This window comes from Gymnoscopelus braueri (genome assembly GCF_963280865.1).
Source record: "Gymnoscopelus braueri genome assembly, chromosome: 10".
In the NCBI taxonomy this organism is placed as follows: domain Eukaryota; kingdom Metazoa; phylum Chordata; class Actinopteri; order Myctophiformes; family Myctophidae; genus Gymnoscopelus; species Gymnoscopelus braueri.
In genome coordinates this window covers 35665013-35913925 of record NC_137611.1, presented here as the reverse complement: position 1 = coordinate 35913925, position 248913 = coordinate 35665013, and the positions used below count along the sequence as shown (strand labels likewise).

Below are 248913 nucleotides of genomic sequence, written 5' to 3'. Positions count from 1 at the left end.
CAGTTAAGGAATCTTGCCAACTTTGATCAGCTAGAAAGTGATGACATGTAGAAATGCATTGTTTGGTATTCCATAAGAGTGTTTTGGACTTATGTTACAGCGCACAAAAATCGAATCTAAATTGTGAAATTACACAACTCCCATGCATGACAAAATAACAACATTATCATTTGAACATGTCATGTGCTCCTCACACAATAGTTTTGCCATTTTGTCCTGCTCTGAAATGCAGAGCTGGAGCCTCTTCACACCTCATACACTGTAGAAGTTATGAAGTTTTGGATATCAACTTATATTTCTAACATGATCAAGTTCTGAAGCATTTTCATGTTAAAGGGCAAGACCACTTTGTTAGAGGTTTGGGTTGTGTAGTTACCTTGCCATTATGTAACTCCAAAGGTGGACAAGAAATCAAAAATAATTGCTCCATTGATTAGAAATTGATAATTCAAAATATGCTCCTCATTGACTTACATTGTACGCTGAAACAGCTCTCAAAGTCACTCTTTTAGCACGTAAATGGACGGAAACAAAGTTGATTCAGACAATATAGAACATCACCAAACTCAGTAGTTTTTTTTTTAAATAAAAATGTTAGCTTCCTGTTGATTTTGCTATTTTTATTTAGAAGAAAACCCGGACTGGATCCGCGGATCCGGATCCGGATCTTTCAATAGTAAAATCAACAGGAAGTTGACATTTTTATTTAAAAAAAAACAGTACTGGGTTTGGTGATGTTCTATATTGTCTGAATCAGCTGTGTTTGTGTTCGTTTATGTGCTAAAAGAGTGACTTTGAGAGCTGTTTCTCTGTACAATGTAAGTCAATGAGGAGCATATTTTGAATTATCAATTTCTAATCAATGGAGCAATTATTTTTGATTTCTTGTCCACCTTTGGAGTTACATAATGGCAAGGTAACTACATAACCCAAACCTCTACCAAAGTGGTCTTGCCCTTTATAAGGATCCCCAAATTGACAAATATTTTGCAGCAAAACCCCATTTGAAAAAGATTTTGTGCCAGGGACCCCCATAAGAGAAGATTTGTTCAGCAAGTCACATTTTTAAATAAAAAAACAAGAAATGGTGACTGCACAGTCATATTATACCAGGTTGCTTTCAAAACGCTACCAGCTGCTTCTCTCTCTCTCTCTCTCTCTCTCTCTCTCTCTGTGTGTCTGTGTGTGTGTGTGTGTGTGTGTGTGTGTGTGTGTGTGTGTGTGTGTGTGTGTGTGTGTGTGTGTGTGTGTGTGTGTGTGTGTGTGTGTGTGTGTGTGTGTTTGTGTGTGTTAGCATACATATGTTGATATTACAGTACAGTATCTCAGTAGAAACCAAACAGGGCTCAACTACTGCTATCTTTGCCAACCAAAACGGTCGCGGAGGTTAGACTGTTGCCCAATGCCCACTTAAATGAGCTGATCTACAAGCTCACAGTGTGTCGCATCACAACGCACTGTGAAGTTGTAGATTGCCACGTTGATAACTAGTGTTATACACTACGTATTAATATGTTGTTGCTCAGTTGTTCAGTATTTCTATCACGTAGAACTATATTTTGACATGCAGTCTGTTATTCTATTAATGCTAATGTGCTGATAATTCTAAGGTGTTTTGTTTTGATGAACAACACAGTTTGTGACCTCTCTTTTGCTAATGAGCTAGTGTGGGATTTGAATATAGCTTTATCTCCTACTCACAATCCTGTTCATTATTTACCCAGGAGTTTCTGCTAGCCAGACATTTTAATGGATGATTAATGGCTAATTAGAACCTGCAGTAATTATGCACTGAGCCTTAAAAAATGCTGAATTCCGTTTGCATCCGGTATATGTCACTGTGTACTTAAGATTCAGAAGCAGCTTTGGCAATTAAAATGTCTCTGTGTTATTTTATATCTGTGTTGCACACTCACACTCACACTCACACACACACACACACACACACACATACAGTATAATTGGTGTGTCTGTCTGTGTATGCACACGGCTGCACGCATGCATACAGGTGTGCTGACACAAAAAAAAAGCAACATGGCGGAAAACTTGTCAAGCGGAAATGGGCGTGGCTTATTTGGGGAGTTGCGTAATAATCCAAGTGGGAAATTGGCTATAGGCCTAAACGTGAATCTGCCTGTTATAGCGCCACCATATGAGGCCTATTTGAAAAATGTTTCACAGTGATCTGACGCTGTGTTCATGATTTGATTTGAGGCATTTTGTTCAAAACGGGCCACTCCTGCAAATTTTGAAAGCCAATCAGCCAATCAGGATTGAATATGAAAAATCGGGCAGATCCGTCTTGATCACATAACTATAGAGATAAAGTGTACCGATTTACGTGATGTTTCGACAAAATCTGCAGGAATAAATGTGTTTCACAAAAATCGGCCTCCTGGTGCCGCTATGACAGGTACAAATTTGGGTCAGAGGTTCTGCTCTGTTCTCCAGGGAGTGTATGTGCAGAGTTTCATGCCGATCGGTCCAACGGTGCCGGAGATTAACAGACAGACGGACAAATGGACAGGGGCGAAAACATTGTTTCGGCCACGCCTTCAGCCTGGCGGAGACAACAACATGGAAAAGAAACTCGAAGAAACACAAAGATGAAGACACTGAATAGACAATTTCAATATTTTATTAATATGTAGAAAATGTATTAAAAAAGGAACTATACAGTACATGTTTAAGTCAAACTAGAGCTAAATCTGACGGTCATAAGATTATCCAACAATAAATCCTTAGTTTGAGCTTTTCAACAGTCAAGATCATACTTTTTCCAAATTTGTCAAGGTTGGTTTAATGTCAATGCAGTAGTCTGGCTAACAGCAGTAATTACCATCAATAAAAATGGCTGTTTATCAGTTAACCTACAGTATACAGTATATGACTATACAGTATAATACCTTTTAAATTATATAATACTTTCTACAATTCTGCTGCATCAATCAAAAGAAAATCCATACATTATGAAAATAAACAGTCGACGGCCAAGTATAGAATGGGCATTAGACTGTATTGCAAATTCAGCCATGTAGATGTTAAATAAAGCGATTCAATCAAATCCAATACCATCTGTGGTTCAAATGAAATAACGAATTGGAGACAACAGTATACATAAGGCTATGTATGCCTTGGCCATTATGGAAAAAGAAAATGCTGGCTAACACCATCTGTCTGACATTCAAAATGTTTCTCTAAGATGAACAAGCGTTGCAAATAAATTAGACTGGGTTTCCAACAAAATAATCTTAACGCACAGGTGCTTGCTTTGCACAGGTAAAGTTATCGTTTTAATAGAATGTTTCTGTTATGGGATTGGGGAAATAAGAACATTAACACCAATTTAGTTTTGATGAGCATTTATTTAATAATTGTGTTGATCTATAAATTTGTCAAGATCTAAAGCCAGGCTTCTTAACCACTTGAACCCTCTATTAATACTTAGTTGATCGGGGTGTGTTCTGTGCTCGGTCCCCCCCCCCCACCAATATTTTCCGCTCGAAAATAGCCAAACTGCGCTTGGGTGGCACAATGGTAAAGTGCCTGCCACCACCACAAAGGTTGTGGGTTCATCCGTGCGTGGAGCGTGGAGGGTGATAATTGTCACTGCACGTAATCCTACAGGCTGGGGCGGCACCTGTCAGCAGGGAGTGTTGGGCGGGAGGAGTAGGACGAAGGCTCTACGTCCTCCCGGTGGAGGCTCCTCACTGGCAGGTGAGTCAGTAGGAAGGGTAATAATTGGCATAACAACTAAATTGGGGAGAAAAATGGGTGAAAAAAAGGAAAAAGGTCATGAAACGTTGAAAGCTTGTAGATCAGCTATTTTTGTTACCCCAGAATAGGAATGCTAGGATTCAAGGTTAAAATGTTGGTCCTGACCCCCAATGTGTAATGAACCTGTGAAACCCAAGCTGAACAAAATCAGAAGAGGCCTGGTTCTGACTTTAGCAAACTGGACTTCTGGGCCACGGCGGGCTAAGGATAAGGATAATTCCTTTAAGAGTTTCGTTCATGAAAGTCCTTGCGGTCTTGTTTCCAATGAGGGCCTGTGAGCAATTAGGGGTTAAGAGTCTTGCTCAGGGACATATTTCATTTCATCGACACATTTGCTGGCCTGGCCTGGAATCGTACCTGGGGCAACCAGGGCCTCTGGCTCCCTAGGCAGGCTCACTAACCACTCAGCTATGGCTGCCCAAAACTATCTTTGTTTGTAACTAAATTTAGATATTATGTTTTTCCTGAATGACCATACAGCACCTGAATTATCAAGTACAATACTGGAGGCAAGTTTACAGTTTGTAATAATAGCTGAGAAGTAATGTAAATCATTAGTGACTAGTACAATTAATTTACTTGAAGACTCTGTGGGCAGAGAGTATAGGCTAATGTTAGGATTTGACAGACAGAGAAGCAGAGAGCAGCTATTCTACACCAGAGTCACTGGTTGGACACCTTGATTGACCGCACTTCTCTCCAGCACAATACGACATGAAACATGAAAAATAAAAGCAAAGAAGTTCCAAGGGAGATATCAGGAATTATATCCATTAGCTTCTCTCTTTTAAGAAAGGAGTATCATAATTTACCACTCTCGCACTCAAAGTTACATACATTCCGTTCCTTATCTACAAAGCATTGTGACCATCGTTCCTTGCACAGGAAATGCACTGAGGCAGAGTTAACTACATGGTTAAGGAAATGAGCGTGCGCACGCACACACACACGCACACACACACACACACACACGCACACACGCACACACACACAAGCACATGCACACGCACTTCTAGTAGACTACACAATGGGATAAGGATCACAATAGCAGCTCTGACACCGTACACTTGTGAACATGTGTAAGTCACACAGTTAAGTCCCTTAGTTTTAATTTAACTCTGAGAGTGTACGAAGTGGGTCCATTTGGTTACATTTGAACAGTCTCAGAGATAAATGAACACTTGTGAATTTACAGTGCAGAGGAGGTGAGTCAGACCTGGCTAAGATGCCACCACCCCCATAGTCTTGCGTAGCCAGACAACAATTCAACTATTCCACAATCTCCGAATGCTATATAGAGTCTGGAACTACACCTCCCGAAGGCCGAGAAAGGAAGCCGTCATCTGTACGTCATTTCCGTTCACAAAAATATATTTTAAAATGTTTTGTATATTTTTTGTATTCCCATTTCTGCAAGCAGCAAGCTATATAGGCTTCAATTATTTTGATTCATATTAGGACACATTTGCCCGACTGTAAAGGCAAAACGGAAGTGGGAAGGAGGCGTCAGATTCGCTTGACCTCCGGATCATTTTCTGAGCTTCCGTGCTCCAGACTGTATGACGGAAGCATTTGAAAATTGTGAGAGGCAACAGTCTGGCTCACGAGACTACCGCCGCCAGGCCTTGAATGATTTCACGTCACCTTTTTTATCCATGCTTTCTGAACCATTTTAAATGCAACTTTTACCCAGGTCAGCGGAGACTTAATGCTACACTTTAAACAAAACAAAAAAAACAAAAAAACATATTCACATGACACATTTGTTATTTACCACAAAGCTGTTGATTGCAAGGTAATTACAGTGGCATGCAGTAGCTCCGTAGTGCTGTGCTGACGCACACAACTAATGGTTAAAAATATAGGGGTAAAAGTTTAATTGTTCCGGGGGGCTTTCTGTAGTTTGCTTCTAAATGGGGAACACATTGAAGGAAACATTTCCCTCCGTACTATCGCTACATGAGTAAATTGGTAGTAATTCATAGGAGGGCCAATTACAGGAAAGAACGAAAATACATATATACATAGTCTTACAAGCCTGCCTTGCTGTTCCAATTTATGCATACAAAATTTGAAGTTCTTAGTTCTAAAGGGAAATCAAAGTAGATTTGATTATTTATCAAATACAGTAATATAACAGGCCACACATTGCTTGCAGTGATGGTAAAAACATATGCTAAAAAGAGCGGTTGTACAGGATAATGAATTCCACCATGAATTCAAGTGAACCTATATTTGAAAACAAATTAAGCCAATTGCACTTGCTTTCTCTTCCGTATTCCACAGATTAAAGTAGTTCCTACCACTGTTTCCTGCATACATTAAAGTTCCCCTGCAAAATGCAGTCAGTCAACATATGTGACTCGAATAACTGTTACCACCATGTATAATTATAATGTACACCATGCACCTAACAAATGTTCTTTTGCATAGCTTTCAGAACAGCATACAGAAGATTGTGGATAACACCAACATTTAGAATGAATTAATAATACCAGGACAAGCTAATAAAATTACTTTGGTGAGAAGACTTAACAGCAGGGTTTATTGGGTAGATCTTTGGCTAAATATGTCTATGAACACCATCTCTGCAAGCAATAAGGGGGTGGGTCAAACTGAAGAGAATGCTTATTATTCTGTATCTTTATAAAGCATTTGGATTCAAATAAAGACGAGGAAACATAAATATTGTTAATAGTGATCATTATTGATCTAGGTGTGACAGCAGGAAGAAGAAATAAAAAACATAAAACTGGAAATGAACAACAATAGTTTTGCTATGTTTCCACTCATAGTGCAAATAGCCTTCTGGCCTCAGTGTTGCTACCATTAGAAACAGACTATGGGACGGACAAGCGGGCTACAGAGGGAAAGTGTTGCTGTTGATCATTATTCTCACACTGCTGTAGCAATTAACCCGAGGGTAATCTGTCTTATATCATGTAGGCTCAAAGAGGATGAAAAATAAATAAACATATACTGTATAGAAGGCACAGAGTCCACTGCTCTGTGCTGTTGTTTGGAGGTTGCAAAAGCTGAATGGTGAATGGCGACTGCAGCACTTACGATCTCTACTCTGTCCCGTGTGACTATTCGTCATGAATTTAGTCATGTTTCCATTAACTTAATATATGTCTCATAAACAAGGCATCAAATCATATGAAATAGATGGACTTTTGCCACAATATCAGTTATAAAAATAGAGATATCTTACAGTTGAGTGTTTAAGGGCTTATATATGATTTCCCCCATTTTTTTGTTGTTAAAAGTGTTCTTATTTCTTTAACGGGTAAAACAATGTAGCTCTGATAGTGAGAGCAACTTCGAGCATATCCCTTCAAAATCCAGAAAAAAGGCAAATTGCAAACTGCAAAAAAAAGCTTCTTGGTTTGCCTTTCCTCTTTTACAGCAAAAAAGAATCATTGACTATATTCACACATCTGCCATTTTGCTCCCATGTTATATGACGTGAGAGCAATGGTCGCTGTGTGAATATGGTCAACTGTCATTGAAAGTATTTCATAAATTACATATAGTGTCTTCTATTATCTGGCTTAGAAGTACAGCAAGGAAAGATAGCTAAAGCTGGACAGGAGCAGAGGCATAAATATACAGAGTTCGGCCATGTTTTCACCCTGGCTGCCATTTCGGTGCCTTTTATGATCACATACAGTATAGAGATCTGACAGCTGTTAAATGTTGGTAGTATATAAGTAATATAATGTGTGGTAATATAACATATATACATACTATTAGATGCTTACTCTAACAATCTCCTCTTGAGTCTATACTTTACTGTATGTCAAGCCATGGCGGAGTCAGTCGTTAAAAAAGCACATTGCATGCTTTGCTTTGCTTTCAAAGTAAAACAACAACGGCACAAACATGTCAGAAGTCGGGTGCTAAACATTGTCCGAACTCCATTTGTATCCATGACCCTGGGTTGGACGGAATGGGGGGAGGTGGTTGTTTATACGGGTGCAGACCTCCTCCTCTTGCTACTGATGCTGCGGTAGTTGTATGGTCTCATCTTCATCTCCACGAAGGGAATGGAGAACTCATGGCCCTTCCAGTGGTACCAGTTGATGCCCTGCGACAGAAAGAGAGGGCTAAGTGGCTGTATCTTTAGCGGTAGTCAATCTGGGAACCCATCGCCAAATAAAAAAGGAAAAACAGCGCCCTCTGCTGTTTTTTACTCTTTCACTTGGCTCTTGGGGGGGGGGCTCAATGTAGCACCCGTGCGCAAGGAAACCGGGGTTTTGGTCTGCCTTCAGCCTTTCACTTCTGGTGGTGCGACTATGTTTTCATTCCCACTAACAATATTTCTACACAAAACACTAACATCACTTCTCCCAGAGAACATGGATCGTTTTGGTTATAAGCCCACTTGTTTCTATGATGAAAGAGCAAGTTAAAATGTGAATATCTTTCCGTGGTTTTGTCTGCTCCGAGGACGCTATTGTTAAATGAGTTTCCGTTTGTTTTTTGTGGGAAGCGAGAGCACAGACAGTAAATCCCGCCCACTACATTTGATTGGGTAAAGCGCGGCCTGCTTCCTGATCTGCCGCCCACTTATAGGCCAGTGCGTACACGTTATGACGAACCCCCCCCGACAGATTCAAGCGGAGAGTAGAATCTGTTCTTGAGAGATTAAGCGGCAGTAGACATTTGAGGAAAAAACAGGTCCTGATGTGACAGGGCCTGACATGATACTGACCATGATACAGACATGATACTGACATGATACTGACCATGATACAGACATGATACTGACATGATACTGACCATGATACAGACATGATACTGACATAATCAGTATCATGGTCAATATCATCTCACATGATACTGACATATACTGACCATGATACTGACTATGATACTGACATGATACGACTATGATACTGACTATGATACTGACTATGATACTAACCATGATACTGACATGACACTAACATGACTGACCATGATGTGTAGACACAATGACCAGTAATAGGGTTAAAATTGAGTTACTTTGTACACAGACATAGGGGCAATTACAACACCCTTTCACACATTGCCGCAGCCAGGGTAAAAGAAAAAGGTAAAATGACTAAAAGCTAACATTTTAATCAAGCATTTTCATCTCAAATGAAGAGAAATACATTCTCAAACTAGACTTTTGTAGTAGAGAGTTTGAACCTTGAACCTAGAAGTAAAAAGACCTTGTGGCTCCATAATAAACTGCAGGGGCAAGAACACTTGTACTGGCCTGGTACACTGATTGGAAATATCTGGAGGGCTTTTTACACAAGAGAGAAATAAAAAGTGCTCTCACTCCAACCTTTGAAGAAAGGGAATGTATTCATACAATGAATGGAATTATTTCCTTTCGAGTCATACAATTGATTTTCAACTAGGCCTAATTGGTGATCACCAAAATATTTAATATATTCCTGACTTTGCTCTTACATGAATCTCAGGTCATCCGGGACCGGTCTACAAACAGTTCCCAGAGTTAAAATAGAAAATGATGAGGCAGCGTCTAGTTATTTTGCCACACAGAGTTGGAACAAGAGGTCTTGAAGCTTGTGCCAACTCTGACTTAAATCCAGTCTAAAAGCCTTTTTGTTCTATACTGCCTTTTACAAAGAATTGTTTTTTTTTTTTTTTTATGTTTTATGTATTTTATGCTTTTGATGAATTGCCTTTGTGTATGAAATGTGCAATACAAATAAACTTACCATGCCTATCACAGCTAAACAAGACGGCCTCAATTCAACCTCAACCCATTACACAACTACAATGTGAACACACAAACACAGCTCTGACTTTACACCCCAAACCACCACAATCACACCACTGGTTTCATGTCCAGCTTTGAACAAAATGTTAAATTAACACTCATGCTTCTGCTGTGCACAGTTCCCCTTTGTTTGCCTGTGTGTCTGTTTTTTTTAGTACTGTCTGGTTTTGTTTCATGTCATCAAAAGGCAGCTTGAAGGTACCGAAAGGGGAACAGTGTCTGCATGATGTTGCAATGTCTTTGTAGTTCATTGCAATCAAAGCCCTACACAGTGTGTGTCCTCACTCTCTCCACAGTGCATCAGGGAGCATTCATTAACAGGCTTTTTCCAAGTTACAGCTAAACACATTTTTGTCAGTAGCCTGTGACAGTCTGTGTCAACAGACAACATTAAATAAAAACATTCCATGTCGCATTCGTTCCATTCCATTCCATAGCCCCTAACACTAACGTTAGCCAACCATAACCATAACCAACCTAACCTAACCTAACAGATGCATGCCTAATCTCAACATATAGCCCTTAAACTAACCTTATGAACCATACATTTTGTCTTCCAATTGTTCAATTTCCAGAAATTTAAACTCACGCATGCAGGTGCGCACCCATGCACACATGCATGCACACATGCAAAATAGTTCAAAGTTTACATAAGTCTATCAAATGCATGTACAGTATGTTTGAGGTGTTGCATACGTTTTGCACTTAGGTCGATAGTAAACAAACCATACCAGGGTATCTGCACATTTATAAAGTGACAATTTAAGAACTTTTAAGACCTTTTAATTAATACCTCTAAAATAAAAGTGATAATAAGTAATAACTAACTGTCAAAAGTACTATACTATAAAACAAGCTCACAACGCCTTACATTGCAAGGCGTTGTGAGCTTGGATATCGGCTATTTTCACAATATTGAGCAACTGGTCAACCCATGCAGCGACTGACCTGGCTGTGTCTGGACTCTCCGTATTTGCCGTTGAGGTTGGCCCGGTGGCAGTTCTTGTACCACCAGGCCCCTTTGTAAGACAGGGCACAGTTGGTGACGGCGATGTCATTGTCTCGGTCTTTCGTGGAGAACGGCCGGCCCTGGTGGTAGCTCAGAGAATCACCTGGGAGAAGAGGGAGACACGAGAACAGGAGTTACAGTGGTGTTTCTAAGCCACAAGGTTCCAGGGGGGGGGGGGTCCTCATTTAAAGGACTGATAGTTATAAATCAAATGGTCCATAACGGGTCTGTAACTCCAATTGACACTTGAGGAATTTACAGTGTAGATTGTGGCCCCAGAGATGAAAATGTTATCACATTGAGGTCCATGGCCGAATTTTGGTTCATGGCCTAATGCAAGGGTCTTCAACATGTTTCAGGCCAAGGACCCCCTAGCTAGAGAGAGATGATGCAGGGACCACCCTTTATATTGTATCAAATTGTGTTGCAGATTTAAAAAAAAAATGTTTTACTTGGTCTGCTCTTTTTTCCTCTACACCAAACCTCTTTGCCAAAAATAGCCGATCTACAAGCTCACAACGCCTCACGCTGCGAGGCGTTGTGAGCTTGTAGATCGGCGATTTTTGGCTAAAGTTCTCCTCAGAAAAGGGATGCTAGGGTTCAAGTGGCTAAAGTAAAAAAAAACATATCACAGAAAGATTTGGCGGCCGCCCTGTAGTAACTCTGAGGACCCTCTAGGGGTCCCGGAACCCCTGTTGAAGACCCCTGGCCTAATGCATATCACACTGAAAATGTTGAGAATCAATGATGTAGTGGATGCAAAGAAACAGTGACATATGGCTTGGCATCTAGACTGAGGCATACGATGAGGGGGGTCTTGAAGGAGACTAACAGGTTCATAGGCGACAAGGGAGGAGAGAGAGAGAGAGAGAGAGAGAGAGAGAGAGGAGGAGGAGGAATTCTAAGCAGCATAAGGGGATAACAGGGAGGTCCAGACATAATGGCTCTCCTGACAGACAGAATGGAGTGCAGCAGCAGCAGAAGGCGGCGAAGGCAGAGTATCGATGAGGGAGAGACCAGTTTGAGTCATGAGGGGCGGGAGCAGTTAGAGGACGCAGACAGAAAGAGGAAGGAGGAGGATAAAGGATGAGGATAGGAGAGGACAACGTTTACAGGAAGAAAGCATAATGGCAGATAGCAGAAGAGGAAGGGGAGGGAGTTTTCACTTGAACCTGGTACTAAGGGAAAAGGTCAATAAGAACCGACATACACAATTTATTTAATTGTCAAAAGACTCAGAGCTAGAATGTCCAAATAGGCTTAAATTCACTGTTTCACAAAGCGGGGACCCCCAAGCCAGGGATCCTTGAGGGGGTTCCAGGGGGTCCCCCCAGAGTAACTGTGAAAACACTGCTATAAAATGTTTTGGCTATTCGGAAATAACTGATATGTTATAAGCTCACAACGCGTTGCATCGACGTGTTGTGAGGATGTTGACACATCCTGACAAATCTTCTCTTATGAGGGTACCCGGCACAAAATCTTTTCAAATGGGGTCCGCGGCAAAATTCATATCAATTTGGGTGTCGTGTAACATGAAAATGTTTCAGAACCACTGCACTAAATACTTTAAGACTGTGCTTTCAAATGCATGTCTGCATTGCAAAGGGCTTAATTACAGTTTATTTATCTGCAGAGCCAGAGTGTAAAGCTCCACACACTCTTGCCAAGCACGTACCGGCGGTGCCATTGTACTCTCCTATCCTCAGCTTGTAGAGGTTCCTGGCATCGCCGAGGGAGAACTTGTCGTAATTAGCGTACACCTCCTCCTGTCCGTCCTTCATGTCGATCCTCAGTTCATAGCGGCCCTGGGCAGCAATCTTCTGAATGTTGTCCAAGCCTGGAGAGAAGTGACGCAAAATGATTAGTTTTTCGCAAACTAAATGGTTTGTTTTTGTGTTCAATCCAAGGTGGCAGAGACACAAAGCTGTAGTTCAGTGCCTGCTGCCATGACCTGCATGAATGTGTATTAAATGGTAATTGACAGACAGTGCACTTGGCACCTGACATTTTACATTGTGCTACATTTTTACAAACTTTAACATTAATAGAGTAACATTTGACCGAGTAAAATGTAGGTTTGAACCCTGATATTGTCGCAGTCGGTGGGAAACCTTGTATGTCCCAAAACCGTTACTTTTCAGGAAAGGGGATAAAAGAACCGGTGTTGGATCCATAATAATCCATTATTATTTAGTCACAACTCATGAGCTAATTACTTCTTTTAATCGGTTCAATATTTATAAAACTCACAGACAGACGTCCCACTTCCACTTTGAAACATTTTCAAAAATAGCAAGAAATAGCAATCTACAAGGTCACAACGCATATTGAGGCGACACATGAGCTTGTAGATCTGCTAGTTTCACTACTTTTGTGCGACACACTTGTACAAAGAGGTAGGGCATTCATTTACGAAAGAACACCAAAATATGGAGATACAACATTTCTGCCTGACGGCAACGATATACGGTACAATAAAATAGCCATATTTTCAGACACGCCAATGGAAATATATTTGATATGGAGTGATTGACATTATCAAGCATGGAGGACCGTGTTTCCTGTCCTCTCTACACATATATCTCACAAGCGCCATCATTGTGAGATATATTGCTTTGCTCCCTATCTCCAAGGTAGCAGACATGAGGCCTATTTGGGTCCGGTTAAACCCAGACACAGAGTGGGACGATAAGGCCCCACGCCGACCTGAGAGATTGGAGCCGGGTTCACTATCAGTTCCAGATTACGACAACAGCAACACGTGCCCACTGGCACTAAAAGCTGTTCCTACTCAACCTTCAGCAGAAACGCCACGTGATGGTATTATAGATGAATCACGTAACAGGTGCTAGTTCACAACCAGAGAAATAGAAGAAAAACAACAACAGAAAAAACAACAACCTTGAAGTCTGTGCTGATAAGGAGCTGAGGGTAGAGAGGGAAACAGGGCCTGTTGTAATGTGTCAATGGAAAGCTGATAAAATTGGCGTTAAAAAGCCCTGAGGGTGACAAGGGAAAACCAATTGCTGTAATAACATTTTGCAAACACTGAGCAAAGTCCAATTTGTAGTGCATAATTCCATTGGCTCGTCAGCGATTTACCACTGTTTTTGTTCCACTGATTCTTTGTCTTTCTTTTTTCATAATCCGTTTTTTATTCATCTTCTCCTTTGCCATTTGCATTTGATCGGACTGCTCGGAAGTAGCTGTGATTAAAAATGCATTTGAACACAATATTGGTCTCTTTCTTGTTATATTGCCAACATGATCTCACAGAAATATTTTAAAACCAGCCTTTGCCCTACACTTATGCTGAAATAATGAGTCAAATACAAACAAGAATAGGTCAAAACGTAGCATATTCAAAGGAATTAGCATAAAACTAGGGAAAGTCCTTCAGGTACTTTATTTAATGGGCACAGGCAGCAAATAACCCGCACAAACCTTTCTTCCGTGTTACACAATACCAGTATGGAAGTGTGTCTTATACAGTAGTGTCCACATGAGGCACCTTAAATTGTCTGTACAAAAACTATTTCATATCTCACTACTTTATACTTAAAATCTATTATAAGTATAACAACAAAATATAGACAAATGTCCAGGTAGAATATCGAAAAATCTGAAAATTGAATATTTATATATATATATATATATATATATATATATATATATATATATATATATATATATATATATATATATATATATATATATATATATATATATATATATTATAAACAATATCTATGTCCATAAAAGTCTCACATGATCAGATCCCCTATTACAGGGTTCCCCAATTATTTTCCCCCAAGGGCCAAATTATGTCTAGGGTACCAAGCTGAGGGCCAGGGCCATTGTGCCCGCGCGCAAAACTTTGAGTTTTTTTTCCTCTAATCTAGCTAATTTGACACTGTGTTATTTTAGGCCTGGGATTCTTAAATCCTGTGTTGAGGGTCACACAAGGAAAAAATGCACTCTGGAAACAAAATAAGTTGAGAACCAACCATTTACTTAAAATATTTGGTTGTTACAGTCAGATTAACAGCAGCCAGTTGTACATACTGAAAATCAAAATAAGTCCAGAATCAACAATCAACAATTTACTTCCAGATGTGTTTGTTACAGTCTGCTTGAACAGTTATACAGATAATTAAAATATATATATATATCTTAAAAAAAAGAAAAAGAAAAGTTTTTTCATTTATTATTTTTTTATGACAGGAGTCATCGCGGGCCGGACAGTTGCCTCTCGGGCCGCCTATTGGGGAACCCTGCCCTATTACATCATCGATTCCATCGGCAGAGGGTTAGAATCAAGTCAGCGTGTTCAGGTTTAGCAAGAGACAAACTCAAGCAAGCTTCTGATTGGCTGGACTATAACGGAAGTCCATGCCTGGTCTAAGGCGCTCAGTGTGACTGAGCAGGTCAGGTCATATGTCTGTCACTTTTTTGTTAGGGACGGCCCTTAACAGCTTTTTAATAGTTTGTGCCCCAAACGTCAGATCTAATTGTCTTTACTGTCTGCGAGACTACATCAACCCCAATGTTCTGACGAATCAGAGAGCTGTTTCTCCTAAGAGTCAATCACATCAGCGCATTGTACTTCAATGTCTTTTATCTGTTGGATGTCTATTTCAGTTTTCATTTCATTCGTCAAGCCGGTAATTCCAGTTAGGGTCTTAGAGAACTCATATTCTATCACCAAAATGAAGAATGAAGAAATAAACACCCAAGAGTGATTGAATATATATAAATGATGAGTTATCTAAGACCCGGACTGAAATGACTCGCTTGAAGAATGAAATGAAGACCGAAAGATAAAATACATTGAAGGACAATGCGCTGATGTGATGAAACAGCTCTCAGAGATAACGGTGACATAATACTGAGCAGAGTCAAATTTACATTTTGAGCAGATCTTCCTTTCTGGAATATAAAATATGTTGCCTGTCTTGGATGTCCATGTGGGTCGTGTTATGTTGGTAAGAGAGTTTTATAAATGATATCTGAACATGAAGGTAATATTAGAAACAATTAAAAGTCCCCAGCAGCTAGTAAGACATATGACATTATGCTCCTTGGGTTTTCAGGGTATAGAACACGTACAGCCTTTAAATAGAGGCGAGGACAGAGAAAAATAACGAGCCCTAGTGTCAAATCATGACAAATGGTTTGTTATTAGGATAGATACATCCCTTGGCCTGGAGGGGCCACATTCCCATAGCCTGGAGGGATCATTGCTCTGCAATTGGCTAAGTAGTTCATTGTTAGGCCAACTGGCCACCACTGGCGTAACTTCATCAGTCACTCTGTGACTCAGTCAGACAGACATTGAGTTTATAGGGCCTGCCCCACCGCTGTGGTCCGACTAACAATGAACAGGATAATGGTCACATATTATCCCCAGTCATTTCTTTCTTTAACTTTATTACATCATCAAGACGTTGTGTTCTGCACATACTAAGGAAAGGTCAGCAAGCAGGGAGAATGGATTGCCCTCCATCAGTAATAAAAACAAGATACTTTAAAACAGATACAGTAATAATGACAGCTTAATTTCCATATTCTTTACTGCTGGCCAGTTAAGGACCTGTTCTTTCCGCAGTGAATGGATTTAATATCAGTGTTTATGGCTCCATACAACTGAATGGATTGCTGTTCAGCGCACAACAGCGGTGATTAGCTAAATGTTGGCTGTAATGTTTCTCTGGGGTCATAACAGCTGTCCGGCCCGCACAAAAGAAGAATGAAGGTCAAACATGTTGACACTGCATAAAACCTGACCTCACCATCTGTACTACATTTTGTGAAATGACCTTTTTGTTACATAATATGAAGATCATATTATTTTCATGTTATTGTTATTATTATTATTATTATCATTATTATTATTATCCCCACACCTTTGTTTTCTTTTCTTTTATACATTGTATTTTTTATGTGCACATAATGTGAAAGGTATTCACTCCTCCTAACTATTAGGAGCAATGGGCATTAATACATCCATTGGATGTGTGCGTGCACGTGTTCATTTGCAGATGTAAACATGTTACAGAGAGTGAGTTACAGAGAGTGAGCGTGTGTGTGTGTGTGTGTGTGTGTGTGTGTGTGTGTGTGTGTGTGTGTGTGTGTGTGTGTGTGTGTGTGTGTGTGTGTGTGTGTGTGTGTGTGTGTGTGAGTGTGCACACGCGTGCAGTATCAATGTATGTGCTAGGAAGTGATCCTAGATGCAAAGGTGACACAGATTCATCTGGAATTAAGGGCTGTCATGTTGTACGTCAAAATGTAAAGGCCCCCATAAAATAAAATAAATCAACAATGTTTGAGTTTATCTTAAGTTGACAAGATGACCCAACAAGAGCCTTAAGGCACATGTGTTTCATCCCACGGTGAAACGCATGTTCCGTTGGCTACAGCAAATGCTAAACAATATGTGTGCCTTCCAAGCTTATTTCCTAAAAAAAAACTTAAATATGCACAATCAAATGGCATGCTGCTAGCCATTTCATGGGGCTTTTAAATGCACAGCGACATTAATGTACATTGCACAATATAGAAAGCATGGGTGGTTAGCTTACAGTAGCTGCCTCCACATGAGAGGTGTTAAGATGTGAGACATCATTAATCAACATGCTGTGAGTACAGGGACAGTAGAGTACCATTAGAAGGTTTCAAATCAATTTGAACAAAGTAATTACTACTTTTGACATTGTTCGTCATAATAACTGTGCAAAACCCATTAAGTTATCCACAGCCAGTGTGTCTGTGCATAAAAGTTTACATCACAGACCAAATGGGTAGAAAGGACACTTCCTATTGCATCTCATCTGTGCCCCTTCCACTGAAAAATGCTGATGACTTTTTAATGGAAGAGGGCATCGTACCATGTGTGTGGTTATGTCAAAGCTCTGTAGCTCACATATGTTTCCTGAAGAACGAGGGTTACAGTAGGTAGGGGAGAGCCGTGTAACACGTCATGGTTGTAACATGCAAGTTTTCCCTTGATCATGATACATTATCTTATCACATCCTTGTTATGAAAACAATGTAAAACAGTTGCTTGAATGAAATATAATTGATTTAAGCTGAAATGATTTGTTTAATGCCGTTTTTTAGCAGTGTTACATTTGTAACTCATGCTGTTACAATTAGGTCTCATTAAAATGTAACAGCGGAACAGCGTCCACTTTCGGTTTAATAACTCACGGCCTGTTTTATCAATTGAAAGACTTTAGGTGGTTTATGATAGCGGACATGTGTAGGTCCTTTGCTGGAAAATATTACATATGTAGGTAAAAAGATCGCTGAGTAAAAGAGTAAAAAACGTTACAATTGAGGCGGCTCTCCCCTACATTTGAAATAGAATGAAGGGGTGATTGCATAATATCCTTTGTTAACTTAGAGTAGCATTACACCAGCTTTCTAAACTTCACATTTGTGAGTAAAACTGTCCAAATAGTCCACCAGTTCACTGAGCAGAACTGTAGTAATGGACATCTCTGTGCACACATGGCGGGCCGGCTTGGTCCAGCAGACTGAGCATTGCTATGCAGTGCTAACAGGATGTAGCGTTCCCTGCTGTTCTGTAATCCAGTAGCAGAGCTTGGACGGCTGGTCGCATGAGCAGACAGGGAGCGCTTGATTTGACACAGCCTGAGGTGACATTAAGCCGCAGCTTTTATGGACGTACAGTATGAAGGGGGGGAAAGGAGAGGAGAGGGAGTAAGTGCATCTCAGTAAAAAGGTAATGTTATCCCCTACAGCATGAAAATGCACAGGCTCAAAATTATATTTAGCTGTCCTTCTATCCTCGAGTGCTGTGATAGAGGATTCATTCTCACAAGACTTGATTCCCAAACAGGGTATGAGTTAAGCCAAGGGGTAGATTTTCATGAAGAATAGTTTATTGTGGCCTGGGATGTGGCTTTTTAGAAGAAAATACATTCAAGAATAAGGAAAAAATATTAAATTCTCTGCGCTATGAGGTGTGTGACTCTTAAAATCAAAGACTTAGATGCAAAGAGTTTCCTGCATGTTTCTGCATGTATTGTGTGTTGTTTCAGTAGCACTGGAGCAAGAGAATATCACAGTATGAACGTCTTTATCAACTGAAACAAGCCTCTAATGTTAATATTTATCAGCAGCACAATTGATGGTTTGTTTGCACAGACACTGGCAAATAGCTGCTCTTTTGTCTTGAGGGTCAGGCAAGCGTTGGTATATTGCACAAGTCTAAAATTGAGGTGACACGCTTTAATCACGGGAAATGTGTTGCTCTATTCAAGTGACATTTTGTGAATTTTGCCGATGTGTAAAGCATATCACTTGACAGAGAAGCTCTCTCTCTCTCTCTCCCTCTCTCTCTCTCTCTCTCTCTCTCTCTCTCTATTCACAAGTGTTGAATCATATACTGTACAGTAGCTCAAGAAATCCACACGCCAATGGCAAACTTATCCGCTTAGTCCTGCACTGAATGTCGCTCTATTCAGCTTGTTTACACTGAATACCATTAGATTTTTTGACATATTCACATTCACAAAAAACATGTGCATACTATAGTCAAAAGGATAAACACAAAAAATCTCGAAGGCTTATTTCCATTGTGGTCCTTTCAAAGATGGTTCAATAAACACCAGTAATATATAAAAGTGATGTATCTAGATGATGTTACAATTAGGGAATAGTTATGAATAGGTCCTGCTATCATTCAGACATCTTTTGATTTAAAATTGTCCTTTGAGACCATGGATTTAAGACTTTTAGGAAGCCCATTCCACATGACAGCAGCTGAGTATAAGAACGTGCTCTTGCCCTTACAGCTGTTAAATTTGCATGGTACAAAGTCTGTAGAGCTCCCTCTGGTGTTATACCTATGGGTGTCCCTGACCTTCACAACATAGTTAGATAGACTAGATACTTGGGTACCTCACTGTTCGCAATCCTGTGAACCATACACATGTTCATGTGAGATACTCTCTCCCCGACTTTAAACGTGCCTTTACAGTCTACATCCAACCAAAAATTGTAGTTAGTTAGGGTAGATCAAAATCAGTAGTGTTCATCCTGTAGGCAGCGGTGGTTTGGGAAGGCTAATATAACATTTCAATACAGTGTGAAGATGAAGCCACTGCACTGACCATGAAATTAGCCCAATTGATGCAATAGGCAGAAAAGCTAAAACACAATTTATGCGTCTGTTTCAAAATCAAAGAACACATTCATTAATCAGCCCACCTGAATACATTTATAAATGATGAACTAAAAGGCAAAAGAAAGCTTGGCAAGAAAGCTCTCTCTCTCTCTCTCTCTCTCTCTCTCTCTCTCTCTCTCTCTCTCTCTCTCTCTCTCTCTCTCTCTCTCTCTCTCTCTCTCTCTCTCTCTCTCTCTCTCTCTCTCTCTCTCTCTCTCTCTCTCTCTCTCTCTCTCTCTCTCTCTCTCTCTCTCTCTCTCTCTCTCTCTCTCTCTCTCTCTCTCTCTCTCTCTCGGCCTGTGTGCTTTGCTTTCAAATCCAATCAAACTTTATTTACAGTACCCTATATAGCACATTTAAAAACAACCAGTTTGACCAAATGTGCACAAGTAAAAACGAAGCAATACATTCAAAGCGAGAGAGGTATGTATGTGTATGAACACAAACATAAAACAAGTGTACAGTACATGTCATGTACATGCTCTACATACAGTATAACAGTATATGTATACGGTATGTAGAGCATGTATCCAAATGTGCACGAGACACACACAGACCTATATGCACAGACCTATATGCTTGTACACCTACAGTGGCCCTCATTTATCAACGCGGTGCAGCCCAAATAATGGGCGTACGGCGAGATCACCGCACCTTTCGGCATTTATCAATATATCCTGACGTTGGCTTCATCCTACCGTAGGCTGAAATCTCACGTCTAGAGAGCAGTTGTTGACTTTGGCTGCGCCCGTTTCCATCCTAGACCTGTGGAGCAGCATTGTCTGACTGTCTGACAGGCATCTGGACACACATCCACTCCAAAATGTATATCTACACTAATAAATAATCCCTGTGAAAATATAACATTTTATAAAGTAATTTAAACAAACTGCTTAACAGTCATTCAGATAAGATTGCAGATCTGGCTGCATTGAAAATAGCAGATCTACAAGCTCACAAGCGTCGCATCGCGACGCATTGTGAGCTTGTAGATCTGCTCTTTTCAAAATATACGAGCGCTTTTGCGTCGGGAGTCCCGCGGTCGGGACTCCCAACCATCTTTTCATGGACAGTGAGGTCTACAAACTTACAGTAGCTTGCCTATGGTATGGAGTTATGTCATAGAGAGTTATATAGGCTACAACCTGGCTGGGTTAAGGATATAAGCCTGACGCTCCAATCTCGTATAACGTGGGTGGCGGCACGGGATCACTGCCGTCTGCAGACCGCCCGAGTCTCATGGGGAATATAGCCTACATGACTGCTTTAGTGTAACCCGAACGCGCACTGCTCGGTATGGGGTAAATAAATATACAAACGTATTCCATTCATGGCGATGTGATTGGTATCATAATATGTCATTCATGTAGGCTACAAGCCTACGTGACTGACAAAGATTGTACCGTAACGGATTATGAAAGACACAGTTGGGCGCGTGTGTGTGTGAGAGAGAGAGAGAGAGAGAGAGAGAGAGAGAGAGAGAGAGAGAGAGAGAGAGAGAGAGAGAGAGAGAGAGAGAGAGAGAGAGAGAGAGAGAGAGAGAGAGAGAGAGAGAGAGGCGCGTGCGTGCGTGCGTGCGTGCGTGCGTGCGTGCGTGCGTGCGTGCGTGCGTGCGTGCGTGCGTGCGTGCGTGCGTGCGTGCGTGCGTGCGTGCGTGCGTGCGTGCGTGCGTGCGTGCGTGCGTGCGTGCGTGCGTGCGTGCGAGAGAGAGAGAGAGAGAGAGAGAGAGAGAGAGAGAGAGAGAGAGAGAGAGGCATGTGCGTGCGTGCGTGCGTGCGTGCGTGCGTGCGTGCGTGCGTGTGTGTGTGTGTGTGTGACTTGACAGGCAGCGAGGCGAGGCGAGCGAAACTCTTTCTTTGGTCGTATTCTGGTTCTTCATGTCGTAAAATCGGGGTGTTTCGAGAATATTTAAGGGCGTGTTATTTAAATGACGCTCGTTTTCAGACGTGAGATTTATCAAGGCTGGGACCAAATGTACGGTCGGATCGGCTGTGTAGGATTCGTTGATAAATGTGACTTCGACGTTGGCGTACGGCCGAATATATGGAAAAATAAAATATACGCCGGTGTATACGCTCCGTTGATAAATGAGGGCCAGTATGTACACACATGCAAAGATAAAAGATGAGAGTTGTGATGAAAATTTTAATTAAGTTCAGCTGTGGTTAAAAGCCAAAGAGAAAAGGTCTTAAGTAAAGACTTAATAACCTCGGACTGGGCAGATCTAATGTGGAGCCTTCTCTAGCCTACATTACCCACCGCCTATGATCCTGCAATCTGCCGATTAGATTATAAGATACTATGCATGTGTGTGTAAAACAGACATTTTGCCCTGAGTATGACGTTAGAGGAAAGGTCATACTGTAGCCATGTCCTTATGGCTTGGGTTCTTGCTCTAGGGAGCATTAATACCTTCAACAAGTTTCATAGCAATCTGGTCAATATATATCCTAAGGGTGTTGCTAGACTCAAGCAACACCCTTATGAACCATGGGGTGACCCCATGGCCTTTCCTCTCATAGCTAGAGGAAAGGCCATGGGGTCACACATGGTTAATAACGATGTTGCTAGAGGAAAGGCCATGGGGTCAACCATGGTTCATCCTCTGGGGAGCATGGAAGGGCATATCAAATTCCAAGGCAATCCAGCCAGTAGATTTGTAGATGTTAGGTTTCCACTTCCAACTTTCCTCCTCTAGCTTTCTTGGCTCAGAATGCAGTCCGACTCCAAACCACCTACAGTATGGATCCGTAATTACACCTCCGCCATTCAAATTGGCAACTTGTGTTTGACGTGATTTAAATGGAAGCTCATAGTGGACTTGCCCACAGTAGCTGAGGCCAGCTGTGCTCCTTAACCACTTCAGACATACTTTGTCATACGACAAATAGTGGAAATGGCAGATTTATTAGCTCACAACGCATTTGAAATGTTTTGCCTATAATGGCATGCCGAAAATAGGGAAGCTTAGTGCACTGTAGAGTTTTAGTGCACTTCTTAGCAGATATTCCCCTAGATGAGGCTCTTGTGGTCAAGAGACTGGGATGCCCCCCCTCCGTGCTATTCAATATTTGGTAAGTTTTTAATAATGTTTCAAAGCAACAGATACCACACAGAATCACACAAATCATAAAAACCCAGGTTCCAGGTGAAAAAATAAAATGCAGCTTTAGGATTGAGGGAAGAAAATAGAAAAGACAAGGCATTTTATTTTACACAGTAAGTATTGTGTCCACTACTGACACTAAGTGTCTGTCACTATGAATCAAGTGCAGCATGTGAGACGATTGAGTGGATGAGTGCTCTAATGGTTTGAGGATCCGTCCTGATCACAGATAATAGACTCTCATACTGAGTCGAACGCTGGAAAAAGATTGCACCCCATCCAGCTGACACTATAAATTAGAGACACATTAGGGCTGAAGCCCCTGTCTAGGCAGGTGTATTGGTATTTTGGTGTATTGGCGGCCTCCACAACACAAACACACACACAACAAACAAAAACAGACACGAACACACACAACAGATACGGTAAGCGCCTGAATTACGAGCCACAGGGTCAAACAAGAAGATGTATTGTACACCCAGTGTTAATTGATCCATTTATAACTCTAAGAATGTACTAAATGTAACCAAATGGACCCATGTGTACATTCTCAGAGATAAATGAACACTTTGGATTTTCCATTGTATGATTATCACATGCATTGTGAGCACGGTGTAGTGATTGCTGTTGGTGACATAAGGTTCTTACCCAGCCAGAATTCGTCCTCTAGGTTTCCAAAGCCCACACGATAGTCACTCCACTTCCTGGAGAAGTCTGTGAGGCCGTTCTGTCGTCGCTGGAACACCTGCAAAAACACCAGAATGTGACACTGTTTACTGACATTTGTGACCAATCATCCATAGTGTTAAGTGTCCGTCACACACGATCAGGCACGCACGCAAGCAAGCAAGCAAGGACGCACACACGGACACATGATAGGTGACTTGCAGAACATCCAGTGGTGTAAAGTAACTAAGTAAATTTACTCAAGTACTGTACTTAAGTACAATTTTGAGGTACTTTACTTTCTTCAGTATTTCCAATTTTCAATACGCTCTACTCCACTACATGTCAGAAGCAAATATTGTACTTTTTACTCCACTACAATTATTTGACAGCTTTCGTTACAAGTTACTTTATTTAGATTTAGATTATTATCACAAAACATACATTAACCACTTCAGCCCTATATATATTTTGGCCATTTGAAAATAGCCAATCTACAAGCTCACAATGCGCCACAACTGGCATTTTCAACTTCAACTTTTTGAACATGTGAAATGGGACATTCTGCACAATGAGTACTTTTACTGTGGTACTTTAAGTATATTTTGATGCCAATACTTTTGTACTTTTACTCACATTTTGAATACTGGAATTTTACTTGTTACAGAGTATTTCTGCATTGCAGTATTTATACTCTTACTTAAGTAAAACATTTGAGTATTTTTCCACCACTGATCAATAGTGTTAAAGATGGGGTGCCATGATATTTTTCAACCATAAAACCTGATCATAAGGTATTATTATTATGTAAGGATTTTTTTCAAAAAAAAAGAAAGTGTACAGTAAGTGTTAAAATGTTGTTTTTATGTGGACACGCCTCCAGTTCATTAAGTATACCTGGTTCTCACCTTAGCACCTCCTCCACCACCTTAGCACCACCCATCTGTCCTAGTCCCTCCTCCTCCTCATGCCCACACCTGTTGTGTTATGATAATGAGGGGGAGGGTATGGCTTTGTGATGTCACTAAAGCGCTGTTTCTCTATTGGCACGTTTGACCCTCAAGGTTTCAGCCTCCAGGAAGAAACTCCAAATAGTCAGAGAAGACATAAAACACCATAAAAACACCACCTGGGGGCTTAATGAAGTTCTATCAACCTCATAGACACATGAAAAACAGAAAAAGTGCAAAAACATGGCACCAGCTCTTTAAGTGTCACACACGATCAGGCACGCACGCACGCAAGCAAGCAAGGACGCACACACACACACACACACACACACACACACACACACACACACACACACACACACACACACACACACACACACACACACACACACACACACACACACACACACACAAGAGGTGACTTGCAGAACATCCACAATAAAAAGTTTAACTTACAATCCACCCTCCCTCGTCGGTGGTCATGTCGCAGTAGACCTGCACGCCCTGGCTGGGGTCTCTGTTGAGGTAGATGGTATAGACCCCACTCAGTGTCTCTCCATTCAGCAAGTGCTGGGCACAGTTCTGAGGTGTGCTGAACAGACGGCTCCCTATGGGAGAAAGAGAACAAGTGAAGTGAGGTGTTATACGTACATTACAGCAGTGTTTTACAAACATAGGGCCGTAATCCATAATGGGTCATGGAACCATTTTTAGGGGTCACGGTCGCGACTAAATATCCCATGTTTATAACTTTCGTACATTTATGTATTCAATGAAAAATCTAAGGATTTTCAGAAATTAAAAAAATGAATTCCGGGGTGGAAAAAAGTGAAAATAGAAGATCTACAAGCGTGTCACATTGCGAGACATGTCATATTGCGAGATGTGCTTGTATTATGTCACCAAACGTATCATATATGATACACACATTACACTGATTTTTTTATAAATCAGTGTAATGAATACTTGGACCAAGAACCTGTTGTATCATATCTGACACATCCCCACTTCCCCCTGGACCATACCATTTGCACTGCAGGTAGTTACAGAGCCTCAGGTGGTCTGACCCAAAATGGCTGCCATCAACTAAACAGGAGAGGTTGATGCACTACTAACAAACAATTATTTTTTAAGCAGTTCGGGTACGTTTTCCTAGTATATCTTTACTAATATTTTGAAATAAGTGTTGGATAACTTGAATGCACTTATGAGCTCTCAAAATTTAGCATTTGAGTTTGTTTTTTATGATGTCAAAAGTGTTTGTATCATATTTGATACTACAGGTCTATAGTCCTTTATGATTTGTATCATATTTGATACTACAGGTCTAAAATAAATGTTTTTGTAATGTTAAAACCGACTTGATTTTTTATTTTTTTTCAAAATTTTATCCCACGATTTTGTAACCCTATTTTTTACACCCAGTGCCAATCTCTATGTAATCCTGGGCACTACACTCCCTCTGCCAACCTAGGGAGGCCAGGGCCGAGCTCATGCCTCCTTCAATGCATGAGAGCTAACTGACCTTCTTATCACCTGACAGGGGAGAGTTTCCCTGGTTGGACGTAGCGCGTGGAAGGAACACGTTATTCCAACCAGTTCCTTTCCCCTCCATCAGGCGCCCCGGCTGGCCAGGGGGGAGGCAGTAAAAAAAAAAAAACGACTTGAAATACCCCTTTTAATACCCCTTGTATCAAATATGATACAACAAATAAATGATACAAAGGAATGTTAAATAAAATAAAACAAAATCAAAAATGTTTTAAGACCCAATAAAGTGTCCCTTTTCAAAATTTTGGAATTTTCTGACCTTTCCTTCATAGTTCAGGTTCTAGAGGGATAAATACCATCAGATATAGAATCAGTCTCAGATTAGGGACATCACTTAGCAGCAGAAAAAATTGTCCTCTGCATTTACCCATCATAACTATTAGGAGCAGTGGGTGCCATTAACTCATTGCTTGCCATGGACAAGTTAATTCGTCAAATTCTGCTATGGCTCAGCCTGCCAACGACGAGTTTGGGCGAGTAAAAAAAAAAAAAAAAAATACAAATAAAATATTTTTTTTCACACAGAACCAGAGATAACGCGATCCGAAGATGTACTGCTCCATTCACTTCTTGGTTAACTTATTACTTAAAAATGCTGTATCTCGGCTCCTGTGTACTTTTTTCTTAACTATGTATTTTTGGCCGAGACATGCTATTTTCAAAGGCATATAAAAGCGAACGGGAGGTCGCAATGACATTTTTTTTTCTTTCGCGGAAGCACAGTGAAACCCTCTGTGATTAGCAACCATCAGGGGATCGATCATACTGGAGATAAATATTCTGTGACTACTTGAAAAGGTACGAAAATCAAAAAATCTCTGGCAGTGGGTGAGTTTTTTAATGTATACACTCTGGCAGTTAAAGAGTTTTAATACAGTGCCCAGGGCACAGTAAGTGTCTTGCTCAGGGACACTTCGACACTTCGACTGGGGCTGGGGTGCGAACCGTGGACATCCTGTTTCCGAGACGGCCTCTCTAACCATTCCATTCAGCTATGGCTGCCCAGATATTAAACGTGTAAGACTATACATAAGTGAATCATAGTCACATATACATAAAGTGATAATGCCTGTGTGATGGCCTGTGTCGAACTGGCATGGTGATAGGGCTCAGCGCTTGTTCAACAGCCTGGAAGGTGACAGGTGGAAACTGATCCATACTCCGGTCGAATGGCTTTGATACATAGAGTAGAATAGATTGTGGTTGGGGTAGTGAGTGTCCTTGATAATCCACTCAGCCTTGGCTACGCACTGCTTCTCACAGTATATCCTGGAGGGAGGGTAGCTCACCTCCGACGATGCGCTGGCGTTGGGCCATCCACACCACCCTCTGTAATGCTTAGCCATCGAGAGTGGTGCTGCAGCTCCCATACCAGGCAGAGATGCAGCACGCCAGGATGCTGTCAATTGTGGCCGCATAAATCCAGTCCTATATTGCGCTGCCCACAAGTGGCCCCTGGTATGGCTATTCTGATGGCAGACCCCTGACCAGTGGTTGTGCCAAGTTTGTCTCGCGAGCCAGACTGTTGCCTCCCACAATGCTCAAATGCTTCCGTGATACAGTCTGGAGCACTATGTGCGTGTGAGTGTGTTAACAGCATATCTCCAGAACCGCCAAACCGATCGACTTAAAACTCACTGTGCGAATCGTTGAGGACCCGAGGGAGTGCTGTGCCGAGTGAGAAGTCGGTCAGATCAGTGAACGGCAGGGCTCAGATTGATGTGCATGTTTTCAACAGTGTCTTTATGCTGATGATGTTTCCCCCAGTGAAGAAAGGAGGAGAACGTCCCCTTGAGTTTCCCTTCGGATGCCAGGGACACACAGCTGTAGTGGTAGAGGATACCATCTACATCTGGGGAGGGTTTGAATTGATACTTGCACAAGGGAGTGCAAGTCCAATCGGCTTTATACATTTTATGTTGACACTCACAGATGGTTCAAGCCCATGGCTTCTGGGACTGTTCCAGAGGCAAGGCGCAACCACGCAGCCTGTGTCTTGGGGAAGGTCATGTTTATCTATGGAGGATATAACTGGATTACTTAAATGACATGTATAATTTTGATACCACCACAATGGTCTGGTCTCTAATTAACACCAGAGGCACTCCACCACTTGTTTCATCAGATCAAACTGCCACCATTGGGACAAAGTTATTTGTATTTGGGGGTTATCCTCGCCAGAACAACAACATATGCGAGCACGCGTTCTGCAGAGCCTGTTCCAGATGGACGCTGGGATCATTCAGCCTTTGCCTACAATGGAGAGCTTTACATATTTGGTGGCTGCAACTTTAACAGGAACTTCTATGATCTGTGGAAATTCAATTCAGAGGCCTTCTCCTGGAAGAAGGTTGAACCCAAGGGGAAATGCTTGGGTCATTATAGTATGTGCTGTTGCAGGGTGGGAGATCGTATCATCTTTGGAGGAGCCAACACACCCAATAACCTGCACATATTAGACTTTAGTCCGCCATGACTACCGACCAGAAACAGAAACATTATAATATGAGTGTGCTTGCTGGCAATGAGCCCACAAAAAAGGAAAAATAAATAAAAACACAGCACCCTCTAAAAAGAGATAGGGCAGCGGGGGGAAACAGCCTCTAGAGAGGTTTATGCACTTAGTAGAACACATCAGAGGTGGACAGTAACTAAGAACATTCACTTCTAGGAACACTTCTGGGAAGGGACACACGGGACGCAAGCGTAGAAAGAAATATATCATGAATTAACCACTTAAGCCGATCTACAAGCAAATCTACAAGCTCACACTGAGCTTGTAGATTTGAGCAATTTTAATGATACACTGTAAATGTGGTGATCTATAATTATATTAACAGCGGGAAGCCCAGCTAACAGGCGGAGCCGCTCCGTCGCTATAAAGTGCAAGTGCAGTTTTTTCTTTTAATCCAATCAACTGTGTATAGCCGACTATGCCATATTTTTGTGCGAGGTAAGGTCCTCACTCCTCAGCTATGCTAAAACCACAGGTTCGTTGACCAGGGGAAGACCAGTTTAGAATGCAATGATACGTTTAATAAATGTACACCCTGTAAAGTGGGGATCTAAAACCCAATGGACACACACCAATAAAATAACACTAAGGCACAAACTAACTAAAATAATACCCTTCAGATGTGAAAGAAAGCAAAGCACAGGAATGTGCTCACTGATACCCTCGAGTAACTAAAATGTTTATACGTATACATATTAAATAGGGGGTCTGAAGGTGTTGCCTCATTTCTTGCTCTTGAAATGTAAAATATATTGTATGTTTTTCCAGTAATTGTTCACATACTAAAATGATAAGTTTTGTTTTGTTGTTTTTCTTTAGAAAATACAGCGACCGTCAGACTGTATATTCTGTAGGCTCAAGGAGACTAGCAATGCTGGATTTTGACAACATGGAACAGCATTCTTCAATCATCTCATTTATATGCTACGCTGAGTCCAAGCTGACTGCTGAGACTGTGGTGAACATCTTTCATGTTCAGTTCAGTCCACCTGGTAGCATCAAGCATCAGGAAGAGGAGCACTGAGCTACTGCTGAGATGATCTGCTCTACATTGAAGGTATTAACTGTCATTAGAATGATAAGAAACGTGAAGAATCGTCACTGGAATAAACAGTGATATATAAAGTAACAGAAAGTTAAACATCAATTCATGGAACCTTTCATTAAGAACGTGTTTCCCAAGTAGTATTACACACTGAGGAATACATCCCCAATCGCATACAGTCAATAAGAATTTAAATTCTTATACAAACAGGTGTATGGATTCCATTATTCCATGTAGCTACAAACCACCTCCATCCAACACAAACATCACTGTTCTCACACTCTTTTACAGCTCTAAGGCAACACTGATTTGAAAGTAACCACAAGAAAGTAGAAGAAGAAAAAACAAACAACTTTCTGCCAGTCATGAACCCTCGAGTCCCTATTCTGGACATACACAAACACAATAGGCGTACAAGCTCACAAAAAAATTCACATTTTCTTCTGCCCCCCATCCCAGAAAAAGAGGAAAGTCTGTCTCTGGAGGATGTCCTTGTGTTTGTAGCTGGGCTGAAGGACATACATCCTGCAACAATACAGCCATTAGCCACAGCGGAAGGCTTTCCTGGGGCAAATGTATGTGTGAATACAATCGAGATTCAAATCGTAGACAGTCCTGAGGAGTGCCAAGAAGCCATGAATTTTAGCATACAAAATCCCACCTGGGTTCGGTCTTCCTTGAAGCCATCTTTAGCTGGTAAACAAAGGTTGAGGACAGAGATAACTATTATATTCAAATGCTGCAAATGTATACATTTGCATACATTTGAAGTGAATTCGGTAATTGAGGTCCTTGGCCTGCTGGCAGCGTGCACAAGAAATGTGAAGCATATCCCATAGCCTGGAGCCATGGTGGGTCTGAGATTACAAATAAAAATAATATTAAACAATTCTGGAGTTGAGGTCCTTGGCCTGCTGACAGCGTGCACAAGAACTATGATGCTGCTGGGTCGTGTAGATAAGCTGCAGACAGACACACAGACCCGCACACAGGGCTGAATGCATTATCTCCTGGGGAGATAAAGATCACTGGAGGACCTGTGTTCTTTTGAATGATTACTTTTTATGAACAGTTTGCAGTTTTAAAAGGATAACACAAAAAGCCTTAGGAGCTTGTTTTCCATTGTGGTCCCTCTGCCAACCAGTATGCATTTAAAATATGGAGAAATTAGATTTCTGCCCGACAGCAACGGTATGCTTGTTGTGAGTGAGTGTGTGTGCATGTGTGTGTGTGTGTGTTGTGAGTGAGTGTGTGTGTGTGTGCATGTGTGTGTGTGTGTGTGTGTGTGTGTGTGTGTGTGTGTGTGTGTGTGTACCTGTGGTGAATGTGGTGGAGACTATAGCGCTGGTGTCCAGCCCTCTGGCTGCCTGCAGTCTGACGGTGAACTCTGTGGTCTCAGCCAGCCCCTCCAGACGAATCCACGTATCCTCCGCATCCAGAATGAGCTCCTGCACACACACACACACACACACACACACACACACACACACACACACACACACACACACACACACACACACACACACACACACACACACACACACACACACACACACACACACACACACACACACACACACTCAAATTCAAAAACAGCAAGAGTAGCCGATCTGTAGGCGCGAAACGCATTGAGCTTGTCAATCTGCTACTTTTTAAATTTTTTAACAGTTTTGGACATATGAGGTTTCCACCTGACAGCGACGAAATTCACCCACACTATGCACACACACAGATACTGTCTATCGTCGCTGTCAGGTGGAAACCTTGTATGTCCAAAACCGTTCCTTTTTTTGTTAATATTAAATTACAAGCTCACAGTGTGTTGCGATGCGTTGTGAGCAAGTAGGGTATTCATTTACGAAAAAACATTAAAAGTTGAAATATGGAGATATGAGGTTTCTGCCTGACGGCAACGATTATGCACTCATATGCACACACAGATACAGCATGTGTACAGATCAGCATGCACACATGTAGCAGACACTGATTTAATCCGTTTATCCAGTGTAAATGTCAGGGATAAAACTCCTGCCACGTTGGAATCCCCAAACATTAAAACACTGACTTCACTTCATGGTGCCATAATATCTCTGCCAACAAAAAAAAATATCATCATGCTACCTTTGCACTGATTCAAGAAAATTCTAACAATATTCCCTTGTTATGCCCAATAATCATAATACCAGGACCAACAAGATAGGAGCTCTGTTTAAAGGTTGTTAGTTGCAGTGCTGATGACCCTGAAATAATTTTCTTCCTACATATTGTATTAAGGGATATAAGGGAGATACATTGGGGGAGAATGAGAGAGAGAATGTCATAACAGATAGCTCAGCGAAGTAACTGCCAAACAATCAGAACACATAACTTTCATTTTTTTGTGTGGAAATGTCATGATGTCTCAATTGGCCCCCATATTTTTTGACAAATCTCAAGCAGCATGCAGCTACTGTAGGCAGATTATGTGTTCTGTGTGTGTGTGTGTGTGTGTGTGTGTGTGTGTGTGTGTGTGTGTGTGTGTGTGGGGGGGGGGGTGTTCTGCATTGTGTCTTTATCGGGTAAGACTTGAAGCATTGTCAGTTCGGGTGCCTAACTAGCCCCTAACTTGGGGGCTAGGATTGGCAGCACTAAATGTGTGTGTACCATACATGTACGTGCAAACGTGTACACACATACACTAGTACAGTGTGTGTGTGTGTGTGTGTGTGTGTGTGTGTGTGTGTGTGTGTGTGTGTGTGTGTGTGTGTGTGTGTGTGTGCGTGTGCGTGTGTGTGTGGGGGTGTGTGTGTGTGTGTGTGTGTGGGGGGGGGTGTGTGTGTGTGTGTGTGTGTGTGTGTGTGTGTGAACTCAGTTGAACTGAAATGCATGTGCGTTCTCGTCACCAGGGGCTATAATGACTTGGCAACACAAAATATGAACAAGCCAAAAAATGAAATATTGAATCATTTTGGAGAAAGTCACACATTTCCAGGCAATATGTCACTGTGAATTATGCAGCCGAGCAGGTGGTAAATGGTGTCTCTCTGTCTCAATGGATCTGACACTCTCTCTGCTTTCAGGGTCAAGATAAGAATTGCATTGCAACCTTTACTGCAGCTCAGTCTTAATAATGCTAGTCTCATTTGTGCTCCGTTGTATGTCAGTGTCACGTGCCCGAAAACAGGCAATCTACAAGCTCAGTAGAGCTCAAGCTGAGGTTGTAAATCTTCAATTTTTTGGCGCGACACTGCCGTACGACAAAGTATAAATCGGCTTTAGGATGATAAAACCCACAGACACACTTAACCACTTTCTGATTCAATTTCAAATGCAAAATTGCTAAAATAGCAGATCTACAAGCTTACAACACATCACGATGTGACGCATTGTGAGCTGGTAGACGGCTATTGTTGCTGCTTTTGCATGACAAAGTAGGGTATTAATTTACGGGGGAAAAAATATGGAAATATGGAGATGCAAGGTTTCTGGTTAATACAATACATGAGTGTGTATACAGTATAGGCTTTGTGTATGCATGTTGCACGCATGTGACACAAAAACACTTACTAATGATGATACACGCTTCTGCGTATGCGTAAATGCTAATGGGGTACCAGATAGGTCACGCTTGATAAGAGATTGCCCTGGCAGATACTGGTCATAAATTGCTGAGGTCCATTATGTGGCTGTGTAGAGGGAGGTGAGCTGAACAGCTGTTAACCAATTCAATCCGGGAACGCATCTGTGTCACTTAAGATTTCTTTGGCTATTCAAAAATAGCAGATCTACAAGCTCATAGCACCGAGCTTATAGATCTGCTATTTTTGAAGAATCGTGAAAATGTGTGCAAATCTTTGAATATATATATTATCTTTTTTAAAGCGAACATTTTAACTCAAATCTTTGCTTCTGGGGGGTCCCTGGAACAACATATGTTGAGATGGAGGTCCGCGGCCAAATACATATAATTTTGGGGGTCCTTGACATGAAAAAAGTTTGAGAACCACATTACAGCAACAGAAGTTTAAAAAAAATGTTTTTTAGGATTTTGAAGACATTTGTAGAATCCCCAGAAGCAAAGATTCGAGTTACAAATGTTCGCTTTAAAAAATATTCAAAGATTTGCACACATTTGCACACATTTTCTCAAAAGAATTACAGATCTACAAGCTCACAAGCTCATAAGCTCATCGGCACTCAGTGCCGCGCTATGAGCTTGTAGATCTGCTATTTTTGAATAGCCAAAGACATCTTAAAATGACACGTGTTCCCTGTCTCAATGGATTAAAGCTGGCTGCTATATGGTCAGGTTACAGCAGAGGTAATTGTGCTGCAATGTTTTCTGCCTTAGCAAGCAAGACCTCATTTATGACCCACTGTGAAACGGCAGTCTGGACAGCAGTGCTTCCATCTCTCATTGCAGTGCTGTCCTGTACTATACAGCTGAGTGTGAGGCCCAAGTTGCACTTAGTTGCGTGCGGGTGTCATCAGTGGGGGAAAAAGTACTCAGTACATGTTTTACTTAAATAAAAGTATCAATACTGCAATGTAGAAATACTCTGTTACAGGTAAATTATAAGTATTACAGAAAAGTCGGTTTTGTGAAAGTGAAAGTGATTAACGCTATCTGTGGGCTTTATAAATATCAAACCAATGAAAAGCACTATCAAGAGTTTGTGACTATAAATAACGACTACATTGGTTCCATTGAAACACACATGTTATTTTGTTTTCCATTTCCTGAAAAGTAACCGTGCTGGGCATACAAGCTTTCCACACGACAGCAACGATATACCGTATATAGGCAGTTGTTGCTTTATTGTGGACTAGACAGAGGACGCAAAGGCACAGAGGGGGAGGATGCAACACAGACCCCCGGCCGGAACCAACCCACCACACCATTGACACATGACCAGGTCACTGACACACGACTGAGTCGTCAAACCAGCTAGAGTTAATTAAAGGCTGCACTGTATTTTTGGTGCATGGCTGACACCAACTGGTCAACGCCAGGGGTCATCACCATGCTAGCTTGTGATGGACATTTTGATCAATATTTTATTTTTGTTACAGACGTACAAAATAACTGGTGAATAATTTTACCAGAAACCAAAATGACTAGCCCTAAATGTAAATCAATGGAAGTCTGAATAAACACTAGAGTATCAGTAGGATGTGATAATATCCTCATAATGACATAATGACATAATTATGGAGGAAGAGTCTGAATGTGTAAATACATAGTGCCACCTTTGTGTATATACTGCTGTGTGTGCATGTGTGCGTGCGTGTGTGCTTAAGAGTCATGCATCTCCTACGTACCTTACGGCTGCCATCAGCTGACTTGTAGGTGAGCATGTAATTGTCGATATCTGCCATTGGCGGCTGCCAGGAGATAAGAGCACTGCGGTGGTTCACCTCGCTGGCTGTCAGGTTCAGGGGTGCGTCCATGGCTATCAGACACACACAACAACATCCATCACTTATACTGTAAGTCATTGCTTCATGGACAATTCCTGCCAGGAGACTATGAGGGGATCCATTCATTCTACGAAACAAATGACCAAAGTTTCAGGTCTCAAATTTGTTTTAATGATGTATGCAGTCATTTGGTTCTTTGAAATTGTTAATATTTGCTAACTCTAGAAATGCTTTATAACCACGTAAGCCCTATACTTCTGTGTATGATGAATAATGAAAATAGCCAATCTACAAGCTCTCAACGCATCAAGATGCAACATGTGAGCTGGTAGATCCGCTATTTTGAAACATATTTTATTTTATTTAATCTTTTCAGAAAAATGTAGAAAATCTTTGTAAAACATTTGTATTATTAAAACGTTTTAACTTTTTTTGTTTAGCCTATAATGACATGCCAACATTAAGGACACCGGGGTTATTGTGGTTAAAATACTTTCTAATATTAAATCAATTAAAATATTTCAAAAATCACAATCACTGCAATTCATTTCATAGGCAAATCCCATGGTGTCAAGGGCATACAATATACCTGTAATACAATATACCTGCCTTTAATTAGCAGAATAGATATTCCAGTTATGAAGTGGAATACATTCTTACCTTGACATAGATTAATTTAAGAAAGTCTAAGCCAAAATAGGAGTACCAAAAACGGAAAATGTAACAACTGCGCTCTAGCCTCTAGTCTCTGCTCTCATAATACAATGTTCTCATCAAAGAGGGGAGTACTGGAGCACACAGATCTTCCTATCAATTTATTTTATCAGGTGCAAACAAACAGCCAACATTTCAAATTTATAGTTTCTTGTTCAGAGGGAAAATTATAGAAGCGTAGAGAGCAAAGAATATTTGACAATTTGACGGGTTTCTTCCTTCTTTCTTTTTACCATGGAATATCTCTAATTGTGCAGCAACAGTGTCAATGGGAGATTTCTGAGTTCTGTCAGCCTGACTGGAGCAACATGTACACAGTAAAAACCTCTGTGTAATGTATCCATTTGCAATTTCAAGAGTGTACAAATGGAACCAGACCGTACAGGGTGTGCATCAGTGTCTCTGCCTTGCTAGCCCTGCTGGTGCTGTTGGACACGGGTTGCTTGAAATTGTTTCCATTTACATTATTTACAAATCAGTTAGTCATGCTACTTCCACCGAGAACAAACATGCTTGGCAAGATGACAGACTGTGTCTGTTAGATATCCGTGTGAATTGTTGGCAACAGCTGAGGTGATTGAGCTGTAAATGTGTCTTAATTGTCTTAAATTTTGCACAATGTGTGTTGTAATCCCCAGGTCTCAACAGTAAGCAAGCAAAGCTTACTTGGTTTAAGGCTTAAGGCTGCATATGGAGTTCTCTTCATATTGTGAGTGTGTTTACATGCGTACAGTAATATCAATACGAGCTCATATGCTGTATCCTGCCGCAGGGCTTATTTAGGACAAGCTGCTGTAAGCTGTATGCACCTTCATACTGTTTCGTATACTCTTTGAATATCCCTGTGTTTGTGACAGTGAATAACAAGGCATCTAGAAGCAAATACTGAATATCTAAAGGCTAAATATGATTATGCAGATGGTGAAATCCCATATACCTGCAGGATGGCAATATTTCTACATTTCAGCTAATTTAGCCAAGGCCAATGTTATAATAAATATACATCAAACTAAATCGAACAGACAGTCATTTCAGGTGGTGGTGACAGTCATTTCTGTCTCTCTCTCACACACACACACACACACACACACACACACACACACACACACACACACACACACACACACACACAACACACGGAGGTGGGTATGGGCAATTGGTTGCCAGTGAGATTGCACAGCCTTAAACTCCCAGATACGAAGCTGGTAGAAATGAACACCGGTCCGGTTCAGGAGCCACAACCTAAGATGATCTGTTCTCTCTGAAGTTGACAATGACTTACTGTGAGATGTAAGACCCCAGCATTCATACATTCATAAAGGCAATGTCGTGAGGGAACAAAGATGCATGCACTAATGGAGTCATAGGATACAAGGGCAGAAACTGCATTATGCACAGAGACGTTATACTGCAACAGGTTTACCTGATGTTTTAACAAAACCGTATCTCCACGGTGCAGTAAGCACATTCATTCACCCAGGCATCATCCTTGTCTTGGAATATTTTTCAGGCCGAGATTACAATGTCTCGATTGGAGAGCCCACTCAAGTTTACCACCCGTTACATCACACTTAACATGCAGTTTAGTTTTTCCTCCCCAAACAGCGTTTTTAGCTTATTTTTTAATAGCCATTGATGATTACCGTGGCTTCTTTAACACCATTAACGCTATTTCCCCAACTTACATCACTCGAGTTGGGGGTGACTTCTGGCTCCCTGTGTGGTGGGACAGGCCTTTTGACACAACGGAAGCTCATTTTGATGCCACCTACTGTACGACACAGGTTGACTTCGAATTGGGGAAGTGGTTTCCCGGGGTTACATCATACCTGTAACCTGCGGGGTGCATCGTCAGCTATTCGCTCACAGTGTGGTTGAGGTGATTAAAAAGATTAGCTCCTGCTCTGCTAATATACTGCACTGTCAATGCTGAGAAGAGGAGATGAAAGATAATCTAGTTCTCCCCCTCTGACTCTGTGACTTTTTGATTCTCGGCTGGTTCTCTCTCTCTCTCTCTCTCTCTCTCTGTATAATTGTGAAAATATAGTATTTCAGTGACAGGCTGACAAGAATGCTTTGTCTTTAGCCCTGAAGAGTTGTCTTTAGCTATTTTAGTTTAATGGCTGACCCAGGTTTCAGCCCAGAGCTAGCACTCACACGCACACGCGCACACACACACACACACACACACACACACACACACACACACACACACACACACACACACACACACACACACACACACACACACACACACACACACACACACACACACACACACACACACACACACACACACACCAAAAAACTTCAGTAAAGCTAAAATTATGTCAAATCAACCATGAACCCACACTCATTTTTACATCGCTCCCTGTTGCCTTGTGGTGTGTGTGTGCACGCACGTGCATGTGTTGTGACTTGTGAGGGATCCCTGACAGCTCACTAATTAACAGTGCGTGTTCGCCTGGATAACCTCACAGTGTCCAGGGCAACTCATCTCAGGCAGTGATGGGCAGAAGCCTCAAGGAGTAACAGAGCTGTAAAGACAAGAGGATAGACAGAGGAGGAGGGCAGCTACAGTACAGAGAGAGAGAGAGAGAGAGAGAAAGAGAGAGAAAGAGAGAGAGAGAGAGAGAGAGAGAGAGAAAGGACTGCGCTCTGCAGATTAGACTGAAAGGATATCGTTGCTGTCTCGCAGAAACCTTGTATCGCCATATTTATTTTGATGTTTTAACTTTATCTTTTTTTAAATAATCATGCCCTACAACAGTGTCACACAACAGTAGCAAAAATAGCTGAACCAAAAGATCACAACACCTTGTGACGCGTTGTGAGCTTTTTATTTATAATTTTTTTAAATGAAAGTGAAAGTGGTAGAAGTTTTTTTGGACAAGGTCTCCACCTGATGATATTATACAGTACTGAGGTGAACAAGAGTCCACGTCTCCACGGTGACGTGGGGACCTCTTCCTCTCCTCCTATAATCTCCCGGCCTCCTCCTTTCTCTTACTCACTGACTGCTCCTCTCAGCCCATAATCGCCTCGTCCTCCCATCTATCAAGCCGCCTCCTTTCCTATTCCTCCTCCATCCCTTCCACTTGATACCCTTTCTCCGCATCCTCCTACTTTGTCTGTCCCCACACGCCACATACACATTTGTATTACTTTGCGAGGACGTCAACATTTTAGGACAGCAACCAGCACGCAAGTATAAACCTAACTCTAACCCCTAAACCTATAACCTCTAAATGCCTAATCCTAATCCAAACCTGAATGTTCTTGGAACAGCTAAGGCCATTGCAGACAGGGTGTGATTTTTCGCACGGAAAAAACGGACAATATAATTATTTAAATGAACACATGGTTCTCAATGACCTCATGCACACCGGCTGTGAATTTACCGTGCGGCGATGCGATGCGGCAATGCGTTTTTTTCCAATCGAACCCAGTTCGATTCGTGCGTCTTTTCGCATGCGGTAAAAACTGATTGACTAATCGCACCCTGTGTGCAAAGGCCTCTAGACTAACGCTAAGTAACGCTTATTTTTTAACCATACAGCAACCATTTCTTCTGTGAGAACCACCAGGAAAACGGTCTTTACAAATGTCTATTTCTCAAATTCTATTATACTTGTGGGGACATTTGGCCCTCACAAGTATAGTAATACAGTGTACACACACACACACACACACACCCCCACACACACACACACACACACACACACACAGACACACACACACACACACACACACATTCCAATCCTGTTTGGCCAGAGAGGCTGAGTGGAAATGTGTTGTTTCTCGCTGTCGTCGCCTCACGCTGGTTGATGTTGCTTCAGCATTGGCATCTACTGTATCTTGTCTAAAGATGCATTTTTGCAAGCAGACAGATGGCAGAGCATGAGAGAGAGAGAGAGAGAGAGGCACTGGTTGGCCACAACCAGTGCTTCTCTCTCTAACAGTAAAACACAATGCTTCCGTTTCAAAACCAAAGAACACATGTATTAATCAGACCAGTTGAATACGTTTATAAATGATTATCTAAGGCACGAGAAAGCTTGCTCAATACACACACACACACACACACACACACACACACACACACACACACACACACACACACACACACACACACACACACACACACACACACACACACACACACACACACACACACACACACACACACACACACACACACACACACACACACACACACACCCCCACCCACCCACACACACACACACACACACACACACACACACACACACACACACACACACACACACAGACAGACTCTCTCTTCTCCTTCCTCTTTTATTCCCCTCTCTCGTTCCCCAATTATACCAGCCTTCGGCCTCTCCTCTACTCATTCTCGGCGTGTAATTAAACTTGTGCATGTCGGGGTACACAATCAGGTAAACAGGTGTTGAGTTTAGTCGCTGGCAGGTTCCGCAGTCCCATCCTGCGACACAGAGGACACTCAAATGTGAATAAGATGATTGGGATTGTTTTTTTATCTAATCTCTCATTAAACTGGCTGTGTAAACGGATCCCGGGCTGTAAACAGCGGCAGGCGAGCAGATGGAAAAAGGGTCTGAGGCGAGTCGTGGTATAATTTGATGTAAGAATGGACCGAGGGGAAGTTGTTCAATGGGGTAGATGTTGCTGGGTTTTAATTGGGTGAATTTGCGCAGATGGGGATGCATGCTTATGGGCTTTGAATGTAACTTACATTGGGGATTTGTTTGCTTTCATAATCTGCTGCTTTTGTAATCAATACTTTGGATTAATAAAATGAACACAATTCTAATATGTGGTATAAGAAAAGTGTACTTTGCACTAATTGTTAAAGCATTCTGTTGTATTGCTCTTCCAATGGAGAGAGGTAATGGCAATGTCTTAACTGCAATAAAGATGGTGACACATTTAGTCCATTACGGTGGCACCGTCTGCTTCAAATAACTTCAATGCTAGAAGAGGGTCTGTGTGTGTGTGTGTGTGTGTGTGTGTGTGTGTGTGTGTGTGTGTGTGTGTGTGTGTCTGTCTGTCTGTCCACTTTCTTGTGCATGCCAGTAGGCCAACGAAGTTAGTCCACGCTAATTTCCTTACACACACACACACACACACACACACACACACACACACACACACACACACACACACACACACACAAATATATAACTTTTATTTTATAATGGAGTCTCGAGATGTGGATCTCGAGATCCCGATGATCAAATCTTTCTTAGCATTTTAACTGTCCTTCTTCCTCTTGTAGTCTCACTGGGGACTGGAAATTAAGTTACAAGTATGTGGCTATTTCATATTCAGGAAAGAAAAGGAATACATTGTGATGCCCATCGCTCCTAAAGTACACTAAAAACAACAACAACAACAACAACAACAATGCTACTGTATTTAACAACAATCATGGGCTACAGAGGTGACCGACCTGGCTTTAAACTGCCTAGTCAGCAGCACAGAACCATGTTGAACCAGCAATAACAGGCTAATTGTTCTAATTGGACAGCTGTGTTGCCTTGCAGCGGCATGCTCAGCATTTCAGAGAATATGCTGTACCACCAATCACTGGGAAGTGATAGCTAGCCCCGACTCCCAAAGACTGCGGATGACGAAACACTTTCACTAAATTAACCAACCCAGCATCCATTATTCTGGGGAAAGCCTTGTAGAGCAAAAACAGAAAATACGCCAGTATAAAGCCCTGAGGGACCCCAGTCAACCAAATAGGGTTTAAGCGATTAAACTTCTTTCTTGATCATGAGATACATTTCCAAACTTTGGGTACAAGCTGTGAATCCTTCATTCTGGGTTATAATCCGTTGAGTTTCTCTCTTTGTGGTCTGGTGTGAGCCGTGAGTCTCCATGGCTAAGTACAGAGAGACAGAGATAGGCTGAAACAGAGAGACATTGGCAGCACTCGAGACAAGCTAAACCAACCAAGTCAGCGCACTCATCCCCTTTCACAGCACATTCACACTGTGACATTTTCTATCAGAGCGTAGAGTGAAAAAGAAAAAACAGGCTGTGTTAGCAGAGCATAACTGGGCATTAGGAATTCTATTAGGGGCTCTAATGAACATCCAGACAAGGCCGCTCTCAAGTTGAGGGAACTCAGTCACCCCCTGGTGTGATTACATGTCAGTGTGTGTGTGTGTGTGTGTGTGTGTGTGTGTGTGTGTGTGTGTGTGTGTGTGTGTGTGTGTGTGTGTGTGTGTGTGTGTGTGTGTGTGTGTGTGTGTGTGTGTGTGTGTGTGTGTGTGTGTGTGCGCGCGCGCGTGCGTGTGTACAGCGTACACACATGCATGATGGAGGTGCTGGCACTTGAGCAGCCATGCTCAATGGCCTGCAACACTTTATAATTAATTTGACCAAAAACAGTGTATATAAATGAGATTTTACTAAAAGGGCAGTGCTTGATTAAACTCATGGATCAGTCCCCCAATGCTGCTTAATTTAATTCTAACTCCCCAGCTACAAATGAAGTCACATTTTAAGTGGAGTACTATTGAATTGCAGCTGTGAGATATGTTCCTCCAATACGCTATGATAGCTTGGTCTCTAAAACCACTTAAACCCTATATACTTAGTTGACTTGAGTTTCCCAGGACTCTATATTAGGTCTGCTCCTTTTGTCCCTCAAAACCAAATCTCTTCGGCGAAAATAGCTAATTAAATCTACGAGCTCACAATGCCACGCGTTGTGAGCTTGTAGATTGGCTATTTTTGACCAATATTCATCCCCAGAAAAGGGACGCCAGGGTCCATGTGGATAAGAAATAAACTGCACAACCCCATTTGTACGACCCCATAAAGTAACCTGTGAGGTCTTGTACAGCGTAGTGTAGCACCCCAAAGAGACAGAGGAAACAGGACACGATGGAAGGGATGGCTCTGACCAAAATGATGTTTACCAGGGTAGAGAAGGTCACTGGCAGCTTTTTAGGTTGCAGGTCACATAATTCCATGACATTACCTACTGAGCTGACAAGAAGAATCATACAATAACCAGTAACAACAACTAAAAAAGATTGGAATTGGAATCAGACGGTGCGATTGATACATTGTGAGGACTTCACATGTTACAGCTCACCAAAGACACTATGTTCACAAATACTGATAACATTTTCAAAAGCCATATATGTATATTCAGTATATGACATTTCAGATTGAGAGATATTCTAATCTCATGTCAGGTCTCATTCCTTCTTCATTTTGTTCAGCCCATCTCATAGATCACTGGTTCTCAAAGTGGGGTCCAGGGATCCCCAGGGGTCCTTGAGGGGGTTCCAGGGGGTCCCCAGGAAAATGTGTTAATATAGCATCAAAATCAGTTTAATCACTCTATTTTATACTTTGGCTATTCAGAAATAGCAGATCTACAAGCTCACAACACATTCCATTGCAAGTTTGTAGACCGGCTATTCTCTAAAGACTTTGCCAAATTTAGAAAAATGTGGAACAACCTTCTCTTATGGGGTCCCTGGCACAAAATGGAGGTCCACAGCCAAACACATATCAGTTTGTATCTGTCATCGATAGTTGAGTAAAATTCACAATTTCAGTCCTATGGGTATCGCAAGCTCCATAAAACACAAGTCATTCTGTGTCTTAAGCTCTGCTAACTTTCTCCTGAACAAGCAGCCCCAGCAATGCTGTAAAGGTTAGATTTATAGACTATCAAGAATTTTGATATGGTTCATGTCTTCACTCATAATAAAAACTGAATGTGCATAGGAAGCTAATTTGTGAGGAAGACAGTATACAGTATATCTCCCACAGACCCTCTATGGTTAAACATTTAATCTCTATTCAAGTCAACTGCATCATATCTGAATGCAGTGTCAATCTGCGCACACAGATTCTAGATAAGAGAACATTTTATACAGTACAACATACTCCTTGTGTTTCACAATGACAAGGCCCAATAGCAAGTAAACATTATGGGAAGTTTTCCACATAATGTCACCTCATCCAATACTTTTCACTCCAAGCTGCAGTGGCATGGATAATTGCTGTCCGCTCTCTTCAGGGGGTACAGTTTCACTGAAAGTCACCATCAACACGGCGGCATGCCCGATCGATTCAAAGCAAGGTGCTGCTTGAAACTACACAAAATTTATCTCATTACCGACTCCATGTTGTCAGCTACATCAAAGTATCTCTCCAGTCTGATCTCATTTGAAGACGTCTAGTTAGTTGTAGGGCAAGGGTAGAAATGCACATTTCTTCTGCTCTCTGGAAAGACATAAAAGCACAAGAGGTACTGCAGCACAGCCTTGTGGCTGTGCGAGTCTCCCAAATTAGAAGCACCTTAACCCATTAAGACCGGGAACGCATCTGTGTGTCATTTTAAGATTTCTTTGGCTATTCAAAAACAGCAGATATGCAAGCTCATAGCGCGGCACCGAGTGCCACGCTATGAGCTTGTAGATCTGCTATTTTAGAAAAATCGTGAAAATGTGTGCAAATCTTGGAATATATTTTTTTAAGTGAACATTTGTAACTCAAATCTTTGCTTCTGGGGATTCTACAAATGTCTTTAAAATATATATATATGTTGCTATAATATCAGTGGTTCGCAAACCTTTTCATGTCAAAGACCACCCAAAATGATATGTATTTGGCTGCAGACCCCATCTCAAAATATTTTGTTCCAGGGACCCACAGAAGCAAATATTTGAGTTAAGAATGTTAGTTTAAAAAATATATATATATTTATAGATTTTTCAAAAATAGCAGATCTACAAACTCATAGTGATATACTCTATGAGCTTGTATATCTGCTATTTTTTAATAGCTAAAGTATAAAATAATGGTTAAAGTGGTTACACAGATGCGTTCCCGGTTTTAGTGGTTTAAGCTGCCAAGAGCTGGTGTCTGTGTATATGTGGTGTGATGCGTATATATAGGCCTGGATGGAGGAGCATCTAACGTCCTACAGCCCCACTTGAGTTTTGAAGTGGAGATTATGTAGCCCAGCTTTTGGGCGCGTTGTGCGAGTGTATCTTGTGTTTCCTGCAGCCTCCCTCTCTCCCTCTCTCTGCTGCAGTGCAGGCCAGGAAACTGTCGCCTCGTCCTCCTTGGGGGATATGAACGCCTCTGCTGACAAGAAAAGTTTTTTTTTCTCTCTCTCGCAAGAAGTCCAGAACATAAAGTTTATGTAGAGGCACACACCACTCTAGATAAACTAGAACAATTCCTTGGCCCTGAAGGTTTCCTCACAATCAGGGGTGTCATTTGGGGTCCCAGCCAGCAGAAGGAAATTGCCACCCCGCATTCGCATTTAACCTCCAATTAAGGTCTTTTGTGCAGACTTTCTCCACCTCTGAACGTGGCAAAACAATCGGATTTTAGATCTTTTCTTCTATTTTATTTATTTATTAAGAAAAATCTGAAAAAAATCTCTGCTAACAATGCATCCATAGAAAGAGGAATGTGAATGGACAATCAGGCTGACAGCCTAATGGCTGTTCATGGGTTCTATCTGGGTTGACCTCTGACCTCTCTGGTGTACATACAGATTTTCATCAGAGAATCATCTGCAAGTCATTATACTGCAAAGCATTACATTTTAATATAGTGATGAGTGCTCAATTAAAGCAAACAGTACATTTATATAGTGCCTTTATCCAAAGCGCTTTACAATGTGCATTACATCCACCCATTAACCCATTCAATCCAGGAACACATCTCTGTCATTTTAAATTTATTTGGCTATACAAAAATAGCAGATATACAAGCTCATAGCGTGGCACTCGGTGCTATGAGCTTGTAGATCTGCTATTTTTGAGAAATCGTGAAAATGTGTGCAAATCTTTGAGTATATATTTTTAGAGGGACAGCGAGTGCATTTTCCGGCAGCGGCTGCTGCCGGTGGCGGCGGCGGCGGCGCCGGCTGGAGCTGCCGGTGGCGTCAGCTTTGGGAGTGTGCTGCGTTTGTGTAACGCAGTCCCCACTAATATTATTTACGATTCTGTGCCTATCGGTACATAACTCGGACGCCGCTTAGTCGAATAGCAGACCATCGGCCGGTCGTCGCGGGCACTCGCGCCTGGAGGCGCTCGGGCGCGACTCCTTAATAATAATAATAATAATAAATTTTATTTGTAACGCACTTTATATTTGAAGCAAATCTCAAAGTGCTACAGGATTAAAAACATAAAAAGAAAAAGAAAACAACAATAAAAAAGTAAAAAAGTAAGACAGTGAAATGAATAAGATTCAGATCAAGTCAGCAAGTCCTTGGCCTCAAGGTCTGCTGATTCGGCGCGGCTCCGTCATGGTCCAAAACTATACTTTATCGGCGGAAAAATAAGTTGACTGCCGCTCCTCCACCGGCAGTTCCGCGACTGCCGCTCCTCCACCGGCAGTTTCCGCGGCAGTTCCGCTGCTCCGCCGGCAGCTGACGCTCCACCACCGGCAGTCACTGCCGGGAGCTGCCGCTCCTCCACCGGAAGTTCCGCGGACGTTCCGCGGCTGTTGCCGCTGCCGGAGAATGCACTCGCTCCTTCTGTATTTTTAAGCAAACATTTGTAAAATATTTTGTTGCAGGGACCCCCCAGAAGCAAATATATGAGTAACAAATGTTCACTTTAAAAATGTTATATTCAAAGATTTGCACACATTTTCACGATTTCAAAAAATTGCAGGTTTACAAGCTCATAGTGCAGAGTGGCGCGCTATGAGCTCGTATATCGGCTATTTTTTAATAGCCGAAGACATCTAAAATGACTTAAAGCAACAAAACTTACTGGACTCTGCAGATTGATACATGTGCTCCATGTGTCTATTGATCAGAACTACGTCCATAGCAATGGTCTGTTATTCATAGCAGCGGTCTGCTCTCCAGAAATAACAGACTGCAGAATGCCATGATTGACCAATCAGAAAGGAGCATTCCACCATGTCATGTAAAATAGCTCTCAGTCGTAAAGTTACTTGTTCATATCAACATTTTATAAACTTTGAAATATTTTGGGAGTCTCTGCTGATTTTGAATCTAAATCCCATCCCGGGAAGTCATATAGAGTGTCTTCTGTGTATTTTCCAGCAAAAATGCTGAGGTCGTGAATCGGGCATACGGAGGCAATTTCCGAGGGGTTTCAAGATGTTACACACATTTCCTACCGCAACACGGTGTGTTCAAGAATCAAGATTCAAGAATGAAAAGAGTTTATTTGTCACTACTCATACAGGTGCAAGCAGCAACATGTTATTGTGGAAAAGTGTGCAAGCTTAGTGTGTGTATTTATAGAGTGTTGTTATTGGCTGTTGTTCTTGTGGTCCCAAAATAGTCCAATGAATATAATGAACAAAATGAATGCTTACGTGTTTGGAAGTTGGCAATGACTGTGCCACTGGTCAGGGGTCCTTTGGTAGCGTAGAGTGCCACAGAATAGCTGGTACTGGGCTTCAAACTGGATAGCTGGTGCTCCTGCCCGTTGCCTTCCACAAAAATGGTGTCAGTTGAAACTGGAAAACACAGAAAGATACAGTAGAACACTCTTAAGCGCATATATCTTGCTTTCAGCAGAAAGGAACCATTTTCAATTGAAAAGTGTCAAAGTGACTTTTCTGCCACAGCAGAATTAGACTTTAGGATGGACTCTTGACTCCATTTAGCCAGAGCCACAGACACATTTTAATTTATATGATAATACAGCATGTTACAATAAGGCATTCATCAAAAGTAGCATGAATAATTATTTGAATCCAATACATTTTGTGGCACTTTTACGCATACAGCAGTATCATCCAATTTACAAAATACAATTTCAACTCGGTAATATGGGTTTCTTCTCAATTCTGTAACTTGAAATAGTCTAAATGTTTTTGGCACAGGTTAAAGCTAATGTAAAATTAAACAAAAATGAATATAGAGCAGAATCTGTTCTCCAATCTGTTTAGAGATAATATAGATAAGTTATCATGCATTTAGTTCAATTATATCAATTCAATTGATTCTGAAAAATCTACCAGAAAGTAAGTAACCAGCATGACGTTTTCACCACACAAGCTGACCTAATAAAAAAGGACATTTAATGAATACGTCAAAGTGTCAATAATTCAGTGGCTTTCGCTTGGTGGGCTGTCTTGTCATTTGACTTATAATTTGTGTTGATATTGATGAAAGCTCTATTGACTGGCCAGGGCGAGAGACTGCTTTCCAAGTGTGTGTCAAGTGTAAGGACGATGGCCAGATCTATTACTGACTTGGCCTGTCAGCACCTTTCTCACTCACGGAAACTGTACAGTATGCTTTAACTTAATCAGGGCATAGACAAATGCAGGGAGGGTGGGTGGGGGACCTAGATTTCAGTTATATTTTAGTTATGAATGTACATTTTCACGATACTATCAATGGTGGACATCATGTGCATGTAAAGGTTTGACTATCAGCACATTAAATGACATTACAAAATTACTTGTGTGATGGATGTCAATTCTCAACAAAGAACCTCTGTATCTGACTTAGCAGCTGTTGGCTCACACAGGTTATAAATCACCCGTCGACTCTTATGGTTCCAAGAAATATGGATTTCTCTGGGTAACTCTGGATGCAGGTTCGTTTAAAGTAAGGCCACGGACAACGGAAATATGTTTTTCAAAGACAGTTTATCAAAGTCAGAGGTTAATGTCTTGATGGTGGAGATTGAGTGTGGTTAAAGCTTTGACTGGTTGTTTATGCTCGACAATTACTTTTGTGAAGTGTGAACTGCCAAAAGCAGCTGTTTTTTATTTGAAACTTTAAATTCCCTTCGACACTTATGGGAGTTACTGTATGGTCGTATTTCAGCTCTCTGTCGTTGGCCGGGGCCGGGTTCCAAATATCCATCGGGTGGTCGTAAGCAGAATGTGTAGGTGGCTGTGACTTTCCTTGGCAGCCATCCATTCATTTCAGGGAACACATTTTATACAGACTCTACAGGGAGAAAAGCAATGTGGATATTGCTCACCTACCTGGATAGGACTGAGGCATGCTTGTTAAATGGGGGTTGAAAAATATAGCATAGCCTACAGAGATTCAGGTACATTGTTACAGTTTATAAGAGGTATCACACAGTCATATCTCATGTCGTCGAAATGTGCGGGCCGAAACAGTTTCCGCTGAGCATCCTAGCTCTTTGACTCCTGGCAGGAGACACTGACTTATTACACTGTACCTTTGACTCTGATAGTTGAGCAATATGGGACCTTTATGCCTCTGGATATGGCTTACACATAAAATGATCAGATGATGAGATGCATACGAACTAACGTACAGACAGTCAGTGTTAATGTTGACCAGTAGTATACAATGTGCATATTTGAGCTTTCTGCGCAGCAATATAGCTGATAATAATGGTCGAAATTAATCCTATACTGTCTGTGTGGTCTCACTTAACCCATTCAATCCGGAAACGCATACTGTGTCATTTTGGATTTTTAGCTATAACCATTATTTTATATACTTTGGGATATTCAAAAATAGCAGATATACAAACTCTTAGCACGGCAACAAATGCTGCGCTACGAACTTGTAGATCTGCTATTTTTATTGTAAAATCGTGAAAATGTGTGCAAAATCTTTGAAATGTTTTAACTCAAATTTTTGCTTCTGGGGATTCTACAAATGTCTTCTAAATCCTAACAGTTTTTTTTACATTTTTTTTTTTACTTATGTTGCTATATATCAGTGATTCTCAAACCTTTTTCATGTCAAGGACCCCCAAAATGATATGTATTTGTCTGTGGATCCCCCATCTCAAAATATTTTGTTCCAGGGACCCCAAAAGCAAAGATTTGAGTTAAAAATGTATATATATATTCAAAGATTTGCACACATTTTCACGATTTCTTTTATTTTTGAATAGCCAAATAAATCTAAAGTGACTCCCACCCACCCACCCACCCATCCATCCATCCATCACATACCCTGGTTGTATGTGAGGGTGAGCACATAGTTGTCAACGGTGGACAGAGGGGCGTTCCACCTCAGCAGGGCTCCTTGTGGGGTAATGTTGAGGGCAGTCAACTCAGTGGGCATGTCCATGGCTGGGAACACAACACAACAAATAAGATCATTAGTCATTATAATATACTAAAAACAACACTATCTATCAATGACAGATAAGTAAAGTTGGGGGCCTTCAGCTTAGCTGCTGTGTCTAAATCTGTAGGAAACAGAAGGAGAAGTGAATACAAGGCGTCTGGGGAAATCCTGATAGAAATACTTTGGCCAAATTGTGTTATTGAGCCCTATTTTGGGTTATTTTGCTGTTGCAGCTGTAGTATCATACAGATTGTTCCGTATTTGGGCTGGCGAAGCTGTCCTCTTTACCAAGGACAATGGCAGAGGAACAAATATTGTTTGGAGGGTCTACTTTATGGCCACTAAAATAGAATAAATAAAAAATATTGCAGGCCTATAGTGGGATTTTCCCGGCATCATTCACTTTCTGGAGATTCTGTTATCGTCCACGTCCAGTACAACTATATAGAAATGTTGTTAGCTGAAGGTAATCACACTCTCAGTGTGTAATGTGATTTAATGTATGGCGCTGCGGATCTATTGTGTTTACTTCCTTCCAACGCCCATCATTTCCACTCTCTCTTTCTCTGTGTTGGTGTGCACTGCTGAGATCATTTGTATCGTTATCTGCTTGCAGTAAGCATGTATTTAATACCCGTGAGGTGCGCTTTATTTAGCCAATAAAATATACTTTCTGAATAAAGTGTCAAGTTAAGCCAGGTTTATACTTCGTCGTGCGACGGTGTCGCATGCCGGAAATAGCCGACCTACAAGCTCACAACGCGGCGCGGTAGCGACGCGTTGTGAGCTTGTAGGTCTGCTATTTTCGTAGCCTAGATTGGGCTCTAGTCTCTATAGCTGCCCCCCCCCCCCCCCTTCATTGTATTCCCAGGCTGCCGGACATGCCAAGATTGAGTTGGAATTTAATTATACCTTTACCCCCAGTGTTTCAACCTCAATTTCTCCTCAGACATAATATTTTAGCATTGCAGAGCGAGTCTTTTCTTTTTTTTCTTTAAGACGGAGACCAATAAATATGACATAAAGGTCGGCCCAGATGGGGTAATTAATATTGCCCTGCCCTCATCACAATCAAAAGACTAGAACTGATTCAGAATGTGCCCATTAGCATACTAGATGCTACTGAATCCTCATCACTGGGGCGATGTTAGATGATCAAACCTGATTAAAATAATTAGTTTAATTGCACAACAGTTTAATTGAATGTATTGAAGACTTGCCGAGTGAATTAAATCAGCGATGGAGATGGTGTGTTTAAAAAAAAGGAAAAGAAAAACATATATATCATCACTCAAGTACTATGAAATCTAATCATCATTATCTCCATTTCTCTCTCCAGTTATGGATGGCTAAATGATAATATTGTCGCTGTCAGTGTCGGGTGGAAACCTCGTATGTCCAACATTACTTTTCAGGAAATGGAAAAAAATAACCCATGCGTTCCAACTTCCAATGGATCCAATGTAGTTATTATTGAGTCTTAGTTTGTTGAGTACAACATTTTGTAAAACCCACAGACACACTTTCACTTTGAACAAATTAAAATAAATAGGAGCTCCCAACGCAACGCATCGCATAATGTTGTAGATTGGCTATTTCTGCTACTTACTGTATGTGTGTTTACGGAAAACGCATTCAAAATGTTGAATTAAGGAGATAGGAGGTTTCTGTCCGACAGGGACGATATGAAAAAATCTATCAGAGTGGAGGAGGGTACAGTTGGGTGAGTCAGGACAGCAAAGACAAATCGAGTTGACGTCCCTATTTTGGGCATGTCATTATAGGTGAAAAACTTTCAAACATTCTATGTTGTGAGATAAATCAGCTAGATCAGCTAGGTATAAAATAGGGCTTAAGTGGTTAAACAATAAGGACAAAACTGTAAACACACTAAAAGGGGGAAAAGAAAGCAGGAGCGATCCGATCGAATGACTGCATAACTTCAGGACGATGTCCTGATTTGCAGTAGATAGGGAACGTGTGGCTGTTCACTTACTATAATTTGACAAAAAATGTAACATTCAATATTTCCTTGTTCTCAACAGCACCACGGGACAGTGGGACATTTTTCCTTTTTTAGAACACAGGTATTCACAAGAGTCATCAATCCCCAACATGGTCTGCCCTGGGAGGCTGCTACTATTCCCAGCCTTTCCCCTCCAAGTGTAGCTGTAAAATTCATGTTTTACGTACATTTATATTTCTACAGTAAGCTACAATATGTGTGAAAATGGTTATAAACACGCACGCACGCACGCACACACACACACACACACACACACACACACACACACACACACACACACACACACACACACACACACACACACACACACACACACACACACACACACACACACACACACACACACACACACACACACACAAATTAATCTTTGTAACTCTGACATTAAACTCTTACAAGGCAAGAAGTTAGACACCAGACCATTAGACATTATACTGTGTTTAGTCAGACATACTGGGCCTCTCATGGGCCTCTCATCTTTCTGTGTGTCCTCTCATTACTGTGGAAGCTGCTCTGCTTCTCTGAGTAAAACCACTATGCAAGTTAACAGCCAATGCTAGTCACCGTGTGTGTCTGCAAATAAAAGCATCTGTGTGTGCGTACTCGTGATGTGCATGCATGGGTGTGTGTGTGTGTTTATCAGCCCCTTCATTGCTAACTTGAAAACTTTCCCCCACTTGCTAACTGTTTCTCAGCACTTCAAGACCAACCTAACAAGCTGCGCTGTTCTGGCAGAAATAATCCACTGCTAAAATCTAATCTTTTCCCATCACTCTCCTGTACTCTGCTCACCATCTTTCCTTCTCTACTGAAAACATAACCTCTGACCCTTCTGTTGGCGTCTTTCATTTTTGACACGTCTCTGTTCTTACTTTTAGTCCCTGCCTAAGCTTCTCCTCTGACTGGGCTCACTAAAAATGTAAGCCTTGATGGAAATGGAAGCCTTTCTCCCTCTCCTGCTCTCTTTGGAAGTATCCTCTCTCACCCCGTCTGCACTAGAACAGAGAAACAATAAAGGAGACGCACACAGTGAGAAATCTGATTTGACTGTGTAAGAACGACTTCATCTTGTTGCTCTGTGCTTAATTTCTCAAGCCAGACTATATCTTTCACAATCTTTGAATGCTACAGAGAAAGTAATTCTGCCCGGTAAAAGTTGCGATGAGTTGTGAGCTTGTAGAAAAATTATTTCACAAAACTTTGGTACTATTAATTGATGCATGAATACTTTTGTACTTTTACTCAAGTAAAATTTTGAATACATACCCTTTCCTTTTTTCTTTTTTTTTTATATTGTAACTTTTACTAGTAAAGAAATCTGAGTATTTCTTCCACCACTGGTCTTGAGAGACTACTCGGCACAGGGAGGAGGGAGCCTCCTCTCTCTTCGGGGGGCCTCTGCCTCATTTTAACGAGTACCGTCATTAGGGCATAAGTGGTGCCCCGCACATGTTCCGCTTTGCGCAAACCGCCTCGAATCCATCTTGCAAAGCCACCGCCCGGACAAAAACAAAACAAAACACAGCCCCTGGTTCCTTAAAGTCTCCCCCCTCTTGAAAATAATTGATTATGGAAATAAAGTCAGCTGCGAGGCTTCACATTTTCCAGGTCATTACATCCTTGGCCAAACACTGTCGGATTACTCCTTTCAAATCCCTCATTTGCTTTAGTCGCCCGAACACAGCGTTAAATGTTCCCCGGTCGGGCGTTGCACGGAGTATGTTATTTACCATCTCAAGCAGCCCTGTGCCGTCGTTCCGTTCTGTCAGGCTATTCTTTTAACGAAGCAAAAGACCTGACAATGTTGAGCGTCATTTTGAAGTGCAGCGTTAATTTCCAGAAAAAGGAGACTTAATAGCAAGAGAGGGTGGAGAGAAAAGAAGAGACAGATGAAGGAAGAAATGAGAAAGAGGAAGAGATATGAGCTGTGTGGGAGGGAGACAAACGAGAGTCTTGAACTAATGAGAGAGTTTCCAATTACAGATGAGGAAGTTGAGACTGAGTAAGTCTGCAGTGCACTAAAAGAGTTTGTCTGAGGATAGAGAGACAGCGAGAGGGAGAGAAAGAGAGAGAGAGAAGGGTTCATATACTTCATAGAGGTTGCATAACACAGACTGGCTTCACAGTAATGAGTGGGCATACAGATATAGACAGGAGAGTCAAAAGACTTCAAAAGACTAAATCTGTCCACCAAACAGCCCGCATCAGGAGAAAGGCAGAGATGCAGGAGACGCTGTCCTCTGCCACCTTACACTCACTTGTTTCACTATGTAATGTAACAGTGACATTGGATAGAGTGAGTGTTCATTTATTGTTACAGACATGATTAGTCTATAACAATATCTTTGTAATGTATGAACCATAATGTAATTTGGTTTTACTGCTCTGTGAAGTTCTTAAACGGCACACCATTTATATTAACTTACGATTAGGCTACATCTTTAAATATTTTAATTCAGAAGTTAGGTCCCATGAGAGTATTCTCTATTCCACTGGTTCTCAAAGTGGGGTCTTTACTTGAAGGGGTTCCAGGGGGTCCCCAGCAAAGTTGAACCACTCTAACCTTATTTTATACTTTGGCTATTCAAAAATAGCCGATCTATAAGCTTGGTTGTAAACTAACAATCATAAATGTGCTGCACCTACAGCCACTTAGTGCCAGGTGTAACAGAAGGCCCTCTGAGTTAAATGAACCCTCAGGATTTCACATTGTACTCTGATCTATTAAAATGGTATTGCTGTATGGTATTACCTGTGAAGACAGACATGGTGACCACTTTGCTCTCCTGACTGCCTCTGACAGCGTTGAGGCTCACCTCGTACTCGGTGGCAGGAAACAAGTTGGACAAAGTGAAGTTGGTCACATCGCTGTCAATAACTACACTGTCCACCCGCCCTGAAGGAGACAACACAGAGACACATGCTATTGTAAATCAACGTTTCTTTTTTTTTTACCTTAATCATGAGTATGTATGGCTGATTGCACAATACGGTTAAAAACCTTGATTTTAGACACACACAAGCTGTCTTACTGAAAGCATCAGACGCCCGCGTCAATGGCGCTTTCAATGTGTCAGGGCCTTTAGAGTGCGTTACAGGACTTTGCTATGACAAGAAGACAGGGGAAAGAATGGCGCGTCAGTTTGCACACTATACTGCACCTCTTGCTGACTGGTAGGACATCTTATAGTAGTCGAAGGGAGCCAGAGGTTTGATCCAGGAGATAGTCACCAGATCCTCTGTCACATAGGACACTGCCAACTCCTTGGGTGGGTCCATGCCTACAGAGACAGAGGAAGACGGAGTGAGATGGAGAGAGAGAGACAGCGACACAGAGACAGAGAGAGAGAGAGAGAAGGAGAGTGAGTGAGTGAGTGAGAGAGAGCGTACAGAGTATCAGTATGAGATTCAAGTTCCCACTGTAAAATCCAGAGTATTCATTTAACTCTGCAGAGTGTAAAAATCGCACATGCACGCACACGCGCACACCCACACACACACACACACACACACACACACACACACACACACACACACACACACACACACACACACACACACACACACACACACACACACACACACACACTTGTGCACCAGTGTGTATAACCCAGACCACGGCAGTTTGACAGGCGCATACACTCTGGTGTTTTAATCTATTATGAGGTTCATACATTTTCATGCTGAGACATCTGAGAAGCCATGACCTTGAACATCCCTGTGCCGCTGCCGCATAATCCCAATTTTGTCCATTTTTCTCTCAGAATAATTTACATAAACATTACAGCTCTCCGTCTGGGAAGGCAGAGGCAACGTTCATTATGCAAATATGTAGGAAAAAAACAACAACAATATCAAGGCATATTTGTGGATATTGCAACCTGTGAGAGAGAGAGAGAGAGAGAGAGAGAGAGAGAGAGAGAGAGAGAGAGAGAGAGAGAGAGAGAGAGAGAGAGAGAGAGAGAGAGAGAGAGGGAGAGACGTCATTAGCATTATGATTGAGTCTGGTTTGCTCGTGGTGGATTCATCCCAGCGACCATTTGTTTTACGTGTCTCCCGAGAGCACAGTGCTGCCACAGGAAAGGTTATTATGGCCAAAACAATGTGAGCAAGCAATTAAAACTGATGGGGAGGTCTTAAGCTTTTGGAATAAGAGACTGAAGGAGGTAGAGAGAGGCAGGTAGAGAGACGTGGAGAGAGAATGACAGAATGAGTGGAAGAGAATGAGTGGAAGAGAGAGAGAGAGAGAGAGAGAGAGAGAGAGAGAGAGAGAGAGAGAGAGAGAGAGCAGAGAATGAATGATTGTTCCTTTCTATTATTGTGGATGGGGGCCCATATGGGCGCACCTTGTAAAGCAGCCTCCTCCAGTCTCTCGCCTATTTCCTAAAGAATAATGTCTATTATTCACAACCATGGAAGGCAATTTATAACTTCTGTCCTCGCACTCATTTAAATTCAGCTGGTATGAAATACGCCAGCATTTAGATAAGTTGTGATTATTCATGTGTGCATATCTCGCTAATTATATTTTGTTTGGCAGAGCTGGCTGCCAGGAGTAATAGCTGCACATTTTTGTTTTCACATCAGGCTTCTTGGGGAGAATAGGAGTCTATTCAGCAACCTTATATACCCCTGAATAGCCTTCAATATAGATCATTTCAACATCATTTTCACTTAAGCCCTATTTCATAGTCGTACGATGGTGTCGCACAACAAAAATAGCAATCTACGAGCTCACAGCTGGCTTTTTTCAGTATAGGAAAACAACTAAACAAAACAATTTATCTTTTAAGGACATGGCCAAAGTAGAGATTCCAGGTTGAAAGTGGTTACTGTGCTGGATTTAACATCAGATTTGGTTTCCTCTTGTATTTATCAAAGTGGTTAAAGAGTGAAATAACCAATCAATCAACGGTAAAACAGTAGTATTGCAGTATTTATCGCAAGTGGGTAAGTAAGTAAGTATTGTATTTGGAGCCAATGGTTCCCGAGCCATGTGGCCCATAGCGCCAGTGGGGCTGATATAATTTAACTCTGAGTGTGTATAAATTTGTACACAAACATTTTGTGCACACTCAGACTCAGAGTTATAAAGGGATAAATTAATGTTGATCATCTGCTGTTACTGTGGGGCCTGTAACTGGTGCACTCGATTCGATAACTAACCAGCAAAGTGTTTTCACAGAGTTGGCCGGAGGAAGTAAAGAAATCACCTGTCAGTGTTGAGTATTGTGAGTGTAAACCGTTGCCGTAGATGCGCCGTTCCTGATGTGGGTGTGTCAGTAATATGCTGACAATGTGACAAGTTTGGTTAATGGTAGCCGTATCCTCCCAGCGCACAAACTACGTCCCTTGTCTTCTTCATTTGGAGAACGCACGTTGACTGGATGGAGCGCATGGAAAATAAAATGGTGAAATAGAATGCAATAACAGCCAGTGTTCTTGTGATTGGCTGTCAGCTGTCTGCTGTATTTCAAGGCCTACACTTCAGCGATCACTTGTTCCTGTATGTTTACACTGTACAACATCCAGACGATCAGACTCTTCCTCACCAAGTAGTCTATGCCCAGCTCCTTATCGAAGTCTCAGTCATGTCCAGTCTTGACTATTGCAACTCCCTCCTCATTGGTCTGCCGGCATGCTCGCTCAAACCCCTCCAACTGATCCAGAGTGCCACAGCATAACTGGTTTTCAATCTCCCAAAATGTTCCCGCTTTTGCATTCCCTTCACTGTCTTCTGGTTGCTGCCCGCACACAATCCAAAACACAAGGCAATCAATGGCCATGGCACCATCTTAGCTTCAGGCCATGATCCACCTTCTCATTCACTTAGATTAGCTAACACAGGAGGTCTGCTCATCCCTTCACCTAAAACACCCTTGCCAACAGTCCTAATCTTCTCCCTCCTGGCTCCCAAGCTGTGGAATGACCTCGCCCCTCAGTCAGGACTCAGGACTGCAGGCTCACTCCCCATTTTCCACCACACTCTGAAAACTCACCTCTTCAGACTCCACCTCAGCCCCTAGCACACCTCTTTCTTTGTATCCCTTCAATTCAATTGAATTTTATTGTAGTGCCAAATCACAACAGGTTGTCTCAAGACACTTTACATATAGCAGAGACAGCATTTTTGTAACAGCGGCAACGTCTTGTCACCTTTTGATAGATGCTTTTACTATGCACTATATGCAGATATATTTTGGTTACTTGTGCAGCCTATCCCACGTAGTTTATTTGAAACACTCAATTATTTTACTTAAGTGACCATTTGCACTATTTCTTTATTAGGGGTCACACCATTTACTCTGCTCTAGCACTTAAGTCGTTCTGTATACACGCATTTACTAAATGACTAAATTATAACTGTAAATTGTCCCTTTTCATCAGGCCCAGCATCTTAGCCAGGTAGCTCCTGCATCGATCCAAACCCATCAATTGTGTTGCCTAGAATCCTCATTGGTACCACCCGCAAATTAGAGGCCTGGTCTATTAGATTAGAGGATTAGAAGATTACTTTATTGTCAATGTACACAAGGCAATTGCAATGTGTCTATTCACATATCCCTCCTAGTTACACACAGTTAACCCACACATCAGAGAGGTGAGAGCACAGTGTGACCTGCAGTGCATTGCCCCTGGACCAGTTAGGGGGCTCAGTACCTTGCTCCAGAGCACTTATATTAGGCAGAGTTGACGGGCACCGTTTATGTAACACCAGCTACACTCAGTCACCAGCACACAACTGGCATGCACCTTCCTGTCGGTGCCGGGGATCAAACCATCAATTACTGGCCTATATACCTCTAGGCCTTCCTCTATGACAAGTCTATAGGAACAATAAATGCATAGGTATATACATGCCTCAAGCTGCTGTCAAACCTACCTTATTAGATCTATTCACAGCTGACCTTTCCTTTAAACTCCCCCCAAACTAAGCACAAAGAACTGTGTTGACGGAAAAGGAAACATTTAAATATAAAAAAAGAACTGTGTTGAAACCAGAGCTGTTAAGTTATTCTATTTAATGTATTTGTATTGTTAAAACCGATTCGTACCGTAGTATCAAATGGGTGTAGTTTGCTGTATCGGGTCAACTCCGATAACATGAAATAGATTGTCAGTGACAAAAACACTGTAGCTATATACTAAAACCCTAACCATTTCTTGCAGACTGTCACTGTCCCGAAAATACAGCTGACTCAACTACTGTAACACCATTTAAACATTATATGCTTACTATTTAGCCCAGGTGTGAATGAAGCCTGAACCAGCTATGAAGCCATTCCAACCGCAGAGCTCAGTCATTCTAGGCTCGGTTCTGTGTTTACAATCAAAGCAAGCAGCCCTCCTCCTCACATCACCTGAGGCCAGTCTCACATCAGCTCCTTGGGTCTATGATGCAGTATGACTCCAAAATCACCACTGTCAGAAAACAGTTGCAATGAATACTGTACTGTACATCTGTCTCTAAATCCCCATCCAATTTCAATTCCGCTTATCGTGATTTGTGTAGGTGAAAGAGAGAGCAAGAGAGAGAGAGCGAGAGAGAGAGAGAGAGCAAGCGAGAGAGAGACTGCGTGTGTGCGTATGTGGGGGGTGGGGGTAGAGAGAGAGAGAGAGAGAGAGAGAGAGAGAGAGAGAGAGAGAGACTAGGGGATCATACGATACTGGCACAGTAATCAGATAACAGCACACAGGTGTTCCTGGCACAGACTCACACTTAATATCACTTACTTCTCTCCATCCCCAATCCACCCATCTCTCTCTCTCTCTCTCTCCCCCTTTCCCTCTCTCTCCCCATGCTCGCTCGGCACAGACGTGCACAGCTAGATCCATGCTTAGGTTCAGCGTCGAGACAAGTGTTTCTAACATCCACATTTCTTGTTACACACCAAGGCAATTAAGAACAGATTTAACACACCCACACCAACACATTAAGGAGAGAAAAAGCCAGAGAAAAAGCCAGAGAGAGAGAGAGAGAGATAGATAGAGAGAGAGAGAGAGAGAGAGAGAGAGAGAGAGAGAGAGAGAGAGAGAGAGAGAGAGAGAGAGAGAGAGAGAGAGAGCATTGCTGCGGTGGTAAAGCTCTTAATCAAAGAGAGAGAGGGGGAAAAGGAAGGAGGCAGGAGAAAGGCAATGCATAAAAGAAGAAAAAAGAGAGAGCAAACAACATTTGGAACAGAGGGGCATTAAATACAAATAGGGACATGAAGCATAATTTACACTTTGTCACGTGGCCATTTTGCTCTACGAAAGGAACAGATTTTCGTGGAGTAAATGCGGTTGTTCCATGAAGTATAACTTGGCCTACAACCTAATGGACAGAGCTGATGGACGGCTGCCGAACGCAGCTTCTGTTCTGAGTCAAACACCAAACGGCGAAGCTCAAATGGATTGACTTTCCTACACGACAATGTACGCTGGCAAGACTGTGTGCCTTTGTTTCCTCTTCCTCCCTTTCCTCGCTCCCTTGTTTCCTACAGCTACTCCCTCCCTTCATTAGTGGATGCATTCTGTCAGCAGGTTTCGCTGACATCATCCAACAGAGCCTAGCCTGGCTAGCGTCCTCGCGGTCAAGGTAAACAACCAAGCAATGCTGTGTCATTAATCAGCGGTGCTCTGTGACGTGTGGTTGTCCCCACTTGACCCCGGTTCACAGTATCCCACTCCATCACTCATCATTAGCCACCATTTGCACCCAAATTGTAGCTTCCCAGTCATCAAGCAACAGACACAGACAATGAGCAATGAGCAATACAGTAGGCTATTCGGGCATAGTGCTGTATTGGAAGGCAATAATGAGGATGTCATGTGCACGCCATGTTATAGAATTAGATAAGATTGGATTCACTTTATTGATCCCTGAGGGGACATTATATAGAACAATGGCAACAAATGAATCTTGAAGAAATGGCGAGCTATTACTGACCAGTAATGTTCCTCTATAATACACTGTGAGCAATTCAGTTATAAAAAAATTACTGCACGGGTGTGTGGTTATGTTCCTCATAACTGACTTGCTCAAAGTGCATTACTTACGATGGCTATCTTTCCATCATTGAAAAAGAATGACATAATCTTACATTTTTTTATAAAGTTATTTATTCATTCAATGCTACAGTAAATATCGCTAATTACGAACCAAACTACTTCCATGAATTAGAAGTAAATTGTATAGTACACACACACACACACACACACTTGTCGGCCACTCAGAATGCATTATGTGCGCTTGGTGGTCTGTTATGTTTTGTTGCCGAGGTAAAATACCAGATAAAGGTCAGTGTTTGATCTCACTGTACTGGAAAAGCCTGTTGTCTCGACCTGAGACCAAGACAAACAAACAATAAATAAATACCATTCCAAATAAACAAGAGCCACAGTCTCCCCTATAGCCGACTAACCTGTAGTGAGCGATGCTGTGACAGGCTCAGAGGTTATGTCCCCCTGTATGGTGATGAGACTGACGGTGTACTCAGTGGACGGCAGCAGCCCCTGTACCAGCGAGCGGGTCTTATAGCCGTCCAGGGTGACCTTGGACGTGTCGGTTCCGTCTGCCGAGCTGTAGCTGAGGATGAACAGGTCGGCCGGCGGCGCCGGGGCGCTCCACGCCACCGCCACGGAGTCCGAAGTCACCTCCGACAGGTAGAGGTGGGTCACGGGCCTGATTCCTGAAGGGAAGGCGGGTCAAAGGTAATCGTCAAAGGGCAAGCGGACGAAGCACAGCTGTCATGGAGGTGAGAGATGGGAAGACTAATGAAGGATGGATCCATGAACGGCATCAGGAGATAATATAGACATTATGTTGACCATTATATTGATGGAGCTGCCTCACATGAGATGATGATGATGATGATGATGATGATGATGATGACAACGTAGAGGCTTAAGATGGTGATGGCCATGATGAAGACGAACACATTGATGATCATAATGATAAGAAGTGTTTACAGTACATGATGCTGCAGTTACCAGTGCTGCTATACTGCGGTCATGATGTTTATCGTGACCAAAACAGGCAAGCTGTGAGCTGACAGCAAATGGAGATAAAGATGATAGCAATGCATTGCAGGAGGTGGGACCGGGTGAGCCGGTGAGCCACCATGCTATCACTATCACAGGCACATTCCTGCAGATCACAGCACAGATGTGCAAACGGTTGCCAGCAGATACAGATGGTGGCTGAAGTTAATGAATTCACTGCGACCGAGGGGAGGCTTGGAGCGCGGGTCCGGAAGTATGGAAATAGCACATCACAACTGGGGTGAAGTTCCCAAGGTGATTGATCCAATGTGCTGCTGGCTTGAGTTTTGGGTCCGCACACCTGTGATGTTGGCGAGAACACCGTACTTTTGTCATTTGTCACTCGTTTGTGACAAAGTACACATGAATGGCTAAATGCATGAATTAATGAGTTAATTAAGGGAGGATGAATAGTTTAGAGTTGATCAATGGACAATTAGACATTATTAAAACATTTTTGTTTTAATTCATTATAACCTGCCTATGAATCTTACAAACAGAATATTATAATATGTCCAACTACCTTTTTATAATTGCCTTAAAATCCTCACATTCTATATAATACACCCTATGCCTGTGCTATTCCGAACAGGCCATTACTGTGAAAAACATTTCCAAATGTTATTTGATCAAGATCTGGAACAAAAAGGTTAAGCAAGACAGTACCAGTGTGACAGATGACAGCTCGATGACAGAATGACAGATGAGCCTGAATGAATTATCGACACTACTGTATACAGTGCTGCGATGTACAGTAGGACAATAGAATGACGGACGCAGACAGAAACGCAGGCAAACGGGGGGTGGTTCCTGCGGCGGTATGGGATTTCTATCAGTCATTGGTTGAGGTTCAGAGTTCGTGAAAGGAGGCTGATCTCACATCCCTTCCGGATGAGGACTTCACCTGAGTGCCATTCTGACAGATGCTGCCAGTATGGCAGGGGAAGAGCCAAGGATGAGAAGTAAACAGCAAGTTGACAGGTGATTAATTGTTCCCCTATAATTCTCTCAGTCTGTCATTCTGCCACGGGAACTCTTGTCTGCTGGTCCTCTATCTCCATCCCTATCTCCCTTCCTCAGATACTACAAGGTGAGCGGTGTTAATAAAGGAGAGAAAGAGGATAACAACAAACAATGGGATGACGCTTGACGATAACATTGACGGCCACGAGAACGACGACCGGCGTGATAGTAAACGACAACAAGAGCACAAGAACACTGAAACGAAGGGAGATGGGCGTTGAAAGAGTGACAGATTTGATGGCAGGCAAGCGTGCGTCTGTCACGCGGCCGCCACTCTTGGCACTTGTGAAAATCACTAAGAAATTCCCTCATGGGCAAAAATCGAGAATGGCTGTGCCATTGAATATAGGTTGACAGAGAGATATGTCCTCCAAATCGACAAATAGGTACGCGTGGCAGGAAAAGAGACCCCACGTTTGTGTTCAATGTTTTCAGAGAGAGAGAGAGAGAAAGAGAAAGGGAGCGATTCGAAGAAAGAGTAATATATATTCGTTGTTCCCCTACTTGCCATAGATGATGGATGCAAAATGGAGGTGCAATTAGAGAACACTTGTAGCAAGCTCATTAAGCACCATGAATAATGTATGCTAATTGCTTCATCAAAGCCTTTCCACGCTGCCATTTTCCTTCAGTTTTACTTACCTTTTCCCGCCAGCACACACTAGTTCTTCATCATACTGTAGGCTACACAACATTGGGTTCATTAGACGCCGCTGTCACTGAACTCCTTTAGAAGTTTTTTCAACGCCAGTTACCCGAGCAGGCCCATTTTTCAACACAGAGTAAACAGCTGTGACTGGATTCTGTTTCATTCTTATCTGATGATGGCATTAGGTAATTTTGAGGCCATATGTTGTGTCCTTGATACACCCCAGCCAGCATGGCGAAGAACAAGGCGAGACGCAATGATTTGTATCACGCTTGAAAATAATGCTTGATTGGTAACACTATTGTACTGTATCTCCTGATATAATGGATAAGGCAGAGGTGAAGGACTCCATGACTACCATACACTTTATTACAGCTGGTCTGGAATGACCTGCCTGAGGAGCCCAGGATTAATGAGTTTATTTCTCACTCATTCATTTACGCATCATAGTGTTTCTATTCTGTGGCTGATTTTATTCAGTTTTATGTAAAACACTAGTAGTAGTTTTATTTTTATAAGTTTTATAAAGTGTATTATTATTATTATTACAAAATTGTAAATATTAGTATACAGTATAATTTAGTTAACTTTATCAAGTTAATTAATTCAATTCAAAATGTTCAGTCTGGGTTCATAGCCATACCTGTGAAGGCATCTATGGTAGCTGTAGTGCTCTGTTGCCTTCCTCTGCGTGCTGCTACGGTGATGGTGTACTCTGTCCCAGGATCCAGGTCTGTCAGTGTGGTGGTGGTCACGTCTTTGGCTACTGTCATCTGGAACAGGGCAATGTTTGTTTAGCTTTTACTGCAGCGCAGATGACGGCCTTGGCTGAGTTCAGTTTGTCTCAAAAATACAATTACTAGACATCCCCAATAAACCGTTATTTTGGTGGAGCATTTGCCTGAAGAGCTTCATATCCCCAAGAGCACATTACCATCATGACACCTGAAGTATTAGGTGGGCCCAGTGTAAAATACCACCAAACACTGCCAGTGTCAGTGAAATGAATTACAGCATATATTGAGCTAATATGGCAATCTATTCTATCCCTCAATCCCTTCCTTCCACCCTCACGCCCCATTTTCAACCACCCATCCATCCATCCATCCCTTTACCTCTGTGGTGGCACCAGAGGAGGATGTGTATGTGACTCTGTAGTGGTCGATAGGCCCCTGGACCTCCCCCCACTGCAGTGTGATGGTGTTGTCTGTAGAGGCTGATACTGTCAGGCCCATGGGCACATCCAGACCTGGTACACAGGAACAACTTCAGTAAAAACTTCAATCTGAGACGTAGTATATTTATAATCTGTCTTTGGGTTTTCATTTAGCTGTTTCTATTGCATTTGAATTTATTTATTCTGGTCATTTTATTGTGGTTATTCCAAGCACATCCTCCATTGTGAAAATATGTACTGTAGAATTAATTTCTATGTCTAGTAGAGAGCATGAGGACCTGAGCAAAATAAATATGTTATTTTTTATTGTATCATTCTGAAGCTCACTACAAGTGAAGAAAACAAGCTCTTTTTTAGTATTGTGACACGTTGTACAATGAAGTATAAAATAAGGCTTAAGTGGTTAACAGGTTGAACAGGACTGGCACTGACCCACATCCACAATGAATCAATCAACTAGAATCAAAACATGGCCAATTGGCCTGTGATGATTACATGATTTCCAGTAGTGCTTTTCTGTGATCCAATCAGAGGCTATTGTAGTAGATCAGTGGTTCCTTAACATGAACACTTGCCTGTTCTGGCGTTCATTGTTGCTGGCGTACTCTGGTTGGCTCCTTTCATGGCCGAGATGCCAATACCATACTCTGTTCCTGGTAGCAGGTCTGAGAGAGAGAGAGAGAGAGAGAGAATTCAAATTAATTAAAAATAACAATGTGTGTGTGTGTGTGTGTGTGTGTGTGTGTGTGTGTGTGTGTGTGTGTGTGTGTGTGTGTGTGTGTGTGTGTGTGTGTGTGTGTGTGTGTGTGTGTGTGTGCGCGTGTGTGTGTGTCCTCTCTCTGTCCTGTCTCTGTCTCACATTCTGCCTGCCCCCACACACCCACACACCAGTTAGATGGAATTTTTCATAAAAGCCCAATTAAATGAATACATTATTAATGAAGCCAGGCCAAATACTGTGTAAATCAATATTTTTGGAAAATCTCTTGCTGATCCCCTGGTTAGCAGAGATCTTCCTCTAACACCTAATTAGTGTCAAAAATCAATGCTGCAAAGGTGAAATCCCCAAACGACCGACAGACAGACAGACAGACAGACAGACAGACAGACAGACAGACAGACAGACAGACAGACAGACAGACAGACAGACAGACAGACAGACAGACAGACAGACAGACAGAGAGTATTGCTTGTCATTGCCCAGTAGGAGACTCAGAGTTGCTCATCCTCTCTCTCCTCTCATGCCAGCCACGGCCTTTCACCACAGTGGCCTTTCATAAAACATTCTGATCCACACGACCTGTCTGTCAGCTATTCAATATGCCCGCGAGACAAACAAACTATTCTGCCGTTCCTATGGGAACTGTGCTGCCCACAACAACCGCAAAGCACTGCGGAGGGTCGTGCAGAAAGCCCAGCGCTTCAGTGGAGGTGAGGGGACGATGTCATGTGTCATGTCACGATTGTGATTTTCGATATTACCGCGATAACCAAAACATGCTTAAAACTCCTGAAATGCCACTCTTGTTAACCACTGCGGACGTTTGCCAAAAATAGCAGATCTACAAGCGTGAGCTATTTTTGGAAAAGCTTTTGGTATAAAAAAAAAGAGTGCATCAAGCGTGTTTATTTACAAGTTTAACCAATTGTAGAGGGTTTGAGTGGTACCAGATATGCAGTTTGGCAAAAAGTGAATTGATTCCAGTATATGACAGAGGACAAATTCACGATAAATTTGAATCATCAAAGATCAGAAATCAAAATTGTTTATTTATTTAAAAGAACATTCTCTCAAAGAAATGAGTGACCGCTCATTGAATGAATGAATGATCTATTGTGTCAATTAAGACTATATATAAGTCTAATATAAGATCACATTTTTGATCGTGAGGGGAAAACAAAAATGATTTAGTTTGCATATAACAATGAATAAATGAATGAATTCAAAGGGAATTATATAAGGGACACATGCACACACAGCAACATCTCTCTCCCCCTCGTCCTAACCTGTGAGCGTGGTCTTAGTCGTGAGTCCCTCGTTGCGCGGCACGATGACTTTGTCATACTGGTCTCCTGATAAAGTGCTGTACACCACCTGGTAGCCTTCCACCTGTGATTAAAACATTTCACATTTCAACATTTACATTGCAGGTGTATGCTAGTACAACACACACTTAGTGTGTGTTGGGCTTGGCATAGAGCCTACCAGCATGTGACATTGTAATGGAGGTAAACCACACAGTGACAGTAACTAATGAAGATATGGCATCCACTTAACATTGTCTTCAGGCTCATTAACCCATTCAATCCGGGAACGCATCTACAAATGTCTTCGAAGTCCTAACAGTTTTTTGAAAAAACGTTTGTTGCTATATCAGTGGTGCTCAAACTTTTTCATGTCAAGGACCACCCAAAATGATATGTATTTGGCCACGGACCCCCATCAAAAAAATATTTTGTTCCAGGGACCCCCCAGAAGCAAAGATTTGAGTTACAAATGTTCGCTTAAAATATATATATATGTATATATTCAAAGATTTGCACACATTTTTAAGATTTTACAAAAAATTGCAGATCTACAAGCTCGTAGCGCGGCACTCTGTGAGCTTGTATATCTGCTATTTTTGAACAGCCAAAGAAATCTAAAATGACACAGATGCTTTCCCGGTCTTAATTGCTTAAATCATCCACTGTCCAAACGATACAGTTCCATATATAGAATAAAAAAATAAAACATCTGGAGATGTTAAGATTTTAAGATAAAAGTTAAAGAAAAACACTCAATTTAGAAGATTGTAGAGCAGCATATTGTTACATACTTAGCAAATAGGCCTTTTTAAGTCTGTTTATAAAGTTATTTGCACAGCAGAAGGATGCAATTTACACGTTAAGATCATATGTATATTATGTTATGCTAAACCCTATACTGATCCTCCTGTATATGAAGTTATGCAAAACCCCATATTGATCCTCCTGCATAATTAATTATGCTAAAGCCCATATTGATCCTCCAGCATAATACATTATGCTAAAGCCCATATTGATCCTCCTGCATAATTAATTATACTAAACCCTATACTGATCCTTCTGTATATTAACTTATAATAAACCGTACATTGATCATACTGTATATAAAAAATATTCTAAAGCCTACACCGATTCTCCTGTGCTTTGCTCTATGGTTGTAAGTGTTGTGTATTGTCCAGAGTGGTTAAACCAAAGCCCTTTATGTGCCACAGAATAAAACAAAATAGCGGAGGATTCAAATGAAAATCCGATCTGATCCAGCTGTAAGTACCTCAGCCTCACTGTTGTCCCACTCCAGCTCCAGGGAGGTGGACGTCTTAGATACCAGCCGTGGGTTCTTGGGGGCATCGATCTCTGAGAAGAACGATAAAACTGACAATGTTCGGGACACTGAGACCAATTCTCAGAAATGGCGTACTGTGCAACATCAGCAGTTTAAACATAACATAATGGTTAGTCATTGTTAATAACTAGGTGACATGGATTAATACCATCAGCTTGAACATTCTGATCTGTCATTATTAGCAGATTTTACACAATACATACTCTAGATATCATTGTAAAACTCAATACCCTGCATGCAAAATGGCTAGGTTTACAATACAAACATGTTTAATCAAACTAAGGATACATTTACTGTGTTGGCAAATCATCAGTTACTGTAAGTCAAACTTCATTTTGCATATCACCATGCATAACACATACTTTTCTCACTACATCAAGTAAAACAATAGAATTTGTACATACTGCAGCACAATCTTTCTGAACACATTTGATTTCAAGCAATATGCTGATAAACAACTTAAACGCTAGTTGACCGTGTTCCCAAGGGCTCTATACAACTGTAGGTCCCTGTTTTTTACACTAAATATCTTCACAGAATATAGCTGATTGTAGATCAATTGAAGATCGGAAAATAGCCGATTATAGATCGTCTATTTTCGTCAAATGTTAGCCCCAGAGTAGAGATGCTAACACAGATTGTGCATGCACACAAAAGCACACACGACCAGCACGCCGTCCGCTTTCTGCCGGGCCTCACCGGTAGAGAACTCGGTGGAGACGGATCCGCTCTCGTTTCCTTTCCTCACGCCGCTCACTGACACCTCGTACCGAGAGCCAGGCCGTAGGACCTGCAGGAGAGAAGAGCTTTTTATCTGTTCACATGGGTTCTTAACCACTTAAACCCCAGGATCCATATTCTGAAGGAAAACCTTAGCAGAAAATAGCTGATCTACAGTACAAGCTTGCGGATCTGCTATTTTCTGTGAAGCTATTTAACGTGGAGCGAAAACAAAAAATACACTAGCATAGAGCTCTGAGGGACCATATGGGGTTTAAGTGGTTATATAAGGCCCAAGGTCAGATTGGTTTTATGCAGTTTTATGAACAAGGCTTGAATGTGATTCAAATCTAGTTTGCAAAAAAACAGTTTACTACACATTTTTTGTTTGCAGTTCAGACTTGATAAAAATGTTTTAAAACAATCTGATGGATAGGCCGATTTCGGGTGCCAGTGTGAACACAGCCTAAGAAATCGACAGACTCATAACATACATACATACATACATAAGAACACACACACACACACACACACACACACACACACACACACACACACACACACACACACACACACACACACACACACACACACACACACACACACACACACACACACACACACACACACACACAGCCCTTCACCCCACCTGAAGTGAGTATTGGCTGAGCGTCGGCTGCAGACGAAAGGTGGTGCGAGGCCCGTCCCCTCCCACCAGGGCGTAGCGGAGGATTATCTGATCGATCTTAGCCTTGGGAGGAGTCCACTCCACAAACGCCACTGTGTCAGACACATCCCTCACTATCAGCTGGGTGGGCCCGTCAATTACTGGATAGATAAAGGAAGGAAGGAAGGAAGGAGAGAGAAGAAAGAAAGAAAGAAAGGACAGGTCCAATTTATATGTTCATATAATAATTCGAATAAAAAGCTCTGTCCTTGCTACCATGTCACTTTCACTTTTAAAAGGAGACACAAATTATCTCTGGTACAACTCTGGTATTTAAACTGCTACAGTAGAGAATGTAACGAGTGGTTATCAATAGACTGAGAGGCTGAGATGGCAAAGTGTGCAATAATTCCTTCTCTCACTGTGAAGTGGAACGCAAATAACCAATGACCGGCTGTTTATTGAATGTGATGCCACATCACCCGCCACAAATGGAATCCGAAGCACCCATTTAAACTAATAAAACATAGCCTGTACACAAGAATATTGCTTTGTGCCTATTTAACCAAATCTGCGTACATTGCTAGTAATCACATCTGCTTAATCACTATTGACAAGATGGGCCATTAGTACAGTCACCTTCTCAGCAACTACACTGCAAAGTCTGCAAAGTGTTAATTGAACTCTAAGAGTATATGTACAAATAGAACCATAAAAGTGTTAATTTATCTCACAGTTACATTGAAGATTTTACTGTGTACTATAACACTGTCTGTCAGACAGGTTGCCGTTTAAAAGTGTGAGTAATCTGTATTAAGTCCACTGAACCCTTGCATATAGATTCTGGGGCGAACATTTGTTGAAAATAGCAGATCTGCAGTACAAGCTCTCATTGTGTCAATATTTTTGGCGCAGATATTTAGTGTATATGTAGGGTTTAAGTAGTTAATTAGTTAATATCACTGGTATGGGGGTTGTGTCATGCTGTATGTTGCTACTTGTAGTGCTTTAAAGTAATTTTTTGAGGAATTATGATGTCAAAATAAATAAATAAATAAAATCTTCCAATTCAGATGGAGATAATCACATTCAGACTGTCAGAAGGTCAAACAAAAACACACTGAAGAGATAATGAACAAAGATTGCCTTTAGAGGTGACATTTAGCACAGACAACAAGTTGCCCAGCTCACACCACTACCGATTTGCTCACAGACAAATCGGGGCTGCCCTGATCATTTTAAAATATGTTTTATATGTGGATGATTACATCACTATTGTCCGAGTGGGATGGCAGTAGTGGAATGCGACTGACAAGTCTACACAGAGACAGACATGAAGTGAGTGAGAGGACTTTTGACACGATGACAGGTCGAAACGACCAATGGTGCAGCTGAGGCTTGTCGATATGTGGCAAGAACAGGACTGTCTATATAACGTGTCTTTCCCAGACATATCACAACCGTTCGTTTTCCACATTTAAGTTTAACCCGCTCCTTGATTTACAATCTGCTTTGCCTCTGGCAACTGAATTGTTTGCCTCTGGCAACTGAATTTCCTCCAGGGGATCAATAAAGGTCTATCTATCCGATTAGAGAGAAGAGAATCTTTATCCAGCTGTGTGTGATGCGACCAGATTTCCAAATAGTTTAATATTTTAGAACTCCTGAAGTGTGAGCTGGGCTTTACTGTCCCTCCAAAGCTTGGCTCACTGGATCATCCTGACAGATAATCGTTCCCAATCAGGCTCAAACCGGGAACGCCCCTCCCGATAGTTAGGAGGGGCGTTCCTGAGCCAAAAGTGAGCTGGGCTTTAGACTTTTATTTATTTATTTATTTGTTTTCCTTAAGCCTTAAGTAAGTTGAATACTACTATGATATGGCAAAATGGAAAGACAACATAAACCATAGACAATAAGAATGAATAATTAATGTCATTCATTCTTCTGGTTAGGACTGAAAATGACTCATGGAAGAGTTTCTTTTAGGTCACAAACTGGGAAATCAAAAGTCCCTCAAACTTGTGGCCTGAAATTTATATTGTCTGTACATGTTGTTCTCTTGTTCTCTGGCCATGTAAAACCGACATGACATGATCAGGCTTTACCCAAGCAAGGTACCAACACATACCGCATAATTAAATTGTCTCCATGGTGATTGCTGCACAGCCAGACACTTATTGCATTAGGTGTGGAGAGCAAAGAACGCGCCGGGCGTGACGAGCAAAACACATCCACAAAGTTCAGCTCAGGGCTTATGGGATGAGGCTGCTAAACACTTAAATTTGTTCACAGCTTTGAGTTTGAAGTTTGAAGCAAAAAGAAGCATGGCTTCACGAAAAAAAAATTGTAATTGACATCCGTCTTTTGTTAATTGTCTCCGCCAGGCCGTAAGGCATGGCGAGAGAGTATGTTTTGCACCCTGTCCGTCCTTCCGTCCGTCTGTCCGTTTGTCTGTCTGTCCGTCCGTCTGTGATCAGCTAATCTCTGGCTCCGTTGGCTTGATCACAGCGAAACTGTGCAAACACACTCCCTGGATGCCATTTTTTCACATGGGCCTGTTATGGCGCCACCAGGAGGCCGCTTTTTGCAAAACACATTTTTTGACAGTACTCCTATAGATTTTGTCCAAACGTCACACGATTCGGTACACAGTATCTCTATAGTCATCAAACGAAACGGGTATTTCAGATTTTTCATATTCCATCCTGATTGGCTAAAAATGGCTTCTAAAGTTTGCAGGCTCCGTTTTGAACAAAATGCCTCAAATCATGAACACAGCATGCAATTTCCGTGACATTTTGCACGCAGATTCTCACTAGGCAGAGAAGTAAATGCCACTTGACATTTTTCTAATCAGCCTCATGGTGGCGCTATAACAGGCCGATTCGTGTTTTTACCTATAACAGCACCAATCTGTGTAAAACTTTGTTTGCGCACTCCCTAGAGGCCAAAGAAAAACCTTTGCCCTGCATTTTTCACATCTGGCATTTATAGCGCCACCAGGAGGCCGACTTATATAAAACTATTTTTTTTATATTACTCCTTCAGATTTTATCCAAATTTCACGCAAATCGGTACACATGATCTCTATAGTCATGTGATCAAGACGGATCTGTTAGATTTTTCATATTCCATCCTCATTGGCTAATATTGACATCTAAAGTTTGCAGGAGTGGCCCATAGCGCCACCAGGAGGCAGATTATATTATTTTTTAAATATTACTCCTACAAATGTTGTCCAAACATCACGCAAATCAGTACAAATGATCTCTTTAGTGATCAAGACGGATCCGTCCGATCCGCCTGATTTTTCACATTCCAGCCTGGTTGGCGAAGGGTTTGTTGTTGTTGTTGCTGCTGTTGTTTTAGAAAAGTTGTCACTTGCTGCAACACTAAACCGGTTGTCCAGGAAGAGATATCAAGAGTTACAATTAATATAATTATGATCTATGCCGTCCCTATGTTTCCTTTTCGTTCTTAGCATTGCATTCACCATTATTTTATGGTACAATATTTTACAATATTTTTTCCTTGTAGCTGCAATGTTGAGAAGCCAGAACATGAAAACGTTACTCTCTTATCCTTACAGTATATATAATGGGATGTAACAATAAAGAATCTTGAATCTTGACATATTGCAGGTCTGCCTCGGGCGCTACTATGGGCCCCTGAGGTATTTGAAAATGCCCCCCTGGGCCTCGTTCTACAAAACAGCCCTAAGAAGAGACGGTGGTTGCTAAGAACCCATTCCCACACCAGACGTTTTTTTCCCTTCTTCTCTCCCTCTGCATTTCCCCTCCACTCCTCCTCCTCCTCCTCCTCTCCCCCGTTATCTCTGAGGAAGGATAAATCTTTGCTCTCATGAATAATTTAGCAACTTCAAATGTGTCTGCGCTTCTCCCCCCCCCCCCCCCCCCCCCCCTTCGTTTCCATCCAATAAGGTGTCCCGCGGTAGACCGACGTGAAAAATTAATGAGAGGAGCTTATGAATTATAAATACCTACTTAATTACAAGCGACAGGCGGGACGTAAAGACCTGACAGGAAATTGATGGTGTTTTGACTGCGGATGGCGCCGTTTGAATTGTTACAGAGGAGTTTTGAATTGGCTGTACTCTGCTTGTCTAAGACGTGTCAGTCGGCTTGGCGGGGCGGGGGTGGGGGGTGGTATACCTTGGCGAGGGTTTACATTAAGGACATAATTGGTGGAAGACCGCACAATTTGTCAAGGTGACATCCCCCATTACTCTCTAGGTCTCTAGGTGCGAGACTGTGAGTGTGTGCGTGTGTGTGTGTGTGCCTAGAGAGAGGATTTGCATGTCTGAAGACAGCATGAGGTACACTAAGCCTGTGCTTGTAATATATATCGTCAGACTGTTTGGACTTAGGTTTTGCATGTTTTGCACGTGTGCTTGCATGCAGATGCACGCATGTGTTATATGTACAGTACGTGTATGTATGTGTATGTGTGTGTGCATGCCTGCACGTGAGTAATAGCATTTAACCTATCACATTGTGAAATCATTTCAATTAAACACTAAACTTTAAATTAACGTTAAAATGACATTATTTGTTCTCATGCTACTACTGTATATAAAGCAGCTCGCAACTAGCTATTATCCCCCATTGTATAAGTAAGATGGGGCTATTTGTGGGTACGTGGCGATAATATTCTTTATCATAATTATTTAATTAACCTGTAGATTTTGTGTCAAGTATGAGGGAAGATGACAATAAAGCAATTAAGCTCCTAATATAGACCACTGAGTTGTACTTGGCTGTATAATCCAGAACATTTTCATTTAACCCTCAGGGTGCACAAATGGAAATTTAATTTGCACGCTACAGGGAGCCGGCAAGCATCAACTATTTTGAATGTTTTACATAGTATATCAGATCACAATGGAAACAATGGACCACAATGGAAACAAGTCCCCAGGACTTTTTGGTGTTATCCTTTCAGCATTAATGTCTTACTGTACCACGTGCTGTTTACATTTCTGACTAATTAAGTAGTCAATTAATCAATCAAGATACTGATTTTGATGCTATATTAAATAATTTTGCCGCATACCCCCTGGAACCCCATCAAGGACCCCCACATCACACTTTGAGAACCATTGTTATACATAATTCTGCTGGTGAATGAAATCATTTGTCATGATGGTTCCGGTACGTACGTGTGGTGACAGTAGCAGTGACCGGCTGGCTGCGGCCCTGGTCTCTCAGAGCCACCAGGTTCACTGTGTATTCCTCCCCTGGCCTCAGACCTGTCTGCAGGAAAGAGGTGATGGTGCTGGGTAGCTGAGCTGTCATCCCTCCATCGTTGTCCTGGAAAAAGACAGCAAAATACATAAAATAACAGAGATAAGAAGTTAATAAGATGAGAGGAGATGCAAGTTTCCTAACTAAAATGATTGCCGGTGTTCCTGACATGGCCTTGGTTGTCCAGGATCATAACATAGTTTGGGGCAGTGGGCGCAAAAAGGTTAGGGTAGCATGCTTGTGGCTGAGAGGCTGAGAGGTTGATTCCCAGGACCGGCAGAAAAGATCTGGGAAGGGAAGTGAAGGACCAACACTCACCCACTGTTGAAGTGCCCTTGAGCAAGGCACTGAAACCCAAACTGCTCCAGTGGAGCTACTCAGTGGCCAACAGTAACAGACTGGGGTTATACTGGCCTGGACAGTTCCCATGGGTTTTAATGTGAGTGTGTGTCTGTATGATTGTGAAGCAAGGCGTTGCTGAAGAAGAGCCTTGCCCTCTCCCTCTCAAATGAAACTGTTCGATTCAATTGCTTTACCCTAGAGTGCACCACCATCTTTTGACCAGTGTGTCATGCTATACCCTAGAGTGCACCACCATCTTTTGACTAAAACAATGATTCCACTGCCTTCAGTGGACCCCCCCCCCCACAGTCATAGGCAAATTAAAGAACTACAGTTTATTTTTCATGACTTTGAAACCAGTTTTTATAACTTAACAATGTTTTTTTTAATCATTCTAATTTGGCTGGGTGGTTTAAAACATATTATTCTGTGGTCTGACAAAAAAAAAATTGAATACATAATTGTAAGTCTACTCAAACTGGGTCAGGGTACTTCCTGTTTACAGGCTCTTTAAACAGCAGAGTTACCTTGTTTGCTTCTGTAGTGGAGGGGAACACATCTGCTCATTGTATTGCATATTTTATCGACTGCTCGCTGTAGATTAACTGCATTCACAAGGAGCCACATCATCTAGCCTCGTATCTGCATCGTATCCTTAGATTCGGAGTCCAGCCTGCCTCCGGCTACTGCATATATTTATACAGTTGCTGATGTGTCTGCACTTTTTTGTCATGGTAATTCCTGTCCTCCATGCTGTGTGAGCAAATACAGTAGTTGTAGTCAATAATAATTATTGACTAGAACTACTGTAGTTGCTCAAAATGCAGTGGTGGAGCAGCATAATTATTGTGCTGCTCCGTTTTTTAAATTCTAGCATATTTTTTTTTTATTCCATATTTGTTTATTATTGGATATTATTAGGCTTAAGCAAATCTCTCTATACAACCCCCTCCATCTTTCTCTCACTCTCTCTCTCTGTGGTTATTTTGGAATATTATGAATCAACATCCTGGGACATTGTCTAATACTCTTAATAGGTGGCCCATTGGTAGTGCATTGATTAGTACAGTTTAAATTAATCTCTTTATTGTGAATAACCATGGCAAAAGGCTAAATAGAGTCTTACACTTCACTGACGTATGCAGGTCTGGGAAAGATGTTCATTGTGAATACAGAACATTTACCATTATTTTGTTCACATTCACAAGCCAAAAATGAATATTCCACCTCAGGCGAACAGGTTTGCTCTGAGAGTGTAAACATCGACCCGTAAGGGAAGGAACAACTCTTTAATTTTAACCAAATCCATTCCAATTCATACTTCACCGTACAATTAAAACTGTTGAACAATTTCCCCCATAATAATATGTCCAAAATAGGGATGCCAGACATCACATAATATGGTCAAATAATATAAGCTGTAATTCACTCCCTTTTAGCTTGGTGAATATGCAGCACATTTCAGCTGTGACCCCTGAACCCAAGTTAATTTCCGCCGTTTTTAAAATTATAACTTTGCATTTTTGCAGATTTGCACGGTCAGTGTGGTGTTGTAGGGCTAAAAGAAGTCTGTGAGCTGGCTACTGACTTTCAGAAGGAGCAACATTCAGTGCATTTACCCTGACCCTGACATTCATCCATGCTGAATCCCTGCTATTCCCAACTGTTCTTGGAGAAGGACCTGAGTTCCAAATATAAATCCTACTGACAGACAGATGTTAACCTGCATTGACGTGCCAAGTTTAAAAAAAAAACGTGGGCTGTCAAGGTTAATTTCACACTACTGCCAATTATGGATGTCTAATTAGCAATTATCCTTTGAATTAAAGTATACTCCAAGTCAAGAACACTATTACTGTAGATTACATTACGTAATAATCACCTCTAAAATAAAGACTGGAATGGCATTAAAGCAACTATGTATTCCATGTACTATACCCATGACTTGAATAATGTTACCATCAACATCTGCAAAGAAGAATAAACACTTTCTTAAAAGGCTCATACAGGTGTTTTATAAAGTACCTCTAGGTCAGGTTGAAGCGGTGTGGAGCTATACTGACAATATTATGATGTCATGGAAACCTACAGTATGGTCAATAACCTATGACCAGCCAAACAGCAGTGTTAGAGAGCTGTCAATCAAAGCCCTGTTAAAGGCCCTGAATACAGGTAATTTCAACTACTTTGGCTCATCACACCTTAGCTCTGGTCCATAGCGTTAGAAGGAGTTCTCCTTAACGCTATGGTACTTTCGAGCCGTTTCCCTCACATACAGGTGTTTTCAACTGTAAGACGAGACGAGAGGCTGCGAGGCCTCTCGTCTTCAGTAAAAATAGAAAACCCACTTTTGCTACTTTTATTTTTACTAAAGACTCTCGTCTTTAGTAAAAATAAAAGTAGCAAAAGTGGGTTTTCTATTTTTACTGAAGACGAGAGGCCTCGCAGCCTCTCGTCTTCAGTAAAAATAGAAAACCCACTTTTGCTACTTTTATTTTTACTAAAGACTCTGGTCCATAGCGTTAGAAGGAGTTCTCCTTAACGCTATGGTACTTTATAGCCGTCTCCCTCACATACAGGTGTTTTCAACTGTAAGACGAGACGAGAGGCTGCGAGGCCTCTCGTCTTCAGTAAAAATAGAAAACCCACTTTTGCTACTTTTATTTTTACTAAAGACGAGAGGCTGCGCAGCGTGTGGTGTTCGGGCAACGGCTCGAAAGTCCCATAGCGTTAAGGAGAACTCCTTCTAACGCTATGGACCAGAGCTAATCACACCTCTCATTCATAATTCATCACAGTTCATAATTATATAACTGTATGTCTATTTTTGGAAGAAGAAATACTGGAGTCTTCTTCTAAAACTTTAACTTTGTCTCAGTGCTTCACAATATACTGGAGGGTATACAGTAATTATCAAACTTTGCGGAAACCCATTCTAGTGTTATATACAGTACATTAGCAATCCAAAGCACAGAATATGAAGGCAATAAAGAAAGGTTATTCAGTTCATATCAAAAACGGTACAGTAGATTCCTCAAGAATTCAGTCAAATCAACTTTTCTGCTGACTGAGGCAATAATACTACCTATACAGTATGAGGAAAGAGTATGTGCTCTGCTGCCCTGTTGGTGAGGTATTGCATGAAAGTCATATATCTTAATGTATCTGACTTTAAATTAACGTGATAATGAAATGCCAAGCAAAGTGTATTAACCTAAATGATTGCATGAATGAAAGATTGACTGATTGATTGATTGATGAGTGATTGTTTATTGATTGATATTTATAGCTAGACTGGTGGATGGATGGATCTATCTAGCTGGATGAATTTATTAACTGACGACTGGTTGATGGACTGACCAACTGATTGATTGATTGATTGACTGCTTACTTTCTTGACTGACTGATGGAATGATGTATTGACATATTGTGTTTACACACTCAATTATACTTGTTTGCTTGCTTGATTCCTGGATACCCAAGCCACAGCATGCTGCCCATATCGCCTTGTCAGATACAAACGATGCCACCGCTGACTTTGTTAAATCTCATGCCCTGTGCTTCATCTCTCTCTTTATCTCTCCACTTTTGGCAACACGGTGAAGAAACCCGCGTTTGTCCTCATAGGCCAAAGCTTTTATCCCTGCTTCCATTACGAGATTGTCCAAATTCACAATCCCCATTGCTGGATTAAATTCAAAGGGGGTGGGACTGCGGGGCGCTAATATGATTTCCCCAATGGCACGAAGGAGAAAGGGAGGGAGGGGTAGAGGGAACACGGTACACAAGGAGGAGGTACAGTACAAAGGATGGAGGTATACAAATTAAGGAATGGTGGTTGGAATGCAGAGAAGAGAGGGAAGAAGTGAAAGGGCGAAGAAGTGAAAGGGCGAAGAAGAAGAAGAAGAAGAAGAAGAAGAAGAAGAAGAAGAAGAAGAAGAAGAAGAAGAAGAAGAAGAAGAAGAAGAAGAAGAAGAAGAAGAAGAAGAAGAGATGGAGGGATTGAAAGAGAGAGAGCAAGGTATGGAGGGTTGAAGAGAAGGAGGGGCAGTTGGGAAAGACAGAGGAGAAAGCCAGCAGTCACTGGGTCCTTGAAGGCCTACTGTATATCTCTCTTTCTCGTTCTTTTCTTTTTCTTCGTAAACCCAAAAGATGACAACAGCAACCAAACGGGGAAAATAAAGTCCCCTAAGCCTGCCCAAGCCAAAGTCTATTCTCTGAAACGGAGGAAAACCAATTACTGTGAGAGGGCATACGATTAGAGTACCTGAAGAACCTGCAGTTTACTGAGGGAATTAAAGAGAAAGGCTTTAGCTTGCTGACTTTGGTTTAGGGAAGGTCTTGTTCTCAGCAAAGGGTTTGATGTCTCATCCATCTAATAGCCAATAAGCTTTAGGCAATCCCCCTTGTCTGATTTGGTGCAGGCTTCGAGCTGAACACGGGCCAAGAAGGTCCAGACGGAACCTCTTCAATGTACAGTAGCTTCATCTACCTCTCCTTTCTCACAGCACCTTCCTATCCTCCTTTCTCACAGTGCCCTCCTCTCCTCCTTTCTCAAAGCACCTTCCTATCCTCCTTTCTCACAGTGCTTACTGCCTTCCTCTCATCCTTTCTCACAGTACCTTCCTCTCCCTCTGCTTTCTGGGTTAACATTCTGTCTGTTGATGAAAACAGTCCATGTTTTTTTCTCTGCAGATCCATTTGACTGTCCCACAAGGCAAATGTAATCCAGCGTTATGAGCGTGTGTGTGTTTGTGTGTGTGCGTGCGTAATTTGGTATAAGACACATGTACAGTATGATGTAGCCATGCATTCACACACACACACGCACACGCACACGCACACACACACGCACGCACACGCACACGTACACGCACACGCGCACACATGCACACGCACACACAAGCATGCACACCACTTCACCTGTGCTTCAGCCAACAATAAAGCCATAAACCTATCTCATACACACACACACACACACACACACACACACACACACACACACACACACACACACACACACACACACACACACACACACACACACACACACACACACACCCTGCAAACAAGGCACACACACGGCAGTTGTGTCTTACCTTGGGGATGAAGCTGATCTCCCATCCATCAAAAGAATAGTACAAGGGTTGCCACTGCACCTCAACCATGGTCTCCGTGATAGATTTGAAGAGTAAACCATTGGGATTGGACAGATCTGGAACGGCAGCAGAAATGTATTACTGGCCTCCACTGGCCCATGCCACCATAAAACACCACTCCATCTCCCTCTCATCACTCCCATCCCCTGGATGCAAGAACCTTTCTGATCTTGCGTTCCTTCTTTTTTTTTTTTTTTTTTTTTTTATTTCACTCTTAAGCCCCATTTACATTTCTTTTGCTGAAAACAGGCAATATAATATTGACAACTTTCACTGTGACACCGTTGCACAATGGAGCATAAATTAGGCGTTATTGTATTTGCGTCTTGGTTATTTCTTATTCATTTGATTAGAGAAGAGAGGAGAGGTTTGCTCATTGTGAGTGGTGGCTATCTATTTGTTATATACAGAAAGCAAAGTATATGCATTGTTAACAAACAAAAGTACATAAGAAACAAACCTGTACAATTCCATAATAGCTTGGAACCATTTCTCCCCAAAATATGCATATCCATATCGTACAGCCGTTGCTGTTTGATACAATTTAACTTCTATTCTAACAGTGGAACTGGAGACTTTATAGATATGTAAATTACTATCTGTTAAGCCACTCATCTTTGGAGAAGTTTAAAGGTGTATTTCTCATCTTTTGAGAGGAGCTGCTACTGTACTTGATACTGTAAACATTCAGCAATTGAGCTAAATTGGTTTAAGTTCATCGTTCAACAAACTGTACAAAGACATTAAAAAAACATCCAACCATTAGAATGTCTGACTGTGTGTAAGGAAAAAACATAGAATTCCTCCCAAAACTATCTACTAACTTTCTCTTGAAGTAATCAAAGGCTTGTGTCATGAACCTCGAAATGTAATGAAGAGTTCTGAAAATACAAACTTTTCCCCGGCCATTACCAATGTAATTTTCTGGCAAATCAGTTCCTACATTCCACCCAATATTACAATCAGTTCACGCCCTTGCAGCTCACGCAGACACACACTCCATTAATATAACTCAAATTTCACTTTTCTTTCCACACAGCTGTGCTAATCAATCCAAATCATCAAGTCGTCCATTTCCTGATTCAATTTGGAGAAAGGCCATAAATCACAGCATATCAAACCGCTCCCACCGAGCTTAATTGCCCTAAATTATCATTATTAGTTCAAATTCAGCTGAGAGCGCAATTAAATTAACTTATCTCTCACCTAGGCGGCAACTGTATGATCTCGGATGAGAGAGTATGGATTATGTTGACAGAACAAATCAGCTGATGCTTCTAAATGCACGTTTGCCTTTGAAAACAGACGATAATTCTGGTGTTTGGTTGCATTTTGTGCAATTCTGACTAGCATTTAAGTTAATGGTAGAGTCCTGCTGTCGGTGGCAAAGCTGGCGTTAACATCAGACAGGTGGCAGAGGTTCAGGGTGCATGGACAGGTGGCAGAGGTTCAGGGTGTGAGAATATACAGTATGTATAGATTTTATTTTTTTAACTGCATTAGCCCTAAATTAAAAAAATAGTAGTCTGTAGATTGGGTATTTTTGAAAAGTAATAAAAATAACTTGAATATCGGCTATTTAAAAAAAAAAATAAACACTTTTGAAAATGTTTAAAAATGTTGGAACATTTTGGAAAATGTTCGCCTATAATGACATGCCTAAAAAAAGGGATGCCAGGTTTAATTAAAATTGTGTTTTTTCAACATGGTGATGGTAGCATTGGTACAGTACTGTAGTGCAGGGTTAACCACGGAACAGCCCTTTGGAGCTTGTTAGTGCAGTGCACGTTTAACCACTTAAATCCATTTTCCTTTTTTTTGACCGGGGTCTCCCGGGGTCTATACTCCCCCTAATTCCCTCTACACTGAATCTCTTCGCCAAAAACAGCTGATCTGCTATTGCTGCTGAATGTCTGCCCATTATGACATGCCCAGGCAGACTAGAGTTCAAGTGGTTGAGAGCAGACACAGAACGTGAGCCAGTCGGAGAGGTGGTTCCATCCTGCAGCCTATTCAATTATTGAATGTTTCAGTAGCTATTCAAACCCCCATGGCAAAGTGCATATGTGCCAAGACAACCAAAACACACACACACACACGTGCGCGCCCACACGCACACACAAAGACAAGACACTCACAGGTGGACATGGTGATGCTGGCTGGTACACTGATGGTATTGTTGATGACAGCAAAGACATTGATGTTGTACTCCATGCCTGCCACCAGGTCAGAAATGGTACAGGAGGTGACGTTCCCAGGGATCCTAATCTCTAGCTGCACACCTGAGAGAGAGAGAGAGAGAGAGAGAGAGAGAGAGAGAGAGAGAGAGAGAGAGAGAGAGAGAGAGAGAGAGAGAGAGAGAGAGAACATTAGAGACAGACAGACAGACAGACAGACAGACAGACAGACAGACAGACAGATAGACAGATAGACAGATAGACAGATAGATAGATAGATAGATAGATAGATAGATAGATAGAGAGATAGATAGAGAGATAGATAGATAGCTCTTTGCACTGACCTCCTGGGGTGCTGGGGGTATAAGTCACTAGGAAATCCGTCAGCACTACTGATCCTTCCCACTCCAGGCCAATGGTACGTTCTGTCGCTCCACGTACTCTCAGGTTCATGGCAGGTGCAACTGTTGAGAGAGAAAACTTTGTTTCAAAAAGAGTCTGGCTTCTTTACTTGAACTTTTGCTGCATCTGCATTTAGGATAAATATTGTTGCTGTCGGGCAGAAAACTCTTCTCCATGTTTTAACTTTGTGCGTTGTGTTGTAAATTAATGGCCTACTTCATCATACTACAGTGTCACACAAAAGTATCAAAAGTAGCAGATCTACAAGCTCAAAAGTTTTTGACCTTGTCGATCTGCTACTTTTGCTTGAATTTGAATCCTGAAAAGTAACAGTTTTGGATATATGAGGTTTCCACCCGACAGAGACGATATTCGAAAGGAATGGGGGAAATGCATATGCATCACTTCTCTCAGTTTCACTGAATAATTAAATCCCAACGCTAATTACAAAGCTAATGTTAGCCAGTGCCGGTGCTGATCTATGAATCGCAGGCTCCATTTGTTGTTACTGAAAGTACCTACTTTGGTTTTCAAATGGTGTGTGCCCAAGGCACACCAAAGGGCATGTAAACATTTCAAGGCCCACCTATATTCATATCTGTGCTAAATAGTCTCTATAACAAGACGTATGACTCATATCCCTCTGTAAGCTCACAACCTGTCACATTGTAGTTGAAAATAATTAATACAAACAAAATGAATAAATAAAATGTTTGCCTATAATCAAACAAACACATACCATAGCGACGGCAGATTGAAAGCATAGACATTGAAAGTGGTTGAAATACATATTTTTGTATAAAGTTTGTCTCAGTATTGGGAAATGAATTCACGCAAATTGTTGATATACTATACTATACTATATATAAGAAAATCATAACATTTTATGTAATTGTATATATTGCTATAATAATGTGTGGGCACTGGTTGTCACAAAATCTCATGGCACACCTGGACTTGTCTCACGCGCATTGTCTCTTGTTGTGTGGTCTCTCTTTTTTTCTCGTTTGGTGTGTGCACACATGCATGTGCATCCTTGTGAGCTTGTAGATCAATTATTTTAGCTTTTTAAAAACAGATGAATGTGAAAAGTAACCGTTTTGGACATAGGGGTTTTTACCCGACAGAGACGATAAGTAGTTCCTTCGCCTACTGGAGACATTTGAAGCTGATGATCGGCATAGTACTAGTTTGCAAGATTACACACACACACACACACACACACACACACACACACACACACACACACACACACACACACACACACACACACACACACACACACACACACACACACACACACACACACACACACACACACACAGGGGCAAAGCAATGTCCATGGCCTTTGGCCAGGCGGAGATAACTTCCTAACAGTACAGGAAAGAAATACAATAAAAATCTGCGGAAGTGAGGAAATTCATAATTCATAATAGCAGAATGAATATGCAAATGAGAGATAATAACACAAGGAGGTATACCCTCCATGAGCCACAGGTTGATGCACACAGAACAACACACTAAACCCCTCGGTGGCTTGTCGAGAGCAGCTCTCTAACTCCGGGAAGAGAATGAAGCGTGCGTGTGCATTGCATCCTGTGAAGGAGTCAGTCCCTGTGGCAACAGCAGGTTGCACGCGAACAAGGAGAGGCATTGGCATTCACACAGGGCAACATAGCAGGCGCCAAACCATAAAACCTAAGAGGCAGCATTGAATGCAAAACAGGGCGGGCTGCATAAACATGAGTGAAACAGCTCACAGTCTGTCTGTCTGCTCTGCCAGCCTTACCCCCCGCCTCCCTTCTCATTTTCCTTCATCTGACACAGATAACAGAGCAGGAGAGTTGGGTGCGAGGAAAAAGGTGGAAGAGCGAGGAGGATAAGAGGAGGAGAAGCATGCAGGGCTTGGGGATGGAGAGAAGGGGAGAGTGACGCACAGGGAGGAATCTGCACGGAAACAGAGGAAGAGGAAGAGGAAGACAGGACAAGACAAGACAAGACAAGACATGTGTGGTGTAGAATTAAATTCAGAGGATTGATAGGCCATTAACTCTGATTTAGAGAGGAACAGAGGGCAGAACACATGGGCAGAGAGTAAGCAGGACATATGCACACACAAGCACGCACGCACACACGCGCACGCACACACACACACACACACGCACACGCACACGCACACGCACACGCACACACACACGCACACGCACGCACACGCACGCATTCTGTAAGACGGAGAGACAGAGAAACATAAAGAAGAGAGGGACGATGGCAGATGGACAAACAGACAGGGACACAGAAAAAGGGACAGGCGTTGGGTCTGATCGTGTGATTAACAGGCTCTCGTCCCACTCGTCATCTCCCCTTTCTGTGATCCAGGGCTCTGTAGCGCAGCACTAAGCCGTCCCCGGGGAGCGGTTGGATGTTCCAACAGCCGTTTGAGTTACTTCCACACGCGTTGGACAGATGGGCCCTTAGCCTGCTCACTACCAAAGACTGACCCTGCAGCAGGGGGGACAGGTTCCTGTGGCATTCACTACACTAGATTGATCTTTTACCCTGGACTGCTGCCTTCTTAACCACATGAACACCATCATCCCTATTATGAGCATATCATAATAGGTGAGCATTCTGATAGCATTCTGTGAAAATAAGCGAACATTCACCGAACACTTGGAAACAATAGCAGATCTACAAGTTCACAAAACTTTGTTCACAAAACTTTGTTCACAAAACCTTCTTCACAGAACTTTGCGTTGTGAGCGAGAGCGTTGTGAGCTATTTTCAAGAGGGTTAAAGAGAGAGAGATGTGATATCTTCAGTAGTTGCAAATGTATTTGCATTGCAAGGTGAAACAGGTCTCAGGTCATTATTTTTGTACATAAACAAACACAACAAAGTGGATTCTAACAATGTAAAATATTACAAAACCCATTTTATAACCCTTTTTTTCAAAACAGCATTTTTATAAAAGAAAATAAATAAAATAAATGCATGCAGAGTCAGGTTTTGTAAATTTATTTATTGTCAGAATCTGCTTGTTTACGTGCTAAAAGAAACATTTTTATCAAAGGAGACTTTTATGTTTATCACTGCTTTTATTTTTTTATATGTAGTCTTTCAACTAGGTTAAAACATGTCACTGCAGCTCAGTAAATTCAACAAAATGACTGTAGCTGTGGATATTATTCACTTCTAATGTTTTACACCGTGTTCAAAAATTCAATATGAAGAGGGTATTTCATGTTTTAATAATGCTGACATTTCTCAGCTCAAACTTAACCCAATTCGATTCTTAAAAATGTTTTCTAAATCCTAACAGTTTTTTTTAAAACAAATCTAAAACATTTTTTTTCAAGATTTTTCAAAATCTACATGCTCATAGCGCGGCACTTGAATAGCCAAAGAGATCTAAAGTGACACAGATGCGTTCCAGGTCTTAATGGGTTAAACTGAAATTGAATTGACATAGTTAGATACCTAAACATGTATGGCCATTCCACTGCTGAGAAAATACATATTGATCAGAGGCCTTTGTCTAAAGATGACTTGCCAAAGGTTATTCAGATGGATTCTGCACCAATGCTTTGTTGCTACATAATCAATGTGCTATAATACACTTCTACCCCCTTTTGCTTTGCATAAGTGCGAAAAATGAGCATAAACTTGTTTCTGTTCACTTTATACAGTAGATAGAAGAGGTGAGGTAGATTAAAACTCTGGTTAATCACTCTTTTCTAATTAACCCTCTATTTAACCACTTTAACCCTGCTGTCCATAATTTGGAAAATTTAGATGAAGAATAGCAGCAGATGCGCAAGCTCACAACGTGTCAAACCACGACTTGTTTTGAGCTTGTAGATCGGCTATTTTCAGTATTTTCGATGACGTTTTCAAGCGAAAGTCGTTGTGGGTTTTATACAGTACAGTGAAGGAAATAAGTATTTGCTACCTTGCGGATTTTATAAGTTTGCCCACTGACAAAGTAAAGAACTAAATGGTCTGGTAGGTTTATTTTAACACATCGCGTGCCAATCGTGTAGATCTACACGAACCTAAATAACAGCGCAGCGTGCCAGTCGCGTAGATCTACGCGAAGTGGTATTCTTTTTTCTTTTTTCGCAGTGACACATTTCATTGTAGCACTCTCTCGCAGTGATACATTTCATTGTAGCACACCCGGAAACGGAAATGAATGTCAATCGAAGATTTTCGTTCCCATCCGCCGCCGCTCTAAAGCTTCTGCTAAATCGCCATTATCTCGGTGTTGTTTTTCTCCGCGCTGAACGTTGTTTAAAACGTTTTTTAGAAACTGCTACTACTGCAAAATGGAATGTCGCCGATTGAAAATGTCTTCTCTGGGCCACACACACAACTACCCTGTGTGTCTACAAACAGTTGAACGCGCGCGTTCATAAGGTATTTAGTGAGGTCTGTGGCGAGGTGAAAAAAACTAAAAAACTACAATAAATCGCTGCAATGGTGAGTACATTATGATATTAAACTCTGGCATGGAATGTGTTAACAGTGAGAGACAATGGAGAAAGCCTTGTTGGCAAGCACAGAGGACACAGACATGTCTTGTAGTTAGACACCAGTTTGCAGACGTCTCAGGAGGGCTTTTGGATCGAAATTCGAAACACAAAATGACCATCAATCGTCCTCAGTCTGGGGCTCCACACAAGATCTCGCCCAGTGGGGTATAATGAGAAAGGAGAGGGATCAGCCCAGAACTACACGGGAGGAACTTGTTAATGATCTCAAGCTGGGCCCACAGTCACTAAGAAAACCATTGGTAACACATTACACCGTAATGGATTAAAATCCTGCAGCGCCTGCAAGGTCTCCCTGCACAAGAAGGCACATACAGTATACAGGCCCGTCTGAAGTTTGCCAATGGATTCCTGAATGATTCAGAGAAGGTTTTGGACCAAAATGAGACCAAAATCTAGGTATTTGGCATCAACTCGACTTGCCAAATTCGGAGGCAGAGAGATGACTGTAAGCGTGGAGGTGGAAATGCTTTGGGCGTGTTTCGCTGCTAAAGGGACAGGATGATTTCAGCGCATCGAGGGGAGGATGGACGGAGCCATGTACCGTGAAATCTTGGGTGACAACCTCCTTCTCTCAGCCAGGAAACAAAAAAAATGGGTCGTGGATGGGTCTTCAGCACGACAATGACCCAAAACATACGACCACGGCAACAAAGGACCGGCTCAAGAAGAAGCACATTAAGGCCATGGAGTGGCCTAGCTAAGTCTCCAGACATTAATCCCATAGGAAATCTGTGGAGAGAGCTGAGGCTTTGAGTTGCCATGGGAAAGCCTTGAAACCTTAAGGATTTGGAGAGGATCTGCAAAGAGGAGTGAACCAAAATCCCTCCTGAGATGTACACACACCTGGGGACCAACTACAAGAAACGTCTGACCTCTGTGCTCGCCAAGGGTTTCTCCACCAAGTACTAAGTCATGTTTTGCTAAGGGGGATCAAATACTTATCTCACACAAATAAATGCTAATCAATTTATATCTTTTATATAATGTGATTGTCTGATTTCTTATATTCTGTCTATCACTGTTAAAATAAACGTACCATTAAAAGTAAAGATCTTTCATTTCTTCGTCAGTGGGCAACCCTACAAAATCCGCAAGGGATCAATAATTGTTTCCTTCACCGTAAATACTGAACCAATGACAAGTATTAAGTTTTTGACTGTATAATAACTAGGCAAACAAAGTTTTAGACATACTGTACAAGGCCCAACAGCTGCAGTTCATTATCTGAAGTCTGACTGACAACCGTACTCCTTGTATGTGTGAAAGCATACTGTAGTACTTGCTCAATATGTTGACTCAGATTTTTTTCCTGCATTTTATGCTTTATTCTTCAGAAAAAGCAGGAGAATGTGGAGACAGGAAACCAAGTGCAAACATGCAAGACATGATGGGAGTCAGATTCAAACTCGTATCCACACGGCTCACGAGGCGCATATGGGCTGTGCACCAACTGGCTGAGCCACCAGGCACCCCACTGATCCTGATTCTAATGGGGCAACTTGCTGAAGGTTATTCAGGAATCTCGCCTGCGGTCTTAAGCTCTCATTAGTTCTAATCAGTATGCTATCACACTGTAGATGATACATCTGCCGATATCCGCTGAACTCAGAGGCTCAGAGGTAAAACTGAAGACTAATTTATGCTCCGTCCCAGGACGGCGTTGCGCGCCCAAAATAACAGACCTACGAGTTCACAATGCGTCGCATCCGCGACACGTTGTGAGCTTGTAGGTCTGCTGTTTTTGACACGTGACACCGTCGTGCGATGGGTATGAATCAGGCTTGTAGAATCAACAGAGGACAACCTGCCCTTATAGGAATCTCTGCTGTATACTATTTCACTTCACTCTCAATTTACTTAATTGACTAAAGTGAAAATGAGCTGGAGATTAAATTGACAATGAATAATATTGAACAATGGGGTATAATCTTATACAAAAAACTAAACCTTGTGTACACAGTATGCAGCATGATTCGTGTTTGCTTAAAAAGCAGATTGTGGACTCGATTCTTTTAATAACCTTATTTTTTTTTTTCTGGCTTGGTTTCCCCCAGTTACACAGCCATCAACACCTAACAACACCTTAGCCACCCCAGCGCACATTACAGCTCATAACATTACAACACCTCAACGCTTCACCAGCCTGCTGTTCACAGGCTTGTTATATGTGCGATATTCTTTACATTTATGCATGAAAAACTCAATTAGTTTGTGTTTGTGTGAACTAAGCACATCTGTGGGGGTCGGACATGAGGCGGAATAGGAGCCGAGGGATTTTCCCGCGCTGAGCGGCGCCGGCGGACGTGGTTTCTCACCATCTTCGCTAGAGGAAGACAAGTGTGTAACCATACCCGTGGGAGTACATCAATCAATAGTTTTGATCATTGTCTGGGGGAAAAAGGCAACTCTAAACTCCTTTCCTTCAAGGGAAGGAAAAGGTATTATTTTGTTTTTAAATGTTTTATTTATTTTAAGTAATAGTCCATTTCTATTCAATGCAGCTGGTTATGGCTGTTCTGGTGCTCAGAAAAAGCAGAATAAAGAGATACAGTAAACCAAGGGCAAACAAAGGATGGACATGGAAGACATGAGCAAACAAGGAGCGGGCCTTGTGGACCCCTGGGAGACTCCTCTGGTCAACTGTATATACAGTAGCCTTTTTGTGCTTTACTTCAACCTTATTGGCCCTCGCACAGCTGAAACAGAGCGTGGAGGGCACACGTGTTCTCTGCCTGAGAAACAGCTGTCAGTTTGCGTTAGCTTTTGTATGTGTTTCTTTATGTGTTGTTTTTTTGCACATTTTGCACCTTTGTGTGCATATGAGAATATCTGCACGTTCCATGCCATCAAGCTCTTTACAAGGAAAGTGACAAGATGAACAATCTTGGATGTAGTATACACCGACAGCCTGCCAGAACTTCTGAGTGATTCTTTTCTAAAGGTTATTCTGCTTATTAAGACAGATAGACAGCAAGACAGACAGCTCAGATAAGATTCCCAATTACAATTTACAATACGACAACTGTGGAAGCGGGACACTGTCTGTCTGTCTGTCTCTATGTCTATTTGCCTGTCTGTTGGTCTGACTTTGACCTTTCCTGAGTTTGCCGCTCAATATAGACCAGGGGTGTCAAACTCATTTTAGGTCACAGGCCTGATTGACTTCTGAATAAAGCTGGATCAGTTGTACATGCACAATCACACACTCGCGTGGTCCCACAGCTTTTGCTGCCTCCGTGCTCTTAGGTGTCTCACTCTCTGCTATAACTAATGTGTTTCACTTCACAAAAGTGAAACACTTCACAAAAGTGAAACACTTCACAAAAGTGAAACACAAGGTGTTTCACTTCACACATTCTTTCATGAAGAAAATTACATTACATCAGTATTACATTACAGTCAAAAGTTACAAGAAAGATATTAAGAGAGATGAAAAAACTAATATCATGCTATAAGATTATTTTGGTTACACCACCCTTTACATAAATAAACCATTGTTTCTTACAAAGGAGAGTGCCTGGCAAGCATCACTTGTATGATCAGTATTATGCTTTGCTTACATGTCGCAGTGCATCGAACAGTGACACTCATGACTCATTTTCACTAGCTGCTTCCAGACACCTAATATTTCTAGGCTCTAACCAACCTGTCAGCATCGGTGACCAATTTCTGGGCTGTTGTGATTTTCATAATGTCATTGATGCCTGTGTGTCTGCTGCAAGCACAGTTTGGATGTGTTATGTTCGTTTTGAGAAAGCCTGTTCACTTTGAGGCAAAGTCTGTCATATTGACGTGTGTCAGTCCCAGGTATTGATAGAATGACTCTATATATCCAGTCGCAAATGTATTTTTCAAAGCTGAATTACACAGAACATCAATATGGAGTTCCCCTGGCAAATGGCGATCGAAAGAGTAACAATTCTGTCTTGAGCTGAGTGAAGACTTGGAAACAATTCTGTAACTCACTTTACAGCTGTGATATTTTTCCTTGTACCTGTCCATGTTGTAATTATCCCTGTGAGTGACACAGGTCCGGCCACTGGCTTGACACCCCTGAATTATAGACCATGCCTCCATGGACAATAAAATAATACATAAGAGAAAAATGGAATAAAGATGTGGCAGCAAACTCAATCACAAAACAGCAAATGAACCTGGCATTCTATAGGGGACAGTGTCAAACTTCTAAGTTGTAGTGTGAATATGCAGCCGAGCTCAGTCAAACTGGATCCTCGAGTCGAGAACCATGACATGAGAGATAGAGAGAGGGGGGAGAGAGAGAGAGAGAGAGAGAGAGAGAGAGAGAGAGAGAGAGAGAGAGAGAGAGAGAGAGATGTAAATGTAAATGTCATTTCTCTGAATAGTCACATAATACGTCAATGTCAAAGGGAGACTTTCATAAGCGCTGCTAGTTCTGCAATGGCACCGCCCCGCACGTCAGAGCAATAGTGCCTTCGCCTGTGAAGATGAAATAACAGTGATTCTCGGCACAGCAGGCGTTCCATTTGCTTATGCATAGAGTGTGTGGATATATGCAGTGTATTGCGGATGAAACATCTAATTTAAATTCATCAGCCTCATTTATTTTTCATTTATTTAATTTTTTACAGCATCAGAAAATAGGCCACTGTAATTGATACTGTAACACTTTGATAATAGAAGACATTTATTATTGCCATACGACGAGCCTCTGATTATTGAGCTGCTTCATTTTATATACGACTCTCCCTCCCACACTGCCTATGTTAGCCTCTAATTGAAAAGACATTTCAAGCCTCAGTATAGACATAAAATGAAGAGCCAGCGGAGAGGTCTTTCACCTCCAGACAGTAATATAATTTGTGCTCCTTTAAATCCTCATCAGGCTCTGAAGTTTGGGGTATGGAGAGGTAGCTACCATGGCTCAGAAACTGCTTTAGCCGTGGCTAACGTTTTCCCATGGCAAGGAGTGAATTTTTGACAAACGAATGAAGTTACCCCTTCAGCTAGTTACACCTCCACTGCCACCATTCGCAGCACAGAGGAGTTTGTTTCTCACGGCTGCACATAAAGTACAGTACCGCGCACAAACAGCATACAGCTTGTGACTCCTGTTCTCACAGAGGCCAAGGCCTGTGGACCCGGCTGCTACTGCAGGGAGTGAGCCCCCATTAGCTGGGGAAAATATTACAGGTCTTGCAAGAGTTTTAGCCCGATGATGGTGCATGGTGCGTCCCGCGGGAGCCAAGTGCAGACTGTGCCACCAGCTCTAATGCATAACATTAACTTGAAAATGCAGCTGTGGAAAGGACTGTCTAGCATTAATCGAAATTACACACTGTGCAGACTAGGTTCCACATCTTTCAGCAGAGAAATGATGAAAGGGAGGGAAATAGTTTTAGAAATATGATGGTGTGTTTTTTTTGTTGCCTTTGTGCACTTGCATACGTTTAAAGGTAAGTTAAACAAGCATGCTTGCCTTGTTTGTACTGAGCAAAGACATGATGCACACAATTAAACACCAAGCCCGATAGGTTTGGTGTATCCCACCCAGTCACTACTCACTAAGTGACCCAAACTTGGGCATATTGTGTACAGCAACTAGAATAGCAGAGCAACTGCATGAGCCAAGTAATCGGAAAAAGTGTTAAATGTTCACTTTTAAACTTGAAAGAATGCGAGCTCAATCACAACTAATACTCTATTTACTGGGTGCACGGCTCAGAAGAGTTCATAAAAACAGAAAAATGTCAGCAATCACGGAAGTGAGGGACATCGTGAATCCCACAAACAATGTGGGAAGCATTTAAAGTGACTTGCAGACTATGGATAATTAGTTACTCGACAGCCAAAAAAGAAACAGCTTTCAAACTGAAACAATTAGAAGACAGTGAAGCTACAAAGAATATGGTCCGTTTTCCATGACCCAGGCGAGAGCATATAAACGAGGCATTCAGAGAATACTATTCAAAATGATACATCTCTGAACGAGAGTCAAATAGTTAAAGGTTTAATGACATTCACTTTTACACCACATTCAAAGTCTTTGTCCTGGTCCTTCAAAAGTGTACAAAAAGTTTTAAGTGAAAATTCCATTCCAGTGATCAATGGCAGGTGTTTTTCTCTCACATTTCTAAAGCCTTTTCAACTGCAATGAAAAAATAAATCTTTGCCTGCGGGTGTCGCTGCCCCAGACCACAGAAAATCCACTGAATGTTCTAAGTTCAGGTTTTTGGGGTGTAATTGAGGTCATAAAACCCCAAATAAAACATTGAAAATAAAAAAAGTGAAAATGAATGTCACGATACCTTTAAGAAACAGAAGAGTTTTTCACTGATTGAAACCTTCTGACTATAAAGGGGCATGGCATAACAGTTTTATAAGCTCCCATTTCAGAAAGCAAGAAACAGAAAGCCTTTAAATTAAATTATTCTCAGTAAAATCTCCTGGTGAAGATTTTAGTATTGAATTATATCAGTAATTTCATGTCCTCTTGACAGTGACATAGAAGAAAGCCAGGAAATGTATTCATGCATTTTGTTAATATTTCACTATGGCCAAAATCTGGAAATAAACAAATTATTGTGATGCGTTGTTCGACACTTGACACTTGTTTGTTTGTTTCCATTGTTTGTTCAAAGAATTAAAGTCTTTGTTCTCATCCTTTTTGTGGTGCAATAACAAAACCAAACATATGGTAAGCCCAAATAAACTTTTAATGTTAAGATATAAGGGTGGCTGTGCCATTTACTAATGTCATTAATCTTGTAACGGCCTAATTTAATAGGCAGTTGGGAATGGCTGGAGGAACAAATTATTGCTTATCTTAACAACAAAGTATATGTGGCTTTTATCTAAATGTGTGGTTTTATCTATAACCTCCTCACAATTAAGGGAACCTCTCTTCCATCCTGTACACTTTGGCATAATCTTTTATTCCCTGCAGGAGGCAAACCATTAGTCAATGAGAGTTCTAAGCTTTAAGTGTCTGGGGGATATAATCAGTCATAGGAAAATAGTTTCATAAAGTAATCTAAATGGACAATATAACCTACGGTAAATGATGCCTTTTCTTGCCTAGAACTTTTACTTGAATTATCAGTTCTAAATGATGGATTATCTGTTCATGAAGCAGAGACCTTCGTGGATCTGACTCTCCTTTTTCTCTCTCTCTATCTCTCTCTCTGTACTAAATTGTGATAATGGGTGCTGCACCATGTACTCTGACAACGGGAACAACAGGTACAATGACAGGTGTAAGGTAAAACGGGTAAATGGTACTCTGACAATGGGTACAACGGATATGTTAAACGGAGGGATATATGCGTATCCAACGGGCATTGTTAGGAAAATCACCACGTGTATTGCCACTTTGCCCACAAAATTGTGACACCTCTTTGCACGGTACCTTACTACCTTTGGAGGACACTTGCTCTTTGCAAATTTGAAATAACCCACCAAAGATCACAGGATTACAGTCTTAGCTCTATGGTGCATATTTGATCTTAGGTTCCTCATCATGGTCATATGAGTGAAGATACTAAGTCAATGACATTATCCTCTTCACCTGTCAGCTCACTGTCTACTACTAGACTAATTCTATTTGCACAACACTTCGTTCCCAGGCTTTTCTCCTCTCATGAGGAGAAAAGCCTGGTAACAACCTAAGGCAGAGCATGTCTGTTGGGCGGGACTTCCGTTGTATGTACTCCCCTGGAAGCTGTCTTTTGTGACCAATCACAGCACAGTTTTCATGCCCTTAGAATGGAAACAGATCTGTCCAGCGTATGAATCCTAGCAAGCCTATTCTAGGCAACATTTTGTCAGTTTGTAGATCGGCTATCTTTACTATTTGACGTGGAATGAAGTATATTCGTGGTAAAAAATAAATGGGGGATGTGTAAATAACAACCTACCAGAGTTGCAGTCATCCCCAGAGAAGCCTTCCTGGCAGACGCAAAATCCATCCTTGCAGACCCCCTTCCGGCTGCAGTTGTTGGCGCAGTAGACCAGCGAACAGTCTTCTCCGATGTACCCGGGCCTGCAATGGCAGGTCCCGTTGATGCACAGCCCCTGGTCCGAGCAGTCGTTGAGACATCTCCCAACCATGCAGTCCTCGCCAGTGTAGGACTCCTCGCACACGCACTCGCCATCGATGCAGAGCCCTCGGCCCGAACAATCCATGGGGCAGCGGGGCTCCGAGCAGTTGTCGCCGCCAAAGTCCCGGTCGCACACGCAATCCCCCTCCACGCATATGCCTTGGCCAGAGCAGTCGTCCGGGCAGCGCGGCTCCGAGCAGTTCTTGCCCGCCCAGCCCTCCTCGCAGATGCAGCCGCACAGGTCAAAACTGAAGCTGCCATGTCCACCGCATCCGGGGACAAAGTCTAGACGGCCTGGGGAGCAAGGAAGAGTTTACAGATTATTGGGTAACCAATTTAACACTTAACATTCAACGGTGAAATGACGACTGGCCTCTCTTATTAATGAAACAACAATTCAATCCGCAGATACAGTATGAAAACAATAATCTCTTTAAACTGACACTTTTACTGTTTAACTACAGCATTGCGTTTTACATAATAAACACTAGTTTGAAGTTTCTATACAATTCCGCGTTTCACTCTCAACATATTTTTGTAATTGAGCTTAGATTTACATGAATGCTACAGTAAGCAACAATAAAACTCACTATGGATCTCGTGATACAGTACATAATAATACAGTATGTAAGCTCTTTTCACAGTGGGGGAACATTATGAAATCTGCTGAATGGTTTGTTGTGTGTTTCACTAAATCAAGGCAAAAACGTGAACAACACATTTTCATCAGTGTGTGCCCACCTGGTCCACATTGCTATTAGGATCATGACTGCCAGAGACAAGCACACACCGCTTGAGTTGCTTTTGGAGAAGTTTGAATATTTAAATTGTGTCACCAGAGGAGGCCTTTAACCATAACCCGGGTTCTATCCTAGACATGCTCTAATTAGAAGGACTGTATCTACTGAATACTGAACCAAACAATAAGCCACAGCTCCTGTCTCCCCAAAGCACTCAGATCCAGACAGAGCCTGGAGCAGGGAGAATCCTCTCTCCAGCATCAATATTCTGCTACCGTCTCACCTACCCAAAACAATTCGGACATGGCCTAACCCAGGTTTTGTGTCTGCCTGTTCTTTGGAATCTAAGATGTATTTTGTGCCTACTTTAATTCCAAAGTCCATCCTCTATATATTTACCTTGATCTTACCATTCCTTTTGCTAAATGATTTCCGAAGGATATCCAATAGCTTCGTGTCTAATGCCAGCCCACTTTACTGGACTGGAACATTGCTAACTGCTCCTCTAAAGCCAGTACAATTGTGTTGCATTAGCCATATATATACAGTAGCATGTGTCTAAGGGCATCACGACGACACATTAAATCTATAGTCATATGATCAAGATGGATCCGTCCAATTTTTCATATTCCATCCTGAGTAACTAAATGCCTCAAATCATGAACAGAGCGTCCAATTGCATTCCCACTAGGCCAAGTTCACCCTGCATTTTTTTAAATCGGCCTCATGGTGGCGCTATAACAGGCAGATTCACGTTTTGGCCTATAACTCTTGAACCGTAAGGTCAATAACCTACCTGGCCTGGCGGAGACCAACCTCTAGTTGATTATCGATTTTTTTAAAAATAATTGATTAAATCAATTAGTTCTGTAATTACTAGGTGTGCGTTCAAGGTATAAATTGGGATTAAGTTTATACTGTAGAAGAATTGCCAAAGAAAAAGGCAATTTAGCTGCATGTGATTATTTCAAAGATCACTGGTGATCGATCATACCTTTTTGTACCAACAAGACTTTTGCAAGAACAGGAGATAAACATCATTTTTCGTATATTCACATAGTTTTGTCTCTCTGGTTTTGTGTGTGTGCATGCATACGTGCATGCACCGTGCGTGCATAAATGCGTGTGCACTATGTACTCACCCATGGCGGAGCTTTCCCCACAGCAGCCAGATCCTCCACACTGGGCTCTGAGGAAGGACACCTCTCTCTCAAGCATCTCTATCCTGGTAGCCAGCTGCTGAACAGTGTTGGCTGCCGGGCAGCCGCCGCATGCTGCTTTGGGGATGTTGATGCGGTGTGTGAACGTTACCTAACACGGAGAACAACACTTTATTTAGATTAGATTACCCTTCATTGATCCCTGCGGTGGCATTCAAGTGTCACAGTAGCCAAATTGTGAAAGGTGCATACTGGAGGAGCATACTGTGGAACAAACAAGAGAGACTTTAGAGTCTATGGGCTCCATGGCCTCCCTGTCTAATCTGAAATTACTAGGTGTGCAGTCCAATCACTTAAACCCTATATACTTCATTGACGAGGGTCCCCCAAAAGTCTATCCTTGGCCCCCTCCGTTTACCCTCCACACCAAATGTTTGCCAAAAATAGCCGATTTACAAGCTTGCAACACAGACGTTGTGAGCTTTTACACTGGTCATTTCATTTCCGATGAGCGTTCGCCTATTTTCGCAGCATATTCGCCTATTATGACACGCCCAGATTAGGCACACTCGGGTTCATGCGATTGATGAAGCCGCAGAAATCGCAATGTGGCGTTCCTTTTAACTCACTTTTATTCACAGTGAACAGGCAGTGGTACAATAACCCCAGTTCCCTCCATATTCACAACAACGCTCACTGCGCATGTGTTAAACCCCAGTGTGTGTAGTACCGTAGAGTGTACAATAGAGGAACAACACACATTAACAGTGTTCAGTTCAAGAACAAGTCGTTAACTTAATTGCCTTTTCATGGCACCAAATGCTACATGTTGATGTTATTAATATCCACGCTACAAAGCAGATGTTGGGTAACACAGAATTCACATTTGGTGGGCTGGCACACTGCCCAATGATCCTAGCCGTGCACTACATACAGTATAGCACATTACACTGGTTCCTGACAGCCAGAGAGTGAGTGAAATGGCCACAAAATCGCAGATGAAACTGTCCTTATACGGTATGTAGCTTCACCTGTCATAATGAGATAAATTAACCAATCAAAATGGACTAGGGGCGTAAACAACTCCAATCTCCACTGCATCAAGCTACAGCACACGTGCAAATCTCTTCACCAAAAATAGCAGATCAAGCTCACAACACGTCACAAAGTGAGTCGTTGTGAGCTTGTAGATCGGCTATTTTCGGTGAACGTTACCACAAGATTAGAGATGCTGGGGTTCAAGTGGATATTTTCAATCTGTCCTAAGGGAAACTGACATTCTCTCTCAAGTCGTCCTTGTGACATACTGTATCTTATTGGGAAAGAATTAAATTTTTACGTCCCGTAATATGACATAAATGTAAGGTGACACAAAGTAATGTCATTCAGGGCTGCCGTGGATGAAAAAAATATATTTACAAGGGTGCCCTGAGCCAAAAAAGTTTGACAACCATTGAACTAGATGATGGTCTCACTAATGCTGTATGATGACTGTTCGAGCAATCCTGAAATAGAAATATGAAACGCATCAGGACTCAGGAGAGGGCACACGATAAAGCTGCTGATGCATTGTCCGCCCATTATGCCATTTGAGCATCCAATTCCCTTCACTCTTAATGAAGCTGATGCTTCTCTACTTAAAGAGCGCAACTTCTCCTCGTCCATGTTGTTATCATAATCACTGTATTCCAGGAACGGGTACAAAGCAGCTCTTGGATCTCGAACAATACAAAATGTTTGCGGCTTGATTTATTGAACCTTTCATCTGCAATTTAAAAGTGCAGCAGTAAGGATACAAAAGCCAAATGGATTAACCCATTAAAACCGGGAATACATCTTTGACATTTTAGATAGCTATATATAGCTGCATCAGTTTGTCAGAAAACTCTTAGGATTTAGAGTGGTTTAAAAAATAGCAGATATACAAGCTCACGATGTGTCACTTCGTGCCGCGCTGCAAGATTTAAGATTTTTCTAACCTTGAAAGTGTTAGAAATGTTTTGAATAATTTTGCATTTTTTAACACAAATCTTCTCTTCTGGGGGTCCCTGGCACAAAACATTTTCAGATAGGGGTCCGTGGCCAAATACATATCATTTTTGGGGGTCCTTGGCACGAAAAAGTTTGAGAACTATTGATTTAGAAGGAATTTGGAGGATCAGCCTCAGGTCTTAATTGGTTAATCACAAAAAAGCAAAGCCTTATTTCAACCGTGTCCTTGTGGTCAGGACACGGTTGCAAAATATCGCTCACCTACAGACACAGCAAACTAATATTTGAGGGGTGTATATCGCACCTACTGTACATTCCCATGTTTCATGAAAATCTGCCCATCTGTTCTTGATTTTGACAGACATTGATTTCGACTTTGACCTTTCTGACCTACGTCCTCAAATCGGTCCAGCCAGGCACAGGACCGATTACAATGTCCTGCCCGGCGCCGTGACTGAATATTGTAATTTGTCCTTCTGTCCACAGCAATGCATGGTTGGCCACAACTTCGCCCACTACTTTGCTGACCTTGATCCTTTTTATTTTGATCTCTATTATGATAGTGTTTTCATAAAACTGTGGAAATGATTACTCCACAAATTGCCTCTGCTGCAGGCAACTTTATGGGATGAGTTGAACATTTTTCAACTCACGCTACAATGGTGCGTTGAGCGAAAAAGTAGCCCAGAGCGACACAACCATAAGCCTCGGCTTTCCATTGACTTCATTCTTGTTGCTTTAAAAGCGTTTGTAGCGTTCGTGTGAATGCACCCAACCATTCTTGGCCTTCGGCTTACAAGGAAGAAGCTTTAAATTGATTGAATTTTTCACAGTGACAGCATATCTTAATTGCCCTTTTCTAAAATCAAGTGACATTGCTTCACTCGGTCGCAATTCTCTTTCGATTTTCATCCTAGAGTATATGACAAGGCTCCTTTCTTTGTGTTATTACAGTGCGGGAAAGATATTACACATCACAGCATGAATCTGTTATGATGAGACACAGAGCATTAATGTCCTGCAAAAACATGAAAAGGAAAGTACTGGCAGATGAAAACAAAAACTACACTGTCTCTCTGCATTTGATGTATGTGATTACCTTGCTTAAAGTCGCTCTGGATAATAGCGTCTGCTAAATGGCTGAATGGTAAAAAATAATAATCTTGGTGCCTGTGTCTCAGATGAAATGGACATGGTATGAGGTGTCTGTACGACAATGACAAAAATAAATCACAGCAGCTTCAGATGTAGTCCCAGATCAATAGTCATCAGCCCTCACCACACCAGGCTGTCTGCCTCCTCCATCATAAGGGAACCAATGCTGGATTAAACCACGGCATAAATAACATCATTACTCATCATCGTAATGCCATGATGTAGCTCATCTGTGATCTGTGTCCCCCTGTGTCATCTCTCTATCCAGACGAATAGTGTCAAATGGAACAGAAGTTAAATGCGCCAACTCTACCTGGCTGTCAGCATCCACCGTCTGCTCTGTGTATTCTGTAGGTCCAGTTGGATCCTCCATAGCCGGTGTGGAGCCCAGTTCAGCACGGGGACCTTAGAAGAGAGGAAAGAACTTGAAAGTAGGCTAAAGTAGGTGTTTGTGAGCTTGTAGATCAGCTATTAACGTACGTGTAGAGGGGGAAAGGACAGTCCCTTGAGGGACCCCAGTAAATGAAGTATATAGGGTTTAAGCGGTTATGGTTTGAAAAACTAAAAGTGTGTGTGCGTTTGTGCTTGCGTGTGTGCGCACATAGTGTATCGCATACAAGACAGCAAGATAAAATGTTCACAAACGATAACATCCAAGTGAGACTCATTAGGATCCACTTCAATGGGCAGTGGAAACACTTGTCATGGGAACAATCACCTGAGGCTAGGGGTAAAGAGGAGTCCAGGTCCACCGAGCACAGGGACTCCAGCGGTACATTGATGTTGTACACATGATTGAAGACCATCGGCTGCTCCCTCAGCGTCTGATTGGCTGGGCTAGAAGAGGAGGAGAGCTCATCCATCGCGGCCTGCCTCCTCACTCTGGTGGTACGCACCAGCTTGCTGTCTCCTGATGGAGCGGCGTGGCAAACAGCCTGTAGGAATTGTACAAAATGAATATATATTTTTCACAGTGTCCTCCTCATAACAGAGTGATAAGACTTATGTAATACAGGCAAAGTTCTCATTTAATTCTTAGACCCTAAGTGTGCCCCATCTACTGTATATTGCACAGCAGCACAGGGGGATATTTTTTTGCAAGGGACCCAACAATGTTCATATTGAAAATGTCTGTGTCCCCAACATTTAAGAGCACTTCCACTTTTGGGCAGACAGTGACAACATACAGTATGAAAGTTTCAAAACTAAAATGTGAATAGACGTCTGCATGAACAATTTCTAAAACATAGCCACGCCTAAATGCAAAACTGCATGGTCTTCCCTTCATTTTCCCTATGGAGCCTGATCACCATACCTTATTATAAGTCTTATTAACAAAGTCAAAATATCCCCAGTTACTCATTTGGTAACCTTGGTAACCTTGGATTGATTACATTTGGGTAACTATTGCAAAATAAACAGTCTATAAAACTAAATAGCTGAGAGATTGGGTTTTCAACCCTGTCTTTGTGAGTGTGTGTGTGTGTGTGTGTGTGTGTGTGTGTGTGTGTGTGTGTGGGGGTGTGTGTGTGTGTGTGTGTGTGTGTGTGTGTGTGTGTGTGTGTGTGTGTGTGTGTGTGTGTGTGTTGGGGGTAGGGGGGTGGGGGGTTACAGGTCAGCATAAGTTTTCTCAGTGGCAGCAAGCCAAGGATCTTGCACGTGATAGGATAGAGAGATGAGAATTAGATCAAATGAAACAATATCAAATAAATAGAATGAGAGTCTGAGACTGGACATTTGCACTTGGTCCAGCTGAGTTAACATATTAATATTCTATCAATAAATGTATGGGGCGCCCGCTGTAATCCAGCTCGACAGCGTGTCGTGGGTTCGACTCCCGATCCCGACGACCTTTGCTGTGTGTCACCTCACCCCCCCCCCATCTCTCTCCCTGTTTCCTGTCAGCCTACTGTCCTGTCAAATAAAGGCATAAAAGCCCCCCCCCCCAAAAAAGAAAGAAATATATGAACGTACAATCCATGAGCAATGAATATTATGAATTCACTTCCTGGAGGGAAACTATGTAATCCGTACAGTATATCCAACACCATATCAAAACCTGTACTGTACAATACAGTGTATGTTCAACTATGTTTTACAATTTGTTAACAACAAATGACTAAAGTTTACCACCCTCAAACTAAAGGTATCTTATTAGTGTACAGTAGCACAACATTACAACCTGAAAACCTTGAATTCTAATGTACTTTCTGAATTTGATGGATTCCCCCATCCTTTCAGCATAATTATCCAACCTTGAACATGTCAAAAGCAAGAGACTGGAAAAATGGGAGAAATGGACTGAATATAGAACCCAACAAGACGACACCACTAACAATGATGGAATATAATGATTGACAATGATACACATGAACCCCTGCACTGTAACTGAGAATGAAAATCTGCAAATAGAAATTAAGTAAATAAAAAAAGAACATGTCAAAAGCAGACTGACATCTTAACCGGTCTTTTCACTCCAGTGAAGGTAGACTATAGAGCCTTTTTTCCCTTTCATTAAAATCCCAAAACACAGATGTATAATGGGGTGATAAATGGACAATATGTTGCCCTTCCTGAACAACCACACTACCGTTATTAAAGTATGTCTTTACAATAATACCTAGTATGATTGCACCAGTGGAGCTGCACATTCAAATCCTATTGTCAATTTAACCACTACGCATTCCTTGTGTGTCATGGCAAAGTGCACCACTCTGCATATGCATTTAAGGGAGGATATCACAAACAAGATATGAAAAGTGTGGTTGATTACACATTAACCGGATTTACGGATTAACGTTAATGCAATTTGCAAGGGTCAGTTTTGCGGGAAATTTCTCCACCTCTAAAAATCTGTTGCAAATTAGCGTAGGCAGGCTATGATGCAAGCAGACGAAAATGCACCGAGAGGAATAATCTAAATGTATAGCCTATAGATTAAACAGTCACAATAATTACTCTAAGGACTCAAAGACATCCCTTGAAACCTTCGCACAACGTTTTCATCTAGCAATAGTCACAGCTCATATCCTACAATATGTGGCATCTGGATACATAAACTCTACACTAGCACCTGGGCAAAAAAACAACAACACTTTAAATAGCCTTGTTGAAATTTGTTTTGACTCGTCTTGCCTTGCCATTGCATTAAAGGGATAGTTCACCCGCAAAATGACTTTTTTTCTATCGATTAGTCACCCCATGGAGACTTGAATTCATGGATATTCTTTAGTTTTTGTCGCATTCCTAAGCCAATAATTTGATGACCGGCAGCGGTTCCGGTAGGAGACACAAAGAGTCTCCAATGTGTCTCCTACCGGAACCGTTGCCTACCGGTCCACTGGTCATCAAATTATTGGCTTAGGAATGCGACAAAAACAAAAAAATATCCATGAATTCAAGTCTCCATGGGGTGACCAATAGATTGTGAACTATGTGAACTATCCCTTTAACTGGCCTTTCCCAGAATATCACAGCCAGTGTATTTGTGCCTGTCCAACCAAGGTGAACAAGTTTCCTCACATCCGGCGGTGACGTTCAAGTACTAAAGGACTACTAACATTGTCCAGAAACAAAACAATTTCATTGTGTCACTCTAAACTGGTCCGGTGTTGTGTTACTTAATTTCAGCATCACTGACTTTATGGTTTCTGTTTGTATTTGAGTTGTGCTGAGGGCTCCAAATTCCACCACTGCACCTTTTAATGCTCTGCTTTGAACGTAGCAAGCAGCTGGAAGGTGGTCTCATGCTCTGATTGTGCAATTAGCTATTGCCTTACTAAATCGGACATTCATTCCAGGAACCTTAGCAGCGCAAATTGCTCTTAACCCATTAAGACCGGGAGCATCTGTGTCATTCAAAAATAGCAGATATACAAGCTCATAGCGCGGCACAGAGTGCCGCGCAACAAGCTTGTATATCTGCTATTTTAAAAAAAATCGAGAGCATTTTTGCAAATCTTTGGATATATAATTTTTTTAAGCGAACATCTGTAACTCAAATCTTTGCTTCTGGGGCTCCCTGGAGAAAAACACATATAATTTCGGTTGGTCCTTGGCATGAAAACTTAATGGGTTAACGTGTAGGGAGATTTGTAATTTGCTTTTTATTGTGTTCTATTTTGTTATCCCGGCTTGTTTGCTTTCTTGGCCAGGAGCCCCTTCTAAAAGAAATTGCCTTCTCAATGGGACTCACCTGGTTAAATAAAGGTTGAATAAATACATAAAAAATTAGAAATGTGTGCTCAGTCGAGCACACATCTCCGCCAGGCCGGGTGGAACTCCATAATTGGACAAGACTGATGTCATCAACATGACATCAGTAATTGGACCAATATAAGTGGCAGAACACACAATATAACTGTATTCAACAACACTTGAAGAGGCTGCTTTCATTCACCATTGTCTGTTTGTGAAATGTTGAGGTGCACCGTATGTCTGAAAGGAGGACCTGTAACGCATTGGTTTAATGGTGCTGTTCCTGTGGAACTCAAGGTTTACTTATTTGGATTGTACAACGCGAGTGACAGTGATCAGATTGAAGTCCATATCTTCAATACAGTGTCCTTACACTGGAGGAAGTTGCCTCCAGTGACGACTGGAAGAGGAGAATGTCCCCTTGAGGTTCCCTCCATGCGCACCGGACACACAGCTGTACTGGTGGAAGATATTATTTACATCTGGGGGGGCTACCCATACTGAAACGTGCTTTATGCATTTGATGTCGACACCCACAGATGGTTCAACCCCGAGGTTTCTGGAACAGTTCCAGAGGCGAGGTTCGACCACACAGCCTGTGTCTTGGAGAAGGTCATGTATATCTATGGAGTCATCCAGCTGGCTGGATGCACTGACATGTACAAGTTGGACACCACCACAATGGTCTGGTCTTTGATTAACACCAGAGGCACTCCACCTGTTGTTACACATGCTCACTCTGCCACCATCATCGGGACAAAGATGTTTGTATTTGGGGGCTATGGGGGCAACGGGAACAACAACAAGGTCACAGTGTTTGACACCGAGACCAACAGCTGGCTGAACACACCTTCTGCACAGCTTCGTCCAACAAAACGCTCTGCTCACTCAGCCTTTGTCTACAATGGAGAGCTGTACATATATGGTGGCTACAACTTGAAATCCTTAAAGTAATACTAGGTAACGTTTTCAACAAAACTAAAGTTAAATTGTATATCTTTTGCGAGTGGCAAAAGTTTCACAACATCCACTCCGTGAATTTCACCCCCGGAAGCCTTTTATTTATATATTTTCTATTGAACGTGTACGGGGGGGACTTTCCCGGGAAAATGACGTTCCTGGCCAACGTCATGACGTCGTGGCCGACGTCCTCAGGAACTACCGCAACGGTTTCCTGTTTGGCCAGGAACTACCGCGCTATTAACAAAAAGGAACCTCACGCTGATTTTAAGATAATGTAGGATTAGAAGATCGAAAAAGAACAGAAAAAGAAAGCACAGCTCATGGTAACTAATGCTCCACTGGCTAAGAGAAACGATCCGTAGATAGTATAAAACAATTAAAAGATCGCTTTTTGAAACGCTTCCGGCTTCCGGTGAAAACGATTGGAATTCTGGGTAATCGAGGACTAGGGAAATTGTATGCAGTGACGGTAGTGACCAGCAGAGGTTGCTAAAAATCGTTATTTGTGATTTTGCATTGTACAACTTTAAATGATGTGTGGAAATTCAACCCAGTGACCTTCACCTGGAAGAAGGTTGAACTCAAGGGAAACGGCCTTTCTCAGAGGTTTGGGATGTGCTGTTGCATGGTTGGAGATCGTATCATCCTCTTTGGAGGATTCAAAGATATGGACACACTCAATGATGATCTGTACATCTTAGATCTATGTCCAACACTGAAGACACTATGCAAGCTAGTAGTTATTCAGTACGGTGTGAAGCAGTCAGAACTCCCACATGACATCAGGTGGGAACTGGCAGCCATGACTAAAAAACAAAGAAAAGACTAAATAATAGGCCAATGTGAAAAGGGTGCCATTTATTCTTAGGTCGTTCACGGCAATCGGACACTGCATTCATGATTTTAGGCATTTTGTTCCAAAAATGTGTTTTGCTAAACTAGACCTGCTGGTGGCGCTATAACAGGCCAATGTGAAAAGGGTAATGGTAGTGGGAATGTGTGTGTGAAATTTCACCGAAATCCCAAGCTGCGTTCATGATTTGAGGTATTTTGTTCAAAACGGACCAATCCTGCAAACTTTGGAAGCCAACCTTAGCCAATGAGGATGGAATATGGGAAATCGGACAGTTCCGTGTTGATCACATGACTATAGAGATACTGTGTACCGATTTGCATGACGTTTGGATACAATCTGTAGGAGTAATATAAAAAAATGGGTTTTGCACAAATCAGCCTCCTGGTGGCACTATAACAGGCCCATGTGAAAAATTTGAGGCAGAGGTTCTGAATTGGCATCCAGGGAGTGTGTGTGCCATAGACTGTATAAAAGAGGTGGACAAAGCCAGACCGCTGGTTTCTACAGACCGAAAATGAAGCCGATTGTTCAGGAATTTGAAATCCGCCATCTCTAATATAAGCCCAAAAGCACGCTGGTAACAGGAACCGGAAAACAATCCCCAAAGAATGCTATTGGTTGGGTAGCTTGTCAATCAAGAGCGGGGGCGGGGAATGAATGCTATTGGTTGTGTAGCTTGTCAATCAAGTAATCCCGCCCCTCCTAGAGAATAGCCTACTTTATCGTCAATTTTAAAATAAATGGGACCATAATTTAGCAAAGCACATATCATGATGATTGAAAGGAGACTTTAAACTAGCGACTGGAAGCATATAGAATTCATGACCATTTTTATTGTCAGAGTATGTTTATTTTAATGATCAATCAATGGATTGTGATCCACCACGGATCAATGGAACTAACGTAGGTGTACTTTAAGTTCTTATTTATTGGTACCACCTTTTTCTATTAATGTTATATTATCAATAAAATCTCAGTGTTTCGCCAGTTATTTGGGGGCCCACTTGCTATACCCGTACGGCCCACCAGTGGGCCCCGGCCCACAGGTTGAGGACCACTGCAGTAGAATACTGCGTGTACCTTCCAGGTGTAACGGAGCAAATGTGAAGCTGTTTGGTGCTGAAAAAAATTTGCTTGCATGGTCAGCAATTTTTGTTCCCCCTGAACAAAGAATAAAAAAAACTAACAAACAAAACAACAAACACTTTTGTCCTTTAGAACAAATGAGTTGTTCCAGAAGGAATTACTGTGTGTATAGGCTAGATTAATTGTGTTAGTATAATTTATGTACAGAGGATTAATACAGCAATTCAAAGTGTATGCACTTTGGACGTGAACGAGTTGTTGTACTGTACATGACAACCCTGTTCTGTTTCCCTCACAGCAGGAAATGCTGAGTTATCCCATCATGTATGCCAAAGTCAATACTCTTTTTTTTCCTTTTCATATCTGACAACAAGGTTAGATGTTAACCCATTCAATCCAGGAACGCATCTACAAATGTCTTCTAAATCCTAACTGGTTTCTGAAAAAAATACATATTTTGTTATATCAGAGGTGCTCAAACCTTTTCATGTCAAGGACCTCCAACATTATATGTATTTGGCCGCCGACCCCCATCTCAAAATATTTTGTTCCAGGAACCCCCCAGAAGGATAGAGTTGAGTTGCAAATGTTTGCTTTAAAAAAGATATATATTCAAAGATTTGCGCACATTTCCACAATAAAACAAAATAATAGCAGATCTACAAGCTCATAGCGCGGCACTCGATGCCGCGTTATGAGCTTGTATATCTGATATTTTCGAATAGCCAAAGACATCTAAAATGACACAGACGCGTTCTCGGATTGAATGGGTTAAATAGTACAAGTATATCGAATGTAATAGCAAAGTAAAATGCAAACATAGAGATCTAAAAGTATTGTTGTCTGAGGGAACACTACAGTAAGTAAGCTACTGTAACTGCAGGGTACCTGTATACTGTGTCTCGCTAGTTTTTGAAATATGCATCTCCGGTACACCATAGCATCTCATCAAACATGTAGTTGCTAGCATGCCTGAGGCAAGCATGAATCATTTTGAGTACAGACAAATTCCTATGGGGCAATAATGAAATTTGAATAGAGAAACTACATTGATCACAGTGACTTCTGAGGCTCCGGGACCAAAAGTGATAGAATCAAGGTAACTGATGACAACAATGAACAGTCCATTAATAATTGTACATCGATGCGCATGGCTGTTACCTGTAGTGCTAGAAGCAGTGTCAGAGACAGCGTCCAGCCTGTTGCAGGCCCGGTGGCCCGGTGACGCTGCTGTACCAGTGGCATGGTTGGGATACACCTCACCACCACGCCTCCCCTCTTACAGAAAGCCAATAATGAGGACTGCAGCCTGCAAATGAGAGAGAAAGAAAGAGATAAAGCAGTCATGCCTATAGAGAACTACAACTGCTTGCGGATCAATGTGAATGTGTGTGCATGCATGGGGAGCATCAGCTATAGCATCAGCTTATCCTCTGTCTGGTAAATAAATGCCTGTGATGTAGAACAGTAATTAGCTTTTAGGACAAAATCACTCTGCCAGGGATTAGGAGACTGGCTAAGAACCTCTGAACACATTTCTCCACGCAAGACCAAACGTTTGATCTTTCCATGGGGGAAGAATGTGGACATATCGTGCAGAGTGAGTGTTGATAGATGTATTTCAACAGATGAGACTGGTGATGATGCCACGATCCACTCCCCACGGTGCCATATAGAAATATGATCTGGATTCATAGAGCCCAACCGATATCTTGTTTTTTGGACGATATATTGTCCATTATTTGAATTTTTGGATGGCATTGGTATAGGCAACCAAAGTGTCCTGATTTGTAATCACTTTCACCCTGGAGTCCCTATTTTGGGGACTAGGTAAGGGGCCATATTCATCTTGCAACAGGTATTGGACTGTCTAAACGGTTAGGAGCGGATGCCACCACCTGTATGTTTTGCATGGGCTAGTTGTAAAACTCTACCTACTTTTTCACTTGTCACAAAAATTCTCTCACTTACCAATTGTTTTTTCCTTCCTCCCACTGGTTCATCCACCCCAGATTACATCACAATCCATTTATGTTAAATTACCTCGTCTCATATTATCTCCTTGGGTACTGGGCTCATAACAGAAGCACTGAGGTGATCTTTTTAAGGAGAGTAATTGTGACAGGTGGATGTTAACAGTTGATTGAGAGATATTCTTGGACCGTGAATATAGCCTTCAGGGGAGTCATTTAAATTTCTCATGTTTTGTCACTTTTACATTAAGCAGTCTCCTCTCTATGAACAACCTACAATTGGAGACACCCAGGGAGTGATGTATTTCAGTTATGAACAAAGTGTGAGAGGAGATGACTCGTCTCATTCGCAAAGAGAGCATGGAAATTATTCTTACAGATAATTCTTTTTAGGACAATCTTAAAATCTTTGTGAACACTTGACGCTATTGTGATGCAGGTGCAGCAGAATTCACCTACTGTATGTATGGAAATAAAACTGTTATTCTACCAACCGGCAGAATAACAGTCCTCTCTCATTGTATCAATCTTGTGAGAGTCTTCTGAGCTTTTCTTTTATCATCACAGTAAAAAATAAATAAATAACAGCCTGAGCAGCATTGTCAAGATGTTATTATGGGAGTGAAACAAAGAGACTTGAGTTCTTTCTGCAACCAACAAATCCTCTGGAAAGCAACAAGCATCTTGGCTTAGACGGTGAATTATTCTCTGCCGCCATCAGGGTGTCATTACGCTTTACACGCTCGCAAAACTAACCGTCATTCTAAATCGCTCATCCCCTTGGCAACTGGACTTTTAAATGCACCATTTTTCATCCTTTCACCTAATCTTAAGCCTTCCCTGGCGGACAGCGATTCTACAGGCCGTCTGTTCGTCCCAACCTTGTGAACACGATATCTCCGGAACGCCTTGAGGGAATTTCATGACATTTAGCACAAATGTCCACTTGGACTCAAGGATGAACTGATTAGAAGTATGTGGTCAAAGATCAAAGGTCAAGGTCACTGTGACCTCATAAATCACGTTCATTGTCTGAATTGAACTGGTCCCGAAAGGATCCATTTTGTATACCCCAGCACTAAATGAACTCCAGATTTCACTACTGTGTGTGCGTGTGTGCGCACGTGCATGCATGAATGCATGCATGTGAGGATTATGTCTTTGTGTGCGCCTGTGTGCTCCTATCTGTGTATTTGTGGGCCGGAGATTTCTTGTCAGTCCATTGCTGATAGTCTGCTATCAGGACAACACATCTCATGTTAGTGAAGCGGTTATTGCTCTCAGCTAGCTCCCTCTATGACAGCCAAATGTGAGTTGCCTCATCACACCTAAATGGGACAGACTACATTTTGATAATTCTTGGGAAAGAAATGTTGAAATATCAATATGCTTTATTTGCACATAAATGGGAATCGTGGGGGGGAATGGTTCCCGCGAGACATATTTCGTCTTAAGTTTGTCTCATTCGGGGAAAATGCAACATTAAAGAAAGAAAATACATCATTCAATCTTTCAAACATCCGATCCATGTGGCTTGGATCGGATATATACCAGATATAGATAGACACATTGCTCTGAATCATCTTTTATGTTTACCTTAAATATGTATGACTAAGGAGAACATGTGGACCATTATGCATGTATGAGCACACCCACGCATGCGGCCATGCAGAGTGTGTTTTTACATGATGTGTATACGTGTTGTTCAAGTGTGTGTGCTAGTATGTGTGTGAAACTGAAAAAGCCATATAAATAATGGAGACACATGTGGTATATTACAAGACATCCGTGGGGAAAAGATAACCAGTGAAGGTGATATTTTACAATCTGCCTCACTTCAGACTACATCGCTAATGCTTTTATAAATGACTTTGGCCTTCTTGGAACATGCACATAACTCTCAAACCCCACCTTCTCTTCGTAAGCTGCGGCAGAGACAGAAAAGGTTCCGGGTTCAGAACTCGTCTCACGCGAGCAGCTCCTTTCCTACAACGACACAAGCCGTTTAACCGGTGAAATCAAAGGAATGAGGAGCATAATGAGGAAAGAATGAGATGGACATAGCCAACTGGAACCGTCTTTTGCGCAGTCATTCGGGCAGCACCTCCTTGGCTGGTTAATGGAACCCCAGCCAGAGAACGAACTGATGCCATGATGATGTTGTAGACGAATGGCACCACACCACTTTCTTGCTCATTTGCTGCGACATACATGAAATGAAATAGCTCTCTGGGCCATTTGTCGCCACACCGTATTGCAATTTAAACCAAGGCTATAAAATAAATATGTTTTCCACTTTTAAACTTTTAAACTTTGACACAGTGGTGTTTCCCTTTGTGTGCCAAAGCCATGGAGAAAAAAACATGTCTTTTGTTGGCTTTTCTCAACACACTCTACAGTATGTGGAGAATTCCTGCTTACTAGGCATCTGGCTTCAAGGCATCATTTAGCATACCTATATCATTAACTTAACACTATATATAGCTGTAAAAGCTCCAGTGATGAAGTTTGAAAGGGACTCAAAGTCAAAGAAGCTTTTCCTACTTTCAGTCATTGGGTCATGATGTAGGCTGATGCCCACCAGCGTTTCATGTGAGAGGAGCCTTTTCATGGAGCTTCATGCAATTAAGGACGAGCCCACTCAGTCAGAATGAACAGAACTGAATCAACTCGCTCTAGGCACTAAGAAGTAGTTACAATTCCTCTGTTTTCTTTCCCCCCTCCAAGATAGAGAATGCACATGGGTGCATAAGCTAACAGATTATGTGGGCTGATACATGCACGCACACACGCACGCACATTAACTAATCTACACACTTGAAAACAGCGTACACTGTCACTCGAGTGTACGCCCACTGGTACTTACACTTACAGTACAGGCGCGCGCGCGCACACGCACACACACACACACACACACACACACACACACACACACACACACACACACACACACACACACACACACACACACGCATCAGTGCTCAAACAAATAACCATGTAAACAGACAGGGTCTCATGTATCAAGAGCTCATTTTAATAGCAGTCCACCTCCTCGGATGGTAATTAAATGTGACAGCAGGTAGTCTATCTACTTCAGCCCCACCGCCTCTAAGAGGCTCAGTAGAAAACAAAATAGATCCATGATCTTCAAGCTTCAAATTTCTAATGCGTGCATGTGTGCGTACGATATAGAGAGAGGGGTGTGGGTGTGGAGAGAGAGTGAGTGTGTGTGTTCCTGTTTACCCACAGCTTCATGATGTGTTACTGTGTAGCTTGCCTGCTATTAAAAGTGACAGCACTGGCAATCAATATTGTGTCACTTCACATGCAGCCCAGTGAATTTCTTGAAGGAAACTGTACGGTCTCGGCCCCCTTCTGAGGTTAAAATGAATCTGCCCGGTGCCACAAATTTCCATTCCAATTTCCTTTTCCTTTGATGGGTAAGAATCAAAATGAGAAATGTGTCAAGAAGTCTATAAAGTTTATAATGTGTAACAAATTAATTAGCATAATGAAGGCACTTTGCACCAAGTAAAGGGTATTTGAGAAATGAATTGTAGCAGATCGCACACTCTGCACCACATTATAAAGTAACACATACAGTATGAACTCTCTCTCTCTGTACACATGTGCACAAAGAGATGTGACTATACGGAGTATGAATGTAACTACCTGGGAAAATAAATAAAATCAAACAAAATAAGAAAAAAAGTGTACAAAATTAACACAAGTTACTGTGTGTATCTGAACTATTTTCTTTTCCCATAAATAAATGTAAATGTACAGTAAATATACGGTATGAATAAATCTACATATCGATATACACACACACACACACACACACACACACACACACACACACACACACACACACAGACACATTTAAACAAGAGTAGCACATATACTAACTACAGTGTACTGTATATTGTTGATAGACTATATTAATTGATATACTCAGTATCCAATTGTATACTCAATGTTGATAGACTTGCATTAATTCATATATTCAGTGGTGATATATATACTGTATTATACAGTGTATATATCACCACTGAATATATGAATTAATGCAAGTCTATCAACATTGAGTATACAATTGGATACTGAGTATATCAATTAATATAGTCTATCAACAATATACAGTACACTGTAGTTAGTATATGTGCTACTCTTGTTTAAATGTGTCAGAGTGTGTGTGTGTGTGTGTGTGTGTGTGTGTGTGTGTGTGTGTGTGTGTGTGTGTGTGTGTGTGTGTGTGTGTGTGTGTGTGTGTGTGTGTGTGTGTGTGTGTGTGTGTGTGCGTGCGTGCGTGCGTGCGTGCGTGCGTGCGTGCGTGCGTGTGCGCGTGCGTGTGTGTGTGTGTGCGCATGTGTGTGTGCGTGTGTGTATTGTATTGTATGGCTGTACACTGATTTCAGAAGGGAAATAAAGACAATGTTTTTCTACGTTATTCTCATTGTCAGCACCCTTCTGACTGGGTAAAGATAAATGTACTGTTCCAGTAAGATAGAAAATAATATCCAGTTCAAATCATTTTCAAGGATGGGGCACATCAGTAGAAGCCCAGATAGTGTGTCAACCTCATATCTTTGGTTTGACTCCGGCTGCAAAACTTTGTTGCATGTCTTTACCCTTCTCTGTCCTCAGCCTTCACTCTAGCTGTGCGTCTAATTCAAGCAAAACCTTTAAAAAAAAGTGTCAAGGATTGGCAGCTGAGGAAAGTTCCACCAGAAACGTGTGAGGAATGATTTCGTCTTTTTGCTCTGATTTAAGACCAGGAGACACAAAGTACATTTGAATATGGTTTAATACACATATTTCAGTTCCATCTTAAAAGAGGCCAGTGAAGTCAAAAGACCATCTGAAAGTATTCCTATTTCTCTCTGAGCTGACTTTCCCCCCCCATTTCTTCCAATATCCTTCTCTTTCATCAGCAGCTTGCATTTAATGTGGCTCCAGTCCAGGGATATGAGAATAGAATTGCATTTAAAAATGCACATAGTAATAACAATGATGGATTGATCCATTCTTAATCATGTTGAGAGTTCAAATAGAGTTATTTCAATTTTAGAAGAATAGAGTTGGGGATAAACGTATTGGATGGAAGGCAGCGCTAACTTTACCAAAGCACCGTGATGTGAAGACGCCGGTAACATTAACTGAATACAGAATTCATACAGGCTTAGGTTAGAATCTCAGAAATCTTATGAGATTATTTCTACCAGGTGATCTGTTAATCAGCCAAATTATATCCAAAATATGTTGGTAAGATCAAGAGATCAGTATCTGTTAGCATTTAACTACATGGTACACACATTATCGATTAGAATCAGTAGTAAGGGCAAGTTTGGTTTTAACATTGGTTATTGTTTATTTACATTGTACATTCATTGTACTAGCAATGTGCATGGATATGCATGAGTATGTGTGTACTCATGCGCGCATGCATGCATTGGTGTATACATACTGTACAGGGAACACTCAGCCCTACTGCACATACAGTAACTTAAGATGTAAATTGTATTTGACATTTATACGTACAGTATACAGTACTGGATACAGTAATAACTGTATACAGTAATAATAAAACCGCTTCAAGGACTGTGGCCTTGTGCCCACAACCGAATCACAGATGACATCATACAGTTTAACAGCACTCGCTCTCGTGTGATATGTCTTAAACATACCATGTTAGGTGCTTTGAAATGTGACCTTTATCACTGCGTGGTTAGAGAAGGGTATAAATATGATGAAAAATCTGTTGTGATCTGCCGTGTCAGTGGAAATCCTGTTGATGAACTGTACAGCAATGTAGAGAATGAACACAAGGGTCAACTACAAAGCACTGATCCTCCTCCTCATAGCATCAAATATGTTGCAACAGCATGTAAACATTTGGTGATGTATTAAACCTACAGGGACATGGAGGCTATAGGGCCATTCTGCTTACGTCAGGTAGAAATGAAAACTGACATTGGCATGCCGCGTGAACAGTTTCTGTTGAACTTTGACGAACAGAGAACTAACAGAACCAACTGTATGTACCAAAGTCATAACATCCTTCCCTGCTCCTTTTAAAAACACTTAAACCCTCTACACTTAGTAAACTGGACCATAGTTGTCTCTGTACATGGACTGCTTTCTTTCCCCTCCACGCCAAAAATAGGCGATTTACAAGCTCACAAGGCGTCGCAAAGTAACTTGTTGTGAGCTTGTAGATCTGATATTTTTGGCTAATGTTCCCCCAGAATAGGGCTCTGGGGTTCAAGTGGTTAACACTGTCTTCTACAATCATGCAGTCACATAGCAATGCAAACAGCAATTTCACTCAGGTTTTGAGTGAAATTGAGCATTGTGTGTGTGTGTGTGTGTGTGTGTGTGTGTGTGTGTGTGTGTGTGTGTGTGTGTGTGTGTGTGTGTGTGTGTGTGTGTGTGTGTGTGTGTGCGTGCGTGCGTGCGTATGTGCGTGTCTGTGTTTGTATTGTATGTGAGTGCAGAAAGACAGTTTGGTGAGGAACTGTCAGAGATGACAGTTTACCACCTATAGACAGGAGACAGCATTCAACTGGAGAAAACGATTCCTCTCAATCGTTCTCATCAAACATTCATTGTTCTCCCTCAACAAACATTTTCACACAAAAAAGTCAGCATTGGATTTGGTCTTCTGAAGGGAAGAACAAGTTTCTATAACACATTTAAAATGTGCATCAGTTATGAGGTGCAGGAGTTGAACACGACGATTCCAGCATAAAAAGAGCACATTGCAGAATGTTAATTATGGATGAACAAAAGAAAGAAATACCCCCAAAAAATAAGCTTTACAAATTCCCTCTAATGTAAAACGTAGCTGAATGATTGAGAACAGCCAAGCCTCCGTTCGGTGAAGATCGACACACTGTTTGGGTAAAGTTGCAGACAACTTAAGCTCGATTTATACTTTGTTGTGTCACGCAGCGAAACTAGCCGATCTGCAATCTCACAACACGTAGTGGTGTGAGCTTGTAGATCTGATATTTCCAGTGCACAACAACATCGTACGACGGTAAAAGTAAAAGTAATGCATTAGCCGAAACAATGTCTCCCCTCTATTTCTATACGCTGCTCCTGATGGCATAACGTGTGTTCCCTTCCTGGTGTGTCTTTGGCAGGCAGTGTGTGTGTGTGTGTGTGTGTGTGTGTGTGTGTGTGTGTGTGTGTGTGTGTGTGTGTGTGTGTGTGTGTGTGTGTGTGTGTGTGTGTGTGTGTGCACATATGTGTGCACATCTGTGCGTAGTTTGTGCGGTTTCAATATAGGATCAGAGCCATAGAGTATTAACGTCAACTGGATTATGAAGGGCTAAACTTTTCTTAGCTTTATAAAGCCTCTCTCTCTCTATATGTCTGTCTGTCTGTCTCTCTCCCTCTCTCACACACCTTCAATGTCCCAGGAAGGTTTTCATTTAGTCATATCCTCACTGTTAGGCGCTGCCAATATGCCACTTAGTCACGTCTCCTGTATCTGTGTATGTGTGGCCCTCAGGAGTTCAGTAAATAGATATGTGAGCCTCGAGACACCCCGCTGCTCCTTAGAACGGCGGATGGGGAGGGATAGAGAGAGATAATGTGAGAGCGATAAAGAGGGAACTAGGGAAGGTGCAAAGCAGGGAGGGGGGTAGACAATGCACAGAGAGGGAGAATGTGGGAGAGAGAGAGAGAACAGACAACAGACTGACAGACAGACAGAGAGGATGAGACATCAGGAGGCAGGCAGTTCCAGAGTCTTCATGGAAGATGTTTTCTACCCTTCTGTCTAACTATTATTTATCCAATCATTCCCTGGGTGTCTCCTTTGCACTATGATGGTCGCTATCAACTTTTCTCTTTTTTCATCTTTCCTCACCCTCACACAGTACTGTACCTGCCCTATTTTATCTCTCCTTCCATTATCTATTCTATCTTACTCTTAGCGTTGAGATTTTCTCAGGCTCTGCTAAGGATTTGGCCTTCTCTTTAACCGTACTCTATCTCTCTAGACATTTCCAGTTATAATGACACATACAGCAGAGGCTGAATGCCTTATAGAGTTGGAAAAAGCAGACTTTTCCCTCTTCGCTCTCTCTCTCTCTCTCTCTCTCTCTCTCTCTCTCTCGCTTTATCTCTCTCTCTGTGTTGCTTAGTCTCTCCATCTTCCATCCATGGCAGCAGCCCTGTTATCCCTGGCTTGCTAGCCCCCTGGAAGTGAAGCCATAACCTCCATTTGCACAGGTTAATGTGCAGCCACCTCAACATGAACACAAAACCAATACCGGGCCTCGCTCCCTGGATGATCACTCTCTCTTTCTTCCTGTTTTCTTTCTTTCTCCCGCTTCTTTCTTTTGTTCCCTCTCCTTTCTATAGCTCATCCGGTCTTTCCTTCTCTCCGTGTCTCTCTCTCTCTCTCTCTCTCTCTCTTCATGCCTTTCCCTCTGGTGCTCTCGCTACCTTGTAAATTGGACTGTGGCAACATTACGCTGCTTTTCTCATTATTCCCATCACTCTGGCCAAATTGCCTTGTCTTTCAGGATCATTGGGCTCTGTTCATTGGCTGCACCAGCAACCCGGGGGCTTCCAAAGCCCTTTTCTCATTCTCAGGGCTGTTGCAGAGCAAAGATGGGCCCAAGAAATGGATTTCATCAGACGGCAAAACAAACCCCAAACCCCCAACCCGAACCCCCAGTGCTGATGACTGAATATGTCATGCATCGGGAACTACTTATCAAGTGCGGCGCAAACCAATTTCAACGGGAAACACTGTTATTACAGTATATATGTGGAATGAACAGACTTCAAAGGCACACAATGGGGAGATGCAGTATTGCAATGCAGACGGTATAGTTTTTACATTATACTTCACTGTACGATATTTTGATCTTTGATCATGTTTTGTTTTGCTTGTTGTTGCTTTTCCTATGGTATAGCTATTTATAGCTTTACATTTGTGCATGCTGTTCTCCGGTGCAGTTACAGTAAGACAGATTCAAGTCAACCTTGTATGATGATGATGTCAGTAAACAGCACCAGACGTTGCTCCTCCGATGAAGAAGCCGTTTGTCTCGTTCTGTACCTCATCAAAGCACCCAGGTCTTTAATTAATCATCACCACAGACAGGAACTCAAGAGACAGACAGAGAGACAGAGGGAAAAGAGACACGCACAGACAGACAGAGAGACTGCAGCAGATCAAAGAGAGAAAGTAAAGTGGAATGATGCACTGATGAGAGGAAGAAGACCAGAGGGAAAGAGGAGAATGAATGAGAATGAGAGAGAGAGAGAGAGAGAGAGAGAGAGAGAGAGAGAGAGAGAGAGAGATTGGACGACAGCGAGTGTGCAATTTGCATATCAGTGTGTGTGTGTGTGTGTGTGTGGGTGTGTGTGTGTGTGTGTGTGTGTGTGTGTGTGTGTGTGTGTGTGTGTGTGTGTGTGTGTGTGTGTGTGTGTGTGTGTGTGTGTGTGTGTGTGTGTGTGTGTGTGTGTGTGAAATGTAGGTTAATCAGAGAGAGTTTGGTGAGGAACTGTCAGAGATGACAGTTTACCACCTATAGACATGGAGACAGCATTCAACTGGAGAAAACATAGATTTTTCTCAACCATTCTCATCAAACATTCACAGATGAACAGACTACTGTTCTGAGTGTTCTCCCTCAACAAGCTGTAGGAGTTGAACACAACGCTTCCAGCAAAAATATATATAAATAAATAAGTACGACGACATTGTAAAATGTAAATTATGGATGATCCTAAAAGAGAAGAAATTACCCCAAAAATAAGTTGTACAAATTCCCTCCAAGGCATCACCGAATGATTCAGTAAGCTAAGCCTCCATTTTATGAAGACTGGCACATTTTTATGTCAACAATGTCAAAAAGAATTCAGGTATTAATTATGATCAAGAGATTCAGATTTAGAGATCGACCGAAAGAGAAGAAAAACACAGAGAATCACAGCCCAAGAAAGGGAGAGATGGGGCGGTGTCAAAGAGATGCTCAGAGACAGATTGAATGCCTGAAATCCACAAAGTACAAAACGGAGATGAGAGAGAGAAATGTATACATGTATGAGGGAAATAAGCCTGATTTACTCCGTTGAACGATGGTGGTATACCATCAGAGTGTATGTGTGTGTGTGTGTGTGTGTGGCCGTGCGGGTGTGCATGCTTGTGTGTGTGTGTCTGTGTGTGTGCATGCATGCACGGTGTCAAGGACAAGATCTGAGTATTAATGTCACCTGGATTATGAAGGGTTACACATTTCTTGCCTCATCTACAGTATAACCTCTCTATCTCTCTCTCTCCCTCCCCACGTCTACTGTATCTGTCCAGCACATAGAGCTATGGTAGACTGGGCATAGCACAGAGCAAACAAGGCCCCTTTCTGCCTTGTATTACACACTAATGACTTCTTAACATTCAAATAGTGAACGCAAAAAAGTTTAAGAATACCCCCCTTGCCCTCCCCCACTGCTGATGGGTCCATTTGTTTCCATTTTCACACTCTCATCACTGAGACTTTGACTATGCATAAAGCAGATGTCATATGTGGTCTTCAAGGACCTTCTATACAAAAAAGTGAGGCCAGTGACACTAAAGCGGTTAAAACGGATAATTAATTTTGAGGGAACTATCAATGACTCTGTCCAAACTGTCTATCCATTTCATCCATCTCCAGTAGCTGCAGGGGGAAAAATCCTCAGAGTTAGTTTAAGTCTGTGTGCCCTTCAAGCCACCTCTGTCCACAGTACAAACACCTTACATCAGCGTTTTTTTCCCCCATCCAGCACAGTGTGACCGCAGAAGTGTGTCGGGGGTGGGGGGGGGGCATGACAGGGACGGAGACAATGTGCAAATGTTCAAAGAGGGCTGTTGTTTTATGTAGTGGGCTCCTGATAGGCGGGTGCAAATATGGTTTGACCCAAAAAAATTTGGAACAAAAGGTTTCTCAATGGTTTATTGTAGTATCAGGTGTACTTAATAACATATCAAAAGTCTACCGAAATCTGATCATTAGAAATGTCTAATTTCCAAGATGGCCGCTACCAGTTCCTTAAAAGACCATTACTCCTTCATTATTTGCCCTACACAAGTAATTATGGTGCCTAACCCCATGTTTTGGTGATCTAGGAATCCAATTAGCATATATACATTATAGTCAAGTGATTATAAGTACAATTAAATATTGAAGCAATTGGTTATAAGCATATTTAACAATGTAATTGGAAATTTCTCTCTTTTCTACACGCCATAATGCCCAGGATTGGTGAATTCATCACCTATACATGTAATTCACATTCTGTTGAAGCTTTCAAAATGTCTTTGGATACCAATAAGGAATAAATTCATTATTACTGGGTGGTACTGTGACATTTGTAAAAACATGGCTGCCAAGTGATAGACTGGGAATATTACACAAATCTTGGAAGAAATTCCTTACCGAGAAATGTCTTCACCAATTTGTTTGTAAAGGTGTCTGGTTCCCAAACTGGGGGTCCCCCAAATGATTTTGGGGAGTCCCCAGATGGTTAGCTGTGCAACATGTGCAACATTGTTTTCTCACTCAACAGTAAACAAACCAACATACAGTATATGTGTATACAGGGTATCTGCACATTTCTAAAGTTACAATTTAATTACTCTTAAGACTATATTATCTATATATATATTATCTCAAATATTAGGTAAGAAAGAGGCAAACGTTGTGAAAATAGCCGATGTACAAGCTCACAACACTACACTCAGTAGGAAAGAAATGGCCAGAGGGGGTGTGAAAGTCAGTACAGAGCTATCACAACATGTATCTAGTGTCTTCTACTGGGTGTCTAGGCAGGGGTGGTGGAGGAGTGTGGCGTGGATAAGGTTCAGATTGGCTTGTCACAGACATCTACTTATTCCTGTGAGTAGTTGTGTGAGGTTTTAGTGCAAAATTAATTTCACATGTCTTTGTTTAGTGATTGGTACTGCTGGCAATAAGCTTGAACCTTGAACCTTGGGGGGGGGGGGGGGGGGGGGGGGTGACCCTCATCACTACCTATGCCCACTCACGAGCGCCTATCCCGGGCATAGGAGCCAGACCCGCCAGGAGGTCCATTTGGGACCAGCATACATAGGGACACGACTGTCTGCCTGACACAGTCTTGCAAATGTGGAGGTCTTACAACCACCACCACTGGCTACCTACGCTAACTCAAGAGTGCCTATCTTGGGAGTGCCTATCTCGGGAGCCAGTGTGGAGGTCCACTTGGGACCAGTGGGACTATCCAGTGAGCCAGGCGACATAGGGACACTCCTCTCAGCCTCACGCATTAGCTAAATTCCAATACCTTAATTTCTGCCTCCTCCGCACTCCGTGCCGTGGCTTAGGAATCGTTTGCATCCCAAATGCTAATTTGCTTTTGGAGGAGCTGAGAACGAGGAGTGCGCAGGCTCCCTAAGCCACTTGGAGTGAGATCTGGCAAAGAAGTTTATCTTTCATGTATCGTTTGCAGAACTGTCTTCGTTGAAATGGCGTATCATTTCTATTGGAGGTTTTGCACATCGGACATGGGGGAGATCAGAAGCTCAGGGTCTCCTTGGCTCCTAACTTTGCTCTTCTGTGCTCCAAGTGCCCAGGGAGCAATCCAGTAACATACTCTCCTCTACCCACCTGAGGGGAACCCTAGGCCCACTAAACTCTAGACCAGACCCACCCCGCATACTCCCCTCTGTCTAGGCACCCAGTTCTGACAGCTCTACACTAACCACCCCATCCCTCTTTGCACACTCACACTGATTGCCTTCCTAATGTGTTAAAAAGTTCTATAAACATCTATTCAATGTTTTTCAAAATCATGTGTCTACAAGATGACACTGCGCTTGTCCACGAGAAAAATAAATATTCTTGTGTATGTAGGGGAGGAGTTATGAAGTTCCTGTGGGGTGGGTAAGGGGAGGGGTGCAGAGAGATTGGTTCAAAATGCAAGAAATTGTTTTTGGGTGGGGTGTATAGTCAAAGATGAATTTAGTTTGGGCAATATTGAAAACAATACTATAATGCAACTGACAATATTCTCTGCCACCACCTTCTGCAAATTGTGACTATTAGTTGTGTTGTGTTTTGAGGATATCTTAAAGCCTTGTTCCAGTAAAAAATAAATACAAGTTGTTGGACATTTATTATATAATTAGTTAAGTTAACTTGAAACGGGTGACCATTTCAGAGGGTGTTAATAGAGTCTCAAACAAAATATAGGATTTCACAATTATCTAATTGTATCTCTGCAATTTGGACAAGTCCAATGGATTCCCAGGCCCCCAAAACATGGGGTTAGACACAAAGTACTTGTCTAGGATAAATAATGAAGCAATTAAGCTATTTTAACGTTTATTTGGCCATCTTGGACGCCATCTTGAAAATAACACCTTAAAAGTGGTCAAACTTTGGTAGACTTTTAGTATGTTATTCAGGACACCACATACTACAAAAAACTGTTGAGAAACCTTTTGTTCCAAATTTTTTTGGGTAAGGTGTTTTTTTTTCATATATGCACCCGCCTATGACTTCAATACCAATGACACTTCGGGGTCCCCGCGGTGAACCCAGCTTTAAAGCCACTTTACATCCCATACCTTGTTGAGCGGAGTCCCACAGGGCTCTATAGGGCAGTGGTTCTCAAACCTTTTCATGTGAAGGCCCCCCTGAAATGATATGTATTTGGCTGCGGACCCTCCTCCCCCCCCCCCATCTCAATTTTTTTTGTGCCAGGGATTTTTCTAAAATAGCAGATCTACAAGCTGCAGAGCGACGGAGCGACAGCAGTGGAGCGGCAGCACAGAATCAGTAGCACTATTTAAAATGAGGGACCGGTCCGTCAGTCAAACTAGTCCCCCCAAGTGTCCTATAAGGTGTCTATCCCTCACCATGTAGCCTACTAATCCTTGTAATAAAATAATTAGTCAATTAGTTATTTTATTAATCCTTGAAATAAAATAATTAGTCTGATTGATTGATTGATTGATTGATTGATTGATTGATTGATGTACTTTATTTAGTAAGACATGAGAACAACAGTACATGGAAGTACAAATTCACAATACAAGGTCTACTAAACTGGAAGGCTCATAAAGCACTAAGCTTGTTTAAAATTAGATACCCACGCACACAAATCATGATGACATATAAGAGACTGACAGATATATAATTGACTATACTGTATATATAGTCAATTAGTTATTTTATTAACTAATTAATCCTTGAAATAAGATACTTTGTCAATTAGTTTTTATAATTTTTGTGGTCAATTAAAAAAAAAAAAAAAGTACAAACTGTCAATAACAGATATTACATGCCCTCATTAGCATGCACTCATATTTTCTGTATATTGGTGTATGCCTTCAGCAGCTATATAGGCAACATAGTTTTACTGAGGTTAAGGTTAGGTTTAGGCATAGTTTTACTCAAGGTAGCTGGTTAGGGGTTAGAGTTAGGTTTAGGCATAGTTTTACTGAGGTCAGGGTTAGGTTTTCTAAAATATTTCTAAAATACTAGAAAACCGCAAAAAGGGTATTTACTAAACTAAATTTAATATAAATAAATATTCAAATCTTTTTTGACATAGAATCAATTGTTTTATGGTCATGATTCACCAGGAGCCTGGATGGCTTGGTTCAGGGCTTAAAATATATATAAATATTTTCGGAAATCTCTATGGGAAAAAATTATGGGGTTTCTACAGTATCTGTGGAACCACAAAATGGCCGCCACCACTATGCCCTATACTGTCTTTTCTGTTTTCGCTCTACATTAAATATCATCGCTTGCAACGCGTTATAAGCTTGAAGGTCGGCTATTTTAGTCCACTTTAACCACACTATTTTGGAAGGAACATTCGTTGAAAATAGCAGATCTATATTTGTCACTGAATATTTGTCTGCAGTATGTGAAATGTGTCCTCTGCATTTACCCATCCAATAACTAATAGGAGCAGTGAGCACCATTCTACAGCGCTCTGGGAGCAATTAGGGGGATAAGAGTCTTGCCCAGGGACGCACATCGACACATTGCTGGCCTGGCCTAGAATCGAACCTGCGCCAACCACTCAGCTATGCAAGCTCACGACATATTGTGAGCTTGTAGATTGGTGGTTATTTTTGGCAAAGAGATTTGGTGTAAACTAGAGGACATAGTATAGAGCCCTGTGGCACCCTGGTCAACTAAGATTTAAGTCGTTGATATATAGCTGACTTTGAGTTATTATAATGTAGGACAATGGAATTCAAACATGTTCCCAACGGGATCTATATTCCCCAATGGCCTGAAACTGATTTTTGTAGGCTATTGAGTAGAGAAATCAAAATGTAGGCCAAGATGTATTGTATCCTGTTTTTAGGCAAAGCTACAACCTATAGTTGTTGTTGTTTTTGTTACAGCTTAATTTACTTAGCAGGAACTAGGTAAGGCTTTACCAGCAGTATGCTGTGGATAGCATTTTTTTTGTTTTTGTTACGATAAGCTGGGGCCTCCATTCAGCTTTTACACACTTCTCCTGGTAACCATTTCCCCCCTCCATATACATCGTGGTCTGCCTTCTCTAATTGCCTCTTTCAATCCTTAGTTGAGATCCTCTAGCGCCTTGTGTTAATTACTTTAACGAAACATTCATCATCGCTTTCAACAGTATGCAAAAACATATCAACTCTCTGTCAAAACTACGCTGTGACAAGCACTTTTATTCTCTATCCTCCTCCTCACCTTCCTTCTCTCTCCCTCTGTTTCACACAAAAAAAGAAAAGAAAAAAACGCTTTCATCCCTTGCTTATGTATCTATCTGACTCCCGTCTGATTCTCCTCCTCTCTCTCGCTCTCTCTCTCTCTCTTTCTACCATACGTCTCTGCTCTGATGTATGTGGTTGTTCTCCTTTCATCTTCCTCTTTCATAAGCTTGTGTTTCCTGCAGACCAGAATATGAAAAGATATTGGTCTACCTTTGTGAAAAAAAAACAAAAAAACACTCCCACCTGCTCTCGTCTCCATTTTTACTCTCTCATCTCTTCCTTCCTCTATCTCTCTCTCACACAGTCACACACGCACGCACGCACTCACGCACGCATACACGCATACACGCACGCACTCTCTTACACACTTCATCTCTCTTTCCTCAGGTTGAAACAACGCACTAGAAAACATGGCAACAACATAACACCTCAAGCTGTCAGGGAGGCGATAACATAACTACAGGGGATCAGAGGGATTGACGCTCTCCTCCGCTGCTGCTGTCTGTTCCTTGCTCACACCACATCGGAGGGATAGAGAGGTGCTCCCGGCTCTCAGCAGGGATCGTATTCTATTACCAAATGAGGAGCTCAGTGTCAGCAGAACCACAAAGATACGGTTATTTTCAAAACCTGTGTGGTGTCGCGTTTTGTTGACAGTTATTATTAAGGCCCGTATTTGTAGTGTTATGTGAGGCAGCCAGGTATACCTGAGTGCAGAGTGTGTTTACATTTCATCAAGTTCTCTCTTCCAATCATGCTGCATGCACTATATGAACTTATATGAAAACACTGGTTATCAAATCTGGTTCAGTACATGCAGCCAGACAGAGAGAACTGCTGGTTTCCATTGCTCATGGGCTTCCTGGGTGAATGAGATTAGCTGCTGGGTCTCCGGGGTCCGATTTGAGTATTACAATTATGTTTGATGTCAATGATTATCATGAATGGTATATGAATTGGTTTCTACATCTCAATCTCAGCATGCAGATGTCCTCCTCCTGGGCCTGCTTTATCTTTCATTGGCTTAGGTAATCTGCTTACAGCGAACAAGCCTTTATCTATCAAGAGAAATTGAGTTTCCTGCCATGGGAAATAATACGACAAATAGTGCTAGATTGGAGAGGGAATGCTGCTCTTACAGAGTGGCTTAAAGGGCTTTGTGCGGGAGTCCAACTTCCAGTGACGATTTCCTATAGGGGCTGGGCAGGTGTCAGCCAATCCCTGCAATTGCTGTGGGAGCAGGGTTGCATCGGATCGTTGGATCGTTTGTAATGTGTGCAACCACCATGTTTGTTGGTTTTAAGCATAGCTCTGTGTGGAAGAGTGATTGACAGGGTCTTGTCATCATATTATTAGTTGAAACTGGTCAGTATTTCGGAGCAGAAGAAGCCGTGCTGAGTTCGATGTACCGCGCATTTGTGACGAAAAGAGAGCTGAGCAATGATGATAAAGCTCTCCCTCTACCGGCCAATGTTCGTTCCCCACTCTCACCTGTGGGCAGGGTATGTTCAGGGTAAGAAGTGTGTTGTGAGCTTGTTGTGAGCTTGTAGTGAGCTTGTAGATCTGTAACACCGTCTGAAGTATAAATCATGCTTAATAATGTGACGTTGTAGGTCTGGGAGGAAGGGGTAATAATTAATAAAACTATGTCAAATAATTGTTAGAATGAGTTATGCTCCGCTACATGATTAGTCCATAAATTAAATATCAACAATAATGGGGGGGGGGGGGGGGGGCTTGTTTACAGTGCATCCCACCTACAGCTATACTGTATGTCTTATAAGGCAGTCTGTCATGGGGTTCCAGTAACATTTTGTAACTATCAATTTCTTAAAATAGCCAGAAAGAAATCGGCCTGAGGCCAAACTTATTTGCAGACCCCTGCCCTAGCCTGTCAAAAACGATATAAATATTTCAACGGCTGAGACAGCCCACCTCAATTGGATTGACAAATATTCAGTGGTACTGGCGCCAGGAAATGACAGGCAAATCAAAAAGCAAGTTAAATAAACCGTTATTAATCAAAATATGTATTGCCCTGTAAGGCAAGAAAAACAGTTTTGCATAGAAACTGAAATGACTTCAAAGTTTATTTCCTGCGGCAATTCAGTCATGATCTTTGATATTCAAAACAGTAGTTACTGCTATCTGCCTATATAGAGCAGTACAGTATAGTAACTATGCATAAATTAATCCTAGTTTGTATTATTCAATGTTACCGTAACCACTTATACCATATACTTTGCTGACCTTGGTCCCCTCCTTTTTCCACTATACACCAAACCTCTTCACCAAAAATAGCCGATCTACAAGCTCACAATGCATCGCAACGTGAGCCTGTAGATTTGCAATTTTTGCAGAATGTTCACCTAATATGACATGCCCAGTATAGGCATGCCATGGTTCATGTGATTAAGCCAAGATGGACAATGGATAATACAGTAGCATCAGCTGTGTATCCAAAAATGTGAATAGAAAGCAGCGATGTTCTTGTCATCAACACAGTTTAATGGAATAATGTAAAAGCCAACCCATCTGGTTAGCTAAATGAGTCACTTTGAATATCTGTCACACAATATTGATCCCAGCAGAGCCAGGTTGGTAAGGCATCCATCATTAAATGAGGTAAAGCCAGGCTGGTAAGGCTTCTATTATTGATCACGCTAGGAGTGAATCCGTAAGGCTTTCATTATTGATTGACATGCATAAAGATAGAGACTGGTACAGATTTCATTATTGATAGATTTAAGGTCAGACTGAAAATCATTTCGAGTAAGAGTTGAGATTTTTAAGAAGCCTAACTGATCCATCATAAGGGCTTGAGGGTGTGGCCCGATCGGTATTGAAGCGCCTCTGGTATTGATTGTGCTACAGTTGGATCAAAACTGCAATACTTGTGTCGACTAGTGTCGATTGACTTGGGGTCAGATCGGCTCCGTCTCTCCGCTGCGTGGCTGTGCCACTGCCTGAGCATTGCGTTGTGATGCTATCAGTTCCAGGAATAGGCCGGTGCGGAGGCGACACACAGATCTAGTTCATTAGCAAGCAGTCCTGTATGCTAGAGCTGACACCGAGGCAGCCTGTGTCAGCAGCATGCTCTAATTGAGCAGAGCGAGGAGAGGAATAAATGGTTGTCTCATCAGTGAAAGAAAATAGCAAATAAAGAGGATTTTTAGAGGAAAATTATTCCCCATTTATAGGTGAATTAAACATATCACCATGGACCAACAACATTCACTGAGCAGTAATACGTGTTCTAGTCCCGCTTGTGGCAGGGCTCTAAGGATGGCAATGTCTGTCTGTCAGTCAGTCTATCCATCGGTAAGTCCATTGGTCCAACACTTTGGCCAAAAAGTACTGGTAGGATTGCCACAGAATATGCTGTAAACTTTCATGCTCCCTGGATAATGAGCCCTACTATTGCCAATTCTTGCCAAACTTGTATAAAACATACTGTACCTCAAAAACTTATGCTGAGCATAATAATGCTCCCCAGAGGTTGAATCCAAACGCTTTGAGTGACCTCAGAAACATTTGTCTTGCACCACCCGGCCTCAGGCCAAAACTTTGCACACAAGATTATGTTAAAATCTAATGGGCAGACTGCCATGAAACTATTCCATCCAACACTTTGTTCCCAGACAAGATATCTCAAAAACTGGTGTGTTAGGAGCAGCACAACCTCAAGGGACAGCTGGCACGGCTTTTAGACATTTCTTGTTTTAGATACATGGCTTTGAGGTTGATTGCAACAGGAAGGTGGTAGTGCAATAGTCACCCATGTGGATAACCTTTGTCTTTCTCTTTTGTTAATGGCCAGAAGCTTTTCTTTATGTATATCTATGTATTTGTCTGTCTGTCTGTCTGTCTGTCTGTCTGTCTGTCTGTCTGTCTGTCTGCCTGTCAGTTAGTTTATTGCAATGTGTCAGGTTTGTTTTAATAGCAAATAATAGAATATGACCACCCCCTCTACCTGTATGTTTTGTTCAGATTACAGATCAAACCCTTCTTACAGTCTAGGACTGTCTTGAACATCAACAAGCTGCACAGAAATGGGCACAGCTGTAGAGTTTTGTTCCTAAAATCTTCTCTTTTGTTTTATTCAAATTTAATTATAGGCTAACAGAATGATAGACCAACCTACTTAGACCCATTTAGTCCAAAAGAGATGATGCAATTAGACACTACATTGTTGTTTATATAGAGCTAGTCATCAAGCCATGGGGTTCCCAAACGTTTTAGCTTGAGACACATAAGATAAATTTAAATCCCCAGGACCCTAACTAGTGAAAATAGCCGATCTACAAGCTCACAATGCGTTGTGAGGCGTCTTTTTTGCTATGGAAGTTCTTTATTTATTCATTTTTATTGAAATAAAAATAAAGGCATATTTACCCTTTGAAATATGTGCCCGCGGCCCAAAAATGGGTCCCGACCCACTGTTTGGGGAACCGCTGATCAAGCCTATTACCCTCCAATAATATGAGTATTTCCAAAGATGCTTTGCATAGTGTGCCACAAATGTAAATAAATGTTTTGATGTGTTTCATGAATCTAATCACCTCACTGTGGGGTCAAGAAACTGTCGGGAATAAGTCCATACGGTACATTATGCACCGAAGGCTGTAGGGAACGCGAGCAGCACGTGCACTGAAATATGAGCAGCTTCTCAAGCTGCGTGACAGAGTACACCAGCAGCATTTGCATGCAGGCACACTTTCAGATTGCTATTGATTTACAAGCTCTGTTAAAGACACGCCGATGCCCCCGGCATCAGCAGATACATTCCGTGCCCCCGGCTGGGCCGTGGGAAAAACTTCAAAACATGTATATGAAACCCATTAATGATGCATGATTTGATTATTCTTTTATATACTTTTCTTGCTCCTGCGTAGGAGGAACAATCAGTGGTGCGTGTTCATGTATGAGAGACTATAACACAGGCTGTGGACGATGTGACAGATTGTAGCCTATGTGAAAGAAAAACACAGCGTCTACGGATAAACAAACTAATAAATAACTACAATGGCATCACACAGTGGTTAAAAGCCTCAGTTATTGCGCGCCTGCTCAGTAAATATCAGATGTACAAGGTCACGACGCGTCGCGAATGTGACACGTTGTGAGCTTGTATATCTGCTATTTACGGCATGGAACACCAATGTGCAACCAAGTATAAATCAGTCTTAACTCATTCCCTGCCTAGGACGTAAAAAAAGATTTTTTTTTCCAATTACCAAACCTGCCTAGGACGTAAAAAACGTAATTTTGAAAAAGATTTTTTAAAAACAAGATCTCACGTTCCTTCATCTCTCGCCACGACACATTTCATTGTAGCACACCCGGATACGGAAATACGTCAAATCGAAGATTTTCGTTTCCGTCCGCTTCCTGTTTAGGTCCCGCCCTAAAACGGTCTTTTCTCGGCTTTGCATTTCTCCGCCGTGGAATGCTGTTTAGCGACGCTGTTTTGAAACTGCTACTACTGCAAAATGGAATGTCGCCGATTGAAAATGTCTTCTCTGGGCCACTCACACAACTACCCTGTGTGTCTACAAACAGTTGAACACGCGATCATAAGGGATTTAGCGAGGTCTGTGGCGAGGTGGAAAAAGTAAGTGAGTTTTCCGTTTACATAGCGAAACATGGTGTTTTTACGCTGGGCTGGAGGAGAGAGACTCCGCCCCGATCGGAATGTTTGTTGTTTGAGCGGCATGCACGACTCGCCTGTGTGTTTAGAAACGATTGCACTTGCGATCATAATGAAGAGAAAAAAATTTGTGTTTTTTTTCGCTGGCAGTGGGCAAACACAGCCAGAAATGAGTCTGGCAGGGAATGAGTTAAGAACATACATTTACTCAAGTACAGTTTTTACTTTACTTGAGTAGGCTATTTCCTTTTTTTTTCCTACTCCAGAACATCTCAATTATTTGATAGCTTTACTTAGTTACTGTGCAGATTATATTAATACAAAACAGACATTAAATGATACATTATGATGAATTATTATAGGTAAAGGTACCCAGCAGCACATAAAGTAATTAAATTCAGCCCCACCTTTACTAGCTGTAACATTAAAGTGATGGACACATTAATGCATTACTAATTACAATCCAATAATATGATTTTGAAATGGGCCCTTCTGCATAATGAGTACTTTTACGTTTCGTACTTTAAGTATATTTTGATGCCAATGCTACTGTATGTATGTGTGTATGTAATTTTTCCCAAGTCCAATTTTGAATACAGGACTTTAGTTCGTAACAGAGTAGTTCTCAACACCGGAGCACCCCAGGGATGCGTGCTGAGCCCTCTCCTCTACTCCCTGTACACGTATGACTGCATAGCCACACATGTCTCCAACACCATCATAAAGTACGCGGACGACACGACAGTGATAGGCCGAATCGTCAACAACGACGAGTCTGACTACAGAGAGGAGATCAAATCACTGGCACACTGGTGCCGTGAGAACAACCTCTCTCTTAACGTCGACAAGACCAAAGAACTGATCGTGGACTTCAGGAGGCCGCGGAGAGACCATGCGCCCATCCCCATCCTGTATGAATGAATATCATCACTGTCGGACAGAAAAAACGAATGTCCTACTTCAACGCACAAGAGTATCACACAAAAATAGCAAAAAATGTAGATCACCAATTTGTACTATTTTTTTTACTGTGAATGTGATAGTGTGAATGTGATAGTGTGTCCGACAGCAACAATATGAGCTTCAGCATGAAGATGACCTCAAGGCCTGCCTCATTTAGACTGCCACCAGGACTGTGTATCAGGTACTCTTTGTACACTTCCACAGAAGAGCTTATTAGAAACCATCCTACTCACTCTCCTCCCTCCTTACAGCGTTGCTAAGGGATACCAAAAATATATGGGTATTCATCACCTTGTTGCTACTTCAGTGCCTGCGAGAATAACACGCAGCCTGCTGCACTTTACTGTATGTTGTGTAGTATGAAAAAATAAAAAATAAAATAAAATGGTTCTTCGGTCTCTCACCCGAAGAACCATTTCTGCCAGTCCTCTCTTTTCACTTCTTAACCACATCAAACCTGATGTCCTTTTTTTGGGCATGCCATTATAGCCAAATATGTGCATTAATGTGTAAAAATGGAACAAAATCTTTCAAAATGTTCTTTTGTTTCTACATTTTTCGAAAAAGCATGCTCACCTAGGCAATGCAATGCGTTGTGAGCTTGTAGATTGCCTATTTTCGCTAGTTTGGGTCCAGGGGAGACATCAGAATTCTCTTTTGTGTCTCAAGATAAAACGTTTGCGAACCCCATGGCTTGATGACTAGCTCTATATAAACAACAATGTAGTGTATAATTGCATCATCTGTTTTGGGCTAAATGGGTTTAAGTAGGTTAAACACATCTAGCCCAAAACAGATCGGTTATTTTCGCTAGTTTGGGTCCTGGGGAGACATCAAATTTCTCTTTGTGTCTCAAGCTAAAAAGTTTGGGAACCCCATGGCTTGATGACTAGCTCTATATAAACAACAATGTAGTGTATAATTGCATCATCTGTTTTGGGCAAATGTGTTTAAGTAGGTTGGCCTATCTCTCTAGATATTTCTTTAAATTTGAATAAAACAAAAGAGAAGATGTGAGACACAAACCTCTATAGCTGTGCCCATTTCTGTGTAGCTTGTTGATGTTCAAGACAGTCCTAGACTGTAAGAAGACAGACAGGCAATTGATCCAGAATGCCGCAGCACGCCTGGTCTTCAACCACCCAAAATCTTCACGTTTCCCACACTTTTCCACTCCCTTCCTTGGCAACCGATTGCTGCCCGTACCGGGTACAAAACACATAAGCTTCTGGCCTAGGTAACCAAAGACATATGGCACCCCCAAAACGTTCAATACATGATCCAACCTAAAACCCTTCCCGCTCACTTAGATCAGCTAACACAGGAATGCTGACCCAAGCCTTCCTTAAAACACTCAATGCTCCACACGTCCAAGATTAACCTGTAACAATCGGCCCTTTGCTTTGAAAGGGAAATCAACAGGCTTTCCACACAGAGGAAATTCATTCTTAACTGACCTGGTGTGATCTGGTCTAGGCCACGCCTACTCTAGAATTCTAGAAATTTGTTTCCAGTTGTGGTTTCCGTCTGGTGCCGCTTTGTCTTTATTCCCCCACCTGATTAGAGTGAGTAGCTAGTCTTGCCTCGCCAGTCGCTACGAGTTGGAATAAAAGATGGATATACTGTATCAAACAAAGTATTCGAAGAAGTACTTGAAGAAACTTGTCGGTTTCCAACAGCCTGATGACACAAAGTTATATCTGCTCTAGACTGCGGAGGAGTTGATCCCAGTCTAGTACTAGACTTTTCTCCCTCCTGGCTTCCAAACTTTAAACTCCCTATTGCAGTCAGAACTGCAAACTCCCAATTTTCCACCTTTCAGACTCCACCTGTACCACCTAGGACTTCACTCTCCTTGTATCCCTTGGTGGCGGTGCTAGGTTACTATGTGGACACATATTGGCTACTTGTTTTTTAGATTTTTGTTCTCTATCAGAGAATGATGTGATTTAGATGGTATGCTGTTTAGACAAAGGCTAGGTTCCTAATTTACCTGGTATCCGTTTCTTTGGGGCACTGCGTTGTTCTCTCTGCATACTATTTATGTGACCTTTGTTGTTTATTGACTAGAGCAGAGCTCATGCTTACTCTGCTTATTCCGATTTTGCACTTTGTCAGACGCTCTGGATAAGAGTGTCTGCTAAATGCCTGAATTGTAATTGTAATTGTAACTAAAGAATCTCACGTAGAAGGTTTTAGCAAGCCATGAGCATTATAGTCCTCTACGCTCCCCATTAGCAATCCATATTCACCTTATGCTAGGACATACATACTCCAGCATTGACCTATCTGTACTGTATGTAAGCGACTGACATTTCCCATTTCCATTTTCTATACTGGGAATCTAGGACCCCCTAATAGTCAGCCTGTGCCACGGTGTCTGATGTGTTTAGACAGAGTTGTTCAGGAGGACCTCATCGGAATAAAGGAGCTGTGTTTTTCTGCCTCTCCGCCTGCTGTTCCTGCGCCTCCCAAGGCGGCTACCATAATCAGGAGTGACACGCGCACAGGGAGCACAATCCCCATCGATTAGAAACCCCAGATCAAAGGCTTCCACCCGCTGTCACTCTCACCTCGCCTCTGCCTCTCCACTTACCCTGCTCTTCTCACTTCACCCCGCCTGTCTCTAATGCTCTCGTTTATTTCACGGCGAGTGTCTCTGTGTGTGTGTGTGTGTGTGTGTGTGTGTGTGTGTGTGTGTGTGCGTGTGCGTGTGTGTGTGTGTGTGTATTCCTCTTCTACGTTCTCTGACTGCTTCTCTATCTTGTTCAGGTTTCTCTAATCAGTGAGTGAGAGACTTTGTGTGTCTTCTTCTTCTCTATCTTTATGGGGACCAAAAGTGCCCACATGACAGCAAAACCGGAACAAATTTGAAGAAAAAATATCACATTTTGGTGATCTTGGTCTCCATGAGGAAAGGGGTCATGTTAGGAAATATTTTGTCTAGGCTTAGGGTTAGTTTGAAGGTAAGGGATAAGGTATTTTGAAGTCGGGGTAAGGATGTAGTTGTGTCTCGGTAAAACTAGGGTTGGATGATGTGGTTGTTGTGGCTAGGTAAAGGTTAGTGTTAGGATGTGGTTGTGGCTATGCAAATGTTAGGGTTAGGTTGGGCCAGCAGGTTAAGTAAAAAAATAATAATGACTGAATACTATTGATGACTCCATAATGATAGTAAGACAAATACTGTTGTGTGTGTGTGTGTGTGTGTGTGCGTTTCTCTCACTCTCATCTTTCCCTATGTATTCCCCCCTCTCCTCCCTCTCTTTGGCTCTCTCTCCCCTTCCCTCGCTCCCGCTCTCCCACCATTCAATCCACTTCGTCTCCCCACCACTATCGACATGACTCTCCAAGCATTTCATTAAGACGTTTAAAGACGCAATATCCCCTAATGGCTTGCCTCTGAGCCAAAAGCTCAAATCCCCAAATCTCCACTGTGCAAATATGTTTACAGACATCACCATAGCATTAGCAGGGATTCTCTGGCTTTAGCCAGATATCTGTAGGATCACATTAGTGGCATTACAGCCACAAATTGAGACTCACAGCCTCATTTGCAAGCTGCAACCTCATAGTATCTGTACACCGTAAAATCCCCAGTGCTAATATATCCATTTGTAACTCCAAGAGTGTACAAATGTAACATGGGTTAAATTTGTACACTTTCTGTGTTAAATTAATGATTTTACCCTGCAGTTCAAATTATTGCTGGTCTCCATAAAACAGTTCACATAATATTGAATACATATGCCAATACTAGATTGAAATTTCACAGATGAGCTCCATAGAATTAAAGTAAAACCTCTATTTAATAGGGGAACCTAATTTCCATTGCTTAGGAGATGTGCTGCATTTTCAGCTTCAGTGAACAAGTAGCTTAAGGCAGAATCATTGTTTCTATTATAATATATTCTTCAATTTACTTTTCATGTACAGTATGGTATATGGGCAAATGAGCTATCAAATATTGACACATATGCTCCAGCTGCATTGATTGTTAATTTAGAATGAATGCATAAACCTATGTTACGATTCCTTTATAATGTGGGAATTAATGATGTGCCTTGCATGGCTTGTCCATATTGTAACAGGGACAGGGGTGGATTTAGCAATTATGGGGCTCCAAGGTTACAATACCTTTATTTAACATTCTGATTATCACACACCAGCGTATTCCCCAGTCCGCACACCTATTATAGTATTAGAAATATATATTTGACCGTGAAAAATCTGGGGACCCCCATATGGCTCGTTTGAGTGTTCGCTAAAACCGCCCCTGAGCAGGGAAGCTTGCCAGACTTTACTAGAACCAGAGGCTCCGGCTCTAAGTACTTTGCAGGATGCTATATTTACATGGATAATGAGGCATCTCGATGGGTCTGTCTTGGATTTGTACCATATAGCACATCCACTGCTGTTTCTCCTTCCAATTGCCAATCAAATGTTTTCAGAATCTATTGCTGCTTGACAGAGTGCACTCACTCTTTACAAAGACACTATATTCCCTTGGATAATGGTAACTAACCTGTACACGTGTTAAATAGCCAGCAGGGTGTCAATTAATGCATTGTGGTTATTATACTGAGATGTTGACTAATTGCCTGCTCAGATGTGTGCTTGAGGTTGAAGAGTAGTACATCATGTCTCTGCATGGAGAACTCCCATTACGGCACTTTAGACCATTAACATGACCATTACAGCATAGCTGGAGGGCTGTTATTAATGTGTCAGCCTGTTTGTGATGTGACTCGTGAGTGGGTGCTACTGTACCTTGATTGCAAGTGGATCTGCTCTTGATCTGCCCCCCCTGGTCTGAACCTGTCCAAAGAGATGGGAGAGGTTACTTCAGCTATTACACTATACATTTAGTCAAGATGTATGTTGGTTACTTGTTTACCTATAGTATGCTATGTTATTTAGTCAGACATCCTGTTTAATTGGCCGCAAATGCTAAACATGTTGTTTATGCCAGGTTTTATCTTTCCCAGGCATTAGTTGTGCACACACAACTAAAAAAGGCAGATGAGTATATATATATATATATATATATATTTTTTTTGCAACTTATTGTTTTTATTGTTATTATCAGAGAGACAATACATTTATGCTTAACTCTCTCAGTGCCAAGCCCAGAGTTTTCTCTGAATACCCTCCCTGCCAGAACGAGAAATCCCGAGTTTTTACTTTTTACTGTGTTCGCGCTATTCTGTTTATTTTTCATGATCACTTTCACTTTCTGATTCCTTCAGACTCATTGGGTTCCGGTTTCATGACGCAGATTCCGCGGTCATTTTCGGCCAGAATAGGGAAACACACGGTTTTTCACACGGTATAAAAAACTAACGGAGAGCTCCACTTCTATAATCTATAGTCTGGGTGACAAACAGTCATCGCCGTCGTGTATCACATCGTATTTTTGGCCGATCTGAGAATCTGCGACGACGTCACATCCGGTTTATGACGTATGCACTGTTTGGGCCTGTTTGGGGGGGGGGCGAGCGAGTCAGCGAGGTGATCAATGTGTCTATTTGCTGCTCTCTGCTGGTAGAACTGTCGTATGTGTTTAAAACCGCAATCAGACAATTTATTGGAATGAAAAATTAAAAAATTAAAAAACACGCAAATCGCTGGCACTGGGGGAGTACTTTATGAAAATACTCTTGGCAGTGAAAGAGTTAACACATTGGGTGCCAAAACCGTATATATACGGTTTTGCGCATACTAACGTTGAGTGCCAAAACCGTATATATTTTTTTTTCATTTTTTTTTTTTTTTCCTTCACAGCAACAGGAAATATCACTCCTACAAGATTTAGACTCCAATCCACCTCCTGGTTAACTTATGACTTCAAAAACCTGTATCTCGGCTCCTGTGCACTTTTTTTTTTTACAATGTTAATTTAACTATTTTCAACTGGCTGCAACTATGGAATGGATTTCCGAATGTTTAAATTTTTTTCCCCCCGATTGTACGAGACCTGTATGTGTGTAATGAGGGGATCACCGTGAGGACGGTGATCACTGAAAATATTTTGTGACTACTTGAAAAAGGTTCAAAATGTTTAAAAAGTCCTGGCACTCAAAGTATAATATTTTAATAAACCTCTGGCACCCAATGTGTTAATAGTGCTTCATATTCACCATACAGTCTTTCTGTACAATATTTCACATTGTCTCCCTATTGAGACAGCAGCAACAAAAGAATAAGAAAAGTAAAGCAAAACAAAAGACAGACAGAAAAAATAAATATATATCAGAAGTAATCAAAGAGAAATATACAAACATGAAAGAACAGAAGAATGTACAATATGTATCCGATTCCTCACACATACACTGTAACACAATATATATATATCCACACACATACCGCACATTCAGGCTATCAAATTACACATAATACAAATCTCTTTATGAAATTAGCAAAAGGCAAATGCCGGGGTTACAACACAAGAATCTTAAATTCATGGCATCTTAACAGAATTTTCAGACAAACAGTGTACACCATAACAATTACCATCATTGCTAACTGTTTTCCCTTCCTTTTGTGGAACCCAGCACTAATCTACCTTCAGCCAGTGCACATCCTAGACTACCACATACAAAGACCCACGCGGTAAAATTGTAGGCACCTACTTGTACACTCTCTGAGCTTATGGATAAAAGAATAAACACCCACACAATGTCTTCACTTTAACAAAAAAGAAGAACGCTTATTCAGATGCAATGTTTGAGTCAAAGACCTCCTTCAGGCAACTCTCTGAGCTAAACTAACACTATGGATGTTACTGTGTGCACCTGTGGATTTCAGTATATTTCACAGCTTTCATATTGCACATGGCTATTGCCGTCACAGAGAAGTGGATCAGATATGGTACAATTCAGACATATGCTAATAGAACCCCGTGAACCTTATTGTGTTAGTCCTGACCTCTGGGTGTTTCATTTGTAGCAGCCTGGCTGGGAGATTGATTTATGGATTTTAATCATTTGTCTTATTTGACATTCAGATGTGTCAGATGGCCCATGGATATGCACTGGTACAGTAGCAAGACAGCTGCTACTGTACATCCACTCTGGTTGGTCTGTCTGTCCATCTCTCTCTCTCTCTCTCACACACAAACAGGTACGTACGTACACACATACTGTACTGTAGCCTTGTTTGCCCCTGCGGGGCTCTCGCTCACCCTCTGAGAGATGAAATGACAGCCTTTGCAGAGTGTGCTGCTTTCGGCTAGGAGGAATTGCAAATTCTCTTAAAAGGGTGTCCTTTTCACTCAGCCATCCCGTGATGTTTGTTGATTAAATAAACAAAGAAACCACTATAGGCTGTTAGTAGCTCTGTAACCGTAGACAAATGAAAACCCTAAGATCCAATTAATGACTAATGTTTTATTCAGTGTGAATGGCATTTGTGATAGGAGGTACGCACTTGATGGCTCCAATGACCAATTCCTCCTCACAAACATAAAGTTCTGCTAACAGCTACTGTAAGCTATAATGTTACATACAGTGATCATCCTAAATAGAGACACAGTATTCTGTGTCCTGTACCATTATAGGTATGTTATACAGAAGCATTACATTTGGTGTTTGATGTGCCTTCACGCCAATTCACTACAATCAAGAATTTAGATTTAACCCCAGGTGTCCCAATTTTGGCCATGAAATTGTTATAGGTGAAAACAAAATAAAAAATATGTTATTACAATTTCAGAATGGTTTCAGAAATAGTCGATCTACAAGCTCACAACACGATGCATTCTCAGCCTGAAGATCAGCAGTTTTCTAAATAATTTAGATTGTTTGGGGTGATTAAGTGGTTAACCCCATACAGTGGCGAGGCAGAAGGATTAATTCGTGGAACACAGCAGGGCCTCTGAGGAGAGAAAAATAAACTCCAAGATTTCTTGTAGGTTTATTGAATTATTTAAGCTCACGTCGCCATCCCAGCTGACTTCTTAAGGTCATGCTGCTCAGAGAAGGATGTGAAAACATCTCTGAGAACAACTGTAGCATGAATTATTTAGGTGGATCAATTCAATTTGTTGTAGGATAACCTAATTAGGGCTAAAAGCAGTCCAATTGAAATTCTAAGCAGAATTTGCCCAGAGCATCCAAGCACTACTCACTCAAACCATGGTACTGTATGGGAATGTAATCACTTTAAATGGATACTACCTCAAAAGTTTGATTTTTGTATCAACCAATCACCCCAGTGGTTAACGCAAGGGAGAGAAGTACTGCATTACCCATTAAGACCGGGAAAGCATCTGTGTATTCAAAAATAGCAGATCTACAAACTCATAGCTCGTCACTTCGTGCCACGTTATGAGCTTGTAGATCTGCTATTTTAAAAAAATCGTGAACATTTGTGCAAATCGTTGAATATGTATATATTTTTACTCAAATCTTTGCTTCTGGGAGGTCCCTGGTACAAAATATTTTGAGATATATGTCCACGGCCAAATACATATAGGCCTACGGTAATTTTGGTGGTCCTTGACATGACATTTTTTTGAGAACCACTGATTTAGCAAGATAAGCTTTTCAGAAAACGTAGGAGACATTTGCAGAATAGGCCTTAGGGCTTATATAAATGGGTTAAGAAGGATTTTTGAGAAGTTCATTATCTTTGCTTGGGCTTTAACCAAGTCTGGGTGATTGGAAGTCACTCATACAAACACTAATACTAGACAGACTATGAGCCTTATCAGCACGTCATGCTCTCGCTCTGATGAAGTGGTCTTTATTAGAGCATGAAGAAGGTCAATGAATGAGCTGGCCAGGTGCGTGATACAGCCATGTGTTAGTTAAGACTAAGAGGATCATTCCGGAAATGTTTTATGAGACACTTAAAGGTTTCATGACGTTCAGTTTTACCACACATTAAAAGTCTTTGTCATGGTCCTTCAAACGTGTATAGAAAGTTTTAACAAAAAATTCCACTCCATTGATCCATGGCAGGTGTTTTTCTCCCACATTTCTAAAGCCTTTTCAACTGCAATGAAAAAATAAATCTTTGCCTGTGGGTATCGCTGGTGAGGGATTTTGCCTGTCAATCATCGCCTCTGCTCCGCCCCCCCCCCCCCAAAGGAAAGGATAGGGGAGGGGAGGGGCGAGGAGGAGAGTGGGCGAGATTAATCGGCTGTGACCTCACTGCCGAAGGGCCAAGCTCAGATTACATTTCAGCCTAATTATTTAGATAACCCCAGACCACAGAAAATCCACTGAATGTTCAAAGTTCAATTTTTGTGGGTGTAATTGAGGTCATAAAACCCCCCAAAAAACATAAAAAAAAGTGAAAATGAATGTCATAGAACCTTTAAACCACACACAGTATATACTTAGTTGACCGGGGTCCCCCAGGGCTCTACACCATTGTTTCCCAAACACTGGTGTAACACCAGTGGCATATGACATTAGTGGGTCGCGGACACATTTTTATGGGTTGCCACCCCATTTTTCTTTGTTTCCAACAATTGTTTTTTTTTAATTATTTCAAAAGATTAAAAAAAAAATATATATATATATATATATATATATATATATATATATATATATATATATATATATATATATATATATATATATATATATATATTAGGGGTGGGACGATATATCGCGATACTTTCTCCCGCGATAAATAATCGATATCCTCCCGAAAAATATCGATATTAAAAATAAATAAAACTTTCTTTAAGTTTGTGATACGTTGTTTTTCCTACTCTGTATTTGTGTAATGATGATTTTGAACTGTTTGGTGCTATTTTATGTGTTTATGAATTGAATACAAGGACTATCGTGATATATCGTTGGTGAATTTTCATGCAATATATCGTGATATCGCAATATATCGCCATTTTCAGATATCGTGATATATCGTTGGTGAAATTTCATGCAATATATCGTGATATCGCAATATATCGGCATTTTCAGATATCGTGATATATATTGTTATCGTGGGCCTAATATTGTGATACATATCGTATCGTGAGGTACCCATATCGTCCCACCCCTAATATATATATATTATAATAATCAGAAAAACTTTTTTTTAAATAACTATCCTGCTACCATAATTGGCGGCCACACTCATGGAGTGTACACGAGTGTATGGGGCGTGTATGGGGCCACTCTCCAAGCAGACACATGGCCACATTTCCCCCCAAAATTCCTCAATATTCTGCCTGTAACACCTGCTGCTTCCCATACCGTTACTGTACTTGCAGGATGTACAATTAATATGAAACGCATTATGCCCCAATACTTATGCAAATCACTTCGCCAGCTCGCAATTTACTTCCGGATGGTTCTTTTAACAGCCAATCATCATCATCTGCGACCAAAACTGAGCACCTTCGTTGCCACATCCGTGAAACGGGCAAGAAACAAGCGCTGCCGTGGTCTATGCAAACGAGCCCCAAAAGCGTGCCCAAATAAGCCCAACATCGCTTATACAAAAGGCAGACCTGGCAACGCAGGCTACGCCAATCATGTGTGAGAGATCTACAGGCTATGGGGCAGAGACGCTACTGTATGTGCCACACACCGTATCTTAGCAACAACGAAAGCGCTAACTCTCATTGGTCGTGTCATGCTGAGGGCAGTTTCCAGACAGCAGCCAGACGCACTGACGCAGCAACGGCTGGCCTCCGTGATTGTTCTGCGAGCCCAGCTGTACAGCACAAGCACCGTCATTTCTCTAATAAATCGCCCTGTCATTCATATTGTCAAGACTTTGAGGTCACTGCAGCCTCCTACTAATGTAACGCATGTTTATGTCCACTACTGTGATAGTGATCGTTGTATTTCAATGATTAGTGCCCAGGAGTGCTTAACATGAGCCGTTAGCATGCGGCTAACGCTAACGCACTTTCAACGTTAGCATGTAGCTAACGCTAACGTGGTTGTCATGGCTGAAGCGGCTGTGCAATCACTTTGTCAACAATGAACGTTAGTGTGGTGAATGTTAATATTCCTGCTCAGTTACTCCATTGTAGATGGTGCGCCCACATAATTATAGGCCAAAATCGCTTACTGTATATGACAAACAGACCTGCCAACCCTCATCGTACACAGCATTAGCTGCTAACGTGGCCTGCAACTTGGAATCTGTAGCTGCTGGTTGATAATGCACCTGCTAATACTGTCTAAAGCATGTACGTGAATGTTTATGTCCATTACTGTGTTGCCGTTAGTTGGGTTAAATGACTATTAGCCAAGCGCTGCCTATAATGAGCCGTTAGCATGTAGCTAAGCTAACGAACGAGTAGCGTTAGCATGCGGCTAATGCTAACGCTGTTGTCGTGACTGAAGCGGCTATGTTACACATCTTACCAACAACCTGTATGAAAGTCTGGTAAATCTCATCAATGCTACCTAATTAGCCCGTTGAAGAGTTCATTTTAGTGTATTTTGTGGGTTTTTGTGACACAATGTAACATAATGGCAGCGACGCGTTGCTGCACAATCACAGGGCATCATGGGAAATGTAGTAATTTCTGCTAATTTCGGTTCTACTGTGTTAAGCTTGTGTTACATTACTGCTGCTTTAAGGCCCCTGCATGCTACCAAATGAGGTAGTCACCCTAGCACCGTTTGTGACCACCGAAACGGGCCTTAGGTGGGCCCCACCTAGGCAATTCTATGTGGGGCCGAGGTGGGTCTTAACTGGGATGCCCATGTGGGCTATAAGTGGGTTCTACCTGGGCCCTAGGTGTATCCCAACCAACCAGAGTGCAGTGGCTATCACTCCAAATGTTGTGACATCAGGGTTCTCAATACTGCACATTGGGGGAGGAGGAGGGGCGCAGGGTGGGCGCACAGATCGCTGAACCAATGGTAGCCCACGGATGTTTTCTCTGGAGATTTAAAATCCGCCCCTCTATGCCACATATCAGATGCGCTACAGGGTCTTTACTGACCGAGCCATGGCCCCACTGGCTACGCCACTGATATGCGCTGCCAAGTGGGCGCGGGCGCTACGTGGGCGCGGGCGCTAGAGCTGAGGCCCTGCGTAGTGGGGCCGAAGTTCTAGTTACTATTAAATGCTAAATAATCTAAGGAATGTCATAAATATAAATATTTAAAATATATGTATATATTTAAAACTTTTAAGAAGTAGTGTAAATAGTAGATCTACAAGCTCACAACACATCACATCGTGACCTGTTGTGTGCTTGTAGATCTGCTATTTTCACTAGTTTGGGTCTCGGTGAGACATCCAATTTCTCTTTTCGGTCTCGAGCTAAAAAGGTTTGGGAACAACTGCTCTACACTATACTGTAGGTTTGCAAGCATTTCCCTCTACACCAAATCTCTTTGCCAAAAATAGCAGATGTACAAGCTCACAATGCATCGCAGCTTGTAGATCTGCTATTTTTGCCGAACATTCTCCCCAGAATAGGGACGCTATGGTTCATGTGGTTAATCAATATTTTAGTAGAAAATAAATACATGTTGGGACCTACTGAGCACATGACTGTATAGGATTACTGTACGAGTAGTTTATGGATGTTTTGATGTAGTTTTGTAAAAATAGAATCTACAATCAACTGCTACCCATTTTTGGAATACATCCATTCTTAGTGAAGGCATGCAAGTAAAAACTTTGGCCATTATGCCCTCATCATTATGATAGGCAACACGGTATGAGTAATCACACCTTTAAGACACCATCCACAAGAACATTGTGAAATGCATACATTCCTCACTCATTAATTAAAATATATTCACATCTTAGAGATATAGTATCTCTAAAATGACTATTTATTATGTAAAACTATTAATTAAACAGTATTAATGTATTTGATTCCACCCACTACCAGTTGCCTTGACTCCTCTACTGGTTTCAGTATAACACATGAAAGCAAACGTTGATGTTATTTGTCGTTTGGTCTTCAATCTTCAGTCATATGGCACTGGTTGTATACATTGCTTGCAACTTGGTTGAGATAATAATTAGCTGAGGAAATCTAATGGCCCTCTGTTTCCACAACTCAGTGGAAAGCCATTCTGAGCCATATGGCTGTCCATAGATCTGCTTCACACCAACACATGGTCACACACACACACACACACACACACACACACACACACACACACACACACACACACACACACACACACACACACACACACACACACACACACACACACACACACACACACACACACACACACACACACACACACACACAGAATAAATACTGTATGGCTGTCTCGATCATGACATTTTACTTGCCGTTTAATTATCACATTATGCCAAATATGTGTGATTATCTGGCCGGCCGACCGCCTCCCTTAAGCCAATTTTAATATAGGATTGTGACAGTTGGGCCAATAATTATGTGCAATACACACAGGCATACAAATGTTTACACATTTACAAATGCACACATAGAGTATGAGATACACATGCATACAGTATAGATACAGTACAAAGACAAATACAAATACAAATACACACACACACACACACACACACACACACACACACACACACACACACACACACACACACACACACACACACACACACACACACACACACACACACACACACACACACACACACACACACACACACAGGCTTGTTTTGTTTTATCCTGCAGAGGGAGAACAGGAACTTGCAAATGATTCTTTATCCGTCCTCATTGCTTTGTGGCTGAGGGAACCACACAGGGCAATGCTTTTGAACGTAAATCACAAACCCTTCCCTCTGGTTTACTATCCGGCCTGGCAGACACGTCCCCGGCCGAAACTTGCTTTCACCGTGAAAAGAAGTGGAGCATAAATAACAGCGTACGACAACCGAAATGAATGCCTGTAACACACAATTTCTACACATCCATTTCAGTTTGGGCATAAGCAACAACAGCTCAGACTTCTAAAGGGATGAACTGTATTTTGTTTTAGTGATTCTACCCAGTACTGACAGGGCTTTAAACCATGGAAATGGGCTGGAAACATAATGGGCTTCAATCGGTAACAAAACGGATACAATAAGGATGTATACTGCTCTGTTGAAGACCACGCATATAGAAAGCAGTACGGGGTTTTAGGCGACTCCGATGTTTCTTCAGGCAGATAATACACAAACCGTATGTAAACAAATCTAATCTTGTCATCTATGTTTTCTAATCCAGCTCATGAACTGTATAGCATCTCTCTCCCCTGTACTATTCAAAGCTGCATGTATTTTTCACAGGTCTCCTGCATGAGAGACCACATTTCTACCACTCATTATACCCACTTGGCAGGGGAGATATTGCACTTATAAGCATCAGGCAGTACCATAAGGTGTCCTACCATGATCTACAGTAAATGTGTCAATGGAAGAGCAGGGAGAACCACCTCTAACCACTGCAGATGTTCCAGTAATACTGTATAAAAAGTGTTCTGACAGGCGGTGTCATGGCCTGGTACGGGAACTGCACCGCCCGCGAACAGAAAAACCTACAGCTCCACACTCCCTCCAGGACTTGTATGAGAGCCGGTGCGTATCATCATGAGCAATTACCACCCCAGCCACAATCTGTTCACGCCACTACTGTGACGACGGCCGGTGGTTTCACCTGGTGTTTTTTAACCATGTGAACTAGTCTTTGAAACAGCTCCTTAAGAAATACTGTATTTTTTTTACCCAGCCTAATGGCAGCACATGGTGCTAATGTTTCTAAAAGAACATGTACAAACCTGCAGATAACGGACATCATGTATATATCACATACACTATCTGTAGGCCTATGCAGTAAAGTATGTATGCACATCTTTAATTGTTCTTTCCCTTTGCTCTCACTCTACATCTGTCCTCTTTCCCTCTCTCTCTCTTCTCACCGAATGCCACAAAATGGAGCGTGCAGGAAAAAAAAAAGAATATCAAGCACTTCTTTACTCCTTTAAACCTGTGATGTGACAAATACAACGGATTCTGATACTATATATCTGTGGGGTTCCTGGAAAGAATCATTTTCCACTTGCTCACTTCATGTTACTCCTCCCACTTGTGGCCATTTTTAGTCTGTTCTTGCAAGAATACTATACAACACAATTAAAATAATTGTGGGCCGAGACGATCTCCCCACACAAGGGAGATCGTCTCAGCCTGCCTGTGGCCATTAGGCTATATATAACAAGGCCAACACACGTAATTCTCTGTCCTTGGATTAATGCTTAGTGACTGCTCACTCACTCTGGCACTTTTGCCCATGGACTACAGGGATGTACACAATAATTAGAGGCCCGCCTAGGCCTCCCAAGACTAAAAGCTGTTAATGCTGTTTCACCACCGATAAGAGTGTATAGTTCCCACGCCATTCAATGCAGTTTGACTGTACATATGGGTTCATACACATTACTGTTGATTACCTGTACAGGCAATACCTAATATATGCTAGGGCAGGGGTCTTCAACCTTTTCAGGCCAGGGACCCCCAAACTGATGGGGAGATGGAGCAGGGACCCCCTACCTCGTAGGGTAGGGGGGGCTACCACATATATTGTATATTTATGTATACAATTGTGTTTTATATTGCCTGCTCCTCCTACATACGCACCTGCCCCAGTAGGTGTGCAAAATATCTACACAATATGTATAAACATACCATGTTATTGTGCATTGTGCCTCCATTTATCTGTTTGCTATGGATTCATGTTATGTTTAACACATTAACCGCCAAGAACGTAGTCCTACGGTCCGTTAAATCCAACTGTTAAGCGCCGAGACCGTAGCCCTACGGGCTGCGGTCTTTTCGCGCATGCGCGGTCCGGGTGCACTTTCGGAATTTTTTTGATCCACTTCCGTTTCCGGTTTGATGACCGGAAATATAATTATTTGGGATCCGGTTTTGACGATCACGCCTGCTCCCATTCTACAGACGAAACTGAAACTCAATTCTCTTCCTGTAGTTTTTTCTCCTCGCATTTCACTGTTTAACGTAATCCGCTCTAACTACAACATGGATACCCCGTTTGACACGCGATCTTCACTGGGAGATACAGGGAGATCTCGCGGATGTAAACAGACCGTGTAGAGCTCAATCTTAAGGATTTTAACAAGATCTATGGCGACATGAAAAAAACTAAAAAACAACAAAAACACCTTGGCACTGGTGAGTACATTATGAGATTAACCTCTGGCGGTCGATGTGTTAAAGACAATTTGACATTTTGGAGGAAAAAAGTTTTCAAACAAAAATATTGTTTAATCAAACAACAATTTCGCGGACCCCCTGCAGTACTTCCGCGGACCCCCTAGGGGTCGCGGACCCCCTGTTGAAGACCTCTGTGCTAGGGCATTAACGAATAGTGATTTATGGTATTCGAATTATTCGACCCAAAAGTATTCGAATATTCGGTTTGATTATAAAAAATAAAAACATAAAAAAAAACTTTTTTTTTTTGGTTTTTTTTCAATGGCATTGATGACTCGACTCAAGGAATGCGAGTTGACGTCACACCAGAGCTCACAGCTGCGTGTCTGCTCTAGAAAAGCCACTTTTAAAAAAAATATCTTAAAAAAATAAAATAATCGAATAGTGGTTTGATAGTCGAATAGTCGGTTTGATATTCGAATATTCGAATATTCGACTATTCTGTGAATGCCCTAATATATGCAGATACTACTGGTGATAGCACATCATAAAGTATTTATTTATATCCAACTACATACCCATATGCTTATATGAATGCATCTGATTTTTAAATCTCTGTGTTGTTATCCATGTCCTCACTGTATTGTCTGATTCACCGCCTTTTGCGATTATTTTAATGTTGTTTTATGCTTCTGCTTTTCTTTTTTGCTTTATTGTTAAATTAGTTATCCATCCATAATCACACGCTATGTTAATATCATGTGACCTGTTTAAATTCTACTGAAACCACAGTAGTGACATGTTTTCATGAACATGCAGTAGTGGTTTGCAGTGGCCCGTCCAGATCGATGAACAGAGGGAGCTGGTACTGCTGTAGCTCCCACTCCCACTCAGCTTTTTCTTTCTGGGCTTTGCACTGTTGCAACCAGCATTAGTTGTGACATTGTAATGTGATTCAAATGTTTGTTATCAGGGCGTCCTTGAAAAAGAGAGCTTGCTCTCAATGGGTTTCCCTGAATAAATAAAGGCAAAAGAAAGAAAGAAAGAATCATATTGATCCCTTTTACTGTTGATATTTGGTACATGCATACAAACTCTACCTCGAATTGCCTCTATTTCTATCTTCTGATTATATAGTGCATTATGCACACCTGAACAGCCCAGGCATAGAGAGCCAGGTCCTACTATATCCGATTGTGTGACCTTACTACTTTTCTGTCCTTGTTCGCTACCTTTACCTCTAGATTAGTATCTACATCTATCTATACAGTATCTATCAATGATGAAGTGAAGTATTTGTAAATAATAATGAAGAACACAAGCATTTGTATGCGTTTTATTATGTGTTTAACTTGGCATGAATAAAATCTAAATGCATATGAAGATCAATTTGTTCACATTGGCTTTCTAATCTCCGCCGAACACTTATATCTGAAATCACATAGAAAACAATATTGTATATTGCCTCTCACATTCTCAATCCTCACCCTAATTTCATACCACTACATAAATCATAATGGCTTATTGAATTGAAAGGGTATGAAATATCTCAGATGATAGATAGCTGGTATTTGGAGAATTTGGCACACAGCCACTGTTGATCCCATTGTGTGTGTGTGTGTGTGTGTGTGTGTGTGTGTGTGTGTGTGTGTGTGTGTGTGTGTGTGTGTGTGTGTGTGTGTGTGTGTGTGTGTGTGTGTGTGTGCACGCATGTGTGTGCGTGCACGCGTGCATGCGTGTATGCGTTCGCGCACACACATGTGAAAGACAATGATACGGCAGGGCTGTGCACATACAGTACGAGTACGTACATTTTAGGAAGTAGGGGCTCAAACCACCGACACACTATTCCCACCCCGATGTTGCCACACCATCGCCATCCATAATCACACACTATGTTAATATCATGTGACCTGTTTAGATTCTACTGAAACATAACCGCAGTAGTGACATGTTTTCATGAACATGCAGTAGTGGTTTGCAGTGGCCCGTCCAGATCGATGAACAGAGGGAGCTGGTAGTACTACTGTAGCTCCCACTCCCACTCAGCTTTTTCTTTCTGGGCTTTGCACTGTTGCAACCAGCAGCAGAGTAGATGATCCTACATAAACACAGATTGAAAGCCTATACCTGGACCAAAAGGTCAGCATAGGGTTGTGCTGACATGGGACCGGTTTCACCTTTCATTATAAGTAATGATAAGATTGTAGATCAGCAATCATACTCAATACACTGCACATAAGCCCCTTAGTGGGGTTCAAAATGTCCTTCTGTTTTCATGTTCTTCTGTATCATTTTGTTACACTGCATAGCTATCTATAAATGCACGGATTCTCTGCGTGCGTGTGCGCGTCAATGGTTCCCCCACATCTCTTGAGAACCGTCCCTGATCAAAAGGCTTGAAACTAATGGCATCCACTGCTCCAAATAGTTAGAATAGGTCAATTCAGGTATGTACTGTACAAATCATGTACTTCACAAATGTAACAGCAACAGCAACTAAAGGGGACACAATGTGTTTGTTTGTTTATTAAAAAAAGAAAATACAAAAAAGCAGAAAAGTGGCAATTTTCTAGTCTGAGGGCAAAAGGGCAGGGTTTCTCTGCCAATTTTCGATTCTAACTATTTGGAGCAGTGGATGCCATTAGTTTCAAGCCTTTTGATCAGGGACGGTTCTCAAGAGATGTGGGGGAACCATTGACGCGCACACGCACGTAGAGAATCCGTGCATTTATAGATAGCTATGCAGTGTAACAAAATGATACAGAAGAACATGACGACTATGCAGATATACCTTGGTCATTTGTTCTCATGTTTTACTAAGACTGACTTAGGCTTATTTTTCTTCACCACAATGTAAGTTTGTTTAATTTAGATAGCATGTTATTTAAACAGACGCTAGGTTAATAGTTTTCCTAAAGTTTCAATGTACAGATTATTATTTTTTAAAGTATATTGTTTAGAGACTGATGCTAGGTTCTTGGTTTACCTGTGATCCTAGTATACTGAGGCACTACACTGTCTCTATGCATTTGATGTATGTGATTACCTTACTAATTGTAAGTTGATCCGGATAAGAGCGTCTGCTAAGTCCCTAAATTGTAAATGGTCCCTTGGGCCCTATCTGTTCCTGTGTCTGTGAGACAGAAGTGAAAGTGATACACAGACGGCAGTAGGCAGAGGTTATAGACAAGTATGACAAAAGAAAGAAAGAGACAAGAGAGAGGCTAGGGCAGAGCAAGAGGCAGACAGCGAATAATACATGAAAAGTGGGCCAGAGAGCAAAAGACAGACAAACGGACATATGGAGATAACAAACAGAAAGAGACAGAGGGAAACAATTGCAGGTTGTGAAATTAAGACAGAAGGAGACAGGGACAGAATGAGAGAGACAGACAGACAGAGAGAATGAGACACACACACACACGTGTGCGCACACACACACACACACACACACACACACACACACACACACACACACACACACACACACACACACACACACACACACACACACACACACACACACACACACACACACACACACACACACACACACACACACACACACACACGATTCAGGCTTGTGTCTGGGTGTATAGTTTTTGCTACTAGTAGAAGATCCCATTTCCTTTGTTGTTGATGTAGCAGATGGATTCCCTCACACTGTCCATTCATCACCGGAAACATCAGAAACTCCCATAGACCCTTTAACACCAGTGACAAATGGGTTTCAGAGCATTTTTTTCCTCAGGAAAATAAAAGTCCTTTTCCGTGTCATCGCACAGGCCCAGAAGCATCGGGGCCTTATTGGAGTTTAGATAGAGGAAATGGTTTTGGAAGACATAGTTGGGTTACAAGGAGAATGGGCAATCCACTCAGAGGTTTATATTTTCTTTCATTTTTTTTTTCAGTTCTTTCCGCCATAGAGTCAACAAACACAAAGGACAGTGGAATAGGAATTTAATGGCCTATTCTAGTTTACCAGCCTGGGATGCTCATATATCAAACCTACAACTTTTCAAATATTTCCTGAACCATTAACTTGAAACAAATTTAAAACTGTAACTGATAACTAACTTGTATTGACAACATGTGAAGTGAAATGAGATTCTATTTGTGATGCCTTCACGCACTGCTTGGAAAATGTCTTATTTTTCGCTAATGAAATTTCTCCGGGCTCGGAATACAAATAATTCTATGCAGAATAATTTGCATAAATAAAAGAATGCGGATAACTCAAGCAAACAATTGTGAGAGGGGTGGTGTGTGTGTGTGTGTGTGTGGGGGGGGGGGTGAAAGGATTAAAATATTGTTGTCTTTCTACAGAGGTAATTACAATCAGTCAATGCTATTGTTCCTAGTTTAAACTATGCTGAAGAGCCTGACATTCAAGCACCAGCATATAATTCAGATATTCAGAAGGTTCTCCATTGTGCCAACAAATGAAGTCAATTCAGTGGAGGCCATTAGCATGCCAACTCACACAGCTTAAACTAAGACAATGTAATCATTAAAAAAATAGAACACAAGAGGAAGTTTGTTATAGTAAATAATCAAATCTATATCAATAACACACAACCTCAAGTTTTCACACTGTACATAAGTGATTTCATAATTGTAAACACGAACAAAGCACTATACAGTATTTATTGCTATGCAGTTCTTAGCCATGATTTTATACTGTAGCACGGTGGTTCACAAACTTTTTCGCTCGAGACCCAAAAGATAAATGTAATCTCCCTGGGACCCAAACTTACACAATTACATAACAAATTAACCACAAAAGCTTTAGCTTTAGCTATCCTCCTACCATAATGAATTGGCGGCCAAACTCTACTTGCACAATGTACAATTAATATGAAACGCATTATGCCCCAATACTTGCAAATCACTTCGCCAGCTCGCAATTTACTTCCGGATGGTTCTTTTCACAGCCAATCATCATCATCTGCGACCAAAACTGAGCACCTTCGTTGCCACATCCGTGAAACGGGCAAGAAACAAGCGCTGCCGTGGTCACACAGCTCCCTGCCGACATCACAGACACAGTAAACGGCAGGGCTCCGTCATAGTTGGGCGAGCTGAGTTGGACAGCACAATCACCGTCATTTCTCTAATAAATCGCCCTGTCATTCCTATTGTCAAGACTTTTAGGTCACTGCAGCCTGCTACTAATGTAACGAATGTTTATGTCCACTACTGTGATAGCGTCGATCGGTGTATTTCAATGATTAGGGGTGCTTAACATGAGCCGTTAGCATTCGGCTAACGCAATGCACTTTCACCATTAGCATGTAGCTAACGTGGTCAACGTGGCCTGATATACTTGGATTCTGTTGCTGCTGGTTGTTGCTAATAGTGTCTAAAGCATGTATGTGAATGCTTATGTCCATTACTGTGTTGGCATTAGTTGGGTTTAACGATTATTAGCCAAGAGCTGCCTATAATGGGCCGTTAGCGTGAAGATAATCCAGTAAAGTTAAAACCCCTCAAATTTGTACAGTACTTGAGTACAAACAAATGTACATTATCTATCTATCTATCCATCAGCATAAAACGAATATTCTATCTATCTATCTATCTATCTATCTAACTATATATCTATCTATATCTAGCCTGTCTGTCTCTCTGTGAACACATTACTTAATAAGGGAACCTGGTACTGCCAGACCCCTAGTGGTTGAAATCTGAATGGCCGGAAATTTGAATGGTTTCTAAACTACGTCACGCTAAGCTTGGCCAATCAAAAAGAGGGACATGTAAGAAAACGTTTTCGTCCATATATGGACGAAAACGATAGCAAAAGGGGACCGACAAAGCCACATGTAGGCCTGACCCCCTGGGTCTATCGTTTTCGTCCATATATGGACGAAAACGATAGCAAAAGGGGACCGACAAAGCCACATGTAGGCCTGACCCCCTGGGTCTGGCAATAAGATGTATGATGATTCATTATATTATTATATGATTATTAGATAATGATTATACGTGCCCCATGATTATTATAAGATCATATATCTTAATCAAATATAATAATCATATGATATAATTAATCATCATATAAGTTATTAATAATCATAATAAAATAGCAATATATTGCCCATTTTCGCCCAGCCGTTTCGCCATTTATATATGTATATATGTGTATATATATATATATAGATATATAGATATATCTATATAGATAGATAGATAGCCAGCCAATGTATCACTGCAGTAACGTGACTGGCGGCCGGCGGCTGTGTCTATTGTTGTCGGAGCAGAATTCATTTTTCTGGCAAATCTTCACTGACCGGGCCATGGCCCCACTGGCCCTCATGACGCTACGCCAGTGATCGGCGCTGCCAAGTGGGCGCGGGCGCTATGTGGGCGCGGGCGCTAGAGTTGAGGCCGCGCGCAGCGCGGCCGAAGTTCTAGTTTCAATAATAACTAAAAATATAGCTGCAAGCAGCGATAAGCGGGGCCAGGGAATGCAGAAAGAAAAAAGAAAGAAGCAATAATAAGTAATATGCACAATAAGCCATAGAAACATAAAAGAATGAACTTGAGAGAAAGAAGACCATGCAATTGTCAAATGAGCATTTTAAACCCTCACTAACCCTAACCTCAGTAAAACAACGCCTAAGCCTATCTTCAAGAAACACTATGTGTAAACCCAAGAATGCCAAATCATGATCACCTCAATACATTGTCGCGGACAGGGATCGAACCAGCGTTCTACGGACTCCAAGGTTGCCTCTGTTCTCATTGAGCTAGATATATGGCCTCCCTGGTAGTGTCTGTTGATATTTATAAGTATTTCCGTCCATTATGAACCAAGCCTCTGTGTTCCGAACTACTCTAGATCACTGGTTCACAAACCATTTACCAATAAAGGCATTTTTGTGTCTCCTCGGAACGAAAACTAGTGAAAGTAGCCGATCTACAAGCTCACAAAACGTTGCTATCTGAAAAGTTGTGAGATTGTAGATCGGCTATTTTCAGAATGAAGTACGTCATACATTGCAAAAACATACCCTCTCAAATAAGCATTTCATGTTATCTTTACCGTTTGCACATGTATTCATTGATACAGTCATGTTTTTTGCAATTCAACTTAAATGAGTCTGCATCAAGTGAGGCTTGAACCGGCAACCTTGCAGTCGTAAGGGACTTGCTTAAAGGTTTAATGACATTCACTTTTACACCACATTCAAAGTCTTTGTCCTGGTCCTTCAAAAGTGTACAAAAAGTTTTAAGTGAAAATTCCATTCCAGTGATCCATGGCAGGTGTTTTTCTTTCACATTTCTAAAGCCTTTTCAACTGCAATGAAAAAATAAATCTTTGCCTGCGGGTGTCGCTGGTGAGGGATTTTGCCTGTCAATCATCGCCTCTGCTCCGCCCCCCCCAAAGGAAAGGATAGGGGAGGGGAGGGGCGAGGAGGAGAGTGGGCGGGATTAATCGACTGTGACCTCACTGTCGAAGGGCCAAGCTCAGATTACTTTTCAGCCTAATTATTCAGAAAACCCCAGACCACAGAAAATCCACTGAATGTTCTAAGTTCAGGTTTTTTGGGTGTAATTGAGGTCATAAAACCCCAAATAAAACATTGAAAATAAGAAAAGTGAAAATGAATGTCATGATACCTTTAAGGGAGAAGCCATTGGACCAACAGACAAAACCTGTGAAAAAAGAGATCACACAGATGATACAGTTTCACGCAAATAGCTGGAAAATCCTGGGTTTAAGTGTTTTTCAAACTGCTCAAAATTGCAGACAATCTAAGGGCGGAGCTTACTGGTCAACGTGATAGATGTGTTCCTCATGAGTCAAGGCACATGTGTAAGCAGGTTTAATGGCTGTCGGCCAAACGAAGCATGACTTTTGCCTGTTTAAAGTTTGCATTTTCAAAAAATCGCTATAGCGCCCTCCTTTGACCAATTGGCGTAAGATTGGTTTCAGTGATATTTGGAATGACCCTCAACATTACCGCAAATTTTCAAAGAAATGTGAGTCTGCATGTATGTGTTAGGGGCAGATTAATAATTGTCATAAAACTGCAATATTCATTGGCTCATTAAAGCTTCATTTTTTCACCTATGGAAAATCCGCTGCATCAGTTTGTCGGCATAGGTCCAAAGTTCATGTGTAAAAAGTTTCGTGCAGATTACTAGCTTTTAACTGTTTTCCATATAATTCAAAATGGTGGGAGATCTAAAGGTCAGAGGTCAAAAGCCAGAGTGTGAAAGTTGTTCATCATGAGTAGACGCATATGTGTATTGAAGTTTCATGGCTGTAGGTCAAACAGGGCATGAGTTGTACCTGTTCAAAGTTGGCATTTTCAATTGAGTGCTATAGCGCCACCTTTTGACGAAAGATTGTGAGATTTATTTCTTGATAGTTTTTCATGACCATCTACCATATGGCCGACTTTCGTAAAAAGCGACAGCACGGTTCAGCCAGAACTGCGAAAACTGGCAGAAGAAGAAGAAGAAGAAGGAGGAGAAGAAAAATAATGCCAATATCAAAACGGAGCCATGCTGGCAGCCTGGCCCCGTAATAAATGATTGTGTTACATTTAGATAGCTTTTTTTTTATTTTTATTAATTTAGCAAATATCACCCTACCCGCACCAGCTTCCCACCCCTAAACTTGGGCCAATTGTGTTCGTATAGACGCTCCACAAAGCCAGATGCATCGCGGTGGATTTTAACCTCCAGACTCCGCGGTAGTTTAAAAGTTTTTAAAATGTCTGTAATTCCTATAAAAAATTTCCACGACCCCATTGTTTGGGAACCACTGCTGTTGCAAATAAGATATCGCTCTCGGGAGTCTCGGCCAATCTCATTGTGTATTACCCAACAGAACATTTTATTCAGTGGAACCCCTTGGTAGAGGAGAGCTGTAGACATACATATGAACTCCAGTTATATTTCCAGTTCTGTCGCTTATCTCTAATCTTAACTTTCATACTAGGCCTACAGTATACTACGACACTTGATGGAAAGATTAGTGCTCCATGGAATATTTCAGGTTTTAACCACTTAAGCTATCACAAGCTCACAACATGTCGCATTGCGATGCATTTGTGAGCTTGTAGATCTCACCATTTTGCTCTTAGGTTACACTCAGTGGGTGGGATACCCCAAAATGGCCGCCGTGAGAATATGTACTCTGACATGCAATAGGAATTCCAATAATGAGCACTAATGAAATTCTGCAAACACTTTAGAAACCTTTTCAATATTGCAGGCATGCAAAGCACAACGTTTAGGAGCTGTAAGCATACGGTGACAACTATGCTATTTTCAGTTCTGTTCTTTCTACTTCTGGTATCACCTGTAGAGCGTGCGTACTGAATTGCTAACGGGGGAACTTAAAGCAAATGTTTTATGAAACATATTTGCACTTTTGGGATTGCTTGCCCCGGACGTTTAGGAGCAGTCAGCTCTCCAGCGTGCAGTACCCCAGGGATCTGTCGTCACCGTCACAGTATCCATGCTGTTTACCTCACAGCTCTCAAATATCAAAAAATGCACTAAGGCAAAACTGTCTCTTGACAAGCACGGCCTACAAGAGAATATAAATAATTCCACTTGGGTCTACTTTGTTGTGGGTTTTTATAATGTGTCATATGTTGAATGATTTTTAGACATTTGTTTCATTTTTTATTCATTTTGAAAGATTGGCACTTACAGTGGGTTCCCAAAGGCTCCAACGCTTAAAAATCCAACTGTTAAGCTTCTCTCCTTCACAGCTACTATGCATGCTATAAACAGTGAATATTTCTTATGCTGAATATGACTGAATGCCTTGGCAAAACAATGGGAGTGTGTGTGTGTGTGTGTGTGTGTGTGTGTGTGTGTGTGTGTGTGTGTGTGTGTGTGTGTGTGTGTGTGTGTGTGTGTGTGTGTGTGTGTGTGTGTGTGTGTGTTCACACACCAATCAACACAATTTAATTTCTTCCCACAGTCATAGCAGACTATTATTTCCTTTATCGAGGAACTTAAAATGTTTCTAATTTGTAATTTATGTGTGTGTGTGTGTGTGTGTGTGTGTGTGTGTGTGTGTGTGTGTGTGTGTGTGTGTGTGTGTGTGTGTGTGTGTGTCTGTGTGTGTGCGCGTGTGCGTGCGTGTGTCTTTGTCCAAGATTAATGAAAAAGAATGTGGGTGCCTCTTTGGTAAATGCTACTGTGGGGATGTTTATACAGGAAACTGCTTTCAGGCCAACTGAATTCACAATTAATCAGTATCGCAAGTCTAATGGATTGTGTAAACACACACACACACACACACACACACACACACACACACACACACACACTAAAGGACGACTTCACAAAATACAAAAAAAATAATATTTGTATTAACGCAAGAACAATGGCTGCAGTAACTGGTAGGTGGGTTTCTGAACTGTCCACAGTCCTCCTTTGGGACATAGTAGACCGAATAATAGTATACAAAAATGGTACCATATTATAATGAGCATTTGTGAGGACCAATTATAGGAAGATAGGTTGAAAATGGCTGAAGTCGTCCTTTAAGCTTAAGGTCTTCCACAGCAAACAGGTCCATTCTCATTCAGCGCAGGATTAGTCATCTGCGTACTGTAGCAGCTCACTGGCCTCAACATTATTATACCATTAGCCTGGACATCAGCACATCGAAGAGAGAGAGAGAGAGAGAGAGAGAGAGAGAGAGAGAGAGAGAGAGAGAGAGAGAGAGAGAGAGAGAGAGAGAGAGAGAGAGAGAGAGAGAGATACATAGAGGCAGAAAATGTGAGCAACGGAGACAGACAGACAGACAGACCAGAGTGGATGTAAAGTAGCAGCTGTGTTGCTACTGTACCAGCGCATATCCATGGGCCATATCTGACACATCTGCATGTCAAATAAGACAAATGATTAAAATCCATAAATCAATCTCCCAGCCAGGCTGCTACAAATGAAACACCCAGAGGTCAGGACTAACACAATAAACCACACTTCTTACCAGGTTCACCCACAGGACGTCCCTCACAATCAATTCAGGAAGTGTTTTTTCGTCCATTTTAATGGCAACTTCAAAATGCCATGTATTTATAATTTGTTGTCACTCTAACACAGGGGTTAGAGTGACCCCTTCTGTGCCACCGGTCCACTTCTCGCGGAGCGGTGGCACATGGTCCGACACTGGTCTGTGGACCGGTGGTTGGGAACCTCTGCTCTAACATACTGCAATTTCATCTTTTTATGTTTTCTTTAATTAAATGGATGCCCCATTTTATACATTGGAACACCGTTTTTTTGTTGTTTGTTTTTTCATTTCCTGAAAAGTTACGGTTTTGGACATATAAGGCTTCCGCCCGACAGCGACAATATTCAAGATTGATTTTGCCCCTGAAGTACCACAGATAAAATAAAAAAACAGCAGATAGCAGATGGCCATTGTGTGCAATTGGCCATCTGCTATTTTATTTGTATTCTAAGTGCTGAGATTGTCATCTTTTGAGCTTCATCGTAAAAGACCAAAACTAAAGTTAAAATATCTTTACTGTATTAAGCTGAATTGATATTGTCATTATTAAAGTTGACCATTATGCAGTGGGTAAAAGGAGAGTAGAAAAGTAGTAAAAGTAGTCACATTCCTAAAGTTTTCAATTCCAGACCAAAACTAAAGTTAAAATATCTTTACTGTATTAAGCTGAATTGATATTGTCATTATTAAAGTTGACCATTATGCAGTGGGTAAAAGGAGAGTAGAAAAGTAGTAAAAGTAGTCACATTCCTAAAGTTTTCAATTCTTACACCCAAGATATACATTACTTAAAACCAAATACTTAGTTGACCGGGGTACCCCAGGACCAATTGGTCCTCTTCTTTTTTCCCTCTACACCAAATCTCTTAATAGCTGATCTACAAGCTAACAGTGCATTGCAGCGTGATGTGTTTTGAGCTAGTAGATCTACTATTTTCAAATAGAATCTTCACTCAAGAACATTGTTCATGCGGTTAAGATTATTTGCATTATTTTGTTGTATTGGCTTAAGGTAAGCAAACTTTTTGTTATGTCCTAGATACTTAAGATACACACAGATGGCGCACACACACACACACAGTCGCGCACTCACACGCACACACACACGCACGCACACACACACACACACACACACACACACACACACACACACACACACACACACACACACACACACACACACACACACACACACACACACACACACACACACACACACACACACACACACACACACACACACACACACACACACACACACACACACACACACACACACACACACCTCAATAGCACCCCTGCAGTGGTTTGGGGTTCATTCTGTGGGTCGTTGCTCAAGGGCGTTTGTGTAGCAGCAGTAGTGGATAATAGCATCCATCCTTCAGTTGCCAGCACACAGCTGGAATACAACCTACTGCTGGGATCAAACCAACAAACTTTTTTAGTTACCTCTAGGCAATCAGCAGCCACATTTTCCAGTTTGGACAGGTAATGTAGCCGGAGTTGAAACAAGCTCTGGATGCTAATCTACTGCGAGACAGATTGAGAGGTTTGAATAAATGTCCTTCCAGCGATGTCTTTTTTTATTTTGTTCCTTTTTTACTGATGGAATTGGAACCATTAACCACTTTCAACTTGGCATCCTTATTTTGGGACATATTATAGGTGGCATTTTTCTAAATATTTTGAAAATAGCAGCTCTAAAAGCGACACAATGTGCACTTGTTTATCGGCTATTTTCGAATAGCCAAATTATAAAATAGGGCTTAAGTGGTTAAGCCTAATTTATACTCTGATCTATGATTGTCGTCACTCGCCGAAAGCCTTTTATTTTGGCGGGCATGAACAATGTGTAATAAAGGTTAGGTGAAGACAAGCCGATAGGCACAGCAGAATGCTAATTCACTGGATCACTATATTTAGACGTGAACAAAAAGCAAAGGCTTTTTTGTTTTGTTTCTGAAAACAATCTTCACCCCTGAAGGAAGACTGACGTTTATGCCTTTCTTCCATGCCAGTCTCAGTGCAGCTGCTCTCCACAGTGCTTTCACACCCCCTGTGTTTCATTGAAAGGTACACAGGGTCAATACTTCCATCGCCGTCCAACAGATTTGTCACAGCGACTTAGAACGCCACTCTTGCACAGGTAAAGACCCCCCCAGATATGAAATCCTGTGCTACGCTTTTTACCTTTCTTCGACCGCCAAACCCTCCCACCAGGCTAAACATGGAGGGCTTTGACGTGCGTACTGTTTGATGGTTGATTGGTCTATCCCCCCCTTTGCTATATTAGAATAATGGTCCAAAAATACCCTGGTATGTTCAAGGCTATGAGCTTTAGTCATCTCCCACTGCACAGTAAAATCCTGACAAACTGAACCACAATGGTTCCATTTGGAGACTCTCCAAGTGAAAGAAACGCTCAGGATTTTGGAGTGCACCTTCAGAGAGCATCCATCAAAGAGGGAGAGCAGAGGAACTGAACTGTCAGCTGGCGTAATGCACTGTGTCCATGCCATGTCTTATTATTATTAGGAGCTTTCTAATGGCTTTGTCGCCGCTGGCTAAAGCAGCGCACGGGCAGGCGTGCTTTGTGTGTGTCTGAGACTACAAACATGCTATTTTGCAACTTTGGTAGAGCAAAGACATGGTAACCATTGAGTGTCCCGAGTAGACCTCCTGCACATAAACAGAGCTGCTACCTTTAAACACATATAAATCTGAGGCTTTTTTTGTATACTATTTAAATAGTTTTGAGAAAAAATGCTATCCGTCCCAAAGTGACTGCAAAAGATTGCTGCTATTTTGTCTAAAAAAAGCTTTATACCCTGTGTGTGTGACATAGCTCTGTTTACACAATACTATACCGCCTCCATCTGTATATACTTCCCCCATCAACTGTTTTTATTATATTTTGACACTTGCTTTGGCAATGTAAACGTATGTTTTCTCATGCCAAAAAAGCTCCTTTGAATTGAAATGCAGATTTAGCAAGGCATACTGTATGAACACGTTCAGGTTTGTAACTACTAGAGTTCCTATTGTGGGCATGTCATAGTAGGCAAACCTTCGGCGGAAATAGGCGAGAATTCTGCACGTTATGAGCTTGTCGAATGGCTATTTTTCGACAAAGAGATTTTGTGTAGGATGGAAAAGGAGGGGGCCATGGGTACTAGTACAAGTTTATCTATCAATCAGCAAGGCATGGAATTGTGGGCTCGCACACGCACGCACACGCACACACACACACACACACACACACACACACAGACACGCACACGCACACACACACACACACACACACACACACACACACACACACACACACACACCTGTGGGTGTTGGAAGCCAGCCCAGACCCTGTCAGAGCGGCACAGGGGGTTAGGTCTGTAGGTCTGACCGTGGATATCCAGGAGGATGATGAGGAGGGAGCAGGGAGCGTGAGAGAAAGAGAGGAAGAGCACCTCTCAATCAATGTCTATTGAATCTCTCGCTGCGCTGGGAGCAAGATGAGGGATACAAGCCTGTGCAATGTTTTAACCCTTTAAGACCGGGAACGCATCTGTGGGCCATTTTTTTATTTCTTTGGCTATTCAAAAATAGCAGATATACAAGGTCATACTGTAGCTATGAGCTTGTAGATCTGCTATTTCTTTCTTTCTTTTTTTTTATCGTGAAAGCTTTGTGCACATTTGTAACTCAAATCTTTGCTTCTGGGGGTCCCTGGAACAAAATATTTTATGTTCGCTTTAAAAAATGTATATTGAAAGATTTGCAAAAATAGCAGATCTACAAACTCATAGCATGGCACTCTGTGCTGCACTATGAGCATGTAGATCTGCTATTTTTGAATAGCCAAGGAAATCTAAAATGACAGGGATGCGTTCCCGGATTGAATGGGTTAAGAAAAAGACAGTTGGTAGACACTTCATGTACTGATTCATTGCCTGTAAGTTGTAATTGACTTATTGTGGCTGAGATTTTTTATTTTGTTTGTATACAATCTGTCACAAATGAGTTATATCATCATGAATATTTTACAGTAGACAGCCTGCTGTCTCTGCTATAACCCTCCGTGTTTGTCTTTAGTTCAAATGTGACCTATTTTCAAGACAAAATAAGGCTTTATTTGAACCATCATATCCATAGTAATAAACAATGTTATTGACTTTTCAAAGCATATGCAAATCCTTGTCTCATCTGCTGTATTGTGAATCAAAGCACATCTGTGGAGGATTATTGCACAGTAGTTGATAGTATTACAAACCGCATTTTGTGGATCGTGCTCAATTTGAAGTTGTTATTTTGAGCAAGGAGGGTGTGCTAGCTCTGTGACTGTTGGTCCATAAAAAAATGTTTTGTTTAAGTAATAAAGACAATCAACATGCCATGGGACTGGAGCATCATAGGCGAAGTTGGAAAGAGGAAAAAGTAGAGAGAGATCTAGGTATTTTTATACAGCTATAGCTAATGTTAGCCTTTGTATCTAATCCAGTGGTGTGCTACTGCTAGAACATACTAAAAGAGCACGTTCATTGAACACACTCATGTTTTTGGTGAACTGAATTTATCCAGAGCAGCTCATAAACAAAATGGAACAAATAAATAGTTTGTTTTCAAAATTGTGCACTAGTTCATTGTAATCTGTGTACATGCCCTATCAAATGCCTAATTCATGGGAATAGGAACCCAGCAGGTGTTGACTGCCACAACAGTGAGTCACCTGATGTCATCAATATGACGTCATATCATAGTGCTGACATCATAGACTGGCCTGGACTCCATATTTGGGCGCAGCTGACACGGAACTCCATATATGGGCATACATGGATTCAAAAGCATAAGGACACAGAGAGACAGATATCTCCATAAATGAGCATGAACGGACACAGATAGACAGATACAGAGATCTCCATATGAGCATGAAAGGGACAGAGACCAACAGACAGGTACAACAGCTTTGCATAACCGGAGGAGCATGTGTTCCCAATGGGCATCGTTCCCAACGGGCAGCGGACTTGTACAAGTTAATTCATGTTGGGCAGCTTTCCCAAGTGCTTTTGTGTTACAGTATGTGTAACTGTTCCGTGAGTGCTGGTATTCTCTTACTGAGATTTATTGTAAAAGTTACAGTATGTGTAGACTACGTATATTTTAATACACTTGTGAAACAACAGACATTTGCCTAGGATTCCACTATTAATTAATCGAGTGGAAAAAGTGTTTGCTGAGTCATCCCTTTGCAAGCCAAACCTGTGGAGAATTATAAATCAGGTGCACCAATAATATATCTTTTAGAAATGAGCTTCCAATGATTTATTTCACAATGTCTTCCCTTAGCCATGTGTATATTAGTCATTTCCAATAAGATGCCCTTATACAGTAAATTCCTATGGATGTTTCTATATAAAGGTAGTCCAAGCTCTTCCAAACAATACGTTTAAAGAGTTTGGACAAACTCGAGGGATGACTCACTTCCCTGAATCAATTAACTAATTGAACCCCTGGCATTGCACAACCTCTCCCAAAGGCCATACAGATGGATAGTGCTTCTGCTTCCAGTGATCAGGAGGAACAGAGGCTGGTCGTGACAGACTGTTTCAGAGTAAAGAAGAGACATACTGTATACATAGATAAATAACTCAACAAATGTCTAACTCAATGGTGCTTTTCTATTAACTGATTAGTTCTCCATGAGTCACATTCATCAGACACAATCCCCAATCTCCCACTGCATACATTACAGTATCTCTCTTTCTTTCTTTCTCTCTCTCTTCCACGCGTATGCTTGCTCATACGGTTCCCAAACACAAAGGTAGGACTATGTCAAGTAAAAAAAAAAAACGTATTAAGGCATTTCGGAAATGTATAGGGCAAGGAACAACTTCCCACTGATTACATATTTTTTAATTGTAAGCATTACCACATTTTGGACAATTTTTCAAAAATCGTCAAAAAAGCACAGATAGCAGATCTACAAACTCACAACACATCGTGATGTGGCACGTTGTGAGCTAGTACATCGGCTATTTTCACAATTTGTCACAATGACAATGTATACAGGGCTTAAGTGGTTAAAGTAGCTGCACTGTGATGGCCATGGGAGGAAAACATCCCAGTAAAGACATTCCTGTTGGCTCGATATTCCCTGAAGCCCTACCGCAGAGCATTGATTACAACCTGCCATCTGTCAGGACAGCCTGCTCAATATGCCAATCCTTGACCTGATGAAGCCAATACAGTGGTATTTATAAAATGTGCACAAAGACATTGACCCTGACAACACTAGAATCACATTAGTTGTCTCCGCCAGGCCGAAAGGCATGGCGAGAGAGTATGTTTTACCCCCTGTCCGTCCGTCCGTCCGTCCGTCTGTCCGTGTGTCCGTCATTCTGTCTGTGTACAGCTAATCTCCGGCACCGTTGGTTTCCGATTTTATCCAAATTTCACACAAATCGGTACACATGCTCTCTATAGTCATGTGATCAAGACGGATGTGTTTGATTTTTCATATTCCCTCCTGATTGGCTAAGATTGACATCTAAAGTTTGCAGTAGTGGCTTGTTTTGAAAAAAATGCCGCAAATCATGAACGCAGCGTCCGATTGCGGTCAAACTTTGCACGCACATTCTCACTATGTTGAGCAGCAAATGTCACCCTTTTAATTATAGCGCCACCAGCAGGTCTAATTTAGCAAAACACATTTTTTGAACAAAATCCCTCAAATCATGAATGCAGTGTCCGATTGCCGTGCAAGGCCTAAGAAGAAATGGCACCCTTTTCACATTGGCCTATTATAGCGCCACCAGGAGGCCACAATAACCTACCTGACCTGGCGGAGACCTGTGCTCCGAGGAGCACTTTTTCTAGTTGTAACTGTAATTGTATTCTTGCTCTGTAAAGCACTTTGAGCTGCATTTCATGTCATGAAAGGTGCTATACAAATAAAGTTTATTTTTATTATTATTATTATTATTAGGTGTTGTTAACTTGTTCCATATTGTTATAAACAGAAAGCCGTTTTTTTAAATAACACATTTTAAAATGGTCTGCAAAAGACCATCAGCTCCTTATGATTAAATCAGTTTTCATCATGAGTGATTATCAGATTCAATGAACATGTGCAGTGTTAAACAAGGCTGTTATAAGGTGTCACGACTTTAACAGAAGGCTTTATTATCGTTTTTTAACAAGGTTCAAGTGGATTCATTGTCATGTATCGTATTGCATGTACTACAGACAGACAGACAGACAGATAGAAAATGAATGGATCTAAGCAGGGATAAATGTGTACACTATCAACAGTGAATATGAGAATGAATATATATATAGACAGTCTGTCAACAGACCTTCAACAGTATGTTGTGAGACATCTCTCTCTCTCTCTCTCTCTCTCTCTCTATCAGTGGTTTAAAGTATATTTACTAAAGTACTGTACTTTTTTTAGGTATTTTTGGGCGGTGAAACCGCCCCTATAAGTGAGGTTTGGATATTTGTACAATTATCCTGCGCTGTGATTGGCCAAAATGTACCCCGCCTAACCCTGCACCGTGATTGGCCAATCACAGTCTATTCAGGACTGTGATTGGCCAGTGTCACATGACACATGTGCATAGCCCTATATAAGAAACCATAACTTTAAAAAAAACATTAATTTGTTTTTTTTAAGTTATGGTTTCTTCCATCATAAAGAGTGTTTCAATAAATGTATTTATTTTTTGTACATGATTGGTTGACTCCATTCAGTATTGTGATTAGCTAGCAAGACACCGCCCACTTCACACAGGGTGTGATTTTTGGGCGGTGAAACCGCCCCTATAAGTGAGATTTGGAAAAATGTACAAATATCTTGGGCAGTGAAACCGGCCCTAAAAGTTTGTACAATTATCCTGCGCTGTGATTGGCCAATCACAATCTATTCAGGACTGTGATTGGCCAGTGTCACATGACACATGTGCATAGCCCTATGTGATTGGCCAGTGTCACATGACACATGTGCATAGCCCTATATAAGCAACCATAACTTAAAAAAAACCAAATTATTGTTTTTTTTAAGTTATGGTTTTGTCCATCATAAAGTGTGTTTTACAAAAGATAAATGTATTTATCTTTTGTACATGATTGATCGACTCCATTCAGTATTGTGAAGCTAGCAAGACACATGCTGACACTAAGTGGCTCTTTCAGATCAAAGCATATATATTGGTTGACTCCATTCAGTATTGTGGTTAGCTAGGAAGACACCGCCCACTTCACACAGGGTGTGATTTTATTTATTTACTGGGATATTTCCAATTTTCTGTACTTTTACTTCTACTCGACAACATCTCAGAGGCAAATATTATACTTTTACTCCACTACAATTATTTGAAAACTTTAGCAACCAGTTACTTTTGCAACATACTGTAACCACTTCAGCCTTAAATACATACTCACAATGCGACGCATTGTGAGCTTGTAGAACGGCTATTTTGAAAAGCCTTGTATACATTTTATACATTTGAAAACTTGTGAAATAGGACATTCTGCATAATGAGTACTTTCTACTTTTGGTACTTTAAGTACATTTTGATACAAATACTTTTGTACTTCAACATTTCTCAAAGAAATTGAGCACTTTTCCCACCACTGCTCTCTATCTATCTATCTATCTATCTATCTATCTATATCTATCTATCTATCTGTGTTTGTCTCTTTCTCTGATCTTACTTTTCTCTCTGTTGTGGCAGTCATAGCTTCAAGGATATCTTAAACAGAGACAAGAGATCAACACTGTTTCTCTATTGATTCCTTTGCTTTGTTATGACAGGAGGATTCAGCCTTAGTGCTTTTCAATATATGTGCTGCAACATGAACAAGCAATACACGCACACGCATGCACACACACACACACACACACACACACACACACACACACACACACACACACACACACACACACACACACACACACACACACACACACACACACACACACACACACACACACACACACACACACACACACACACACACACACACACAGTGAGAGATAGAGTATCTGTGAGCGTATATCTTGATGTGAGATAATTTGTTACATTGAGGCCATTGATTTATGAATCAGGCAATGAAAGTCTCTTTCAAAACCAGCCCTATTTTCTCACATTGCACGGTGATCAATTTAAACGTATTCTCCCATTCACTGCATTCTAATGATAGTGTCAATGTATCTTCCAAGATTGCTGCTGACTATGCACACATTCTGTCATTATCTGGTGGGTGAAGAAAAAAATGAAAAAAATCGATATATTAAAACATGAAAAATGTAAGAGCACACAAGAATGAGATGACAATGTTTTATGTGTAGTTCCTGACTCAGAGACCGGGGAATCTCACAACTCCTGTTATTCTCATCCATCATCCCGACGTCAAAGAAAAAAAGGGAATACATCATTCTATTTCAGGAGGTGCGCTTCCTTTGTGAGCTTCCATGTTATTCTTCCATTATCTCACAATACAATGTTGCGCTTGCGGTTCATTTTAGGCCAAATGACTGGCATGTGTCCACATCCCAATAACTAATTATGTTAACCACTTACTCACAAGAAATTCGAAATTATTTTGAAAATAGACGATCTACAACATCAGCTATTTTTGAAAGATTTTTGAAATTGTTCAACATAAAGCCATGACACTCTCTGTTGATTCTTAAGATACAGTGTTCTGTATAGTAAGAGCGACAGCCCTTGTGATTCTCTGCTAATAAGGCCATGCATGTTGTGTTACTCAAAGCAACTTTTTTAGAAAATGATTGATCTAATTAATTGCCACTACTTAGTGAAATGATATCACATTCAATTAGCTGTTATTGTTGGATTATTTGGTAATGGTAATTACCGTAAGTGATTAGGTGAGAATGGAAATTAAACTTTAAATTAAACGATGGAAGATCAAGACACATAGCATACTATTAGTACTAAGGGGACATATTGTTAGGTAAGTTGCTATAAATACTGTAGGTCATAATTACATTTATTTGAATCTGTCCCTTACATAAACCTCTGTTTATCTTCCTTTTCAGTTTACATCTTGGTGTAATCCAGTCCTAAAGTATATATGTATAATATGAACCTGTTGGATTGCTTACCATTTGTTCATTACACTGTAGCATTACAGTATCTGCCTGCCACAAGGGTTTTCAGACCCATTATACTCTTGAACCATTAAGATAGTGTCCGTGTTATAGATCATCTGAATACAAATGTCGATGTATGGTGAAGAACAGGATAATTCAACTCTCTATGCCTACAGCACAAGTAACAGAGGGAAAAACAACAACGTGGCAGCCTGTACATACTGTAAACTTATTCCACCTAAACATTTGAGGTGAGAAATAGACAGTCATTGAATCTGATCTGCAATGTCTTTCACAAATGGATAAACAGCCAAAACCATAGCTATGACCTACAGTCGCTCAGTATGGGTATAGCTCAATCAGTAGAGTGCTCATACCCATATCAGTAGAGTGCTCATACCCATACCTTTGCAAGGTATGGGTTCAATACGGGGCCACGCTAACTCAACGTATGAGCAGCACGGCTTGGTAAGACGTGCAGTAAGAACTGGGAGCTGACAGTTAGCAATTCATGCAAGAAAAACTCTAGAGAAAGTCACTGGTTGCAGCTGAAGATAGCAAAACTATGTTATCCTTTCGAGGGGTGTTTCACATACTGTACCGCAATATATGCATAAGGAGTATGTTTTGACAAATAGACATGTTTGGACTTGGTGTTAATTTCGCTTGGCAACAAACAAGCTCTGTAGTCACAGTTATTGATCTTTTTTAATTTTCTCCACAATTTAGTTGTTATGCCCCCCCCCCCGGCCCCCCTATGTTTGTATATCCCACTGGCAAGCACCAACCCCTTCTGTTTGGTCTGGGGAGGATGTAGACAACCACATGTCTCCTCTGCTACACATGGAGTCGCCAGCCTCCAGCAATCCCTCCCAGTTCTGCTTCCTGCAGAATAGCCAACCTGACCAACTTGTAGGATTCACCAGTGCAGTGACAGAGAACACGCTCCCCCGCCGGCTTCCCACATCCTGGGAACACAACCAATGGTGTTCATTGGAACGCTGGGGCCAAGCCGGAGGCAGCGCAGAGTAATTGAACCCCACCGTAGGGGGCTGGTACTTTACCCCTGTGCCACCTGGACACGACCAAAAATCTGGCCATTTAGTTTGGAGGAAGAAAAGAAAAAACTTTTTGTGGAGAGTCTTAATAGATAGGCCTAATGAGAGCTTCCTGGCTGTTAAGCAGTAAAGCAAGTAATTGGTTTTTCATGGGCTTAAGAGTTTGAATTTGCATTATCGTGTAGTGCGACTAGCAAAAATGCAATCGCATGGAGCGCAATTAAACTCTGGAATGAAACTTTGACATGGTTCACTTCCAAGGTAATAACAACTCGATGTGATCCATACTTAATTTGTTCAAAAATATTTCAACCACAGTGTGTGTGTGTGTGTGTTTGTGTGTGTGTGTGTGTGTGTGTGTTGGCTTTCTGTAACCACACTGTATATAAAAAATGATGGGCTTTCAATGAAAAGCATCTTGCTTTATTACCCATTTTTAATATTGCTTGTGGGACTCCTTGGCAGCGCAGCACAGGAATTCCTAGAATTACTAACTAACTGGACAAAATACCAGCTTAAAAAATGTGGCTCTGAGCACAGAGCCATCTCTCCATAACTGTTGGATGGGGGCAGAATCGTAAATACATTGTTTGAAACAAGAGGAAGACAGTATACACTCAAGTCAGGGATGCACCTGTGTAGTGTCATAAAACAAAAACAAAAGTAATTCCATAAAAATAATAAGTTTTAATTTAACTCTGAAAGGTTATGGAAGTGTTAATTTCACCCCTTGTGGATTCAATTGTACAAGTGTCCTTCCTTCCTTCCTTCTTTCCTTCCTTCCTTCCTTCCTTCCTTCAGCTCTCAGGGTTTCAGTGTGCAGGTATGTTAGAGTACAGTTCTATTATTTCTCTGTACTGTGTGTTCTCTCCAAGGTATATCTGTCCTCCATCACATTTAGAGGTTGGGAAACAAAACTTTCAAAGAACAATGAAAATAATGGCTTTTATTCTGTTTTTAATATCTTCTGGGGCCTTGTCACTCCACTATACAGTATATTATTTTCTGCAAACATGTTTAATAATAATGACAACAAAAAGTCAAGAAAAGGAGGATAGTTGAAGCATAAATTTGACAGTAGTTCCATTCCAATAGGTGGCATAAATAAATCAGGCTAAAGGCAGCAAATAGGTTGTTGTACAGCAGGGACTAAATAAAAGGTAAATACAAGTGCTGGTCCAGAACAGTGAGGAGAAAAGCAACTAAGAAATCTTCGATGATCATTAAAACAAGCCAAATATTATCTAACTACAGTATGCCATGATCAATTTTATTTTGCCCATGATGGTGATGGGACGAGATGGCCCACAGGAATGAGGTTTGATCACTGATACACAGATGGCATGAGGCACCAGTTAATTTTGTATTGCTTTTACTAGTTTACTTTATTCTGTATGTGTGTTTTTAAATGTAAATGTATGTCTTGTTTGTGACCAGACCAAGAGCTGCCCTCTTGGTCTGGTCCCTCTCATAAAAGAGATTCTGTATCTCAATGAGGTCAGCTTGGATAAATAAAGGTTAAATAAATAAAAACTCAAATGCAGTGAAATCAAGTTGCTCTGTATACAAATTTCTGAGGACCTCATATAAGCCACATAGTCATACTGTAACGGTAACTGTAAAGACTCAGGCGGCTGAAGAAACTCAGCATGAGCCTCTGAATCCTTAGGACATTCTACAGCATCATCGTCAGATGATCCAGCACATTGTCGGAGGTGAGCTTCCCTCCCTCCAGGACATAATACACCAGGCAGTACACCAAGGCAAAATAGTTTATTAAGGATACTAACCACCCCAGCCACAATCTGTTCACGCTGCAGTCAAGCAGGCAACACCGCCGTATCAAATTCTGCACAGACAGACTAAGGGATGACTTTCCACAGGCAAGCCATCAGGTTGCTGAGCAAGTGCTGAGCCCTGCCACATGTCTGCACATATTCGGCCATATCCTTCAATGCTCCACTCTTGACTATTCTTTCTTATTTCTCCATGCACTATGTTACCCCCAGAGATACTGACCTGTCCGACCCGACCACCCATATTGATTGTATATTTATATATCCTCATACATTTTTAACCAAGGGGTTCCAGGGATGCATTGCTGTTCTGCGATTACAGAATATCTTCTGCTTTCCTTCAGACTCCAGTTTGAGTCCATATGAGTCACTTTGTGACGCTCTCCATATGGTGCCTTTGGCTCAAACACAGCAGGGCGGTGGAGCGTGCTCCGACCATGAACCAGCCATTAACACCAGCTATACTGGCCTGGTGAATGAGTGCTGCTAACAAGTGGCTTCTCCTTGACTGTGTGTCCAAAGTCTGTCAGGTGGCATGCAGATTGTATGCATGTAGGCATGTGCTAGGGCATTCACGAATAGTGATTTTTATCATTAGAATTATTCGACCTATAAGTATTCGAATATTCGAATTTTTATGGCATTGACGACTCGACACAAGGAATGCAAGTTGACGTCACACCAGAGCTCACAGCTGCGTGTCTGCTGTAGAAAATCCACTAAAACAAAAAAAATCTAATAAAAAAAATAGAATAATCGACTTTGATGTACAGTGGTCGAATAGTGGTTTGATTGTCGAATATTCGAATATTCGATTATTCGTTAATGCCCTAGCATGTGCATGCATGCCTGTGTGAGTGTGTGTGTATGTGTGTTGAGGGGGGGGGGGGTTGGATGTGCATGCATATTTGTGGCCATTGCATACACTCATTGCCAGGGTTTATTATAGTAACTAAAACTAACAAAATAACGAAAACTAGAATTTGGGAAAATAGTGAAAAAAAGATAACTGAAGCTGAATTGGGAGCATGTATATCTGACATTTTTGCCATTGTCTTCTGAGCTTTATGAATCTCACCCCTCACAACTCCATATTTTAATTTAAAAAACTAAAACTAAGACATTTTACTGAATAAAAACTAAACTAGCAAACCCACTTTAAAAACCAATTAAAACTAAACTGAAACTGAAAATGAATGACAAATTCATAACTATAATAACTTTGCTCATCGTGCGTGTGAGCCTAAGTGACTCGTTCCCAATGAGGAAATGGAAACTATTCTTGACTGCCCAACCGCTCCCCCAGAAACACAGAACCCTTTTCTTTTATTACTTCACCTGCATTTCCTGAAGTCGCTGAGCGCGCTCCCACACAGCCACCTCCCTGACAAGCAAAGCACAGACACTATCTGTCTTGCGGACAGAAGTGCTGAGTGCCTATTACTTCTCAGCAGACCACATAAAAACCACAGCAATTAAACGCTATTGGCCCGTTCGACTTTGCCTTCTCAGAGGAAGAAGAAGAGAGAGAAGATGAAGAAAAGTGGAGGCAGGGAACCAGAAGAACAGGGGGAGGGGGGGGGTACGCGGCCAGAGGGAGCAGGAGAGATAATGGGAGAACAAAGGCAACAGAGAAGACAGAGAGTCGAAGTGAAAGAGAGAAAGATCTTTACGTCGGTGGTTTGAAGGGGAGAGGGATGAATTAGTGAGTGTGAAAGTGGCTGTGAAATTAGGGACGATAAAGTACCTCAAGGTGGTGTCTTTGAGGTTGTAACTAATGGTGATGGGAGCTGGGCACCACACTGTGTTGCATTTCACTACATGCTATGAGTTACAGCTGCACTGCTGCTCTGCCCTTTCGGAGGAGCGCGTGGGGTCGCATTTGCCACTGACTCACTCTGAACTACAGATTTCTGTTTATGATACGTTCGGTTCCACTTTACAACTTACAAAGCTGCAGGTGTGCGATATCCTTGATAGTCACAAAAGGCCTGGAAATGATATACACCGTGTGAAGATTTCACTGAGCCGTGGCACATGCAAGGCCGGCCATGTGCTTCACCTCCGACTGTCTCGCTTTGGCTGGTGTCGTTGGGCGTGTGTGAAGAGGAGAGGGGAAGCTGTCTTGTTTCGACACCCAGCTGAATAATTCCCCTGGTTTATTGGTAGAGGCTTTAAGAAACATTGGGTCAAACCAGTGGAGTATTGCAGGTTTTGATGCCTGCACTGTACCCTGTACTGCACAATTACTGTCAACGTACACATGGGAGACTCAGGGCCCTGTTCTGGGCCAGGCAGGCGCACTGGTGTGAGGCACACAGGGGACGAATAAACGGAATGTTTCCTGAGGTGAAGTAATGAGTTTTGTCTCGCCTGTGTTTTTTTGGGACTGACTTGTTGTCCTTTTGGATGGGAGGTGCAGTCTGGGATGTATCGTTTGCGAATCGTCGCTGAAATTTTGGTGTCAACGAGGAGCACAATCTCTGCTGTCTGCAGCTTGTCTGAGAAATTACCGTTCAGAGGCTTTTATTCCATTACACTGTGGAAATTGCTAGTATGCACAGCACACCGTGCCCCTTAACCTGTTTCTCCAAAACAGGGCTCTCATAGTTGCTGCTTCCAGTCAATGTAGCAAATTGGAACAAAATATTACGGAATAATAATGACAATGAAAAGTTCTGATTGTTTAGTACAGTATATACATGTACAAGGGATGGCCGTAGCTTAATTAATCAAATCTTAGGTTTTTGAAATCTGTGGTCTCCAAATTAGGGATCGGCATCGGACCCAAAAAATCTGTCATTGGTCGGGCTCTACTAGGAGCTTTTCATCAACTGCACAATGGACATTCTTGATCCTGAAAGAACTCACAGCAATGAGACTGAGAGAGGAATTTTCCAGCGCAGAAGTCATGTGGGTCAGCCTCCACAGTTGGTAAAGGCCAGAGCTGTGCAATGTGAAAAGGGCACGGGTACACATGGGGTACATTGAACTTCCACTATCGATCTATGACCGTATATCCCAATAACCTCAATATGGTGACCCTTCTCTCGCTCTCCCTCTGTGTCTTTCTGTGGTATTGACTAAAGTCAACTCTGCGCTCAGTCCCACTACCGTTCCACACCAAACTGACTGAAACAAAGCTAGGCACGAACGCACAACACACATACTGTACACATGTACGCACGCACGCATGCAAGCACGCACACACACACACGCACGCACGCACAGTATGCAAGCACACACTGAAAAACTGAGATATTACAACTACCGTAATTTTCGCACTATAAGCCACACCTGACTATAAGCCGCAGCAGCTAAATTGAATGTTTGGAACATATATAAGCCGCACTGGACTATAAGCCGCGGGTGTAAAATCCATAGATTTAGGAGGTCCCCTAGTGGCCGTTAGCTGTAATAATCCATAGATAAGCCGCACCGTTATATAAGCTGCAGGGTCGAAAAATTGGGAAAAAGTCGCGGCTTATAGTCCGAAATTTACGGTACTGTAATTGTAACTGTAACTGTAAGCTGAAGTTCTGTACTTCCACTTATATTAACTATACAGAATCCCAATATAGTGAGCCATTTATTTCCTTTTCTTATCTGGTCTTTCACTCTCTTTAGTTCCAGACAAATTGGAAGTCATCTTTGGAAACTCTGTGTTTTCACATCACTTTCTGCAAACACACGCACACACACAAATAAATAAATAAATACTTGGAGCTGTCTCAAATCCCCCCCCCCCCAAACATTTAAAGAACCTGCAGTCTCTTGCTAATGGATGTTACGTTTTGTCACTTTGATTTTAATGTGTTTAATTGTTGTGCACCTTTGATGCCAATAAAAGAAAATAACTACTAAACAAAGTGAGGCCAACCTTAGGGATGTTGTACTCATCCATACCAGAGCCAAATAAGTAATATAATAATATAAGTAAGTATACGTTTACGGAATGCACTGGAGTCTATAGGGCCATATTTCCACCGGTGCCTTACCCATTGTCTCTAAACTTCTTTGCCATTTAAAAAAAAACTATTCTTACGTTGTGAGGTTGTAGATTGGTTGTTGTAGATTGATTTGAATGTTTTTAAAAATAGTAAAAAATGGCAAAGAAGTTTAGGGACAATGGGTAAGGCACCGGCGAAAATAGGGCCCTGTGAGCGTTTGTCACTATTTCGAGTTTAAATGAACCACGTGACCGGTGCTGTTTTCTGCCCCCGAGGTGACGCAGCCCTCTAATACAAGGCTCTGACCCATACTATACTACTAAACCTATATTGTAATACTAAACGCAAGAGTTAAACCTATGCTAAAGGGTAAAAACAAACTGTAATTTTATGCCAGAAACACTTCGCCAGCTCAGCACCCTGTCATAACCCATAAACTAGATTAACCCTGAAAGTTAAAGCGAGCCAACTCCCCATCTTTCTGTGTGTGTCCTAGTGACAACATTATTGCCAACGCTGCAGTCAATCCCACAACCACCACTGTTGCTGTCACTATGGAAAAACACTCCCATTCATCACAGTCCTGTCCGTAGTCATTCCCAGACCACTAAAAATAAACCCCTGTGGTAATCAGGCCGGGATGTAGGTACACAACGCAGCAAAGTGTGACGAGCAGGGGGGGGAAGAAATGGTGAAAATTACAAATGGCTGCCTGTCTCATTACACAAGCAAATCACATTAGGTATCCTTTGGAAGCCATATGATGATGTTGTTGTGTCTGGCCTGCTCAGCTTTAACCTATTCAATCCGGGAACGCATCTGTGTCATTTTAAGATTTCTTTGGCACCGAGTGCCGTGCTATGAGCTTGTAGATCTGCTGTTTTTTTTTTTTTATCGTGAACATTTGTGCAAATCTTTGAATATTATGTAACTCAAATCTTTTGCTTCTGGGGGGTCTCTGGAACAACATATTTTGAGATGGGGGTCTGCGGCTAAATTCATATCTTGGGGGCCCTTGACATGAAAAAGAAAATGATAATATAGCAACATAAGCGTTTCAGAAAACTGTTAGGATTTAGAAGGCATTTGTAGAATGGGCCTCAGGTCTAAATGGGTTAATGAGACCCTCTATCTGTCTTCCTCTTTTGTCTTGCTGCCTGTCCGTCTGGGCCCGTCTTCCAGCCTCTTTTGTTTCTTTTGTTTCTCACTCTTTCTTCTCTTTCCTTTTTTACTCACTCCCCACCCCCGTCTCTGTCTTTCTGTGGCTATGATTACAGTACCCTCTTAAAATTGTAATAGGTAAGATCCACTTGGAAAGGAGCCAGCTAAGGTTCGAGCATCTAGTGCGGATGCCTCCCGAGCGTCTCCCTAGGGATTGTCCTCGCTGCACGTCCCACTGGGACGAGACCCCCTGGCAGACCAAGGACCAGGGGGGATTATATCGCCACACTGGCCTTGGAACGCCTCGTGATCCCCAGGAGGAAGTGGCTAATGTTGCTTGGGAAAGGGAAGTCTGGAGCTCTCAGCTGGAACTGTTGCCCCCGCGACCGACTCCGGATAAGCGGTTGAAGATGGATGGATGGATGGAAGATAACAATTGTTATTACTTTGAAATAATGTAGCTTGATTACATCTGATTACATTTTGATTACCTCCTAAATGAATGTTTAGTCAACTTTAGTGTATATCCATCAAAACAGGCAACGTCCTAGAATTAACACTTAATGAAACTCCCAGTTGTTTACTGTCATGAATCTTTCACTTCGATATGACATCAATGAAGGTTGTCATGTTTTGATTGAATCCGAGTATCAAAACAAACACAGAAGGCATCCGAAGACATAACTTTATCTAAGTTATCGCTACCCGCCTTGAAGTCTTTACTGCCTGCATGTGTGCTTCCCTGATTGGTTTTGCAATTATAGTGATTTGTTTTACTTATTTTTTAATTGTAAGTGATTTCAGTTACATTTATTTTTTAATTACATAACTCTGTAATTGGTCTCTTCACAAAACTCAACGCCTGCCCACACGCCTGTGTGTACACACACACACACACACACACACACACACCCACACACACCCACACACACACACACACACACACACACACACACACACACACACACACACACACACACACACACACACACACACACACACACACACACACACACACACACACACACACACACACACAATCAGTTTCTCTGCAGACTCTGGTAGAACATTGGTAGAATATTGAAAAATATTAGACATTGGCCTTGCATTATTCAAACCCCTCTGCAGAAACAACTGTAAGGGACAATGACATGAGAATTCCCATTAACCACATGAACCCATAGCATCCCTGTTCTGGGCATGTCATAAAGGCATGCTCACAATAGTATATAGACACATTGCGAGCTTAAAGTTCATCTATTTTCGGCTAAATGTAAAGAGATTTGGTGTAGACGGAAAAAAGGAGGGAGTACCTCAGTCAACAAAGTATATGGGTTTAAGTGTTAAAGTACAGAATGTAGTTTGCAGAGCCAACTAAGTCAAAGGCCACAATAAAGAGCAGGGAAAGCCCTCACCCAAACTGACCCAAGATCTCATAAATGCATGTATCTCACCAAGTAAGAGAAATAAAGGCAGCGTGATGCAAGGAGGTTTGCTTGCTTGCTTGGGCACACATAATGAAGTCGAATGGATTGCAAAAACAGACAAGCGCAGCGGAATATGAATGTGTCTCTTAAGAAGCGGCTCTCCTTCAACAGGAGGCTTTGTGTGACCCATGGGAATCAGTTATTGATATCAACCTTGGGAATCTCATTCAGGAGTCAAATGTGTTTTGACTGGAGGACTCGGTAAGTAACTATAGTATGCTGTATGTGTACCGTGTGAAAAATACACAAACACATGTGCAGCATATAAACATACTTTCAAATGCACATAAAATGTATCAAAAGTGTGCGTGCGTGTGTGTGTGCGGATGTGCGGATGTGTGGAAGGATTAAATGAACATTGAGGATAAAGCAGATAAAGCAAGAGAAACGGTGTTGGTGCGTGTGTGTGCCTGCGTACGAGCGTGTGCGTGTGTGTGTGCGTGTGTGCGTGTGTGCGTGTGTGCGTGTGTGTGTGTGTGCGTGCGTGTGTGCGTGTGTGCGTGTGTGCGTGGCATCACGGCATGAGACATCTTTATGTCTATTGTCCATGGCCTAGTTTCATCGAACACATAAAGCACCTGAGTGCTACACCATTTCTATAAAAACCGGACAGACAGATTCCAGTTAGTGGACACTTTTCTTTTATTTATTTATTTCTTCTTTTCATTGAAGGACAACCTGTGGTGGAAATCACTTACAGGCAACCGGAGATTTTCTTAAACACTACACCATCGATAGACGCGCCATTATGTTTTATCTGTTTGTGGGCCCTTAGGGATTGGAGGCTTGAATTATAGCCGTGTCTAAAATAACCCTGGGTCATGTAAAAAAGCCACATCATTTCTGTGGGGCACTTACAATATTGCCACCTCAAGATGTACAGTACAATGTAGGCATAATTGCTTAGGGACAATTAAGCTGCGTTCATTTTCACGTCTCCCCCTTCTGTGTTCCCTTAAGGCAGCAACACACTGCAAGATATTTGAAGTGGTCGGGGAGTCATCAGATCGTTAAACACTTCACATTGCACAAGTCTCTTTCTTGAAATCGGCTGTCAAATATCGTTGTGTTTTTCACAATATACGATTGATCGCCGACAAGGGATCACATACTGCAAGATGTTTCACCATGCAATCGAAACCCAATACATACATTTGTTTTTATTCCAATTCATGTTAACCGACGTCTCATGAAAACGTGCAATGATACATGCGCGAGACTGAGACAGGACGCTAATGATTGACATTAAATAATTCTCTATTTCTCTGTATTTCTCTCTCTCTCTGAAACAAACAAGTGACCAGCTTTAAGTGCGTGATGCAATTCAAGAAGCAGTGTTGCCATGTCCGCTTATCATAAGTGACTTTGGGCTTGTTTTTCTGTAAAGTTGCTTGTCTAAATATTGGTAGTTGAGGGTTGCGTTTTTTTTGCGCTTAATTGTTTCTAAAGTGTAGTTGCTTATTTGGGCTTGTTTCCTAATGTTGTTTAAACCAGTGGTTCTCAAACAACTTCTGAAAATATGTTGTGCCATAGACCCCCTGTCACCCCCATACAAGATTTGTATGGATTTGGAAAATACTTGGCAATCTTTATTTTTTTTCAAGATTTTTCTTTGAAAATAGCTGATCTATGCGCTCACAACGATAAAAAATAAGTAGTGTGCTCTCATTGGCTGTCGCACGGATCTCCTCGGGGGAATGATAGCGAAAGTCGGCGAAAGAGACAAATATCAAACATGCTAGAAATCTAAAAACGCTCGACTACAAGTGAAATTTGCTCAGTAACATGTTTTACTTGAGCTAAGGTACTGGAGTACTTGCTTTTAAAAATATGTAAGTATTCAAAAGTACTGTTACAATTTACATTTTCTATTTAATATCAATTCATTGCTGTATAAAAAGTTTGACATTTTCCGAAATAATTAAAAGTTAATTATTTTTATTTGTACTCTACCTACTCTACTATTGTTGGTTGAATGGAGTTCGCGCAACTTACTCCAATCTTGCACTTTGTCAGTCACTCTGGATAATAGCGTATATTCAATGTAAACTGTCAATTGTGATCTGTTGGGGACCGTGCGGAGGGAACTCTTGCGATGTTATGCAATGTGAGCACTTTGCCAATAGCCTCGAGATGTCTCCAATCCATGTACAAGTTCTGTAAGTGCCGTAAACAAACAGTTTCTCATGGCACGATCAATGGCTCTCAATTCAATGGAAAAGCATAGGCTTTCCTATTCATTAGCTATCCTCGTTCCACACACACACATACAGACAGACTGGTTTGATGATACACACACACACACACACACACACACACACACACACACACACACACACACACATACAAACATGCACACACAGATGTCACAGAGATCTGCGGTCCTGTGACTCTTGGCATTCAACGGAAAAGTCAAGTTGTGCACCAGCACAGAGCACTGCTAAAAATCAATGGGCATTTGCAACAATCAATGGCTGGGATCCTATGAGGAGTAATTAGAAAGGCAAACTGCACCCTTCTCCCCACTCCTCTCTGCCCTTTACTGGTGCAAAACCCACACATAATATGTGAGCTGTCTCGCTGTACGACCAGAGTAGTATTATAAATAATGAGCTTAATTTGTATTGCACCTTTCATACCAAAGTAAATTAAAAAGAAAAACAGGAAACATAGATTAGCGACATAAATCCTAGCATCCCTATTCTGGGCATGTCATGACAAGCGAACATTCTGTGAAAATAGGTGAATAGCAGCAATCACAATACAAATTGTACTACAACAGAGGTACAGAGGCTTGTCAATGCATTTAACACATTTTTCTTTCATGCATAAGCTGGTAATTAAAGATGAGGACGCATGCAAAGCCATAGACTATAGGGTTATGTATGAGTTACAGCTTCAGCTTTAGTTACAAAAACAGCATTTTCACGCCACTTTCACATCAATATAGTGTCTGAGTTCCCTCTTTATGTGTCGTTGGCTTGCTATTAACTTCTTCTTGTGCTCTGATTTGCACAGTCTGAACAGCCAAACAGAGAGCTCTCTACTCACCAACAACCTACGGTGCCTAATGCCAATTCAACATTGCGCAAAGTTGAGTGATCGGACCCCACTAATGGACGACTACCACCAATGATGCGCAACACACTGCAAAACCTATGGCTGATTGTCGGTCACAGATACTCAACAACAGCACGATGGCCTGACATCGGCTTGGTGTGTCAGAAGCTGAGCCTTAACCACAATAACCCTATCGTGCCTATTCTGGGAATGTCATAGGTGAAAAAATTGTAGAACTACAGGTTCAACGTGTTCACTGCGACTAGTTGTGAGCCTTTAGATCAGCTATTTTCCACAAAGAGACGTGGTGTAGAGGGGGGAAAAGAGGGGGCCAAGTACAGACCACCCTGGTCAATCAAATATATAGGGTTCAAGTGGTTATTGGCCCTCGAAGGAGCATGAAACAATAGGCCGTCTGTGATGTAGGCCAGCCCTAACCTCTTGAGAGCTTTATAAACAAGTAGAAGGACTTTACAATCGACTCTGGAAGACACATGGAGCCAGTGTAGTCGAGCTAAGACTGGAGTAATGTGTTCTCTCTTTATTGTTTTTGTTAGTAGCAGAGTTCTGAATAAGCTGTAACCTTTCAATGGAGGCTTTAGTAGCCAATTCAACCTATAGGAATATTGTACAGTATTTATTTGAAACAATATGTGTTATGAATGTCAGGAAAATCAGGGCAATTCTGACTGTTGTGCTGCATTTATTTCCAGCTATGAGGGTTGTTCACTCATGCTGTCTAGCTGAGAAATGCCTTTGAACCTTTTTAATCTCATGGTGAATTGAAAATCATGTGTGCTTTAATTTATTCCCATAGGGATTGCCACATCTCTTTCTCTTCACAACTTATTAAAAACCTCTCTCCTGCCAACCAAGGAACAACTGGGAATTCTGGGCCCTGTGACAATATTTGACGTCCCCAAATGTTTATTAAGCAAGACAGGGTCTAATAGTGTGGTTTCCCTGTGGATCTGTGAAGAGATCATATTGATGAGGAGCTCGCCTCCTAGGAGCCATGCCGTAAAAATAAACATTTACCCTGAAAATCTACAACATGTCCATAAGACTGCAGCAGGTGTTTATTTGTATGGCATGGCTCTGCAGAAGTCTGTCTGTGTGTGTCGTGTGTGTGTTGCAAACTGCTGGACCGATCAGCGCCAAACTTTGTATGCCAAAGAAGTACCTCCACTATTACATTTAATAATTATGTTTTCATGTTTCATACTTTTGGAAATATTGACATTTTATTTTATAGTGGAAGTCAATAGGGCTGTGATCACGATGAAACCTTGCCCAAGTCATAGATATGTCATAGATGACTTATGACTAACATCGTAAAGGACTGATGTCACAGGCTGGCCACATGAAATCCGAGATCCACACTGGAGCCATTCCCATGTGGATCCCAACATGATTCAATATTTGCTAGTTTTTTGTTTTGTTTTGTAGTCAGGCCAAGCCTCACTACACTGGTATGTGAGATATCAGAATAATAATAATAATGTTATCATTAAAATAAAATTACATTCAAGGCAGGGCTGGTTCTATCTCCAGGCTATATCACAGGGTGGTTTAATCTGCTGTGAGACTCATTTCTGGGCAGTGTTATTACAAAAATCAAACTGGTCCAGTCTAACATCATAGGCTTTGGCTTCTCTGAGCAGGTCAGACAGGTTATTGCAAACCCTAATTGTTTTGTGAATCAAATTTACACTTTTATATTTATAGTCATGCTAATTTCATTGCTTCACATAACTGCTGAACACCGGCCTTGTTGTTTTTATGTTCTAAATTGCTTTTTTTTCTCCCTTGCATCTGGCTCTAATGGCTTAAATCTCTCTGAATCGCCAAGTTACACAAATAGTAATTCATTGTTAGAGCTTGTGGTGAACAGCCCATTCATTGTCTGTGTGGTTATACTGTATGTGAAGTAGGCTGTTAGTGTATTTAATGCATTGGATGACTGCTCATTAGGAAAAGGTTATAGGAAAGGAAATGTGTGGGATGAGAGACACTTTCTCTATTCTCTATGGTGATTTCAAATGTTTGTTCCTTTTTTGTCCGTAACTTGGTTCACGATTCCCCTCTCTCTCCCCCAACTCTCCCTCTCTCTACTCTGGCTTTGTTTCACTCACCCTCCCCTCTCCTTTGCGAGTGCGTTGCAGTAGCTAATATAAAGAACGACACACAGGCAGACACGCTCAAGTCAAATGAATAACAAACAGAGCTGCGAGGCAGACTGAGCAGCATGGAGGCGTGTGTGAGCCCTCATCTGCCCTTGAGGGGGTGTGAGGAAACCTGAGGTGTGTCAAAGAGTAGCATTTCACAACAAAGGCCCTCGACACAACCTGAACGAGTGCTAATGTTCCTAAGGCCAAATGAGGCTACCCATGTTTCTACATTACATGTAGAAAATGGAAATTGCATAAAGCAGATACAGTATGTGGCAAACTCTTGAAATGAAAGGACCATTTGACAAATTATCAAAGCTTTGACCAAACATTGTATATATAAACTGTTTTTTTGTTGTTTTTTTTAACATTTTTAGTCAATTTTGGCAAAATATAGCAAGGTTAAGAAGTCATTGATGCTTAAATTCCATTTGTAAATCAATCCTTTCTCCTGGGACTATGTTCAGTAGGACTTTTCAAATAAATCTGACTTTAAAATGTATTAAAATGCAACGATAAAATCTGCCAAACAATCCACACAGTGATTTGTTTAGTTTTTTGCTGAATTACCGATCATAAGTTGCTGCTAATTGATTTTCACACCATGCTCAAATGACTGAAATCCAGTGGCTTCCTCGAAAGTCTAACAAATTGTATGCTTTGGAAAATGAATGTATATACTGTTTAATACTACGATTCACCCCCCCCCCCCTATTGTATTGTATCTTATCTTGTTTTTCATCATCTTCAGGAACAGTCAACACTGAAAGAATAAGTAACCAGATGCAAACAACAACGAAAATAGGCCCCGGTTTAAGAAGAGAGCTTTAAAATGCTTTAAAGAAAGTGTTTTGGAGAAAATGGAATTAAGAGTCCCTGAGGAGTCAACTACTTAGCTAGCGTTTGTACTACATGACACAGTAATAATCAAAACATCCAGGATTTGAATATCGTCGCTGCCGGGTGGAAACCTTGTACAGTACGTCTAAAACGTTTTATTATTATTTATTCTTTTTAAAATAAAATAGTGAAATCAGCCAATCTACAAGCTCGCAACGTATCGCGACGCATTGTGAGCTTGTAGATCTGCTATTTTCACTACTTTTGTGCGACACTCTAGTATGACGAAGCAGGGCATTAATATACGAAATAACGCACTAAGTTGAAATATGGAGATACAAGGTTTCTGCCCGACAGCAACGATATGTTGTTGAATGTCTTCTACCTCCTCTTTCAATGTACGCTTGAAAAAAGAAAAAAAGAAAAAAGAAAAGAAGTAGCTGCCTTCTCAGTTACAAGAGGGCAGGTGTTAAGCACCTTGACAAGACTGGTTTGTGCAGTATATACCTAATTGTATCCCTTGCATGATCACTGCATTGGCATTATAACAATTGTTATAATAACAATTATACTATTCACACTGATGATGATGGCCGTGCATACATCTCTGATTACCAACCAGTAGGACCTGATTAGAATGATGATTAGCATCATTATAATGATGAGATTAGCCGGCAGCACAAGTGCTTTATGAAACGGAGAAGGCCATGGCCCTTTGGCCCTTGGTGCGTGTCTCTCCCTTGGTGCGTCTCTCCCAGTCCCATTGTGCGAAAACGGATAGTTTTTCAAGGGCAGTGAAACGGCATATAGCACACGTCCACCAGTGATTGGAAAAGCTCCTTCTATAACAGCTCTGATGCTAATTCAGCTAAAGAGTGTACCCAGAGACGAAGACAGACAGAAAATGGCTCTAGGCCTATCTAATAGCTGTCTAGCCTCACCCGACATAGAGACTCATGGCTGTGAATCATGATATAAAAGGCCTTCAGGACACATTAAGCACAGTGATAGTGTAATTGGTCTGCAGCCGACCTTGCAAAAGGATTCCATTCACTGAGCTCCAATTGGAACAATCAAGTAACGCAACTATGCGGAGAAGCGATACATGTCACTGGTGACCTGTATGAGAACATGTGCACACATGTATGTGTGCACCCAGTACACGCGTTAACGTTTGAAGTTGGTTGCTCACCTTGCGTGTGATTCGTTGTTTCTCGCCGTATTTCTTCAAATTGCAGCTTTTCTCCTTCTCAGCACCTAGCCAGCAAAAAGAGAAAGGGGGAGGTTACAGAAACACACTTTCACGTTCGGTAGGATGTGATGGTGTACATGCAAGTGCCTGTGTGTTAATTGGGTAATTTTGTCCTACTAGTGCCAGTATTAACTGGGAAAGAAAGGACACTCATGAAACCACTTGAGATATGAACCGTTTGTGTGTGTGTGTGTGTGTGTGTGTGTGCGTGCGTGCGTGCGTGCGTGCGTGCGTGCGTGCGTGCGTGCGTGCGTGCGTGCGTGCGTGCGTGCGTGCGTGCGTGCGTGCGTGCGTGCGTGCGTGCGTGCGTGCGTGCGTGCGTGCGATTCCCTGCAAGGGGCAGAGGTGAAAAAGTATCAAGCCACTTGAACTCGCCCGATACACATACAGTGCATACATCTCTGATTACAAACCAGTGGGACCTGATTAGAATGATGATTAGCATCATTATAATGATGATGAGATTAGCTGGTAGCACGAGTGCTTTATGAAACGGAGAAGGCCATGGCCCTTTGGTCCTTGGTGCGTCTCTCTCTCTCTCTCTCTCTTCATCTCTCTCTCTCTCAGTCAGTCAGTCACACAGGCACACAATCACACACAAACAGTTTCTGCCACACCTGCCAGCTGCTCTCAATGGTTTTGATTGAACTTGGGACTTGGGGTCTCAAGTTCATTTTTGAGCAGGGTGAGGAAGAGAGAGATGGAGAGAGTGAGAAAGCAAGTGAGATAAAGAAAAGGAGAGAGAGAGAGAGAGAAAGAGAGGGAGAAGCATTAATTAGAATTCTCTGAATACACCATCTTCTATTCAATGGTGACAATGTGTTTTTCCACCTCAGTCTCTTTACAAGGTCAGCTTTCAGCCTCAATTAAATATTTAACCTTTCTAGAGAAAACAAGCATGTGTGTGCACACGCACACATGCACACGCACGTACACACACACACACACACACACACACACACACACACACACACACACACACACACACACACACACACACACACACACACACACACACACACACACACACTATAACATTGAGACACACATGTACAGCCAAGTCACAAACAAAAGTGCACCAAATAAAACAAGAAGATGGTTTCATTAATAGTATTATATTATATTTTTGGTAAATGTGGCGACTGACTCATTTATATATCTTGGTCATCATGGAAGAGCTGATAAAAAATACGTAAATAAATAAATAAATACATAATTAATTAATTGATTAATTAATTAAACAAACATCAAACCCAGACATGTCAACTGGAGCGGCAGTAGAAGGATGTTCCATATGGGAACATGGCAGCGGGATCATCTTAACAGAGAGAGGCGAACAGCCTAGTTGAGCCCGACAGATGTTCTGCTGAGTGACAGTCGGCTCTTCTTGCACAGTTAACTCCTCTGTGTTCATTTAACTCTGAGAGTGTGCAAACTGGAACGGGACCATTTGGTTCCATTAGTACGCTCTCTGAGTCAAATCGACACTCAGGACTTTACTGTGTAACCGAGGCAAATGGAAATGTACTGAGGCACGCTCGCCTAAGTGGAATTAAGGCAGAAAAGTCCGTAGGAATCCAAAGTGGGATTAACTGGGCAGGGGAGGGCAAGGTTGCAGTGACTCGGACACGGTTCCTTGGTGCCCGTGTGCAAATAAGCACCCACACAAAAGCAGTAAAATCCTCAGTGTTAATTTAACTGGCGTGCTGCTATGACCCTCGTGGGATCAATAATGGTCTGTCTGTCTGCCTATCTATGTTGTCTATCTGTCTGTCTATCTGGTAAATCGTGCATTTACTGTATCCAGTAGTGCAGGGGTCTTCAAAGTTTTTCAGGCCAAGGACCCCCTAGCTGAGAGAGAGATGAGAGACCCGATACCTATAGAAATCATCCCATTGAAAGGGGCTGTTATCAACCTTAGCGGCGTGCCTCGCTAATCATTCGATTTTAGGCATTTTAGGTAGGCACCTACTGGACCATAGCTATGATAACGGTAATAACAGCCCCATTCAATGGGATGAGAACGTGAAGATCGGGTGGTCTATCTCTGAGAGTGTATCAAATGTAAAAAGCCAATATAGATTCCATTTGGTTTTGTGTGTGTGTGCTCGTGTGTGCAGTATCTGCGTTCCTGTGTCAATCTGAATGTTCTTGCACACAAATACATGTACTGTAACACATGCATGTGTGGTGTACATGTACATGTACTGTGTATACTGTACCTTTATTGTCTCACTGACAAGACTGTCAAGATGGGCAAGGCGCCCAGCAAATCTGTTAGCCCACACACTTGTTTGCTTCTGTTCTTTCACTCATAATAGATGAAGAGAGCCGTTTGCCTCCAAAACCACTCAGAGACAAAGGACTAAATACAGGAATTTACAGATGGTGATTATGAATTGTGAATACTATTATGAAGGGGGAGAGAAGGAGGGATTCTGGCTGTGGCACTGGGACTGGAACACATCCGCCTGCATCTGCCATCACAGCAAGGGACAGGAAGAGGCACAGACAGAGAGAGAGAGAGAGAGAGAGAGAGAGAGAGAGAGAGAGAGAGAGAGAGAGAGAGAGAGAGAGAGAGAGAGAGAGAGAGAGATGAGGGGGTGGAGAGAGAGAGGAGAGAGAGAGAGATGAGGGGGGAGACAGAGGGGGTGGAGAGAGAGGGGAGAGAGAGATGAGGGGGAGAGGGAGAGAGGGGGAAGAGAGAGAGGGGGAAGAGAGAGAGGAGCGAAAGAGCAAGAGAGAGAGAGAGAGAAGAGGGGGGAGAGAGAGGGGTGGAGAGAGAGGAGAGAGAGAGAGAGAGAGAGAGAGAGAGAGAGAGAGAGAGAGAGAGAGAGCGAGAGCGAGAGGGCGAGGGCGAGAGGTGATTATTCTTTCACAGGAATCAATTCATCACGTCTTGCTTCCTGGGGACAGCAGACTGTTGAGAAGGGAGAGGGGGTTGGTGGGGGTAAGAGGAATTGGAGAGGGGATAGAGGGAAGAGTGAGCAAGGTAAGATGAGAGAAAAATAGAAAGGAAACGCGAAAGAAATTAGGCAGGAGAGGAGAGGAGATGAGAAGAGAAGAGAGTGGAGTGGGGGAGTGGAGAGAAGAGAGTGTGGGTTTTTCACAGTAGCCAAACCCTTGAAAACATAAAAATGCAGTGGCATGCCTAGCATCCATATCTCAGGGCGCCACCTCATTCACTCCTCATTGCCACAGGAATCTGGCACAGAAAGCAATCAACAGCTGCTGCAAGGGCCACACTTCACACAAGTACACTCCTGTGTGGGTTTGATGGCAGCTATCAACAGTCTAAAAAGCCTGCCCCCCCTCAGCCACATGCACGTGCGCGCACACACACACACACACACACACACACACACACACACACACACACACACACACACACACACACACACACACACACACACACACACACACACACACACACACACACACACACACACACACACACACAGTATGTGTAACTCTGCTTCCACTCTGCCAAGGTTGTGTGTCTTTGTGTGCACATGGCATGGAGACCAAAACACAGACTCATGCACGCATGATCACAAACAGCTTGTCCAAATCACTTTACAATCATGTACCAGTTAGGATAGGTAAATGCAGGGGGAAATTACAGGTGTGTGCAAAAATACCCCAACAACAACAGTGTATGAGAAGGAACAAATACCATACAATTCTTGAACCTTGTGTCTGCTTGTCTTGTGAAAGGTGAACGGTTAAATGCATTTCTATGATGTATATACAATACAACACACCATCCATGGATATCCATTAGCAGACACAAATACAAAGCAAACGGGTTGATGGTCTGGTCGTGTACAGGCTACTTCTGTTCTGACACACCCACTACCTTATGTCTGGAAGAGAGGACCGTTTTCCTCCCATCCTACTACAAATGCACCAAGTCTTTGCACGTCTCTGCATATGTGCGCGCGTGCCTGTGTGTGTGTATCTGTAGTTCACGTATCTCGAGAACCATCCGACCGATCGACTTCAAAGTGTGTGCCAAGGATCCGAGAGAGTGCGGCCTTGAATTGGTCGGATAGACGGATGTCCAGAACCGCCAATCCGACCGATATGCCCGTGTATAGGGATATATGGAGATCCTGTTGTCAGAACGCCGATCTGACCGTTATGACCAATGTGGGCAACTGGGCATAAAGGGACAAGGACAGACAGATGCAGAGATATGGTGTGTTTACTGCCGTTACATAGCAACAGGTACAGCTGTGCCCTGTCACGTGTCACAGTATGGCGATTTCACAGCTTTGTCTTCACGTCGTATTGGTATATCGTTCTGACCTCATGTGGTCCGACAAATCTTGGGGTTCCCTGGCACAAAACCTTTTCAGATGGGGGTCCGCGGCCAAATATATATATATATATATGTTACAGGGAGATTGGAGAACCAGGGAGATTGAAGAAGGAGCGCTTGTTTTCAGGCAATTCTGTAAAACCAACGCTAGAGGGCAATGCAAGCCAGACTAGAGGGAGGGTGTGTGTGTGTGTGTGTGTGTGTGTGTGTGTGTGTGTGTGTGTGTGTGTGTGTGTGTGTGTGTGTGTGTGTGTGTGTGTGTGTGTGTGTGTGTGTGTGTGTGTGTTTATGTGTGTGTGTGTGTGTGTGTGTGTGTGCGTGCGCGTTTGTGCGCACGCGCAAACGCGTGCACACACACACACACACATGCACACACATGCGCACACATATGCACGCGCCCGCACACACACGCATTGTTTTAGTTTCTCCCTGACACACACACACACACAGTGATCCATGAAAATAACTATTCTGTCCCTATCGGTTCACAACTCGGACGGCGCTGATTCGACTAGCAGAGCATCGGCCGGTCAGCGCGGGCACTCGCGCTTCCTCGGCCTCAAGCTCTGCTGAGTCGGCGCGCCTCCGTCATGGACAATAACTATTATCACGTGTGCGTGTGAACGCGTGTTCAGCGTTCCCCTAGCGTAGCTTCCTGGTTGCTACTTGGGGGGGAACAAGAAAAGACAGGTCTGTGTCGCATCAAAGCCCCGCCTCGCCCCGAAGCCCCGTGCCTAAAAACGAGCGCTCTGTCTCCAATCTCCCTGTGACATATATATCAATTTGGGGGTCATTGGCACAAAACAGTTTGAGAACAATTTGAGAACCACTGTGCTAGAGGATTACTGGAGTGTGTGAGCATGACGTTGGCAGGTGTGCCATTTAACACAGCCAACAGGCATGTTTGTGTCTTATTCAGAAGACTGGCATCCGTTCTGTTTATTCTGTCACCGACACAGCAGCCAGCAATGGAAGGGGTGGGGGGGCAGCCACCAGCCACCGTCTGTTTGATGAACTGGACTTGTGATCCCCCCCCCCCCCCGAACTGTTTATTGTACATATTTTTTCTACCCGTATTTTTATTTTTGATTTCTACCCGTTTATATGATGTTTTTGCATAGTAGTGTATATTTGTCTGTCATTAAATGTTTCGATGAATTGAGTACAAAGGACCCCAATGGAAACGAGCCATAGTGCTTACTTGGTTTAAAATCCTCTTAACGGACCTCGTATTGAACACTTCCCTGTGCTTGTCTTTGCAAACTGTTAATAAAGTATTCAATCAATCATTACAGATTATCAAGTAAACTGCATTTAGAGACAATTTGGAGGAACTAGGTGTTACCTGTGTTTCGTCACTGCCGGGTAGAAACCTCATATTTCCGTATTTAAACGTTTTTACGGTTTGTTTTTTCCCCCCAAAAATGAATGCCCTTCGTATAACAGTGTCACTCAAAAGTAGTGAAAATAACCGACCTACAAGCTCACACCGTGTCACATCATAACGGGTTATGAGCTTGCAGATTGGGTATATGTGGGTTTTTATAAATATTAAACCAATGAAAATTATTAGAGCTTATGACTAAATAATAAATACATTGGATCCATTGGAAGGCAGGTTCTTTTTTCCGTTTCCTGAAAAGTAATGGTTTGGAATGGCATGCCAGTTTTATGCCCGTCAGCGACGTTTTCTGTTTTGTACAATGGGGGGGATTCTGACATATAGGATCCAGATTGTTGCATTCTAGATGTAGCTTGACAGATGAAATTAAGTCAACAGCACAGAGGGCCTGTTGGGAAGCCATGCATAATGAAATTGTATTGTGCTTGATGCCTATGTATCATGGCAATTAGATTAACACACGCCTGTGGCTATGTAACGCTTACATCTCCCTGACAATTCACAATTTAATAGCGACTTACCAGTCGTGTTGTAATGAGTGAACTGTCCATGGTCTTATAACCTAATTACATCTGGCACTGGGTGTGAGATGAAAGCATTTTTTCCACCACTAAAATGCAGACTTGGTGATGCGCCAAGATGTATAAGACAGATGCCAAACAGTTGTTAGGTGACTTGAAATTTCAATTCACCGCTACTCTGAGCGCAATCACTATGGCTGTAGCAGAACATGTTGATTTGGCTGCAGAAACCATATACAGAAAAACAACATTTACCCTGGTGTCCTTATTTCAGGCATGTCATTATAGGCAAAAATGTTCAAGGATGTTAAATTGAGAACATTTTTCAACTAGAAAAAGCTTATCCTCGGAGCAGATCTCCGCCAGGCCGGGTTGGCTACCCAGGGCCCACACATATTGGAAGTTAATTATAGCCAATCGGAATGGAAAGTAGAAAATCTACCCGGAGATAATGTGTACAATGGCCGAAAATCGAGTCTGGCACAAATGGCCGTTGCATCATGATCAAAGGAATCCAGGTTGCATGAAATACGATTTATATTATACGAGTTATAGGCCAAAACGTGAAGAGACCTGTTATAGCACCACCATGAGTGGTGAGTGTTCCTTGGCCTACTGGGAGTGTGCACTGTAAGTGCACGCGAAGTTTCATGGCAATCGGACACTGCATTCATAATTTGTGTTATTTTGCCTAGGATTCTGCTCAGCAGGTATACAGTTAGTATAGTTTTATTACCATTTCAACGGGAAGCAGAGATATCATAACATATTGTACACAAGTTTATTGCTCATGAAGTGCAATTTGACCAAGTAGAAAAAGTAAAACGACAGCACAATTGCACCTTGACCTTTATTCTTTTTAATCGCTATGTCTCTTTAAATGCCTTTTCATGCCTTACAATAAAGCACTTTGAGTTGCCTATGTGTATGGAGTGTGCTATACCACTTTTTATGTTGTGAGCTTGTAGATCGGCTTTACGATGTGCGACACCGGGGCACAACTAATTACAAATCCGGCTTTAAAATCATTCATGTTAAATTAATAAAACATGTTTAATAAAATAGAAATGACTATGTTATTATTTTCTACTAAATATAATATACATTATTCTGTTGTGAGGAGGTGGGGTAGTCCTTGAGGATTGTTTGAAATATGCAAGTGGTCCAGAGTTCACAAAAAGGATGAGAACTAAGGTGCTAATAATAAACTTTGCCTTGCCTGCAATGGCAGACCTTTCTCTCGTCTTTCTCATCCCCGACCTCTCCACCTCATCCATTCACTCTCTCCTCCTCTCTGTGACACTCTGTCACCCCCCACAGTGTTCTCTCTTATTCATTCACGTGCCACCTTCATCATGCACCAGATGAGTCAAAATGTCACCTCGCTGCTCTGGCTGGCTCCATAGGTTCTGTCACGCGACCAGCTTCCATACTATCTTTCCTCATTACAGAGCAGGCTGCCACCGCCTGGCTTAACCCCTTCAGACCGGGAACGCATCTGTGTCATTTTAAGATTTCTTTGGCTATTCAAAAATAGCAGATCTACAAGCTCATAGCGCGGCACAGAGTGGCGCGCTATGAGCTTGTAGATCTGATTCTTTGAAAAATCGTGGAAAAGTCGTGCAAATCTTTGAATATAATTTTAAAGCAAACATTTCTAACTCCGATCTGTGCTTCTGGGGGTCCCTGGAACAATATATTTTGAGATGGGGTCCACGGCCAAATACATATTATTTTGGGGGTTCTTGACATGGAAAAGTTGGAGCACCACTGATATACAGTAGCAACATATTGTTAGGATTTAGAAAATATTTTTAGATATGTATTTAGCAAAGATTTGAGTCACAAATGTGTACTTTAAAAATATATATGTTCAAAGTTGGCACACATATTCAAGATTTTTCAAAAATAGCAGATTTACAAGCTTGTATATCTGCTATTTTTGAATAGCCAAAGAACTCCCGCCCGGTCTTAATGGCTTAATGTCCCCGTCCCCGGCCCTCAGGGGGGTCTTTCGCACCCCGGGCCCGGCGTATGTCATTTTTATGAGCGCTGCTTTGGCCTCCGTTGGGCTCGGGCTGCCCATGCGCCGAGCCTAGAAAGGCAGAGTAAATCTGCCAACTTTAATTAAAATAGCTCTCCTTTTGTGGCTGGTGCCTTCTCTCTCCCCCCCCCCCCCCCCTCCTCTGTCGTCCCTGTCCCCGGTGACATAATGGTGCTGGGAACTTCCTTTCCACAGAGCTGACTCAAAAGGGAGTGACCCTCGGAGAGAATAGAGGTGCGTTGCACTATTTTATGATGAGTTAGCAAGAAACGGCCCCCATCACCCCTTCTCTTCCTCTCTTTTCTCTGTTTGACCTGGTTTACGGTGTAGAAATGACTTTGGGAAAATGATTTCTTTGATCGGGAAGCGTGCATACTGTAGAAACCATAATTATGGATGAATAACTGGATTCAATGAACAATTACAACAGTTACAGTGGGTTATTGTACACAGAGGGCCACTCTGTGGAAAAGAGTGATTTCCTATTGAATGTGGCGATAACTGCATCCCCATGCAGTCTTTCAAGGTCTCTTGTCCTTCCTAGGAGTAATAATGACTTTGTGAAGACTGATCAATGGGGCCCATTCATGTCACTTTTGGAAAATTGTTTGGGGACTCACATTGGAGCCATTGATTGGTTAATGTATGGCTCACATCTGGTCTGAGCATTAAATGAATCCAGAGCCAGAAGAGAAGAGAAGAGAAGAGAAGAGAAGAGAAGAGAAGAGAAGAGAAGAGAAGAGAAGAGAAGAGAAGAGAAGAGAAGAGAAGAGAAGAGAAGAGAAGAGAAGAGAAGAGAAGAGAAGAGAAGAGGAAAAGAGATGTGTTGCAGCCTTGGGTGTTTTAAGTACATCTATCACCATGGAACTGTAAATGTGTCCCTAGAAAATGTTAAAAAAAGGAAAGCAGACCTTCCAAGAAGATGACCATTCACCACTTACAGAATGAAAAGACCTTGTACCTCAGAAACAGACATCTGTACAAAGTCATTATTGTTCCTCCTCTCTCAGCTCCTCACATTTCTCTTGTCTTCTCTCCTCTCTCTTTTTCTCATCTTCTCTCACTCTCATCTTGCCTCATATCCCCTAACCCAGGGGTCTTCAACGTTTTTTTTTTTTAACGTTCAGTCATTCATTCTCATTTCAGAGATTTTCAGAATGGGCGTGTCTGAACAGGCCATTTCAGAACAGCAATGCAAGTGACATCACTTGCATTGCCATTGCATTGATGCTGGCCAGACAGAATTGCTCAGTAGCCCCCCCCTGCCCAACAGGACGTTTTGGTATTGCAGCTGAAAGTGCTGTATAAGCCAGAGACAATTGACTTGGGATGAGTATATCTGAGTGATGATTTAGGCTCAAACCTTTTGAAAAAGGTTTGAGGGACATACACCATATGATATTAAATATCAAATATTTGTTTTAAATTCATGGTGTAGATCCTTTAACAACTCTTTGACTGCGGACGACGCGATAACGCGTCAAGTGCTACTTTGTCCAGTTGGCCGTCGACGCGTTTGACGCGCTGGACGCGCGTTCATTGTTTAATCTCTGATTGCGCTATGCTGCTTAATATTCAATGTTATTTTCGAGTTCCACTTACTTCACCCACATCTTCATCCGGTTTCATGACCTGGATTCCGTTTCCGGTTTTTGATTTTTTTCCCCCGGTCATTTTCGTCCAAAATAGGTAAACAAACGGTTTTTCACACGGTATAACAGACAAACGGACAGGTTCTCTTCTATAATCTATGGTCTGGGTGACGATCAGTCATCGCCGTCGTGTATCACATCGTAATTTTGGCCGATCAGACAATCTGGGACTACGTCACATCCGTTTTCATGTTTTTCCCTGTCTAATCTCCCAAGAAGGGTGACAGTGACCCAACGACCTGATCAAGCTGTCATGTGCTGCTCTCTAGTGGCGGATTTGTGCTGTGCCTTTAAATTATGTGTCTTTAAATTATTTTCATGAAAAAAATTCAAAATATAAAAATAAAAAAACACGAAAATTGCTGGCACTGGGGGAGTACTTTATGAAAATACTCTGGCAGTCAAAGAGTTAATGTGTATTTTCAGATATTTTAAAAGGCAATACTTAATATGAAAGGTGAAAGGTCCTAACCTTTCACTCTGTACTTAGTTTGCTCTTTTTTCCCCTCTACACCAAACCTCCTTGCCGAAAATAGCCGATCTGCAAGCAAGGTGTTGTGAGCTTGTAGATCTGCTATTTTTATTCTCCTCAGAATATGGATGCTAGGGTTCAAGTGGTTGAGTAAAAAAAAAGTTGCTGTCACACCCCCCACCCTTGGCGGCCCCCCTGTAGTAGCTCTGAGGACCCCCTAGGGGTCCCAAACCCCCTGTTGAAGACCCCTGTCCTAGCCCTTGTTGCTCACTGCGAATTGTCCCCCTTTCCCGCTCTCTGCTCCTCTATCCATCTCCTCTCTTTCTCTACCGTGAGGCCCGGCTCTGACAACACTTGCCACACCACCTGCCCTCTTTCTTCTCCTCCCGTCTTCTTTCACTCCTCTTTTCTTATCGCCCCCCCGACAGGGTGGCTGTCTGTCCTCCTAACCAGTCGAGGCCGCGCTTCCGCCGGTCTGTGCCCGGCCCCTATTATCGGAGCATGACAAAGAGTCGCAGTGTCGACTTGTCAGGCTAATAAACATCCTTTATGGCGCCCGCCTGGGTGTGCTTCTGAGGAGGGGGAGTCAGCCAAGCCACTATGCAGTGGACCATTGATTTCCGCGGACGGCACACAGTACTTACACTTATATCCGTCCATTATGCGGCAGACAGGCTGCAATTGTTTTGCCATGCACAGCCACACTTATGACACTTATACTCTTAGAGGCTTTCCATTTAGCGTGACTGACAGAGGCGGAGAGAGGGAGGCAGAGGTGGAGATATGAAGAGGGTGGGGGGGGACAATAGCGAGCGAGAGAAGTGGTGGCTATATGCCAGGAGATTATGGCTAGTGTCACTCTCGTGGCAGCAGCCCATTTGATCCTAGGAATACTCCACATTTCCATATTTTCTATGATGACCTTGTTTTGAAACACATATTACTGTCGTGTCGTTTCATTCTCTTATTTGTGCAGTTCTTACTTATCGTCGGGCAACCTTGTATCCCCATATTTCATGTTTTTATTTCAATGCTTTTTTGTTTCATGAATGAATTCCTCATTTTATACTTATATATATATACATACTTACTTCGTGTGACAGTGTTGTGAAAAACTAGCAAACAACAGGCAATCTACAAGCTCACAATGTGTCACATTGTGATGCGTTGTGAGCTTGTAGATGTGCTTTCTTCAGTATTTGGACATTTCTGACTATAATTACTTGCCCAAATTAAGAGCCACCAGATTAGAAGTGGTTATGTCTGTCTGTGGACTTTATGAATATTTAACCAATGAAAAGTATTAACAAGAGCTTGTGTGTCTAAATAAAACTACATTGGATGAGGATCTATTGTAACACAGGTTTTTTTTTTTTTTTTTTCATTTCCTGAAAAGTAACGGTTTTGGACATACAAGGTTTCCGCCAGACAGTGCCAGTGTGTTTGAATCTTTTTCTTCTTTTTTTGCAGCAGACACTTCAGCTGTCGTGAGTTAGATGTCCAAGTTGACTACAGCAGTGTGAGCACTAAGTATGAAGCACAGGAATAGAGAGAGGGGAATTGAGAGCTACAGAGAGAGAGAGAGAGAGAGAGAGAGAGAGAGAGAGAGAGAGAGAGAGAGAGAGAGAGAGAGAGAGAGAGAGAGAGAGAGAAATACAGGGGGCTCAGGGGGGTGGAAAGGGAGACTGTCTCAGACACAAATAGTCTAGGGGATAACCGCAACAACTGTGCATTTTATGAGAAAGGCACAACATGTCTAACATAGCACACTGTCAATGTCGAGCAGAAACCTTGTATCTCCTTATTTCAAGTTTTTCGTAAATTGACGTCAAACTTTGTCGTACCAGAGTGTTGCCCTAAAGTATCAAAAATGCCCGATCTACAGGCTCACAATGCATCGCAATGCGGCACGTTATGAGCTTATAGATCTGCGATCTTTGCTTAGGAACACAGGTGCTCTCTTCTAATTCCCGAAAAGTAACCTTGTAACATACAAGGTTTCCGCCCGACAACAACGATATGCAAGATTTATTTTCAGATGTGGAGGGAAATCAGATTTGACCTCTGAGGACGGCGAGGGGTCAAATCTGATTAACCTTCCACATCTGAATATAAATCTCAAGATTCAAGAGGGTTTTATTTGTCACTCACTCATACAGGTACAAGCAACGTTGGTGTGGAATGTTCCACAAGATGCTAACAACAATACAATATCACGAAAAGATAGTACCGTAATAATAATAATACTGGATGCAGAAAAATGGTATATACTATTATGTCAGAGTTTCATATTTTTGTCATACAGTAACAATTGCTATAATATGAGAGTTTATATGCTCCACTAAGATAATCTACCACCTTCAGAGCCCCTGATTGACAAATACAATTCAGCACCATGGACAGCGACACGTGCACCAAGTTTCTGCACAGCAACTAAGCAAGCTGGGTTTACACTGCCAGCATGGTGTCTATCCACAGCAATCACACTGCCTCTCCTCTCATTTACCTAATAATAATATCTTTCATATTCCTGGCAGGTGGGTGGACCTAAATGTCAACTCAGCCTGCAAGGAAATGGCTCTCACCGAGGGACCATTAATATCAATCAAAGATATGGGAATAAAGAAAATCATACATATTCAAATGAATACTTAGCATGAACTAGCTATTATGCCTTGTGGTTGCGCCATTTTCCCAAGCTATGTACATGCCGCGCAAGAGATACTGTCTGGAATTTCAATAGCTATTTCTATTTTTTTTTTCAACTCTATCCACAGAGATTCTTCTACACAGTTCTTTATTTCTTTCAAAGTGAAAGAAATCTATGAAACACAAGGCCAGGACATGGATTTATCCAGTAGGTTAATTTGGTTGGGTGCTGATGTATGATCATTGAGCAGCAGGTAACCTTGGACCTTACTGTCACAACCAGACTAACACAAGCCTTGGAATGAGATCTTCAACCAGCGGGGTGTGGGAAAGCGCAACCAGTCTAACGTAGCTTTGATTGTATTAGCTGTCTTTTGAACAGGCCTGTCTGTCACAGTACAATCTGCGATTCTGGAGGATAAAAAACCCACCCCCCAAATCTTTTTGAGGCAACGGCAGTCAGGCAGGCAAACCAGCCAACCTGTAAAACTGTCAACGCGACCTTCACTTACCCCCAGTATTGATGGCCCCATCATATAGAGAATATGAATTAGCACCTCCAGGGATTTCTCCTAACGGGGCATAATTCCTGGGTATGTCAAAAGAAAAGGGAATAAATTAGGTTGTGACTTTATGGCATAGCCCAAGCGAGCCTGGGAAGATGAATTTCAAAAACATGTTTACCTCTCGCTCCTCCCACCTCCACAAGATGTTGTGTTCAGCATAGTGATTAGAACGCCCACCGCACAACAACAATGCACAAAGCAAGTGCCGACGTCTCCATCTTATCTCGGTTTGTTTGCTTAGTCATTTGCCATAGGTTACTGCACTACACCTGCATCTTTATGCTATACCACTCAGACAACCACAACTAATCTCACTTATCAAAGAAATTTAACAATTATTTTCTTGCTATCAGTTTAAGAAATGGTGTAAAACATTCACTTGATTGTAATTTAAAAAATATAACCGTCATGGTAAGAATTGATATTTTGTCTATGAATCTTCATAAAAGGGCATCCGCACACTCAAATCTGTGAATCTTAATTGGATTTAACCCATTAAAGCCTGAGGTTCCGATTCTACAAATGTCTTCAAAATTCTAACAGTTTAAAAAAAAACTTATGTTGCTATGTCAGTGGTTTTCAAACTTTTTAATGTCAAGGACCCCAAAATGTATATGTATTTGGCCGCGGACCTCCATCTCAAAATATATTGTTCCAGGGACCCCCAGTAGCAAAGATTTGAGTTACAAATGTTCGCTTTAAAAATTTCAAAGATTTGCACACATTTTTAAAAAAATCTAAAATAGCAGATCTACAAGCTCATAGCGCGGCACTCGGTGCCGCGCTATGAGCTTGTATATCTGCTATTTTTGAATAGCTAAAGTGTAAAATAATGTTTTTTAGCTCAAATCTAAAAATGACACAGATGCGTCCCAGGTCTTAATGGATTAAATTGAGTACAATTTTCTAGCTCCAGCACCTCCGTTAACTCCGATACCAGGTGAGCGGTGTATTTGTCTCTTCTTTTGATTCAATGGAATCTTGAGAAATAAGTTGTAGTCAAACGCAAAATGTTCTCGCTATTTGCCTTTTCTTTGCCTCAGTATTAAATCCATTCAAAGTAAAAGACTGTGGGACACGAATCTTGATGGATTTCTGTTCTCAGATGCATTCCATAATAACCATGAGGAACCTGAGGGCCTACAACAGGAGGCAGAGTGGCAGCTCATCGCTGTGAATACAGTGTGTTCTGAATACATTGCCTATGGCTCAGCTCTCTCGCTTGGTCTTTGTTCAGCTTCCTATTCACTGTGTGTAAATGTTCCAACTATAAATAGATCGCAGTGTCCATCAGGGTTTCTAACACACAGCTCATAATGGACCCCAATGTGCTGTCCGGGCTCTCGGCGCCCATCGCTAGCTTTCTGTCAAGGTGCTACATTATACAAGTAGCACTGAGAGTCCCCGTGTAAAATATTACCGCAGTTATTCATGTCCAAGTTTATTTTCTGCATTTTTCCCATTTCTGCGCCGCTCCGCTGTGGATTGAATGTCAAACTGTGGTGTGTAGGCCTAATTAGCTCTACCAAGCTCCCAAAGATGCTTTCTTATTATTTTACGCACTTGCATCTCAGCAGACTTTCACTTAAAAAAAAAATCCACAAATTCAAACTATGAGGAGAAAACAACACTTGAGGAGAATACGAGGCAAACTGTTAATTTACCTGCAGCCCACCAGTCTTTTTGTTATAAGTCTGAATCACCCGCTAGTCACCACACAGATAATGGAGCCTGCTGTGCTCTCCATGCTCTTTGTGCCCACTAGCAGCCTTGCAGATATGCCAGACTAAACAAATATAATATGCAGTATTACCTCTAGCTGCCCATTGTATATTCATGTACCTAATAACAACTTTTTTATGTGCCAATACAATACAGTATATCTGGTTTCATAATACAGCACATACAGTTCTCTACTATACAGTACAGACTGCGATGAGAGTTATAAATCATAGCCTTTATAATTCTATATTCCAAAAATGTTAGCATCTCTGTGCGCAACCTGGTGGTTATATGAAAGAAAAGAAAAAGTCTTTGCACTATTAAAGGAAACTATTGTACTTACATGTGAGCAAACAGTATCTGATGTACAATAGCTGTCCTTCATAGGCCTGCATTGCAACAGCATAATGCTGAGACTATGAAATAATTCTGTAGGGACATGCAGTAACTTAATTTCATTTGAGCCGTCTCAATTTCATTTGAGCCGTCTCTCTCTAATAAAGTCCATATTAGTACCATGGATGAATGAAGTGCCTGTCAAGGTACATTAAATATACCTTGTTTCAAATACAATTTATCTAAAAACTATTAAGCATTGAAAATCGTAACGTCTCAGGATCGTGCTCTGGCAGACTCTAGAATGATACCACAGAAGCTGCACACTACACGGTCAAAAACAAGACTGGTTCAAAACTTAGCATTGGCTGGCCCGTGTATGAAATGATGGAGAACTTTTAATTTGAAACAATGCATACACAAAACAGTGTCACCCAGTGGATAATCAGATTGTTGAATGTGACAGAGTAGTATCACATAGCAACTAGGGCATTCACAACTAATGATTTTTACTAGTCGACTCATTTGACCAAGTAGTAGTCGACTAGTCGACTAGTCGAAATTTACATTAAAAAAAAATACAAGGGGGGGGGCTATTGTTTTAATGCCATCCTACTACTTATATTACTATTATTATTATCCTCCTGCCCTTATTTTTATGGCGTTTTAAGGGAAGCGCTTCTGGCACAGCAGTACAGCACCACAGCAGCGTCTCCAAGGATCCCCATTGCCCAATAATAGGCTTTTATTGGGCATACTTTTGACCCCTTTTGATAAGAAATAAAGTCAGGAGGATAATAATAATAGTAAGATCTAAGATGGGCCATTACTATGGCATTAAAAGAAATTACCCAAAAAAAAAAAAAACGACTAGTACCAACAGAGTCGACTAGTGGTTATACTAGTCGACTAGTTGGTGAAAGCCCTAATAGCAACCGTTATTGTTGAATGTGACAGAGTAGTATCACATAGCAACCGTTTCCACTATGGAAATCCAAAATATTGTTCATGGCCTTCTTCTCAGCAAAAAATTTCAATCAGAAACTTTTTGTTGGACTGTAAAGGTGAAATAGAGATTCTTCCTTCTTGCCATTGTTCTTTTACAGAAGTTACAAGCTTTTTTTTATCCCATAGCCTGGAGGGACAATTGCTCGGCAATAGACTAGTTCATTGGCAGCCCGAGACATTTGAGTTGATAGGGCTGGCCTTGTGGAACAGCCAAAATGTGAAAAATATAAAATTAGATTAGCTATCTCACAGTTAAGTCCTGTCTTACAATATCTTTGACTTCCTAAGATAACACAAAAGGGAAATGGGTTTTTGCATTTCCTTGTACTTTAACTTTTATCGCCTTTTGAAGCTCTTAAGCGTTGTCAAGGGACGGCGGTGGCAGATAAGTGTGCACGGTAGAGCACAACTTAGAATCATGTTGATTATCCTCTGTGGAGATAGAGAGTTTCTCTTTATTCACATAATGAACCTTCATTCCCTAACACAGAACTGCAGTCTCTGACATGACGAGAGACTTCAATTACTGCCATTCAGAAAGACGAAGAGAGGGAGACAGAGAGAGAGAGAGAGAGAGAGAGAGAGAGAGAGAGAGAGAGAGAGAGAGAGAGAGAGAGAGAGAGAGAGAGAGAGAGAGACAAACAGAGTGACTGAAAAGAGAGAAATATCACAAATAACACCTTGACAGTGTTTGGAGACTGCAAAGAATTCTCAATTTCAATGATTTTTTACATTACAAGTGCCTTATCTACAATCCCTGCATACATACACTGTGAACAGAAAATGGGTGCAGCACAAACACACATTGTTATTTTGACAGGTTGTCAGTGTATCTAGTTGAGTGTGACAGTAGTGTAATCACGGTGACAGGTTCTGTACATTCAAGTGACAGTAGTGTAATCACGGTGACAGGTTCTGTACATTCAATCTAATTGAAATGCATAATAAACAAAACATTTAATATCCTCTCCCAGCAGTGTCTGGTGTGCACGTACTGTATCATACAGAGATGAGTAAAACCTTATAGGTACATGTATGTGCAGTGTGCACTTCTACAGTGTGTATGTGGGCACGTGCACGCACATGCTCCAACACATGATCAATCAACGCTGTTTAATATTGGAAAATCGATGCAGGGAAGTGCACGCACGCACGCACGCACGCACACACACACACACACACACACACACACACACACACACACACACACACACACACACACACACACACACACACACACACACACACACACACACACACACACACACACACACACACACACACACACACACACAATAGAATATAATTTCAAGAACACCCGTAACTCCGAAAGTGTACAAATGGAATCAAAAGGACTTCAAAGGGTCCATTTGGTTCCATGTGTACACTCTCAGAGATACAGGCCAGTAAGGGTCCATTTGGAACCCTGAGGGTCCCGAGGCCCCACTTTGAGATCCACTTGGAATAGACTGCCTTTATTGGCATTGCACGCTGCACAACACAATTTGGTGTAACCCCTCAGTGGTACATACCATATAGATTAAAATATAGATTAAAAACTGCAGCGATGATCAATGCAGCATATTGGACTCTACACACATACACGTAAGTGTATAAAACAAGCACAAGAGGCTCGGTGGTCTTTAATCAGATTTGATCAATCCCCTATGGAAACACAGCCTCGCTGTCAGGCTAACACAATGGCTCGGTGGGCTGCTCTGTGCCACACATCAGCATTTTGGGGAATAAATGGGACACATTTGCAGTCAGTGTGTAACATATCGTCTGTGTCAGGTAGAAACCTTGTATGTCCAAACCGTTTGCTTTTCCGGAAATGGGAAAAGGAACCTGTCCTGTGTTTCTAATCTAATGGATCCAATGCAGTTAGGCTATTATTTAGTCACAAGCTCTTGTTAATACTGTTTAATTGGTTAAATAATTACAAACAGACAACCACTTTCAACCTGGTATCCTTATTTCTGCATGTCTTTCTTTCCGATCCAAAAGCTCCCTTTTTTTTAGATTTGCAGTTTTAATTTGTTTACTATACAAAGTGTAAAATAGGGCATTTATTTATGAAATAAAGATACAGAGATACAAGGTTTTTGACCGACAGCGAGAATATGTTACAGATTACTGACTGGAAATAGCAAACAGCCTATGTTGAAAACCTTGAACGTCCAGGGATAATAACTCATTCTTTCTCATTGAGGTTAGATGCTTCCTCTCTGATTGACTCAGCAGAACTGGCCTGCTTCGCAGCCATCAATATCCAGGAACAGTCACCCAGCTATAAAATCACTTCTCTCCAGAGAACTAGAAGGATGAATATTACATAAATAATAGAAAAGTTATAAATGCAAATCACTGCCACCAGTGTTGCTTTCTTCTTTCTTCTTTTTATAAAGACAGAACAAGGAGGACGAGCAAATCGTTTTTGTCAGGTTGAAACTGCCAACAATGTTACTTTTCATTATTCAAATTAAAAAAGATTTAAAAAAAAGCAGATCTGCAAGCTCAAAAGAAGTCGTGATGTGATGCGATGCGTTTTGAGCTTGTAGATTGACTACTTTTGCGTGACACTGTAGTATGACGAAGTAGGACATGAATTTACCAAAAAAAGGTTCATTTACAAAAAGCATATGGAGGTAAGAGGTTTCTGTCTGACAGCAACAAAATTTACTTTTGATAGTAATATTTAGGGATGACAAAAGATATAGCTATCGATGATGAACGGCACGCTCTGTATCGAGAAATTATTTTACCTGTTACATTTTTTTGTTGTTGTTGTTTATGAAAACCCGTGGCGGTCGAGCAGTGTTTGAAATGGAATAGCACTGGCCTATCTACCACCAGGTGGCCTGGAAACTGCTTCCAGTTCCAACTCACACAACATTTATATAGACGAATCCACAGACACGCTACCTGTAGGCAGCCATAGACCATATTCACACGGCGGCCATGTTTCTATGAAGTCAATGAAAGTAGCCACCCCGGATGGCGGCACTTTCAATGTTAAATTCCAATATGGCCGCCGTGTGAATATGGTCTATAGCTGCGGTGTCAACGCTCCTACACTGCGACACGCAATGGCCGCCTACAGGCAGCTACAGGCAGCGCGTCTGTGGATTTGTCTATATGGTGACTTAAAAATGATGGAGTTGCAATGGCCATGTGAATGAAAAATCAATTTCAGTATCAGTCTATGCAACATAACCTGTTGGGTTTGTTGTTTCCTCAACTTACTGAGTTGACATAGAGTAGTCTACCTAGTACCTACTGTACAGTATAGGCAATAATATGAACACACAAACACTTCTATAATTGTTATGTGTCAACAGAATGAAACAAGCACTGTTCCACGTTCTGTTAGAATGCCCGAAGGAAGTAGACACATTTGGCCCTCAAACCCTGAGGAAATGTATTCTCAGCGGGCTGCATTTCCACTTTGACAGTTATTTATGTCTGCTAGCTTGGCCCTAAGCTGTTAAAGCTGGCATTGACTGCCAATTCCAAACTGATAAAACCGTAATGGAGTCCAGCAGGTACAGGCAGGCACACTGGAACTCTGGCTATTCCTCTAAGATCATAAAACTGATTTTTGTCGCGCACGAAAGCGCTCCTTTCTAAAATTACTTATTGGCCCACAATCCATCATTTGAAGTCAGCATCTCAAAGTGAGTCCAATGTGCAAATCCCCTTTATGTTTACCCCCCCCAAAAAGCCCTGATGAATACTGCTGTTGACAGTGTTAGATGAAAGTTCTATTGATCCAAGTTAATGATTTATTGGTTGACAGAATGATTGATTAACGTCAAGGTTTGTATTGGGAGAGCCCCGTCAGATTTGTGGAAAAGATGACCTGCTAAGTGTTATCCAATAACGCCTCAGATTTTAGTCAAATTAGACAACCTCTCTGTAAATAGAGTTTCATAAAGAAACACAACAACACAACTATTCTGGACAGACCATGACACAACGTAAAGGATCATACACAGTCATGTTTGGGGGGTTTGTTGTTGCTCATTTTAAACAATGTTCATTTCTTTTATACTGTATACAACCTGACTATTTTAGTAATCACCTCAAGCTACAGTATAATGTTAAACGATTGAAAACGATATTAGGGTATTTTAAAACAAAATTGTACAGGAACAGCGATGTAGGAAAGTACAACAATTTAAATTACAAAACGCTGATATGGTCCAATCCACCGTCATAACATAAACACATTGTTTTTTTAGCTGTGACATTGAACAAGTCTCTCAATGCTATAAATAAGAGCCAATTCACTGGGGTTCTTATTTCAGCTCTTGTTTGCTAGGAGATCAAAGGTTACAGTCTTCAGTCTAGCTTGGCTGATCTCTACCTTTGAACGTCGAGAATGAGATTGTTCATGAGCGTGAACGGAATTCTAATACATGGATATGAGGTTTAGGATTTTATTTTAAACTACTTTTGTCTATATAGGTCAAAAACTTTAAAACATTTTCAAAAACCTTCAATTTCTTTCACGATAAATTTGCAGATTATACAAGCTCACAATGCTTTGTTCTTGTTGATCTTTGAAGATAAGGCTTAATTGATCAATCCAATGCCAACCACATGCTCTTATAATGTAGCATTGATGTATAATATCACAGAATATTCATCGAAATCAGCATCGAGGCACAAACATGCATCACAGAAACATCCCCCCAGAAACAAAAGGATAAACCGGGGAACAAAGGGGGTTTGGTGACACCGTACAACACGGTCTCTGGACACCCACGGGCCCTCTGAAAACAATAGATCAGACAGAGCATGGTGCCTTTTAAAGTGCGGTTTTGTCCTCCAGCCGAAGGGTGAAATGATCTATGTAGATCTCATTAGCCCCCTGTGATGACAGACACACGGTCCAATGATTAATGACCGGCCATGGAAGCGGGAGACTTATTGACGTGACCTTTAGGATCGCTCGCCGTTCTGGACGCCAAATGCACCGACATGTCTTCCTCTGAAATGATCTGTTGTGACGGTTCCATCTTCTCTCTCTCTCGCTCTCTCACTCGCTCTCTCTCTCTTGCTCCCTCATCCTTCTCTATCAACATGTGCCTTTCTCTGTGCATTTCTGTCCTGCCTCACGTTACATCTCTTATCTCAATCATTGTTTCTGTATTTTTCGATCCTGTTGTCTCCAGTGCTTCTATATTCTATATTCCACTTATTCTCTCTTTATACTCAATATTGTATGCACTCTATATACTGTACTCTATTAGTCTGGAGACCAAGACAAATCGGCCAGAGCTTAAAAAAACAAACAAATAGCCAGTGATATTAGTCTGGCCATGCCAGGCTAGTACTCTATACTCTCTTCCCTGTTTCTCTCTGTCTCTATTGTTACTGTTGGGCAGAAACTTAACTTTGTATTTCCATATTTTATATTTTCTGTTTGTTTGTTTGTTGTTCCATAAATGAATGCTCTATTTTATACTTGGTTTTATGACATTATTTCTAAAATAGTGAAAATAGCAGATCCTCTAGCTCATAATACATCACAATGAGACAATGAGCTGTGAGCTTGTAGATCGGCTATTTGTGAAAACTTTTGAAACTAGGTTGAAAGTGGTTAAGTCTGTCTGTGGGTTTTATAAATATTTAACCATTGAAAAATATTAACAAGAACTTGTAACTAATGATAGCTACATTGGATCCATTGGAGCACAGGTTCTTGTTTCTTTCCCATTTCAGAAAAGTAACAATGTTTATAGGTTTCTGTACAAGAGCGACAATATGTTTGTCTCCTGCTTTCTCTCTCTCTCTCTGTCTGTCTGTGTATTCCCTAAGAGAAGTGACTTTCAGATAATAGACCTATTCACACTTGACAAGATAAACATTCCAAATGGGTCCAACTTTATTTACCGTTGCAGTGTTTTGTGAATATGCAGTAGGCGGGCTGGAAAATAAACTTGAACCCAAGCTGTTCCCCCGGCAACGCAATTCCACTGACAAGGTCTATATGCCGAGACGGTGTAATCTCAGGCGATGGGATTTTAATGACGGGGAGCTTTCCAGCCGCAGCCTCCTAGTAACCCCCGGAGATACGGCAGCAGCACCGACATTAACCCATTCAAACCGGGAACGCATCTGTGTGACCACTTTAACCATTATTTTATACTTTGGCTATTCAAAAATAGCAGATCTACAAGCTCATAGCTCGGCACCGGGCACCGCGCTATGAGCTTGTAGATCTGCTATTTTTGAAAAATCTCAACATTTTTGACTCAAATCTTTGCTTCTGGGGCTCCCCATTAAAACATTGAGATGGGGTCGGCGGCCAAATGCATATAATTTTAGGGGTCCTTGCCATGAAAAAGTTTGAGCACCACTGATAATATAGCAACAATAGTTTTCCAGAAAACTGTTAGGATTTAGAAGACATTTGTAGAATCGGCCTCAGGTCTAAATGGGTTAAGAGGAATTAATTCAACATCATGTGGGGATGAACAGTCTGAGGCGGCAGGGGGGAGGGGGGAGGCTGAAAGAGGGAGGTGGGGGGGGGGGGTTAGGGGAGGCGGAAGGAGGAAGTCAGGACAAAGAGGGGGAAACGTTCACGGAGCAGATTTAACATCAAGTGCTGATGGAAATGCTGGAGGACGGGGGGTAGAGTGGTTCATTTTCAAGGCATCCACCAAGATGACAGGAGATGAGAATACATATTGGCACTATAAACGCTTACTTTTCAGGATATGGAAAAAATAACCTGTTCCAATGGATCCAATACCGTTAATATTTAGTCACAAGCTCTTGTTAATACTTTTCATAGGTTCAATATTTATAAAACCCTTGTTTGAAATCCCTTTCAAACATTTTCAAAAATAGCAAAAGTTGCATAATGTACAAGCTTGCGATGCACCATGAAGCGACGTGTTGTGAGCTTGTCAATCTGCATTTTTTTCTACTTTTGCGTGACACTATCGTACGAGGACGTAGGGCATTAATTAACAAAACAAACCAAAACATTTTGAAAAATGGAGATAGGCCTACAAGGTTTCTGTCCGACAGCGATGATATATGAGTGGCGGGGAAGGGATGGAGAGAGAAGTGCAGGAAGAAAAGGAAGGGCTGTACAGTGTGAAAGGGAAAGGTCCTCACCTCCACAGGGAGGAGAGGCGACGAGGAAATTAATAAAGGGTTTGGTCAAGAGGTCACGAGGACTTCTCCCTGGAAGGAGAGAGGCGTGTGACAGGACGATGAGGGCAGGAGATGTGACAGAGTGACAGTGGGATGGGTGTGTGTGGGGTCGGGGGTGCTGTGCCGGTGGCCTGTCTATACCATGTACTAATAACAACATGGGCTCTAATCTGGCTCGCAACCCGCCCTCCCTTTCACTCCCACCTCCAGCGTGTGCTGCTGGGTCGAGAGGCTGATGGATGAGGGACGAGGAGGGGAGAGAAGGATTAAAGAAACGGAGATGATTGGCGTGTGTGTGTGTGAGTGAGTTGAATTCTATTTTGTTATAAAACCTTTATCATTATTTTGTGTGTGTGTGTGAGTGAGCGAGCGAGCGTGCGTGCGTGCAAGTGTGTTTGGCAGGCTTCGAAACACTGTCAGATAGGAGAAAGGCGGGGAAACGGTACCAGCGGAAGGAAGGAGGAATGAGGAGGGAAGAAGGGAGGGTGTGTGATCGTCGGCTCCGAACATCAGGGTTTGGTCAGAGCCCTGGCAAATTAATTGGTTCGAACAAACACAGATGTTTGCATTTGCCTGGGGCCCACGCGATCTCCTCCCCCGCTCTGCCCCGACTCCTCCAGCAGTCCAGATCATTATCGATCTGCCGAGCCTCGGCCCCATTCATCTAGCTCACTGAGCCCATCCCCACCTGCCAGCCTCAATAGCAGGGACTCCAGAGGACCCGGGTCACTGGACTCACTGTCTCTGTGGAAGTGTTCTTAACTACATTAACGCTGGCAGCGTACCTATACTGGGCATGTCATAATATAGGAGAAGATTTGGCGAAAAATATCAGATCTACACAAGCTCACAACACGTCGCATTGCCAGTGGTACATTTTCAAGGACCCCCAAATTAATATGTATTTGGCCGCGGACACCCATCACGAATTATTTTGTGCCAGGGACCCCCATACAAGAATTGTGTTGTTAAAATGTTTAGATAGATTCTAAATGGTTCAACTTTTTTCTATATAAAAAAAGCATATCGACAAGCGCATAATGCATCTCAATGTGACATATTGTGAGCTTGTAGATCGGCTACTTTCAAATAGCCAAGGTTTAAAGTGGTTAAACTGATTTCCATATACAGAATATTACATCATTTTGCTGAGGACCCCCTGAAGGGTGCACGCACGCACACACACACACACACACCCCCAAACACACACACCCCCCCACACACACACACACCCCCCCCCCCCCCCCCCCCACACACACACACACACACACACACACACACACACACACACACACACACACGCAGGACCAAACGGAACTCCTGATAACCAAAGGCTGTAGCACAGCTGTGTATTCTCATAGTTCTTCCAAAGCAGAATCCCTTCCTCCCTGCATTGTTATTAGGATGCTGCAGATTTCACGGGGCTGCTGCTTGCACCTCCCAGAGACCTGCTCCAAGCTTTGTCTACATTTACATGTAGCCACCTCTGCTCCGTCAGCGTGTCGAGCCTGTCCTTGAATATCACTAGTTAAGGAGCATGGAAATGTCAAGGTTACAGAGGAAAAGGTCTCAGACAAGTGGTTTACGACGAGAGGGGAATATCAAATGGATTTAATGCCATTTCTGTCTTTTTCTGTTTTGCCCACTTGGAGCTAAAATATTGGTGAACACATAGCTTCCCTATTCTGGGTTGAACATTAGCCGAAAGCGTGTCACAACATGTTGCATTGTGAGCTTGCAGATCAGCTATTTTCAACAAAGATATTTAGCATAGCCCATGGGAACACAGTCGGGATTCCAAGCGAGGACAGAATAATCATTTGTAATAAATGTGAATAACTCAAATGACAAAATATTTAACTAGACTGCCTCTTCTTCTTCTTCTTCTTCACCATCATGTCAAGTGAAGCGGTGGGTTGTTTAAATAAGTGGTTTCCATACCTTTTAAGCTCGCCGCCCAAAAGATACATTTGGAGTCTCCCCAGGACAATTTACAAAAGGTAGATGATGAATTGATCATTTATTTTTGCATGGATAGCGATTGTTGTAACCGCCATTAGGCTGAAGTGCAGTGAAAGATGTGCCACAATGCAGGATAAAGGGTGAGCAGATTTTAAAGAGCGAGGGAGCTGCCACGGTGTTTCAGCAAATCTGGCAGTGGCTGGGAGAGGAGAGCCCAAAGTCTTTTAGGAGGAGCTTAGAGTGTTGGCGGAGGGGGTTTTGAGAACATGCTTGAGAAAAGAGGGGAAACCACCAACCTGACAGGTGCACTGATTGGCCGGTATAGCGTTATGCTTCGTTCGTACTGGTGCCGTGTACTGAAAATGGCAGATCTACAAGCTCACTGTGACCCGTTGTGAGCTTGTAGATGTGCTACTGTTGGCACGTGACACCGTATTATGAATCAGGCTTTAAGTGATTATCTTGTGAGTCAAGGATATCGCAGAATACAGCTTTAAACCAAGATTGTCACCTTGAAAATATTACCATTATTAATATTACCATTTCCAGGCATTTTTGTTTGGATGCTCTTACTCAGAGACTAGTGACAGAACAGGTACCAGTAGGACAGTGGTTCTCAAACGTGTTTATGTCAAGGAACCCCAAAATGAAACGTAATTGGCCACGGACCCCCAGTTGAAAAGATTTTGTGCCAGGAAGGGATGCCCATAAGAGAAGTCAACATTTGTTTAAAAAAAGTGTTCAAATTGTTCCTCATTTTGCTGAGAACCCCCTGAACCCCCTCAAGGACCCCAGGGGAACCCCACTTGAGAACCACTGCAGTAGGATGCTCAAGAACACATGGCTTGCTACTGAGGGGAATCGATCGTGTGATCTTTGGAGGAGAGGCTCCTCTAACCAGCAGGCTGAGCTGCAGCCAACTGAAAATATAAAAGTCAAATGTGTGTGTGTTTGTTTTGTATTACATAAATAATGCAGGATGTCAAGAAAGCCTTTCAGAATAATAAAACTACAGTAAATGCTTACAAAGAGGGGTGTTTGTGATACTGCCTTGCTGCCCTCAAGATGGAGCAAATGATTCATTGTTATAAACAATATTAGAAGTGTATTTTTAGGCGACCCTCTTGTCCAAGTCTGCCAGAGGCCATTGTCTTTATTGACAAATGATATGAGAGTGATATGTTCCAGCCTTTATTAGAATGGGAGCGCTGCTGTGGCCTGATGTCTAGTCTACGCTCTCAAATGCAGGGTGTTCATGTAACCACTTTGAACCTCTATTTTGGGCATGTCATTATAAGCAAAATATTCAAAAAAAAATCAATATAACTATTTTTTTCTTGGTCTAGAAACTACTACATGTGAGCCTGTAGATCAGCTTTTGTATTTATTTTTATTTTTGCACTACACAATTGTATACGACAAATTAATGGGGTTAACTCGAAAAGTGGAAACATTTTGAAAAAAAGTAAAATCAGTTTCTGTTTACTTCACATACAAAATGTCTTTACACGCCAGGAGCTTGACAAATAAACAGTGAACCAAATTGTCGTTTCACTTCAAAAATCGACCTTCCGAATAACATTGTTTTGCTTTATCGTCACATAATATTTGTGTCCTGTGTGGATGACAAAAACAACAGTACAAAAAACAAAGAAAAATATTTTCGGGTCAATTAATCACATGAAATAAACGCCCCTGGTGTGTAAGGACCTTAAGGCAACCTACAGGAGCACAATTTAGCAGTGAAGTGAATTCAAGACCGGGTCCTGGCTGTGTCAGAAGTCATTCCTTCTCTGCACTATACTGTCTGCCTCCCTGCTGTTCACTGTTCACACAAAAAAACAAGAAACAGGAGTGAAAATAACCCCAAAGAGGCAAGAAGAGCTCTGTCCAGTAACCACTCACGCCTAGAGAGTCAAGCTCATCATACAGTGAGTTCTTTGATTTCCCAAATGGTTTTAAGACTGAGCGCTATTTTAGACCCCTCAGTCAGGTGCCGGCGAAGGAGTTAGAGAAGGGTTGAGTCTCGTTGGTTTGTTGTGGGTCCCAGCAGTCCTCCATCAAAACAGGAGCACGCATCAATACTCCTTTTTGAGACATTTGCCCTGCCATGCTTGCTCTGCCCTCTTCTTCTCCATCTCTCTCTCTCTCTCCGTCTCTCCCCCCTCATATCACTCCTGCCCCCGGAGATAAGGGCCAATATACTGGAAGAGAAGGTTCCAGTCCTTTGCCGATGACAGACAGTTATCTGGCAGGAGATAGAGTGAAATAAATATCGCACTCTCACAAAGCCAAACAGGCACCGGAAGGAAAAGGACGGCGAGTCAGAGAAGCGAGCCGACAGAATTGTGCCTTCTGAAGCGCCATCTTCAAAGTGAAAATAATCCAAGCCAGATAATTGGCCTCATCAGAAAAAGTATGTCCTAGAAGCGAGCCTGCTGAAAGCGAGCATACATCATTCTGTACACTAGACGAGGTTGAAAGGAAAATTCCATTTTGCTCTCATAGATGGCCTTGTTACAGTTTGAAAAAGGTGATCCATGGCATTAACATTAGTATATCAATTGAATTGCTCTGTTTGCTTTGAAAGGCCTCATACAGACAGTGGTTGCACTTCTGACTTTATGATTTAGATTTCAACATTAAGGACTAATAAGTCATTCATAGATATTAGGAGATGTCTATATCATCCATGGGGTCTTTTGTGATGTTTCCAGGCTTAAATGGGTTAGCACCTGTGCCATTTTAATTAAACACTCAAAGGTTTTCATTATGCAAATAAAACTGACAGTGAATGCATGTCTATATCCGTTTGATGCGATATAAAGTCCAGATAATGAAGTGGACATTAGGTCCAGAGCACTGATGAATGACCCATCGAGTTCCCGTAAAAGGTCAGACCTCTTATTATTTACAACAGCGGTGCTTTGTCATGTCCAGCGTCACTGACCTTGGCTTGTACAGCATCCTGAGTACCTTCATTTCATTGCCTCCCTGTCTGTCCACCAGCCTGTGTGTGGGTCTTTATCTGCACATGTATGGAACACAGTGGTGGAAGAAGTACTTGCGTATACATACTAACCCTTATACTCACTTATGTAAAATAAGCTATACCATAATTTAGAAAATTATACACTGTTACAAGTAAAAGATCCTGTATTCCTGTAGGTCCAACAATAACGATTTTTAGCAACCTCTGCTGGTCACTACTGTCATTGCAGGTCTTTAGCTGAGTTGCATTACCTAGAATTCCATTTGTTTTCACCGGAAGGCGGGAGCGTTTCAAAAAGCGTTCTTTTTGTTGTTTTACTATCTGCACATCGTTTCTCTTAGCCAGTGGAGCTTTATTTACCGTGAGCTGTGTTTTCTTTTGCTGTTGTTTTTCCATCTTTAAATCCTATAATGCCATAAAAACAGCGTGAAACTCCTTTTTGTTACTAGAGCGGTAGTTCCGGGCCGAACAGGAAACCGGTGCATTTCCGTTTCCCGGCCGGATGACGTCATTTTCGCGGGAAAGACGCCCCACTCCACTTTCAATAGAAACTATATTTATAAAAGGCTTTCGGGGGTGAAATTCATGGAGTGGGTATTGTGAAACATTTGCCACTCACAAAAGATTTAACAATTTAACTTTCGTTTTTTTTTTTAAAGTTACCTAGTATAACTTTAAGAAAAGTACAAATACTTACAGTACCAAATGTAGTCATTATGCAGAATGGCCCATTTCACGATAATATTGTTTGATTGTAATTAGTAATGCATTAATGTGCTACATTACTTTAATGTTGCAGCTGGTAACGGTGGGGATGATTTTAATTACTTTGAGCTGCTGGTTAGATTAACCTATAATAATACATCATCATTTATCAGTTAATATAAAGTCAGCAAATTAAAAAGTAACTAAAGCTTGTCAAATAATTATAATGGAGTAAAAAAGTTAAAGAAAATTCTCTGAGATGTAGTACTGTAGATGTATAGAATATGCAGAAAATGTTCATACATGGATGAGGTCTCATGATAAATGCATACACCCACAAACACAGAATTGCATACACGTGTATGCAGATGACAACTTGTTATCCTACTGTAGTTATCCTATTTGTTTTCTTAGCGGTCTAATGACTCCACCACTCACTCTGTGGTTGGTTGATTAGGGTTCACGCCGTGCTCAGGCTGACCTTGCTCTTTGAAGTCGCTCTGCATGGGAGCATCTGCTAAATGCTTACCTCGTATGGTACAGATCCCTGCTTACACAGACTTAAACACACAGGCCAATAGATACTGTACACACAAAAGCACACATGCATACACATGTCTCTGCACACGGGAACACACACAGACCAATACGCGCACACGCCATCAACCCCACACACAGACACACAACACACAGAGGGTATAGCCCTGTATTGACCTTGGTCTAGATTAACATTAGTCTCAGTGGACCAGGCCTCGTTTATAGACCCTCTGAGGTATCGCAGTGTATTTTTATTGTGTGCCATTGTTTTCTTTACAACTAGCCTCACAAATGGGTTGTGTAACAATTTTCTCAGGAAAAAAACAAAACAACGCACACTAGATGGATTAGATGGGCCCTTATAAAATTGTTTTATGGACAAAGCATTTTTCCTCCCAACTATTACAGGACATTCTTCTCGCTATAGTGCTGTCTTGTGCGTTTTTCTGCGACTACTTTTCTTATGTGCACTTTTTTTTGTTCCAAAATGAGGGGTTTATACCGCTTATCAGATGAAGTGATGCACATAATAGAGCAACTCATAGCCTAAAATAAAATAAATGGTAATGTCGAAGTAATAAAGTGTTTTGTGATAGGATCTTTAAAGTAGCTCGTATATCCTTGTAAGTTATCCAGTGTATTCAGATAAAGCCTTCGGTTGAATTCTTACTTCACAACCTTTTTGATGGGTACATTTTAGTAGAACATTCCCTCAAAGGCCTAGTATTGAACACTGAACTGGCAGAGTTTATACCGCACCTCTTTCAAAAAAGGCTTTGCCGAATATTTTTAGATATGGATGATATCTGTGGGGCATCAGTGCGTTTGTTGTACCAGTGCACTGACATCCACTCTATACACCAGAGGAGGAGAAACTCATACTGCATTTGGAGATGATTTTGTTATGTACGGTAATATACATGAGAATGTTCTGACTTGAATAGAAATAGATAGACTAAACAATCATAGGAGAATGAGTTCATTTCCAAATGATGTAATGATTGGATTTATAAATGCCAGTGCTCACTGCCTGTCTGGCGTTAAAGGTGAGTCATTAGACTATTATCCAGACAATTAACACCCTCATTACCAAAATAGAATCTGTGTTTCATGCCTTCTGTTTAATCTTGAGAATCACAAGCATTTATGATAAAGCTACTGATGTCGGTAATCAAAAAAATTGATTGATTGAAGAATTACATGTCAATGCACCGTATACATGTAGATAGACATAAAACCGAATGATAGACGTATAAAGGAAAACAGTTCCAACTGCAGATCAGACTTTGTCAGTATCGGCTGTGACCAACACCTCGCAAACGGCTATATTTGAGACCGGCCCTCAATTTATGAGGGTTATGTCTCATGCATGCAGCTCCCTGATTACCTCTCATTGAAAGCGTATGGTATAGCAGCAATAACATGCACTGGCTGGGTTATTCTTGCCTGGCATAATGAGCATAATGTATCCGTCATCCATTCTGCCTCATAATGATTATTATCCATAATAGCAGCGACAACCGATCATGGCTGTACGTGCAGTATGACGATAATGCTGCGATTCGTCTCATGATACTGCAGAGGCAAGCAATCTCGTCAGGCAGGATGCTGCTGGGCTGTCATTCCGTAACCGCTCTGCCACAGTTCGCCACAACTCAACCTCCAATGCCAAAGCCCTTAAGTCTTGTTTTGATTTCAGGAACAAAACATGTCCTTGGTGAGTTATGCCCCATGGAGCGACCCTATGGATTTACGGGTCACACCCGGGCCGCGCTGCCACAAAGGCTGAGAAAATGGCAAATCAGCATATAAATGACTGCGTTACGGCGAGCGCTTAGAAAAAACAGCAACCAGCGAGTCCATTATATTAATTAGAATTGCCTGCATCGTGGCAGTCAGTCAGGCCGGGGTCAAGCCTTTTGATAAATGAAGGGCTACAGTATGAATATAGTCCCGGACAATGATATAGCAGAGCATCTGAACAAGCGCTCCCTTTTGTTTACACTGACCTTGTAATTAATCAGAGAGAGGCAGAGAGAAGCTGGGGGGAGACAGGCGGAGTCAGGGAAATGTCATGGAGAGAAGATGAGGAGCAGGGGATGAGGAAGAGGGTAGGAAGGGGATTGTGGCGCACTATACGAGCGAATGATGGAGGGAAATCTGTGTAAACAAGAACATAGCCGGCAGCGCGTTCAGGAGGATGATGTTGATAAAGAGACTAAATATCTCAGGGATTTGGGGGTTATCATGCTAAAGGAGGCTGGGGAATGTACCTCATGTTTGCTTGTGCAAAGCAAATAATGTAACACAGCACATTATTATACTCTGACTTAGTCAGTGGTGGAAGAAGTACTCAGATGTTTTACTTAAGTAAAAGTAGAAATGTAGAAATACTCTGTTACAAGTAAAGGTCCTGTAATAATAATTTTACTTGAGTAAAAGTGCAAAAGTGTTGGTATTAAAATATACTTACTGTAGAGTTTGAGATGCATCCCATGGCACTAGGTAATGTGTGCACCTTAGACTGAAAAACAAACATTCCTATAGTCTGAGTTCAGCATACATACTGTAAGTCTGTATCACCAATTACCTTAAACTAAGTTTGGGCCATTAACTAGCTCTTTGTTTCTCTGAGGGAGTAGTTGTTGGGTGGAGGTAAATGAAATGTATTTATGTAGCAATTTGTACCCACAACTCTGGCTAATAATAGCCAGAAACACCAAACGAAGAACAAACTGTTGTCTTTTCTCTGCATCTAATCAAAACAAAGGGCACATCTTCTGAACCTCCTTAATTAATGCTTCAGACAAAACGTGCCATATGTGACATGCTGCTCGACAAAAATAATCGTGCACACGTCCTTGTGTCACTCTGAAATAGATAGCAATTATGCATATTAACTTAACAGTGAAACATAAGACACTCCAAAGCACACAAACCCAGAGGGTTGTTTTGCTTCCCTCTGATCCCCAATTAATGAGCTAATAAGATCAACCTATACATTTTAAAACACAGCTGTTAATCATTTGCATTTATTAATTTTTATGAAGTTTTGCAACTAAATGATGTAAATCAGCGGTGTCTCGCACAGTTGCCCTAACAGAAACATCATCAACCTCGGCAGAGATGAGCAGGAAAGCCTGTGAAAGATAAACTATATGTAAATGTGCTAACAGGTAGCACATTCATATTCTTCCATTCAAAGTTTTTGTTCAGAGAGCTGTTTATTTCCAATGTGTATACGCTTACTGTAGTTGACAGGGGTCCCCCAGGGCTCTATACTTGGTCCAGTACTTTTTTGCCTCTACACCAAATCTCTTTGCTGAATATAGCCGATCTACAAGCTCACAACACGTCACAATTCAATGCGCTGTGAGCTTATAGATCAGCATTTTTGCCAAATATTCTCCACCAGAATAGGGACGCCAGGGTTCATGTGGTTAGGCGAGGAATTATGATTCATTACTTGTGCTGTTTAAGCTAGTTTGTGGTTCCATTCACCAGTGCTGCAAATAATTCAGCCGGGATGTGTCAATCACAGAGGCTTGCGTCAAGGTTAGCTGGTGAGCAAGCAGTCGTGACGATTTATTTCAGTTTCACAGCAACAAAGGTACTGATGGTTTGGCAGATTTATGTAGCCCATATCTGCATAGTGTGGCCATAATTCCACCAAGGAAAAATACATTTATGCATGATGTCAGACATTACGGAAATTTACGATCGAGAGTGGCCATTGACAAATAGCTAGCTCTGTGGATGCGGTGTGTATCCCACCATACTGTATACAGGCTTGATAAATCAGTAGCATAATGCACAAAGAACCTCTGCCAAATCCTGAGGTATTTTGCTACTGTGTGTAATTAAAGGGCAAAACAGCAACTGCTAATTTGCTCTGGGAAGTGTATTTTTTACAAAGAGTGTGTAGTAAGCGTATAGTAAGCTGCAATCCCTGCGTTTCACGATTTATTCTTCCACACTGCTCTCTGTTCACCAGATCATGTCTGCCTTGCCCGCTCCATCCATCAATTACATAACACATAATAAAAGCATCCCATAATAAAAGCATCCTTGAGCAAAGTTCCTTCATTGTGATATTGCCTTACATACTGTAACTTTAATGAACTAACAGTGTCCCAGAAAGTAAGACTGAATAAAAACTCTCTGTTCTCGGGCTTTTCCGGTATACATTATTTTCATCCAAGCATCCCTCACCCCCTCACCTCATCTTTGGTGAGTCTGCATGCTGTACTGACCCTGTTCCCTCCCTATGAGACTGACGAAGCAAATTCACTACAATAACATCTACCAGCACTTGAAGGGGAAGGGAACCGAAAAACCCTTCTCACCTCTGAAGAGTGGCCAGAGGCTGGCTTTGTTTTCTCCCTCAGTCGTGGAAAAGTTTGCATTTTTAACCTGGTTTAACTTCATTCAGTAATGTTATGGATGGCAAATCAGAATGACATTGCTTCCCACCTAAATAAACCAAAACTATGAAATTGAAAAATAGGTAATTGTTTCACCACTTGAAGTGGGAAAAAGGCAATTTTAAGAAAATCAACCATGACATAAAGTTGTACTTCTCATCAGGGGCACCGATTTATGTGCGCACTACTGGGGGGCGCAACGCAAGCGCACGCAACACGCGTGCAGGCGCGGGTTTGTTACTTTTTTGTTACTTGTTGCAGTGAATTAATAGTCCCATGCTAATTAGTACCAACTCCATGAAACTATTCACTAGGCACTAGGTCAATGGCTCTGAAAATAACAAAGTAATGTATCATTAGCTATCGCTGACATAATGAGGTTCAGGTGGGCAACGAGGGAATAAAGAGTAGACATGTTGGCGCAGCTGTGTCTGGCTCACCTGTCAGGGTATACAGTCACACACATGTGCAAATTTAATTCAATATTCACCTCCTGTTCACTTCCATCCTACAGTATGTGAGCAAAGCTTCTGGTGGCAAAGCAAACTTGCATCATGTGTCTCGTGTGGAGTTAAACTTTGGTGGACTTTCCCGCAGATTTTGCCTCATTAGGCATTGGCCAATCTCCAGCATTCGTGCAAGTGTGACCGTACCCTCACTCCTTAGTTCACCAAAAAGGCTTGTTTTATTAGAGCAAAGACCCTTAAGAGGTAAAGACAAGTCATAATGTATAGGGCAGTGGTTCCCAAACTTTTTAGCTCAGGAGCCAAAAGAGAAATTAGACGTTTGCCCAGGACCCAAAGTACTGAAAATAGCAGATCTACAAGCTCACAACGTGGTGCGAAGCGACGAGTTGTGAGCTTGTAGATCTGCTATTTTCACTACTTCTTAAACTTTTTTTAAATTATGCAAATTATTAACACATCGACCGCCAGAGGTTAATCTCATAATGTACTCACCAGTGCCAAGGTGTTTTTGTTGTTTTTTTGTTTTTTTCATGTCGCCATAGATCTTGTTAAAATCCTTAAGATTGAGCTCTACACGGTCTGTTTACATCCGCGAGATCTCCCTGTATCTCCCAGTGAAGACCGCATGTCAAACGGAGTTCCATGATTGTAGTTAGAGCGGATTACGTTAAACAGTGAAATGCGAGGAGAAAAAACTACAGGAAGAGAATTGAGTTTCAGTTTCGTCTGTAGAATGGGAGCGGGCGTGATCGTCAAAACCGGATCCCAAATAATTCTATTTCCGGTCATCAAACCGGAAACGGAAGTGGATCAAAAAAATTCCGAAAGTGCACCCGGACCGCGCATGCGCGAAAAGACCGCAGCCCGTAGGGCTACGGTCTCGGCGCTTAACAGTTGGATTTAACGGACCGTAGGACTACGTTCTTGGCGGTTAATGTGTTAAATGTTTTCATTTTATTAATGAAATACTTTAAAAAAAAAAAGAATTGTTTTTAATTGATGAAAAGTTATTATTTCTTTTTGAATATTTGAATATTTATATATTTTTAAATGTAGGAAACAGAAAAAAGGAGACGTTTACTCATGACCCACAAAAATTGGTCCGTGACCCAAAGATGGGTCCCGACCCACTGTTTGGGAAATGGTGGTATAGGGTACGTAAACCAATTTCAACCTGGCGTCCCTATTTTGGACATGTCATTAAAAGATAATAAGATAATAATAGAAAAAAGATTGCAGATCTACAAGCTTGTAGAGAGCTTACGGTCTGTAGAAGTTTATAGGGCTTAAAGTGGTTAAGTGGTTAAATTAGAATACAGTTTCTGTAAATGTGTTTGCTGAGGCTGATCACGAGGCAGATTTGCAAAACCTTCAAATGAATACTACACTTCTGACTGTTGCACTGATGTCCTACACATTTAACCACTCAAACCCTAGCATCTACATTAAGGGGCCGACCATTTTATGAAAATAGCAGATCTACAGTAAACTCACAACGACGTGCTGTGAGCTTGTAGATTGGCTACTTTCGCCAAATTGATTTGGTTTAGAGGGAAAAAAAAGAGATGACCAAGCACAGAGCCAACTCATGTCAAGTTTACTAAGTACAGAGGATTTAAGAGGTTAAAATCATTAGTCAACTATTTCCCCCAAAACAGGCAAAGCTTGGGTTCTGTCCAAACTCTTACAGGTGTGCGCGTCCACGTGGTTGTGCCCCTGCATGCAAAAACCAGGCTGTTGTGTGTGCTGTGTGCGTTTGTGTGTGTCAACCAATCCAGGCCAGTCAGGCCAACTGGAGTAATAGAGTAGCCCCATCTGGACCCAACACATGGGCCAGACTGTTCAACCAGCCAGGGGAGTGAGCCAGGACTCGCATGAGAGAGTGTGTGTGTGTGTGTGTGTGTGTGTGTGTGTGTGTGTGTGTGTGTGTGTGTGTGTGTGTGTGTGTGTGTGTGTGTGTGTGTGTGTGTGTGTGTGTGTGTGTGTGTGTGTGTGTGTGTGTGTGTGTGTGTGTGTGTGTGTGTGCGTGTGCGTGTGTCTGGGTGTGCAGGCATCTTTGCAAGGCTCTGAGTGGTCAGCCAGACAGAGAAGATGAAAGCATCCACCTGCTAGATGCAGCCTAGTTAGTAGATCAGGCAAATAGAGAAAAACTAGAAATACAGCATTGCAGTTGTATGCCTCCGCAACCACTTCCATGTCTGTCTTCAGACTCATGTATATTGTCATTGCCAATATGGAAACGCAACATATTTTTTACAATGCAATGTGTTGTGAACTTAGATATGTAACTATATTTGCTGCGTTTGCGAGACACTCTTGTATGACGAAGTAGGGCATTAATTTATGAAAAAAACATGAAAAGTTGAAATGTCCTTGACCTTTAACCACCTACTGCAAATCTAATCAGTTCATCCTCGAGTCAAAGTGAATATTTGTGCCAAATGCCCTCAAGGCGTTCCTGGGATATCAGGTTCACAAGGTTGGGACAGACGGATGGACGGACGGGCTGGCGCACGGACGGACAACCCGAAAACATGATGCCTCCGGGCAAGGCTGTCCGCCAGTGGAGGCATATAAAATGAGAACGCAAATGATAAAGAGAGAGAAAGAAGGGGGGAGAAAGAGAGAGAGAGAGTAAATGGGATGGGGGAGATGGACTTATACTGTGTGGAGAGGTTTCTTGTCTGTCCTTTCTGCCTGTGTGTAATCTCTCTCTTGTGCGTTCCGGGGAGGCGTACATGATCAAGGCTTAACTTTATTAAGTTGACAGTTATTGGCGGCAATTGAAAAGACCTGGATAATTCTGGCTTCTCCTTTTGGGCACCAGCCCGCATCCATGCTGCCCATGACTTCGCGAAAGATTCAACTGCTTGGCAGCACGGTATAGGCTGGCAGGTGGCAAAAGGCAGTGGATTGTAGCCTTGATTGTAGCCTCGTAGAACGAGATTGAATGATTCCAATGAATGAGCTCGTTTTCCGCTCCCTCTCGCCTCGCTGTCTGCACTGGAATAAGGCGCTGCTGTCATGCACCGTACGTGCCAACAAAGAGCTATCAGACTTACACGTGTAAGTTATCGTTTTCTCATTTCATTTTTTGGTTTGTTGGTAAACTCATAGGGGATTCAATGGAATGGGAGGTAGACCAAACACTCACTCTGTTCCCTCCAGTCACAGTTTAAATGGAACCGTCCATGTCTGTCAGCTCATTTTAAGGATGCACATTGCCATAAAACAGAAAAATAGGAATGGAAGATTAAACTTCTACTCCTCATTTCTCATGCCACATTTCAATATGGCAGCTGAGGAGGAGACCCAGGTGGTGGAAAATACATTAGCAACATTAGAAAAGAGCTTCTAGTTAAATGTTGCTACATAATGGCCTGCATCTATGTAGAGCTAATACAGTATGGTGCCACCACATGTGCACATAAACACACACGTGCACACGCCCGCTCACACACACGCCCGCACACACACACACACACACACACACACAGCTTCAGGCTCAAATAGTTACACTAATTTCCTCATTTCTAAAAGGCATTGAGAGTGTTATACATAATACATATACTTTCCGTACGTACGTACGTACACACACACACACACACACACACACACACGGTTTGTCTCTTGCTGTTCCCAGGCTCTGAAACGCCCCTGGGTACTGTGACAAAATGAATCTGCTCAGGTGGAATGATTTACCTGTTGAGCAGGCGTATACAGTTTTAAGAGCAGCCATTTGTCAACAGGATCTGTCACCATCTCCCCAAAAGTCGTAAAGAAACACACAGCAGCATCCAAACAGAGGGCATCGCTCATTCCTACATGGCCACCACCATATGGCCGCACATTACAACAGCACTTTTCACCCTGCTGAAATAAAATGGCCGATCTGCTTTGAATGTAGGTATGGCCTAGTGGATCAGTGCTGAGCATGAACAAACTTATGCCATGCTCTCCAGGACTATATCAAATGACTAGATTCATGGTAGACACTTCCAGGGCCATTCACTGTCGGTCATCAGCACTTTCAAAGTTAAAGTCACACACTGGATTTTGCCATTATATTCCTGGCAGCCTGAAGCCTGTATTAACAGTTCCATAACGCTGCCAGCTATGTGGTTAAAGGTCTTACAGCAAACAATCTTTAAGTTATTACTAACCTCATGTATTAAGGCCTTGTGTCTTGTGGCCTTATGTCTTCAGTAAAAGTTGCGCTGGAACACACCACAAAGACTGCAGCAGAGGGTCAGCTGATGGCCAACTTGTACATATGTTCTGTGCCTGTGTGAGATGAAAAGAAATTCTATATCAAGAGGTGGCAGTAGTCTGTGTCACGGCTGTACATAACGGAGACAAGCCCCAAAGCAGAGGTGACAAGAACTGTTTCTCAATAAAGCAAAGAATGGACTTGCTTCCTTGGGAATGTTCTCATCAGGTCAAATTGGGGATAATGTTCTCTTAAATTTAGGTGACCAGAGAAAACATATTTCTTTGTTTGAGACAGACTTGCACGTGAGGTTCATCTCGAATTCATCATGAATTCATTCTGGGGGAAAAGTCTATAGTAGTCTGCATCACTTTGATAGACTGACAAGTCAGCTTTTATCATAGACTTTTCACCTGTTCCACCTTGTCATACTGTACACAAGCACAAAGCAAAAAAACAAAACAAAAAAAACAATGTCATCACAATGCAACACACAGGCACAACGATGGAGGGAGGTAGGGCCATGACTCCTGGTGGAGATTTGCGCTCCACTGAGCGCAACTTCCTAGTTTGGGTTTGGTTCATCCGTTCCGTCATCGGTGACGGGTGACTGACAACCAGCTGGAAGTAGCTGTCAGTCTTTCCAGCAATCCTGTTGTGCCACAACCTCTCCACTGACCCCCCCCCCCCCCCCCCCCCCCCGAACCCACTAGGATGGCCGGCTCCTCAGTCCACTGACCTTCCACCGACCACCAGACAGACAGACAGACAGAGAGCAGTCAGGGCATTAGACAGAGTGAGAGAGAGAGAGAGAGGGAGAGAAAGCAAGAAATGGCAGGAGACAGGAAAAAGGACAAAGAGGTAGAAAGGCACACAGACTGGCAGGCGCTGACAAACAGACAAACAGACAGACAGAAAATCAGGCCATCAGGCGTTAACAAAGATTGAGCAAAATCTGGGCATTGTATTGGTACAGCTGGCCAAAGTCTATGGAGGGGGCCAGTTGGACTCACAGATGACTTGGCAGTGCATGTTTTGCTACATGATTTGGCCACCGTGGATATGCAACGGAAACCTCATTTAAATTCCTGTTTAATTTATTTATATTCACTGAGTGGAGCCGTGGTTCAGTTGGTGGACCCTTCTATCCAAAGTGCCTATAGTGAATGAGATTTTTTTTATAGACTTTTCTTTTGTGCATAATGCTTCATAAATGGCACAATATATCAATGACACATACGTGCTGCATCGTGTGTGTGTGTGTCTGTGTCTGTGTCTGTGTGTGTGTGTGTGTGTGTGTGTGTGTGTGTGTGTGTGTGTGTGTGTGTAATGACTGCCATGACTGAGTACCACTTCACAGGCCACACACTGCTGGCCAATCTAAATTACGCCTATACTCCCTAACAATACTCCCTTCCAATCGCACACATTAACACATGCACACGCGTGCACGCGCACACACACACTGACACCCGTTTCCATGGCAACACTATCAATAGGAGGCCATAAGGGTCAGGAAGTGGAAACATCTGAGGCAGAAAATGGAACCACTTCTAGCCACCACAACCCCACCTCCCTCTCCCTCACTCTCTCCCCTACCTTGTGTCTCTATCCCATCTGTCTATGTAGTCTACTATATGTATACGTCTATTTTTACACATTGCTCCCTCCGTCTTCCATTCTCTCACTCATACAGACACCTACAGTCTCAATCTGTTTCCGTTGAGCTTACAATGTTCTTCTCCGTTGTACGTGCATGGCTCTCTCTCTCTCTCTCTCTCTCTATACTGTGCCGTGGCCTGTGACACTTGCCCATACATGCGAACACAGATATATACACATACACACAAACAAACACAGACATGCCAGTAATAGCACAAGTTGCCATTAATACGACAGAAATTTGACTGAAATTGTAGGACAGAAATACAAATACCTGTGGCTCAAGCTGTCCTTAACCACATTAACCCTGGCGTCCCTATGTTGGGCATTTTGTGACAGGGCACATGTGTTTAGTAAGTATAAAATAGGACTTAAGTGGTTAATCTAACTAAGACGTAAATTGGTGTGTGCACACACACAAATCTATAGCATGAGGTTTCCTTGATACTTATACTTTGATTTCCCTCCGGCATCAAATAAGGTTAATCTTATCTTGACACCCCCCCCCCCACTCGCACACACACACACACACACACACACACACACACACACACACACACACACACACACACACACACACACACACACACACACACACACACACACACACACACACACACACACACACACACACACACACACACACACACACACACACACACACACACACACACACACACTCTCTCTCTTCCGGACAAACAAACACAAAACGCCATTCAATGTGTAATTTATGTTCTGTCATATGACAGTGTAGCCCATCTACTTGAGGATTGGCTACTTTTGGCATCCGACACAGCCATACAATGAAGTATAAATTAGGGTTCAGGGAGATAATTTCCATGCAAAATTGACTACTTTCACTCTCCTCCTAGCAACAGCTATTAAAAAATCAAGTCACACAATTCACGCAATTAAGCAAAATGGCCCAACCTTATTATTCAGAACAGCATTTCTTATCTGTTTATATATCACTGCAAATTAGTGCCAGCAATTTCATAATGGGTATTAATTTACAACACTCCGAATACAGTGAATGTCAACCGAGGCGCGAGTAAGGCATTAAGAGAAATATTCATAGAATTAGTCAAGGGGAAGCGCTCTTGTTGAAATTAGTCATTTCAGGATTAGTGGAGATGGGCCCAATTATGATGTATAATGTACAGTCTAACAATGGGCTATTTTAAGACCATACCTAAGTCCTCAGACAAACAATTGTGTTCTCAAACGAGAAATGTGGTATGGAAAGACAGACAAATGAGTGACCCCTTCTCTACCACTTTAATATTGTTACATTGTCTTTTCAATTTGAAAATGTTTGTAATTGCGCTGTTTCATGTTTGAATATTTAGGGAAAATTACTAAAGTCCTCTGAGGAACTCTGACTGTGTAAATTAAAACATTGGGTCAATTACTGCACACTCAGAATTGAATTACTATTTTAATATTTAAATAATATATTATATATTTTACTGTTCAGGGTACTCACTCAATTTGTGTATTTGGCACAAATGGATATTTGGTCTTTGTACACATACATTTGATTGTGATGAATAAAATGATGGGCATTTTTTTGTGGAGAGAGCCTCTTGAAAAATCCACCTTTCAGACCTATTGTTACTGTAGACTGATGACCACACAATACATTTTAATAGGAGGGGATTTAAATACATTTTTCAGAGGACACACAAGGTGCTCAAGCCAAGCTGCTGATTGTGTAAATGTGCTCTTTCAGTTCCAGCAGCTTGACACAATAGCAGCAAAGTAAAATGACCCACATCTCTCAAGTTTAAATAGGCATCTGCGGTAAGGTAAGGTAAGGTAAGGTAAGGTAAGGTAAGGTAAGGTAAGGTAATAGCTCACAGTGTCATGATAAATTGAGACAAGACAAGAGAAGACAAGACAAAATTAAGTAGCATTTAATCAACACTTTAATTGAATTACTCTCAATGGGGAACTCCCCACGCAAATAAACTGGTATAGTCTATATCCCCTGCTGGGATTGTCCAACTGTGTAGGCTGGCTCAGTACACAGAACATGGAGGTTACTACTACTACCATGTCTTGCCTTTGTTGTTGGGTTGTGTTTTGGTTTGTGCCGGGAAAAAACATGAATTATATCAAACCATCCACAGCAACTGTGTTTGGTGTGTCACGTTTTGTCCACATTTGACTTGGTGAGTATTGATGGTGGCAGCACTTTAGCTTTGATTGGTCAGCTGCAATATAACCCCTAAGGAAGATAAAGCTCTCACAGTAGCTTTTGCTGAATGGATCCCGTATCTCCCTTGGGATATACGGCACCCGGGCAACCAGCCCGAGCTTATCACCCTCTTGATCCTTTCATCACTTTCCCTCACCCAGGGTAAATAAAGGCTGGGGTGTGCGATAAAATGAAATGCAATGGAATGCAATATGATAAGTTACAATATGCCATCACAGGGCAGGATAAGCCAAGAAAACACAAGGCCGGATGAAATCTCATTGATTCCAGGGGTAGAACAAACACAGCGCTGTGCAATGTGCAAACAGCTGTGTGTGCAGAGATGCTAGCATTCACCATGTATCTCCTAAGAGCATGGTTCTGCGGCCTGGGATGCTCTGCGGCAGCAATCAGTGGCTAATCCCATTCCCTGCGGTACGCTAGAGCGCTGATCTCAACAGCAGGCCGCGTTGGCGGGAATACCAAGGGCCATCACTCAGCCACCTGTGCTGTGTCACTTGTGTCAGGGGAGGATCTGGCAGCCTCGCTGATTGCTCAAGATCAGATTTACCACGCTTTTTACCTTCCAACCCACAGGAGGAAGAGCAAGGTGTTCGGCTATGATTTAGGATGGATGGTAATTCATTTCACTGCACTGTGCCCTGTGGGTGTCTTTTGCATTGTTTTCACTGCTTTGTTTAGATGTTGTGTTGTGTTGTGTTAGGTTATGGTCTGTAAACAAGTGAACAAGCGCGCACATCCACTCTATAAAGTGCCAGGTGCAGGGCAGAACTCAAAATCTATAACAAAAATAGCACACTGGATCATGCTCCAAAAGCTTAAAACGTATTCTCCACCATAGTGGAGTGATGTTTCGATGTTCTCAAGTGGCTCATCCTCATATTCTGCCCCGGCCATTACCCCAAATGACAGTTCTTCAGTTGCACACAGTGAAACTTCAACTTCAGAAGAGGAGCTGTCTTTGCCCACAGCTTTGCAAACTCTCTTCCAATGAAACAAGGACATTCATATTCTAGTGACCAAATATACATTTCTATCCACAACAGGCGACTATACTTTCATGTCGGAGATATTTGACAGCTAAAGCACACTGATTAGAATGACAAAAAATATATATATATAATCAAGTTTTTTTTTATTATTGCTGCTGTTGTCTATTGCATGGGTGAATAGGCCTCTTGTATTCATATTGTTCACTGCTACCAGAGAGTCCCGGAAGCATACGGATGTATTGCACAGCAGGCAAAGCTACGACTGAAATGAAATTCTCGAAATACTGGCGACAACACTTCACCCTCTGAAGCAGTAGAACAGTTATGTTTCAGTGAAACTAGCTTTTAAGAAAACAAATTGCAGGCATTCCAAATAGAGTTCTCAACGGGCCTGAAAATTAAGGCCAGGCCCTAACTGGGCCCTACTGGGCCGGCCCGAAGCTCGGCCCGGCCCGAACAATTACCATACTTTTAGGCCGGAAAACCCGAAAAGGTGCTATTATTTGCTATATTATGTGTGTAATGTCCTCAAAGTCACACATCCAACAAGCTTTGAACTGAGCATTGGACCAGAGATAATGGCCAAAACATCAATGGCCACTTTGGCAGATTTGTTTGGCCATTGTCGCCCGTTTTTCTTTAATAACACATCCTGGGAAGGTCGGACTGCTATTTCCTTACCGTTAGGCTGCTAGGGGCAGTTGAACTGTATTTTTGGGGGGTAATAGATTTTTTTTTTTCACAGAACACAAGGCTTGGCCCAACTAATTAGCATAGATTTTGGGCCCGGCCCGAAAACTTCGGGTCGGGTTCGAGCAGAATTTGAGAACTCTAATTCCAAAGACAGAGTTAGTTGTGAAATGTGCCATTTTGTTTTGAGTTTTGACTGGCTGACCACCATGCACGCTTCAGTGGCTTGCGTGACACCGCTGTCCCACTAACTGATATCTGCCAATTAAAAGTGGAGCAGTGACATCCCTGGGGGAATGTATTGACACACACACACACACACACACACACACACACACACACACACACACACACACACACACACACACACTATCGCCCCAAATGAGCAGAACTATCTCAGCCGTATCCCCCACACACGCAGCAAGCATAGACAGCAGCTTATTGATCACTGTCAGAACACTCTGTAGAGAGGAAACAACACCTCCTAAACAGCACAGAAATTAGGACACTGATGATTTTAGAAGTTGGCAAGGGGAAGGCTGACAGACGCACGCACGCACGCCCCGCACGCACACCCACACACACTGAAATACAGTAAACACACAGTAACTCATTGATACAGAGCAATGAACAAGGAGGTTTTGTTTTGATTGAGTTTCTTTTTTGAATTACGTCTGGCACCGGACACTTTCGGAAGATCACTTGCTTGCCTGTGTGTGCGCGTGCGTGCGTGCCTGCGAGAGAGAGAGAGAGGAAAGAGGCATAAAATAGCAAGGCGACTAGAAACCACAGCATGGGAACTCCATGAACTCCCCGACACCCTCTTGTATCTTGTATCCACAGATTACCATACAAAATCCAAAATGTCAGCCACACAAAAAACGTAAGATATGAAAGGACTGCAGCTGGTTCCAGCCGAGGTGACAACTGTTCCACTGTCAGTGGTTTATTTGTGAGTGTGAGTGTGTATGCTGGAGAAGGACGAGTCTGTGTGTCTGCATTCATTGTCTATGTCTATGTCTATGTCTGCCTGGCCTGTCACTGCCTCTCCATCTGTTTGTCTAACCCTTGTCTGTCTGTCTGTCTCGAATCAAAAGGGGTTTATGAGATTGGTGGGACATCTTCCGCAAAGACTGTACTAAGACAACAATACAACATAAGGCAATAATAATATATATTTTTTAAAGTAAAGCTAAAATGTACAGATATGAACAACAGGCATGGTAAAATCTCTTGAGAGCAATAAGTGTGTGTGTGTGTGTGTGTGTGTGGGGGGGGGGGGGTTGTGTTCGTTTGTTTTTCTTTTTTGTCCTTGTCTGTCTGTCTGTCTGTCTGTCTGTCTAGTTATTTATTGTGCCACTCGGAGGGAGAGTAGGGAAAGAGACAAAAAGAGAGAGAGAGGACACTATCTGTGACTAACTCTAGCTGTAAATAACAGCTACACAACAGCTACACACTACACACAAAAGAACAAGGGAATTAGTATTCATACCAGTAGTCACAGGTTGCATCAAGTTTCCAGTTAAGCTTGTGGATGAGCACAGTGTGTGATGAAACTCAGTGATATAATGGTGTCTGGAACTGTCACAGACCAAGACACAGGAGCTCCCAAATGTAATCGAAAGGAGTCATGGTTTGGATTTGATTTAACGTTGCTTACATGTTGACAGTACTTTGGCTATGTCGTATTGTATGCCTCTGGCTGCATTGGGTGTTGTTTCTCTCTCCCTTTCGTTTTTAGTCTCTGCTTAATCACTCTCCGTGCACATGCGCGTGTGTGTGTGTGTGTGTGTGTGTGTGTGTGTGTGTGTGTGTGTGTGTGTGAGTGAGAGAGAGAGAGAGAGAGAGAAAGAGAGAGAGAGTGCCTGCAAGTGCTCCTTGCAGGCATTTCACAAACACACTTATTTTTTACAGTCTATGGAACTCACTCATTTCTGGTGAAAGAAAGTCACAGTTGATAAAATAACAGACATCCTTTCATTCCTAACGGTGAATGCAGCTCCTGCAGCGAGTTTTGTGCCCATATATTATTGGATAGGTTTGGATGAACCAGTCTGTGGTTTCTGCCTCTGCTGTGCTCTGAAGTATAGAGGAGGCTGGGGCTACTTGCATGGCCATGGTCCAGTACATAGAGTATCTCAGGCCCTTGGTTACAGGGCCGATACTGAGGCCAATACTACAAATGTCTTCAAAATCCTAACAGTTTTCTGAAAAACGTAATGTTGCGTTATCAGTGGTGCTCCAACCTTTTCATGTCACGGACCCCCAAAACCCTCATCTAAAAATATTTTGTCCCAGGGACCCCCAGAAGCAACCATTTGAAAAGTTTCGCTTTAAAAGAATATATTCAAAGATTTGCACTCATTTTCAAAATGTTTCTAAAATAGCAGATCTACAAGCTCGTACGCAGCGTGACACTCAGTGTCACGCTACGTTGTATATCTGCTATTTTTGAATGGCCAAAGCGTAAAATTATGCTTTTTAGCTCAAATAAAAAAATGACACAGCTGTGTTCCCGGTCTTAATGGATTAAACTTGCACGACCAATCACCTAGGATGAAAACCTGCAACATCACAACCTTTCAGACTTTTCAAGTTTTGATACTTTCCCCCCGTCCTCAAGACTGCATCTCCCGCTATCTTCATCTACACTAGAAAACAAAAAGTGTGCTGCTTGCCGTTAGCATGCGGTTTGATGTGCATCATGAGCATCTAGCTGCGTTGGGTCACATACTCGTTTTGGACCTAGTCTTCAAATATATAGAGGCACCACTATCACCTCATAGCAGTCTTAAGCCTTTATTTACTTTCCCCATTTTAGCAGTGAATTGAGAGGCTGTTTGCTCGCCTAGCTTGTGAACAGGAATTATCTACGTGTAAATACTGACGTTCGATTGTTGTGATGTGATGTCCTTTGTGATGTCTAAGCCATAACGCATAATCCCATAATCTACTGGATTTTTGCTGGTGCAATCTCCCATCATCTGTCTCCACAGACACGCCATCACTTAGTTATTCAGTTTGAGGGTAGATTTTTTAAACAATATTTCAAAGCCAACATGGCTTAACGTTGGCATGTTGACAGAGAGAGAGAGAGAGGGGAGGCCAGGGAAGTGTGGGGATTGAAATGGACAGAGATGAAAAAAGGTGACATTAAAGGTATGAAACGTGGCTTTGAAGTGCAGGTACACGCGAGGACAGCACGGGGGAAAAGCAGACATGACGGTGAGAAGAAAGGGACTAATCCCTGTTCAGCAGTCACTGTCTTTTTGACCCGGCATAGGCTTTGCAGGCAGACAAAATTGTTACGGGGGCGTCCAGCGATTTGGGCTGCCTGACAAAAACCAACATGTCACTCCACTGCTTTTACTTGCTAAGGAAATGATACTGAATCATGAAATTGTTTTGGCAGTTTGCTCACATTCACTTGCAGTTGCTTGTACACGTAGCACAATACAACAGAGGAGGGGTTAAAGGTAGATAATTATAAATGCAGGAACTGATAAAAATGCAATAATGAATAAAAGATGAATGGCAGTGAAATGTCCTGTCTCTTTGCGGGGGGAAAAACTGGTTTATTTTCTCCCAATACGTAGTCAACTGAACCATTTTCACCTCCTCCTTCTAAAGAAGTACCGGTGTCTCCTATGTACTTCCTCCGATTCTTCAATATAGGCACGGATAATTGAAGTCAAACCGCCCTCTGAACTCGGTCTTTATGGGCACAGCGGCAGAGGTCTGATGTGTCTCCGTGTAACGTGAGGCGCACTTGAATCGCTCTGTTGCTGCGCACTGGGAAGGCGAGGCGCTCGGCACTTTCAGAGCACTCCATTTAGCCGTGTTGCATCAGCCGAGACAAATCAAAGACACCTCAAGTTTCCCTAAAGAGAAGTCAAACACTATTCCCTCACAGGTGCTTTGCAGGTGTGATGTATTGAGAGAGACCGGGCGGAAATATGAATGCTCGTGCATGCACACACACACACAAAAACACACATGCATACATGCTCTTATGCACACATGCATGCGTGATTGCACGCGCGCACGCACACGCATACACACACTTTTCCCCCTCTAGATCCCATTATATTCCCTCAATATAGCCACGGTCTCTCCACTCCAGTAGGTTTCAATACTCCCCCACTGCACCTTTGTGCAGTTATATTGAAAATTACAGTCAGGTTGGGCAAAACCAGTGACCTTTGAATTAGCTTTGAGTGTAGTAGAATGGAGAGAAAGAAAGAAAGTGCTGCTGGTGGTGGTGGGGTGCAGCGAAGGAATAAGAGAGAACGACAAAGACAAAGCGTGTGCATTTATTCATTTAGTGCATGTGTGTGTTTGTGCGTCTCATCCTATCCCACTCCTTATGCAAAAAGCATGGCCAGGGAGAGGACAATGGCAAGCCCGCCAAGGGTGACAAAAGGTGATCGTGGGTTCTTGTGTGTTCTGTTAATGTGTGATTTCAACCAATTTCAAGCATGACTGCCTTGATAAGATTCCTGCATCCCATTGAAACATTCCTCCGGAAAAACATTTATCTAATTCCCTTCATGGCTTCCCGCTCCTGTGCTCTCCGCTCTCACATGCGGGCAGCCGCACGCACACTGGAGGAACGAAGATTGTGGAAAGCTAATGCCAGTTTGTGTACATTATTCTGTATGCAACGTCAGATTACTCCCACATCATACACCAGCATGTATAAAATATAAAGATGTAAGATGGATGGATGGACAGACGGGACAGACGGACAGACAGACAGACAGACAGGTGGGCCGACGGATCTGTTACAGTAAATGTGGAAAAATGGGAAATGAGTACATTTACCAATAAATGTATTAATTCCATTTAGGTGGGAAACTTATGTATAGATTTCTCAGCAGACAGAAATTGTATAAAAAGCATTAGATACCACCTATATACCACAACAGTTTTTCTCAGCCTTTTATATATTCGAGCCAGCGTTCCTCACAGGCCCAAATAAAGAATGATGATCTCAACAGTGACATGACGCAAGTCCTTATCCATCATTACGCCCCTCCATGACCCGTTTTGATGTGAGCCTCATTGATAATGTCAACACTACTTCTTTTGCCACATAAGCAAAGGGTCCAGCCCTCTCCTGATAATCCTCTTTATACCATCATTCTGCAGTCTCTCTAGTAATGCTGCTACCCCACCGTTAGGTCTCCCCATTAATGGTCACGGTGTTTTCACTTTCGCCGACAAGACAAGTTATCTAACTTCTCATTAAACAGGTCTCTCTTGGACCGAATCATTTTTAAATAGATTTTTCCAATGAATTTGGACGGAGGAATCTAGTCGTGCTAGAGACGGTGGAGTGCTCATGTTGTTAACTTGTTTCTCTCAACATAAACTTTATGCAATTTTGAAACAGGTGTTCATAACCTGTTCTGTCCACCATGGATTGCCATAAGTTGCCAATTGGGACGGCGTGCTCGTCGACGTGCGAGGCCATCAGCTGCTCTCCGTGGGAAATTGCTTGCTTAGCGGCTGGCTGGGGTGGATCTCATGAGCCCCAAGGCAGAGTCCTGCACGGGTCCAATTTTGAGAACCCGCGCCCGCCCCGCCCGTCAATACTCAGATCCGTAGACCGACCCGTCACCCGTGATTATTTCAAAATACGAACCAGACCCGCCCCGCCCGTCAAATAAACGACCCGTTGTCCGCCCGTTTACCCGTGTAAAATGTAAATCCTATTGAAAAGTGTGTTGAAAAAGAGCGCTACATTCAGTGGTCAGGTTTGTACAGAAATCAAGTGAAGACGGAGGAGCGAGCTTAAGCCACGCGCGAACGCGCATCTACGCCGCACACATGTGTCGTTGTTTACGTCAGCAGATAGTTTTAATTTGAAGGTTTAACAGGATGTTCAATGTGTTTTTGTGAGTTAAGATAACTGACCAGCATGCTCCATGCAGTTGTGCTGTGTTAAGTTACACAAGTGACGTTGTTTGGGCGGAAACAGTGCTCTCTGATTTTCACAATAAAATGATACCCGCCCGCGTTTAGTTCAGTACCGCCCGTGCCCGTACCCGTGATCTTATCAAAGTAAAATTTTCACCCGTTTTCACCCGTCAAACGCGGGTACCTGTCGGGTATCCGCGGGTACCCGGCCCGTTGCAGGACTCTGCCCCAAGGCCTCACAGTCGGCACACATGCCCTGTTGTCAAGCGATATAAAGCAGTGGTTCTCAAAGTGGGGTCCGGGGACCCCCAGGGGGGGTTCCAGGGGGTCCCCAGCAAAATTTGCTAATATAGATTCAAAGTCAGATTAACCACTTTAACCCTATTTACATTGGGTATTTGAAAATAGCCAAACTTGTAGATCTGCTATAAATAAAAAATATATATTGTTCTATTTCTTTTACATTTTAACACACATCTCCCTGGCACAAAATATTTTCAGATGGGGCCGTGGCCAAAAACACATTAATTTGGGAGTACTTGATATGAAAAGGTGTGAGAACCACTGATGTAAAACACTGTTTCTCAACATCTGGTCTGGGGCCCACCAGGGGCCCAAATGGACCCTTAAGGGTCTGTAACTCTGAGAGGGTACAAATGGAACCAAAAGGGAACCTTACACTTTCATAAGTACAGACCCGTATGGGTCCATTTGGACCCCCTGGTGGTCCCAGGACCCGATGTTGAGAACCATTGATGTAAAAAAAGAAAAAAGTAATTTAACCATTCTTTATTCAGTTGAGAGAAAAATGAGCACTCCTCTACAATCTACAGCACTCACCACCTCAGAGCATTCTGATGTACTCATATACATGTCACTGTGTGGGTGTCAGCAAATAAGCTGACAGCCATATTTCCTTTGTTTATTCATTTCCCAGTCTGTTGAGAAATCTGTACATTAGCCAGGAAATGTGCAGATGTCACTTGGTAAATTACGCCAATAACGTCTATTTTCAGGGTATGTCATAATAAACAAATATGGATAAAACAGACAAACATTTGAAGAGAATAACTGATCACACAGGATATTATACCCACTTGCAATATCCTGGCAGAACCACTGGTCTACAGTAGGCACTGTGTGCCAGTGCTTTTCACTGGACACTATCTCGCTAGCACGCAGGTGTGCCAAAGCCCTTCTGGAAGTCCTGACTCAGCAGTTTCTCTAGCCTCACTTCCCTAGGAGTGGACATGACTGGATGCAGAGCAAACCCTGCTTCCAGGCTCACCCTGCATGGCTACAGACAAGAACCAGGAGAGCCCATCCAGAAAAACGGAAAAAAAACACTCCCTATTGTGGAACATTCCCTACACCACTCATGTTGTTAATTAGAAATGAACTCCGTAATTATCCACCATGTCTCATTGTCTGAGATGGATATTCGCTCACTCTCACACACGCACACGCACACACGCACACGCACACACACACACACACACACACACACACACACACACCATTACTATTGTTTTAAGCTTTTAACAACAGCTTTTGTTTTTCTGTTTTCTCCCTCCATCAATCGAGCCAATTCCAATTTGAATTCAAGCGCCTCAGAGGGATGCTCATTTTAAGCCATGCTGCTGGTTGGAGAGGGAGAGAGAAAGAATGGCATTGCTTCTCTCTTGTAATGGTCCTCTGCCTTATCACAGAGCCCAGCTGTTTCTTTCTCGCGGCCGTGACAACTTAGCTCCGCTTCCTCAGACAATTTCACTTTCACTAAGAAAATAAACAGAGGAATCCAATGGATCATTTCGCAGGGAAGACAAACCTGGTTCTCTCAATTGTTTAGCGCCCGGCATTTGTGGGATACGGAGTGATAATTATTCAGTGATGCTGCTATAGCTGCCTCATTGCCGCGCAAATGTTCTAAATGAGCTGTGTTCGCATCAGGGGGCTGCCGCACGGCAAAATAAACTAGAAAAGGCCTCCTCAGACCCCAAGTGGTTGTTGTTTTTTAGTTTTTTTAATACATAATATAATCCTCAGTTTAAACCACCTACTCAAACGTGTTAATTTCAAAGACCCCCATAACTCTGAGTGTTCAAATCGAACCAAAATTGGTCGATTTGGTTCCATTTGTACACTCTCAGAGTTAAAGACATGTAAGGGTCAATTTTGAACCCCCCCCAAAGGAACCCTGAGGGTCCATGGACCCCACTGTGAGAACCACTGACTTAAACCCTATATACTTCATTGACTGGGGTCCCCCAGAGGTCTATACTTGGTCCCCTCCCTTTTTTCCCTCTACACGAAATCTCTTCTACAAGCCTGTAGCTATTATGACATGCCCAGAATAGGGACGAAAGGGTTCATGTGGTTAGCTAACTATTACAACATCAAGGAGTTTTCACCTGTCTCTCTGCCTCCTCAGGACAGTGTAATGCCTAATATTTGCTATTTTCGTCCCACAACTGCATCATATGAGGAAGTTTAACCTATTAAGACCGGGAAGGGAACGCATACATCTGTGTCATTTTAAGATTTCTTTGGCTATTTCTTTGGATATTTTGAATATATATATATATATATATTTTTTTTTTTTTTTTTTTTTTTTTTTAACTCAAAGCTTTGCTTCTGGGGCTCCCTGGAACCAAATATTTTCAGATGGGGGTCCGCGGACAAATACATAATTTTGGGAGGTCATTGACATGAAAAGTTTGAGCACCACTGATATTATAGCAACATACGATTTTTGTTTTAATTGTAGAATCCCCAGAAGCAATAACATTTGAGTTACAAATGTTTGCACAAATTTTCAAGACTTTTCAAAAATAGCCGATCTACAAGCTCATAGTGCGGCACTCGGTGCCGCGCTATGAGCTTGAATATCTGCTATTTGAATAGCCAAAGAAATCTAAAAATGACACACAGATGCGTTCCCGGTCTTAATGGGTTAAATCGGGCTTAACTGTGCTGGTACTGTAGGTTCCAGTACAGTTAAGCCCACTTGTAAGTTTGGGGGTTATTTAAAATCATCAGCTGCTCACTTCCATGACAGAAAGCATTGACACAAATAAAAGGAGCTTCTGCCTCTTTTCCTTACAACATCTTCCGGATATCTTCAATTTGTCTTGGACAACAGAAATGTAAAAAATGTTATTCAAAATGAGGTTATTGCTCGTTATTCTAAATAAAGATGTGTTCATTAAACTGAAGATGCAAAACCACCACGGCCTCTTTTGCTGAGAAAACGTTACACATGCAGTCATGCACACCAAATGCGTGATGCAATCCAGCCGCTTGTGCTGTTATGCTAAAACTTTAAATTATTCATTTATTTTCATAACATGTCCGACAAACTGTAATCATTCTGGACATTCTGGCCGGCAGCTTTAAAATCCTAACGCAACCTATGACACCAGCAGACAAACTGAAATCGAATTAAATCAGTGGAAATGTCATTCTACACAGCTTTTTCCTTCCAAGGTCTTGACCACAATACATTATTAACCAGATCTATATATCATTTACTGTCAGCCCAGACATTTTCTGTGCACCACCAGATTTGTATTCATGCAGTTTCCCACGGAGCACAAGCACCGCTGTACAGTCACCAGTGACATTACACGAGCCTGTACAGGGAGAAAAGTCCTATGTGGGAATGCTGTTCATATCACTCAGTATTCCAACACCATAATTCCACTCAGACTTGACAACACGCTCCAGGAACCTATAGGGCTCGACCCCAGCCTGTGCAGATGGATCATGGACTTTCTGTCAGAATGACAACAAGTGGTGAGGATGGGATCTAAAACCTCTTTCCCCCTGACCCTCAGCACAGGAGCCTCTCGGGGGTAGGGGTGTTTTGAGCCCCCTTCTCTACTGCCTGTACAACTACGACTGTGTGGACACGCATAGCTCCAACTTAGCTGATGACACGACTGATATATGCCTGATTACGGGCGACAACGAGACAGCCTACAGGAGAGACAACACCAAACAAAGAGCTGAGCGCGGAGGTCAGGCAGAGAGCACTCCCACATCCACACAGAAGTGGAGTGGGTCAGCGAGTTCAATTTCCTGGGAGTGCACATCACTTGAGAAACTCTCCTGGGACGTATTACACACTTAACGGGGGGAGAAAAAAAACAACAGCACAACAACTTTATCAGGCGACTGGTCCCTGGAACAAAATATTTTACAAATGTTCGCTTTAGATATATATATATTCTACAATTTTTTAGTTAGTTTATTTTGATCCACATCAACAATTACACCAAACATAACCCACTATAAGCCAATGGTTCATGATGATTGATCAAAAAGGCATAGGCTGAAGCTCAAAGCTTATTTATGCCTATCCTTCCTTCATGTTGTTTTAAAGGAGAATTCCGGACAAATTAAGTGTTATCTTTCATGTCTCGTTACTCACCTAGCGACGTAAAAAGTGGCGTTCTTTTTTTCCATATATTCCCCTGTCGTCATTTTTTAAACACCCTCCGTTGTTATAATGGGAGCGCGAGGGTTAGTGAAGTTCGTCTATTATAACCGACGCAATGTTATTTTTTTCTCTACTACGATTCATTGTAGAGTCTCATGATAGTCAAACATGCGCTGAAAATTCCTGCGAGCTGCTTGTTTCCAGAATCTGGCAACACGAGTTGCCAGGTTCTGGAAAGAAACAAGCATTCAGTGTTAAATCGTTCGCCATTAACGGCAGGCTCGCAGGAATTTTCAGCGCATTGATGAGACTCTACAATGAATCGTAGTAGAGAAAAAAATAACATTGCGTCGGTTATAATAGACGAACTTCACTAACCCTCGCGCTCCCATTATAACAACGGAGGGTGTTTAAAAAATGACGACAGGGGAATATATGGAAAAAAAGAACGCCACTTTTTACGTCGCTAGGTGAGTAACGAGACATGAAAGATAACACTTAATTTGTCCGGAATTCTCCTTTAACTTAGATACATCTTTTATAAAGTTCATATTATATGAACACTATTTCATAATTACATTCAAGATGTTACACTGATCGTAGTAATCGAACACTCGAAAATATACAATATACACACCCATTTCTTCATTCTTATACACATAATTACACCCGAATGCGTGCATATACTAATATACACCCATTCAAATATCATACCGTTATATACAAACGCCAACACTACCACATCACACCATACCCCTCAATCCATCAATTTCCTAGTTATTACGCATATACATGTCAGTATCTCACCACAACATGCCAACATATTATGTTACCATGCTTTACTGAGCAGGCAACACGCCCTAATCGTTATATATACACATATAACACATGTGCACCCATACATAAATATACATACATACACACATACACATATACATACATATATATATATACATACATACACACATACCTACACATACATACATACACACACACACACACCAACGGAATCCGTTACACCCCATACCATTATTATAATTATGTACTGTATACACTATATTTTCCATAAGTCCATTAATTATCATATCTATATTTCTCCAACAGACTCTGCTTGTAATGTTTTTTAAATTGTATTATATTTTTACATTGCTGAACCACCTCCGGTAAACCATTCCATAGCTTCACTCCACTGACAGATATGCACAAGCTCTTAAGAGTGGTACGAGCACCAAGATTTCTAAAATTCAATTCCCTTCTCAATTCGTACCTCCCCTCTCTATCCTTAAACAATTTCTGTATATTTCCTGGTAATGTTTTGTTTCTTGCCTTATAAATAATTTGTGCCGTTTTAAATTTAACCATATCCAGAAACTTCAAAGTATTAGACCTTAAGAACAGTACGTTTGTATGCTCATGATATCCTACCTTGTGAATTATTCTTATTGCTCTTTTTTGGATTGTGCATAATGGTTGAAGGTTACTCTGGTAGGTGTTTCCCCACACCTCCACACAGTAGGTCAGATATGGCAGTATTAGCGTGTTATACAAGGTGTACAGTGACTTATAATTTAAAATATGCTTTGCCTTATACAGTACTCCAATACTCCTTGCCACTTTGGTCCGTACATGATTTATATGGGCTTTCCAGCTGAACTTATGGTCAATTATAACTCCTAAAAAGATATTCTCATAAACTCTTTCCAATATTATTTTGTCAATCCTTAACTCAACCTTTGTATTTAAGTCTATTTTTTTATTTCCAAAAATCATATATTTATTTTTTTTTAATGTTAAGTGATAATTTATTTAAATCAAACCATAATTTCAGTTTCCCCAATTCAACAGAGACAACTTCCAACAGCTGCTGAAGGTTCTCCCCGGAGCAAAAAATATTAGTATCGTCTGCAAAAACCACACATTTCAAGATACTAGAGACTTTGCATATATCATTTAAATATAAAATAAATAACTTGGGGCCCAATATAGACCCTTGTGGGACTCCACAAGTAATAGCCGAGCTTGTTGATCTATAATCTCCCATCTGTACAAACTGTTGTCTATTTTCAATATAACTTTTCACCCAATTAAGCCCAATGCCTCTGATACCATATCTTTCCATTTTTCTAAGTAAGATATCATGGTCAATTGTGTCAAATGCCTTCTTTAAGTCAATAAATACCCCTATTGCAAATTCCCTATTATCGACTGAACTAGTTAATTTTTCTATCACATCAATTAATGCCATTGAAGTTGATCTATTGGTTCTAAAGCCATATTGACAATCTGTCAAAAGCTGATGTTTATCCATGAAACTGTCCAGTCTAGCAGAAAAAAGTTTTTCAAGGATCTTGGAAAATTGAGATAACAATGAAACTGGCCTGTAATTTGTGTAAAGGTGTTTGTCTCCTGCTTTGTGTATTGGAATTACCTTAGCTATTTTCATCTGACAAGGAAAAGAGCCTGTTTTAAATGATAGGTTACAGATATGTGTTAATGGGTCTGCAATAGCATCAATTACATTCTTTATAAGTGACATGTCAATGCCGTTCCAATCTGTTGATGTTTTGTTCTTAAAATTATTTACAATATCAATTATTTCTTTTTTGTCAGTATTATGTATAAAGATGGTGTCTGCGTTACTTTCCACAAAATATTGAGCACCTCCCGTTTGGGGTGGGGTTATTTCCTTTGCCAGTTTGGGTCCTATACTCACAAAGAACTCATTAAACCCCTCAACCACCTCATTCATGTTGTTAATGGTCTTTTCCTTGTCAACAATATGATCAATATAGTTAGAGTATGTTTTATTCCTAATAATGCTATTTAATATTTTCCATGTACCCTTGATATTATTTTTGTTTTTGTCTAATAATTTATTATAATAATCTTTCTTACAATTCCTAATAATATCCATTAGTTTATTTTTATATTTTTTATATTTAATTTCTTTATCTCTAGTTCTATATTTTATGAATTCTCTGTATAAGGTATTCTTCTTTTTACATGCATTTGACAATCCCCTTGTAATCCAGGGCTTATCATTACAATTTGTGTTCCTCCTGCATTTTTGCTTTGGACAGTTTCTTTCGAACAACAGTAAGAATGTATTTAAGAAATTATCATAGGCTAGATCTACATCCTCTGTTTCATCTATGTTCTTCCAGTCTTGAGCTAGTAATTCCCTATTGAAAGCATTTAGAGCTTCTTCAGTTCTCAATCTCTTATATCTAGTTATATTCTCTTCCCTCTTCAGGCTATGGCCACAGTCATAAATCACGAAGACTGGCAGATGATCACTGATATCATTAATAAGTAATCCACTCATTATATTATCCTCCATATTATTTGTAAATATATTATCTATTATAGTAGCTGAATGAGATGTTATTCTACTAGGCTGTGTTATAATAGGATATAGGCTCATAATACTATACATTGCAGCTATAAAGTCATCAATTAATATATTTTTATTAGGATTAAGAAGATCTATATTATAGTCTCCACAGACATATGTAACCTTCTGCTCAGTCTTCGTGAACAACTCTTCCATAAAATTCTTGAAAATGTCAATGCTAGAGCTTGGATCCCTATAAACACAGCTGACAATAATATTTTTCTTTTTTTCCATATTAATCTCAATTGTAACACATTCACATATATCATCAATAGCAGTAGTCATACTTTCAACAATCTTGTATTGCAATCTTTTGTCCACATACAAAGCTGTCCCCCCTCCTGTTGTTTTAGTTATTTTTTTTCTATTCATGAAATTTAAATCATAGCCCTCCAGCTCAAAATCCACCCCCCTCTCTAAACTGAGCCATGTTTCAGAGATAGCTATCACACTGAATGGTGTGATGAACTTGCTCAGATATTGTTTAATACTGTCAAAGTTTGCGTATAGGCTCCTGCTATTGAAATGGATAATTGAAATACAATGATCCAATTTCCTGTTTTTTATAAACTGTTCATCTGTGTAGTAACGGCAGTTATTTACATTCGTGAAAAAGTTACTCTCAGGGTCAATGTCTTGATTCAGGTCGATCATGTTAATAAAAAAGAATTCCTATATCCCAATCCAATCCATTTATCATGAGTCCTTTCAAATACCACCCATCTACCGTCACACCCGCTCACAAACGCACCCGCGGCGCACACACACTGAGAGAGAGAGAGAGAGAGAGAGAGGGAGAGAGAGAGAATACAAGCTCATATGAGCTTGTATATCTGCTATTTTTGAATAGCCTAAGTATAAAATAATGGTTGAAGTAGTTAAAATCTAAAATGACAGATGCTTTCCCGGTCTTAAAGGAGTAAGTTCACCCCAAAAAAATACCAATCTTCTATCAATTACACACCCCATGAAGCATTGAATTCATGGAGATTTTTTAGTTTTTGTTGCATTCCTGAGCCAATAATTTGATGACTGGCTCTCCAGTAGGAGACTCAAAGACTCTCCTTTGAGTCTGAGTAACTGATGTTACCGGATAAATTAGCATCTTTCCGCCGGTAATCAAATTATTGGCTTAGGAATGCGACAAAAACAAAAAAACATCCATCAATCCAATGCTTCATGGGGTGTGTAATTGATAGAAAATAAGTACTTTTTTGGGTGAACTACTCCTTTAATGGGTTAAGGTAATGCAACATTGCAGCAGAACGCATCAGCGGATGCGACCTTCCCTCCTTTGAAAGAATTACTATACGATGAACGTAGCTCACAGAATCATGAAAGATCGCAGTGACATACAATAGCAGGAACAAGGGTGATTGGTTATTCTGGGGTGGTGGTTCTCAAAGTGGGATCCCTGCAGGGACCCTTGGGGTTCCTTGAGGGTCTGTAACTCCAAGATTATACAAATAGAACCATATTTTGGTACACTCTTTGGTATATTCTTGCCCTGTTTATTGAGTGTTTTAGGTTGTCGTTTTATCATGTTTTTATTGTATTGGAGCTGCAGAGCGTAGGTTTTTGTATGTATGTACGTGACCAGTGCATCAAGTGACAATAAAAGTGAATCTGAATCAGAGTTATGAGGGTCCTTGAAATTAAAACGTTTGAGAACCACTGTTCAAGGGGATAAAGATACGGTATATTTTATGGTTCGTATGGCTTTGTAAGACAAAATCCTTTTTCCATTCACTTCCAATGGAACTCTCTCTCTCTCCCCCTCTCCCTCTCTCAAACACACACACACGCACGCACGCACGCGCAGGCTCACAAGCAAGCGCACACAAACAAAACAAAAAAAGGAGCAGCTCAAGGATGTACTTTGATGATACATCACAAGTCACAGCCTTGAGTCTCCTGGTTGCAGGTTTATGGGAGAGTTGTTCATGTCCATGCTGTAATATATGACATGGTTATATGCCAACATATATTATAGTATTATGTTTCAATAAAGGCTGCAAGCCGTACAGCAATTCTTACAATAGCAAAACAGCAGTATTTCTTTACCTTATTCTTGCCTCAATTAGGATATAATAGTGACTTGCATATCTGCAGTATATTGAAATCTTCTTCCCTCTGTTGTACAGTAAGTACTGTATCTTGGCTGCTGAAACAACCCAATTTGGGAATCAAAGATGTGCTGCGTCTCAACATACCTTATATGAACTAATGTCATCTAAATTTGAACAGCAATTGTCAGTTGCTATATTTTTCAGCTTGTGAGGATGTTAAGAATTCATTAGAAGATGCCTTTCAATGGGGTTGACCTGACATCAGTCCAACTTGCTTGTGTGTAACCATGTCTACAATTCTCACTTTGGTTTAACCCATTAAGACCTAAGAACATGTTGCTATGTATCGTCTCTGTCGGGTGGAAACCTCATACTGTATGTCCGAAACTGTTACTTTTCAGGATTCAAATTCAAAAATAGCAAAAGTAGCAGATCCACAAGCCGCGTTTCGAGCTTGTGGATCTGCTACTTTTGATACTTTTGTGTGATCAAGCTGGGCATTAATTTACGATAAAACACAAAAAGTTACAATTAGGATATAAGAAGTTTCTGCCCGACAACAGAGACATAGTATAGCAACAACAAAAATGACACAGAGGCGTTCACAGCTTGAAAAGTATAACAACAGGTGTAACAGGTCTAAATGGGTTAAGAGAGGCTGGAAAGCTCACACAAAACACAAAATTTTGTGTTTTGTGTGTGTGTGTGTGTGTGTGTGTGTGTGTGTGTCTGTGTTCGCGTGTACGCGTGTACGCCACGGTATGTGTGAACGAGACAGAGAGAGAAGAAACACAGGCAGGGGAAAGCCAGAGAAGAATAGCTCATTGTACGTGTTCTCTCTGGGTGGACTAGCCTCCGTAATGAGAAGTATTACCATTGCCAGACTCATTCTGTCTGGTTTAAAGTCATCATGTTCAGACAAAAGAGAGTGTCCCCGAGATCCATCCGACCATTCAATGGTCTTTATGAGGGATGCGGTGCACAGGGATGCCTTGTTCACTCTTGCCTTTCAATAGTTAATGCTACTGAAAAGAAGAGTAGTCATTTCACAGAGAACAGACTCTTTTTTTTTACGGCAAAGTATCCTGTAATAAGTAGGTGGGTGGTTTCAACGCACAGCACTGGGAACAGGGACCACTGTTTTATCTGAGTTATGTTAAAAAAGAAGAAAAAAAGAATAACTACTGTAATGCAGAAAGCTTTTAGACCGCTTGTATCAATTCACCGCTTGTGAATTCCCTTGCATGTTTCCTTGGTTTTGCGGCAAAACCCCATAATGCCATGGTTGAAAAAGCATGAAACCAGAAGTGTTTTCAAGCTTTTAATGTTTCTTTTTTTTCATGAATTGTAAGCCAAAAGCTCTGAAAATGTTTGTAGCTAGCTTTACAGGTATAGGATAGGATATGATATATCCTGTTGAGGATGTCTACACTGTCAAATCCACAGTGTTAATCAACTCTGAGAGTGTACAATAGTGTACAATATCTGAGCTACAAATGGATACATTAACACCAAGGATTTTAATGTGTTGCCCATATTGCTGCTGGTCATATTTGACATAACCTATTCAACCTCACATCCCACATGCAATAATCCATGATACATAAATAAACATGAACATTACCATGGAAACCACACTCACAGAGACCACCAAAAATCAAGAGCACCGTGTGTATTTCTGTGCCAGGGTCAGGAATAAAAATGTCCCTGCTTTCACATCAAGGTTTTTCATGAAGAGATTAAATAGGCTATTTTAAAATGATATACAGATTTACATGTGGCACACAAATACATCTATCTAAGGCAAGGCAAGGCAAGGCAAGGCAAGGCAAGGCAAGGCAAGGCATAAGGTAAGGTTGGGTAAGGTGAGGTAAGAAAAGCTTAAATATCCCCGAGCTGCATTTTGGTTTGCAACAGCAGTACCAAAATATAGCAATTTATTATCCCTGTCTTTATTATCGACAAAGCCAGATGTGCCACGGTGGATTTGAACCCACGACCTCCGCGGTGGTGGGCAGGCACTTTACCACTGCGCCACCCGAGCGCCCTCAAACCTTTTCGCAATTTAAACTTACAATATAGACATACAAACACACATAAAAACAGACACGGTATATAGTTGGTGCCCACATCACTGTTGTCATTGTAACATGTCGCAAGAACCATCAGAAGAAGCAGCAAGGAAGAAAGAAAAATGGGGGCACCGTGTCACATCTACAGATAATCACAGACCCATTTTGTTTAGAAGCCAATTGCAGTAGGAATAACAGACCTCATATATCTGTTGGTGTCACCTTGAGGGTGGTAAAACATCCGCCTTGAGGGGAGCAAATTAAACTCACTGTGTAAAGAATGCTGGGAGTCCAACAAGATTGCCTGAGCTTTCTGTGTGGCTCTGATTTGGTACAGGTGCCAAAGATTGTTGTTGATTTACACCAGTAACCTGGCACACCTGCACAATTTTTCCCATAATGTTTAAGATTGTAA

The 248913-nt window shown here is 41.7% G+C and overlaps 1 protein-coding gene across 1 annotated transcript; it reads right to left on the bottom strand.

Annotated features, from left to right (window-relative positions):
- Positions 1-6498: 6498 nt before the first annotated feature.
- tnr (tenascin R (restrictin, janusin)) lies at positions 6499-210402 on the bottom strand (the record flags this gene model as incomplete). Its single annotated transcript, XM_080439872.1, has 33 exons — positions 6499-7867; positions 10508-10671; positions 12247-12408; positions 23519-23615; positions 24943-25094; positions 30913-31045; positions 34899-35029; positions 47064-47207; positions 49650-49769; positions 54546-54689; positions 54955-55074; positions 61198-61464; positions 64132-64261; positions 64604-64737; positions 65241-65330; positions 66673-66775; positions 67964-68046; positions 68735-68825; positions 69405-69583; positions 74602-74752; positions 80128-80243; positions 82326-82469; positions 82709-82828; positions 95215-95691; positions 97280-97448; positions 100758-100849; positions 101163-101379; positions 108708-108855; positions 173899-173939; positions 174181-174251; positions 174820-174895; positions 185810-185874; positions 210312-210402. The coding sequence occupies 33 exons, from the start codon at positions 210400-210402 to the stop codon at positions 7748-7750; spliced, it is 4542 nt and encodes a 1513-aa protein (XP_080295998.1). The 3' UTR covers positions 6499-7747.
- Positions 210403-248913: the final 38511 nt, after the last annotated feature.